The 288,358-nt window shown below is 43.8% G+C and overlaps 1 protein-coding gene across 1 annotated transcript; it reads left to right on the top strand.

Moving 5' to 3' along the window:
• Positions 1–67,080: 67,080 nt before the first annotated feature.
• On the top strand, positions 67,081–269,461 carry GASK1B (golgi associated kinase 1B). The gene is made up of 4 exons (XM_086962352.1): positions 67,081–68,263; positions 159,551–159,765; positions 234,104–234,330; positions 268,239–269,461. Exons 1-4 carry the CDS (start codon positions 67,309–67,311, stop codon positions 268,444–268,446), a joined length of 1,605 nt encoding a protein of 534 aa, XP_086818478.1. The 5' UTR covers positions 67,081–67,308; the 3' UTR covers positions 268,447–269,461.
• Positions 269,462–288,358: the final 18,897 nt, after the last annotated feature.

Raw genomic sequence — 288,358 nt, 5'->3', positions numbered from 1 at the left:
AACTGCATCCACTTCTTCCAAGCAAAGGTCTGGATGCCTTTCTTTACCTTGTGTAAAAACTCCGACGTATGGATCACCCCTATCACCTGTTGAGGTTTGAGGATGCTGGTTTCAGGAGACTCCGTCGCTGTGGAATGGCTTTCTTGACGGGTAAGAGCGTCAGCTTTCCGGTTGTCACATCCCGGGCGGAAGGTGACCACAAAATGGAACTCGGAAAAGAAAAGCATCCATCTCAGTTGTCTAAGAGTGAGGTGACGTGCAGCTCTTAGGAACTGAAGATTTCGGTGGTCTGTAAAAACTGTGATTTGGTGTGTGGCACCCATCAACCAATGCCGCCACTCGGTGAAGGCGTCTTTAATAGCAAGCAATTCCTTCTCTGCAATTGTATAATTGCGTTCGGCCGGATTTAGCTTGCGTGACATGAAGGCAATGGGATGTAGATGACCTGTATCTTCACTCCTCTGGGAGAGAACAGCCCCCACTGCCAGTTCAGATGCATCCGCCTCTACCACGAAAGGGAGGTTTGGGTCCGCATGAATCAGTACCGGAGCAGAGGTGAACGCGGTTTTCAGCAGATCAAACGCGGTTTGCTCTTCAGTTCCCCATATAAAAGGGGTGTTCTTCCGGGTTAATTTTGTGAGAGGGGTCACCAGCTCCGAAAAGTGAGAAATGAACCTTCGGTAGAAGTTGGCAAAACCCAGGAGCTTCTGGATATCCTTGACAGTGGCGGGTTGGGGCCACTCTGCAATGGCACGCACCTTCCTTTCAGCCATTATCTGCCCTGACGGCGTGAGCATAACCCCTAGGAATTCCACGGTTGTGACATGAAACTCACATTTCGTCAGTTTGCAGTAGAGATGGTTTAGCTGTAAAGCCTCCAGTACTTGTTTCACGTGTTGGATGTGTTCTGGTTCGTCGTTAGAGTAGATTAAAATGTCATCTATGTAGACGACCACAAAGATGTCCAGGTAGTCTCGCAACACCTCATTAAGAAAAAATTGGAATGAGGCTGGGGCATTGCATAGCCCAAAGGGCATCACAAGATATTCAAAAAGCCCATACCTGGTCTTGAAGGCGGTTTTCCATTCATCACCTGATCGTATGCGTACTAAATGGTAGGCTCCCCTGAGATCTAGTTTTGTGTATATTCTGGCTGATCTCACTTGTTCCAGTAATACCGGAATTAACGGAAGGGGGTATTGGTTTTTGATGGTGATGGCATTTAATGCCCTATAGTCTATACAGCACCGTAATTCCCCATTTGCCTTCGGAATAAAGAAAAGGGGGGAAGCTGCTGGGGACCGAGATGGTCGGATGAATCCCAAAGTGAGTAGATTGTCCAAATATTCCCGTAGGTGTTTTGTTTCAGGTTGGGATAGTGCATAAATACGACCGCATGGAACCACTGACCCGGGTGTTAGATCGATGCGGCAGTCGTATTCCCTATGTGGGGGAAGCACTTCTGCCTTGGTTTTACTGAAGACTTCTTCATACTCATGGTAATACTGAGGTAAGTCCACCTCTTTTTCCGCAGCCGTGGAAACGGTGTGAGTGACTGCCAACACCATAGATGGTCGGGATTTCTCCTGGAGGCAATGGTCGTGGCAATAGGAAGAGGAGAACTCCAAATATTGTTCGTTCCATCTTATCTGGGGTTCGTGTTTTTTCAACCAAGGGAGTCCCAATATTATACCATAATTAGGAGCCTGGATGAGGTTAAATGAAATCAGTTCCTTATGATCACCCCCATACCACATCTCATACTCCGGGGTATGTTGTGTGATAGGACCTGATTCCAACACATGACCGTCTACTGCAAACACTTCCTCCATGATGGGTTTGTCTACTGGAGTCACTCCCAATTTCCGTGCTTCTGCTAAATCCATGAAGCAACCTGTTGCTCCGGAATCTACCATGGCACGTACATACTTTGGGTATTGATCAATCCATAGTTCAATGTCTATGAAGAACAACTGGTTTCCTACTCGGTTTTCTTCTGTAATTGAAGGGATGAAATGTACACTTGAGTCCCTCCCTTCTTTAGGAATCAAGCCTCGGAGTTTTCCGAACTCTTATCGACAGTGGATACTGCCCCTGGACCCGTACGATAGCGTCCTCCTTTCGGTTTCACCGGACATTCTCGTAAAAAGTGGCCTTTCTTCCCACAGTACAAACACAGCCCAAACTTGCGACAATGCTCTCGTTCACTGGCAGTGAGGGATGCTCTCACCACCCCCACGTCCATAGGTTCAGGTTTACCTTCAGCTTTATCCCCACTAGTCGGTTTCTCCCCGAACACCGGGGGTCTGTCTCTTCTTCCAGACTCTCCCTTTCTCTCTCTCAATCGGTGATCCAAGCGCAAGGCCAAATCGATAAATGCTGCACATGTGGTAGGCTGGGGTTCAACTTGTGCTATTACATCCTTGAGATTGTCTGTGAGCCCTTGGTAAAACAGAACCATCTGTTTGGCTTCAGGCCAATCAGTTTCAGCGATTAATCTACGGAAATGATTTAGGTAAGTCACGATATCCGAATTGCCCTGCTTAAGAACCAACAGCTCCTTATCAGCTGAGAAGGTCTCAGCTCTTCTATCAAACGTTTTCTCAAATTCGGCTCGAAACAGATCCCAATCGTATAGAATTCCATCATTGTTCCTGACTATAGGTACAGCCCACTGGGCTGCCTCCCCTCCCAAATAGGAGATCAGAAAGGAAACACGTGATTGATTGGTCAAAAAACATTTGGGTTTACAGGTGAAGTGCATCATCACCTGGGTCATAAACACCTGCACCTTCTTTCTATCACCCATAAACCTTTCTGGGGGGGCCAACGGAACTGGAGAAGGCATTTCGACTACCAACGAGGTTGGGGGAGGGGCAGGGTTACCTGCATCAAACGGGTTCCGCTGCATAGCATCCATGCGTGCCTGCAACGCAGCCGTTTCCTGGCGAGAGGCGGCCAACTCGATCTGAACTAAGCCTAAGGCTGTCACTACCTCATCTAAGGTAGCCATCCCTTGTATCAACCCAACCAGGAGGAGCGGAACTTTTATGCCGATTATTCTGTCAGGTCCTTATTCAGGATGCTCCTCAGGATGGGGTTGATGCTATAAGGGGGCCCACCTCTAGATCAACCCAAGTCTGACTGTAATTGTGCCCAGACTGTTAAGGTGATCAAGCGGGGGAAAAGTTGGGGTCCGGAGGAGAACAGCTGGGCTCTGGTCACTGTAACCTGTAACCACAGAAACAAGGGATAAGTACTGCAGTACCCTAAACCGTGACAAATATCATGTAACCAAACCCCTGTTACCTCACCTGTATATCTCACAGGCGTGCCTATATGCAGGAAGGATTTAAGGGCGGCTTCTATATCCCCTGGTGTATTACTGGAAAATACAATGCAGAGATCATTAGCAAACACCCTGGTTCCCTCCCTTCCTTGCTTCCAAATGATTAGGCCAGCATGAACACCTACCCTTATGAAGGATACAGATAACTTAAAGTTGCCCCAGAACACCATTCAATGAAAACAAAATTTCGATCCCATTCCTGGTAGCAGTGTTAAATAACAACAAGGTCTTTCTCCTCCGAGGAAATGCTGATAGGACTGACCTCAGGGTGTGCAAGACGCGACTACCCCAAGATCTCTCAAACATTCCCTAAAATACAAAAGTTAGTAAAACAAATCATAAGCCCAGCTCAAAGTATGTGGATAGCGTCTTTACAGATCCAGCTCTGTAAGCGCTTCAAAAGTGGTGAATGAGTACTGTAAGTTAAAGCGGCACCAAGAACAAGGTGTCCTGCGCAACGCTCCCTGTACGTGCACAACAAACGTATTCTGAAAAGGCAATAGGACTGTAAATGCCCCTCTCGGTTCTTAGTCAAAGAAAAACCTGGAGTTTGAACGATGGAAGGACACACGGGCGCTTCCTAAGCCCCTCCAATTAATCCTTAAACGAGCGGCAATACCCAAGGAATACCACGTTGTAGGCGCTTCCTAAGCCCCACCAGTATAATCCACAAAATGAGTTTCTGAAGACGAGCAACGCTGAACCCACACACGATAGGCGGCGTGTCTCTTCAGCGCTATGCAAGACTTGCCTCTGCCGATTTCCACGATACTGCAACACTAGTCCAAAGCACTCGACCAAAGGCACAAGCAGGAATAATCGGCAGCGCATCTTCCGCCTGACTTCCTGATAATCCTTCACTGCGTCGCGTCATAGGAGTGCGCGGCGCAAAGGTTCATGGGATATGTAGTTTTCCCATCCCGTTTCTCAGCACAGGGCAGGCAGTGATTTACCAGAGGTCGGGGAGGGCGAATCGTGACACTAGTTCGCAATTGCGAACTTACTTGTCGGCTCACAACGGTCGCGACTATGTTGTTTCTACGTCTGGTTCATCATCACAGGTTCCCAGCACCCTCTGTTTCACCACTGCCACCCTCTGTTACATCAATGCCACCCTCTGGTTCATCATCACTGTAGATTATGGGGGGGAAAAGCAAGCACACCTGCCCTGCTTCAACTGACATGAATTAATTTGGGGTTAGTTTATTAATGTGTCACTGTTTTAAAATTCCAGGTCTGGCACCTGCTTCCTTATCAGTAATTTGCTTTCTGTTGCAGGGCAATTTTTTTTTCCAGGACCTTTGTGGCCTACTTGTAGCTATTCTATGAGCCTGCTGTGAGGGTCAGAGCAGGGTCATAAAATTGTTGCAACTAGCAACAGAAGCTGGAGGGTCCCCAGTCAGGAAGCACTACAGCGAATGGTTACTAATGATGAGTTTGAACTCTTGCACCTGCCGAGTGCTTTCAGTTTTGCAAAACTCGTTTTTCTGCAATTTCGTGGGATTCGCGGGGCGCGAACACGCGCGAGATCGGATTTGGAAGCCGCGAATTCGTGCGAATATGCGATTTCTTTTTTTGCGGCATGTTAGTTCGCAAGGTTTTGTGCGTTTTCGCGAGCCGCTTGTAGCGCAAGGCGCGAAGTTACCCTCGCGGTCGTTCAAGGGCGCGGCCATCTTGTTTGCATGACGTATTTCCGTTTCCGGGCGCGAAGTGTAATCTCGCAAAGTGTGCGGCTCGCCAGTACAATTTTGCGAGTGTTCGCGAGGAACATCTCGCGCGAACTTACCCGCGCGGTCGTGAACGGGTGCGGCCATCTTGTTTCTCATTCATTGCTATGGTTCTGGGCATGCTTTTTGTATCTTCTCTAAATCTCTGCCATCCTTTGCTTGTTTGAAGTTTTTTGTTAATCTATTTTAGTTATTATCTATCCCTCTATTTTTCTAGCCCTATATTTTTGTGTTTACTGCTACTTTTGGTTAATTTTAAACTACTTTTTTAAACTCTTTTCTTCTCTTCCCCATTCTATTTTCTTTATTCCTTTCCGCCCAGACCATGGTGAAGGGAGCCGGGAAGTATCCCGAGAAGGGGAAGGGTCCCGCACCCCGTGCCCGGCTCCCGTGCAGGCGTTTGAGGGGGAGCTAGTGATGCCACGGGAGATCTTTAGCGTGGAGGAGGTGGCCGCACTAGTGTTCTATGTACAGCTCCACCTCCCCAGGACCATCATGGCAGGCGGCAAGATCGGAGGCGGGTACGGGATGCGGGAGCGCCGGAAGCGGTGGGAGAAGGTGTGCCGGGCCATGTACCACCACTCTCGGGTCCGGCGCACCTACAACCAGGCCACCCACCGCTGGACGGATGTCCTGACCCGTGAACGAGATCTGCTCGACCTGCTTGGGCTCGAGATCCCCGGGCTTGGTGAGTAGTAGTAGCTATTTCTTTACTACTCTCTTTTCTCCTGCTGTGTTATTATATTGCAAATTTTTGTTTTTTACCAAGAGCAATAATGCTGCTCATTACATTGTAGGTAAATTATATTTCAAAATCTTCTGTGCATTTCAGGTGCACTGCTCTCCTTCTCAGTAGTGTTGCTACTATGCTTATTTGTTTTCGATTTTGTGTTCATTTCATTGGCCTGTGAAATTATGTATGAGTGTAGTTTAAAGAACTGCGTAATGCTACACACTAAGGTTCAGAATTTTAATTACCGGCGCATCCCTGCAAAGTAGCAGGGATGCGCCAGTAATTGAGCGCCACGCCACTATCACACATGGTGCGCCGTATTTACAATGCGGCGCACCATGGGCCCAAAACGTCACCAAAGCGTTACGCATCTGTGCCGTAAGGGCGACGCATTGCTGGAGTTGCGTCACAACAATGGTGCAGCTCCATCAATGCTCTGGGGTGCCCTATCTCCCCAATGCTGCGTCAAGCCGTACGTCTGCTTCAAGCAGGCGCAGGGTTTGGGTCACGCATCATTGTCATCATCAGCCACTTTTAGGATGCGTTCCTGCGCAGGAACGCCCTCCCTTGTGCCGGAACGCCCCCTGATGGCGCAGGGCTTTACAACGTGATGCATCTCCCATGTGCGTCACGTTGTTAATATATGCCGCACCATTGCGCCTCTTTTGTGCTGCCGCTGCGTCACAAAAGTCACGCAACAATGGAGCAAAAGAGCCGCAAGGGGCTTCTAAATCAGCCCCTACAGACTCAAGTCCAGTCCTTCCTTTGTACACATGGCGATTAGAAGAAATAGTAGTGGTGGATTGATAGTTTGAGTATTTTAATGACTGGTTAATGTAGTAGGAAACTTTAGTGTTGTCGCAGATCTGCAATCACGATGGACTTTGGCTGTCACTTCGCGTGCTGCGGACTGCTGCCTGCCAATCCTAGGCAAACCTTTTTAGTACTTTGTTTAGTGAGTTACATAAGAAGTTTCCAATTCGACGGTCCGCAAATCAAGCAATACTAATAATGTAGTAGACCACATGAGATTGGTCAATAATATATCCCGTGGAATAGTTGTCTATTTGCTATTTCGCCAAAATATTTTGTTAGTTCTTTTGAAATATTTGATTTGGTTGACAAATATCATCCATGTTTTCTGTTTTTCTTTCTTTCATGTTGTACATCAGCTTCCCCCAGATGCAAGAGGAGGACACAGGAGGAGGAGTAGGAGGAGGGTGCTGTTCAGGATGCAGGCCAGGATCGGGCAGGCGAGGGCTCCTTTGCTGGCCCCAGTAAGTTTTAATTTTAATATAGAGTACATATTTTTTCCCAGCGTTCCTCATTTGATTTTTTCTAAATCGTCTTTGATATTCTTGTAGAATGGATCTAAATTCTTATCCTGCCTCGACTATGACTCCGTGTGGTATTACTAGATTATTCTTATTAGTCTGTCTGTGTAGCTAACTAAGATTGCACATTTGGCAATTCCATTGGACTCCCATTCTAGTCAGCAATAGCTCTATGCACTGAGTGCAGTCCTCTGGGATTGTCCATAATGTCTTTTCAAGTCTTCTAAATGTTTATGCTTTGACAATTGCCAACAATAAAAAGGTGAATGACCACCAAGAAAGAATAAGATACTACTTTACTTTTGGTTTGGATAGGAGGACAATCCATTCTACTACTGTTGCAGGGACAAATCTTCACAAACAGAACTATGGACACTAAATAATGCATTGCTTAGCTTATCAATTATAATAGGTGCTGTTAGACTTTCCACATACCTCAGTGATAACAGACTTTGTAGTTGAACCCCCAATCTCCTTACTGACTAGATAGTGTGGCAGAGTCATTTAGCTCCCAAAGTCACCGATGATTATTCCTCAATGATGTCAGAGGCACGGACTCATGCTTGCAAAAATTGCAAAACCTTTAGCTCATCCACTCTAGTCTGGAGGACCAAAAACCACAGAGTCTATTTAAGTTTAAAAGCTTTATTAAAAGTAAACACATTTATTAAAATCAAGTTTGTCATAAAAGTAAACGTTTAACTGAAAATGGAAAAGTGCTTAGTGCTGACGATTAATTGGACACATTTCTTGTGGTCGAGCCGAGCTCTCACCTGGTTTGAACTTGATCCTGCTCGTGTTCTTAGAAGTCAAGCTTCTGTCTGTTAGGAGAAAAAGTGGTGCGTGTTAAAAATAAAAAGCAAGCATTCATCAGTTGTGCCAAAAAGTGCAGCAAGACAACAGCCTTCCCTGGAAAAAGGGACATTTTTACTTTAGAGTAGACAGTCACAAATTATTAAATTGTATACTGTTTTTTTCACATTTCTTTCTTCCTCCTAGACCAAATATTATATAGTAGTGAGTGGTGTATTCTAACATTATTAAATGTACTTTGTAGGTGGAACATCTGGAGGCGGGGCCAGCGCGGAGGTGGTGGTGGCATTGGACGAGGAGAACTCTGGGGAGGAGGCGGTGGAAGTGCCGGACAATTCTGTGGGGGATGACACAGTGGTGGCGGGCAGAGGTAAGCTATATAATCCTTACTTATTGCGATTGAAGACTGCAGAGTGTGCTTTTTGCACGGGTGTATTATAAATAAACCAGGTAGTAGCCTCCTCTAAATGTACTTCGACTTAGCTGTGAAGTTTTTGGCGAGAAGAATCCAATCAGATCTGAGATGAACTTGATGGATGGGATGAACGAAAAGCGAAAGAAGGGTGCAAGTAAGTGTGGAAGGACGAGAAATGTAATGATGACTGGCAAAGAAGAATGATATGTGTTTGCTTGGTCCCCGAGGTGGCTGGGAAGGAAAGAATATGGTATGGTGCATGGCTGGGTGAATGATGAAGCAAGGATGGGTGGAAGGAGAACAGCCGGGGTGGGTGAAACAGAAACTGTATGTGTGCATATACTTTGAATGGATGGATGCCTGGATCATTCATGGTACTATCTGACTCTTAGATAGCATATGTGTATCTAGAGAGAGTAGACGGTCACTGGATGAACTAAGTGTTACTTTGAAGAGCATGTAACACCGCACCCGCACGTCCGTTCCAGTGTAGGAAAGGCAAGGAAAAGAAGTTGTAATTTTGTCCAAATACTACCATGAATAGTAGCAGTAGTTTGTATTGCAACTGCAAGCACAGCATATATCCAGTTATTACGGTGGACACTCCCTACCTCTCTTAATAACTTTAGTTTAGTAGTAGTACGTCATTCATGTGTGGGTGTATCACTGTTCACTCAATAATAAGCAAAGCACCTAAAGTCATCCCATATGTCATCAAATACATCCCATGTGAAGTGATAGATAATCAGATTATTTAGCTTCTTCATTTTCCTTTTCTAATACTCATTTGCACTGTAGGGTGAAAGCTAAATTAATTAAGCAGTAGCCCTTTTAACAGAGTATTCTCAGTGCCACCCGTAATAGAAAAGTAAGAGCTTCACCACCTGCATGTACTGGACCGGTATAGTAACGCAAGTCTGTCTCACTCACCATGGTGTGCGTCTGTTTTTCTCGGGTGCAAGTTCACTGCGCTGGCATTATGCCGGCTTGCATAAGATAACGTACCAATTTTCCTAAACAAGAGAGAAGAAGAAGACTGGTCTACTGTCATAGTCTCTGGTTCAAAAATAGATTGACTCCATGTGGTATTATGAATTTATTCAATTAAAGTTGCTTGTTTTTCAAAAGTTCATCAGTGGATTATTTGCATCCAATTGATTATATTTTTCACAAAATCATCATCGCTCCGATGCATTTCGGGTCCATTACCCTTTCTCAAGGAGCACTGTAAAAATAAGAACGATCTATATTGACATCATGGTTATATAACCTAAAGATGACATATTCAGAAAAAGCATTTCCCAAAAAGTAAAACCAAACGTGTACATTCAAAAAACGAACGAAAGTCTGTGCAGACAGATGTGCAAATAACCAGAGAATATAGGAAAGTTGGCCAAGCAAAGAGACAGGGGAATGTGTCAGAATGGATTTAATGCACCCGGAAAAAGTGCAAAAATGCGTTGCAAAAATGCTGGGGTAACACAATGAATGCTCACGTGTAAGCGGAGCTGTAATGCGGTGCTATAAAGAGAAAGTAAACACGGGCGGTTAGGTTGTCACTCAAAAAGCGAGTGCAGCTTTAAGCAAATGTTTGCTGTCGGGTCTCAACTGATGCGCTTACCGATATGGGATTTTGGGTGGGGACAAATGAAGTCTCCTGGTCGTTGGCTGCAACTCAGGCTCGCCGGGCTGAAGTGACGGCTCGCGAGTGAAATTGACACAACTTAAACGCAAAGCGGGATCGGCCAACATGGAAATTAACGAAGGACCAGGTGTTATTAGCTATGGGGGCCATGTTGGAATGGGCAAATGACATGAACATAAAGTTCGTGCAACAAACACGGTAACATGAGTTGGCAAGTGATCAAGGAGTTGGCAAGTGATCAAGGAGTGAGAATAGTAAAGTATAAACGGACAGAAAAACGAAATAACGGAAGTATTGTCAGGAGTGAGTGAAATTGACATAAACATAGAAAATAAAAGTGCATGAACATCTCAGTTAACTCGCACAATATAAATGTGTCCATATGTACCCGGCTGGGTACTTTACAGAAAGCAACTTAGCTCAATTCGATCATTAAGTCCGAAAGGTTTATATGATTGCAAGTGGTAAATCCATGAAGTTTCCCTTTGTAATAGAAACTTGTTGTTGTCTCTTCCTTCTTTTTTTTCAATCATCTCGAGAACCAAGAATTTCAATTGTGCCACAGTATGTTGATTTTCCATGAAGTGTGCCGCCACACTAGATTTGGTTTGCTTTGTCCTGATGTTAGATTTGTGTTCGTTTAATCTAACTTTGATTTTTCGTTCAGTTTTGCCTATGTAGATCTTACCACATGGGCATTTGAGGAGGTAAATTAGGTTGGATGAATCACATGTTGCGTTGACTTTCAGGTTGATTGCTGTTCCTCTCATTGGGTGGTTGATTTTGTTGCCCATTATGATGTTGTTACAACTGTTGCAGTTAAGGCACGGTTTAGTGCCTTTGTAGATGGGTGAAATGGGTGTTTCTTTTGACAGGATCTCCTTCAGGTTGTTAGCTCTGGTATAAGCAAAAATCGGAGGGTTTTTAAACATGTCTTTGAAATCAGGTTCTGATGCCAGAATTCTCCAATGTTGTAAGATGATTTTTTTGTATCTTCCACTCAGTGTTGAGTATTTAGAGACGACTACCATCCGGTTGGTCTCTTTTCTGGTTGTCTTTTTCAAAGCTGTTTGGCGTTCGATTCTGGATACTTTAATCTTGGCCTCCTCTGTGGTTTCCTGTGGGTATCCTCTAGATGTGAATCTTAAACTCATTTCATCGATCCGTTGGACCAAAATATCCGGATTGGATACAATACGTTTAACTCGCAACATTTGACTGTACGGAAGGTGACGTTTTAGCGAATGTTGATGAAAGCTAGCGAAGTGCAAAGTATTATTGCGGTCTGTCGGCTTTCTGTAGAGGTCTGTAATTAAACCGGTATCAGATCTAGTGATTAGAACGTCCAGGAAATTAATTTGGGTGTCATCAAGATTCCATGTCATTTGTATCCTGTGGTCTTTGGTGTTTAGGTTGTTGAGTTCGTCTTCCAACATGGTTTTGGTGCCTTTCCACATGAAGAATAGGTCGTCGATGTACCTAACGTACATCAACAAATTTTCGGTCCAAGATAGATTGTCATATATGTACTTTTGTTCGAAGTCAGACATGTAAATGTTAGCATACGCTGGAGCAGCGCAATTGCCCATGGACATCCCAGAAGATTGTTGAAACCAGTGGTTGTTGTAACAAAAATAGCTATGATAAAGTGTGTAAATCATAAGCTCCATCAGAAAAACTTTCATAGCGTCCGGGATATTGCTGTGTGCTAGGGTTTTCTCAATGGCTTCTATTCCACCTTTGTGTGGAATTGAGGTGTACAAACTGTTCACATCCGCGGTGCAAAAGGTTAGGTTGTCGTTTTGGTTTATTTTGATTTCTGACAGTTTGAGTATAAACTCGGTGGTGTCTTTCACGTAGCTTTTTGATTCTTTGACGAATGGTTGGAGATAACGATCAAGAAATTTGCCTACGGGCTCATGAAGAGATCCCTTGGTGGATACAATAGGCCGCATTGGCGGGTCCTTTAGGTTTTTGTGTATCTTGGGTAATAAAGTTATGGTGGGACTTCTTGGGTAATCAACCACTAAATATTTCTTGGTACGTTCATCGATGATGCCTGTATCGTGAGCTTTGTCAATGATTGATATCAATGCGGCTTTGTATGAACTGGTAGGATTGGATTCCAGTGGAATGTAAGTATCGGATTCACTGATGTGTTCATCCATCTTGGTATCGTACATACTAGAGTTCATAACGACGAGAGCCCCGCCTTTATCCGCTTTTATACATTTAATCATTTTGTTATTGGCGATCTTTTTAAGTGTGTCATTATCTTTCTGTGTCAGATTTCTAGTCCCAGTTCTTTTCTTGAAGTTTATTTTACCCAAATCTTGTTTGACTAAAGTCTCAAACGTATCTATGCTTTTGTGACTGGTAGGTGGTATATATGAGCTCGTTGGGCGTAATCCACAGAGTTGATCCGGTTTCTGATCCATAGTTGGTGGAATCACATTCTCAAAGAAGTGTCGTAGCCTTAATTTCCTTGTCAATTTAAATGTGCTGGTTTCTAATTCCAATTGATTGGTGTATGAGGTGGGAATAAAGGATGTGCCTTTTTGCAAAAGCTCAGTCTCATGTTGTGATAGTTGGGTGTCAGAGATATTTATCACTAGCGATTCTGTTTCTTTTTGTCCTTCTTGGAGCCTCTTGTGTTTGGGGCTTCTGGTTCCTTTTCTCTTACTTCGCCTGGGTCGTCGGTTTCTGGGGGGCCTCTCTCTAAAAAAGGACCTGTGTTGGATGTAGAAGCGCTCTCTTCCGTTTGTGTTCTGTTTTGATCTTGACCCCTGTTAGTGTCGAGGGTAGTCTTCCTGGTTTGTCTGCTCGAAGTGTCGCTCCCAGAGGAGGAGGTATCGGTGTGTTGACTTGTCGGTTTATTGCGACGACGTTGGGCATAAATATCAGCCCAAGTATATACCTCATCCAATTGGTAATCTAAGGTATCACGTTTGAATTTCCTAAGTTTCCTGTCATTGATATCCTTAGTGTGTTTATCCAGTTGGATTTTCATATCCTCTAGCATTTGTGAAATGTCTTCTGTTGTTTTGAACACCTCGATTTCTTTCTCAACCTCTTTAATTTCATTGGTGAGGTCAACCAGGATGTTAGATAATTCTTCGATGATAAGCAGTATGAGGTCTAAACTGCATTTGTTTAAAATTGCGTTCCACTTGGCTTGGAAGTTTTTAGAGTTCTTGCACAAAGACGGTTTGAGTGCGATTCTGAGTCCACGGGGAATGCGGAGAGCTTGGTGGTATTTTACTAATGTCTTTGCATGCAGTTGCTGGTTGATGCGTCGTTTAGATAAGTATAGGAGATGTTTGACACATTGTTCTCTTGTGCGAGTGCTGGACTCTTGTGATACGTCGTCTTGGATTAATGCATAGATGCGTTCTTTTTCCTCATCTCCAAATGCTAGGAGGTCTGCTCTTGCTTCTGTGGATTTTGATATAGTTTCGTATTGCATACTGATTGCGTGCTATTGCCTTTAATGGGCGGATCGACTGTTATACTCAAAAGGTAGGATAGGCAATGCACTGCTGGTTGATGGAGAAGGTAAGATTAAATCTTCACAAATACGTTTATGTGGGTTTAAAGGTGCTCCAACTGGTGGCGTAACCGTCCGTTTACGCCAAAGTTATGACTTTAAATATGTGTGAACATAGAAAATGCGCACATCCCAGTATTTGGGCACTCCCTCTGGTTCAAAAATAGATTGACTCCATGTGGTATTATGAATTTATTCAATTAAAGTTGCTTGTTTTTCAAAAGTTCATCAGTGGATTATTTGCATCCAATTGATTATATTTTTCACAAAATCATCATCGCTCCGATGCATTTCGGGTCCATTACCCTTTCTCAAGGAGCACTGTAAAAATAAGAACGATCTATATTGACATCATGGTTATATAACCTAAAGATGACATATTCAGAAAAAGCATTTCCCAAAAAGTAAAACCAAACGTGTACATTCAAAAAACGAACGAAAGTCTGTGCAGACAGATGTGCAAATAACCAGAGAATATAGGAAAGTTGGCCAAGCAAAGAGACAGGGGAATGTGTCAGAATGGATTTAATGCACCCGGAAAAAGTGCAAAAATGCGTTGCAAAAATGCTGGGGTAACACAATGAATGCTCACGTGTAAGCGGAGCTGTAATGCGGTGCTATAAAGAGAAAGTAAACACGGGCGGTTAGGTTGTCACTCGAAAAGCGAGTGCAGCTTTAAGCAAATGTTTGCTGTCGGGTCTCAACTGATGCGCTTACCGATATGGGATTTTGGGTGGGGACAAATGAAGTCTCCTGGTCGTTGGCTGCAACTCAGGCTCGCCGGGCTGAAGTGACGGCTCGCGAGTGAAATTGACACAACTTAAACGCAAAGCGGGATCGGCCAACATGGAAATTAACGAAGGACCAGGTGTTATTAGCTATGGGGGCCATGTTGGAATGGGCAAATGACATGAACATAAAGTTCGTGCAACAAACACGGTAACATGAGTTGGCAAGTGATCAAGGAGTTGGCAAGTGATCAAGGAGTGAGAATAGTAAAGTATAAACGGACAGAAAAACGAAATAACGGAAGTATTGTCAGGAGTGAGTGAAATTGACATAAACATAGAAAATAAAAGTGCATGAACATCTCAGTTAACTCGCACAATATAAATGTGTCCATATGTACCCGGCTGGGTACTTTACAGAAAGCAACTTAGCTCAATTCGATCATTAAGTCCGAAAGGTTTATATGATTGCAAGTGGTAAATCCATGAAGTTTCCCTTTGTAATAGAAACTTGTTGTTGTCTCTTCCTTCTTTTTTTTCAATCATCTCGAGAACCAAGAATTTCAATTGTGCCACAGTATGTTGATTTTCCATGAAGTGTGCCGCCACACTAGATTTGGTTTGCTTTGTCCTGATGTTAGATTTGTGTTCGTTTAATCTAACTTTGATTTTTCGTTCAGTTTTGCCTATGTAGATCTTACCACATGGGCATTTGAGGAGGTAAATTAGGTTGGATGAATCACATGTTGCGTTGACTTTCAGGTTGATTGCTGTTCCTCTCATTGGGTGGTTGATTTTGTTGCCCATTATGATGTTGTTACAACTGTTGCAGTTAAGGCACGGTTTAGTGCCTTTGTAGATGGGTGAAATGGGTGTTTCTTTTGACAGGATCTTCAGGTTGTTAGCTCTGGTATAAGCAAAAATCGGAGGGTTTTTAAACATGTCTTTGAAATCAGGTTCTGATGCCAGAATTCTCCAATGTTGTAAGATGATTTTTTTGTATCTTCCACTCAGTGTTGAGTATTTAGAGACGACTACCATCCGGTTGGTCTCTTTTCTGGTTGTCTTTTTCAAAGCTGTTTGGCGTTCGATTCTGGATACTTTAATCTTGGCCTCCTCTGTGGTTTCCTGTGGGTATCCTCTAGATGTGAATCTTAAACTCATTTCATCGATCCGTTGGACCAAAATATCCGGATTGGATACAATACGTTTAACTCGCAACATTTGACTGTACGGAAGGTGACGTTTTAGCGAATGTTGATGAAAGCTAGCGAAGTGCAAAGTATTATTGCGGTCTGTCGGCTTTCTGTAGAGGTCTGTAATTAAACCGGTATCAGATCTAGTGATTAGAACGTCCAGGAAATTAATTTGGGTGTCATCAAGATTCCATGTCATTTGTATCCTGTGGTCTTTGGTGTTTAGGTTGTTGAGTTCGTCTTCCAACATGGTTTTGGTGCCTTTCCACATGAAGAATAGGTCGTCGATGTACCTAACGTACATCAACAAATTTTCGGTCCAAGATAGATTGTCATATATGTCATATATATTTTCTGTACAAAAAAATCATCTTACAACATTGGAGAATTCTGGCATCAGAACCTGATTTCAAAGACATGTTTAAAAACCCTCCGATTTTTGCTTATACCAGAGCTAACAACCTGAAGGAGATCCTGTCAAAAGAAACACCCATTTCACCCATCTACAAAGGCACTAAACCGTGCCTTAACTGCAACAGTTGTAACAACATCATAATGGGCAACAAAATCAACCACCCAATGAGAGGAACAGCAATCAACCTGAAAGTCAACGCAACATGTGATTCATCCAACCTAATTTACCTCCTCAAATGCCCATGTGGTAAGATCTACATAGGCAAAACTGAACGAAAAATCAAAGTTAGATTAAACGAACACAAATCTAACATCAGGACAAAGCAAACCAAATCTAGTGTGGCGGCACACTTCATGGAAAATCAACATACTGTGGCACAATTGAAATTCTTGGTTCTCGAGATGATTGAAAAAAAAGAAGGAAGAGACAACAACAAGTTTCTATTACAAAGGGAAACTTCATGGATTTACCACTTGCAATCATATAAACCTTTCGGACTTAATGATCGAATTGAGCTAAGTTGCTTTCTGTAAAGTACCCAGCCGGGTACATATGGACACATTTATATTGTGCGAGTTAACTGAGATGTTCATGCACTTTTATTTTCTATGTTTATGTCAATTTCACTCACTCCTGACAATACTTCCGTTATTTCGTTTTTCTGTCCGTTTATACTTTACTATTCTCACTCCTTGATCACTTGCCAACTCCTTGATCACTTGCCAACTCATGTTACCGTGTTTGTTGCACGAACTTTATGTTCATGTCATTTGCCCATTCCAACATGGCCCCCATAGCTAATAACACCTGGTCCTTCGTTAATTTCCATGTTGGCCGATCCCGCTTTGCGTTTAAGTTGTGTCAATTTCACTCGCGAGCCGTCACTTCAGCCCGGCGAGCCTGAGTTGCAGCCAACGACCAGGAGACTTCATTTGTCCCCACCCAAAATCCCATATCGGTAAGCGCATCAGTTGAGACCCGACAGCAAACATTTGCTTAAAGCTGCACTCGCTTTTCGAGTGACAACCTAACCGCCCGTGTTTACTTTCTCTTTATAGCACCGCATTACAGCTCCGCTTACACGTGAGCATTCATTGTGTTACCCCAGCATTTTTGCAACGCATTTTTGCAACGCATTTTTGCACTTTTTCCGGGTGCATTAAATCCATTCTGACACATTCCCCTGTCTCTTTGCTTGGCCAACTTTCCTATATTCTCTGGTTATTTGCACATCTGTCTGCACAGACTTTCGTTCGTTTTTTGAATGTACACGTTTGGTTTTACTTTTTGGGAAATGCTTTTTCTGAATATGTCATCTTTAGGTTATATAACCATGATGTCAATATAGATCGTTCTTATTTTTACAGTGCTCCTTGAGAAAGGGTAATGGACCCGAAATGCATCGGAGCGATGATGATTTTGTGAAAAATATAATCAATTGGATGCAAATAATCCACTGATGAACTTTTGAAAAACAAGCAACTTTAATTGAATAAATTCATAATACCACATGGAGTCAATCTATTTTTGAACCAGAGGGAGTGCCCAAATACTGGGATGTGCGCATTTTCTATGTTCACACATATTTAAAGTCATAACTTTGGCGTAAACGGACGGTTACGCCACCAGTTGGAGCACCTTTAAACCCACATAAACGTATTTGTGAAGATTTAATCTTACCTTCTCCATCAACCAGCAGTGCATTGCCTATCCTACCTTTTGAGTATAACAGTCGATCCGCCCATTAAAGGCAATAGCACGCAATCAGTATGCAATACGAAACTATATCAAAATCCACAGAAGCAAGAGCAGACCTCCTAGCATTTGGAGATGAGGAAAAAGAACGCATCTATGCATTAATCCAAGACGACGTATCACAAGAGTCCAGCACTCGCACAAGAGAACAATGTGTCAAACATCTCCTATACTTATCTAAACGACGCATCAACCAGCAACTGCATGCAAAGACATTAGTAAAATACCACCAAGCTCTCCGCATTCCCCGTGGACTCAGAATCGCACTCAAACCGTCTTTGTGCAAGAACTCTAAAAACTTCCAAGCCAAGTGGAACGCAATTTTAAACAAATGCAGTTTAGACCTCATACTGCTTATCATCGAAGAATTATCTAACATCCTGGTTGACCTCACCAATGAAATTAAAGAGGTTGAGAAAGAAATCGAGGTGTTCAAAACAACAGAAGACATTTCACAAATGCTAGAGGATATGAAAATCCAACTGGATAAACACACTAAGGATATCAATGACAGGAAACTTAGGAAATTCAAACGTGATACCTTAGATTACCAATTGGATGAGGTATATACTTGGGCTGATATTTATGCCCAACGTCGTCGCAATAAACCGACAAGTCAACACACCGATACCTCCTCCTCTGGGAGCGACACTTCGAGCAGACAAACCAGGAAGACTACCCTCGACACTAACAGGGGTCAAGATCAAAACAGAACACAAACGGAAGAGAGCGCTTCTACATCCAACACAGGTCCTTTTTTAGAGAGAGGCCCCCCAGAAACCGACGACCCAGGCGAAGTAAGAGAAAAGGAACCAGAAGCCCCAAACACAAGAGGCTCCAAGAAGGACAAAAAGAAACAGAATCGCTAGTGATAAATATCTCTGACACCCAACTATCACAACATGAGACTGAGCTTTTGCAAAAAGGCACATCCTTTATTCCCACCTCATACACCAATCAATTGGAATTAGAAACCAGCACATTTAAATTGACAAGGAAATTAAGGCTACGACACTTCTTTGAGAATGTGATTCCACCAACTATGGATCAGAAACCGGATCAACTCTGTGGATTACGCCCAACGAGCTCATATATACCACCTACCAGTCACAAAAGCATAGATACGTTTGAGACTTTAGTCAAACAAGATTTGGGTAAAATAAACTTCAAGAAAAGAACTGGGACTAGAAATCTGACACAGAAAGATAATGACACACTTAAAAAGATCGCCAATAACAAAATGATTAAATGTATAAAAGCGGATAAAGGCGGGGCTCTCGTCGTTATGAACTCTAGTATGTACGATACCAAGATGGATGAACACATCAGTGAATCCGATACTTACATTCCACTGGAATCCAATCCTACCAGTTCATACAAAGCCGCATTGATATCAATCATTGACAAAGCTCACGATACAGGCATCATCGATGAACGTACCAAGAAATATTTAGTGGTTGATTACCCAAGAAGTCCCACCATAACTTTATTACCCAAGATACACAAAAACCTAAAGGACCCGCCAATGCGGCCTATTGTATCCACCAAGGGATCTCTTCATGAGCCCGTAGGCAAATTTCTTGATCGTTATCTCCAACCATTCGTCAAAGAATCAAAAAGCTACGTGAAAGACACCACCGAGTTTATACTCAAACTGTCAGAAATCAAAATAAACCAAAACGACAACCTAACCTTTTGCACCGCGGATGTGAACAGTTTGTACACCTCAATTCCACACAAAGGTGGAATAGAAGCCATTGAGAAAACCCTAGCACACAGCAATATCCCGGACGCTATGAAAGTTTTTCTGATGGAGCTTATGATTTACACACTTTATCATAGCTATTTTTGTTACAACAACCACTGGTTTCAACAATCTTCTGGGATGTCCATGGGCAATTGCGCTGCTCCAGCGTATGCTAACATTTACATGTCTGACTTCGAACAAAAGTACATATATGACAATCTATCTTGGACCGAAAATTTGTTGATGTACGTTAGGTACATCGACGACCTATTCTTCATGTGGAAAGGCACCAAAACCATGTTGGAAGACGAACTCAACAACCTAAACACCAAAGACCACAGGATACAAATGACATGGAATCTTGATGACACCCAAATTAATTTCCTGGACGTTCTAATCACTAGATCTGATACCGGTTTAATTACAGACCTCTACAGAAAGCCGACAGACCGCAATAATACTTTGCACTTCGCTAGCTTTCATCAACATTCGCTAAAACGTCACCTTCCGTACAGTCAAATGTTGCGAGTTAAACGTATTGTATCCAATCCGGATATTTTGGTCCAACGGATCGATGAAATGAGTTTAAGATTCACATCTAGAGGATACCCACAGGAAACCACAGAGGAGGCCAAGATTAAAGTATCCAGAATCGAACGCCAAACAGCTTTGAAAAAGACAACCAGAAAAGAGACCAACCGGATGGTAGTCGTCTCTAAATACTCAACACTGAGTGGAAGATACAAAAAAATCATCTTACAACATTGGAGAATTCTGGCATCAGAACCTGATTTCAAAGACATGTTTAAAAACCCTCCGATTTTTGCTTATACCAGAGCTAACAACCTGAAGGAGATCCTGTCAAAAGAAACACCCATTTCACCCATCTACAAAGGCACTAAACCGTGCCTTAACTGCAACAGTTGTAACAACATCATAATGGGCAACAAAATCAACCACCCAATGAGAGGAACAGCAATCAACCTGAAAGTCAACGCAACATGTGATTCATCCAACCTAATTTACCTCCTCAAATGCCCATGTGGTAAGATCTACATAGGCAAAACTGAACGAAAAATCAAAGTTAGATTAAACGAACACAAATCTAACATCAGGACAAAGCAAACCAAATCTAGTGTGGCGGCACACTTCATGGAAAATCAACATACTGTGGCACAATTGAAATTCTTGGTTCTCGAGATGATTGAAAAAAAAGAAGGAAGAGACAACAACAAGTTTCTATTACAAAGGGAAACTTCATGGATTTACCACTTGCAATCATATAAACCTTTCGGACTTAATGATCGAATTGAGCTAAGTTGCTTTCTGTAAAGTACCCAGCCGGGTACATATGGACACATTTATATTGTGCGAGTTAACTGAGATGTTCATGCACTTTTATTTTCTATGTTTATGTCAATTTCACTCACTCCTGACAATACTTCCGTTATTTCGTTTTTCTGTCCGTTTATACTTTACTATTCTCACTCCTTGATCACTTGCCAACTCCTTGATCACTTGCCAACTCATGTTACCGTGTTTGTTGCACGAACTTTATGTTCATGTCATTTGCCCATTCCAACATGGCCCCCATAGCTAATAACACCTGGTCCTTCGTTAATTTCCATGTTGGCCGATCCCGCTTTGCGTTTAAGTTGTGTCAATTTCACTCGCGAGCCGTCACTTCAGCCCGGCGAGCCTGAGTTGCAGCCAACGACCAGGAGACTTCATTTGTCCCCACCCAAAATCCCATATCGGTAAGCGCATCAGTTGAGACCCGACAGCAAACATTTGCTTAAAGCTGCACTCGCTTTTCGAGTGACAACCTAACCGCCCGTGTTTACTTTCTCTTTATAGCACCGCATTACAGCTCCGCTTACACGTGAGCATTCATTGTGTTACCCCAGCATTTTTGCAACGCATTTTTGCACTTTTTCCGGGTGCATTAAATCCATTCTGACACATTCCCCTGTCTCTTTGCTTGGCCAACTTTCCTATATTCTCTGGTTATTTGCACATCTGTCTGCACAGACTTTCGTTCGTTTTTTGAATGTACACGTTTGGTTTTACTTTTTGGGAAATGCTTTTTCTGAATATGTCATCTTTAGGTTATATAACCATGATGTCAATATAGATCGTTCTTATTTTTACAGTGCTCCTTGAGAAAGGGTAATGGACCCGAAATGCATCGGAGCGATGATGATTTTGTGAAAAATATAATCAATTGGATGCAAATAATCCACTGATGAACTTTTGAAAAACAAGCAACTTTAATTGAATAAATTCATAATACCACATGGAGTCAATCTATTTTTGAACCAGAGGGAGTGCCCAAATACTGGGATGTGCGCATTTTCTATGTTCACACATATTTAAAGTCATAACTTTGGCGTAAACGGACGGTTACGCCACCAGTTGGAGCACCTTTAAACCCACATAAACGTATTTGTGAAGATTTAATCTTACCTTCTCCATCAACCAGCAGTGCATTGCCTATCCTACCTTTTGAGTACTACTGTCATAGTCGACTGTAATGGAAGTCCATAGTGCTTGTAGAATTTGTTCCTTAAACTCCCACTAATGTTAGAGCAAGGATGAAGAAGTCGGAGGTTACATAGATACTGTCCTCAATAGTTATGTACTGTGCTTTCAATTTGCTACTTGTACTGTGACACAACTTTCTGCTCAATCATTTTGTGTTAATCTTAAGGAGCATTGGTTACAGACTATGTCTTTCTTTCTTCATATAGTTGCTCCTTCCAAATCCAAGAGACCATCAAGGAGGAGGGAGCTGGCTCGAATGGCCCGGCAACGGAGGCTGGATGCCACTGTCGCTGAATATCGGCAGCTGGTGGCCCTGGAGGAGGAGGAGACGCAGTCTGGTACTACAACAACGTCCACTGGGACAGCTGCATCCTCCTCTGTGCGGGCTGCCAGCCAGTGAAGTGCTCCAGCGGTACGGAGCCGGGCTACCAAAGCCAAACACCACCGCCGAGCAGCAAAGACAGCAGCTGCCCCCCACAGGATTTGCAAGGCACGCCGGCGCCGCTTATCCCTCAGACTGTCCTACCTGGAGCAGGAGGTCCTGAACTATAAGAACTTGGTGGAGGGCCTCCGCTTCGAACATGCCACCCTCCGCAAGGAACATGATGCCCTGGCTGCTAAAGTCAACAGCACCCTGCCGTAGTGTCCCTTGCCCCTTTTTTAGAGACTTTTGGGGGGTGGGAATTGGGAGTTGGGTTTTTTGGGGACTTTTGAAGGACAATCGTTGGGGTTAGGGAGGGTCTTGCGGGAGATTATTTTGTTAGGGCTATAAAAATATACTTTTTGAAACTTTATCTGACCATACCTGTTTTTTACTGCTTTTGAGTCTGGTGGGTGGGGGTATAACAGTAAGTTTGTTTTCTTGAATAGTCCTACGACTTTAGTAGTACTACCGTCAATCTCTCGTCTCTCCTAATACTCCATTATACTACCTCCAACCAAACGCTTATCTTACCTGTAATTTCTGTTTGAAAGTAGGGCTAGGCCCAGGGCTGGCTCCACGGGAAATGGCGATTAAGGTTGCAATCCAGGGCGGCTGAAATTTCCTCCTCATTGCGGTGGTACTAGTGGTGTGACACAGTGGCAGTTGCATGGCTATGGAAAAAAAGAAAATGAAACCTGGTTTGTCCTTACTGTAGCATTACAACGGTACGATAGAGAATATAGCAGGTGACAGTACACTAGACTACAACAGTGCCACAATGTAGCCTAACAAATGGTAAAGTATTGATAGTATAACTTGTACTTGTGTAGGATTTCTTTGACATTGGCTACTACTACAAGAAATAGTACTGAAGCTGAGTAAGTCTAGAATATATCCTCGGATTCCTTCACCAGCCTGTTGCTATGACCTTATCCTCCCCAGCAAGTGTGTGGAATTATTGATGTCATTTAGTCACACATCAAGCAAAACCACACAACCCGGGGGAAGAGGGTTAGGGTTTGTAAAATGGATGGGAATGGGGGTTTCTTTTTGGGTAGGTTTTGTTGAGAGAAAAAAAAAAGCACAGCATGGACAAACAATAATTGAATAAAGCTAACCATAAATCTTTTACGTGACATAAAGGAAGTGCATGCACTACTAAATGCATTGTTACAGAAAAGTAAGTAGTACTTTCGACAACTGTGAATGACAGAATGCGACAGTACAGGGCTACATTAAATTAGGTTTAAAAAATAGCCGAAGTAAAACCTATAGAATGGCTGTAGGGATCAATTTAGAAGCAGAGAGAGATCCAAGAAATGCAGTCACAAACACTCATTGAAGAAAAGAATGGATACTGTATCTGTATTGTTGTAGTTGTCCTGTTGAATTTGGTAAGTTGCATGCAGCAAACAATTCCTCTTATTAGAGCTTCCCAGTAATGGCCCCAGAGCCGTCAACCCAGGATAAAACGAGTAGAAGACCCCCTAACAGCCAAAAAGCAAAAGTACAAAAATGGGGACTTAGTCATTTTTTTGCCAATTTCCCAAATCACTCCGCGCGCGCTCTGCAGCTAGGCCCTAACTCCCCTCTGCCACCATGGATTTGCTTCAAACCTCTTGCAAACTAAAGTATCCATAGCCAGCAGTGCTCCCAGACCCCGAAACCCACCCACAAACACCAGGAAGCCCCCCAAACAGGCCCCCGAAAACGCTACATTGAGCAAAATGTCAGAAATAGCAACAACAAAAAATCAGCGTGGATTTTGTCCCAACCACTTCTATCCGGTATTAGACCTTCCCAGGAATGCCCCAAGACCCGCCAACCCACCCGCCAAAAAGCACAACACCCCCAAACAGCCCAAAAGCAAAATCTCATACTTACAATATTTCTCGGCCTTCGGTCCAAACGCGCTGTGCAGCTAGGCCATAACTCCAGTTTTCCACCACGGATTTCCTGAAAAGCAAATGCAATCAAGATTAGAGTGTCCCAGCAGTGCTCCCAGACCCCAAAACCCACCCACAAACAGCCGGAAACCCCCCAAAGAGCTCCTCAAAGGCAAGTAAGTCAGCAAAAACACAAAACAATTTCCGCCTCCGATTTGGTCCAAACCACTTTTATCCGGTATTAGAGCTTCCCAGCAATGGCCCCAGAGCCGTCAACCCAGGATAAAACGAGTAGAAGACCCCCAAACAGCCAAAAAGCAAAAGTACAAAAATGTGGACTAAGGGCCAGATGTAGGTGAAATAGATTTACCGATTTTAAATTACCAAATTTTACCGATTCGGTAATTAAAAATCGGTAAATCTATGGGGTCGACATGTAGGTATTCCAGATGTGCTGGAATACTGAATTTGAGGATTTCGGTATTTACCGATTCGGTAAATACCAAATCGGTAATGCCCATTCATTCCTATGGGCTTTGAAGCCCACAGGAATGAATGGGCATTACCGATTCGGTATTTACCGAATCGGTAAATACCGAATTTCACAAGGGTGCAGGGGGTGTCACTTTGACACCCTCTGGCACCCACAAAAATGTCTCGGGTGCCATGTGGCAGGCATACATGCCCTAAGGGCAGGTCTGCCTGTCACATGGCATAGGGGTGCATGCACACATGTGCATGCACACCGGAATCGGTATTTTACCATCAAATTGGATTTGATGGTAAAATACCGATTCGGTAAGGTCTTTGGGACTCTGAAGAGTCCCACCTACATCTGGGTGGCTCACATTCGGTAAATTTACCGATTTTTTATTTTACCGAATCGGTAAAATTACCGAATCGGTAATTTTACCGATTCAGTAAAATAATGCCCCCTACATAGCGATCACCTATTTACCGATCGGTAACGGCCGAAAATACCCATTTTCGCCCGTTACCGACCGACCTACATCTGGCCCTTAGTCATTTTTTTGCCAATCTCCCAAATCACTCCGCGCGCGCTACGCAGCTAGGCCCTAACTCCCATCTGCCACCATGGATTTGCTTCAAACCTCTTGCAAACTAAAGTATCCATAGCCAGCAGTGCTCCCAGACCCCGAAACCCACCCACAAACACCAGGAAGCCCCCCAAACAGGCCCCCGACAACGCTACATTGAGCAAAATGTCAGAAATAGCAACAAAAAAAATCAGCGTGGATTTTGTCCCAACCACTTCTATCCGGTATTAGACCTTCCCAGGAATGCCCCAAGACGTGCCAACCCACCCGCCAAAAAGCACAATACCCCCAAACGGCCCAAAAGCAAAATCTCATACTTACAATATTTCTCGGCCTTCGGTCCAAACGCGCAGTGCAGCTAGGCCATAACTCCAGTTTTCCACCACGGATTTCCTGAAAAGCAAATGCAATCAAGATTAGAGTGTCCCAGCAGTGCTCCCAGACCCCGAAACCCACCCACAAACACCCAGAACCCCCCCAAAGAGCACCTCAAAGGCAAGCAAGTCAGCAAAAACACACAAAAATTTCCGCCTCCGATTTGGTCCAAACCACTTTTATCCGGTATTGGAGCTTCCCAGCAATGGCCCCAGAGCCGTCAACTCACCCGCAAAGAAGTAGAACACCCCCACAAGTGCTGAGTCTTTCTTCATTGGGCGTAATCCAGCCCTCTGCTTTGATTGAAATAGGAGTCTGGAGGAGGAGGATAGAGGAGCATGTTCTTCTGAACTTGTGAACCTGAGGAATGCAGACTGCGGCACCTTCAAATCAATAAGCAAAAAAGTGAAGACAGTTCTGCTGATGGGCTTGTTTTTGTGATTAGGTCATTAAAGTTTTAATTATATTAACTGTGCACAACAATGAAAGACAGACACACAGGAATAAAAGTGAATAAGGACGAAAAAGAAAGTTATTGATTCATTGTCTCATTTTCAGGGCTCGATGTCAGGGAATAAGAATAAGAGTTCGTCATCATACTCTGCGAATTCAGGCAGGGTGAGGTCAGTGCCACCGAACAGAGAACAAATTCCCTCATCTACATTGCTGTCCTCCTCGTCTTCATGCAGCGTGCTTTCTCGTACTTTGTAATCTGGTGGTATGAGGTGCTGATTCATCTTGATCATTGTTAACCTCTCCACATTTTTGGGCGAGAGGCGGCTCCGTTTGGGAGTTACAATGCCACCAGCAGCACTGAAAACACGTTCAGAATACACCCTTGCAAGTGTGCAAGACAAGTAGTTTAAAGCCAGGTTGGAGAGCTGTGGCCACAATTCTTTTTTCCCATGCCAATACGCCAATGGTTCAGCATTAACATAGACCTCTGTTGAGTCATTCAGATAGTCCTGCACCATCGACTCAAGGTCCTCCAAGGTTCCTCCACTTTGCTTAGCTTTTGGTGTGACCTTTTGAGAACCAAACCCAAGCCGATTTAGCCAATCCTCTTCAGCATCCAATGTTACTGTTGTGTCTGGTGCAGATGATCCGGTTGCCGGTGTCTTTAACGGCTGAGAGGTCACTTGTGCCACAGCCACAGGTGCAGAAGTGGATTGTTTTGACTGGGGATGGCCTGCTGATGCTGATGTACTGCCTTTTCCATCAATTTTCTGCCGTTCTCTCTCAAACCTCTTGGCTGACAAGGCTAGCCAATGTTTGTACTTTGTAACATCTTCATCAGCAAAAGGAAAGAATGCTCGGCCTGCCAGCGCCTTTTTGTAGCGTGGATCCAGAATAGTAGCACAAATGTAATGCTGGTGTGAGTGGATCATTTGAAGACGTTCATCACCTTGTAGGCGCTCTAATAATTTCTCCGCCAAAACAAAAGGGTCTTTGTTTTTTTCATCTTTTTGAAACACAGAAGACACCTCCTTCAGTTGGTGCTCCAGCATGTACAACAATGGGATAGCTTTTCCCAAATTACAGTCCTCCTTGCTGACTGCACGCGTGAAGACCTCAAAAGGACGAAGCATGCGTGTCAGGCTTTTAACTATGTCCCATTGCGCCGCACCCATCCTCAGGTCCTTCTGAGCTGTACCCTGTTTTAAGAAATAGTGAACGAGTACCGTATACTGCTCATACAGACGCTCAAGCATGTAGAAGGTTGAGTTCCAACGTGTTGCCACCTCCTGGATGAGTGCTTTCACTGGCATTCGACTTTCATGTAGCAGGCTCCTCAGATGCTTCCGAGCCTTAAAAGAATGGCTGAAATTGAAATGGTTGCACATTTTTCGGCAGGTGTCAACTACCTTGTACGCTGGACTGTCTTTATCACTCAAGAATTTTTTGACAACCAGGTTTATACAGTGCGCCAAACACGGCACTCTGAAATACTGACCCAGCTCCATGGCCTTAACTACATTGGCGCCATTATCCGTGGAAACATAACCAATCTGGCGTTTTTTGGGGGACAGGCAGTCAAGGACCTTTGTGTTAAACTCATCCAAAATGTTTTGTGCTGTGTGACGTTTCTCCAAGCCAAACATGGCTAGTGTTGCATATTTCCGAGCAGCTTTAAAAACTTGGTCCGGGTCAACACCTGCGTTTAGCTTTGCTTTAACCCCTGAAAAAGAGACCCAGTGTGCAGAGATGCACATGTAATCAGCGCCTGCGCCACTGGTCCACATGTCTATTGTCAGATGTATAGTGTGAACAGCACTCTTCTGCAAAGCTGCCCCAATCACCTCCAGCACATCTTCATGTAGTGCTGGAACCGCAACTCTGGCAAAATAGAACCGGCTAGGAACCTTCCATTTAGGACAGAGCGCTGCCACTAATTCTAGAAAACCAACACCTTCTACAAAAGAAAAAGGGAGTCCAGAGCTAGCATTTTAGCCAGCTTAGTGTTATACAGACGCGTCAGTGGGTGGTTGCGTTCATATTGCGCTTCTGTAAACAGTATCTTTTTAATGTTGCCCTGGACCAAGCATTTACGGGATGATGATGATGATGATATCTTCGAACCAGTTACACTCACTGATGAACTTTTTCGCATTGGTGTCTCACTCTCTCCCACACTCTTAGTGTGGCTCACATGGGGTGTGCTGCTGACAGGGGTACTGGGTGTAAGTGAAGTGTTTGACACGTCTTCTTCCTCCTCGTCATCATCAGATGAAACAGCATTACGTGCAATTCGGGCTTCCTTGCTCGCCTGTAGGTGCGCAAACCATTTGACAGCGTGCTCTCTTTCAAGATGACCTCTCTGGCCTCCGGTACCATAGTTGGAACTAAACTTACCACGACTAACTGCCAACTTACAAATGCTACAAATGGCAAAGTTTTCCTTTTTTGGGCAAACATTAAAGAAGTCCCAAACTGCGGACTTGAAATGTCTTTGGGGGCCGGAGGAGGTGGTGATACTGGTGGTGGTGGTCCTGCTGCTAATGCCAGATGAAGTGGAGGATGTGGATTGCCGAACTTCAGTACGTTTTGCACTTTCACCACCACTAATTGAGGTCGAGGTGGATGGAGGTCCCTTCTGGCGACTAAGAAATATGGAAGCGGTAGGTGTTGGTGTACTAGTTAACTCCAATGATTGTGGTGTTTCTTCCATTGCCTCCTCATCGACAATATCATCACGCTCAGCAGCTTCTCGGGCTAGGGTCAAAATGTCTTTTTGCTGCATGCCCGCTGGGGCTGCAGTGACCTTTATGATGACTGCGTCGTCGTCGTTGAAGGCTTCATCAGCAGGAGTATCCGCCACTTCTTGTTGAGCCTCATCACACTCCATAAATATGAGTCTTTCGACGACCTTCCTTTTACGCTTAAGTACCTTTGTCAGATCATGGTGTGCCTCACTCTCAGACGGCCGTGGTGGTTCCCAATTTTCATCCAGTTCATCAGAAGGAGGTGGGCTTGAAGAAGATGTGGAAACCCCCCTTGATCTTTTCCTTGCTAGGGATGTGGAAGACAATGAATGATCATCAGGAGGAGTGGCTTCCTCAAATGATACCTCGGCTTGATTGTCGATTTCCTGATGTGCCCCTACTTCGGGAGGAACAACTATTGTGGGCACTTGTGACCCTCCATGCACCTCTGCTTGCTCATCTCCTTGCGCTGCCTCTCCTTCCACATGTACTTGGGCTTGTACTTGCACATGTGGTTGTTGTTGCGGCTGTGGTTGTTCAACACTTGTCAGATGAGTTACAACAACCTGTGTTGATTCAGGGACATTGCTGCTACTTTCTTGCGATGAGCCAACATCACTGGTCGATGGTGATTGAAGAAGTACACTGACTGCCTCTGCAGGACTCAAGTGCTTGGACTTAAGTTGGAGTGGTGGTGGTGGTGGAGGCACTGAGCCCAATGGAGCGGGGGTGCTGCTCCCAGCTTGGTCCCCAGCAGATCCCGCTGCTGCTGCAGGCGTACTTTTATTTTTGCTCCCAAAAAACGCGGCGGCCGGCACACCAGCCTCCTTGGTAACTTGCTTCTTCTGCTCCTTACTGGCAACTTTCTTGCTAGAGGAGCTACGGAGAACTTTTTTTGGGGCCATCTTCTTCAGAGCAGGTCAGAACAGCAGGCCGCAGTTGCACGAGTTGCAGAGTTGTCTGTGGCCAGACGTGACGTCGCGTGACGTTATGCTGCACACACACCGCTGCAGGACTTCTTCCTGGCACTGGTGGTTCTCCTGAGTCTTGTGCACCTAAAAGCAATGGAAGACAGAGGAACATCAGTTCAGTTATACACCCCAAAAAAATCGAAAAAAAACTGAAAAATCAGCACAATCCCATGCCCTCCATGATGTTTAAATTCAAGACACCCCACAGAAAGACTAGGCCCATGCAACACTCACTAGTCACTACCCCTGGTGAAAAGGCCAAAACAACAGGCCAAAAAAACGAAAATCACAGAAAAATCAGCACAATCCCAAGCCATCCAGCCCCTCCATGATGTTTAAATTCAAGACAACCCACAGAAAGACTAGGCCCATGCAACACTCACTACCCCTGGTGAAAAGGCCACAACAACAGGCCAAAAACACGAAAATCACAGAAAAATCAGCACAATCCCAAACCATACAGGCCCTCCATGATGTTTAAATTCAAGACATCCCACAGAAAGTCTAGGCCCATGCAACACTCACTACCCCTGGGCATAAAGGTTGAAAACTAGGCAAAATGGTTGCAGGCCTAACAACACTGCCTGCATTCAAAATGGCCCCCTCCCTCCCAGCACAAGGCCAGGGCCTGTAGCAGCACTCAAAATGGCCCACACCCACATGGCCTGTCCCCATGAACACCCCAAAAAATCGAAAAACACAGAAAAATCAGCACAATCCCAAACCATCCAGACCCTCCATGATGTTTAAATTCAAGACACCCCACAGAAAGACTTGGCCCATGCAACACTCACTACCCCTGGTGAAAAGGCCACAACAACAGCCCAAAAAAACGAAAATCACTGAAAAATCAGCACAATCCCAAGCCATCCAGCCCCTCCATGATGTAAATTCAAGACAACCCACAGAAAGACTAGGCCCATGCAACACTCACTACGCCTGGTGAAAAGGCCACAACAACAGGCCCAAAAAACGAAAATCACAGAAAAATCAGCACAATCCCAAGCCATCCAGCCCCTCCATGATGTTTAAATTCAAAACACCCCACAGAAAGACTTAGTGCACCCACCACTGAGTACCCCTGGGCAAAAGGCCCCAAAACAGCCCAAAAATCGAAAATTCCAAAATTGTAGTTGCAGCAACTGTAATGCCCCAAACAAACTTACTTGTGAAATGTCTAATCCAAAAGTGATCCAAAGAAAGTCAAAAAGGCCTCAAATCCAAATATCCAGCAGCATCCACAAAAAGTAATCCTTCCAGCTCCAGATCCAAATGAAAAGTGACCAGGAGATGGACAAAGCACTGGGTGGAGCCTGCTGGACAGGAACAGGAAGTTGAAGACTGTGGGGCACTTCCTTCCTCCCACCCCCCTCCCCAAAATGGACTCCTCGCAAAAAAAGTGAAGGCAAATGTCAACATGAGGAGTTATTCAGATAAAAATCATCATTTCCAGAAGGTTTATGCTGCTTGCTGGTGGATTTCTTGTGCAGAATTGCAAATTTTGTATTTTCGCGAGTGCGAGATTGTTGCTGCTCGCCGCATCCACAAGCTCGCAATTGCGAAGTCCCGCGATACATGATCACGGCGTACTTGCGTTAACAAACTCTCGCTGTGCAAGTTTGCAAGCCGCGATGACGTAATCGCGCTCGCCAAATTCCCGCGGGATCCCGCAGCAAGATCCAAGATGGCGCAGCACTCGCAAAATATCGAGAAAAACAACTCAGCAAACGCTGAATGACGGTAAGTAAACGCCAAGAAAAAAAAATCCGCTGCGTGCGAATTTGCGGATTTTCGGTAAATTCGCGAGCGTTCGCGGATTGCGAATTTACCGAAAATCCGTAAAATCCACGAGCGTAACGGATTTTCCGCCCATGCTCACAGGGGTCACTTTGTGCCTATTGGGTGTGGATTATGGGCCTTTGCGTTGCTCTATTCTTTGGCGCCCAGTTTTCTTCTGGGTGTCCGTTCTAGCTGTGTGCACTTTATCTCGTCTGTTTTCAGTTGTTAGGCATGGTCAGGGCTGCTTGGTGCCTTGATGGAACTGCGCCTGGGATTACCTGGTACTGTCAACATGGTGTTTCTCAGTTCCTCTTGTTTGGCTGTGTTTTTTGCCATGTATCTGCCCTCCACGGTTGTTCCTGTCGATCCTGGTTGATGTGGCCTTGGGGTTTCCGGGGGCTGTAGGCGCCTGCATGTCTGTTGGGGACGGTCCTCTGTTGGCTCCTTTTCTTCCTTCTCGGGCTGCTTCTGTGGTCTTCGGGTCGGCTTTTGTCTTCTGCTCCTGTTGTTGCAGTCTGATTTTTCTTTCATGGGCCATGGCGGTGGTTCCCCTCCTCCTCCTGGTCCTTTGCTCGACGGGCATCCCTTGTGCCCTCTTCCTCGTGTGTGGTTCACGTTCTCAGCGGGTGCTCATGGTGCGTGTTCGCTTCTGTTGCCTCCTGAGGGCTCTGGGGTTGCTGGTTTGCCATTGGGGTGCACTGTGGTTTTCCCCACACGCTCCCGTGCTCATGTTGTGGCTGGTGTTCCCTGGCGGTGTTTTTGCTGTTCCTCGCTGGAATGGCATGGTGTGCATATGTGTACGGTGGATTTGGTCCCAGTTCTCTTGTATTGGAGTGGATGCATGACCTTGTTCTGCTTTCTGTCCATCCTCTGTGCTCTCCTTGACACTGGTTTCCTGCGTTCCTGGCTGGATGGGTCTGGTTCCTTGCTGCGGTGCTGTTCTATGAGGCGGCCTCGGGCTATTTGCCTGGCTCCTCCTTGGGTTCTTCCCTTCGTCATGCAGGCTATGCAGGGTTCTCCTTTTGGGCCTCTTCGGTGGGTGGATCCATAGTTCCTCCCCTTCAAGGTGGTTTTCTTGGTCGCCTTGGTCTCGGCTGGCCGCATTGGCATGCTGGGGTCCTTCCTTCGGTCTCCTCCCTTCTTGAGGTTGTTCTTCTGCCTTGGGTGGCTGTCCCCCTTCGTCTGGTTTTGTGTGGCCCCCTGGCTAGTCTTCTTTGGGTTGTCCACCCTGGTGGTGTCTTTCCATAGGGTAGGTTTTAGGCTCCTTGTGCCTGGGTATCTGGCGGTGCTTGCCTGCTCTGTCCGTTGGGGGTCCTCCCCGTCTGGTTGGTCCCGGTGCTCTGTGGCTCCCCTTCCTGGGTATTGGCATCCTCTCTGCCTGTGGGACGTGCTTGGGTCTGTGCTGGGTCGGTTGGTGCGTTTGTTGGCAGTTTCTTGTCTGCCTTCTGTTGGCCACCCCCTGGCTTGTTTTTGCCCCTGCCTCGCGGTGGCTTCTTGTTGCTCTCCTGGGCGGTTTGTGCTCTGCCTCATTCCCTGTGGGGTTTGCGGGCTTGCCTTGGTCACTCTCTTCCAGTTTGGGTCCCCGGTGCTGTTTTTTCTTGCCTTCTTGTCCGGGCTCCCTGCTTCGCCTGGGCTTGTGGGCCTGGTCGGGATGTTTGTCCTGTTGGTGGGGCTCGCCTGGGTTCTTCCAGGTTTCTGCTCCTGCGGATCTTTGCTCCGGGTTTGCTCCGTGGTCCGTGTTGGGCCTCTCTGGGCTCTAGCTCCCTAGGCTCTGGGGTTTTGTGTCCTGCCGCGTTTTTTTATTGCCCCTTGGGGCGTTTGGCTCAAGCTGTGCTTGTTTGCCCGGGGCTGATGATTTTCCCAGTTCTCTTCCTCGGTCGGGTCCGGGGCTCCTTGTGCGGTTTGGGTCCTGTTCTTCTTTTTCCCTGGTGGGGTTACTGGGTCCTTCCGGCCCGGGTTTTCTCCCTGGGGGTGTTGGTTTTCATGGGCTCGTTCCGCTCGGCTATTCTGGCTTTCTCACCCTTGGTGGATTGCTGCCTGTGGCCTTGCCCCTGTGTTACCTCCGGTTCCTGTCTGATCTCCATTTTTTGTCTGGGTCGGTCCTGGGTGTGGGTTTGTGTCACTGTGACCTGGTGTTTCTGTTGGCGGGCTCTTCCGCCTGCGGTCATGGGTTTGTGTCCCGAGGTTTGTTGGTTTTTGCCTCCTGGGTGCTCGCCTCGGCGGCTCCTTTGTTGCATGTGGAATCTTGCAGGGGTGTTTTCCTTGTCCCCCGCCCTGGGCTGTCTCGCTCGTTCATTCTGCATTCCCCTTCCTTCCGGGTTCGTTCTGCTTTCTTGTGCATGGGGCCCCTGGTGGGTGCTCGCCTTCCTGTTTGGGGCTTGGCCTAGGTCCTGGGCCTCTTCGGTGCCCTTGCTGTCAGGTTTGCTTTGTTGTGATTTCCTGCGGCCTTCGGGGTCTGTTTTTCCTTTACACCTGCCTGGGCTTTCTCATTGCGGTCTGGCTCCCACCCTGGGATCCTTTGGGCAGCTGTGTTCCGTGTCCCGCCTGCCTTTCCTTGCTGGTGGGGCTTGGGTGCCGTTTCTTTTTTTGTTCGGGTGGGGTGCTGGTTTCTGCACCTCCGTCCTATCTTGCGGCTCCTGCCGGTCTGGGCTTCCCCTGGTTCCTTTTGCTTCTACCCCTGTTTGCCGCTGGTTCTGGTGGTTATTGTTTTCTCCTCCCCTCCGGTTTTTGGTTTGGGGGTGGTTCGGCTCTCTAGCTGTAGGTGGTCCACCGTGCATGTGGATGTGGGCTTCGGTCGCCCTGCGTCTCTTGCTGCTGTGGCCTTTTTGTTGGGTCACTGTGGTCGGGTTGCCCTCTGTTTCTTCGGTTCCTGTGGTACCCCGGTGGCTCATAGTCTGTTGTAGTTTTTGCTCCCCTCTCACTTTTGGCTGTCCTTTGGGCGGTCTTGGCGTGTTTGGTCCTGCTGGCTGCTTTCTGTTCATGGGCCTGTTTGCTGTTGCTTTTTTTGCTCCGTGGGTTCTGGTGCCGTGCCTTCTCTGTTCTCCTTTGTTCTTTGGTTGGGGCAATTTTTCTGTGAACACTGTGTCTTTGGGGTCCGGTTTTTCGGCCCTTCCGGTGTTTTTCTGTCCCAGGCTGGTCTTCCTGCTCGTGGTTGCCTCTTTCTGGGGCAGATCTTGCTCTCGCTGGCCTGTTGGATTTTGCCCTCTTCTGTGGGGGTCCCATCGTGGTCCGTTGGTTTCTTGTGAGTTTCCATGAAGCCGCTTGGCTTTGGTATGTGCTCACTTTGTAAGTCATGTGGCGAGGAAGACTAACAAGGAGGTAATGCCCCGGTTATTAACCGGTAATCTTCATTACTCCGAGTATAGTCTTCCTCGCCACATGAGTTCCCATCCCTCACTCCCTGTCTGGCTATCGGCTTTATGTGTGTGCTTGGTAGTTTCAGGCTGATGGGTTGGGCCGGTCCGCCTCTTATAGAGGTCAGGTGGTAATGGGTCGGCCATCTTGGGAAGGGATGGGAGGCAGGGGAGGCTGACTTTTTGCTTTGGAAGGTTCTGGTGTGGAGCTGAAGCTCACTTTGTAAGTCATGTGGCGAGGAAGACTATACTCTGAGTAATGAAGATTACCGGTAAGTAACCAGGGCATCTACCCTCATGCACAAAGAGGTAAATAAAGCTACAGCTACTTACCTACTGGTGACCGCCAATAGAGTATATATATATATGATTTACATTTCTATTATGGTCTTCTCCTAGGCTGCCAAGTGCTTAACATATATTGTCATTGTGCATCAGCTGGGATAGAAAGAAGTATATCCTGCCTACTAAGTTCCCGACCTGAGTTTGAATCCGCGTCTTAGCAATTGATTAACTATCTTGTGATTTTGGGCAAAACATTTAATCTCCATATTCCTAATTTTATTTAAATATAATTGTCTAATTCATAATATTTTTCCCCCTTGAGGTACACGATTTGGCCGAATCCCCCCCACCCCCCCAGGCACAGTAAGGTGCAAAACGTTTCCAGATGTATTGAGAGACACTTATGTAACTGAATTTTTATGTCTAGGTATAGACCAGTAAAAAATAAGTTTTTTTGAGAAACAAAAATTCACAATATTTGCATACGACTGATTTGGAAAACAGAAATGCTATTTAAAAGATGCACAAACAACTTTAGTAATAGGCTTCTTAAAACAGTAACGTGAGGGAACTCTCAAAACAAAATACAGTCCACCTAATTAATATTACTTATTTGTGGTAATTTACATGATTACAAAATCAATCTGTAAAATGTATAGATCATTTCTTCACATTTTAGCATAACATCACTTCCATCGACAAGTTTTTTATTTAACAAATATGTACATTTGGAAAATTAATGCTGTCCTGGCAGATGTACGTTCTCGTCGACTTTTAAACAATCGTTTATTTATTCTGCACGGTGTTTTACATGCAATTTCCGTTTCCATAATCCAATTGATAACATTCTTGTAGTCAAGTGTACATTCCTGTGAGCGATCCTAAAATAAATAGGATTGTTCCTTGTCCTCTGTTCTTTTCAAGGAGCTACACCGACATCTGCTGGACATACTAACTATCGACACACTTTGAAAAAAGCTCTGGATAGCTCCCCTTGTCGTTTGCAGGCCCTTAGCAAAGAAAGACAAAACAAGGAAATACGTGATAATGTAAACTGTATTGGGAAAATCAGATTGTTTAGGTAAAATACAGCAGCTCCGTTATTGAGGAGGGGTTAACCAATGTGAGCCGCCACCATATTCACCCAAGATTTTGCTATGAGATTAATGCCCTAGGGTTATTTTGGCTAAAGAAACGTGTATCACATCTTATCATCAGTTACTTTATTGGCTTAAAAAAACACCATTGACTCCACTTGAGCCTTTACTCCCAAGTATAATAATTTCTTCTCTTTCACCTATTTAATCCTACATAATCCATTTCTTAAGCTTCACACTAAAGGCAAAAATGACAGGACACACCATAACAATAAGGCATCACTCCTTCCGCGTGACTTCCTTCGTCTGGCACTCGTTTCACAGCTTACCGGAAATGGGGGCACCCTGAAGTTCTTTCCATAACACTGGTGTTTATTGCCAGTTGCCAGAAAGTACAAACCTTCTACTCTAGATCCACTGGGAGTAATTCTTCTGTCTTTCACCACCTCCACTACTGTCCACATACAACAACAACAGCTTCTTGGTCTCCCTGTATGGGTAGAATTCTTATGTATATATGTGTGTTTTCATAACAGAGCGGTGCTCCTCAATTACCTGAGCTGCAGCCAGGTGAGGTGAGGCGTAATCCCCACACGAATTGGGTGAGTGATAACATGTTGAGATATATGTATTGACATGATTACAAAAATACAACTACTGATGAGTGTATTTTTACAAAATTGTCTGTCTCTTTTCACTTTCTTTTCTTGTTGACGTGACTATGTTGTAGATTGTGGTGGAGCATCTGAACCTGACAAACAGATGATATGATTCCTTTTTATTCTTCTCACTATACACGACAGCAGTAGCAACATCTAAGTCCTGATGAATGCATAGGCACTTTCCTTTTATGCAGAGAACATGTTGACCACTCGCTGAGCAGATATTCTGTTAAATCTGTTATTTCACCATTGTTTTTATGTTTGGGGAGCTGAAAGAAAATATCAAAACTTCCACTTCTACTCAGTCTCACCTAATTTTACTCTATCACTAATCACTCACTTGCACTGCTTTTTTTCAGTTGTCACACCACACTGACACCACTCTTTAGATAAAAACGTAGGGTCTTCTTACTCTCATAGTCCTCTTCAAACTCTTGTGACTGTGTTTGCACTAACTCCTGGGTAAGGAGAACCCATATGATGTGAAAGTGGTGGAACAGATCGACAACTGATGGGAAAATTCTCACCTCGGGTATGTGTCTCCCAGTATACTAATCACGTGAATTTTGTTAAATAATATCACGTGGTGTCACTGAATCATTTAGTTCACAATCCTTTTTTTGTCATGTCAATGGTTGTTTGTGATTAGAGTTTACTTTTGACTCCTAGATACTTTCTGTGTAAATTAGGTTATTGTTAGGGGCGCGTATCTAGTATTGAGTCGTTAAAGTAGCCCTTGGACCCTCTTCTATGTAGTGTGTTTTATAGTACTGAGTAACAGCATCAACAAATGTTGGACTTGGCCCTCTTGGCAGGGTCATCCCTGAACTTTTTGCCTTCCTCCTATATCCTCTCTGACCTGTTTTTGTTGGTTTAATGACTCTGGGCACTTTACCACTGCTGACAAGTGCTAAAGTGCATATGCTCTCCCTACTATAAAGTGTACATGTAATTGATTTCCATGATTGGCTTATTTGATTTACTGTCAGTCCCCAGTAAAGTGCACCAGGAGTGCCAGGGCTTGTAAATACAAAAACTGCTAGTGGGCCTGCAGCGCTGGTTGCGCCACCCACAGAAGCAGCCCTTTAAAATGTGTTGTCTGCCATTGCAAGACCTGCGTGCAGTCTGGTACTGTCATGCTAACTGCCCAAGTGCACCTACTTGCCAGTCCCTAAGCCTTCCCTTAACTTCATATTAGTCACCCCTACGGTAGGCCCAAGGGAATGGTGCATTGTAGCATAAGGTAGGACAAGCCCGGATGTGTGTGGCATGTCCTAATAGTGAATTAAAGCCATTTTTGTTATTCACTATTGTAAGGCTACCTGTTCTCATAGGCCAGAATCGGCTGCTGGAATTATTACACTCTATAATCCCAGCAGGCTCAGGGAACATGGTAGAAAGTTAAGTTTAGTATGCCTGAACTCAGAATAATAAAATACTTATTTTAGTAAAGTTTATTTTAATATCCTGTGTTTGCAAATACTACTTTTAGAAAGTTAGTATTTGCTTGACTAGCCATTTCAGCCCGCCTCTGCTCTTATGTGTATCTGCTGTCTAGTTTCTGTGAGTGAGAGGGCTGGGGATGACAGGTGGTGAATAGAGAGATTACACCAGGATGGGTGGTGGGAGTGCCCCTTGACTCTGAATAGGGCTGTGCTCTGCCACCACAATGCTGGCTCCGCCCCCTGGGGAGCAACTGATGACTCTGTCCTGCACCTGGTCCAGGAAGTATAAAAGTAGGGGCCCTGCTCCCAAGAAACTAGATCCAGTTTTACCACAACAAACCTCTGCCCAACTAGAAGGACAAAAGAAGAAGCTGAAGGACTGGCCTGCAGTGGTGCCTTGCTGAGGAAGGAGAGAAAAAGACCAAAGAGGACTTTGCTTTATTGTGCTCTAAACTATCTCCAAGGGCTTGACTGAGCTTGCCCCCTGAATTGAACCCCTTAGACCAGTGGGTCCATTGTGCCTTGGCTCGTCTGCAACTTGAGGCATGTGTTTCCTCTAGACGGAGCTGAGTCTTCGCCCCCTCCTAGGGCCGTGTCACTCGGGAGCTTGCCCGCCTTCTGCCCGCTGAAATCCCCACTCTGCCAGAGCCGCTCTCTGTCCGTCGGGTCAGGCCGCCTGCTCCTCTGCCACCCCGCCCGCTATTGGAGCGCGTGGAGTGCTTCCTCACCCCTCCTGCCAGAATCCTGGTCAGAGTGCATCCCTACGCCTCGGATGGCCGCTCGTACGTGGCATCGTACCCGGCCGCCCCGCTATGGCCTCTGACTTCTGGAAGAGGCCGCGCCGCATCTCGAAGGAACCCCCCGTACTGGAAGCCCCGTGCCGCGCCTACCCTTTGGAAGCCGCCCGCTACAGAAAGACCCCAAGGTACACTTCCCCCACCGGTGCATACTCGCTGAGTACGACTCATCCCCCGGACAAGGCAGTGTGGATCGACGCGCCCAGAGACACCAAGTAAGCTCCAGCACAGTGCTCCTCACGGACTCGGGGTCCGCAACATTTTCTTTCCCCGTAGACACTGTGCGCCTTCATCTGTTCCTGCCTACCAGCGCTGTACGCCGCGTGCATGAGGCGCGTACCCTTGTAGGAGCCTTCAGTTCGTTCCGGAGTACGAGTCACCAGGAGTGATACGACTCGTACCCCTCAGTGAAATGGACCGCGCCGTACGCGGTTTACCACAAGGCACGTGGGCATCAGCAAGGCCTGTTCTTCCCGCCCTAACGAAGCGTGCAGAAGCACTACGAAGCGCACTGCCCTAAAAAACCTTGCACCAGAGCCCTGAAGTATTGCCCTGAGGGTATTGGAACTATCTGTTAGGTTATTAAAACAATATGGAAGCAACCCAAGATATTTGAAAACTTAACAGAACACTTGCCATTGCTTTAACACCTTGTGGCCTCATTCTTCGAAACTTTATTTATGGTCTTGTGATAATCCTGCAGAATTAAGTATTTTTTACATAAAGTCTACATATTTTTATAGAAATACCGCCTGGTGGCCATTTGTGGGGGGAATCAGTGTTTTACTGTGTATGGTTACAAATGCTTAACTGACTTAATGCTCCTGAGTGTAGCCTTGACTGCTCGCACCACGCAACCTAGAGGGTGAGCAGGGGTTATTCTTAAGGGGTAATTCCCTTGCCCTGACTAGAGGAGAGGGTCACTGTTTGCCACAAGCACCTACCTGTGCCAACCAGAGACCCCCAAATCTAACATTGGAGGCAGCGGTGAGGATTTTCGAATTTGCATTTGTGATTTATGTACAGTAAATTATTGATCACCTCATAGTGAGTGCAGACCTATAACGCAGCCACAGATTTATTGATTTTTAATCTTGCTGAGAGATCTCCATGTGTTTTTGAAAAGTCATGCCTGGTTCAGTGAGAATGGAAAAGGCAGCATCCATTTCATCTAGTAACTGTGATCGGGAGAGACTAGAAAACTAGAGTAGGGGGAGGGAGGGCACGAGGTGGTTCAACAAGGAATTCTCTAAAGCTGCCCGTGACCTTAGAGCTGCTTTATTGGTAATACCAAGAAACAAGGAATTAGTCCAGAGGTCACGTAAAGAGTATAAATCAGTCATTGCCTCACGGAAGGAGGTATTGAAGAATGAGGCTTGGACTGAGATCCTGGAACCACAAACACTGAAAAATAGCGCTAGATTTTGGGCGGTGCTTAAGAAACCCTTCTTGGTGCAAGATTCGGGCGAGGGGCTAGAATGTGTTATAACAAAAGATGAATGGGTTGCACATTTTAAACAATTGTATGGGGGCAATGAGGTTAACGCTGTACTTTCTGAATGTACCAAAGGGGGCACATGCCTTAATGTTAGTATAGGAGAAGTCTTAGTGGGGATAGAGGGACTCACAGCAGGAAAATCACCAGGCCCCGATGGGATACCCCGGATCTCTTCAAATCTGATCCTAATTTCTGGGCCACGATTATTGTGGCAGTTATTAACGCAGCCGCGAGAGTCGGATGTCCACTATCCTGGGGGCTCTCCACTATCGTGCCTATATTCAAAAAAGGGGATAGGGATAGCCCCCTCTGTTACAGGCCTATCTCCCTAATTAACTCCATGGCGAAACTAGTGGGGAGAATTGTACTGCGGCGTCTCTCTGAGTGGACACAGGACAATAACATCATGTCTATTACTCAATATGGTTTTTGTAATGGCCGCTCGACCACAACACAATGTTTAAATCTCTTCTTAATACTCAGCAAATATACTATTTCCCAAAAGGGTGTAGTTCACCTGGCCTTCATGGACCTATCCTCAGCTTTCGACTGTGTGAACAGGGGGAAGCTGTGGGGGTCCATGAGGGATAAGGGAGTAGACAACGGTATTATAAACTTTTTAGTTGACCTCCATAGTAAAACAAGCTTAAATATAAGGTATTGCCATGACCTGTCCGTAACTGATGATTTTAGAACAGGGAAGGGGGTGCGGCAAGGCTGCATATTAGCTCCATTCCTTTTTAATTTTTATATAAACGAGCTGGATGGCGTTTTACAGGAGGTGAAAGCAGACAGTCCAAGAGTGGGGAAAAGAAGTATCCCTGTCTTGTTATACGCAGATGATGCGGTCTTATTAGCTAGAACTGAAAAAGGCCTTCAATTATTACTTAATGCATTTAAAAAGTTCATGGAAGATAGAGATCTGTTAGTGAATAACTCTAAATCATACATCATGCAAGTAGGGAAACAGCCAAAGAGACAATATACCTTCAAACTAGATAAGGCAGTAATACCGTTTTCTAATACATTCTCCTATCTAGGAGTTCTCTTTGACTCTAAATTATCGTGGGGGCCACAACTTGCAAAGAAAAGATGTGACGTGACTAGGGTTAATGCCTCCATTTTTAATTTCGCTTCAAAACTTGGTAAAAAGCCCACGGCTGCAATGATAAAATTATATGATGCAAAATCTGTAGCAACCGCAGCCTATGGTAGTGAGCTTTGGGGTTACATGGCTGGGGATCAACTTCAGATCACAGAAAATTCTTTTTACAAACGGCTTCTGTGTGTCCCGGCCTCCACTTCCAACTTTGCAGTTCATGAGGAGTTAGGAGTGGGGTATTTGAGCGATATCCTATCCCTACGACCTCTGACCTGCTGGCTGAAAATGTGGCTGTGCGAAGACATCCCCCTAACACAATTAATTGTTAATGATTTTATGGCTCATGATAACGCGTTGGGCACCCCTTGGATGAAGTATTTAAAAACCTGCTTTTCTGAGATGGGCCGTCCTGATCTGTTTGAACACCCGTCGGGAATTGGAAAGGGGGACATTGAACTAGTCAAGCAGACCTTTCTTCTGCGTAAGAAGGCTGTGAGGGAGGATGTTGAGTTACAAAAAGTAAGTGTAAGGAAATTTATAATGGTTAAAACCTGCCTGACAACGGAGCCTTACCTACTCGGCACTCTCACGAAAAGTTTCTATTAACAAGATTCAGATTCAATCTGTTTCAACATCTGCTTATCAGACCCAAAAAGGAGAGTTTCTGTAAAAATCCAATATCCTGTGGCTGCGACGGAAAGTCTCCACAGGATATGTAGCATTTTATGTTTTTATGCAGATTTTATGAATTCCCACGTAAACGCTTTTTAATTGCTCTTTTAAAGACATTAAATTTTAATCAGATACGACCAGCCTTCTTATATTTACAATTGCTGCATAGTGATAGTGTCCTCCAGGTTCTTGAATTTCTAAAACTGTCTCTTAAATTGCGAATCTGTTTGGACCAATGACTGACGTGTTTACAATGAACTGGAGCTCTATGGATTTAATGTAGGCAGTCATTTTAACATCTGTAATCATATTTTATCTAATGTCATTTTATGTATGTACTGTATGTTTATGCACTTTTATGGTTGAAATACACTGAATAAAGTCTCTTTTGAATTTGAATTTGACTAGAAAACTACACCAGCAAACAGCTCAGGAGCTTCTGCAAAAATGTCAAAATTTGCATGACCGGACTCTCCAGAAGGGAGCAGTTCCAAAAGGCGCGGAGGGCCTGGGTCGAGGCAAGGAATGCCCTTGGAAATGAGAGTGAATTTGAAAATGCAGAACAGCAGCGGGAGGGACCACTGGGTCCAGAAGGGAGGGGTGCAACCTCTCCATTGGGTAGCAGTGTTTCTACCAGATGTCTGTTGCCAGAGGAGTTTGTAGACAGGGCAGCAACCAGGGCACATGAAATGGAGATGGCAAGATTAAATGGACAGATGGAAATGGAAAAACAAAAGTTGGCAATGGAAGAGAAAAAGCTCCAATTGGAACATGACTTGAGAATGAGGAAAGTTGATTTGGAGCTCGAGGGGCTTGAAGCCAGGAGGGCTTCAGCCCAGCAACAAGAAAAATGTGTAGCTCGGAGATTGAGCTTTGCTGAGTTGGAGGTGGAGTCCAGCTCAGATGTGGCAGCAACATTCAGGTATCTAGTGCTGGGAGAATAGTACACACACCCAGAGATGTGGCACCTGACTTGGAGGGAGTTAACATACACCAGGAGGTTCAAGGACATGAGGTAGCTTTTAGTAGTGCGCAGCGTCCCTGAAGGGAATAGGGTAACTGGCATAGGGGTTCATTGTCCTGGTAGTGGGAGGGACACTCTACTGACTCTAGATGAGAGGTACAGGGAGAGGGGATCCCCCCAAAGTTGAGGTCCTGGAATGTGAGTATGGAGACCGCCCAGAAGAGTGTGGGTTATGGGACAGAGACAGTCAGATACTGTCTTGCCAATCTCTGGAGAGCGGTGTGGAGTGTGTGTGTGAGGCACTGGATGGTGAGGTGAAGGATAGTTTGGTTGACCCTTGTAGGGGGCTGTGTGATCCAATTCTGGGAGAGCATATTTTAAGTCCCTGTTTTCCAGAGCTATGCCAACACCTGTTAGAGAGTTAGTTTTCTGACCCCAGGGAGCTCACATTGGAGGCTGACCTTTTGGTGGATTCCAGAGGGTTTGAAGAAGCATTGGGGAGTGATTCCAACAAGAGTGGCTCAGGTAACTTCCAGTCCTGTGGGATGGGAGAGGTTCAGTGTAGCCCAGCTAGGTCCCAGTATAGCGGGAGGGGTGTAGGGGCTCAAGTCCTGTCTCAGAGGAGGAGGAGTGAGTGTGGGTTTTGTCCCAAGGTACCCAAAACCCAGTCTCAGGGCATGGATGGTTTCTTAAGGGAACATCAGGTCAGGGGCCTAGGCTGTACTTGTAGGCCATTTGAGGAGAATCTCCCAGCGGCTAGAGAACATGGAGACTCTGTAAGCAGAGCTCCAGTAGTTCTGGTATCTGGCAGTACCACTCCAGTTGGGAGGGTGCAGAAGTCCAGATTGAGGGGTGAAAGGGGGAAGGAGTCCCCAGAGGAAGAACCAGTGGGTCAGAGGCCAGCCAGAAGGGCTGCGTCCCCAGGGAATGACCATGGTGACACCACTTCTGTCCTGGGGGATCTTCGCACACTGTCAGATGGGCAGGGGACGGGAGATCTGCGCCAGGCAGACTGCCAAACAGCACAGGAGTTATGTGTTACCCTCAGGGGGGGGCATGCGTGCTCCCAAGGAAGTCCTGGTGCGCCAGGCAAGTGTTCAACTGCAGGGTTGAGTCCCTGAGTTGGGAATAAATGAATGAATGTTGGATTTATAGAGCGCGTGGTTACCCTGGAGCGTCCCAGCGCTGTACCACTGGGGAACCCGTCCTGGCTTTCCCTGTGAGATGGTCCCTTTACTGGGCATCCCCAAGGTGCAGCCAGGCATCCCCGGCGGTGATGGGGCCGGAGTGGAGATTAAGCAAGCTATTACCCAGAGTTGCAGCGTGGGACCCCATGGTTAGAGTGCCACCGAGGCGAGATTTATCGGGCCCGCTGACATTGGTCCTGCACCCGGCCGCGTCGGGAATTGAACCCTGGTCCCGGGCCGACCTCTGCCTCTGGGTCTGCCACCTCTAACCCTTGAGCCACACTTCTCCACATCTCCAGCCAGGTTCAGGTGTTGTCTGACCTGGAGGAAGGGGCGACTGTAATCAGTGTCCTGACCAAAGTAGCTTATTGGTGTACCTCTCCAGTTGGGGGTGTGCAGTGCTCTGGAGGAGGGTGCAGAGGAAGGGAGTCCTCACCTCTGACCCCGGTTCAGCTAGAGGGTTTAGACCCTAGGTTTGAGGGCCAGGTGCAGGGTGTCTCCCCAGACCTGGTGCCCCAGTTGCAGGATAGCACCCCTGAACTGGTGGGCGAATTGTGCAGGTCACCTGCCACAGATGCTCTGACAATTCTGGAAGGGGGTACCTCGCTAGGTGGGAGGGTACAGAGCCCCGAGGAGGAGGACCACGAGTGGGAGTGCCCACCCCAGTCTCTGGTCCAGCCGCTAGGTACAGGCCTGGGGCTGGTGGGTCAGTGCCAGGATGCCATACCTGACCTGACAGGAGGGAGAGTGGACAAAGGGTGCCAAGCACCTGGGGCTACTGCCCCCCGCTCTCTAATGCCACAAAGGTTTGAGAGCCCTGAGAGGCATAAGGCCTGGGTCTCATCCCTGAATACTGTTAGTGGCTACTATGACTTGATGTCTGTCTGTTGGGACACACCTGTGAGCAAATTAAGGTTAGAGGCTGCGAAGGTGGTGTCCACAGGTGTAGAGAAGAGTTTCCCATGGAGTGGCTTGGTGGACCCTGAGAATATGGACTGAGGATTTGAAATAGGTTCAGATTGGCGTAGAACTGGAATATGCCCCTGCTGTTGCGGGCCAGGTCCATGTTCTGTCGCCCTAAGCAGGGAAGCCCATCACGGTAGTGATTGGTCTACCCTGCGTTTTGGCTGGAAGGGCGTTGTGTTGGACTTGGCCCTCTTGGCAGGGTCATCCCTGAACTTTTTGCCTTCCTCCTATATCCTCTCTGACCTGTTTTTGTTGGTTTAATGACTCTGGGCACTTTACCACTGCTGACCAGTGCTAAAGTGCATATGCTCTCCCTACTATAAAGTGTACATGTAATTGATTTCCATGATTGGCTTATTATGTTTACTGTCAGTCCCCAGTAAAGTGCACCAGGAGTGCCAGGGCTTGTAAATACAACATCTGCTAGTGGGCCTGCAGCTCTGGTTACGCCACCCACAGAAGCAGCCCTTTAAGATGTGTCTAAGGTCTGCCATTGCAAGACCTGTATGCAGTCTGGTACTGTCATGCTAACTGCGGAAGTACACCTACTTGCCAGTTCCTAAACCTTCCCTTAACTTCATATTAGTCCCCCCTATGGTAGGCCCAAGGGCAGGGTGCATTGTAGCATACGGTAGGACAAGCCCTGATGTGTGTGGCATGTCCTAATAGTGAATTACAGCCATTTATGCTTTTCACTATTGTAAGGCTACCTGTTCTCCTAGGCCAGAATGGGCTGCTGGAATCATTACACTCTATATTCCCAGCAGGCTCAGGGAACATGGTAGAACGTTAAGTTTAGTATGCCTGAACTCAGAATAATAAAATACTTATTTTAGTAAAGTTTATTTTAATATCCTGTGTTTGCAAATACTACTTTTAGAAAGTTAGTATTTGCTTGCCTAGCCATTTCAGCCAGCCTCTGCTCTTATGTGTATCTGCTGTCTGGTTTCTGTGAGTGACAGGGCTGGGGATGACAGGTGGTGAATAGAGGGATTACACCAGGATGGGGGTGGGAGTGCCCCTTGACTCTGAATAGGGCTGTGCTCTGCCATCACAATGCTGGCTCCGCCCCCTGGGGAGCAACTGATGACTCTGCCCTGCACCTGGTCCTGGAAGAGAGAAGACTGTCAACAGAGTGCTCCTGACTATACTTGTCCCCACAATGCTGGCTCCACCTCCTGCGGAGCGTCTGATATGCCTGCCCTGCTCACTTAAAGGAGAGACCAGAGTTTGCCAAACAAAGTGCTCAGAGACTGAAAGGAACTATGCAAAGGCCCCCCTGGCCTGCCAAGACAAAAGAAATGCGGTATAAAAGTAGGAGCCATAAGAAACTAGATCCAGTTTTACCACAACGAACCTCTGCCCAACTAGAAGGACCAAAGAAGAAGCTGAAGGACTGGCCTGCAGTGGTGCCTTGCTGAGGAAGGAGAGGAAAAGACCAACGAGGACTTTGCTTTATTGTGCTCTAAACTATCTCCAAGGGCTTGACTGAGCTTGCCCCCTGAATTGAACCCCAGGACCAGTGGGTTCATTGTGCCTTGGCTCGTCTGCAACTTGAGCCGCGTGTTTCCTCACGCCGGAGCTGAGTCTGCGCCCCGTCGCCCCCTCCTAGGGCCGTGACACTCGGGAGCTTGCCCGCCTTCTGCCCGCTGAGAGCCCCACTCTGCCAGAGCTGCTCTCTGTCCGTCGGGTCAGACCGCCTGCTCCTCTGCCACCCGACCCGCTATTGGAGCGCCTGGAGTGCTTCCTCGCCCCACCTGCCGGAATCCTGGTAAGAGCGTATCCCTACGCCTCGGACGGCCGCCCGTACGTGGCATCGTACCCGGCCACCCCGCTTTGCCCTCTGACCTCTGGAAGAGGCTGCGCCGCATCTCAAAGGAACCACCCAGTACGGACCGTACTGGAGACCCCCTGCTGCGCCTACCCTTTGGAAGCTGCCCTCTACAGAAAGACCCCAAGGTACACTTCCCCCACCAGTGCGTACTCGCTGAGTATGACTCATTCCCCGGACAACGCTGACGCACCCAGAGACACCAAGTAAGCTCCAGCACAGTGTTCGTCACGGACTCGGGGTTCGCAACGTTTTATTTCCCCGTAGACACTGTGATCTTCATCTGTTCCTGTTTACCAGCGCTGAACGCCGCGTGAGTGAGGCGCGTACCCTGGTAGGAGCCTTCAGTTCGTTCCGGAGTACGAGTCGCACAGGAGTGGTACGACTCGTACCCCTCAGTGAAATCGACTGCGCCGTACGCCGTGTACCACGAGGCGCGAGGGCATCAGCATGGCCTGTTCTTCCCGCCCGAACGAAGCGTACAGAAGTGCTACGAAGCGCACAGCCCTAACAAACCTTGCACCAGAGCCCTGAAGTATTGCCCTGAGGGTATTGGAACTGTCTGTTAGGTTATTGGAACAATATGGAAGCAACCCAAGATATTTGAAAACTTAAGAGAACACTTGCCATTGCTTTTACACCTTGTGGCCTCATTCTCCGAAACGTTATTTATGGTCTTGTGATAATCCTGCAGAATTAAGTATTTATTACATAAAGTCTACGTATTTTTATAGGAATACCGCCTGGTGTCCATTTGTGGGGGGAATCAGTGTTTTTACTGTGTATGGTTACAAATGCTTAACTGACTTAACGCTTGTTGGACTCGGCCCTTCTGGCAGGTTCACCCCTAAACTTTTTGCTTTAAATGGTGAATTTGTGATGGTGATTTTTGGGTTGAGCGCACTTTCACTGTGTCCCAGTGGAAAGTGCGTGCGCACTCTGAGTGCGTGGAGTGAGGTTGGCCTGCCCTCCCATAGGAATGCATGGGAAATGTCTGTGTCCCTGGTAGTTCCTGATGCGTGGGGAATGCAGACTCGAATTTGGTATGTGCGAACTCGTGAGAATGAATGCTTCGCAATGATGTATGTGGCATGAGTGTGTCTTGTGTGGAAGTGCCACTTCTAGGAGTTGGCATATTAGTATAAAATATGCCTGGCGTGTGATTGGCTGGAGCTGGCTGGTGAGCCTGGCTCCAGGAAGGCTGGATGGGTCTGCCCGGTGGTGAGTGGGAGATTAGCATGCTGATGGCTGGGGAGGAGTGCACCTGTGTCCTGAATGAGGCTGGGTTTTCCCCACACAATGCTGGCTCCGCCCCTTGTGGTGCGTCTAATGACCCTAGCCCTGCCAGTGAATAGAGTGAGGGCTGAGCACATCATGGGTGCTCCAAAACCAGCTGCGACTGGTTTCTCCCCCACCCTGCACTACAGACAAAGGATTTACTAGTATAAGAAGGGGCTGTGTCCCCTTAGAAATTGTTCTCTTCCAGGATCCTGAGGGGGCTGCTGCTGTTGCTGGGGTCAGGAGGACTGCCACTTGGATTGTCTCCTTGCCTGGAGACCCAGTGAGCTGGCTCTGGGCCCAGCCTTGCCCCCCTGCCTGCCTCCACACCTTGCTGGAGCTTTGCTTTGGCCCATAGCGCTGGGAGCGCTGTTTTCTTGTCCTTCAGCGCTGGGGAGCGCTGGGATTCCTTGCCTAGCGCTTGAGAGCGCTTTATTTGGCCCATAGCGCTGTGAGTGCTTTATTTTGTCCTCTGGCGCTTGGGAGCGCTTTACCTGGGCCCCTAGCGCTTGAGAGCGCTTTCGTTTTGTCCCAGCGCTTGGGAGCGCTATTGTTTTCAGCCGGTGCCCACCCGGCGTGTGCCCGCTTGATTGGCCGATTTTGAAGTCCCCTGGCGAGTGCCCACCTCGCCAGGGACTCGGCCGCCATAGCGAGAGCCCACCTCGCTTAATATTTAATTCCTGGAGGGAGCCCATCCCTCGTTTTCTTGCTCGAGAATCACCGCTGCCCGGCCCGAGACCAGGAAGTCAGGCAGGCCGGGGGCGGTACTGCGGGACACCTCTGTGACGTCATTTCCGGGCCGTGGTCTGATTGGCTGCTGGCCCGGGACCATACGTGCAACCAGGAAGAAGGAGAGCGGCGCCTGCCTTCCCAGGGCAACCCAGGACCGAGGAAGAGCCCCGCCGGCTGCCGTGAAGAGGAGGAGACCAGTACCTGAGTCCAGACCCAGGCGAGAGCCTACCCCGTGCTGAGCCATCCCTGAAAGAAGACCGGAGGCAAGAGAACCGGGGAGTGCAGCTCAGAGGGGAAAGGGGGGCCGTCGGGGCACATTGCCGGTGCCCACGCCCCCCCTCCGGTGTGTAGAGCCTGTTGAGGCTCAGGGGGCATACCTTTGTGTCCGAGCCCCCGAGCGGGGCTCCTACGTTGCCGGCATTCCCTGGGGGCATTTGCAAAGTTGAGTCCCCCGTGAGGGACTCCACCAAGGCGGCATTTAGTTGTGCAGAGCCCACGAGGCTCCAAGGCTCCGGGCACCTTTTTGTTATTTAGAGTCCCTAGCGAGGGACTCCAACGGGCGGCACAGTTGTCCTCAGAGCCCTGAGAGGCTCCAGCCCCCCACTTGGTCACTGAGTTCCCGAGAGGGACTCGAAAGGACGCGCACATTTCTCCAGATTCCCCAGAGCGGGGACTCCACCTACCAGAGGCTTTAGGGGGCCATTTCCTTTGGTTCAGAGCCTGTGAGGCTCAGGGGTATTGCTTGGTGTTTTGAGCCCTGAGAGGCTCCACGTGGCCCATTTTGTTACGAGCCCAGCGAGGCTCAGGGGGACAGTGTAATTGTTCAGAGCCTGGGAGGCTCCCACGTTGGCCCTATCATTGTCTGCACCAGTTGCCCAGCACTTTGTGGGCAACTGCTACGTTTAGGCCCTAACACTGGGACACAGGGCGTCCTAGCCCCAACAAGGCCAGAGGGCCTAGGGACAGTCACAGGTGGTGACTGATGTGAGTTTGGCGCAAGTGTTCTTTTGCTGCACCTCTGAATGTGTTTTATGCATCATGTGCCTTGTTCTTACACCTCTGAATGTGTTGTTGATGCATCATGTGTTTTCTCTTCTTTGATACACCTCTGAATGTTTGTAGGCATCATGTGTTTTTCTTCCCTGCACCTCTGAATGTGTTGGTTACGCATCATGTGCCTTGTTCCTTACACCTCTGAATGTATGTTATGCATCATGTGTTATGTGCTTATACCCCTACAGGTATTGTGATACTTAGGTGGTTGTTTTCTTGCTAGTACAGGTGGTGCTAGTGAGGTCCTGGTTCCCTGCGTGACCTGTTCCTAAGGTGGTTAGTATTGCGTAGGTGGTACTTAACCCTTACCAGTAGTTACTGGTTGTGTGCTTTATGTTTTAGTTTGTGCTACAGTGATTTATCTTCCATGTTCTAAGTGCTTATTCTACCAAGTGCTAAGTTCTAAAAGTGCATATTCCTGACAGTGGTCCATGTGACCCTGTCTTGTACATATCCCCTGTAAATTCTGCCAGTGCCTGTTGGCACATTGTAAAGTGTGTGTTTTATCTAATGTGTTTTGGTATAATACAAAGGCTATTTTGATATATAACCTTGTGTGGAGTTTCCTTTGTGGTGGGCCTTGGGTGTTGTTGCTGGGGTGCGTGCGCAAATACTTAACTCACATCCCCTCCAGGTTTAGCCTTGCTGCTCGCGCCACCTTACCTAGAGGTTGAGCAGGGGTTATCTTGGCGTGTAACTCCCTTGCCCTGACTTAGGAGTGGTGGTCTCTGACTGACTTTGGCGCAAGCCCTGGCCAGCCAGGGATCCCATTTCTAACAACGCTTCCGAGTTTAGCCTTGACTGCTCGCGCCAAACAACCTAGAGGGTGAGCAGGGGTTATTCCTAAGGGGTAATTCCCTTGCCCTGACTAGAGGAGAGGGTCCCTGTTTGCCACAAGTACCTACCTGTGCCAACCAGAGACCCCCAAATCTAACAACAAATAATTGAAACAAGTGAGAATTTTATATTTGCTTTGCCTTTGTTGTTTGAACATTAGTTAGGGAAGAAAGTGTACTCTGAAAGTATACCACCTTTATCAACGCAGGATGAAAGAGGTTAGTGCAGAGCAAGCTCCACTGTGCCAACATATTGATGAACAATAGGAGCCTTTACCAGTGAGGCTCTAACAGACACTGGGAACTTTTATATTTTCTTGCATATTTTTTCTTTTGAATTCACCATGCATCCCTTTGGCAGTAAGGTTGCTGAGGAGGAGCAGCCAATGGTTACTGTCACACAACCTAATATGATGTGGTCGAGGAAAGGGAAAATAACATGTGTTGTTCTTTTGATTTTGCTGATAATAATACTGTGTGGGGTGTCATGGGTTTTGGAGAATGCTCAAAGTGTGTCTTTACGCAGTAAGGGTAAAGTAATTTTCCTGAGATGGAATAAAAGAACAGCCCTAAGTAATGTATTTCTGGAAACACACAAAAGGTTTTTTGTTGATGGGACCTCTTGTCTTCCCACCCAATCTGTCACCAGCCTATGGACTGCATATCCATTATCACTCGTAAATTACACATATACTCAGCCACCTCAGTTTACGGAAGTAAAAGGAGTCTGTTTTTAATTATCCGGTGCCTTGTCTATACCATTAAAACCACTGGGAGTGCGTTATCCAGGTTGTGATAACAATACATATTGCGATAATTTTTATATGGAAGAACAGAACGTAACATTAGTGGGTTGGCATTACAAAGAATTGACAGTCCCTCAGTAGGCGGTTATTACCCTGCTTGTTGCCCCACTGTGAACAGTACAGATACTTCATTGTATATAAATTGTTCAGGGATAGTGTTGTACAAACACACGGTCCCCTTAGTGAATAAAGAGGATCCAAGTACTTTCGGAATGAATTCCAGGTATGCTGCAGTAGATTATGAGGGGCCGATTTATGCACACCCAGGACTTTTCTTTTTGTCTAATGGAACAAATTCCAATGTCCATAATGGTACAGACGATGTAGCCCTTGGAATGGTATTGCCTTTGGGAGTGCCCTGCAAACTTGTCATGCCTAAATTAGGATGGGTTAAAAGGACACTAATGAAAGAATTCTGTGAGAGTGTGACGGATAAAGAGGTCAACAATTACAGCAATGGTATTTCCTTTGGATACATTCTTTCTTCTATTTTCACATTGGGTGGTACTTCCATGGCCAGGGGTGAAAAGACCAGAGAATATTTTGGATGCAAGTTACAAATTGTGTCTAATACTATAGTGGCAGCTTTGTGCGACATCACCACTCAGTTGGAAAATATGCTGATATATTTATAACAGACTACATATGCAGTGGATTTTATTTTAGCCAAAGGGGGTGGTGTATGCGTGGTAGTTGGCGATCAGTGTGTAGTCGGGATCAGAAATATGGAAAAGAATATTATCAAGTACATTCTAAGTATTCTTAAATATGTCAAGGGCATGGAGAGTGGGAATTGGAGTTTGTTCCTTTTCGGTAGTTGGGGTTAGATCCTTGAAAAGGTGATTTGTCTTATTGTGGGCCTGATGCTTTGCTGTTTCCTCATTCAGTGTCTTCCCTTGTGTTGTGCTTACTGTGCCACTGTTTTTACACCTAAAAAGAAGATATCTATTCACAACACAAATGCAGCTATAGTGCTTCAGAAAGATGTTGATGATTAAATGAATATAGACGAAGGAATATTCGAGAATCCATCTCTCTTTGCTGTTTTGCTTTCTGATGCTGATGGTATGGAATGTTCATAATTGTACTCTAATTTGATATTCTGTTGTTGTTTACAATTCAGTTCTTTTTGCTATAGTTGAAAATGTTTTAGCCCATGCTAAAAGGAGGGTCTGTTAGATAGACCCGAGATTGCTTACGCGGTGCCCTATATAAGTTAGCAGTCGCGGCACCGTTTTCTGTTCAGACACCATTTTGAATGACAATTGAAACTAATTCTTTGCCATTTCCGAGAAAAGCCTCTGTTAAGTTTAGTTTCTGAAATGTTGAAGCTTTGCCTCACTAATGAAAAGACTGTTCATATTAACGCATACCTTTCTTACTAGATAGAGGCCCTCTCCCACTTGTCTGGTGGCGGGCCCAGAGTGAAAAAACCTTGGATTGTGCTAGGTTGTGTGAGATACAAGAACCAAAACCTATTTTTTTTGTATTTCACTGTCCAGCTGCATCTGTCTGGAAAATTGCACAGTGGGCATGTTTTTGCCCGGCTATGAAATGTACATAATGTATCTCTATTTGTTGATTTCAGTTCCCTCTGTACCACTCTTCGAGACTGTGCAGACAGGGCTCCACTCTGAGTGTATCTGAATAAAGCAATTATTGGTATATTCTAAACTGTTCCTCTGACTCCACATTTTGTATGGAAGGCTGAGAGGTGGTCCGAGGTGACCAGAAGGCCCTAAGTGGGTCAATTCCTTCTAGATGGAGAGAAGGGTTGATGGAGAAAATGAAGGTTGATAGAAGGAAGGAAAAGAGGACAGACACAGAAGGATGTATGGACAAAAATATGGGTGGATGCAAAAGGAGGAGAGAAACAGATGTTAAGAAGAAAGAGAGGAAAAAAGACATCAGGATGGAGAAAAGGAAAGAAAGAGGGACAATTCCCTAAAAAAAAAAACAATCTGCTAAATGACTGCAGAGTTCTTACACAATGCCATTTTAGATTTGGTGGAAAGTGGGGTCTATTTTATTTTTCCTGGCTACTTCCTTGCTCTGAGGTATAGTGTGAATGATCTGGAGGAAAGTATTGAACCCTTTGGGAAATTGCATGTAGCAATATGGATGGATCCATTTTCACGAATTGTTCTATGTCGGAAAAGCAACGCGGCGAAACATTTCTGTATAGTTAGAGTGTTAAAACATAGAGGATCCCTAGCGGTTTCAGGAGGTTGATGATCTCAAAGGGCTATGGTCAGTTGAGGAGCTTCAGGAGGCAGGGCTAACTATTTTTTAGCTATTTATAGGGATTCCTAAAATATTGTTTACCACCTGGACAGCTACCTCAGTGCTGCCTCCTGAATGGAGCTAAGAGTGATAGGATCGGAGTAGTTTGTGGAAGTCTTTACCTATTACTTTCGTAAGGATCCTCTATTGGAGGGTGAGAGGTGGGAAATGTGACAGCTGTAAAAAGAGTCCCTGTCCCCGATATTTTGCTCAATATTTCTGATAATTTAAAACAATTAGTCCTATATAGCACATAGAAACTATAGGGCCTATAGGGACAACTGGTAGCACTAGATCGGGACAATGTCAAAGTTTCAGGGCAACCGCTATGGAGACCTGCTTGGCTACCCCTTGCGGTAGGCCTCAGTCAAAGTTGTTACCTTCTGACTTAGAAACTTTTCTGGAGCTTTTCTTCCCTGGGACCCTCAAAGCTATCAGCCAATCCAGATTCAGCGAGGATGCTTCAGCTTGCCTTGCAACTAGCTCCAAGTCAAACCTATTGAAGTCAGACCTCCAGAGCTTTCCAGCAGGATGAAAAAGAGATCCAGGCTGGCTCGCGATTGCAGGTGGGTGGCTTGACTCTTGCAGTTGGTCTCGGTCACCTTTTCTATGCTTGAACTTAGAAACTTTTATGGGCCTGTTTCTCCCGGGGTCGCTTGATGCTCCTCACAAGTCTAGATTCGGAGAGGGTTTGCCAGCTTGGGTTTTGACAAGCTCCCAGTCAAACTCTGGAAATCAGACCTCCAGAGCTTCAGTGGGACGAAACTGAAGGGCGTGCCGGATTGCGGTTGAGGGTCAAGGGCTTGGCTAGCCAGGTCGAGTCAGTCAACTTATAATGTTTTTTTTCAAAGTTGCTCCAAAGTTCTCTAAACTTCTGGAACTTCTCCCTGAAGTTCCTTTGAGGGCCCCAAAGTGTCCAAAACTTACTCCAAGGGTCTTGAAGCTCCAAGATGGTCCTTGAAAGTTTGGGACTTCCAATTCCCACAATTCACTTGGACAAAACTCCTACAAATCCACTGGAGTCACTCCAGACAGTGGATTTGTTGTGGTTATGGTCCAGGTAAGCTCTGTTAACCTGTAGCTTGCAGGGAGTCCTTTTGAAGCAGGTTTGATCCACATGGCTGTAGTTCCAGATTGTGTGACAGGCACAGCCAGAGTGCAGGGCCTGGTTGGTGCAAATCAAATTTCCAGTATGTACCCTTCTTCCTCCTTTAGTTTCAAGCAGCAGATCTGAGAGACACTGCCTCTCTCAGATACTTATTCAGTGTTCTCTGGGGTCACACAGGAGGGTACTCCGGTCCAGTGAGGTGCAGGGTAACACCCCAGAGCATGACCATTTCCTTCAAAGTATGGGACAATGGTCTCCCAGGAAGCACTATTTCTCCAAAATTCAATATGGCTGAAGTCTCAGCAGAGAGGCAAGAGCTAGCTCAACCAACCTCCAGGGATGGGTCATCCCCATAGACTCTCTACCCCTGTCATCTGCACATTCCTTCCTTAAGCATCCATCTAGCTGGGTTCAGAGAGTAGGGGTTTAAAAGAAACTGACTTCTTCTGTCTGTCCCTTCCTTCTTTTGAAGAACATGGTATATGACCCAACCCCTTGCCCTGCCATTACTATTCTGCAGAACTCTCTCCTTCCATAATGGCTCTTCAATGCAGGGGCTACTTATCACCTCTTAAAAGCAGCCTGGCTAATCCACTGAACTCTGACCAATCAGGGCAGATCACAGGAAGGCTGAATTGAAGCTTACAGATAGAAAGTCTTACACCTTCTTGTCTGCACATTTTAGGATAAATTCAACAATAGCATATTGTTAAATGTATCAATATCATTCTAGTAAGTCCTTGAATGATATTGTTGTGTTTCCTGGTGGAAATTATTACTGAATACCGTCTTGCCATGTTAACCTGTGTGGCTGGGGATTTGGAATGGGAAAAATGAACTGGGCAATTTCCCCAACACCAGGGCTTAAAAAAAATCTTTTATAAGGGACCTGCCTATATCTACAGAATCCCCCCACCCATGGAACACCTAGTGAAGAGTTCTGAGTGTGTAATAATATTGCATATCCTCACTTCACTGTGCTCCTCGCACAAAAGTCGATTTTGAGAAGCACTTTACTACAAAGAGGCAAGTGAAATGTGCAATGTCACTATCCCCAAGGCATATAAAACCAATGTTATAATTGCCCTCCTTATAAATACCTGCCCCCCCCACCCCTGGGACACCTAGGGGAGACCCTAGTGGTACCTCATATGCCACAATATTGTAGTTTATTAACATTTCAGTGCCTTAAAACACCAAAGTCGAGTGTTGCCCAATGTACTTGTTAAAAGCAGTACCTGCTTTTAAAGTGACCTCAGGCCTCAGCAGTGCACACATGCTAGTGCAGAAAGGGCTGCTGGCCTCTAAAATTATTATGTACCAGGGCCTTATAGGGGAGGTCATGACAATCATAGGGGTACCCTAACCCATAGTGTACCCTAATATATCAGACCCTCCAGGATTTTGCGATTTTGCGGTTTGCAGCGAAATCTGCACTTTTGTAAAAATGCCGCTGAGGGAGAGGAGGTAGAGGCAGCAGGGAGATTACCTGGGATATGGATACTGTGCTGTGATGACTGAAGCAGTAACTGGGCAGGGTCAAGGTGAGGTTAAGGACACTGCAGGACTCCACAGCTGAAACAAAGAGGGGGGCTGGGAGGAAACAAGGGGAGAGGATGAGAGAGACGAGAGTGAAGGCAGATGGAGAGGAGGGGTGATGGAGAATCAGACAGAAGGGAGAGACGGGTTGTTTGCAGGTGGTGAGAGTGATGGAGAGGGGAAAGTGAAAGTGATGAGAGAGAGAAACGGAGAGGAGAAATGCAATGTGGATTGAGATGGGGCAACAGAAGAGACGGGCTGTGAGAGAGGGCAGGGAAAAGGTGAGCGAAAGAACATGAGGGTGAACGAAAAGAGGACGGGAGGAGTGACATGGCGAGTGTGTCAGGAGCCCTCGTGCAAGGAAGTAAATGGGCCCCTCCCACTGTCTGAAATATAGCAATAAACAGGGTTAACTAGGCCCCAAGGCCTCTCGGCCCTGGTGCCACTGCACCCGCTGCACCAAGGGAATCTACGCTCATGGGGAGGAGGAATTCAAAAGGCGAGGGATGTTGAGTAATAGGGAGAGAGAGAGGAAGAAAAGCAGCATGGTAAGCAAGTAAAAAGAAGCGAGGGCGCTAGAGTGAGTCAGGGAGGGAGAAGCTAAGAGGAAGTAAGGTTATGAAAGAGATGGAGTAACGGTATCGTCATTACTTCCTTGTCCATCTTCCCCGCTACAGTCCTTACCTGCGTAATTCTATCTACGTCCTGCAGAACTTGTTCCCTTGCTGAAATACAAAAAAATCCTCCCAACATGGCTGACATTCCAATGAGGCAGTAGAAAAGGGGAGGACTCATGACACCACATCCTGTGTATACACAAGCAAGTTACAACAATTCCCTATACCATGTAATAACCCTCTATTAAAAACAGGACTGTATTGGGGAAGACCTGGTCGCGGAGTAGTGAAGAGTACCGGTAAGGAAGCGGGCCATTCCTAATCACTATAAGCTGATTAAATTGGACAGAGAAGGTAGGGCTGGAGGGGGGAGGGGCGGTTGCCTTCTAAAACACACTTAATATCTATAACATTGGCTCACATATCCCCAAATAGTTGGAGATATTTGTGCGTAAAGTAGATTCACCCAAGCCTACTATCTGGAAGGAGACTTGGTTCAGGGAAGATTTGAATTTACTCCTGTTAGATCTGCTTTCTCCTTATATTATAGAGGCTAATAATGTCCTACTGCTGATGGATTTCAATTATCATTGTGAGAATGTCCAAGACACAGAAGTCCTCCAGTTGCTGTCAGATTTGGGTACAGTTGAAGGGACACAGATGGCGTGTGGTCCGACACATGTGTCAGGCCACGCGCTAGATCTAATATTTAATTATTTCAATCAAATTAGGATGGATCAACATGTACCTCTTATTTGGACAGACCATTATCTTGTTCATTTTGAAATTTATTTTCTGAATTATTCTAGCTTCTTGTCGACTTAGAAGCAACTATTGTCTCTTCTTAGAAGTCAATTGATTCAATTAGCTGGGACTTGTTTTCAATCTCAAGACCTGAAGAAGGTCGCTGATACTCACCAAGCGGTCGCAAGGCTTCAGGAATCCGTGAACGACTCTCTAGATATTGTTGCCCCTCCTAAAATGGGTAAACTTGGGAGAGGAGTTGGCCTAACGGGTAGGGCGGTCGGCCTAGAATCTGGGGAACTGGGTTTGAGTCTCGGCAACTAAGCTGAACATCCTGTGGTTCTGGGAAAATCACTTAATCTCCCAGTGCCTAACAAAAATGAATGTGTTCTCATGTAATGCAACTGGTGCCTTGTAAAGCGCTCTGATACCCGATTCAGGTCAAGTTTGCACTATATATAACTCTGTAAAAGAAAAAGAAAAAAAAGGTCAATAGGGCCCAATCCGAAAATCATGGCAATGCATGAGACAAGGCATACTACTTTTGGACCTTTAACAACAAATCAGCACTTTCTTTAACTTGGGTCCACCTTAAAAATGTGAATAACCAAAAAGTCGTGAAATTGCAAACCCATGACACATATTGCTCAGTGGAAAAAAACGACTTCTTATATGCCTGTGGATTTTTCAGATTCATACAGATCTTGGACAGTTTGCAAAATTTTCCTAGCTTTTTTTTTCAAATTTTGGATTTTCTTTCATATCTATGGCTGAATTTGGTGTCACAAAGAAGGCCTGTAGAAACATCAGAAATGAAGGAGGAATAACTGGGGCCAAGAACTAAGAAGGTGGTGCCACCGCTGCTGCTCAAAACATAGACCATAATACTACAGGCAGCAACTGAACCATTCATTATTTTTAATGACAGCTCAACTGAGTTGCAGGCTGGTCTGAGCAGGTGACACCTATATAGTAAGCTTTTGCGTGGAAACCTCCAGTCACCCAGCGAAGTCTATCACCTTTAAGTAACTGAACGCATCTGCAAAATATTTAAAAAAAATAGAAATGGATGGCTAATAAAAGGTTATGAGATTTCAAATCCAGTGACATCTTAATGTTGACACAGAAAGACTGCCAAAAGACGTGTGCACAAGGGGACGTGTAAGGTAGATTGAGACCTTCTCACCAGGACCCACAAATAATATTTTAAGAGACATGGGCACGAGGTGAAAAAGACCCTACGTTCTTACATTGACTTCATTCCAGGCAGCTCAAGGTGATTCCACTCAATCAGAGTGTCACTTCATTTACCTTCTTAAATTTAAAATCCTACTGAGACCATAAGGGAGAACCGGCGTCCCAACTAGTAACTTTGAGTTTTTAATGCAGCACTCAGCAGAGGGAGGGGTGGTAAGAGACAATGTGCGACACGTCTTAACATATCCCTTCAAGAGACAGACTAGCAATATTAAAAGACAGGCCCAATAAGGAAGCTGGCGGGAAGAATACAGTACACATACATACTTACTTACTTCATAGACCTCCTCTGTGTCTGAAGAACACCTCATCAGAGACATCAGTTGCTGAGGGTGCATGTGTTTATGTGAGTGGCTACATGCGCTTTCAAAGGGAAAGGATAAGTGTGCATTGTGCTTAGGGTGGAAACTGAAAGCCCTAAAACTCCAATGTTTTAGATCGGTCAATAACTGGTCACCTGATGAGTATCAAACCCTCACTTCTGAGATCAGGCAACCAAGAGCAGTTTACAGTTCAGCTGTTAGAGCAATGGTATACTTCATTGACCAGAGCTTGGGTAAGTGTTTCAAGTAACACATGAGCGGAGCATGGAGCAAAATTCGTTCCAACCGCAAGCTCCAAGGGAGGTCTGAGGCAGACGGCATGGGGGAGGGGGGTCAGGGAGATAAAACCGGTGACTGCAATGTGCTTGACTGGTGCCAAATGCGTTTTTTACAAATGTTTCTTGGTGGGCCCGCTGTGTGCCCAGTGTGTGGCGGTTCCTGGGGGACATTGCTTTTGGGGCATTTATTCATTAACATGTTTATGTCCTATATGTAGCCTTGAAGCCAAAGTGTCTACATTGTAAATAAACCAAATATACATATCGTCATGTTGTTAAATAACTCAAAAAACTAGGATATTTGTGTTTGTTGTAGGAAAAATGGCCAAATAAAAGGAGGGCAAAATTGCCGCTAAATTTCCATATTTGTGCCTCTAAATTTCCATTTTTGTGCCGCTAAATTTGCTAATCCATGCCGCTGTATCCTGAGGGGTCTGATATATGTAGGTGTTTTCACTGTATTCTAAATGTGTTTTCATCATAGCACTGGCTGTGGGCTTGGTTAGGCAGAGCCCAGGAATAGTCAGAGTCAGTTACCACCAGTACCAGTCAGAAAAAAATGGGGGTGCCCAGGGCACAAGATGACGTTGCAACATTCTGTGATAAGCTGAACATTTCAGTGCCAAGCTACCCAAGGGTGAGCGCAGGTTATACATTGAGTGTAATCACCCATCCCTGATTAGAGTGGTAGGTTCAGCCTGGCTAGGGACATGCATCAGCCAACCAGAACATGCCAGTTCTAAAACCCATCAAAACCAACCGCTGCAGTCGTACCTCGCCAATGCTAATCCCACTTAATAAAGACTTCCTTGGACACAGCCTGCTGCCTTACCCGGCTGAAGAAAATAATAAATCCCAAGATAAAACCTCCAACTGGGAAACCTGATTTGTGTACCGACCTGAGCTCCATCAAGGTCAGCCTCAAATAGTACCTAGGTCCTGGTCTACTGTGGCATTGACTACCATTGGTATTTTGAACTTTTTGGCTTTATTTGAACTTAAAAATGTATATCTTTGATTTTCCTTCCTTGATATTTGTCGTTTTAGTTTAATATAATGTAATTTATTCTAGCTTTATTTTTCCTTTTTTAACTTGGTTTGTGATTTTCATTGTTTGGTGTTTTGACTTCATTACTGTTTTGGTACTGAAAGAATACTTTAACTAGTGCCCTAATTTCAGCCTTTATGCTCTGCGGAATCCCCACCAGGAGATAAGCTCAGGTTAAAGTAATGATTTTGAGGCTCACCATTCCAAGGGTTTTGATTTTTCCTTGAGGTGGGAAGTCACCCACACCAAACAATAATCCAATTTCTTACAAGTATGTTGTGGAAGAACCTGAGAATTAATGCATTATTGCTCTTTCATTAGCCCGGATGATGGCTCAGTGAGTTTATGGTTTGTGCTGAGATCTGGTGTAATCTATCTGAATGCCTACAAGGCTGTCTCAAGCTTCCATTCGCCTGAAGTTGGTAAATTGAGTGCCATTATATTGAGTAACACTAATACCTATATACAGAACTTAGAAAAGGCACGTACATTATATAAAGCACAATGGGCCTCATTACGATGTCAGTCAGAAAGGCTCCAAACGGCATTTGGACAGTCTTTCTGAATCGGTCTGTCCAACACGAAAAAAGGCTTTTAGAAACGGACTTTGGGGGCCTGTAGCAGGCCCCCTTTCACTCAGAGGCCTCTGGTTGGGGCCTGTGGGGTTACCCATGGGACCCCTCTTTGCAACCATGCACAATATGGCAGGTACCATGGGGTGCCCTCACAGGGTGCAAGGTTTTCCGCAACCACCCCTTTCTTCAATGGGAGCCTGTTATCGGTCGGAACTTTGGCTCCTATTGAAGTCAATGGGAGACTTTCCGAACGGTGATGGGAAACATCGTGATCGGTTGGTCAGACTGCCTGAACCCGAGGCGGTCGGAACCGATTCTGACAAGGAGTTAGTTGGAATGCTTTCCGACCGACATCCTAATGAGAACCTTGACCTACAAAACAAGTTATTATTATATAAATCTATTAAACACTATTCAGATAGATATGTTCCAAGTCTCTAATATTGTTCCCTTCAAATAGAAAAAAATAGTATGCTTTATCAACTTTACTCTCTGGTCACAATTAATTTGTATATCATATTCAGGCAGGCTTGACAAGAATCTGGGCTGTGTTTACTATTATAAATTAATCCTGATATAAAATCAGCTCCATTCACCAGAAATACCAGGGCTGCATGCTCAGTTTTGTATTACCTTATCCAAACAAGTGTTGACATATTCATGAATATTGTACTGCGAGGTTGGTTTTTTGCACACGGTAGCCCTTGAAACCTAAACAGACATTATCAAATAAACATTGTAAAGTGATGCTTCTCACAGCAGGAGTCTCTATGGCTGGCTCCGAGCAGGAGTACCCCCAACATGGGCGCATTGAAGTGTGAGATATCTAAAACTGGCTGTCATCAGCCTTCCTGAATCAGTAATCCGAGACAAGCAAAAGGGTAGATCTAACCCGGAAACTCTCTCACTTTGAAAAACAGAAACTGCAGTCCCACTCCTCACTCCTACCATCCACCAAATGGTAGCGCTCAGGAAGAACCAATCATCAGCCTCCTGCTAACAAAGACATCTTGGGATTTCTAATGGCAGCCTGTCTCCATTCTCATTGATAGAGTGCTTGGATTTCTATCCTAGAGACACACAAATGCATGCAATAAACTGCCACTAGTTGGGAAAGCTCTCTTCATCCTCCATCTTATGCCATGCTAAACCAAGTGATTACACAAACATACACCCCTAATACCATATATGTGTCTCATGGTTACTGTACACGCATAAAGGATGTCAGAAACAAATACTTGGTTACCTATATCTGCGGAACTTTACACAATATGGGTTAGCAGACAACACTCTCCTTGACACAGAGAAAATGTTCTTGACACATTAAAGATCCATGAAACACACTTCCATCCCCTGAGCTTAACAGTTGTCCTTCATGAAACAGTGGTGGACTAGCAGCAGGCAAACTGTTTCCCTAATTTCAGTGGCTCTTAAAGGTACCTTATATAGCGCTATTTCATTTTAAAATAAGGTTTATTTTATCCAATTGTATCCTGAGGTCTAATGCAATCTCAAATAGCCTCCTCTTTGTTACAAATAACAATACAATACATTGTAGAATGTCTACTATTGTTTATAATTATTAAGGAAAACACTGGTCCATAGGATTAAATTTTCACAAACACATATAAAAATATAGACTCCAATCAGTACTATATTAGTCAGTTTTTCAGTACCCAGCCGGGCCTGAAATTTTATTTCAAATATAAACAAATTTTGAAGACCATCAAAGAGGTCTAATGCCAGAGCTGATAGAGTACAAGCCTGTACCTATCCAAAGTAAACTCGAGAGGAGTTCGAGGGTGAAGAGGTAAGCAAAGAGAAGAGGGTAAAGAATATCAGGCAAAAAGAACATGGGAGCCAATTGTCCCTTGCATCATTAGCATATTCGCAAAGCAAGTTCAGACAAACAGTTCCTGTAACAGTATTAACACAATGGGAAAGTTACAGAACTGAGAAAGTGTCGACGGCGTTTCGATCCCCGGCTCCTAGTGAACTGGGATCATCATCAGGACTTAACAATATTTTGCCTGTATGTGTTTTTAAAAACCTGTTAGAAATGAAGATTTTCAGAAATGGGGGAAAAAAGAAAAAGAAAATTCTATTTAAATACAGCACTTGTTTCAGGTAAAATGCACATAGTATTCATTTGTGTCATGCCAAGGTGTTCATGTTGACTACATTCTCAAGTATTGCAGTGTTACAATCTCATGCATTTCCGAGCTGGTGCAAAGGTGGAATTGGGCTAAAACCGACTCAAATTCGTGTACCGTGTGTAATTTCGGTTGATTATAGATCCTGAAATTAATAGAGTCTTCACTCCAAAGAGACTGTAGACCTCTGTGACGGGTGAACCGCTGCCAGCAGGATACCCCTCCATGCGGGACAGCAATTAATAATAACTATTCGCAACCCGGAATAGGAGCTCGAGGTAACCGACTGTCCTGTTCACTCACGCCACATATCTCCACAATTAAATGGCACTTGACCCTAACCATTTCCCTTGTTTCAGGCATAAACCCTCCACTCGAATCGTCTCTTCCAGACCAATTGGAGGTCGCTCGAACAGGTGTGTCCCTCACTGACTTATGTCATAAATCCGATAGGCACGTAGAAAATCATGCCACACTGACCCCTGGACGCCTACACAGCGCATGTTCACGACGTAATCACCAGAAACCTTAATCATAGACCAAAACGTGACAACTCGGTCTTAGGTTTATCTGTTTGCATGGCCGCAATAACACGAGTCCCACATGACTCCTCACCATTACGACACAATCAGCCACAATCACAGCAATGCCAAAGGGCACACGGTACACGAATTCGAGTCGGTTTTAGCCCAATTCCACCTTTGCACCAGCTCGGAAATGCATGAGATTGTAACACTGCAATACTTGAGAATGAAGTCAGCATGAGATTGTAACACCGGAATACTTGAGAATGTAGTCAACATGAACACCTTGGCATGACACAAATGAATACTATGTGCATTTTACCTGAAACAAGTGCTGTATTTAAATAGAATTTTCTTTTTCTTTTTTCCCCCATTTCTGAAAATCTTCATTTCTAACAGGTTTTTAAAAACACATACAGGCAAAATATTGTTAAGTCCTGATGATGATCCCAGTTCACTAGGAGCCGGGGATCGAAACGCCGTCGACACTTTCTCAGTTCTGTAACTTTCCCATTGTGTTAATACTGTTACAGGAACTGTTTGTCTGAACTTGCTTTGCGAATATGCTAATGATGCAAGGGACAATTGGCTCCCATGTTCTTTTTGCCTGATATTCTTTACCCTCTTCTCTTTGCTTACCTCTTCACCCTCAAACTCCTCTCGAGTTTACTTTGGATAGGTACAGGCTTGTACTCTATCAGCTCTGGCATTAGACCTCTTTGATGGTCTTCAAAATTTGTTTATATTTGAAATAAAATTTCAGGCCCGGCTGGGTACTGAAAAACTGACTAATATAGTACTGATTGGAGTCTATATTTTTATATGTGTTTGTGAAAATTTAATCCTATGGACCAGTGTTTTCCTTAATAGTTGATTGCCCAAGGTCCTTAGGTACTTATTGGGTCCCCCTTGTTTTCGTAAAATATACTATTGTTTATAAGCACTGGATTAACCACTAACCTTGGGTTCCGGAGCTGTGTGATATTAGTTAAGCTCCTCAACGCCTCATCATGTGTATAAGCACTATATAAACACAATAACAATACAATACTTTGTAGACTGTCTATTGGTGGTTATCGTTAGTGATGCAGGTCTGGGAAAAGATAACAGGTTTTTTTCTCTACACTGGATGGCTCCTTTATGTTTACCACTTACACCGTATTTTTCTTTAACCCCTAGTTCCCTTTCTTTACAATGGAAATTTAAGGGGGGTGTGGGGGTTGCGAGCATCTATGTCTCGTCTCTATCTACGGGTGGGTGGCATGCATCAAACACTCCACGCGAAGGAAGTGGCTAAAATGAAACAATGGATTATTAAACATAAGCCAAATTTTAACCAGAGCAGATGCCTCGGCCTTTCAACGGGTGTTGTTAAATACAGAATGAGAGCTTCTTTTCTTGCAGAAGTTTGCAAATAAACCAGTAGGGGGAGCCCAATAGTTTAGAACTCGTTGAGTGTGGGTCATGCAGTGGGAATGAAGCGAGCTGCTTCCTTACTATAAACCTTTACGCCTCCTGCGCTCCCCTGGGCGATTATTTCCAGCTCTACACGTACCTTTACTTACAGAGAAGCAGAAGATATAATTTGTTGAATAGAGCTTTCGAGTCCGAACCTGATGTAGAGAATTATTTCTAACTACACACATTTAACAAGCTTGTTGAAATGACTATTCGCTGTAATACATCTGCTGAGCTCTCTTCCAGTATTCCAGGCGATCTTCCTCGTGGTGCATGATGGACCCCAGTGACTGCCTGGTCAGAGGCAGGGAGCGGGTACCCTAACTGGTGTGGGAGGGGGGTACTTGCAAAAAATGCAGTATAACATTGAAGTCAAATACTGCTCTTTCACGCAGATATATGCATACTTTCGCCCCCAAAGACTAGCACGAAGGCGGTTTCTTTGCGCTAGTCGTTTATTGCTACCCTATTCGATGTTGTTACACATGTGGTCCACCCCAGAAGGATGAAAGGCTGAATAGACCCATCCTTGGATCTGATTCATTCATGTTGTTTCAAAGCTTAAAAACGTAAAATTGACGTCAAAGCGTTGACATGTACCTCCATACAACACAGTAATGTATTTCTTCAGTTACTTTTCCCCTGCTAACCCTTTTCATATCCCAAAGAGGCGGAGCTCTACTTTTAATAACGCGTGTTACCTTCTCCAAAAGTGTGAGGAGATGGGATGGGTGGAGACGGGGTTTGAAGTGCACTCCTAAATAATACGTACACTGAAATGAATGGCGGTTTCTGTCCGCGTGTGCAAATGTCGCCTGCCAGGTCCTGTTTGCTCGTGGACGCTAATATACTGCTAATGCCTCTGTCTGCACTTCTGACTCCCCCGACAGCGCTCCAGAAGGGAGCCCGAGTTCACCCCGCCCAGACAGTGTTTACACAGTTGCCTCCATTCATAGCAGAAACAAATCACTGCCCGGCCGCTGCTGATAAGGGGTCTGCAGCTCGTTACAGCCGAGTGTCAGTCATTGGCACACTGCCGGCTCACGGTTCAATCCTTGCCAGCGAGCACTTTTGCACACAGGATTTGCGCAGAAGAAAAAAAACACATATCCTGGCGGTCTGAAAAGCATGCATCACCCCAGCTGGAGGCTGGAGGCTCGCAGTTCGTCTCACGATGCGGATGCACAGAAACGATGACAGTAGCTCCGCTGGGCAAGTGCATAAACTGGTTCGTTTTTGGGTTCTTCTCCTGGCTCCTGCGGGCGTGGGGTGGGAGACATCCCAAGACCCGAAGGAACGTGCTCATAGGGGCGGCGTGCGTGGTCTACATTTTCTTTATCGTTACCCAGGTGGGCCACGTTTTGCCCCAGCAGAGCGAGCGTGAAAAGACGCACCACGAGAGAGGCACGGATGCCAAGACCCAGTACCCGGGGATGCCCCCGGACAGCACGTTTCAGATTGACGCCGAGGACCCAGGCGTGGGCGTCATCAGTAGTGTGCCCTCCACATTCAAGCCCAACGTGGTGTACATTACGCTTAGGTCAAAGCGTAGCAAGCCGGCCCACATCCGAGGCACGGTGAAGCCCAAGCGCAGGAAGAAGCAGGTGTCGCCTATTCAGGCTGCAAACGTCCCAAGCGCCCCCCAGGACCCGCAGCGCGGGATGCGCCTGGTGGACCAGGGCGTGTGGCAAAGGGCCGATGGAGCAAAGCCACGGCAGACCTGGAAGCCTGGGGCTAAAACAGCGTCTCTCCGTCTGGGGAACATAAAGCTCACGCACCAGTGGCAATCTCAGGGTCGTGATAGTAATATCCGAATGTACAGCGAGCGCGCACCTGCCTGGTTCAGCAAGGAGGACATCCGAGCCATGCGCTTCTTAGCGGATAGCCGAGTAACGCGGGTCCGGCAGATGCAGTCCTCCCACGGGGGGCTGATACTGTTCGAAAGCCACCCCAGCCCGTTCAGGACTCCTTCCCCTTCCGGGCAGAGCCTGGGTGAAGCAGCAGGACACGACGGCTGTCAGCAGGGCGGCTGTGGCCTCATTAAAAGTCCGCTGGACACCAGCGAGGTGTTCGCTTTCCACCTGGACAGGATCCTGGGGCTCAACAGGACCCTTCCGTCAGTGAGCAGGGCTTTTGAGTTTCTGCAAGGTAAGAGAACGAGCCCCTGTGCCCGTGCCTTGAAGTTATGTGAAATTGGCACTTTACCCTTGCAAAGACACTACAGTCACATCTGTTGTTCACCCAACTGTTTTCTATTTGAGGAAGGGAACTCCGAGGCATTGAATGTGTAAGACTTGTATTGAGAATATTATAGAAAACATCACATGTACAGTATCGGCAGGGACACTGGAATTATGTGGCAAGGGAACGCTAGGTTATGTGGTATAAAGCAGCACTTTCTGTGAAATACTATTTTGCAGTTTTGTCATTTTAACACTCTTTAATGCGTCTGGGCAAAAATTTATTTTCATTAGTACCAGTTTATCACCCCAAAACAGCAATGGGCAATTGAAAGTGGCCATTTTACTTGGATTTTTCCTAAAACAAAGGGGAATGCCTGTAATTCTGAAGTGGTCAGTCATATGAGTAGATAACAATTGATTTGTATACTTGTACAAACACTTGCCATCACGTTTTAAAATGGCTGCATAACGTGCTGGAATATAATCTTCATACTATCGTCCAACATAAGTATTGTATCTGTTTACAAAAATATGTCGTTTTTTACAAAAATATTGCCTCGATTGAGTTAATAAGAGAAAATCTACACACCCAGTATAACAATATTTATGTAAACTATGTTTAGTACATAATGTTCGACCGATTATTTCCTGTGTAAAATATTCTGAAATACATCTAAGTGCTCTTTCATAAAATGCCAGATCCTAAACTAACAACACAGGAAGCATGGTGATAACGTCTGCTGAGCAAAGAATGCTGGGCAGAGCGCTCGGCCATCGCTATCTGAGTAATGCAGAGTTGTCTTCTGTTTTTGAAAAGGAAGGCACCTAATATTTCTGGGTGGCGACTGCAATAGCATATGTAACGTGGGTCAGATTCCTGCACATAAACAGAGACTCCTACAGGGTCAAAGGCTTTCTGGGGACTGCAGGCCACACCTCCTGTAAAGGAAAGGAGGCAAAAGGAGAGGAAGGTTCTGCATGATTTGCAGATCTTGTGATGCTTCCCCACCCCACAAAACATGGTCCAGGCCATCATTATGTCACACCTGTACTATGGAAATGTCATCGATCCGGGCATTTCATAGACATTAACTAGGTGGCTTCAAATAATTCAAAAGGCGGCGACGGCGGCACGCCTTCTCTTACATATTCTCAAAAAGCAATCTGTTTCATCCATTTGACTGATCTTCATTGGTTATTGGTTGAAACGCGTATTCAGGTTAAGGCCCTCTGCTTTGTAGCCTGTGTTTTCACCCATACAGACTCTCTTGATCTTCGACATCTGATTAAGCCTATACTCCTTCCACGAATTTCAGGGCATCTAGCCTAGGGCTAGCTTTTGTACCTGGAATCAAAAGAGACAGACTAGGAAGCCCTTCCTTCTGGTATCTGGGGGCCAAACTCTGGAACACCGTACCGCTACATTTGTGCCAAGGAGCCCTAGCAAAGCTATTTTTAGGAAGCAACTGAAGACTTGATTGTTTTACCCTGTACTGATTTGGCTCCTCCTGAGCATGTGGTGGCAGGTTCTTTCGCCATGGGAAGCCCTTGTGGGGCAGCTCTCTACACTGTAAATCCTAAACTTAAACATAAGAGAGCAGTTAAAGGAGCAGGAAACTAGGGTTGCCTCCCCATTTACAAACCGGCATATGTGACCTTTCCTATTCTGCTGCATATGTTATATGATGATGTGGACTACAAAAATACACTTCTTTCCAAAATCTATGCTGAAAACGTTTGGAGTAAAGGTAGTTTTGCACTTTTTCTTACATTTTTCTATCCAGCTCTTTTAGGATGTATAATATGTATGGTAGGTCCATGACCGACTCATCTGGATCAAAAAACCTTGTTTCATTTATAGAATGTGTTAGCAATTACCCAGTTGAACCACATTCAAGACCTTTGTTTTTTCGGTATTCATGTGGGATTTTAATTGCGTGTTAGGAGATGATATTGAGTAGAGCGAGGAAATAAGTAGGTGTCGCAACCCTTGAATTGCAAATATGGTAACAAGCTTTTATTACTCTCAATAACTTACCAACATCCTTACAGTTTAGGGAATAGTGGCTATAAATGAGAGAACGAATTGACTTTCCCCTTCTAGATTTTTCATATATTGGCCAGTCTCAATCTCCTATAGAATACAGGTTCAATGGGGTTCAATTATTGCTTTCAGGTGCAAGATACGAAAAGCTATCAGCCAGAGGAGAGTAGTCATGTCCCTCAGAATTCAAGAATTGTGAATGAATTGCTTACCTTCCTGTTCAAAGAGCTCTGCCACCTCCGATAGAGAGCAGCCCAGTTATCTTGAAATTCGCCGTCTGAAGTCAATTAAATAGTTAAACATAAACCACAAAGTGATTTACATGATATTAATTTTAAGAGCCATTCCTCCACCTTGAACACTCTGTCCTCCTTAATAATGTGTTCTTCCATTTTGCAATGATATTCTACAAGTTCATGTTGCACTCTGTGAAAGGGGAGTGAACCAAGACACCCAGCCACTGACTACCTAGGAAGGGAAGTGCTAGTCTGTCTCTGAATGTTTTCAAGTAAAACATAATTTATTTTACTCCTGTAATATTCACCAAGGGTTAATAAGGTCAACCTTGGGGAAACATCCTTTACAACGCAACTTTTACCACGCAGTGCTTTTACATAGCAACTTTTACAACGCAAACCATTACAACGCATTGCGCTGGGGGGCGCTCTAGGATAGGGAATAGATTTAATTTACTATCCAACACCTTCCCTACTACTAACGGGGACTGGAGTTGGAATAGTAAATTAAACTATTCACTATCCAGCACCCCTCAACACTATGCGTTGTAAAGGCATGCGTTGTAAAATTTGCGATGTAAAAGCATGCGTGGTAAAAGCATGCGTTGTGATTTCATACATCCTCAACTTTGCAGTTGTTACGTCTCGCAGACATATCTGGTTGAAGAGAAGAAACTCTCTTATAAAATAAGCCATTGATAAGCTGCTTTTAGAGCTGAAAACTGGGTGCTGGTTTGATAACTGTTACTTTGGGAAGTTTAAGCCTTAATTACGCACCAAAGGCTTTAGTGGGAGTAAGCAGTTGTATGATAACTTTATTATACTATATGGCTGGGAGCAAAGCATTGATGTTATGGATGGTTCCCTGTAAGCGTTGTACTGTTTGACCTCTGGGAACATTGATACTTTTGCTCTTACATACACGTGCTAACCCACCCAGAAAACAGTTGTCTGGTTCTTAATTGAACAAATACAAGGTAAAACAGATGTCTTTAATAAATGATGAATAATAGGCGAGGCGTTGTGATCTCCTGCTGGTGATTAATGTCTCTTTAAAATAGGAATGTCCATTATGCTATTGTTGTGTTGTTTTGCAACTGTTGAGGGATGTTCCGTCCACTGGCAGTTACTCACTCTCTGGCGGAGGGAGCAACACGCTTGAGAGTTCTACCTTCAAATATTTCCTTTCTTTGACTATGGGTGTCGGGAAGTGACCCGAAGACAACTAGAGGCTAGAAAGAGAAAGTGGAAGATCATACATGCAAAATTTACCACCCTTCCCTCAAATCAGACGTCTTTGCAAAGTAATTTTTCCCCAATTGTAATGAAAGATATGAAATTTCCCAAGCGTGGTTAAATCATTAGGCTGAGAACCTGGCACATTTCTCTCTGCCAATCTTTAACAAAGAGGCTTGTTTAATCTTCTAAATTCTTGCAACAATAATCTGACCTAGGACTGCTGTGTGCTGGACTAATTTGGTTCATCCCATTTCTTACAATTGGTTGGCTTTCTTGCCAGTCTCGTTTCTGTGCATCCTGTTTACTCCTTTCGTCTTTTTGTGTTTGTCCGTCCTCTGGAGCATAGCTTCTTTACCATCCTTTTGGTTGGATGGTGTGATTTTTTCCCACAGCCCCAACCAGGAAACCTAGGCCTGATTTAGATCTTGGCAGACGGTGATGAGTATCCCATCCGCCAAAATATGAATCCCATAGGATATAATATGATTTATATTTTGTCAGATGGAGTATCCATCACCGTTGTGACGGAGTCATCCAGCCACCAAGATCTAAATCAGGTCCTAAGTTTTCTTTTGTTTTCAAAACTCAATGGCAATGCATTTGTTTCCTCACTCTTCCCTACACTGCTTCTGTTTTCAGCAATCCATAGGAGTGCTTGTATTTTCTTGAGCTCACCTTTGACCTTGTGACAGCTTTCCTGTCACATCTCTCAGTCAATCAATCAATCAGTCAATTGGTACTTGTAGAATATGGCATATCACCCGTGAGGGTATCTAGGCGCTGGGTTTCTGGGCTTAGTTGAAGAGCCAAGTCTTCAGTTTCTTCCTGAGGCCTGTCAGCGAGGGTGATGTTTGGATGTGCAGAGGGAGGGCGTTCCAAGACTTGGCGGTGAGGTGGGAGAAGGAGTGGCCTCCGCTGTGGCCACAGCAGATGGGAGGTGTCTGTGCCAGGGTGAGGGAAGTTAAGCAAAGGTTTCTGGATGGTTGGTGGAAGCTTAGGCGGTAGTTAATATATGGTGGTCCTTGGTCATGGAGGGATTTGAAGGCGTGTGTCAATAGTTTGAACTGGCATTTTTTTCTGGACGGGGAGCCAGTGGAGGTTCTTCAGGTGTGGGTTATGTGTGTCTGTTTGGGCAGGTTGAGGATCAGTCTGAACGCTGAATTGTGTATCGTCTGGATCCTTCTCATGAGTTTGATGGTTGTTCATGAGTACAGTGTGTTGCAGTAGTCCAGAAAGCTGGTGATTAGGGCTTGTGTGACTTTTTCTGGTGCTTATGTGGAGCCATTTGAAGATTCTTCAAAGCATGCAGAGAGTGTGGAAGGAGGTCGAAGAGAGTGTGTTTATCTGTTGTTTCATGGTGAGTTTGCTGTCCAGGATGATGCCTAGGTTGCAAGTGTGGTCCTTTGGTGTGAGGGTGGGTCCGAGTTCAGCAGACCACCAGGTGTCGTTCCAGAGGAATGTATGGCTGCCAAAGATCAGCACTTCAGTCTTTTCTGTGTTGAGCTTCAGACAGTTGTTCTTCATCCAGGCTGCGATGTTCTTCATGCAGTTGTGGTAGTTGGTCTTCGTTGTGGTGGGGGTCTTCTTATAGCAAGAGGATGAGCTAGGTGTCGTCAGCATAGGATATGATGTTGATATCGTGGGTCCTGACGATGTCACTAGAGGCATCATGTATATGTTGAAGAGGCTGAGGCTGAGGTATAAACCTTGGGGGACTTTGCTGATTGTGCTCTTGGGTTGTAAGGTAAACGGGGAGAGTGGATTCTCTGATGAGTACAGTGAGGAATGATGCAATCCATCTGAGTGTGTCTCCTTTAATTTCAATCTGGTGCAGTCTCTTGATGAGTGTGTGGTAAGAAACTGTGTCAAAGGTTCTGGAGAGGTTGAGAAGGATCAGGGCAGCTGATTCTCCTTGTCGAGTAAGGTGTGAATGTCATCAGTGGTGGCAATCAGGGCAGTCTTGGTGCTGTGGTTGGCTCAGAACCAGATTGGGAGAGGTCTAGCAGGCTGTTCACATGCAGTTAGATGTTGGTTGGAGGTGGCTTCTGTAGGAGTGGGGAGGCTGAGCAGGTCGGTGGGTAGGAGCTCAAAGTTCCCATAGATGGTGGATATCTTGTTGTGGAAGTGATTGGAAAGGGCATCACAGAGCTCCTGTGAGGGAGGGATCATGTTCTTGGTGGGCAGGAGAACTCTCTTGACAATGGTGGACACTTCCTTGAAGTGGTTGGCGCTAGCCACAATGTGGTCTGCCAAGGTGACCTTTTCGCATCGTTGAGTTGTTGGTGGTATCTGTTGAGGGCTGACTTGAAGGCGGCTCTGTCTGTATTATTCTGCTGGTGCGCCATCTTCTCTTTAGTTGTTTTCAGCTGTGTTTCATTGTGCTGATTTCCAGGGTGTATGAGCTGGCTTGTTTGGTGGATCTGTGAGTTTTGGCTGGTTTGATAGGTGCAACTCAGTTGGTGGCATTGGTGATCCAGGTGTTGAAGTTCTCGACTGCCTGTTTCAGGTTGAGTGCATCGTCGGGCTGCGTGGTGTTCAGGGCAAGATGTACATTAATTTTGTGTCACTTTGCTCCAGCTGCAGAAGGAGCCGTTGGAAGGTTTGGGGTGGTGCAAGGTGGTCCTGTGATGGTAAAGTGGACGATGGAGTGGTCGGTCCAGGTGAGTCCTGTGGTAGGGCTGTATTTGACTCTGTTGCTCGACATGAAGATAGGATCCAGTGCGTGTCTTGCTCTGTGTGTGGGGTTTGTGACCAATTGATTGAGTCCAATGTTGTACATTCATTCCAAGAGGTTAGTGAAGTTTGTGTCTGTGAGGTCGTCCAGGTGGAAGTTGAAGTCACCGAGGAAGATGTAGTGCTTGGGTTCGATGGCAAGTGGGGCAATGAAGTTTGTGATGGTGTCGTAGAGGCCGGTTTGGGATCCTAGGGGTCTGTAGGCGAGGGTGCCTTTGATGGTTGTTTTGTTGTCGGTATCTAGTTGGAAATTCAGGTGTTCCATGATCAGAGTGGTTTTGTCTTTGGTGGTGGTGCAGCAAATCGATTCTTTGTAGGTAATGGCAAAGTCACTTCTGTGTTTGTTGGTGCGATCTCAGTGTTTCATCTTGAAATCCATTGGGCATCAAGGTGGTGATGTCAGGGGCTGAAGAGGGGTTGAGCCAATTCTTTGTGATGAAGGTCACATTTGTGGCAAGGGAGGAGATGATGCGCCAGACTTAAGTAGAGTGTTTGCAGACCGATGTGGCATTGATTAGGAGGCATCGGAGTGGTGCCAGGGTGGCGTCGGCCGTTGGTGTAGGATTGGTGCTGGTTTCTGCGATGGTGGGTGGTACTAGGATGCAGGTGAACTGACATTGAAAGCAGGTGAACAGTCCTGCTGTGTAGCAAGGTGATGCAGTGCACCAGTTGTTGCAGCGTCCGGGGTTCAGGCTCAGAGAGTTGTGGAGGAGCAACTGTGGGTATCCGGAAGGGCAGGGTTCCTGGCACTGGATGCAGTCCAGGTGCAGATGGATTGCAGGAGGCTCGTCCGCGCTGCAGCCTCCATTAAGTAGGTCTTGGAGGAGTCAGGGGAGCCAGGAGGTAGGTGGCAGGAAAATGGTGAGCGAGCAGGTAGGCTCACTGAACAAAACAGCAAGAGCAATGCAAACTGAGAGAGCTAAGCACAATATGCACAAATCCAATAAAACAAATAATACAATGGATATAAACAATGCACTTAACTAAAACGAAAAACAAATGGCACAATACAATGGATATGAACAAATACGAAAGTAATGCACGAGTAGATACAAAGATCATGAAATACAGTGAAGATGAAGAGAGACTAGGTCAGGTCCACCAGTCTACTGTTGCTAAGCAACTAATGGTGCGGGCAGTTGGTCAGGCGGAGGCGCCGGCAGCCGAGCAGCATGGGGGAGCTGGCATAAGGTCTTACTCCTGTCTACTCCCTGCTCTCTGTGTTGCCCCCTCCACCCAAAGCTGAACCCTTTGCTTACCCCGTCACTCCAAGTCCCACTAAACATTTTCATTTTTTTGTAAAACTCCTCCCAGCTTCACTGTTGTTTCCCCTCACTGCTCCCATGACTTACTTCTTCCTGCCATTCCCACTGTTGGTCAGCCACCCAACCCTCCCCATCACTTTTTTTTACATTAGTTTGTCTTTTTTGGTGGCTCTGGCAGTTACATTTGGTTATTAGGTCTTTCTTTTCTATTAAAAAATGCACTCTTGCACACATTTTATATTTTTATCACTTCTTCATAACGCATTGGTTTGCATGCATGATAACATATGTGCCTCTATTTGTCATCACACTTGATTATTATGCTTTGCTGTTGCTTTTCCATATTGGCAAACAAGCATTGCTTCTAAATTGTATTTGAATTGAGTCATTACTCATTGCATGTTCAGTCGGGCCTGACTAATATCCACTTCCTTTGACAGACTGCCTACCCAGTTGGTCAATTTGCCTGCTTATCCCAAGGTATCTTTCTCTTTAATTTGTAATAAAGAATTAAACAAAACTTAAATGAATGCAATTTCAAATTGAAGAACTAGGCCGAAGTTGTAGCATTGTAAAAATACTGCTTGAAGAGCAGCTTGCAATGACGGAATCCACCTTTTCTAAGATCATTTTATTTTAATGAGGGTCCTAAGTATAAATCCATAATCTATTGTGCAGTTGATGCCATTGTCACAATGGTTATCATGAAAGGTGTCACGTAGGCTAATCATAGGACTCTCGAATCACCTTTAACTTCAGACCCTTTGCGAAAAAAGCAGTGTCTTTAGTCTTACCTCTTGGCAAAGCTGGGGTGTCCAAATTTAAATACTTAATTGCTTTTTTTTGTTGCAAAGAACTATAGGTTGATTCTGTTGCAGTCGCATTACTCCTGGATAACAGGTATTGTTTCGGTAAATACATATTAAGGACATTAACCTCTACATCTATGAGAATAATATGAAATTCCACTAGTACCATTGAGCTGAAACTTTGGCTCTGTCTTATTTTAATGTTTGGCTAAAGTCCGATTTATTTGTTGGAAGATATCATACAATCATCACTTCAAAAAAAGTCAGTGTGTGCTTCGGGACATCCATTTCAGCCAATGGCTTTTTTATATGTTGTTCATGGTTAGTTCTTGCTTGGATGGGCAGTCCATCACATTCCTGGCATTTCCTGGTTCCTGCATTTCTAAGTTTGTGTTCCCATTAGGTTTTTTTGATGAGCATCAAGCTGTCCTTTTGTTAGACTCCAGATATGATAGTGGTACTCAATGTATGGCCCATGAGCCTGCAGTCTTTTCTCTGGAAATGTGAAAACAATAGCAGAGAAATAAAGCTACTTGTGCTCCAGTTTTTTTCTCTTTATTGCTTCTAACCAAGCAACATCCTTTGGTGATTCTGTTTTTTTTTGTAGTCAGTTCAGCTTGTTTTATTAGTAGGGCTGCCCTGCACATAGAACTGGCTGAAATTACTGTAGAAACAAAAATCGAAGTTAGAAATCACAGAAAACGATGTTGCAAGCGTACGTTTAATTGCAGTCTTGTAGTTGTGGGCTTTGATTTTAGTACAGCGGGTTAAACCTGTACTATCATCAGTGCAGGCCGGCTCATAGGTGAAAGCTTAGCTGAGCAGACTGTGGACGAAAAAAGTATGGGGGCTGTGAACAGAAGTATAACAGGGTGAGGCTATTGAGTTTGAGTAGGGAGCCAACAAGAAGCTAAAAAGAGTAAAATATGTAAATATTTTGTTGGTCTTTAACCAAAAGGTAACTGCATATAAAATGTAATCCACACATTGTAATTGAAAAATAAATGCAAGTTAAACTAACATCTCCCCTACCATGCATCACACATCTGAGGTTAAACTAAAACATATTGTCGTTTATTCCCAGCATTGCCATAGACATTTGTCACACTTATCAGGTGATGGTAGCTGCGTCACTAATTTCAGTCGTTCTTTTCCTGCTGCTACTGATGACACTTTGAGCACCCGAACGTCCTGTGAGTTTCACAGCTTGGTTTGTCAAATTCCGCTGCTTTTACGTACAGTCTCACATGTGGGTTCAAATGTAGTTGAGCATAGCTTCCTTAAAAATGCAAACAGAAAAATCTTACTTTTTTCTGTCTTTCACTATTATTGCCATATTGTTGTTAAGTAGTCCATACAATGGCATTGATAGCAAAAAACGAAGCCAGAGGCTGCTGAACAATTATATCGATGTATATCAGTGAATGTATCACCTAATCCCATGGTTATGGAATCTGCTCTCTTCATAAGAGCCCAAGTTCTAGCATAATAGAAGAACCCAAGATGTAGCTTAACAGAACTCTCAAATCTATCAGGGAGCTACTCACGTAATGATCAGTCAGAAGGATATTCCCCGGTATGTCATTATTGCATAAAACTGCGCCGTTACTAAGTTTATTTGAGTGAACCTTTGATATTATTACTCTCATTCTGTGTACAAATTACATGTGGATGGAAGCGCTTATACTCAGACTACTCAAATTATTCATTTCATCTGTGTTTTGGATGCCTTCTCTCTTTGATTGTCGTAACAGTGATAGTATGTAATTGTGAAGCGCTCTGATACCCAATGGGTCATGTTTGCGCTATATAAAACACTGACCCCCAGATTTATCATTGTCATGTTTTGCGAGTCCTTAATAGCGATTATTAAGGAATCACTATTAAAGACTCGCAAAACGGGATTCATGTAGAAATCGCAATATTTATTGCAATTTCTACAGCTTTCTTATTTGCGATTCGCTAATTGCTAATCGCAAATAAGGAATGACTCCCCATTCATATCTATGGGCCTAAAGGCCCATAGGAATGAATGGGGAGTCATTCCTTATTTGCGATTGGCAAGTAGCGATTTGCAAATAAGGATGCGATTTCAAGGGTGCCAGGGTGTCCAAAGGACACCCTGTAGCACCCATGAAATGGTAATGTTCACAGGTATTGCGCATACACATGTCCAAAGGACATGTGTGTGTGTAACATACAACTTAGAAAAATGCACTAAAGTGCATTTTTCTAAGTTTTCACTATTTACCACGTAGTTACACTTCGCGGTAAATAGCGGCCCCAGATTGCGAATTCGCAATTTAAAAATGGTTCATGAATTGCAGTTAAAGAATCTCAAATTGAGATTCCTTAAATGCAATTATTCGCAATTTAGCGATTTTTACAATTGCGATTTTTGCTTTTGGGATGATGAATCCCAAATGCAAAAATAGCGCTCGCAAAGGGCCAGATTCTCAGAATCTGGCCCTTTGCGAGCCGATTTCGGCTTCATGAATCTGGCTGTGAGTAAATAAAATAAATAAGTAAACAATACTAAATGCTGGCAGTAACATTGCCTTTAATTATTTGCCATGCACAAACACGATGCACTTTCCACTGACATTAGCCTTTTTTCTAATGCCCATTGTCTACCTCAGTTCTTTTGCATAGTCATTATTACACGTGTTATCATCTTATTACAATCCACACTCTTGCATTACTTCGTCCTACATTCTAAATAAATACAGCTTTTAATTGGTAAAAGCTCCTCTTTTGCTACTAGCATATACACAGAGATGTACTTTCCACTAACACTGTCGTTTTTGTGGGCCTGATGTACAAAGATTCCTAATACGAAATCGTATATTGCATCAAATAATGTTTCACAGTGTTCGATTTCTTATTAGGAATCTACTAAAATGGATTCAGTAGAGTTGGTAAAACACCAATTTCTACCAAATGCTTTGGTATTTTGTGATCTTGCCTATGTGTTAAATGGTTTGTTCACAAATTACCTATTCATACTGGGCAATTCAACATATCTCATCAATATGCATGAAGTAGGTCACAAATTGAGACCTATTACATTTACTTAGAATCACTAGCATGGTGTGATTGCTTGTAAATAAGCAAAAAAAAATTGTAAATGCAGCACGTTTTCCTAGAAGGAAAATGTAATGCTTTTGAAAAAGAAAATGAATACTTTTTCAGAACATTTTCTGGGAGGAGACAGTTGTCCTGTGAACCACTGCATGCTCCTAAACATGGCTTTGTCTTCTTTCACAGAGGAAAAATGGATCCCTTGGGGACCCCTTCTTGTTTGCAAATGGTTACAAGCAATTTGGATTTGGGGGTAAAATATGAATGTTTTGTGAATGCTTTTCAGTCACAAAACACAAAACACTAACACATATTTTATCACATATGTTATCTCTCTTCCCGCTCCTGTCTGAGCCCTTACCTTATTTAATGTCTAAGTTGCCCCCTTGGATAAGCTCCTTAGAACATGTGGCTTTATTTCTATATCCTATGCCGACGATACGCAGCTTTTATTCCCTTTCACCAATTTCACCCCTTCGTTTCAGATTGCCTTCTTCGATGGTATGAGGGCCATTTCCATCGGGATGAGAGGTAACTTTCTCCAATTTAACGTTGGAAAAACAGAGATCATGCTTTTCGGTGAGGCCCCGGTGTTATGGACTCCCGATTAGTGGCCGGTGGACCTCAGCACCCCTCCTGTCCCTAAGTCCCTTGTCAAGAACTTAGGCATACGTTTAGACCAGTCACTCACCTTGAAAGAACACGCTGCGCAGATTGCAGGCGCTTGTTTTAACATGCCATGTCTCCCACGCCCGGTCTTCCCCTTGCTCCAGGACACTACTTGTAAAACCTTGATGCAAACCCTTATACTGAACCACCTGGACTTCTGCAGTGCATTACTGGTCACAGCCAATGAGTCCTCGTTATGAAGATTGCAGGTGCTCCAGATCACTGCGGCACGCCTGGTCCTAAATGCCCCCCCCCCCAAAAATGACTTCCCTTCCCCTCCTCCGCCAACTGCATTGGGTCCCAGTTCGGAAGCGGGTTATGTTTAAAATCTGCTGAACTGTGCATAAGGCCTTATATAATATCGGCCCTTCGTATCTTGCAGAGAAATTCACTCCCTATGTGCCCTTCAGATCTCTCTGCTCAGGAACTAAATTCCTGCTTGTAGTTCCTCGAGTCAGATGAGCCAGGCTGGGTGGTAAAGCTTTCTCCCACCTGGCCCCCCTCTACTGGAATCAGCTCTCCATTGATCTGAGACTGTGTTCGGACCATCTTCAGTTCAGGAAGCACCTTAAAACCTCGCTGTTTTGATCGTGCTCCTCAGCTAATCCCTGTAGCCATGTCCCCAGTGCAGAGATACCCCTTCGGGGGTCGATTCAGGCACTATATAAGTAAATAAATAAGGAATTGGTATTTAAAAGGTGCGCCCTCTTCTCACCCCTTCAAAATACTGATTCTGTATTTAGACATAGCTCCAAATTAGGATTTAGTAAAGTGTTACAGAATCTCAATTTGGGTTTTGTACATTTTAAAAAGCCATGTTTGAACCTCAAAGGGTCATATTTGACCTTTGTGAACATAAAATTGCTTTGTACACCTGGCTGTAAATGGACTAGACATCTATTCTCTACCTCAACTTTTACAAAATCATTTTTTTAAATATTACCATCTTATTACAACCCGCACACTTGCACTATTTCATAATGCATAAAACTACTTTCAAACAGTAAGCATTTCTCTAACACTATACGTATCCATTCTCCAATAACGTGTTTCCTTTACGTTTCAGAAACTTGTACTTTCTTTGTTGCACTACACCTACACTGCATTTGTTATTTGCCTTTTCCCAATTGCCAGATGTAACCAGTTCACACAAACACTGTTTAGCCTCTAATCCTTTAACTTACAAAAGTCAGACCAATTGACTTTGCAGTGCTTTTTAGGAAATGTGTTACCCTTCATGAAGAATCAGTAAGCTATATGTAAAATTATTTGGGATGTAAGTAGGTGTGGAAAAAGGACTTCAGAGAAAGGCATTGCACAGAACTAGCTTCGATACTGGTCTCATAAATGCCAATTATCGTCTTTATGAGAATAAAATGGCACACACAAAATGTGGCTAGTGGTGAATGCCAGGGGCGGGTTGTCCCCTTAGGGCGTGGGGGTTGTTGTCTCACTCATATTTTGCCCCTTGGCCCTGACATGCAAGTATTATTTGTATTTCACTAACAGTGAAAACATGATCTGCTACACTGGCGGTATTGTGGAAGCGGCCGGAGGGGGTGGGTCTTATATTGACAGACAGACTCCAGTAGTGACGATAGCCGGCACGCACCTGGGCCCTGTACATGCCGGGTTGGACGGTTGCCTTTCTCCGGCCAGCCCGATATGCGCACTAGAGGCAACTCTACCAACCCATTAGTGAGCGGGGGTGACTCAAAGCTGCATCCCCGGAATCAGAAATGAGCTGTGAGGTCCCCTGCCCCAGCCAAGCCTAGCGCTGCTGTAACAACAGGAGCAGCGCTAGTTTTGGCTAAGCTTAGAGAGCGAGATGGTGGGGTGGGAGGAGGCTGTCGCTCCCCATTTTCATGTGATTGTAGACAGAGATAGTCATTGGTGGTTTCAACCGACTCCCGCCTGCTCATCTCCAAGGACTACTTGAGAGGCCTGCACAGTAAGAACTGCTGTGTTAGAACTGGGATTTCTGGGTGGCTAAGGCTTGCGCCAAAGCCATGCAGAAACCACCACTCTAGTCAGGGCAAGGGAGTTACACGCCAAAGATAACCCCTGCTCACCACTCTTGGTATCATGCAGGAGCAGTCAGGCTTATCCCGGAGGCAATGTGTAAAGCATTTGCGCACGCACACAGCAACAACATCCCAGGCACACCACAAAAGGAACTCCACACAAGGTTATATAAAAATATCCTTTGTATTCCCAAAACACATCAGATAGTAATCACACAATATACATTGTGCCAACTGGCACGGGCAATATTCACAAGGCATGTGGGCCGCTGTCAGGATCAACACTTAGCAGAAATTGGTACAAGTAAAAATAGATCATAAACCTACAACCAGTAGCCACTGGTAACCACTGTACTCCACGAACATAACTTTACCTTATGCACAGTCACATCAGGCACAAACTACATCCTGCGCCAACCTCACTAGCATAAACACATTATGCAATCTCTCACTAGTCTAAACGCATTAAACCCTACCTCCTAAGTATAACTCAAGTTAGGGGCGTAAATTACAGAGTGAAACATAACCTCACTAGCATAACCACATAGAATGAAAAATAACCTCATAATCATAAACCACAACAGTTTAGAGGTATAAAACACAGGGTGCGTAAAACATACTAAACGCATTAAATTTCCTAGCACCACAATCACTTTAGCACATAAATCACATTAGGACCTTGCTCCCTATCCATATACCAGCCCCCCTGGCCAACTGGCCATCTAAGAAGGGGCTTAAATGCCCTGTGTCCAGAATGTCAGGGCGCACAGCCAACGCATCGCCAGTCAGGGGTGCAGCATCTGCGCCAACCTAAACGTTGCTGCTGCCCACTACTTGCTGGGCAACTGAGAATCAGGACTGAGGCCTAAACGCTGCAGCTGGCACTAAGTGCTGCGCAGCTGTGAAAGGCCAAGGTAGGGGCAAAGGAGTGAGTCCCAAAATCACATGTCCCCTGAAATAAATGCCTAAACGGTGCAGCAGCCCACTACTTGCTGGGCAGCTGGGATCTGTAAACTGCAGCGTGGGCTCTCACTGGCCCTTAGAACAAATGCACAAAACGGGGGGAGCCCTACATCTCCAGAAATACACATGGGTCCCCTGGAACACACTGGCTCCTCAAATAATAAGCGAAAACATTGGAGCCACGGGGCTTTGAAACAAATGGGGGTGCCCCCAAACGTGGGAGCCACAGGGCTCAGGACAGCAATGATGCCCCAAGGGCGCACTGGTAAGAAAACTACTCTTGCCCCCATGGAGCGCACTGCCTCGGAAAGAATCGGGCCCATTACTATGGCCAGGCCGGCTCTAAGACAGAAGATCCCCCAAATAACAAAGACGCACTTGCCCCCTCGGTGGAGCCCTCGGGGTCGGGACGCAACTGTACAGCCTAACTGTGGTGCCATCTGGCTTTGCTAATAAAAATATGCCCCTAAAAATGTGGAAAGACCACAGGCCCCCAAACACTGGAGAAAAGTGCCCACCATGGGAAGCACGGGCCCACAGGGCCTTGGGATCCCCAGGGGGGCCTTCTAAATTATGTTGCCACGTTGGAGCGGCCCACTGAGCGTACAGGGCCACTCTGACTCCGTCTCTCTCAACCCCCTGGACTCCCTCGGGCACTCAACGGTTGGAGCGGAGGACTCTCTCTTTACCCGGCCCCTCTCCTGAGGACCGGGACTTCTCATAAGGCGGCGCGGGCCAGTGGCAGCACGCAGAGCTCTGTCCTGCGCATGAGAGTCAACGAGGCTCCCCCTGCTCGCTCCTCGACCCAGTCCCTCCCCGGGAACACAGGCCTGGGCAGGGGAGCCCGCAAGACTCTAAGCGACTCTTCCAGGTTGCCGGGGCGGGCGCGGTACTTCCTAAGGGCAACCTGAAGTCCCACCCGCCGCCAGGCAGGTGCCTGCCTGACTTCCTGTTTTTCGCTGCGGGCCACGGTGGTGACTTTTGAGGGCTAAAATGAGGGGTAGGCTCCCTCGAGACCAAACACAAAGCCAGCATGCGGGGTGGGCACCCTCCAGGACCAGATGTAACTGGTTCTGGAGCACTTTGTTTTGCTCAGCCCCTCTGCCTATTCACAGGGTGGGTCAGGGACATCAGACACACCACAGGGGGTGGAGCCAGCATTGTGGAGGGAAGGCCCAGCCCTCTTCAGGTCCCAGGTGCACTTCGCCCTCCCATCAACATGCAGATCTCTCCATTCACCACCGGGGCAGACCCTTCCTGACTCCTGGAGCCAGGCACACCAGCCAGCTCCAGCCAATCACAAGCCAGACAGTCAATTCACATTCACTGCACAGACATGCCAACTTCTAGAAGTGGCACTTCCAAACTAGACACAATAAATCTGCGCACATCATTGCGCAGCATTTAATCTCACGAGTTCGTACCATACCAAACTAGACCCTCTACTCCCCACACATCAGGAACTACCATGGCCACACATCCCCATGCATTCCTATGGGCGGGCAGACCACTCCCACCAAACATACACAGAGAGTGCACGCACTTTACACTGGACCACAATGAAAAAGTGCGCAGAGGCCTAAAATCGCCAACACCAGGTTACAGAAACAGGCTACGAACATGCAAAAAGTTTCAGGGTGAACCTGCCAAAAGGGCCAAGTCCAGCATGCTATTGTTAAAGAACTTAAGCAATACTATTGGCCAGACTTTTCTTTTTGGTGGATAAACAACTTGCACAAGTTGCACCCACTTTTTATCAGACAAGGTATAGCAGAAATCTATGTTTTCTATAGTATTTAAAGCCCTATAGGCTAAAGCATTTAATACACAAGTGATTGACTAATTGCATTTTTTTCAATATATAATTTATATAGCGCTTCGTATTCCTGACAAGACTGTGATGCACTCTGATTGGCCTATGGTTCCCAGGGGCCATTTCACAGTGCATGGTTGATGGAAGTGTCTGTGTTGATTGTAAATTGGCCTACGTGGGAGGTGTTCCATGCGGTGCGTGAGGAGCTGTGATACACACCAGTCATGTTGCGGTGAACTGGGAGTGGTGGCTAGGCATGAGGGGAGGCAGAAAATTGTGAGAATTTAATTGATGCAATCATGTTTGTGGGTCTAGCACAGCTCCCTGTAGCAAACGTGTTTGAAGGAATACTTTTCTCAATGCTGAACATCCTTTTGTTCGGTATTATGCTGTGCTGCCTGTTGTTTTGATTAGTTACAATTTTATATGAGCCGGACCCAGTCCTGTCTATTTCCCTGCAAAGATTTACCATAGTTTTCCAGTCTGGTGAAATACAACGTGACAAGTAGTGTAAATAATGGTTTTGTCTGGTTCAGAAGTCTTATTTATTTTAAACTCTATTGAGCTTTTCTTTTAAAAGGAGGAGTATGTTTATGCGGATGCTCCGAGCATGATGTCCTAGATTAGATGTTCTGCCTTGTATCCAGAGCACATATGTAAATTGTAACTCATTTATTGAGACCGGACTGATACCACTCTGGATTAACTGTCTTTACTTTGTGATGAGGTGTGGGCAGTATAGGTGTAGGTGAGGGGCATTTTGGCTCTAGGCTATACACAAACCAGTTTCTGTGATTGTTACCTCTTTACTCTAATGTCTCAGGTTAATGCTGACCCTCCCTTCACTCTCTTATGTCTTCCTAGTCATATGAGAATGATTTGCGCCTCTACAGCACGCCTTACCAGCCCTTTAACATTTGAAACAGAAAACATCTGAAAGAGAAGTTCTATATAAGCATTGACCAAATCTGGTCCTGGAGAGGATCGTTTGAGAATATCACGGCCGTTATGTCTTTATCATATGAAATCTCTTTATTGACGTCATAATTACACTTTCACAATTGCTTTATCAACTTTCTTGCTTCCTCAAATTTACATGAAAATGCGCCATTTGTCCACTCTTTTTTCAAAATGTCCTTGGGGTGGGAGGTGAAGCCCCGGAATCCCCCTTCTGGTAGTCGGGCTCGTTCGCAATGCTCCCTCGCTACCAGGTACCCACACAGAACTTTTACGCCCCACCCCTTTCAATTGTCTATAGCCGTCAATGGTGAATGCACAAGCCTCTTTCTTTCACCAAACTTAGAGTGACAGACATGATTGTATTTTGACCCCACCAATGGCAGAGTTAGAAGCAGGAGGGCGAGTGTAGAGCCACACCTCTTACCCACATTTGCCAAGCTTACCTGTTTCTGGTATATTTCTTATGCAGTGACCTGACATATCATAATAAGTGCATGCATTTTACAAATTAAATGCAAAGACTTCCTTTTAAAAGCAGTCACCCATCTATAGTCATGCACACCAAGTAACTACATAAATTGTTGGTATTTCAAGCAAAAAATGCATCACAATTCATGGACCTGGTCTTGTTTCATCTTTCCTGGGTAGTACGGGCTCCTGGTTCATAGAATGAGTACCGCAAGCTGAGGCAGCAAGTGCTGCTACAGCCTTCCTGCTTATTTTACTGAAAAGATGTCAAAGATGAGCTGGCCCTGCAACCGCTCCTCCACCCCAATGCGCCCGGCCCCTAACTGTATGAATGAGTTCGAGCTTCAGCGATTTGGTAGGAACTAGAAAACACACAGCACAGGTGCTTTTGTGGACTTCTTGTCAGTATAGGGAGTAGACATCATGACCTTGCATCAGACATGGAACGGGCCAGTCCATTTGAGGAATCTAATGGCCGGTGGTCCTATGAGGTGCGGTGTATAGGACGAGCTAGAAGGACTACGGAGCCACATGTGGTCTATGCCTTACTGTTGCTGTCAAAATGCTTATTATTGAACATTTTGTACAGCATTGACTTTCAGTTTGCTTTTGCATCTTACTGCTGCTGTCTAGCTAGATCACTACCAATTTTAATGAAGGCTTTATATTGCACACACTGAAAACTGAAATGAAGTCTGTTTGAGCTTCTCGTAAGATAAACAAATTGAAGTAGGACAAGAAGTGATTTTACTAGGATCACAAAATGTCATAAAGTTTAGAAGTGGCTATTCAAACTTGCCCACAGTCTTCACACTACTTTACCAAGTAAAGTAAAAATGTTTAACACATTGTCCATTGTGTCCGGTAAAGTGTTAGTGGCCAGGTTTGTGGACATAAGTTTCCCTAGCACAGCATTCTGAGTGTCAATGCCTGTTCTACAATGTTTATATTGCTTTTAACGCTAATCTAACATGCAACAAAACATCTCACTTCAGCATGCAAACATACTTGCTGCTGCATTCAATCAATAATTCTGAGCGGCTCTTGGCAAATTTTTAAACCACGTTTTATTTCTTCCTTTAAAGCACATTAGCAATGTAGTCGAAAAAATTAGCTTTTAAATAAATCTCCTTAGGGGGATAGATCTTTCAAGCACCCCTTCAAAGGAAGGGCTAGTCCTGTTTTTTTTGATTTATCAGTGATACCTAGACTGCAGTCTTTGCATCTTGATGCTGTCTACTTGCATGTTGCGCTACTTTAACAAGCTCTTATTGTTTTCATGGCTGTTTAAAGTAGTACAACTTCCAGGGTTTGGGCAACAATTTCTGCACTCAGCTTTGCCACAACCTGTGCATGGCAATAGTCTTCAGCATCCATAGCTGCTGTGGTGGAAGGGATGGCAGTTCAGTAGTAAAAGTATGGCTAAACCCTGTCTCTAAATCCGGTGCTAAAGGAGGTTAAACGTAAGGAACTCTCATAGATGCCTTATTTATGATTTTTCTTTGTACATGTAGTTCACTTGCTATCCATGACCACCTAGTGTTCAGTCTCTATCTTGTCTTCAGGAATTCTGTTTATTTATTTCTAAAGTCTTGACAGTGGTCAGCAATATTTCTGCTTAAATTATTTCTAATAATTTGCCAAATTGACTTGACCATAAGACTTTTAATCTGGCAGCATGTAGAATTTGAGTATGAGCTCCAATCGCTCTGAATTTTTCAGAGGCTTGTTTGAATTCCCAATGTTGTTTCAAGGTCTCAAAAGAAACAGATGGACAGATTTTAAAAGCAAATTCTCCTGTATTGAAGGATTTTAGTAATATTGCTTTGTGCAGACTTTTTCCTTTGACTCCGAAGTCTTGAAAAGACACAAACATACTCCTCTACTGTTTGTGGTTTGCCTCCACCTTTTGGGGGCATGAATTGCACTCTCTGTGCTCTGGCGATTGTCAAGTCTGTATTTGCTCTTTAAGGACTGTACTGGAGATGAGTGAGTTTTGTGACGTTTTCAATCATATCTCCCTTGTAAAGATACGTTTCTGGCACTCCTACCAGTCTCAAGTTTAATCCACGGGATCCATTTTCGAAATCTTCCAATTTAAACTTTATTTGAAATCATCTCTTTCTGTAACTGAATTATAGAATTTTGATGGGCTACGTTTATCCTTTGCAGGTGACATCCTTTTTTCTAATTCTTCACATCTATCACCCAGCCCTTGAATTTTTCTTTCAATTGTGTCTAGTTTTAATTCAGTGTTATTTACTGCTTCTGTCTGAAAAGTTTGCGTTCTTCATGTCTTTAATATTGATCACCAGTTTCTGTAAAAGTGAATGCACATTTTGGATAGTTAGAGCTGGGCAGCATTGTACCTCTCTATTGTCTGGTTACAAACAGTGGTACAGCATGTCTTTGGGACCTCATACAAAGTCAGATTTGTTCCTCTCAGCATCTTTATACCTGTTGTTATTATGTTCTATGGCTGATCTCCTTTGATCAATAATAGATTCTTCTATTCTAGACCTCGTGCCTGTGACAAACACTTCTGCACTTTTGGGTGGCATATACGATATTGCCACTCATTTATGTTCCTATATAAATTGTGTCTTATGGGGCGTGTGATTGGTTATTATTTGGCCTACTGGACTGTTGCTTGAAGGGTCATTTGTAAAGTTAACTGGGCTTTGGGATTGAGTCTATGAGTTTTAACTCTACTCCAGATAGGGAACTGTTGTTTGTTTCTACATATGGCTCCAACTGCTGCATATCCAAAGTCTCTACAAACCTCTGGTTGGAACTGCTAATTTCAGTAAATTTCAGCTTTGGAACAGTTTTCTCCTGAATTGGTTTTTTTTAATCCATTCCTGATCTCTTGATGTTGCTGCTTGTGGCTAACACATCTACTCGTCTCTAGTCTCTCTTGTATATGCTATTTTGAAGACTGTTGTTAGCTGTTCTTGATAAAGTCTCTGGTGCCTTTCTCAGTTACGCAACTTAAACCTTTGCTCTCCTCTCAAGGAAGTGTCTCTTTCAGATTTTTTTCATCCCTTTTTATCAGCACTGCTTAATAAAGAAAGGGTTGTGGACTTGTAGAATAGTTGAAACTTGTGAGCAATTCACTGTTTGTTTAGTTTTCTTCTTTTAACTTAGTCTTTTCCCTGCTCCGCCTTCTGTCACAATCTACCACACTCTTATGTTTCAAACCTGTATTCCCGCCCTTCCCCATCCCCTGCTGTTTACTTCAACTCGTACCTCTTTCCAGCTCCCTGAGAAGTCTGGCTAGGAGAGAACAGGACCTGAGTCATTGTAGAACTGTGTCGAGCTGCAGGAAAATTCTGTTTGTAACGGGTGGTGGGCGCATGAGCACAGACAGTAGAATTGTACCATTGTTTGATCCTCTGTACTCCGCTGCATCTATAATTATGATCTGAAGTTGTTATCCTGGGGGTTTTCTCTGGCTTCTCCCCGCATATACTGAGACAGAGGAAAGAAAAGCAGTAGATCAGCAAACTTAGGACCTGACATGGTATAGATGCTTAGTTAATGCTACTACCCTCATGGTCTTGCTGTTGCTGGAGCTTCATTTAACTAGAATTTTAAGCATGGATGAACTGTGTTCCTAGTCACAGCGACAGAAGTCAGGCACTTCATCTGCTTGGAGTTCCATCATCATAGTCTCCATCTTCCAGGCAAACTGTGTTTTCAGTGCACAGTAGTGGATGGAGCTGCACTACAAAGTTTCACTTACATTGTAATGTCACTGTCAGTGTATCATCAAAATGGTAGACTTTTTCTGTCCATATCCGCCCAAATGTATTACAAATCGCCCAAGTATTCGTGTATGGCAAGGTGGCCTTTTCAGACATGAGGAACTGCTCAGATCAGCTCCCCCATGGATGCACTGAGGGATAACAGGTTTTGTACACTGGAAAAAGGTGCAGCCCATTATTATTTTCCATTTTCCTGCCTGCTCAAAACTGCTGTGTAAGGACAGAAATTTCAGCACAAAATGACGTTCTTTAACCTTTGCAGCACAGTTGTAGAGCTGTTACAGCCACATTTCTCCATTATCCAACAAAATGCAGCATCATAAATGGACCTTGAGGGTATCACAGATTTACCTTAGAAGAGCACTAGAAACTTAGCACTGTCACCTGTGAGAAGTAGGAGTGAGATGGGAAGGGGCAGTGAATAAATTAGTGGGGGAAGGGTAGTGTTAGGAGAGGGGAGGGAGAGGGGGAAACAAAGGAAATGAAAGTGGTGACAGGAGTATACATAGGAAGTGATATTGGGAAGTGTAGATAAGTATTATGTATTATATATTATGCAGTATGTGGCATTTCTATAGCTGAAACTTGACAAACTGCAGCAAACTGTTGTACAGGGTCATAGGCAAAGATCAGTTAAATAAGTGGATCAAGAAAGTGATGAGGTTTTTAAAACAGAAGTGGACTGTTACTGGTTAGCAATGTAGTGTTCTTTAAAGAGGTGTTTAAACCTGACAGAAACCCCTTTAGTGTGGATACATTTCCCCAGTGCCTAATTATACTCTCTTTAGCTCAATGGATATACAATAAAAAAATGGTAAACATGCACCAAATTAATATCAATAACTGACCTACCCTGTCTCCTTAAAATGCAATATAATTCATATTTATTAATTAACAAACAGTATTATTAAAAGCAATCAAGTCTATCTACAATATATCACATATAATGCACAGAATTATACATAATGATTAAATAACATATCTTTGCAGCTTTTTTCCCTCTGATACATCTCTAATTCCTTCTAAATCAATAACCCACAAATAATGTTTTTGATCTCCTCAGTCACATTGAAGAAACTGTTTCACATTGCATTACACACAAAAATTAAAACACATTACATTAAAAAGTAATTTTAAAAGATTCTGTTGATGCAGCATTTTGGTGGTACTTGAAATAGTTCATCTCACCTTCTTCAGGACAACATAATATTAAAATTCATGCACATATATACTCAATCTTCCTGCACATAGGTCCAGGATGTTCGGTAGTTTACATGATGGAACCTCTTGACTTTCAGTTCTCTTAAAAGGAAGTGGTGGTGATTGAACAGGTAGGAAGAGAACTGAGAACCAATTAAGGATGTTACTGGTAAATGGCATTCAAGATATCAGTTTGTGTAGCAGAGTAGGCTGCTCGATGATGTTGGATTCTGCTCCGTAATATATACATATGTTTAGGGAAATGCCTTATTTGCATGTTCAACCACAATTTGTGGATTGATGCTGCTGTTTTTTTTACTCTATGCACTGGGTCTCTGCTAACCAGACACTAGTACATGTGTTCTGACCCATAAAACATCCCAAATAAGCTATAATCCTACTTGTCATACTTAATTTACCTACATATCCCTAGTATATGGTAGGAAATGCACCCTCGGCCTGTATGTGAATTGTAACTAGTAGATCGCAGCAAACTTTGCACCACCACTAGAGCGACAGTGCAGAACCCGACTGCAGCCCTACCAACAGTAACTGTTTTTGTGCAGGTTTGAAGTGCAAATTTGGCAGGTAATAACATCCCCTTTCCACAGGCCTAAACCCTCCTTTTAAATATTTTTAAGTAGGCCTTAGTGCTCGATAAGGCAGGGTGCATGATATTTAAAAGTAGGACATGTAAACGTGTAAGGTAAAACATGTACTTACACTGACAATGCCCTAAAAGCCATTTCCATTGTAGCACGATTACCTGTTACATAGGAAATCATTGGGATTTAATATTAAAATTAAATAGTGTTTTCTCCACTGAGGAATGAGCTGAAAAAGTCATTCTTAGACTTTTTAATTATTTATTAAAAATGCAATAAATTGGTACAGTTTTATTTGCACTAAATATTTTTTTTAAAGTCACCTTTAACCTGACAAAAACGTCTAGAGGTCCATTCGCGGGAACTTCCAACTGTCACCCAAAAGCTGAATAGCTTCTTGATGAGGTGTGAACTTGCTCTTAGAGCTGTGAGGAGGTGTTCTGGTCCTTTGAAAGGGTGGCCATCTGAGCAGCACTCAGTAATTTAATTACCTTCAAAGAGGCCTACCCTGTCACAGGCAGATATAGCTTATACCTGGGCTTGCCCCCATCTTTTGTCGCATTAGTTAGTCAGGCATTAATCCTTTGCGGGAGGAGCTGCCCCCAGAACTAGTTTTGAGTGATCATAGTGGAGTTGGTCACTCATTTCCCAGGCCACACATCTAGGGTGTGTAAATGAGCTCTACCCAAGGGAAGAAAGGTTCTACTATTTAGCTCTAAGTAGAAAGGGGCACTGTGGGATTGTTTGCCAAAAAGCACACAGGAAGGGCTGCAGAAGTTGTTAGGTACAGGAGTCACCATAACCACTTTACTGTTACGTTCTTCTATTGAATCCGGAAGCCATCCATGCTGAATCCCTCCCCAGTCTTGAGCCGGAGTTTCATCTGCACCACCTTTGAAAGAGACCCAATCGCTACCGGAGACCTCTGATGTGCAAAAGCTTAAACTTCTCCCCTCGAGGCTTTTCCTGCCCAAATCAACAGTTTCTCCAATGCTCTTTCTCAACACCGGAATCTGTAGACATGTAGCCACTTCTCACGGCACCAGCCTATTACCTCTGTTCACTGAAGGCTGTCGACACCAGGAGGTAATTTTTGTAACGGAAAAACCTGGTACCTGTTTTTGACCTGAGCTCGATTGCAGTCAGCCTTAATTGGAGCATAGGTACTGGTCTAACATGACCAATTGCATGTGTTTGGCACTTTGCTTTTTTTTGGCACTATTTTTATTTAAAACTTTAAACCCTCATATAATTTTGTCCATAAAATTATTCTCTGTTTTTATAAATTGGAGTGGTATATTTATTGTGTTGTGTTCGCAATTGTTTAACTGTTTTAGTAGTACTTTGAAATGCTTTACACATTTTCTTAAGTTAAGCCTGTGTGCTCAGTGCCACAGCCACCAGGGGTTGAGTTCAACTTTAAATCACTGAAACCTTTACTGGGCCTAACAAGATTAGTGGCATTCACCACAACAAATAATCACATTTTTCACATTATGTTTATACACACAATACTCTATACAATACTGTTGAGCTCTGATGTGATCAAAACAAATGCAGTAGAGGATCTGTCATATTCTATGTTGGTAGAAAAGAATATATTACCAGTGTAAAAGATGTAAAGATGTAATACTTTGCCCAGAGTGGTGAATGTCTTTTTAGTCTCCCTTTTCTTTATGCATACTTTTTGCTTCTAAAACAATACATATGCTTTAAGTCATATTCTGGCTCAGTTTTTTGCTTATGATTGGATTGCTTTTAGGTCTATTCAGCTGTCTGCTATTGATTCAATAACTTTCCTCCAAATTCTTGCTTGTACTATGCAGAAGTATTTTGTTTGCAGTGCTCAGATTGGATGATTTGTATTCTTCCACTTAATGTTCTATTTTTCTTTTATGCTCCCCTGCAATCTTCCCTTACTATGTCTTCCCCACTGTGCTTCTTTCATTTCCCCCTCCCTGATGGTCTCCGCTCTGCCCCTCATCCCTATCTCCTTGGTTTATTTATGTAATTTTATTTACCAAATTGTATTTTGCATTAGTTCCCAGCAGCTACAAAGTGCTTCCAGCCCGCGCAATCCTCTGTTGACACTTCCCTGCTTGATTCTTTCATTTCCCCTCTCTTACTAATGTGCTCCTTGGCCCACTCGCCACCAAGCAGCCTGCAATTTATTTAATTAACGATTTTTAATGAAGGTCCAGCATCTTTGAATTGCTGTTGGCCTACCTAATCCATTCTTTATGCTATGCACACACTTCCTTTTAATTATTTTTCACATTTTAATTTGCTGTTCTAACATTGCTGTCTATAATGTCAGAGCAGTACGTTAAAATGACCGACTGTTGTGATGCATATGCGCTTCATGACACGTGTAAGCCACTGTTTCGAGACTCATGCATGCGCATTGGCGGTCATCTTGGAATAGATATTTTATTTAAATTGTAAACTCATTCCATGATTGCCATTCATGCATGTCCATGAGCATTGACATTCCATTGCCTTCCTTGCGTTAAAACGAAAAGCAAGAGTTTGAATTCTTACCATATTCAGTTGAGACATGGTGTCCTCTTCTGCATTGATATCTTCTGCAACTTATTCAGCAAACCTCTTCTGTAATTTTAAAGGTATAATAGTATAGGGTAAACCGAAATCACTACAGTTCTTTTTTTTATTTTTATTTATTTTATTTCCACACTTCCAAAGCATGATAAACATTTGACAATGCGCAATTTCACAGTATAATTCTTACATAACTTCCATAAATAGTTTTATCCATTGTTTTATCGTTTTATCAAGCTGAGCCATTTAAAAAAAATAATAATAATAATCAAGAATCAAGAAAGTATGCAACATAAACATAGTTGCTTATAATCTAGTAGGAGTTAAAATACATTTTCCTTAACATTGCACCATCCCCATTTATACTTTGAATTGAACAGGGTAATTATCATGTTGCATTTACGACTGCTATTAGTCTTTATAAATTCCCTAGTTCTTTAGTATTAACATCGCAATACTCCCAGTTGTTCATATGAGCCAAGAGCTGGTCCCAAATCATAAGGCCCAATTTCCGTTTCCTTGCCCCCTTTAGCGAATATAGGCTAGATTCCAAGCTAGATATTCTATATAGCTTAGCCCTCCATACCTCGTATCTTGGAGGCTCTAGACAAAGCATGTCCCCCGCTATACATAAGCGGGCTATAGTCATTGCTACAAATAAAAAATATCTATACTTATATAAACTTCCCCCCTCTGAAACATCCTGCCCCATCCCTCCCAAAATCAAGACAGGTGTTATACAAACAGGTCTCTCTAACAAATCAGAGAAGAATCGTTCAATATCTTGTATAAAATGAGACAATTTAGCACAAGTATAGAAAATATGGTCTATATCCGCATCGGATGAAGCACATCGAAAACATTTGCCATCATAGCGGCTACCCCATTTTTTCATCCGTGCATAGTATAGCCTAAATAAGGTTTTATAAAATTGTTCCTGTAGATTTGCTGACATTAGAACTTCCCTAGCTCTAACAATCACTTCCTCCATTGATATGTCTACTTCATTTTCACTGAGAGTCTCCACCCAATATGCCTTATGCTTTTCCAAGTCGTCGTTTTTCCTCGAATTAAAAATTTTATACACCCCACCAATTCTACTATAAGCCTTTAGAGCCTCCATCAAATGGCTAGAAATCAATTTCAAATTGTTTTTGCCTAAAAAATCCCTAATTTGTAAGAACTTGAAAAACTGTGCTTGTGGTAGCCCATAAGCCTGTGATAGTATTGAAAACTGTTTGAGTGTTCCACAATGGTCATATAGTTCACCTAGCGTCTTAATCCCTTTAATCTGCCAGGCCCTCGCCACACTGTCACCGCAGATGGATAGGAGCAATTTTGTCGCATTTAATGGGGTATAATAAGTTAAAGTTCCTAAATTGATTAATTTGCGTACTTTCTTCCAAGTTCTACTGGCTGCTGCTACCGTCTTAAACTTAGTTCTTTTGTAATATCTCCATTCTATCTCTCTGAAAAAACTCTGATTAACTTCCTTTCCCAAAGTTAAATAATATATAGAGATGTTAAAGCTTGATGTTATTAAGTTATTTCCCTCTTCACCTCCCATCAATAAAGTGCGCATCTTTTGCAAAAAACAGACATAGTAATACAACAAAAAATCTGGGACCGATAATCCCCCTCTATCCTTTGGTAGCATCATAAGCCGCTTAGCTCTTCGCGGTTTCCCAGGAGTCCATACAAATCTAGCACACAAAGCCTGTAGTTGCTGAATTTGCGCTGGTAATATTTCTAATGGTAATGATCTAAAAAGATATAGAACCCTTGGTAATATATTCATTTTTAATACGTTGGTTCAGCAGATTAAAGTAAGATGCAACCTCCCCCACTTCTCTAAGGATTCCGCTATGTTTCTATAAAGTGAACCCCAATTAGCCGCAACTACCTCAGACATGGCCGCCCTTATCTTCACCCCCAAATAAGTTGCTTCTACAACTACTCTAGGATCGTTGACCTTTGCTACTTCGGAACAAACCAACTGTGTTTTTGTAGCATTTAACTTGTAACCGGATAGTTGGCCGAAAATCTTAGCTAAACGCTCAATTTCTACCAAAGCAAGAGCCGGATCTTCTGTAGTCACCACAATATCATCTGCAAAGGTAAAAACTGTGTGGGGGATATTACGCACCCAAAAAGGTTTAATGGCCACACTACTGGAAAGCATACCAATAAAAGGGTTTATATACAATGCAAAAAGGAGGGAAGAGCAGGGACATCCCTGCCTTGTGCCTCTAGTTATCTGCACTATGTCTGAAGTTACACCCATGGGCGCTATCCTGGCAGTTGGTGCATTACATGAAATTTGCAATGCCGTCATAAGTTTCCTGGGAAATCCCATATTCACCATTAGTAAACAGAAATACTTCCATTCTACACGATCGAACGCTTTTTCAGCGTCAAGTAATATCAGCCCTAAGCTACGTTTCTCTACCTCAGCTATATCAAACAAAGTAATAACTTTGTTTATATGTGCCACTGTTCCTCGACCTGGAATAAAGCCATGTTGATCATCGGATACAAGTGAAGTAATGACTTTCGATATACGGTTTGCTAGAATTTTAGAGTAAATCTTTCCATCACAATTTAAAAGTGAAATAGGGCGAAATGACCCCGGAAGATCGGTCTCTTTCCCTTCTTACTGAAAACAACTATAACAGCATCGTCCCATGATTTTGGTGCTACCCCAGTTGGAGCGGCCCTAAATGTATCTAACATAATGTCTTTAAGTTCCTCAAAATATAGTTTTTTATATTTCCCCTGGTAGTTGATCAGGGCCCGCTGCTTTCCCCATTGCTAACGTTTTTACTGCAATGGCTAGCTCGTCTTTTGATAGAGGTGCCTCCAATAATTCAACCACTAGTGGGTCTAACTTGCCAGGTGTACCTAATACAGTAAGATCTAATTCCTCCAAATTATTTTGTTCAGTCTTATACAGTGCTGAGTAGAAATCGTTAAAAATAGCCAGTATGTCCTTGGGTCTCGTCTTTGATATCCCAGCCTTGTCTTTCATAGTTGATATATTGCGACTAGTATCCTTCATGCGCAACTTTAGAGCTAAGGGTCGTCCTACTGTTTCACCATACTCATGACAGATCTTCCGTTGGGCCAGGTATTTTCTTGCATTTTCACTATCCCATACTCCCAGTATTTTTGCCCTTTTCTTTGCAACCTCTACCTCTAAAACTTTCACGTCCCCCTGGGTAGCTATCCCCACTGTTAAATTCTCCTCTGCCAGCAGTAATCCCTGATATAACCTCTCCATGTCTGCTTTTACCTTTCTTTGCCAAGCGACCCCAAAACTTAAAACCTCCCCCCTAAAGCAAGCTTTATATGTATCCCAAACGGTGTTAATTGGGGCTGAGTTTCTATTATTATCAAAAAATTCTCTTATCCATGTCTTCATATACACTATAAACTCCTCATTAAAGCATAATTTCCGGTCAAAGGTAAATTTCCTCATCGTGGCCGCTACCCCCCAACCAGCTATTGACAAAACGATAGGTGTATGATCGGATGAGATGCTAGGCTAGATCTGCATTTTCGCTTTTGCTAGCTGAGGCACTTCCATAAAAAAATAATCCAGTCTGACCTTCTTTTTATGAGGATGGGAGTAAAAGGTTTAGCCAGGGTCCTTCGGAAACAGAGTGGTCCAAACATCCACCAAGCCATAGTCTTTTAACAGGTTGAAGAGAGCCCTACAAACCTGCGGTTTCTGGCCTTTATAAGCCTTCACTCCCCCAACAATATCATGCGATGTTAAATTAATATTCATATCTCCACAAATAACCAAGGGGATAGCCTAGGCTGCGAGTTCAACATGTAATTGTTCCAGAACCCCTGAGTCACCTATATTAGAGCCATAAATATTACATATTGTAAAATTCCCATGCTGCCCCCCACATTCAGCCATCGCCCACCTGCCATTTATATCCGCTACTTTCCATCGTACCGTAACCAAATTCCTTTTTGCTAAAATAGCTACACCCCGAGTCATGCTGGATTGTTGGGATGAAACTAAAATAGAAAACCCCAGCTCTGCTAATACTTGATGTTTATTCCAAGGGAGATGGGTTTCTTGTAAACACACCACGTCCGGAGCGACATGGCGCAGCTCACCCGCTACTCTTCTTCGTTTATTGAAATTATTTAGCCCAGAAACGTTTAGCGAGCACATTCGAAGATCTCTAGCAGTAGACATTTGGTTCAGCTGGATATCCCACACAATTGACCCTTTCTAATCTTAAAAATACCATACAGAGCTCTTTTTTCAAATTGCCTACCTTGCTTTTCTTTATTAATTCTCTTTCAAATTCCATGTCATTTTTAAATGCAAGTGTGGATTTTTTACCCCCTTTTACCCCCACCACCAAGTCCCTCCACGTGCCCAACCCGCCCTCTACCCACCTTCCCCCTTGCCCCCCCCACCCTTCCCAATAACGAGGCCGTAGGACTTATGGTCCTGTAGATGTAGCTGGCAATTCCCTGCATCCCCACCGCAAGACCCCTACCATACAACTCAATCATTTCAATTAATAGGAAGGAAGTCCATTCTTCCTATCTTGAGAGACCTTATCCTAAATAAAGATAATATATACCAATAAATCATCTTAAAGATCAAGAGACGTACAACAACTGTAGCAAACAATAAATAATAAAGAAGGATTTTGGTTATCATAAATTACCATCTCGCTTGGCTCTAGGGCTAAGTACACCCCACAATTCCTTCTTTCTACCCTCTTTAAATGGTGTTTATCTAGTTTAACTGGTGATCTTGCTTAGAAATTCCTTGTCCTGCCCCACATTGGTAAAAAATTGTGTTCGTTCTTTATAAACAATCTTCAACTTCGCAGGGTTGAGAAGAAAAACTTGGGCACCCTTGGCCTGCAGTGGGGTCATTAACTGTCGAAGTTGCCATCGGTTGTCCACCATGTATTTGCAGAAATCGGAGGTTACAAAAAACTCAAATCCGGGGCCAGGCCGTCTTTTATCAGGTCTTGCAAGTTTAAATACATCTTCCCGAGCAAGAAAACTATTGAAGGAGATCAAAAGAGCCCTAGGCCTGCCATTATATCTCTCTCTAGCTTTCTCAGTTCCTTGACCGGAACTCCCCTTCAAATTATATGGAAAGCGATGGGCTCTTTTGACCTCCCTGTCCCAATCCCACTTTGTGAGCTCCGGGAAGGTTTCCTTAAAGAAATTGACTATAAACGTGCAAGGGTCTTGACCTTCTTTACCCTCAGGAACTTGAAGGACCCTCAGATTATTGCGACGAGCCCTGTTTTCAAAGTCAGCAAGTTTCCACAGAGTGTCCTCCTTTAGACCCTGTAACGCCTCTGTAGCTCCTTTCTGTTGCTCCACTGCATCTTTCAAATTGGAAATGTGAGTCTCAGCCTCATTGAACCTGTTGCCGGAGTCTGCCTGCGACTTCGCCAGCCTTCGAACTGAGTTTTGTAGCTTAGGACACATACTTTGCACTCAGTGGCTCTCCTCTCTAATCTCGTCACGCAATGACATTATGGACTCGTAAATTAGAGCTAATGAGATGTCAGTATTCGCTCCTGCAGCAGAGTCCTCTGACAGTCGATCTGCCCCTGCGTCCTTTCTTGTATGGTCTGAGGCTTCAATGTTTACGTCACGAACAGTGGAGGGGCTATCCTCTGTAATATCAATGGAATCATCCTGGCACAAATTGCTTGCTGGGCTCCCTCCTTCAAGACTCATGTGCAGGGCATATTGTGACACTAAATCCTCACAAGATGAAGGCAGTGATGTTTCAGACATAGAGTAAAAGTCCCCAGATTCACCATCCTGATGAGCATGTTCCAGCACCTCTCCTCCAACTGCTCCAAGGGCAGGGGGTAGGCCATCCCCTTCTAAAGGGTTCTCCCCAGGTTCTTGACTCTCCCCGACATTAATGGTAATTTTAGAGGTAGAGCTCTACAGTTCTAATGAAAACATAATCAGTAGTTATTATACATTCTGGTTTCCCAATTTTCTTCTTGCTTTTTATTTCTACTATTTAAGTACACTGTGTATTCTGAATGTGACTTACCTCCATGACCAAACTTTATCTGATTTCTGTTTTTTTTGTTGCAAATTCATTCAGATGCTTTTTGTTAACGTCACTTATGTCTCTTTTGCTCTCTGGCATAGTATTTATTTTAAAATTAGTTTTCTGAAGAAAGCTTCCATGGCGGTAACATTGATACTTGTCCTCTCTTCTGTCTCTTTCTATTCAACTATGGACATCCCTCATTACTCTCTTTGGTTGCCTCTTGATGATTTTTCCTGTGGTATTCTTTTGCACAACTTCTGTACCTTTGCTGACCTATGCTCCTACTGTTCAACATTTCAACTCTGCATTCAAGGATGGTTATGTCCCTACTGGAAGGCATCACCCTTCACACAACAGCTGCCATGTACATTGGCATTGTTGCTTTGCTGATCTTACATAAAATATTTCAATTTAATGGCAAGCCGTTTAAGAGCCACAACTTAATCATCAGTGTTCACCGACTTGCACTGCTTCCTTTAGAAAAAATAAAATGCCAGTAGCAATACGAACTTTGGGGTCTGTGCAGCAGTCAAGCATTGCCAAGGTTTCACTGTATTCTCCTTCAGCTTTTGACCAATTACTATAAGAATTTGGAAATTTCCTGGACTGAAGCATGTAGTAACATCACTCTTTTCTCTGCAGATTATGCTTCATCCTGTTTCTTGACTGCTATATAATTCATATATTTTTGTTTCCATGCCATCATTAACCGCATTGAATGTTTAGCAAAGGAATGAGTAAGTGTAAAGGAATTATTGACCAATTCTGGGCAGACATGATGGGTACAAAACATGGCTAATTCAAAGTACTTTCCTTACCACCACTGCTTGGGTGAAATACCTATCAGTCTTTACATCATCACACCTCTGTATTCCAATGTATGAAAGAGAATACTGCACTGATGAGAAGGTATAGCAGTTGTTTTAGAGAATGGATATTTTTAAGAACTTTTATCTCATGTTGTAAGTTGCAAGATCAGGAAATTGTTTGCCTTGCTGAATTTATATTTTTAGATGTGCAGAAAATGGTGGGTGAAATATTTTATTGTTAATTCCATCAGTGGCATTTTTTTCAGGCAGTGGTTTGTATTTTTCTATCTTAAATGTTGTGATTAAAAATGTTTTGTAAAATGCTTTACACTCAAAGAAGCTTTATTATTTTTTACGTATGTGCTTCACGTTAGCAATACATAAAATTATATTGATGGACTTCTTCAGTTACAGTGCTTTGACTCATTCCCCCAAAATTAAAAACTAATTGTTGTTGTGCCCCTCCCCACCCCCTTTACAATATTTGGGGCTCATTACGACGGACGGCGTACTTCAGTCTGCCTGCCATCGTCCCGGGGATGCGGACCTTAAAGGTGGGCAGTCCCGCACATGGAATTACGATGCAACCGCCACCAAGGCGGTCGCATCTGCAATATTTAACATTGCTGTGGGTGCTGCTAGCTGCAGCACCCGCTTCAATGTTAAAAATGCACCTTGAACATTTCTCTGCACTACGTGGCAGGTACCATACACATAGTACAAAGAAATGTAGGGGGGCACCATAGGTGCCTCCCAAGTGGAAGTTCAAGGTACCTTGGGGCAAGGGGGCCCGCTACCGGCCCCAAAAGTCCATCACCGCTGTCCTTTCCATGGCGGTTAAACCGACATGGAAATGCTGGTTGGGATACTGCATCCTAATCAGACGGGCGGTGCCTGCTAGCCACCGCCACCATTCTAGGGATGCGGGGCGGTCTGACAGACAATTGGAACAATTGAACTGCCATGGAAAGGTTGGCGGGGATACTGCATCCTAATCAGGTGGGCAGTACCTGCTAGGCCCTGCCACCATTCTAGGGATGTGGGCAATTGGAATGATGCCACTGTCGAACCCCTGGCGGTCGGGCTTTCCGCCCACCTGCACACCGCTCCCCATCACAATCTGGCGGAAGAAAAATGGCTGCACGATGGCGGTGAACCCTCTACCGGCAGCGGGTTTACCGTCATCATAATCAGCCCCTATGTTTTCACCTCCCGAGTAGCTGAGGCCTGGTTACCATATCTCAATTTCGATTGTTATGCTTGAAAATGTAAGTTTTTACTTAAAAGGTGCATTCCTACCAGTTTGGTAAATTAATTCTATGTACAGTAAGGTTTGGCACAAGGATGCAATAAACAATTATCGGGCAAAACATTTCTCGCTGACACCTAAATCGTAGTGTGCTTTTAGAAGTGCACATCGTCTGCAGAACACCTGCAGAAACTGTGAAAAATGGGTAAACTCAGATTTAAAACCTCCTTCGAGTGTAAAAGTACTCCAAAGTGTGGACTTGCTTGTCTCCTCTACTTAAAAAATAAAACAGTAGTAAATCCAGTACCATGCTTGGCTAACCACTGATACTTCAACACCCTCTCATAGAAAATAATGAAGGTAGGAACGTAAAAAAAAACGCTATTGGAAATGATATCAAATTAAATTATGTTAAATAGTTAAAAATATAGAATATAGATAAATATAATTTCATGTTAGTACATACTTATTACTTTATTATAAAATCTTTAAATTACCTTTTTAAATTTGAAAATGAATGTAATAATTTCTATAAAAACTGTAATTAAATCACCTGAATCAACACATCACATTTGATAATTATCAATGCCAACTTTAGAGGACATTTCTTTTTAGTTTAAACTTCAGAGAAATATGTTTTACTAAATATAGTATATTCAAATTAGTTTAAGATTCAGTTCAAAGTTAAGTTAAAAGTGCTGGAGCTCAAAATACATGTATACACTTAATTTGCATTAAGAGTTTCCATAAAAATATTTGTACTTTCTCTATGAAGTTTAAAAAATCTTCTTTAATTGTCCTTGTGCTTCACTCAGCGATGGCTCCTCCGCAAAGGCAGAGGAGCATTGCCCCACTGCTTTGTGCAGAAGTGAAATAGAGGAAACATGAAATGATAATAACTCAAGATTATTATCATTTTATGTTTTGCTGCTGTGGCAGGTTTGCAGGAGGGGCGGGGCGGGGATGCTCCGATGACATAGGAGCAGGGGAGGAGTGGTTTACCCACTCCAAGTATGCATCAATGTTTGGCCGGCCAAACCGTCATGTGCATTTTGATGTTCTCGTGGAGTTCCCATGGGCCCCAACCAAACACCTCCGGTGAAGGGGGGCCTGCAACAGGCCCCCAAATCCGATTCCAACAGCCATTTTGTGTCATGCAGACCGAATTGAAACGCCTGTCGGAATCGGTCATCGAAATTGCTCTCTCAGCAACCGTGTCCATAGAGCTGTATGATTCTACTCCAAAAGACTCAGCCTGTTCGGATGCCTTTCTGAACCGATTCGGAGAGCCTGAATGGTTTCCAGGCATCGTAATTGGTAGTTGGGAAATGTGTACGATTCATTCTGAAACAAGGGTTCAGAATTGGATTCCGAGATACTAAATCTCGGCCCCTAAGTAGTAACTCACTGGTGTGAGGATCTCCCCGTAAAAAAGATAGGAGAGGTGAGATTTACATTCACAGAATTTTGAAAAACATTTTTGTAGCACATTTATTAGTACTAATCTAGTACTACTAAACGGAGTAGAAAATGCAGTCCAATAAGTTCTGCTTGAAAAAAATTTCAGTAGCTAGGAGTAGGATTATGGGAAACCTGCTCAAGAAGTAGAAATTGTGCATGTTTTCAAATATTGCTTTACACACTTATTGCTGATAAAGACATGCATTCAAGCCTATGTGCACTCACTTAGTGCGTTATACCAATCAGCAATATCAATTTAACACAACTTATTTCATTAAACATATTCCTGTGAAGTGCACTTAAACATTTTCAAGAAATTTCAATTTTAAAAACAAATAATTTCCATAAACACCCCATTCCCACCTTCTACCATGCTAGCTTGTTAAACATGGTTACCTTGTCCTCATATTCCTATTGCAAGGCCCTCTTGCACTATTGTAGTTCCAGTGTAATCTTCATAATTTCACAAGTTCTTTGCATATCTTTCATATCCTGGTATTCTTGTGATTTGCTTGACACTATTCATCAAACTATGGCCTTTATCAAACTACACTCATATGTTTGTGAATAGCATTCTGTAATATGTTAGTAGTACTATTGTAATGCAACTAAATGTACTAAATTTACTACAAAATGCATTTTTGTGAATAGGACTCAATATGTTCGGCTCAGATATTTTTCAGTAGTTTGTGGTAGGACTATGGGGAAACCTGCTCTAGAAAATAGAAAATTGTGAATGATTTCAATTATTGTTTACACACTTATTGCTGATAAAGACATGCATTCAATTGTAGTTGGCTAGTTGCTCTCATTACGTGCTTTATTCCAATCTTTAATATAAATTTAAAACAACTTCTTTCTTTATGAAGTTATTGTGTAGTGCACTTCTGAGTTATAATGAAATTCAAATCACCACCTTCCATCATGCTAGCTTTTCTATATGTAAAATGGTTGCCTTGTCCTCATTGTCCTGTTTCAGAGTCCACTTGCACTATCGTAATTACCGGGTAATCTGCATAACTTCACATGTACTTTGAAGGTCCTTCAAATCTAGATTTTCATGCATTACATTTGCTTAACACCCTACAGCTAAATGTCTCATATCTCTTGTTCTCAACCGCTACACTGTCTTTGGAATCTTATAACAACTGACCACGGAGATCACCTCTGTCCAGCTCATTACGGAAACTGATTACAGTCCTGGATGTTTGTGTGATGTGCATACATTATATCAAACAACTTTTCCAAGCCACAACTTAAATTAAATAGTTACAAATAATTCAAATGATTACACATAATTATGTTTCTTATTATCAAATATTCTTAAATCAATTCAAAGAAATCAAAACCTTAGCCAAAAGGTTAATTGAAAAAACGTAATTCAGTTAATATGTCAATTAATAATCTATTCATTATACCAACAGCCCCCCCCAACAATACAAACATGGTCAAAAACCCATTTTGCCGATACACTGAAAACAGGCTCATGTTGTGTATCACAGTCCAACAATTGAGGAGGAGATCTAAGGGGACGATTATGACTTCGGCGGTACAGGTCCAGCTCAGTGCCAGCTCAGCACCACCAAAGCCATGCAGGAACTGCCTGCCAGAGTGGGCTTTTCTTGTCTTCTATTTTACTGTCCCCAGGGCGGTGCCCTGAAAACGGACATTGCAATGGGAACTCTGAAGAAGTTCCAGAACAGCATGGACTTTGAAGTCCATGCTGCGTAGGGACGTGGGATGCATGCAAATAGCCACACATGTTGTGCCCCCCTGAATGCATCCCAATGGCAGCAAGGGCATGGGTGTCCTGTAGGACCATCTTTGTTTTCCCTCAGCCAGCCTTTTCATGGCTGTGAGTCCACCATGAAAAGTCTGGCGGAGGGGAAACTCATAATATGCTCTGCTGATTGCGGCGGTTCAGCCTTCCATATTATATAGGACTGTGCAAAGGGCCATTGCCAGGGAAAGGTGGTTAACTGGCACAGTCGGCACAGAGGTGGATGGTCCAATAAGCTGCCTCATAATGCTCCAACCGCAGGAATATCATTAGTACACCACTGTGAGTACAGCGGTCAAAGACCACCATACTTGTAATTGGCCCCTATAATCTTTCATGCTTTAATGGACAATAACAGTAGGCAAATTAAATGCCTTGATGTACATTTCAGTAAACCATACGCAATTCTTCTTCCACCTTTATCAAGTCTAATTAAAGACAATAAAGTACGGCCACCCGAGGAGGGCTTGTGCAGTCCACGGGCAAGAAAAGGAAAGACCCAAACAATTACAATAGGACAGACGCGCAGACTCCTAGTTCGCTCTACATGAGTAGATGCTTAAAGGCAGTTTTCGCCAGAGCCGTATGCTTTATGGTTTTCCTCAACGCCTTGTGCTCCAAACTGCTAGACCAGATTCCTGAAAGTTCTGTTTTTGTGGGTCGCTGGTCTAAGCACAAGAATGCTTAGTAGGTGCCATGGCCTGAATTGTGATTTTAGTCTGTACGCTCTGCATGCGCGCACCGGTAAACGCACTCGTACACGTAGCGAGAGCGCTATTTCCACGTGCGAAAAATATATAATTATGTATTTAAAGTAAATAATAATGCAAGACATTCAGTGGCATACTCATAAAAGTACTAATTTTCATTTTAATAACCGAATTTCACCTTTAACCGCACTTTCTAAAATCTAACAAAACGTCATTCAGGCGCGCCGCGTAAGCGCCCCAGAAGCGCCTACGTACGTGCCGTGTAAGCGCCCACGGAAGCGCCTACGTACGTGCCGCCTAAGCGCCCTCGGAAGCGCTCCGGAGCGCGTAGCGTAAGCGCGCCAAGTCATGTGACCTTAAAATAACATTTTTCATTGGTTGTTAACAGTTTTTTTCACAACTAATGAAAACCCCACCCATTTCCTTCATTACCTCTTTTACTTTGGAGAGAACATGACCTATTCCTTTCTTCTCTTCAATTCTTTGCAAAGAATGGCTGCAAGACCACCAAGCAGCAGTGATGTCTCTGATGAGTTTCTCCAGGAGGAACCTCCTCAGCCAAAAGTGAAGCAGCACTTCATCTGGAAGTTTTTTAGTATTCCAGAAGGGGAGACGAAGGTAAATGCCCCTAAGGTGGAATGTAAGATCTGCAACACTATTCTGTCTCGTGGTGACCCCAGTAAAAAATACAGCTTTGGGAACTCCACCATGATCAGGCATGTGCAAAGAAGGCACCCCCAGAGCTATGCCCGGGAGAGTGTCAGGGACCTGGCACGGAATCCACCTAGAGATGGCGCCTCGACTTCCACCGGAGGAGCAACATCATCGGGGAGAGAAAGAGCAGTCGAGCTGGTACCAAACATTCAACCTGTTTTTAATAACATTACCATTAGGTGTAAGCAGTGTGACAAACTGCTTTGTTATGGGGAGCAGAGTATCCTACTATTTGTTCAAAAAAGAAAAGAACACCGGTGCCCTCCCCAGCCCTAATTTTTCCCCTTTTGTTTGCTCCTGTTGAGCAGTTTGGCATTCCTAGTATTTTTTTTGTTCTGAAAAAAAAACAACAAAAAATTGAAAACGTTCGGAAAAAGTAAAAAAAAAAGAAAAAAAAAAAAGAAGAAAAAAACTGTTATTTTTAGAACTACCTCCAATTCTCCAAAAAGAGCTATATTCTTTATATATTGTAAAGGAGTGAGTGAAGTGGAGAACAGTGACAGAGGAAAGGAAAATGAGTGAGGGAGCAAAGAAAGGGACGAGAGGGAAAGGGAAGTGAAGTAGGGGGATTGAAAGAAGGTGAGTGTGGGAGGTGAGTGAGGGGAAGGGGAGTGAACATGGGGAATGAGGATAAGTGAGGAAACTGAGTAAGGGAACGGGAGTGAGGAAGGGTAAGAGAAGAGCAGTGAGGATGAGGAAAGAGTGGTGATAGAAAGTGGATAAAGGCAAGTGAGCGTGAGACAAGGGGAGTGAGGGAGTGAGGAGAAAGAGGAAGTGAAGGAAAGAGTGAGAGAAGAGGACTGGGTGAGGGAGCAAAGAAAGATAAGTGAGGGAGTGTAGGTGAGTTATAGGAGTAAGTGTGACGGAAGAGAAGTGAGAGAGTGAGGAGATGGAGGTAGTGAAGCTAAGAGAGAGGGAGTGAGGGAAGGAGAATGAGGATATGACAGGGTAGAGGTAGTGAGAAAAGAGTGAGTGAAGTGGAGTAAGGTGAGTAAGGTAAGGGGAAAGAGCGAGTGAGCGAAGGAAGGGAAGAGAGGGGAAGAGGACTGAAGCATATGTACTGAGAGAAGGTGAGTGGGGGATGAAAGTAAAGGAAAAAGGAGAGAAAGATATGGAATGAGGGTAGTGAGGGAACCAGACTAAGGGAACGGGAGTGAAAGAATGGCAGAGAGCATGAGTAAAGAGGGATGAAAGAGGGTGGATAAAAGTGGGTGAGGGTAAGACAAAGGGAGTGAGGAAGTGAGGGGAATAGAGGTACTGAAGGAAAGAGTGACAGAAAGGGACTGAGTGAGGGAGCAAAGAAAGATAAGTGAGGGAGTGTGGCTGAGTTATAGGGAGTGAGCGTAACAGAAGAGGAGTGACAGACTAAGAGGACGGACATAATGGGGGTAAGAGAGAGAGAGTGAGGGAAGGGGAGTGAGTAAGTAAGAGGACAGAGGGAGTGAGAGAAGGAGTTACTGAAGTGGAGTAAGGAGAGTAACAGAAGGGAAAAGAGTGAAGAAGCGAAGGAAGGGAAGAGAGAGGAAGGGAAGCAAAACAGGAGAGCTGAAAGAAAGTGAGTATGGGAGTGTGGCTGAGTTATAGGGAGTGAGCGTGACAGAAGAGGAGTGAGAGACTAAGAGGATGGAGAGAATGAGGCTAACAGAGAGAGAATGATGGAAGGGGAGTGTAGAAGTAAGAGGACAGAGGGAGTAAGAGAAGGAGTTATTGAAGTAGAGTAAGGAGAGTAAGTGAAGGGAAAACATTGAAGAAGCGAAAGAAGGGAAGAGAGAGGAAGGGAAGTAAAACAGGAGATCTGAAAGAAAGTGAGTGTGGAAGTGTGGCTGAGTTATAGGGAGTGAGCGTGACAGAAGAGGAGTGAGAGACTAAGAGGATGGAGAGATGAGGCTAACAGAGAGAGAATGAGGGAAGGGGAGTGTAGGAGTAAGAGGACAGAGGGAATAAGAGAAGGAGTTAGTGAAGTGGAGTAAGGAGAGTAAGGGAAGGAAAAAGAGTGAAGGAGCGAAGGAAGGGAAGAGAGAGGAAGGGAAGTAAAACAGGAGATCTGAAAGAAAGAGAGTGTGGCTGAGTAATAGGGAGTGAGTGTGACAGAAGAAGAGTGAGATACTAAGAGGACAGAGAGAATGAGGCTAATAGAGAGAGAATGAGGGAAGGGGAGAGTAGAAGTAAGAGGACAGAGGGAGTAAGAGAAGCGCGCCTATAGATATAGATGTGTTTTTGAAGTTTGCTTTTCATAAAAACCACTGGAGCAATTTTAAACAAATATGGAAAAGGCCCTACTACGTACCAGTGCCTACCATTTTGCCAAGTTTTGTGTAATTCCATTCTGCCGTTCGGGCTGTAGCCGTGTGTAAATGTCCTATGGAAAATTGCATGGGGAAAACACATTTGAAAGTATTGAAATTTAGAACCAATCAAAATGTTACTTTCTTTTCTTTTTGCTGTTTTCTGTTAGCTATTTACAGTAATTCTGTTATAATTATGGATTAAGATAGGCTTCATCACATGCAGTGCTTTATATTTCTAGTGCCTGCCTGATACTATACACTACCAATTAATTTTAAAGAACTAAATACTTGATTAAGCTACTTTTATAGTATGTATTACTAAAAACGATAAATGAAAGTGATTACTTTTTTCTGCAATTTACAGCAAGAAATTTGAAATTAAAATGGATCAGAATGAGGAGACCAAGGAAATTTCTTTTGAAATTTCAACTACATTTATTGAAATTCAAAATGTCACGGATATTGACAGCACCATTTTATCACAAGGAGGAGATGACATAAATGATTTTTTGGATAAATCTCTTGACAAAGAATTTAACAAAATGTTTGGATACAATTGAATTCCAACAATCATCATTGCAGACATTTCAAAAGGAGATTCCTGATGATTTGATTGAAAAGGAAATTCCAGATGAGGACATGCTGCAAGTTCTATTACATTATGAAAATTCTGAACAATAAATTAATATTTACAAATTAAAAATTAGTTGACATATTATTCATTTTTATTTCTAATTTATGAGGTAGTAGCGAAGTGATTGTAGTATAATGTGAGACATATAGTATAGAGTGCAACATTTTTATGTTACATAGTAAGTTTACTCATATTTACTTCCCTTCTCCAACTATATTTTCTCCAATGTGCATTTGACATCTCTTCTTCATCTTCTGCCTCCTTTCACTCACTGTCTGTCTCTGATGCACCCTATCGCCGCTATTTTGTGTAGTTACAGAAGAGAGTGAAATATATTAGTTCAGAACGTGAAAAGGGGGCAGGATAGAGTGCCCCTCACCCCCTCGACCTTCTCAGGGGGTCCAAAAAGGATCTGTTTCTGCTTTCCTGAGAGACTATGGTATGAGTTCCATATACCACAATAACTTGCATTACAACATGCAAGATATCTACAGAGGAGACGGTGTGCATTTCTCAGAAGAGGGGAACAGAGTCTTTCTCTTGAATTTTAGACTCTGCATCGGTACTTACTTGTAGGTACTTAAATCACCCACATAACACAACAGCTCTTTTTAGAACTACCCTACCTCTAAGCAATCCAAATTCTTATTTTACACTATTTTCTTTCACTGTTTTACCCTGTGGTGCGCTCAGGGTGCGCGTACCGGTGAGGGTATATGGGAACGCACCCAGCGCTTACCCCGCAAAAATTGCAGAAAAAACAAAACGTTTTTCTGCCCTTCAGGGTCCTTCTAGGCCCCCCTCAGAAAACCTAGGGGGTCAGGGGGTGTGTACCCTGCCCCCTTTTAATAATTTCCCCCTTTTTATTTTCAGCTCTTGTGTCTCGATTCTACCGAGACACAAGATGGCGGACTCTCCGGACTGTTTAGAATGTCGACAGCCAATCAGCTTTCTGCTCGCACAATCCCGTAGCGCGCCAGGTGCGCTCCCCGGTACGCGTACCGGTGAGCGCTCGGAGCGCACCTATAGATATATATGTGTTTTTGAAGTTAATTTTCAAAAAACCACTGGAGCAAATTTCACCAAATATAGCAAAGGCACATCTGCGTACCAGTCCCTACAATTTTGCAAAGTTTGGCGTAATTCCGTTCAGCGGTTCAGGTTGTAGCCTTGTCAATTCGTCCATGGAAATTAACATGGGGAAAACTCGTTTTGGGACCCCCCTTTTTTCTCAGCCCCCACTTCACGAATCTCCCCGAAACTTTCAGGGAAGGAGCGGAGCAGAGCTGGCCTAAATTTTGGAAAATTACACGCAAATTCCTTAACCGGTGCCAAAGTTATTCCCAATAGAATGTTGCGGATTTCCTAGGGTAGCTAGGTCCTAACTATACCTACCTACTGGCGACCGCCAGTAGGTAATATATATATATATATATATATATATATATATATATATATATATATATATATATATATATATATATATAATATATATATATATATATATATATACGTAGTGTTAATAATAAAATATACAATATATTTACCATAGGATAGCGAGAGGGTTAAATATACTATTAACACTCCAGTGAGTGCAACAGTAGAAAAAACATTGGATAGCGTAGCAGTAAACATTACTATTCCCACTCCAGTGAGTGCAACAGTAGCTAAAGCGTTGGACAGCGGGAGGGTAAGAATTACTATTCCCACTCCAGAGAGTGCAGCAGTAGGGAAAGCGTTGGATAGCGTAGGGGTAAACATTACTATTCGCACTCCAGAGAGTGCAACAGTAGGGAGAGCGTTGGATAGCGTAGGGATAACAATGACTATTCCCACTCCACAGAGTGCAACAGTAGGGAAAGCGTTGGATAGCGTAGGCATAAAAATTACTATTCCCACTCCAGTGAGTGCAACAGTAGGGAAAACGTTGGATAGCGGGAGGGTAAGAATTACTATTCCCACTCCAGAGAGTGCAACAGTAGGGAAAGCGTTGGATAGCCGGAGGGGTAAACATTACTATTTCCACTCCAGTGAGTGCAACAGTAGGGAAAGTGTTGGATAGCGTAGAGGTTAAAATTACTATTCACACTCCAATGAGTGCAACAGTAGGGAAAGCGTTGGATAGCTGGAGAGTAAAAATTACTATTCCCACTCAAATGAGTGCAACAGTAGGGAAAACGTTGATAGTGCAGTGGTAAAAATTACTATTCCCACTCCAGAGAGTGCAACAGTAGGGAAAACCTTGGATACCGTAGGGGTGAAAATTACTATTCCCACTCCAGTGAGTGCAACAGTAGGGAAAACGTTGGATGGCTTAGGGGTAAAAATTACTATTCCCACTCCAGTGAGTGCAACTTTAGGGAAAGCGCTGGATAGCGTAGGAGTTAAAATTACTATTCCCACTCCGGAGAGTGCAACAGTAGGGAAAGCGTTGGATAGCGTAGGGGTAAAAATTACTATTCCCACTCCAGAGAGTGCAACAGTAGGGAACGTAAATACTTCATATATGAATGAAAATTAATTAAATATTAATACCAATAAATTTAAAAAATAATAATTATTCGTTTTTATAATAAATTAATTAATTTCAACAAAAATAACCAATAAATAAATTAAAACATGTAATTATTTATAATTAAATTACTTCCCACCCTATTCCCCTATAAACCCACAACCCACTACTGAAAAGAAATTAATACAATTAACATGATTAACATTTAATCAATTCATTAAAATTAATTACCAATTATATTTTAATTACTTACCAATTATTAATTAATTAACAATGAATTACTAACTTTATTTTAATTAATTACCAATTAATCAATTAATTCAAAATAAATACCAATAAATAAATTAACATATTTAATATATTTTAATTAAATTACTTCCCACCCTATTCCCCTATAAACTTACAACCCCAACAGAAAATACATTAATATAATTAACATAATTATCAATTAACCAATTAATTAAAATTAGTTACTAATTTAATTTTAATTATTTACCATTTAATAATTAATTAACAATTAATTAAAGATTAATACCAACACATAAATGAACATGTTTAATTAATTATCATTAAATTACGTCCCACCCTATTCCCCTGTAAACCCACAACCCGCAACAGAAAATAAATTAATATAATTAACATAATTATCAATTAATCCATCAATTAATTAAAATGAATTACCAATTACATTTTAATTAATTACCAATTAATAAATAATTACCAATTAATTCAAAATAAATACCAATAAATAAATTAACATATTTAATTAATTATAAATAAATTACTTCCCACCCTATTCCCCTATAAACCCACAACCCGATTCTGATTTATATACGCAAAAATAAAAAACCATAAAATTAATTAATTAAAATAAATTATAAAATAAATATACACTTTTCACACATATAGTAACATAAAAAACACTCTAAAAAATTGATATTAACTTACTTACCTCTAATTCGATATTTTTGTTGTCTATATTCTATCCATTCGATATTTTGTACATTCGATATTTTTGTAGTCTACATTCTGTCCAGTCGATATTGTGTCCATTCTATATTTTTGAATCAATATTAATGTAATTCGTTATAAAAAGCTCGATATTTTGACTGTACACCTCAATTTGGTTCTCACGTTAGCCATTCTTATCTAATCTTTTAAAGGTACTTCAATGGTAGTGTGTCATATATTACACAGATGTGTTTCTTGTCCTCTCTGTGTGGCACATAGCTGATAATGTATATATGCTCAGCCTGGTCCTCATTGAAAAAAGAATGCCAATCTTTAAAGAATTTTACTTTTACTAATAAATCAGCTATCACAACCAGTGGCTGTGGCAACCGGTCAAATGTGCAGTTCAACACTGGCTGTTTGCAATATCCATATACATTGTAATCAGGTGTTAGGTTCCCAAGTTCTGCTTCACTTGCTCCCACACTAGTAAGGATTTCGCTATTGATTGGAAATTGTGTTTTTCTGCCTTCTAGATTGTATATGAATGAATTCCCCTTCTTGTTTGCCTCACCACTTGTTTTTTAGTCCTCTGCAAGGGTTTTCACAAAATTGTTGCAAAACCTGCTTCAGTATTAAGTAGGGTTTACTAACAAACTAGAACAGCACCCTCAGCAGCAAAATGTTTGTCAGCAAGGCAGTCTGCCCATCATTAAAATTGGTAGATCCTCTCATTTGCAAAACAAGGGTGAAACACAGTCTCTGTATTATATTTCTGAAAGTTTGGCTAATATTGGTATGCACTTACACAAGTAGACAAATCATTGTGAATAATGTGATGAGCCTTCATTGGTGGCCTATCATTACATATAATACACTATTTCATTATTGCAACAATGTATGTTTTATTTATAAATGGCGAACACATGCAAAAGGCAGCATAGTACTGAACAGGGTCAAAGATAAGCATACAGTCAGTGGGTGATAAGAAAGGTAGCTGGTCTGTGGACAGTTAATGCATTGTAGTGTATGTTGTGTAAATAATTCCGTCTTCAACTCTTTCCCAACCTGAACCAATGTTAGAGTGGTCCTGATGGATATGTGGATGTTGTTCCAGATACTGGGTGCTTGTATGGAAAATGCCTGCTGTCTTACGTTTTCTTTTTTTAACAGTGACACAAGTGGCTTGTTTCCAGTAGTCAATTATGTGGGACATAGGAAGCAACGCTGCCTGGCTACCCTCACTAAGTGGGTTGATTATGAGTTGTGCTTATTGATGAAGCCAGATAACCACTCAATACATTTTCAATAACGTTTTGGCCAAATTCCATCTTATCAAAAATCTTCTATTGTTGAGCCCAACTCAGCAAGTCAAAAGCATCCTAAAATAATGTGCAATGTTTATGTGAGTTGAAAATCTAGTTTGGCCTGCGTCCACTTGCACCATAATTGCTGTTCTCCTATTACTAAGACTAGAGAATCTGGATTTCATTAAAGATACGGAGGCTAACATTATGCATGCAACTTTTAAAGCAGACCAAGCAACCGCATACATCACAAAACAAGTTTCATATTAGAACGTTAGAAAAGAAATAAATGGCATGAGCACTAGGCAATCAGCCTCTATTAAATGCGGTGTAAAGGAAGAAAAGGTTCAATAAAATAGCAGGAACAGTCCAATAAACTTGAAGGAACAGTCCAATAAACTTGAAGTAGAATTCCATAAGCACTTTAGTGTATCTTGAAGAAGAAAGATGATTACAATGATCCGTGGTTCACAACAAAGAAGTTACGAGAGATTATCTGAAAAAAAGAGAAGAAGATATAAAACTTTGTAATGAAAAAGGGGTGCAAAAGACCAAAATAGAAAACATGGAAAGAAGTATAATCATTATAAATGCAAAGCAAGCATAACATACAAATACAATATACAGAGTATATAAAGGTATACTGTATGTTAAAACCAACCACCCAAGGGAAAGGGTGGGAGGGATAATGTTAGCCTCCTGTCTTTAATGAAATCCAGATTCTCTAGTCATGGTAATAGGAGAATCGCAATTTCATTACAAGACAGGAGGCTACCATTATGCATGTTGGAAGCCATGTAAAACAACATCAGACATGTGAGAAATAGGTTTGCAATAGTGATGAGCAAAAGTTCTTGAGTTAGACCAATCAGCAGCTTTAAGAATATCAGCTAACTTACTACCTGACCAAAATAACTTACTAGCCATTGCACCTCTGATAGAATGTGGTTTGAAAATGTTCAGATCAATGCCTGCGAGGTTCATAACAATTTTGACCCATCTAGCAATAGAGGCAGAGGTAACACCTTTATGAGGTTTAACAAAGGAAATAAGTAATTGATGTACACCAGAAGGGCGAAGACAATTCATTCTTAAGTCATATTCTTTCATACAATCCACAACACAAAGTTTCTTACATATATCAAAGCGTGGATAGAAAATAGAATCAGACATAGTCTTGGTTCTTCTATGCAGTTCAAATTTGACTCCAAAAATATCATAAGACCTATCAGAAATATCAAGAGCTTTGACATCAGAGACTCTTTGACAAGAAATCAAACAAAGAAGAGTAGCTAATTTGATTGAAAGGTTCTTTCTATTTAAAAGAGAGTTATTAGGCCAACTACAGAAAAGGTCAAGGATTAATTTGACATCCCACAGAGATTGATATCTAGGTTTTGGAGGCCTTCTAAGTCTAATACTCTTTAGGATTCTACAAATAATAGCATTTTACCTACCGTTTTAATGTTGATTAGGGCATGACCTGCAGAAATAACTGACCTGTAGCAATTGATAGACCTATAACTAAGACCTCTATTGAATTGTTCCACAAGGAAATTAACTATATCAACGATAGGAGCTTGTACGGAATCCAGGTTCCTTTCCAGGCACCAACGTAACCAAATTTTCCAAATGTTGTTATACTTGTAGTGTATCCCAGGAGCCCAAGACTCTCCGAGGAGAGTTGAAGCTGTCGACAAAAGTCTTTCGAGATCATTGAATCTCCTGACACTCTCCAGGCAAGAAGGTTCAAATTCCCTGTTTGAACAAGAGGGTGAATTTGACCGTCTACATCTGTAAGTAGGTCCTTGAAGGGAGGAATAAGGAATGGAAGATTGTAAATCAGTTCCAGAGCAGTCGGAAACCAGGCTTGGGATGGTCAAAAGGGAGTCACCAGGACAATTGAAGAGCGTTGATGTCTCACCTTCTGAAGGACTCTCTGGATCATTGCGAAAGGAGGAAAGGCGTATGCATTGATCCCTTCCCATGATTGGAGAAATGGGTTCATTGCTAGAGCACCCGGGTCGGGCATCCAGCTGTAATAATTCTCCAATTGGAATGTCCGTCTGCCTGCGAATAGATCTATTTCGAAGGGACCCCAAAGATTGTTGAGGGAGTTGAACACAGAGGTGTTGAGCTTCTAGTCGGTGTGATCCAAGAGGAATCTCGAGTTCCAATCCGCACAAATGTTCGATTTCCCTGGAAGGTATTCTGCTCTCAGGGAAATCTTGTGTTCTAGGCAGAACCTCCAGAGTTTTTTGGCCAAGTTCGAGAGGTCTACTGATTTGGTACCTCCTAGGCGATTTATGCAAGCCACTGCAGACATGCTGTCCATTTTGAGAATAACAGATCTGCCCTGAAGAGAGTGCTTGAAACTCATCAGTGCATAAAGACCTGCGGTGAGTTCTAAGAAATGTATGTGGTGTAAAGATTCTTCCTGAGACCAGACTCCCCCAGTGTTCTGATCTAGGAGACAGGCACCCCAGCCATGAAGGCTCGCATCTGATTCTAACATAAAATCTGGTGCTGAACCAAATATCGCTCTGCCATTCCAAGCATCCAGATTACCTAACCACCATGTCAGTTCCACTATGGCTTCCTGGTTCAAGGAAACACGGTCCCCGTACCACAGTCCTGATCTCAGAGCCTTTGCTTTTATCCTTTGAAGGGCTCGATAATTTAGGGAGCCCAGAAAGATTGCTTGGATAGGAGAAGAAAGAAGACCCAGGAGCCTGGCTAATTCCCTTAGTGAAAGATTCTGCTGTTTTAGGACATGTTTTATCTCTTTCTTGATTTTGGAAATCTTCTTTGGTGGGAGACGAAGAAGACAATTGGTGGTGTCTACAGTGAATCCCAGAAATTCCATGGATTTTGAGGGAGTTAGTATTGATTTTTCTTTGTTTACGATAAATCCCAGATTCTCCAAAAGGTCTACTACAGTTTTGAGATCTTGAAGAATTTGAGAATAATCTTGGGACATGATAAGGATATCGTCTAAGTATATGATCATACGAATACCCTTCTCTCTTAGAGACGAGGCGACTGATCTCATTATCTTGGTGAAACACCAAGGGGCTGATGACAGGCCGAAAGGAAGAGCTTGGAATTGAAACAGTTGGATCTTCCAAATGAACTGTAGGAAGGGTTGATGTTCCTCGGCCATAGGAATGGTAAAGTAAGTGTCCTTCAGATCTAACTTGACCAGCCAGTCCCCTTCTAACAATAAGTCTCTGAGAAGATGGATGCCTTCCATCTTGAAGTGTCTGTAAACAAGGTATTTGTTTAGTTCTCTCAGATTTATAACAGGTCTCCAACCCTTGTCTTTTTTCTCTACAAGGAAGAGTGTACTTACAAATTTCAGGAAATGCATCGGGACTTCTAAGATTGCGCCTTTCTGGAGCATTGAGGATATCTCTTCCTCTATTATCTTCTCCTGATCTAAGGTAATTGGAATTTCCCTAGGGAGCAAATTTTGTATAGGAGTTTCTGTAAAGTCTATAGTAAACCCATTTACGGTATTTAGAACCTAAGGGTCTTGAGTAATAAGTTTCCAGTTTTGGGTAAAGAATTTTAGCCTGCCTCCCACTTTTGGGAAAGAAAGGGGAACGGAGTAAGGAATTGTAGTACTCACTCTGAGAGTTGGTGCCGTTAGTTGCTCCTCTTGCTCTGAAGCCTCTAGACCGGAAACCTCTCCCTCTTGAGGGGAAGAATTGTGCTTGATTGGAGGGTTGGAAGCCTCTTCCACCGAAACCTCTGGACCTGGAGTAGGGCATGCGATTAAAGCGGCCGGAAGATTTGCCCCTTCTACCGGCCCTGCCAAAAAGGTTATTGGAGTTGAAAACTCGTTTCATGTTTTGGTGGGCTTTATCCAGAGCTGTAACAGTGGAAACGAATTTGAGTAATGTTTTAATTAGGTCCTCACCAAAGAGTAAGCTCTTTGGATTGAGTGAGGGCTCCTTATCAGCTAGGTCACTCAGTTTTGGGCTAATTTTAGTAAGTACAACCCTTCTTCTTTCTAAGGTGAGACCGGCATTTGCGTTGCCTAATAAAACTAAAGCTCTTTGACTCCACCCACGGATAATATCAGTGTTAAGTGGAGAGCCATTAATATGGCTATCCTCTGCAGCGTCTATGATTTTCGCCAGGGGTCCTAAAACATCAAGGAGACGGTTCTGACAAATTTTAAGGGACCTCTCCATCCCCTTTCTCGGATCTCTACCCAGTTAAAAAGATATTTTATAAGTTCGGGGTCAAGGTTTGGAGTATTGCAGACTTTCCCTTCGATAGAGGGTCTTGAGCATTCTGCTCCTAGGAGATTCCGGGTGTCTCTCTCCAGTGGGTTTCTCAACCATTTTGTAATAAATTTACTAACATGATCATGAGGAACCCATTCTGAGCTGCGAGGATGTTTAATGTTAAGAGAAGAAAACATCTCTTCACCTAGAGGATCCAAAATGTTATCTTTGGAAGAGGAAGGAATATTATTGCCAAAGAGTTGCGAGTCAAATTCCTGGTTGTCTTCGTCCAGGTCGAAGATGTATTCATCAGGGAATTCAGATTTATTATTATTATGATAGATATCATCATGAAAATTTTTTAGATCGTTGTCTTGAGCACTGGGAAAGTTTGTGCCGTGAGGGACACATTTAAATGTTGTGCCGCAAGGGACAACTTTAAATGTTGTGCCGCTAAGGACACCCTATGCATCTGAGGAGTGAGACTCTCCCATTAAGCTTGAAATTCTATGACCTTTTATAGTGCTCCTCGCGGTATGGTCTATATTATTTCTATTTCTGTTTTTTTTACCCCTTATTTCAACCACTTTTTCGTTATCTGTAGGGTTATCTTGAAATACTGAAGCGTCATCCTCCCCGGAGGAATGAGGCCTCTTTGACGCTATAACCCTAGAAAGTGTTGAAAACATGCATGATCTCATTTCCCTGTGAATCATACTTCTAATCATTTCAACCTCCATGTTGGGTAGGGGGGTATTGCCTTCATCTGAGTCCATATCGGACAATGATAGGAATGAGGATAAAGCAAGGTAAGTAAGTAGGATTATATAAATACATTTTATATTATATAATATATTTCCTAAAATTTTTCTTTTCCTTTCCTTTTTTTATATATTTTTTATGGTAATTAATGGTAATAATATCCTTCCTTTTTTTGCAGGTAGTTTTAAGAAGAATGAGGGATCAATGGGGATAGTAAGAAACAGAAATCCGCCCAAAATAACTAGAATAAGGGCTTATAGATCGATGAAATGGTAATCCTGTAAAGTGGAAACGGTCGCGTAGAGAAAAACAGCTGATCGTATTGCAAACTGCCCGGAAGCTCGAGCGCGAACAGCTGTTTCCAGGAGACGGCATTCTGAAGTCGGTGAACAGTGGAAAGACCCTTAGCAACCACACAACGTTGCATGTGTGTTGCCAAGGTTGCCTCCTCTAATATCGGAGACCGAAGGGAAGTTCGTAGGCCCGGCACCTCGGAGGGAAAGCGGGTGCTCATCAGAGCACACGAGCAGTGCAACGAAGGACTCCTCGTGCGTGCATAAAGGGGGGAACAAGCGCAAGCAGGTAAGCTGCGTGAGTTTAAACCCAGCGCGACCGGAGTTTAAAACAAAATAAAGGTCGAGGGATCTGGGAAGAGAGGGTGGGAGCCGGCCTCCATAAATTGGAGGTCGGAAGACCGATAGAAAGGGGAGTGGGTGGGGGGGGGGTAACCGAACCCAGCGGTAAACGGTGACATCAATAAAGTTGAAATAAGACAAGGCATAAAATCAGCGAATATACGATCACAGGAAGAGAGGTATCATAACATCCTGAATAAAATAGATCATCAATAAAACAATGTTAAAAGTGATTAACTACGAAATAAAATCCAGCAAGAGAAATCAAGAATTTAAAATCATTGAGCATGAAAAAGGCAGTATTAAATGCTGTCAAGAGAAGTAAATGTACAATAAATAAGAGCATATATTAGTAAATGAGAAATAGACATATTATAAAAGCCATCAATAACAATCAGTGAGAGGAATAAAAGATGAATTTATCTGCTTGGAGCCGCATTTAAAAGAGGCTGATTGCCTAGTGCTCATGCCATTTATTTGTTTTCTAACATTCTAATATGGAACTTGCTTTGTGATGTATGCGGCTGCTCGGTCTGCATTAAAAGTTGCATGCATAATGGTAGCCTCCGGTCTTGTAATCAAATTACTATCTCAAGCTAGTCAACTATGTTTTTCACCAGCATTTTCCCCATTTGAGGGTTAGGCCGAGTGTCGGATCATATCCCATGACGTTCAACCAGGTACTAGATACCAGTCTGATTTTGCATTCGGTTTCCAGATACAGGAATATTTCATTCCAGAACACGTGGATATAAGGACACTGATTGATGATATGAACCCAGTTGGCTGTAGGCCCATCTAGACAACTAAAACAGTAATTCGGCAGGTTAGGGTTAACTTGTGAAAGAAATTGTGGGGTTCTGTATAATAGCCATTTTCTAAAAAATAACATCCGCCGCCAATTTGCCCCTCTGAGCATGCTGAAGTTAAGTTTGTTCACTTCATCCCACATCCTAGCTGTTACTTCCAGACCTTTGTATTTTCCCCATTTTTCAAGTGCCTTCTGGGTAATATCCGGACTTTTTATAGAAGCCAGCTATCTTTTCCATTCCCTGGGATTTTTCTTTGTCAGTTTCGAGTAATGTAAATACCATATTTTTACTAGAATTTATCTGGCCCAATTCCAAATTGCTGAAAACTTTATACAGCATTCTATATGAGCCAAAAAGGAGAAAATCAATTTGAAATAAATCGCGGATTTCTAAAATGGTAAGCCATCTTTTCATCAGGTGAAAGTATGATATTTTCCTAAACCCTTCTTTTGCCCATGGGGAATAACATTTCTTCTAAAAAAAAATCCCTGCATTTCCGAAAGACCCACTGCATACTCTTGTATCAGACTTTTTTGGGTGATTTCATAATTTTTAGCACATTGCCTATCTGATGTTCCATACAAATCTGCTGCGTAAAAAATTCTAAACTATTCCAATGTGGGGTTTTGCTTTAAACCTGGTCATATACAGTGCAAAAATTTCAAAATAATAATCCCAAAGATTGGGGAGCACCAACCCACCTTTCTCCAATTCCTCATATAAAGTATAGTGCCATTCTGTTGATTTTGTTTTGCCAGATAAAAGACATGAACATGGACTCTACCTTTTAAAAAAAGGATGCAGTCAAAACACATGGAATAAATAAGAAATTAAACAGCGGAAGAGTAGACATCTTAATTAAGGAGACCCTCCTCACAATGGTAAGAGGGAGAGAGTTCCAACGTGGAAATAGATCTTGTATTTTTAAAAGCAGCAGAGAGAAATTGATATTGTATAGATTCTCAATCCGTGATGAGAACTTAATTCCCAGATATCTCTTCGGGCATGAATTCAAGCATGAGATGATATGTAGATGCAGAACGGCTGGGTTGCATCCGCAAAGTATTATTTCAGTTTTCTTTTTATTAATTTTATAACCTCCTAATCCCTCGAAATATGAAAAAAGTCTTAAATACCTTCTCCTGGGTGCTCTTACTACTATTCAGGGTTAGCATAATGTAATTGCTATATAATTTAATCTTCCCCATTAATGGTAAAGGTGGGCGAAAATCAGCGTCTTCTCTAATCTCTATTGCCAGCAGTTCGATAAAAAAGGGGAATAAAATATGGGATAGCGGGTAAGCCTGTCGGGTTTCATGCACTCTCTTTATTTTCCCCACCTCTTTTGCGTTGACTATGAAACTGCCTTTTGCATTACAGATCATCATTTGTATCAACCCTAAGATCTGAGGTGGTATTCCAAACTCGGGCAGAATACAAAATAACATTTCCCAGACAATGAGGTTGAATGCTTTCTCTGCATCTAGCAGAAGCAATAAAGTAGGTGTATTATTGGCCGCAAAGTAATCTAATGCTTCGGCCAAATAGTGTTTGTCCCCAACTGCCTTCCCACAATAAAACCATTCTGGTCTAAATGAATTTGCTTTGAGGCTATTAAGTTACATCTGTTAGCTGAAAGTTTTTGGGTGACTTTGTAAACTGTGTTCAATAGTGTAATTGAATGATACAAATTTGGGTCCTCACAATCCTTCCCATTTACAAAAAAACTTAGGAGATTACCCTCATGAAAATATGCCAGTGTAGGACCTCCCCTTATCACTTATCATTGTATTGGCGATTAATAAAATATGTTAAACTAAGTCTTCTAAAAAAGCCTACAAAATTCAGCTGGGAAATCATTTGTCCCACAGGCTTTGCAATTCTGTAGATTCTTAATAACCTCGACCAGTTCTTCTTTAGAGAAGGGTCACATGATATTCGCCCCTTCTTCAGATATTACCAGGATATTCGGTTTCAAATGAAACTGCTTGAAGAGCTCTTTATCAATTATTAAATTTTTTGTGTAAATCTGACTGTAATGTTCCAGCATGATTTCACCAGCCTAGACAAATCCCTACTCCTACTGCCAGTGGCGGGCATTTCAGAACATCAATCTGATTATTGGCAGCTTGTTCACTTGCCTGCCAAGTGAGAAAGCTCTCCTTGTGAAGTTACTTTCCTCTTACAATTTTTTTGGGTGTGGGTGAAAATTAATATCTCACGTTTTGCATAAATGCGTATCACTTAGTTCCTGCTTAGCCTTATCACGTTTTTTTTTATTAGACACAGACGGATTTCTCAAGAAACTTTGGTTGTTTTGCTGCATGTTTCTTTCTATAGATTGCTTTTGTAATTTGACTTTTTTAGTATTTTATGCGCCCTTGCCTCCCAAGCCCTTGGATGTATGCCTTTAGAGCATCCCAAACAATGCTTGGAGGACAAGTCCCATGATTTATTTCAAGAAAGTCCTTTAGCTTGTTTTTACAAAATTGCACCTACCCTTCCTCCTGTAAGCACTGTTTGTTAAAAACCTAGCGCCTAAGATAAACTCAGGCTTTCCCTCTCTAGAACTAGAGAACAATCATTGCATGGTCAGAAAATCTGTTTGGTAAAATTTGTTGAGTGTTGAATACCAATGACTTGTAGAGTAGAAAAAAATCAATCTAGGAGGAGGTGCAGAATCTTCCGGAAAAGCAGGTATACACAGTTTCTGTGGGAAAGGCCTCCCTCCAGAGATCAATTAAATCCAAAGTTTTACAATAGTTTCAGATAACGCTAAAGGTTTTTGGTTTCAATTGCCTTTTTAATTTGGCTGAAGAGTCAATTTTTGGATTTTGCGAGAAGTTGTAGTCTCTCCAATTATTACTTCACCTGGAATTTGTAATAAAGACTGAAATAGCTCCTCATAGTGTATGGCATTGTCTTCGACTGGGGCATAGACAATAACAAAGGGGAGGCATGTTAACCCCTCCATGCAGCTCACCCAGAATCACCTTCTGTTTTTATCGCAGGAAAAATTAATCACTTCAACATCTAGCCTTTTCCCAACAGAAATCATGGTGACTCGGTGAGCTGCTTTTGGAGGAAGAAAAGCCCCTGTATACTGCCCAGGTTTAAAAACATTGAGAATTCTACCAATTTTCCTGCCGAAATATGAGTGTCCTGGATTAGGATCACAGATCGGTTTTCAGTTTTGATCCAAACTTCAAAAGCTCGTATTTATGTTTTGTTATTAAGGTATTATCGTTAAACGAGACTACCTTCAGAGTAGTATTCATTATTGTTTTATCATTCTTACTATAAGATTAAAAGCAAAGCTGAATATTGCTAGACCATTAGTGATCCCTTTGTAAAGAATGAAAACAAAATGAATTAAGTTGTATGTCTGCACTATACCTCTAGTGTACATTCTAAATTGAAAACCAACACTTTTCGGGCTAGTGTAGCAATCTACACTGGAATTGTGCCTCCCTTCATGATATATTAACATTGTGTGTCTCTACCATTTGTGCATGTAACAGTGATCATAGATACGGATCTGCCAATCAATTGCATAATTGGATCTATTTTTAACAACCCTTTTACCCCAACCACCTCCCCACACCCACCCCCCCCACCCCCTCCGTAGGGGTGGGGAGATCCTCTGCCCCATCCCCAACCTATTCGGAGCAGCGGTCAGTGGTTTGCCTTCCCACAAACACCTGATGTGCTCCGTCCCCCCAACCAAACTGACAATGTGGTACTGTGCCTTGGCCCAACTCCCCACGTCAGGAGAGAAAAAGAAAGAAAAAAGAAGAAAAAGTTACAAAGAAAAAAATAAGGAATCAGAAAAAGATCTTGTAAAAAAAAACCAGCTGGACCACCCCCAAACCAACATGTCAGGGATTGTACGATTCCTACACCTCCAAACCCTGGGAAAACATGAGTCCAAATAACTATTGATTGTTACAGGAGGCGATCTAGCAACAGGCTCTAACTATTTATAAGGACTTTGTGGAAATTTGCTGGAGCAGCTCCTGTGCCTGCAGAACATTACAAAATGGATGGAATTTCCCTTTAACCAGCACCTTCAACTTAGATTGCTGAGCAATCATTGCCTGAGCACCCCTTTCTTTAAACAAGTGAAGCATTTTTAAACATTCTTTCCGCAGCCTGTCTATAGAGGCTGACATGCCTGGGAATATGCAGCATAGGGGAACATCTGGTGTGGTAAACTATCTCTGCTGCATTGCCTTTGTTAGGACTTGCTCCTTAATCTGATAGTTAAAAATTATAGTGCTTGGAAACTTGGACTTGGGAGGCTGATATGACGGCACATGGCGGACTCTCATTAGTGTCAAATCTCTGGAGTGTTCAGGGAGGACATGTGTTTTTCTAAAAGAGTCAACCCATTGGAATGTGTGTTGGCCCTCCAGTCCCTCTGAAACACACACAATACAGAGGTTGACACGTCGAAAATGGTTTTCCAACTCCTCGATTTTGTTCTCTACTGTGGATTTTTGTTTTTGGAACATGTCCACTTTTGCTGCATCAGAGTGACCTGGTCCTCTAACTGCAAGATCTTGGAATCTGTATCTTTCAACCTTTCAGGGATCTGGGCCATAACATCCTCAATTTTTGAATGCCATGTGGGCAGAGCGGCAATTTCTGTGGTTTGGGTAGTTTATAGATCACATATCCCTTACAAAATGAGATTGAGCATACTTTTTTGCGTCCTACTGCTTGAATAAAGATGTGCCTCCTTGTCCTGTGGCTTTGCTTGGGGATTCTGGAAACGACTCGGCGAGTCCCTTTAAACATCGTAAGTCAGCCTATAGAGGGGCATGAGGCAAAGACAAGAGCTTCTGCGAGGCAGTTACTGATGGCTTCAATACTGCAGGATCACTGCCCACAGGAGCAACCAATACTGGAGGAGGTGGAAGTAAAGCGACAAATTGAAAGTTCTCTGACACTTCTCCATCTATGCCCAGTGTTAGCTTATGTGGTTCTGTAATTCTCAAACCTGACTCCATTTTAGTCTTGCCCTCACGTAGGCTTATGAAGTAGGCCCAACGAACAAGTGGCCTGTCCTTCTGAGTTCGTGCATATATTAACTTGGGTTTTTCTGACTCTGAATGAACTGCAGAGAGAGTGACCCTTTTCACCTGAAACTGACCTTTTGCAAAACCAGTTTCACTAGCTGATCGTTGTCTGAGTTTTTCAATCACTGTTCAGGACCTTGTTAACCTTTAGTTTCCTTGCACATATCTTATCCTAAACAATATCTAAATTGTTTCTTTCCTTACGACTTTCTTTTCTAAACATGGGTTTTTGCCATGCGTCGTGACTGCCATCTGATGTTGCCTTTTACGTAGGCCTCAGAAGTTAGTCTGCGAGCAAAGCAGTCTGACCTTTTGTGGGTCATGTATACATTAACTAAGGTTTTCTTCGTGCGCTGGAGTTAATTTCAGAAGCTGGCCTTTCACCTGGAATCGACCCTGCCAAGCCAATTTCCCTGCAAGATCGTTATCCACTTTCCCAATCACCATTCAAGACATTTGTTAACTTTTAAGTTTCTTTAAGTTTCTGTTATCTTGCGCATTATCTGAAACTACTTTTCTTTACTGTTTCTTCATTTCATGGGTTACGCTTTCAATTAAGGGTTTGTCCAGGCCTTCCAGATTATTATTTAGATATGCCTAAATATTAACTTGTGGGTTGGGACACTGTAAAATGAGCTTTACTGTATGATGCTGTGTGATATCATGTATTTTCTATTGGTTGAATTTTGGTGCAGGGGCGTGCATTTTAAATGCCCCTTTTTGTGTATAAATAGGGATGTCTCGCCTTAGTAAAATTGAGCAGTTTCTTGAGTTGTACACCGTGTTGCATTGCTGGGATTTCTGCTACTGGCTACAGCTAATAAATTTGATCTCTGACGCCACCTAGAAGTATTCCGTGTTTCTGTATCCCAAGGCAAGGGAACCCAGAGGACTTTGGGCGTGTCCCTGGCGCCGCTGGGTATTTGGTAACCCAGTTCTTCACTTAGACTTAACAAACCAGGGATGCTCCTTCATTGTTGTGGGGCTAGCCTCTGGTCCAAGCATAGGAACCACAAGATTTTCCCAGGGGTAAAGGACTTTCCTCCTTGCAACTGCTTGAGTAGATCTACTCCACTTATTCAGTGGTCAATGATACCATCATAGCTGATGGTCAAGTCCTGTGGCTCTTCCTCTTGCCAGTGGCTTGGGGAATTTACTCCCCCATCCTGATCATCTTGATTAAGAGACATTTCCAGATCTTTTTGAAGGGAAGCTGTATGATCTGCCTGAGCTGTAGCTTGCCCCAGACACTTTTTTACCCTTTGGGCCAGGACTGTTGTATCGAGACTAGGTGCAGTGCCTGAAGCTTCGGAGTGACTTTGCATATTTCCGCAGTCTTTTTCTCCAAAACAAATATCAAGACTGTTAAGATTGTGAATTCAGTTATTTTGAAGTGGACCCAGGAATCGGGGAAGGTGCCCGCAAGCAACCCTCTACTGGATAGTGATTTCCAGCCCTGCTTTGAGTGACCGGCATTGCTGACACTAATCCTTCGTGAGAAACCTGGTGACCTTGCTAACCATATATCACCTGTATTGATTACTTTATAAGGACCCAATAGAAAGGAGTCCTACCATATAGGTGCAGACCCCTCATAGAGCAAACAGGATCCTGTGGAAGCTCTTAAATGTCCTCAGGTGAGAAGAGAGGGATCCTGGCCAGCCCTGCTGCCATTCACCTTAAGGGTAAGTCACTTTTGGGCCATGTTTTGTTCTGACTATGAGTCGCCAAGAAATAGATATCAGACGCTACATCCCATGGCAGGGCTAACCTTTTTACTGCTGGTATGGAAGCTCCTGCCTTTAATTCCTCTGTTGCCGGGGGTGTAGAAAGTCCACCCCTTCAAAACCGCTTCTAAACCCCTTCAAAACGGGCTCCGATGCTCACTTCATGCACTGGCATGGCACGTTGGCAGCTGCCGAGAGAGATGTGCAGCATCCTCGTTCTTCTCCTTAGAAAAGCCACCCTTCAAGACCCCGTCAAAGCGGGGCTTCAATGCTCACTTCATATGCCAGCAGGGCGCATTGGCAACTACTGAGGGAGTTGTGAGCGTCCTTGTTCTTCTCCTTACAGCCGTGCTACAATGTAACTGTGATATGTAACAATGCTGGGAATTCCTTTGCCCTCATTATGAGCCGCCTAGAGCTTTACGATAGGTCAGGACAACTCTCTAGGACTTTCTTAATTTGCTTGTGTCTCCAGGTGGAATTATCGTCCCCACAACCTCATATCTGATCATTCTGGACCCGGAGGCTCCAGACCTGGATTTCACCGAAGAAGCTGCTGCACTGTTCTTTACATGCTACTGGGGAAGCAGCAAACAACCCCCTGCCTCATCTAATCTGCCCACCTCCACACACCCCCATCACCACCAGCAGCTTGGATCCTATTAAAGCATCCCACACATTTACTGCTTGCTTCAAGCAGGTGGCAAAGGAGTGGAGATATGGACTCGGTATTCCACCCAGAAGGGGGAAATGCAAACACACTTGAATTCAGCATTCGTAGGTGCGTGTTTGTAATTATTTTGAGGAAAATAACTTGTAATCCCTGGATGTGGGTCAGGCATATAAGCCGAAATCAGATATTCTGGCCATCCGGTATCCCTCCACCTACATCCTGTGGTCTCATAATGAGTGCCCTAGTGAGAACCTTACCTGGCTGTTTGGGAATCACAGTCTGTGATTTACGCACTGTGTCAATTTAATAATCCTTATACATCGCTTCTGAAGCAATATTTCCATTTGGAAGATAAGCAGTGTGGAGAAGAATTGGTATAATGTTTTGTCAGCCACCTGAGTGCTGAGATCTTTTATCTTGGAACATAGCTTTATTTGCTGAATGTGCTGTGTGGTCAGCTGGTAAGCCCGTTCGAGCCCTTTTTGTATCTGGGTTCCAACTATGTCACTCAAAGTCTTGACACACGCCTATGAGGAATCTAATAGATTTGTAAATTGATTTAATCTAAAGTAAGACTACTTTCAGTGCTGTAACTTATTTATTATTCTTCCCTATCATAACACATGCACCCATTGACCTATACATTTAAGAGCACCACTAAATTGTGCTACAGTACACTGTCCAGTTGAATTTGCTCATTCCTGATAAGACGTGTCTCTTTCGGCAATACAACCTGGGGCTCCTCCTTCTCTAAGAGCTCAGTCATGCACTGTCACGTGGGATGATTGACATTGCTGATATTTACATAGTTACATTTCAGTTGCATTCTAGGTCTAGGCAAGAGCACTGTGTCAGGCTACACTGACTATCCTGTTCCTTTTACAGAACTCCCTGCTGTGCACTTCAGATCTGAGCGTTCCCCCCACTGTAACACAAAGTGCTACATGCACAGCATGTGTTCCTTCCGCTATCATCCCCAGTTCCTGAACACCATGCATTCCCCACTTGTCCCACCTCTAGCAAACGTCATTGATCCATGTTTGTCACAAGCATTTGTATGATGGCCCACGGGTATAAAATGTGGTAGGTTTCTCCTAACCCATTTCGCCCAGCAATCTGGGCCGCAAATGGCGATTGCTTTACAGTATTATGTTATCATACAACTTTAACGGTCCATACAATGCTCCATTGATCCCTTTTCCTCTCTCTCATCTCTTGCCTTCCTCCTGCATGATCGCCTTTCTTTTGCATCTCTTTTAACCCTTCAAGTCAATCAACATAGCTGCGAAGTTGTCCAAAAACAGTTATTTTGCATTCTGTACCTGCCTACGTCTGGGCTCTCAGAAGCGGACATAGGGAGCACATTCCCCGGGCCTGCATTTTTTCTCGGCCATGTATGCATGCAGCAAAATGTACCTAAAGATTTTGAAGCAATCCTATCGTATTTATTAGTAATAAGGCATCTAACATGGCTATACTACTGGGGGGTGAAACATGGGAGCTATCGTGCTCTCTCTTTCCCTGGAGGAAATGTTGTTTAACTTAGCAAGAGGTGCGTGTGCTTTGTGGGTTCGTTCATGAAAGATTTTCCTGGGACTCTACAAAAACATCTCACATGCCTCTCCCGTTCCCCACCAACTTTTATTGGTGCCCTGGCTTTCTTCAATGCTTCTACCACTTGAAAGACACTGAATGTTCTTTGCTTTACGCCAGACATGGTCCCTGCTCTCTGTACTTCTTTCATCCAGCTCTTACTTTCTCCACATTCACATGCTGCTGATCAGAAAAAAGGGAATTGGCTGCCACCTTACCGGTGTCTGTAGAAGGTAAGGGGTAGTCATGGTCTTCTAGACATGACTCCATCTCTTTCTCAACTCTGCAAACTACTTCTAGCCTAAAGAGAAATAAATGGATCACAAGACAACCTAGCCTAGTTATCTTTTATATTTTAAAGATCTATTCATATTCTACTCATCTGAGGTGGCTTCTGCTTCAGAGGTGTAATGGGTAAATCACCCTGGCTGCTCCTGCACCTTTAATCGTGTTTACCCTCCAGTGACCACATGGCCATATGTTATGTTATGTTATGTTATGGAGAGATTTATATAGCGCTCAGCTACTACGTGGAGTGTCCCGGCGCTTAAAACCCTCGGCGGTATGGGAGACAGGGAGCAAGACGGCATCTACTGAACAAAGAGCAGAGTTTTAAGGTCCTTCCTAAAGGCCAAAAGATTACCAGTGGTCCTGAGAGACAAAGGCAGAGCGTTCATAACTGAGGCGCTAGGCGTTTGAAAGAGCGTCCGCAGCACCGGGTACGCCGAATCGCTGGTACAGCGGACAAGGCCAGATTGGAAGACCTAAGTGCTCTAGATGGCTGATAGAACATCACCCGCTTCCGGATGTACAGGGCACCAGTGCCATGAAGTGCCTTAAAAGCCATCGTCAGTGCCTTGAAGACAATGCGCTTTCTGATTGGGAGCCAGTGAAGGGTGTTAAGAAGATGGCTGGCACTGGCTGTCCGAATGAGGCCAAAAATAGCACGAGCAGCAGAATTCTGAACAATTTGCAAGCGCCTGAGCAGGAATTCCGGGAGGCCCAAATACAAAACATTGGCATAGTCCAGGCGAGAGCCAATCAGCGCCTGCACAATGACTCTTCGGTGGTCCAGCGACAATAGGGGCAGAAATTTCCTGATCATCTTTAAGAGACCAAAACATTTGCCCACCAGCCCCAAAACCTGAGGTTTAAAAGAGAGGCCATTGTCAACCTGAACTCCCAGATTTTTTGCGACCGCTGAGTCGCTGGAGGGAGGAAACATCGCCGCCGGCCACCATGACTTACGTCTGGGATCCGGAGGGCAACCAAAAAACAGCACCTCCGACTTATCGGAATTGCACTTATAATATATAATACACAAAATCCTATACTAACACTGATACTACACAACTCCCTCTCTTGCAACTGTCAGCTGCCTTATATCTGAGGGCGGTAGTAGAATACACTTCCTGATTTCAGCGTGTAGTGTAGCAGATGTAGAGGATTTGAATATTATGTTCATCTAATAAAATATTCCCTACCCAGAAATTGCAAACATTAACATTGCTACTCCAACCCTGTACCTTGAACAGACCTGAGCCAATTAATTTCATGACTCATATTACTATTTATCTGGTAGGTTCGGAGTCACTTAGATTGTGGTACAGATGAATCTCCAGACAGCTTTGAAGTTTATCCTCAGTCGAGCATGTCCTATGTGAATGTATAGTTCATGCCCATGAGGTGTAGTATTTTCTTGTACTTCATTCAGGACTTGCATGTCTCTGGGAGAAGTGCTGGAATAAATACATTCTGTCGTCATGGCTCTAAGCTGCAGCATGACTAAGTCAAGTTTGAGCTTCGAATAAAGGTTGCTTTAACAGGTTCTGTGTGTTAAGCCCAGTGTCATCCTAAAAATGTGTGGTCTTAGTGAATAAATGGCTCTTGGGTGCCTCAATGCAGATCTACTTTGTGTCCAGTTCATACCATTCTAGCAAGCATTTTTACATGGAAATGGCACAGTCAATCTTACTTGTTTGAGAGCAGTACTAAGTGCTGCATCACAGTTTTATGTCACTCCTTGCTGATTGTTTAGGTCTTGTTTTCTTTTTTCTTTGTGTCTGAACTATATTTCTCTGCTTCTGATGTTCTGTCATGCAGCTCACCAAAATCCTTTCATAAAATATTCTGATTATTGTTGAGAGAATCAGTTTTATCTCCCAGTGTTGTGTTCTGTTTTTGGTCTCACTTGAGACAGTGCATTCCCTGTTGTTTGCAAGACAGTGTTTTTACAAATGGGCTTAGGGCCTGATTGCGAGTTCTGGACCGTCGAACCTGTAGTGGATGTGTGGTGGCGGTGGTCCGACCAACGTATAACGACTACCGTTTTGGGACTACTGCAACCACCAGGGATCCGCAATCCCTGGCGTAGGCGCTGCAATCTTAAGGCTGCAATATGCTTGGTGGTGCAGCTGAGGCACCGCCAAGCATATTACGAGTTTCTTCACGCCACAGTTTTCATGGTGGTTTTGCCGCCATGAAAACTGTGATGGTGAGGAAACAAAGGAGGCCCTACAGGGCCCCCTGTTGCTTCATGTTCCAGAGGGACCTGAAGGGGGCACATGTTGTGCCCCATGTGTGCAGTCACCTGGTTTCCTGCACGGCATGGACTTTACAGTCCATGCCATGCAGGAACAGACTTTGGCATTCCCATTGTGGTGTTTTTATAATAAGCACCGCCATGGGAATGCCAAAGGACCGCCCCACCAGACCACAAGATAACTCGTATTCTGGCGGGTGGCCAGCAGTCGAGTTTGACAGTCTTGGAGTGGGGTGCTGATGTGGCGGCCCACTCCAGGGCCGCCAAACTCGTAATCAGGCCCTAAGTGTCTGTTGATTGTTTACCATTTGTCAGCTTCATCACTTCCTTGCTTCTCATTGGTTATCGCCTCTGGTTTTACTTTGTCTTTCTTTTGCCGATTTAATGGAGCATGAACCAAGTACTGATTATTTTCTTTATTAGTGTCCTTCCGCTGCTTGTGCTGGGATTTAGTTACTTTTTTTTCTCCCATTGTCAATGCTTGTCCAGTTGCCACTTGTTTTTCTTCTTCTCCTGTTGTCAATGCTTCTGCAGTCCGCACTTGTTCCCTCCAATCAAAATACTTTTGCAAGCTGAGATACTGAACATGCCGGTGCCACTTGCTTTTGAGAATAGGAAACAAATTAATGGAATTCCCCTGCTCTGTCAGCGCTGTTCTCTAAACGTGCATTTATTCGGGACCAGAAATAACAATGTAGCACTCTACAGCGCCAAGAGAGCCTTTAGGCCGCTCACTAGTGCCTGATAAGTATTCTTCATTATATGCTTCATTCACAATTGCAAAATATGTCCACATACATGCTTTCCAAATGAAATTTAAAAAACATCATTATAACAAATCACTCACATGATTTTTGTTCTGTATTATCCTTTTAATATATTCCAGTGCACACCTACTTGCAGTTATGCATTCTGTCCTCACTATAAGCGAAAAGTTTACTTGGAGTAATATTTTGTTCCTGAAGCTATATTTTTTAACATGACTGTAGTAAGTGGCATCTATACTGCGCACTGTTGATGTTTTATAGCACTGCAAAATGTGATTTTGTTGTTGACTAATTCAATGTTGTTCAGTTTAGTGACCTCAGGGTCTGTCACAAGCCCTACTGAATATGCATGAAGAGGTACACAGCAGGCTCGGGCTCTTAATGTTTAAATGATGTGCACAATTAGACGTGAATGTCTGCCCCTGATATGGGGGATTTTTCCAGTACTGGCAGTTGTGTTGATTTGGTAGTTTAATTAGTCTTAGCCTTACTGTTGAGGAGCCAAGACCCTGTTTTGTTCCCGATATGGAGCACTATTTATAATGCTGTTTCTTTCTACAGCATCCTGCAATAGCTTGCTATCTCATAAAGCCTTTTCCCGCTATACTCCTAAAACCCTGCATTAAAATGTACCCTGACTTACTTCTGCTTGATTCCTCAATTTTCTTTTTTCAGAGTTATCCTCTCCTTACATTCCACCCTACCATGCTTTCTTTCTAGGAGTATAGCCTCCTTTCCGCCTCATACCTGTCCGCCTTAATCCTTATCATTGTAATTCTGCAATTGTCTGACACCTGATTTCATAGATCAGAACCTCTCTTCTTTATGACCTGAACCCTGTAACCTATCATTACCTTACCTCTCACATCCCATCTATCTCACCAACCAGTCTCCTGAAACCAGATTCCACCTTAATGATCACACCTAACTGGGATTGATGAAATCTATCACAAAATAACTGGAGCAAATGCACTTTTTTCGTGAGGGCACAACTAATCACAATAATCAACAATAACTAGATTAACCTCTAACCTTGGGTACCAGAGTAGTGTGTTTCATATTGTTTTGTTTTTGCAGTTTTATATAGCGCAAACTCGAACCGAAGTTATCATAGCGCTTTACACGAACACCAGTTACATTACAGGCGGACACATTCATTTTTAGGCATAGGGAGATTAAGTGATTTACCCAGAATCACGGGATGTTCGAGCCTCCCGCAAGACTTGAAACCGGTTCCCCAACTTCAAGGTCGGTGCTCTGGCCTAACGCGCTTCAATGCCTTAATAAGGGTAGTAAGCGTTATATAAATGCAATTACAGTTACACGTGTCTCATCAGCAGGTCCTTTATTCGCTGAGCTAGCTGTCAAACTTCCATCAATAAAGCCATAGTGCCAGAACACACTGGGAAACAATTCTATTTATGTCTCTGTGTCTGTCTGGGCCCATATCCCCATTGGGTTGCTCCTGTGCCATGCACGTGATTCCGTGGAGAACGTGTGTGGCTGCCAGCTGTATGTTAGGTTTCTGTTTGGGATGTATTTGCAACATATACTTTTGTGTTTTTTCGGTCATGGGGATTTTTTTTAATTGATCAGTGCTTGGCCTGTTGACCAGTCCAAGGAAACCATGCCACGCACATGGGACGGTATTACTGGACAAACGCTTGAATACACAATCATACAGCTGCTTCCGTGTCACTGCCTAGAGTTATGCGCCTCGCTATGACGTTGGGGGGGAATGAACCAACATCTTGGGAGGGTACAATCTCTTTAGCCGTGACATGTCACATATTACCAATCACGTGTAGATAAAATTCGTTTATATCTCTCTCGCCAGGTGGCATCAGGGAGTCTGGTCCAAGCGTCCTGTCGGATTCTACCCCGCAGCATGTCAGAATCTGTTTACACACATCGCTGCTCCCTTACTAGTGAGTGAACCAGCGTTTCAAATATGAATAGGTGTGCTCAGTGCCCAACACTGAACCCCTGGCAGCATTGGTCCCAGGCACCTAGCCTTAACTTGTACCCTGGCCGAGCATGATTACCCCACTCTGTGGGCTGTAGTTGGTATGAACTGCGAAATGTAAAACTAGCTGGTGCCAACGACCTGGCCAAGACCAGCAAACCCTACAAAGACCACACATGGGGAAAGAGTGTCAATCAATTGGTACCTGATCTCATTTGGTATGCAATGATAATACTCTCGAATCACCCAAACCATGATAATATTTTACTAACCCTTGGCACAACTATTCGACCAATCAATGAACAGGCTTTCTTACACAGTAATACACAGCTAATTCTAAAACCACCGAAAAATACACTCCTTGGACTCTTAAAACGGGTATAGGTGAATAGGAAAACATGCTTCAGCAAAGGCAATAGGTATCGCCTATACTAGGGCTAATTGTATTGTATTGTATTGTATTGTATATTGGATTTATATTGCGCTTATCACCCAGGGGTCTCTAAGCGCTTGCCTTGGGAACCCGTCCTGGCTTTTCCCTGTGAGATAGCCCCTACAGGGCATCCCCAAGGTGAAAGCCAGGCATCCCGCCGCGGGGGGCCGTTGTGGAGATTAAGCAAGCTTAATGCCCAGAGTTGCAGAGTGTGAACCCATGATTAGGTCAGGCACCGAAGCGAGAATTATCGAGTCCGTGGACATTTGAGCTCAAGACCCTGCCGCGTTGGGAATTGAACCCTGGTCCCGGGTCTGACCTCTGCTTCAGGGTCTGCCTGCTCTAACCAGTGAGCCACACTTCTCCACATGGCTTTGTAAGTGTGTTTTAATGATCGCTGACCTCATCAAAGTATTTTTTTCTTTACTTGCAGCCATGCTGCGTCAGACGTGCTACTGTAGAACATGACTAAACTAAATCTTGACAAAGCATTAGCTGTTGCGTAGACAACCCCTGTTGGTTTTGCCAGTGCTTGTTTAATTAAGGACTTGAGCTATATTGCTGTCGTTAAGGTCTCAGCATTCCTGTGTGCAAGAAGAGGGCGAGATCTCAATGGCCATCTTGGGAAAAGAAGGTGAGATTGTTACCTGTTTTTGAAGCTTTCAATAAGGTTACATTGGCCAACAACAATCTGCTGGGACTCTGAGGGGCATGTTTGAGCGTGTGGGCCCACGGCTCAGGGTTATGTCTCTTCAGAATCTTCCATGTTCTTATACCGGCTGTGCTTCCTCCCTCTTTGCTCTTGTACAGCTCACTGTTGTGTAATGCATTCATTGCTTGAAATAGCAATAGGGTATACCAACTCGTCCACATGGGATCAGGATCCTCTTGCTGCTCACCACCCGTCAGTCCCAAGCGTAGCGCCATTCACCCCTTCGACTGATCCTATTACTGTTGCCTAAGAGCACGCTCTATCAGCACACCTCTCCCTCCCACGACATCTCGTAATTACACTACTGCTCCCTACCCATTCAACTCTCTGCCTCTTGTCATCTGGCTGCTGTCCTCACCTTTGTCTACTCAGAACTCAGGAGAAGAGATGGCCACCATCTTGTTCCAGCTATTAGGTGAAAAGAGGTTGCAGAGATTGTGTTGTGCCGGAGATATAGCACACATACAAGTTTGAGCCCAGGGGGTCACACACTTGGAGCCCTACTGTGATGCCACTTTCTGTGTTGCACCGGTGGAGACTAAAAGTTTCACGAGCCACAGTATCATGGCTTAAATATTTATTTATTAAATTCACGATCTTTAGGGGAGAAAGCGTATCTCTACTTGATTATTGAAGTAATAACCAGCAGTTAAAGTAACAGTACAAAAATGGTGGTTAAAAAATCAGATTCTAAAAAAAAAAGCAATCTGAAAAACTGATTGCTATTAGACAGGAATGTCAGCAGCTTCCAGCACGATACTGTCACGAGGTGATTAATATTTCATGTGGTTACTGGTTAGCTAAATTAAGTTACATTTTATGGTTAAGAACGTTTATATTATTTCAGGCAGTAAACTGCATAATCGAATGAGCGTGCTTTTAATATTAGTGTTTAAGCTGCTGAGTTTGCTTCCTGTGAGCCAGGCAAACTTCCTGTTGCTGTTATGTCCGCCAGTCACTTTATTTGGTTTTGCAATCTGAACTTTTCAGCCAAGTGCTTTTTGGTGTTTCCTGTGAGTCACACGGTTATTCATTTATTTTACACAGCTGGCTTTCTGTTGCGATAACATAGACTTCTGCACAGCAATGAAGTAGCATTATGCCCAAACCGCCTGCATAGTGGGAACGCTTTGTTTTATGTCCCTCTCAAGCAAAATCACAGAACAAAGTAATACGTGTTAAAGGCAGTATGACCTTAAATGTAGTATTTATGTCAATGATAAATATATTTCAAAGCAGTTTAACAATTAGGTGCCTTTGCCTTACTTAGGACTCTTTAGTGTGATGCAGGTTGTAAGAAATTGGATTATTTTTTGGGGTGTGTGCCTACCCACCTCAAGAAATAATCATGACCCGTGTCAGGGTGAACACTCAAAGTCAATAAATTAACCTGAACTCAACCCCTGGTAGCTGTGGGACATAGCAGGCAGGCTTTAACGTAGGGCACTGTGTAAAGTATTTTAGCAGTACCAAAACAGTAATAAAGTTGAAAATCAAAAAGTCAAAATCCCAAACCAAATTAGAAACAACGGAATACAATTTAATAAACAAAATGACACAAAATTGACAACAATCCAATATAGGGAACCAGAGATATGAATTTTTAATATTCAAGTAGCAATATCACCTCGAAGCATACGTTGCCAATGATAGTCAATGGTCATGGTAGCCTTGGACCTAAGCACAGTGTTACACTGACTGAAATGGAGCACTGGTCGGATACACCAACCAGGTTTGTCCTGGTCAAAGATTTTACCTTCTAACTTATTTATTTATTTTATTTTATTAAGAAGCTTATAAAGTGCATGGCTACCCCCAACGGCGGTGTCCCGGCGCTGTAGACTGCAAGCTAGAAAGGAATGATGCTACTTATGAGATAGTGAACTACCAAGTTTTCAGTTTGCTTCGGAACAATGATTCAGAGGAGATAAACCTAAGATCCAGTGGGAGGCTGTTCCAGAGTTTAGCGGTTACTACGCCGAACGCTCTGCCACCACTTCTAGCACGACGAAAACTGGGCACCACCAGGAGGCGTAGGCTATTCGATCTCAGCGACCTGACCGACTGGGACAGTTTAAGCCTCTTTCTCAAATATCCTGGGCCCAACCCATTAAGGGCACGGAAAGCAAAAATCAAAGCCTTGAACTGAATGTGACGGGCAATGGGAAGCCAATGCAGCTTCCTCCGATATGATACAACCGAGTGGCGAAAAGGAATATTGCCAATCAGTCTGGCCGCAGCATTTTGTACTATTTGTAAGCGTTCAATTTGGTACAGGGGGGCGCCAGCATAGAGACTATTGGCATAATCTAAATGCGATGTAATCAGGGCATGAATAATGGTTTTGCGGGAATCAAGTGGGAGGTATGGAAAGATCTTCCTTTAAGTCCAAATCCACCACAGAGGTGAACTTCTAAAGCCCCCCAGGACCTCAGGGGAATCACTCTGAGACTCACAGAAACTGAACAGTAGGGTCCAGTCCAGGTCAGCTAAATAGTTGAAGGGAAAGGTCTCTATAGGTTGTTGTGTCTCTGTATTTTTAACAGAAGGTCAGCCTTATGGCACTTGGAGTTGTCGTCTTTGTCTTGAGCGCAGGGTACAAGATAGAACAGGTCCAGTCCTTTCATTGCTCTTCTCAGGTAGCGGACAGTAGTTTCAGTCCTCCTTTGAATTTCCTCAGGTCCAGAAATTTTCTGAAGTGGATGCCTGGCAATGCCACAGTTATCAAAATAATCAAAAAGTAGAGGTAGAAGTGTTTTATGTGAAATGCACACTGCTTCCAATGCTTAATTTAGGGGAAATCCCTAGGAGTGCTCTCACACCTTTCTCTTGGTTTTACAGTCTCTTCATTTTGATGGTAAGGAGGCCCTCACTGACCACTTTCCTCAGGGTTATGTATTGGACTCTGGCATACTTGTAGCCAATTGCAACATCATAGCGCCTTTGCTCCACCAGCAGGTTGAGTCTCCATCCCAAGAGACATGTTGGGATCTGTGACAAACAAATGAGTTAAAGTTGCCTACTGTCTTCTTAAATAACACCTTTACTTATAAACATAAAAAGTAAAAGTATCAAGGTTGAAAATCCCTGTCCATCAGTTGGCAAACATGCCAGGCATCACATAATCCAACATCCACTACCCAGTCAGCCAATTCTCCATCCATCTCGTGGTCAGCTGTCTTGGACCCTATGGAGTTCACCTAGTGGACAAGGGTGGCATTAAACACCCCCCCATAATGGTGAGGCTTGTGGTAACCCCAGTTTAAGCCCCTTACCAGCTTCCAGCGAGGCTTTGACTAACTGCAGGCAGATGTAGGTACTTAAAGAATTGTATCTTGTCCCTTCCAGCCTCCCGTCTACTGTGATACATCTCTCAAGCAAGTCATGGAAATTCTGTGAGACCATTAGTCAATCAGTTGATCAAGGATTTGTAAAGCATGGAAAATCACCCATGAGAATCTGAAAGCGCTGGACTTGCTGCTTGCTTCGTGGCAAGCTGTTAATTTCTTACAGCTAGGTCTTGAATACTTTCCTGAATTGCTGGAGCAAAGGGTGGTCCTGAGGTGAATGGGAAGGTTGTTCCAAGCTTTGGCTGCCTGGTGTGAGATGGAGCTTCCTCCACTATTGCTATGGCAAATCTGAGGGGTGTCTGCGAAGGAAGAGGGAGGTGGAATGTAGGTGTCTGGCTGGTTGGTTGGTGGAAGATCAGTTGTTTGTAAGCTGGTCCTTCATTGCACAGGGATTTGTATTCCTGGGTCAACATTTTGAGCTGGCATCTCTTCTGAATCGTGAGCCAGTGTAGCTTCTTGAGGTGGGGTGCGATGTGGGTATATCTGGGGAGGTCAAGGATGAGTCTAGTCATTGTATTTTGTATTGTCTGTAATCTCTTCAGGAAAAGTGCAATGATTCCTACGTAAAGTGTGTTCCCATAGTCCAGCCGTCTGTTGACAAGGGCCTGCATGATGGTCCTTCTGGTGTTGACTGGGAGCCACCTGAAGATCTTGTGAAGCATGCAAAGGGTGTGGTAGCAAGCGGATGAGACTGCATTACCTGTTTCTTCATGTAGAGCTTGCTTTTCAAGATGATGTGGAGGCTGCTGGCGGGGCAGGGGACAGGCTGAGTTCCGCAGGGCACCATGCACCGTTCCATGAAGAGGTGTTGTTCTCAAAGATGAGGACTTCCTTCTTTTCCATGTTGAGCTAGAGGCAGTTGTCCTCCGTCCAGATGGCAACTTTCATCATAGATTTGTGGCAGTTAGCTCTGGGTATGGAGGGGTCTTTTGATAGCAAGATGATGAACTGGGTGTTGTCAGCATAGCAGATGATGTTAAGTCTATGTGATCTGTCGGTTCTGGTTAGGGGGTCATGTATGTGTTAAAAAGGGTGGGGCTGAGTGATGGTCCTTGAGGGACGCTGCAGATGGTCTTCTTGGTTTCTGATGTAAACTGTGGGAGACTGATTCTCTGGGCTCATCCAGTGAGATATGAGGTGATCCATTCAAGGGTGCCTCCCTGGATTCCATTGTGGTGGAGTCTGTTGCTCAAGATGTGATGGAAGATGGTGTCAAAGGCCACTGACAGGTCCTGTAGGATGAGTGCTGCCAATTTGCCATGGTCCAGTAGACCTCTGATGTCATTGGTTGGTGTGATCAGGGCTATCTCTGTGCTGTGGTTGGCTTGGAATCCAGATTGAGAGGAGTACAGGAGGTTGTTGCATTCCAGGTGTTCGATGAGTTGTTGGTTGATTGCCTTCTCAAGAACCTTCACTGGAAAGGGCAGCAGGGAGAGGGGTCAGTAGTTCTTTGGATCTGCTGGGTCGGCGGATAGTTTCTTCAGGAGGTATCTCACTTCAGCATGCTTCCAGTCCTCGGGGCAGGAAGCGGAGTTGATGAAGGTGTTCAGTACTTTCTGGAGCTTGATGCCAATCATGTTGCTCCTGAGGTTGAAGACATGTTGAGGGTAGGGGTCTGTGGTGTACCCAAGTGCACTGAGTTCATGATGAAGATAGTAGCTTGAGTTGTGAAAGGGTCCCAGTGGGTGATCAGGTGTTCGGGGTTTGTGTTCGTGGATGTGAGTAAGCTGATGCTGTGGGCGGCAGAGGTTTGAAGTTTTTTAAGATGACAGAGACCTTGTTGTGGGAGAAGTTCTCCAGGGTGTCACATTGTTTTTTGGAGGGGTGATGCTGTTCTCGGTGGCTGCAGGGTTGGAGAACTCCTTTATGATGGTGAAGAGTTCCTTGCTGCAGTTTGTGCTGGCTTTTGTGCGGTTTACTAGGGTACTCTTCTTTGTATCTTTCAGGAGGCAGTGGTAGTGGTTGAGTGCTGTCCTCATGGAGGCATGGTCTCCTGTCTCATTGTTGGTGCTCTTTTTCCTCTCTAGTGGCCCACAGTTGGTTTTGGTGGATTTCTACTCTGTGGTGAACCAGCTGGCTCTGCTGGCAGGCCTTTGGATTTGCTTGGCTTGGCGGGGGTGATTGTGTTGGCGTATTCAGTGATCTATTGGGAAACATTCTTTGCAGCCTGTTTTGTGTTGGATGGTGTGTCTGAGAGGTGGGAGTTGAGAGTATTGTCTTCTGATATCTTTTTCCATTTTCTGCACATGGAGCTGGGGGATACGGTGCCAGTGTTGGTAGGTCCTGAGAAGGTGAAGTGGACACTGTATTGGTCAGTCCAGGTGAGCAGAGAGAGGTGGTTATACCTGGCTCTGTCGCATGACGTGAAGATGAGGTTGAGTGCGTGTCCTGCCATTGGGGTAATGTCGGTGACAAGTTGCTTGCAACCAATGTTGCTCATGCTTTCCAGGGGGTCGGTTGTGTTGGTGTCACTGGGGTCGTCGAGGTGGAAGTTAAGATCTCCTAGGAAGATATAGTGCTCTAAGTTGATGGTAATAGGGACAATGAGGTCAGGGATGGTGTTGTAGAAGCTGGAGTGAGGTCATGATGGTCTGTAGGCAAGGGTGCTTCTGATGGTGCTTTTGCCGTGGGGTTGGAAGTTGAGATGCTCCATTATCTGTGTTGATTCGTCTCAGGAGGTTGTCCTTGTAGATGATGGCAATTCCACCTCAATGATTGTTGGTTCAGTCATGGTGAGTTATTGTGTAGCCTCCAGGTGTGGCGATGGAGATATCCGGTGTAAAGGCGGGGTTGAGCCAGGTCTCAGTGAGTAAGATGATGTCCTTGTGAGGGATGAGATTGTGTCCCAGATCTCTGAGGCATGTTTGCTGAGTGATTGTGCATTAAGTAGGATTCACAGGAGTTGTACTGTGATGGTCTCGGTCAACGAGGTGGAAGCAGTCATATTTGCGGTGTCTCTGGATTTGTTGGTTGCTCCGGTGTTGCAGGAGAAGGGGCAGCAGTAGAGATGCAATGCAGCAGTTGTTGTTGCACAGTCTGGGGTCCAGCACTCGGAGCTCTGCAGCAGAGTATTTTTTGGGTGGCAGGGGAGCCAAGGTTCCTGGTAGTGTGCGCAGTCCAGATGCGGACGGGCGCAGATGGCCATGCCTTTAGAGCGCCAGCGGTGCGCACATGCTGCAACCTTCATTAAGTAGGTAATGGGAGGGTTTCTGGGAGGCCGTTGGCAGGGCAGGTGGGAAGTAGAAGGGAGAAACGTCAGGAAGCGTGCAGGCAAAATAAGGTTCAAAAACAGAAAGTAAGCAAGGCACCAAATAGTGCTGCGAGGGAAGCAGACTTGAGGACCTGCCTAATGGGGTCGAGCTGCAACTTTGATTAAGTATGTCCTGGCAGGTGGGAGGTGGGCACCAGGTAGAAGAAACAGTAGGAAACATGCACGCGAATCAAGGAACGAAAACAAAAAGTAAGCAAGGAACCAGATATCAATATAAAATAGACAAAAAGACAACTACCAAATAACAAAATGTACATGAGCAAAATACTGGCAGCGACAGTCAGTGCCAGCAAGAGCAGTGAGGGGAGCAGGCACAAGGAGCTGCTCATTGGGAGGCTTTAGGTCTTAGAATTGCTGCCCATCTGCAACTCTTGGTATGTCCCACATAGTAACCTCTATCATAGCCAATTCTATCACCAAAGGAGGATTTATTACCCAGAAGATGAGTCTTATGCAGTATTAGCACCGCAGTTGCATGGCACTTGGGAAACCTGAGGACTGCTCCCCTCTTAATACAGTTATTTAACTCATTACCATTCCAGATAATTATGGAAAGATATGCATAATTTTAACTGAAACAATAACGCCAAATTAAGTAAAAATTCAATGCAATATGAATGACCCCCTTTGGAGTCAAAAATTGTGTTAGGATACATTGTTGCTGGCTTGACAAGTAGGCGGGGTAAAATAAGTATAGGCAGCCCTACCCGACTGCCTACACATGAGGTTTAAGCCGAGAGCTCACCCCCAGGGTGCTTTGTCAGAAAGTCACTTTGAGCATTATCCCCTTCAATTTAGGACCTTCAGGCCAACAGTGATCTGTGGATTGAGCTCGATCCCTGGAATCACTCACTTCCCTGGCAGCTATCCTCGGTTTCCTAGGAGTCTGGAGATCTCTGATTTGTACCACTCTGCTTTCATGAGACCTTCTGCATCTCTCCTGTTTACTCTATCCACTGCTCAGTGGTGCTTTGGGTTCCCACCCAGGCGATTCCATTTGCGGTATTGTATTGTATTTGAGGGTTCTCTGTTTTCTTGACCAGTCCCAGGCAGCTTCAGGGGAGTCAAAAAGAAGGTTTTTGAGTCCAAGAGGACTTTAAGCCTTGCTGGGTATATAATCATCTATTTGAGTCTCCTAGCTCACAGATTGAAGGACTTTCATTACTGTAGCACCTAACGTGTGTAGTGTCGTGTGGGAACATCATAATGCCCTTAATTGGAACTGCAGTGTTTTGGAGACCCGGGCAGCCCTGATACTCACATCTCTGTCTCTATAATTCAGTATCTTAGCAATCAGAAGCTGTTGGGTGGGTCACTCTGGATGATCTTTGCACCAGGGATCTATATGTCGACAGATCCCAAACAGGCATCCGTGAGGTTATCCAAGATGCTAGAAACACCTTTAAATCTAAGCCATCTGCATCTTCAAGGAAGCCTATGAAGCAGAGATTGCTCCCTTGTGCCCTGTTTACGGTGGACTAGGATTTTGGCCAACACCATTTGCCATGATACTGTGGTTTTGAGTGTTTGGACTGTTTTCTCCAATTCAGACATATATCCTTCGACTTTCCCAAATCTCTCCGCCACATTTCGTATGTCCTGGCGGAGCATGGAGACATCTACGACCACTTTGCCACTCTAGAGGCTTGGCTGGCTTGTAGGATGGCACTTGTTTTGGTAGAGGCAGAGAAGCACTGACATGGACCACCATCGTTAGGGGACCCCAGGAGTAAAGATGTTAGGGCAGTGACTTTATTGATCTATGTGCGTACGAGGTGAGAGGCATATCATTTTCCCTGCCCAGATGAACCCTTTTCCCTCAATGTCTCACCTCTGGTCCAGGAAGAATGCTACCCCTCAAGTTTGCTAGGTCAGTGATAGTAGAAGCAGGTCGCTCATCAGACGGGGCTCTTCGATTATGGAAGGCCAATCAAGTGCTGACCTGCAGGCCCTTTGTTTCCTGGAGTCCTCTCGGTGTTCAAATGTCCACTGTTCACCTCCCAGGGCAAAGGCGAGCATCCCTCGCTGGGACCCCAGAACCACTATTCCCACCACAGCTCAAGGGGTCAACGCCACTAGTTATTCTACCAAGTTAATGGCTGATACCTCCCCATTTTGAACAGAGTTTCCCCTGTCCAAATAGACCCCACACCTCTGACAAGGGCTGGCGAGTGTCAAATCACTGATGACATACTCTTAAGATTGGGGCCCCAGTCCGCTTGTTCATCCGATCTCTTGGTTAAGTACAAGCAACACACGCAGCTGGGCGGGTAGGATCCAAATCCCTCCAAAATATAGACTCTGTTGTGGAGTAGTACAGATAGCATTAATGAGGGGTGGAGAGGTCTTCAGGCCCGGGTATAACTTCTAGGTTCCTCTTCTTGAAGTCTCATGATATCACGTTATCCGCCAAAGGGTGAGCAGCATGCACTCGGTGGCCCCCAGTCCAGCATCACATCTGGCAAGGGAAGGGGAGCTTGAATAACCTGGGCAGGACCCAGCCTCCAAGATGTGTGCACCGTGCAAGCATCCCTGCACTAGTCCAGTGCTCCACCAGATATGATGCAGCCCTTTGGGACACAGCCCTGCCGTAATCTGCCGGTTGGGGATCAGGCTTCCGATGAGGGTAGGCCTAGCCAAATTCCCTTAGGCCAAGAGTCCCTCCCCAGCCTGCCTCTTGGTTTAAGTCTACTTTGGCTGGGTGGGCTCGTCTCTGGGGGAGGTGGTGGTGGCGGGTTGCTTCGGTTGGCCACGCTAAAGGTCTCTGTGCACCATCAACTAAGTGGGACCATTGACATTCTCCGGCACCGCCACTCGGCTTGCCACATTGCTGGTCTTTGCCCACCCATATCTGGAGTTTGACAAGGACACTCCCAACCTCTCAGTCTCCGGCTGATGGTGCCCTCAGGAACGGTTACTGGTGCCATGTAGCAATAGGGTTGAGCTCCCTACCACTCCTCCTCACTTCAGAAAACTTTCCAGCCAGTCCGCTCTTACAGGGAGCCAGAGACTGTTATCCTGTTTGGGCTTATGGATCTGGTCACAGGGCAGACAACCACTGCAGCAGCCTGCTCCTTGTAAAATCTTCCCTGGAGATCAACTCAGGGGTATCTTTAAAGCTCCTGTATCGTGTTTGGGGGCTATAAAGTAACCCCATGTTTTACTATGGAATAGCCAGTCCTGCTACTGTGAAAATAGCTTTTGTGGCCTTTTCACTGTAAGGATATGTTTAACATTAAATTTCTACATGTCCTAATTTTAAGTCCCATGCACCGTGCCTTATGGGCAGTAAGGCCTAAATAAAGGTGGCTTGTACATATTTGACATGGCAAAAAGGATTATTTTGACAGGTCAACTTTGCAGTTTAAAACTGTGCGTGAACATCACCAGCGTTTCTGGGTCAAAAAAGGGGGAAATGAAGGACGGGTCTGTCCCTCACGTAACAGGAGACGCACATCACCCGATGTACCTCTAGACCGCCATTGTTGCCTTGATATTTCATTACCGATACCCTGTCTTTCTACATACAGCCCTGTAGAGTCACAATTGTACATGTTGTGACGAAACATGTGTCGGCTGGTAGAATATAATTTGTACTGATCTGGATTGATTTATAAATCCCTTTGCTGAAACTTCCAAGGCCTCGACCGTCATTTTACACAAGTTCATGTGTTGATATTTGTTTTTTACAACAAAACCAATTACATAGAAATGTGTGCACAAGAATTTTTCTTCATTTGTACGTGTGGACTCTTATCCACACAAGCGCAGGGGTTGTTTTACTTGGGTTTGTCCTCCCCTGACCTGTTTGCATCCTATACTCAGTATTTATAAATATATATCTTAAACACACACAAGCAAGCGTGCCAACACTTCCTGTGCATAAATCTAAACCCTTCGCTGACATATTACCACCTACTTGAAGCAGGTGATAAAAAGCAAATGTTTGCAACCGCAATTGCGGTCACAAAACATTCATACATACCGATGTGTTTCGAGATTAGGAAGGGACGCCCTAAACACGCCCCTTCCTAATGCCAAATCGCAAACCTATGTTGTGATTTGGTAACTGGTTACCGAATTGCAAAATTAGGTTTGCTACATCGGAAAAGCAATTTTTGCGTTCGCAAACGGGCAGATTCTGAGAATCTGCCTGTTTGCTAATGCAAAGAGGCTTGATACATCTTGCCCATAGTTTCCATTTCAATCTGCACATCAAGCAGTCGTGTAAAGCCCTGTGGATTTAACCCTACAATAAATGCACCCTCACAAGTTATGGGCAGGAAAAGTTTTCATTGCTCTACTATTGAGAATGCATAGGTTTATCATAGCCTAAATGTTGTTTCCTTCTCAGACAGCCTGCTTGCTGCCAGCACTTGATTGCGGTGCAGTGAATCAGCAAAAAAATACCCTAACTTGAACCGACTGGGAAAAAGAAACATGTGATCAGCGGCAGGGTTGATATATGCAAAAATACCACAAAAAAGTAAAGAATTAACTGGAAGGCTCGGTTATGTTTCAACCCAGCGTGACTAGACACGGCTGCCCACTGTCCCCTTCTCCTTGCAGTCTTGCAATAGAAGCATTCATTAATAAGATGAAGAAAAACATGTAACAACGGGCATCGAGCGCGGACTTGCTTCCTTGCAAATGATATATGGTTCTGTTATAACATGTTACCTTACTACACGGAGTTTATCACAGTTACTCGGATGCCAGTTTATTTAGAAAAAACTATAAGACTTTGAATTGCTTTCTCTGATTAAACAGGAGCAAAAGATTCGCCCCGAAGACAAGGGCACAATGTGAAAATGTTGTGTGGCACAGCTCCAACTAGCAGTACCATGGAGAACACCATATGCCCACCAGAGAAGCTGTTGTCATGAGCTAACGCTCCCTTCTTCCCCCAAATGTGGGAGCCCTAGTACTTGTCGCACCACCCTAGAAGCTACACTTACCAAGCGTGGCAGTGGTGGCGTGGAGGCTGTGCAGAAGGGCATCTAAAGAGGTACACGCAGGGTAATGATACACAGCAGACCCCTCGTTATGGCTGCACAGACACTTTTCCAAAACCGACAAACCGATAAACATGACACTATAGCCATCATCACGTGTGGGGTTACTTATTTTGTGGGAAAAGATTTCCAACTTTCACTGTAGTCAGGTGAGAATTCCCCATCTTATCAGAGAAATTCCTACGTACAGGTGGTTGATAAATGCAGTGAACAGGATCTAGGGACCTTCTGTAGTGGAACTTGAAGAAACTATGGGGCATATTATCAAGCCTAGGCGATAAAATTATCGCCGCTTTATCGGCAGGAAACTGCTGATAAAGTGGCGATAATAGGCTTGATAATATGCTCTATGGAATTCCAATCGAAGCTTATGTTAGATGTCCCTCACATTTAACATGAGCTTCGATTGGAATTCCATAGATCATATTATCAAGCCCATTCTCGCCACTTTATCGGCAGTTTCCTGCCGATAAAGCGGCGATAATTTTATCTCCCAGGCTTGATAATATGCCCCTATGGGACATATTATCAAGGGCCTTATCGACGCTTTAGCGGGACTTTTTCCCGCTAAAGCTGAGATAATTTAATCGCCCTATTAGCAAGCTGTCGCTAACAGTTAGCGACAGTTTGTAGGCAATAGCGAGCGGTTTGGGGCCCGCTTTGCATGTCAGCGATATTTATCGGTAATGACATGCAAAGTGGGCGTACCCAACCTGTTAGGGACTGAAAGCAGTTGCTACATCGATATCGCCTATTATCAACGCAGGCACAGCGATGAAAAACTTTGTGCTAAGCGCAAATATCGCCAAACACTAACGCCTGCTCAGAACACTTCTTAACCTGTATATCCAATGGGAGTTGGATATTTAGGTTAAGACCCTATTGGTGTTAATGCCTGAATATCGCTGGATTTCCAGCGATATTCACACATTGAGCCGTTATCACCAGATATTTTATCGCATTTGAGATAAACGTTGCTAATAGCACGTTATCTCTGTGATAAAATCCGGCGATGCGCGGCGATAAAAAAAATATCGCTAAGCTCATTTAGCGATAAATATCGCTAGTAGTTGATAATATGCCCCTATTGTTTTTAAGAAGGTTCCTAAACTTAGCATGGGCGAGAAGAATGTGTTTACCCTCCACTAGGCTCCACGCACCAGAATGGGAGCCCGAGGGCAAGCTAAAGATGAATGGCAGCGGGGTCCGGCTCTGGAGAGGGTAAGCGAGATCTGTGGTGGAATGTGTGGGAACACAAAACATGGGGCTCAGTGGCACTCCATGCATTGGCAGTGTTGCACAGGTCAGTCACCCCAGTGCGGTGACAGAGCTGCACTCACGAAGCCACCTCCCCCTCACCTGTAGTCTGAGACTGAATGCAGGTGCACCAGCCCTGGAATAGGGCAGTCAGTGCACAGAATAGCAGCAGTGACTGGAGGAACTGGCCTGAAGATGAAACCAGAACCCGGCGTGTTTATGGGTCTGTGCTTTAAAAGGAACAACTGAGTGAATTCTCCATTTTACACCTTTTTTGGCTAATAAATGGCTCCCCACGACCTGGAAATAGCTTAACCCGAGGCCCCAGTGCCAAAGATTACTGTCGTATGGTGGCAAATGAGCGACTGATGAACTGACAGTCCTGGGCGATTGCTATATCTTGGCGAATGCAAGTATCTCAACAGACCACTGAAAACAATGACCAGCACAATGCTACACCCCACATACAATATTCATATGTTTAAATACTGCAATACATACCACACCACCACCCCTTCTATACTCTGTATATAATAACAATTACTATTACCTTGTATTTTGGTACTCAGATTACCAACCTTGGAAGAACGAAAGGCTGAGTTGGCATTGCTAGAATTGAGTCTCGAGACTGTAGAGCTTCATGCTTGTTAGAGGAGAGTGTTTAACTCACCCAGATGGACGCCTGCAACACACTGCAGAGTGTCCAGCTGGTTCCCCGAGGATTCTACATAACAGCTTTAATGGAGGTAGGATCCGGGGCTATGATCCAAGTACAGGGAGAACACCCACATGTGTGCCATCCTCTGAAACAAGAGTAAGGGTTCACACGGAGCTTAAAAAGAGACAAAAAAGTGGCAACCAAAAAATGTAAGGATATGAAAAAGGAACATATAGGAAAACAGAGTTTCGATTTCAGGCTGACTTTTGTATGGTGTCGTTCGACTTTTTCGAATCTGATTGTATATGGCAAGGGAATAATGCTACCACGCTACTGTGGAAATACTTCCTTTTATGTCTAAAACTAAATTAAGCCTAGGCGTATCCTTTAATTCCCTGACGTGGTTCCAGCTCTCTCTCTGCTACATTTGCCATGGTCCCTTGGCGATGCTGCCAGTCCAGTGGCAGGCAAGTGTGAGTCCAATGGGGATGATCACATTTACTGACATTCCATGAATCACCCGGCTGCAAATAGCAATGAAAGGTCCTCGTGAACCGCAGAGCATCAACAGAACCTCACATGCACCCTGTAGCCACCCCCCCCCCCCCCGTCTTCATGGAAAGAGGAAAACAGACTCATTAAAAAATGCAGGCTTGTGTCAAGCTTGAACAGGTTTTTTGACTGATTCATATACTGTACTAGGATTTTGACTTAAAAGCTTAACTATTAATGAATTGGCATAAAACAAACAAACTTGCTTCTTCTTCCCTGAACTCTGCTTTACCAGCTCTACTTAGCTGGGTAGGCGAACATGGAGCTTCAGTGGTGTCTACAAGCAGAGCATGCCACGGATGGGCTGACAGGCTGAAGGCAGAGGGCGAGACAAAAATGTCGTAGAAACTTTGTTGATGAACTGAGGTACATGTTTTAATGTTAATATTATCGAGATTAGGGAGATTGAGGCTTCCACAAAATTATCACAAAGAGGCCTAGACACTAGTAAATTGAATGGCGTTATCAATAAAATATCTCTATAGAAAACCAGTATTTTAATAAAAATGAAAACTGAGACAGAAAAAAACAGCCACACTCAGAATCAGCAGGGGGGTTATATCAGAGGAAATTTAAACGTAAGCTTAATAGAATATAGGTTTGGTTGAAAAATGATTTTGTATAGACTGAAGGCTTCTGAGCTACAAAATACGAAACATTGATTAGAAATGTGTAGAGTGCTAAAACAAAACAGTTAGGGGTAACTGCCTTAACTTCCCAGGGGATGCTCCCCGGGGAAGTATACGCATAGAAGAAAACATCATAAAATATGAAGACGATAAAGAGAACACAAAATTATATGTAAGCGACTATTTACTTCAGGAGATGGAAGGGAGTTTACTAAAGCTACATTCTATTCCCAATTGATCATCGCCAGAAATTGTGAGGCAGCTGAAAAAGCCAGGATTTTAGTCCTTGTAATGGGAACAGATGAAATACTTGTGATGGAAGATCAGAACAAATAAGAATCCTCAACATCGAAGGACTGAGACCCATTTAGGTATAACGTAGTTCGCAATATGTGTAGCCAAAAATGAAAGGCCTCCTTTTAGAATCCCTTACTTGTTACACCTTAGATTGTCCACTGTGCATGGTAATGTGAATAGTCAATTTACTGAAAAGCAAAAAATGCACTTTTTGAAAAAACACAAACACACACCTTTAAATGGAAAGCATTATACCTCGCACTGCTCCGCTATTGTTGATAGGTACGGGTTACCCTTAATACAGATTGTTTAGAATTGTTTATCCAACAATATATCATTCTACTTACGGAAACGTGGTAAAGAAAAGATTATGATTGAGATGGATTCATGCATTTGAGCAAATATGCAACTACTTAAAAGAGGGATGGACTCTCTGGCAGCCAAGCTATGTTGCTTCCTAACAAATTATATGAAAATGCTAGCTTTATGGCAATAGAGTGTCTATGGACAATGACTATACTGATCGAATTTGAAGATTCTCAGTCATATTTCAGCTAGATTGTTATGTTAAATATTAACAAAATGCAGAGACATTATTTTGATTCAGAACTGCCAGGTCTGTAATCTGATCTTTTAATTCTGTAGGATAAACTATAAGGGGCTTAAGGATAATTGGCTGTTATTTACATGTAATATTAGCTCTCCAAGAATTAGATGATATGACTGGTGAATTGATACATACTCTGGGTATAGGTCTTGGTATCAAAGCTCCTTTAAGGCAATTGTGTGGGTCGAATAGATGAACCTTTTTGTGAATTACACTTGATCCATGTACATGTCCAATTTCCTTAGGATAATCGGCACCAAAAGCGTTTTAATATTGTAATGCCAAATAATCAATTGACTATAACAGTTTATCTCCAGAATTTGTTTGACTAATATTTCTGTTTAGAAGATTATGATTCCAGTGACCATCTATGTCTAAATTTATATATTGAAATTCTTGTGCAGAATTGTATCATGCATATCGCTGATTTTGAAGATTGAATATCTTAATCATCTCTGAACAAGACACTCATGAAATTAACTACTCTTCAAAATTAAATTAAACATTATTTTGTGCTGGACCTGGGCATTGATAATGCAGGTTGCAAATTGTCTTGAAATTAAACCTAAGGTATTGAAAAGAAGACTTGTGTCTCAATGTAAACATCTTCCTAAAAATCCCTAGTTTGACAAGGAATGTAAATCACTTAAAAGACAGTGAAATATTGCAGTACAGGCCTAAGACAGGTGGGGACCAATAAAAATGTTCTGCCGCTCAAGGAAAAAGACAAAATATATCATTAAGTCATGGGAGATAAACGAGTTTTTCGAACTAATAATGGGAGGATATACTGAATGTAATTTGACCATTTTAATTCTCATTTAAATGGTTTGATTTTCTCTCAATGGAATATGATGTCTCTAGTTTACCAGCTCGAGTTAATCAATCAATCATTCATGAGGTTTGCTGAAATCAATTAGTATTGATTTAATTCTAATTCTAACTACAGTCACAGGCCCAGACTGTATGTTAGCGTATATATGTGGAATAACTTGTGATCGGTAGGCCAGAATACTCTATTACCTAATTATTGTAAATTGGAACATTTTCCTTTCATGGAAGAGGGAAGAAGTTAAACCCTTCTTCAAAAAGAGGACAGAATAATCCTGTGTGCTACAGAATTTAATCGCTCAAGGATATGTCCTCAAACAGTACAAAAGGTGTCTAAATGATTGCTTTATGGAAAACATTATTCCAATGGAAGAGAGAGGCTTTAAACCCCCCCAGTCAACCATGAATCATTCTTGTGTGATGTGGATGCTGCCAGACAATCATTGGCGCTGAAGGAATTTTATTTCAGTTACTTTGTCAATTTTAAAGTGGCATTTTGCTCACATGACTGGTCTTGCTTGTGTTGTAAATTAGAGAGATGAAATATCCCATGAGGTTTACTATCAATCATCCAGTTATTGCACTCATAAAATCATTTCTGGGTGGAAATAGCGTTTAGATAAATGAGAGAGACCCCTTTAAACAACCAGGGGATTGGGGTACTTTGAAACAGTACAAAAAGGAAGGAATCCCTTGGTGGACCAGACTTTCTTACACTACTCTATGTACTCTTCACATCAAACGTAGCCCATGTATTAGAATAACCCTCTAATGTTAACACCATAGATTGCAAGATAACTAGTTCATACAAATTCTTTATTTCTTGGTTAAAAACAACATCTTAAGCAGTACACCAATCAATCTTAAAAATACATTGTCATGAAAAACATATACTTTTATTCCGAATTTGTGTACACCTCAGTTACATACATCTGATAAAAATACTATGTTCCTAAAGACAGGTTTTTTAATTAAATATACAAAACAGTTTGCCAAAACTCAAAACTCATAGACCTCAACACAACAAAAAGAGAGACAGAAAGACAGACACGATTTTTTGTCATAAAACCACACATCAGGGTTAGAGATACTTCTTGGCCTTTCCTAGATATGCTCAAACATTCATAGCTACAGAATCAGCTGTTTTCCTTAATTGTGTGTACTAGGGCGTCAACGCTTTTCGATGGTTTTAAAATTGATAAGCCATCTTTATCAAGACCTTTGTATATGTCTCTCTGGTGAAGGGCACTGGTTGGTTGCCACTTTCATTTGTTTCCTGTTGACAAATACAATCAAATAAAAGTTTTTAGAGGATTAGCTAACATTATCTCATTCTATATGTTTTTATATAAAAATTTGTTTTATACAACTTTCGAATTTTTTTATATAAAAGCATTTTTTTGTACATTATTGCGACTTCACATTTACTAGAGTGTAGAGAATTCTATGCATTTTCTTGCTAGACAAAATGGTGTACTCGAGTATCTACTGCAACTTATCTAGGTATACTTTTCTCACTTCTTGGCTCCACATTAAACACCATTCTCTTTGTACCCTATAGTCACAACCTTTTATTTCTATCATTCTAATAAATGCGCTGTTACCCTTGATATCTCTAATCCACCCTTACCCCCATTAACTCCAGACCCCTTCCCAGATGTCTTCTCTATCATTGAGATCAGGTTTGTGAAAGAATGAAAGAAAGAAGGGTATGGAGGGGGAGAGTGGCCCGTGGTCTTAAACACCATTTGGTTGTTAACACCTTCAATGCTACAGCAATTCATCCCGGATGCTGCACTTTCTTGAATCCCATTGTTCATGACGAGCTCACCTTGTCATGAGCACACGAGCAGTGTACTGCATGACGAGCTGAGCTCGTCATGAGCATGGAAGGGGTTAATACTCCATCTGTCCTCTAATAGTCACATATTAAAAGAATTGTGGTTAGTTTACCTTATTTCATGTTAGGGACTGTTATCATCATTCTCCCTGATTCCATTTGTTTATTAACCATACGAGTTTCCTAAAAAATTTATTTATTTCCATTATTCATCTGTTGTTATTTCTCTGGGGGTAGGCTCACTTCTATTTTTATAATATACGGAGTCATTACCTTTATATCAGAGCTAAAGTCTCCCCTTCTGCAGAAATGTTGCTTTTATTGTGAATAATCCTTTAAAATCATTTAAAATTCGGCTTGCATCTGGAAAAACACATGTTGTAATGCTATTACTTAATATGCAGATCAGCATTCTTAGTGTATTATGACAGCAAGTAGCCACTATATACCTACTTCACTTTAATGAAGGTAAGGGGTAATGGTGGATTAGAGATATCAAGGGTAACAGCCCATTTATTAGAATGATAGAAATACAAGGTTGTAACTGCAACAAATGTTGGATGGAATGGTGATTGATTCAAACATTCTCCATTCCACAAATGCTACAAAATAAAACAGGTAATTTGAAAGTACACTGTAACAAATGATTGTACTACTGTGATGAATGTGTTTACGCACTAGTGAGAAGCAATGGCAGACATTTCTGGTCACAGAGTGGCTGTATTATAACAAGGATAATTCACTTGAGAGTTAGAATTTGTGAATTCCTCCCAGACAGTCACATAGAGCAGGGATTAGGTATGCCTCAATGGGCCATCAACCTACAGAATGGTGGGGCAAAGTTGAGCACAGTCCGACTTACACCTGAATAACTTGTGCTCTGTCTTCACACAAAGGGCTTGATGACGTGTATTGTCACTGCAGCCAGCTTGGGGCCTGGACAAAGGCATCAGGAAATTCCATGCACTTCAAATAACCTTTGCAGAAGCTTCTCTCATCTTCCAGAAGAAGGGCACCAGGGTATAAAAATAAGACCTTCAGACCCACTCTTCAGTTCACTACTACACCTGTGGAAGGACTCTCAGAGTACTGCCTGCAGCTGCTATATCTGGAAGGACTGTTTTGCTGCCTGTAGCCTGCCTCAAACCCTCAGATGCCAACCTGGCAGTTGAGCCCTGCATCTTAATCTGCACCCAAGTCTGCCAGAAGTGACTCCAAAGGCTAGTTTGCTGACCTCCTGTTTAGACCCACAGGGACATAACCCGCACCTGGACCCACCGTGTGTGAGTCCTGGACCCTTGATTGTGGTGCTAAAGGTACCCAGATGGCCGAAAAACAAAACTAAGGACTTAGGGCATGCTTTAGATCTTGGCGGAACCACGACAGAGAGGGCTTTTTTGACAATCTTCCCGCCTGGCTACCTGTAAGTCCACCTGTCTGATTTAGATGCTAGAGTTCAATGGGTGAGAAGGCCACAATCAGTCCCGCCTACTCTGCCAGGACTTCACTTCCTGCCCTTCGGTAGGGTGGGACGCAGCATGTGGCAGCAGGACTACAGGCAGGTTTCCTGCCATCTGTATTTGGCCCTGGCTTGTTTCAAAGGGAATTTTGACAGGAATCCCTCCTACTCCGAGTCGGCGGAAAGGGATGAAAAGGGGTGAGAACTTGCCTTTTTTTCAGGGTACATGCTGAGATTTCCTCCTCTATACCTTTGTCCAGGTCCCCCGTATCCTGGCACGCTTTGACCACGACAGACTGGCCCTTTTGTGCCTGCAGCCTGCCTTGCGTCACATGACAGGACACTGCCAGCCCAACAAGAACTTCCAAATCTGCTTGGCGGGTACATGTGGGCAGGACATCAATGGTAGGCGGTTGCCCAGCACAGAAGACGGCAGCTGCTGCGGTTTTCTGTGTATCATGTTTACATCTAAATAGGGAAGGTGGACTGCCGTCAGCTATGAGTTCTTTCTGAGATCACCGCCATGGTGGGCCTGCATGAAGACAGACAATATTTAAATCAAGCCCTTAGACATATTTTGGCACAAAAGTGGTCTGGGAACTAGGAGGAGGCCAGGGCAAACCTGATCGCCTATCCACCCATGGTGCATCTCTGGTCGGATTGACGGCAGCTTCACCCTCTATATTCTTCTCCTCAGCAGCAAATCCTTTTCAGTGGTCCCTCACCAAAGTGGTATCCGACCTCATGGAACTGTCTTTGGCTACAGTCTTCTGCCTCGCCCTGCTGGAGATTTTTGACTTTGCTTCAGTGACTGAGTCTGAACATAGGAATTTTCACTGCGGCTTCGGCTCGAGGCCATCAATCAACTCAGATTTGTAGAGCAAGACTTATCACCTCAGGGGGTATCCAGGCACTGAGGGTGAGCTCATTAGTCGAACACGCAGGTCTTAAATGCTCTCCTGAAGTCAGCGAGGGCGATGTAGGTCCGGAGGTAGGGGGAAGGTAATTCCAGGATTTGACAGCGAGATAGGAGAACGATCGTCCCCCTCATCGGGCTTGACGGATGCATGGGATGTGTGTGAGGGCTAGATGGGCTGAGCGGAGTTGTCGGGCTGGTGACAGATCATTTGGTGGTTGATGTAGGCTGGTCCTATGTTGTGGAGGGCCTTGAACGTGTGGGTGAGTTGTTTGTAGTGGCATCTCCTCATGGTGGGGAGTCAGTGGAGGTCCCTGAGGTAGGGGGTTATGCTTGACCATCTTGGGATATCCAGTTTTAGTCTGGCTGCTGTGTTTTGGATGGTCTGGAGTTGTTTCAGTAGTTGGGTTACGATTCCAGCATAAAGTGCGTTCCCCTAGTCCAGTCGGCTGGTGATGAGGGCCTATGTTACAGTTTTCCTGGTGCTGGGTGGGATCCACCTGAAAATCTTGTGCATTCGGAGGATGTGGAAACTTGAGGAGGTTTCCAACCTCGGACACCTCCTTGCCCCACTGAACTTTACATTCTCAGACACCTTTTCTCCCAATTTCATCTAAGTCCGAAGGTTATCGCTGACTGGACCAAATTCACTTCTTGTATCCAAACCACGCTCCATCGCGGTCTGCTATATTTTTCGAGTTTGACCCTGTCTTGCACTACTAGATTTCGGCGGTTGGTGCTTTGAACTTTTAGGAGCTCGTTTTCACTCAAAATCTTTAAAATTATTAACTCCGGTTCTACAGATTACAGTTTTGTTATTTTGGTGTCAAATAAGTTATTAAAATGTAATTTATGTTTCTAAAGTGGTTTGGGATTTTTCTTGTGTTGTGTTTTCACTTGAATACAGTGTGTGTGCTGCATGAACACTTTACACATTGCCTCTAAATTAAGCCTGGTTGCTCTTTATGCTAAGCTTCTCAGGATTAAGCACAGGCACATTTTGTGTGTTATTCTGGTGCACCCTGCAAAGGACTTTGGCTGTTGCATGACCAGGGCTAACACCCTTGTCAACCAACAACCCCATTTTCACAGAGAACAAACAGGAGGTCAAGAAAAGCAAATCTTCCTTCCTTAAAAATACAGGATCTATTTCTCCGTAATGAATAACATAATGCATCCACCTTTAAGCAAAGCAAACTACACACAACACACCACTACATTTACAAACATATGGTAAAATGCAACAATGTAAATAGCACGAAGCAACAGTAAAAAATGGTGAATCGATAATCGACAACTACAGAATAGACACACAAAATCACAAAAAAACATAACCATACCAAAGAGTATATTCTCAACCCTACTCAGTATCAGATGGAACGTCTCCAAAAAGTCAATATAAGTCAGATGTGAAAGAATCCTACATTTACTAAAGTATAGCAATCACAGTGATACTACTAAACGTATCCTTCTACGTCTCGTATATACTTGATTGCTTCATTGAAATAACATTCTGGGTTAAGCTATTAAACTTTTCTTCTGCACTGTTATGTCAGATTAGATTTTATTATAGAGAGGTTGTGAACATTTAAATATCAAAGAGCAGACGCTGCTGTAGTAGTTTCCCTGTAAGTAATGTAATGCATAAATATGTTCTACCCTTGTGGCATCTGTCTCCCCTGCTCAAGAATCTCATTTCTTTATCCTAGATGGCCACCCATGTCCGGTTGTCCTCTGGGACTCCTCTTTGTTGCTGACAGATAATGAAACCCAGTCATCAGTCCGAATAGATTGGGCAACTTATCAGCATTTACTGAAGCAGAAATGCTGGCAGAATGGCAAGGTCCCCAAGTCTGAATCAGGGTGCAAGGATATCCATCACTATGAATGGTCCAAGATGGCTCTCTTTGATTTTCTTCTGCAGGTACGTTCATTATGGTGCTGTTTTCTTAACGTCATAAGGTCGGTGTACAAACTTCACACTGAGGACACAACATCGAAAGGACACTCCACTGATGTCACTACATTTATGTAGCGACTACATCGATGAGCACTTATATGACAATAGTAAGCAATGGAGTACAATTAATGAGAGGGTAAATATAGGGCCAGGGAGGTTCGGTATAGGATAGTTGTAAAATACATTAGAATGTTACAGTGATTGTGTAGTAGTCATCAATGTACTGCAAGTCATCGAGCTGTATGTTTATGTAGTTGAAGTAGAACTAGTAACATATGTCTTTCAAGCTCACAGCTCAACTGATGGGGAAGTAGGGTGTGTATATATATTTTGCAGGCCAGCATAAAAGCTCTGTAGTTCAAACAGGTGAGAATTGATTTCCCCAACAATTGCTGTATTATATCTTAGTTTCTGGCGTATGAAGTTATGTGATAATTATAGACCGTTCAAATTGGCAGCAGCACTAACATATCTTACAGAAAGTTAAACAGTAAGTTGATGGGTTCAATCGCTGATTCATTCCTAGCCAGTAATCATTACACGGGGCTGTTTTTCAGGCCACGATGTCTTATCTCAGTGTGTTACTACTGACAACGACCAACTTTACGTACATCAGCCTTGGTTCTGGTACAAGCCCCAACTGCCATGCTAAGTGCTATGTCGTCGAGAATATTAACCACCGCAGAACAGTTTCGGCCTTTTTGGGTCACATCAGCAAGGTGCAGCTTAATTCCCGTGTCACTGCCAGTCCATGATCCACACCAAACCAGGACAGGATTGATTGAATTCACCATTTTGTGAGACAGAAACTGCTTGCATCTGCATTTGTGCGTCAAATGCTATATTGGTCCAGTTGAAATGCACATTTCACCACTGTGTTTAGGTATTCATACAGACAGCTGTAGTTGTAGCTGTCTGCCAGAGCTCATGTCATCAATACACACACACACAAATACAGACTTGGCTATGGATCAGTCCCTTCAGCTATTGGCTTTTTGGTCAGCACCCTTCAGTCATTGCTTGATTGAAGTGTCTATCACTTTTTGATCGGCCCACAGAAATATTTTACAGTTATATCTTTTGCACTTATGATTTGAAAGCATTCCAGTTTGGCATCGCAGTGCAAAATGAACGGGAACTCTGGCATGGCTGTTTTCTATGCAGTCTGCGTTAAGGGCTACTCAATGAATGGCACAAAGTGCCAAATATTTTATTCTCCTATCACATGCAGCAGACTGACAATATGTTTGTGAAACTGGAAATGGGTATTCCTTTCTGAGCCTTAGCTCTTTATATATGGTTGGTGTTAATGGCCTGCTTCAGAAACACGGCATGCCCATCAAATCCACCCACCAAAGCAGTTTGAGCCAGCAACAGGCTTCCTAACAAATGATAGGCTCCTGGAAGGGTCCTCATTCTGATAGGGTGGTGCTCCCCATCCCAGTATTCATTTGGCTGTCGGAGCAATAGTCAGCTGTAATGTGCCCACTGGTAGAGCTCAGGAAGGGGATGAGAGGCTAAGGGAGCAATGGTCCTATCCTAACTATGGTACCTTCCTGCCAGCCCATATCATTCATTTTTGCAGGAAGGGCTTGTCAGTCAACAGGGTCTCTGGGTATATACGCTGTGCTCACTGCAGTCTTCCTAGGTTGTCTACGGTCTGGGTGTTTTTTCGGCTCGTTTGATGTCCTAGCTTTCAACCATGCCAGTGTTGAACCTTTTCTTTGAGTTCTGGAACGTTTCCTTTTAATACTCCATTATGAAATCAAGACTACATGTACCTGAAGGCTATGTGTTAAAAATGGGGACTTTAGTTGGCAGTGGTTTGCACCCTGTTCAAGTAAGGATCCTCACTCTAATCAGGGTAAGGGAGTCACACAGCTAAGATAACTCCTGTTCACCCTCTTGGTAGCTTGGCATGAGCAGTCAGGCTTATCTCAGAGGCAATGCTTAAAGCATTTGTACATATACACTCAGTATCACAGTGAAAATACTACAAAACGAGTCCACACCAGTTTAGAAATATAGCCAATATTTATCTGAATAAAAGAAGACCAAAACCACAAAAATCCAACATACACAAGTTAAAACATCAATTTAAAAAGATTAAGCATGTTTAGTCCATAGAAATCAACGGATTCGTTTCTTTAAGCACAAAGTACCTTGGATGCATCAAAATTCAAAGACGAAACAGGCGCAAGAGTGGTGAGATGCTGGAAAAGCAAAGCAATGCATCAGTTCCTTACTCCTAGGAGAGGTGATGTGTTGGTTCCTTACTGCTATGCAGGGGAAATGATGCATCAGTTCCTTACTGCAGGGGAGGTGATGTGTCAGTTCCTTACTGGAAGAGGAGGTGATGTGTCGTTTTCCCAAAACGCAACCTCGGTTCCTTAGTGCTGGGCAACGTCATTTTCAAAAATCAATGCCCAGGAACGATGCGTCAAAAATCTAGACGTGCTACGTTGATTCCGCAGTGATTAAGCAGGCACTACTTTGAAATTGGAATGGTGTATCATGGACTTCTGTGATGCAGTGTGCAAAACCCAGGCTGTGGTGTTTCTTCTGACATGCTGCGATGGAAAGCTGGGGATGGAGACAGCTTGGTGTGAGGACAAGCACAGCCCTATTCAGGTGTCAATCTAGGCAAGATTCTCACACTCAACCAAGTAACAAATGTGGTCTCAACCTTATCTCAAAATACTTTCTCCTCCCATTGAATATTGTTTTTGCTGCCTCTAACCTTTGGACTGACCCATACACCATTAGAGTTCCTTTTTGGAATATGCAGAATCACATTTGGTACATTGCTGCTTGTTTGTCTTGAATAAAGTGGAGAAACCACAACTGGAATTCATTCTTGTAAATGAATGAATACCCCAGCTGTAAGTAGGTGTTAATGGTTCAATGTTTGTAGCAGCTTAGGTGACAAATGTTGCAGAGTCAAGTATCATTTACCCAAGGGAACCTTTTGGGCTGTTCCCACATCCAGCATATAATGATGTGCAAATATCCTAAGGAACCCAAGTAGCCATCCTCAGGATGTAGTCAAGGAAGCCATTGTGTATTTTATGGGGCTTCCCTTGATGCCCCAAGAAAAAGGTCTTGTGTCAGTCTTTAGCAATATCTGACTCATCAGTATAGGGGAGTGATTCTACCCTTTGCAGGCAGCCTAAATGTGACAGCAAGTGACTCAGGTCCATTCATGGGTTGGGCTACAGTACCCGCAAGTCTCTGAGTCCTTAGGTTTTACCACACACTTGCCCAGACTTGTCGGGTGTGAGAAAACTGGGGCAGGATTCAACTAGACAAAAACAAGTGGTATTCATATCTGATAAATAGGTAGGCAAATGGGGAAGTCATATGGAAAGAAGTGCTGTAATAAGATGCCTAGATGTTTTCCCCATTGCTGGGTTATTATATCGGAATAACCTGGTAATGACGGAGTGATATTGCCCTGTACTGTTAATTCGGGGTGCTGAGTTAACATCCTGAATGTGCTGCGATACTTAGAACTAGCCCGTCATGCTCTTTTTACAATTAAATCATGTTAGAACTGGGGGTCTCTAGTTGGCTGAGGTAGGTACCTTAGTCCAAATTGGGACCCTTGCTACTAAGTCGGAAAGGAAGGACACCTTCTCAGATATCCCCTGCTCACCCCCTCGGTAGCTTGGCACAAGCAGCCAGGCTTATCTCCAAGGAAAATATGTAAAGTATTTGCAACCACACTCTCAGTAACCCAGAGATGACACCACAAATGGGTTCCGCACAAGTTTCATAAAAACAATTATATGTTTATAAAAAAAGATATACGATGAGACCACACAATAAATATCCAACATATGCATATTTGTAATATTTGACCTTGCCGGTTATTAGGCCAGCAAGCCCTGTAGGTTCCTGCAGTATTAATGAGCAGTTCTCGATGATCCAATGCAGTCCTAATGCAATGCTATGCAGTTCATAATGCAAGAATCAGGCACTTCGTAATGTAAAAATAATGCAGTTCGTTATGCAATAATCAGGCAGTTCGTAATGCCAAAATAATGCAATTCGTAATGCAACAATCAGGCATTTCATTATGCAAAAGTAATGCAATGCGTAATGCAACAAACAGGCAGTTCGTAATGCAAAAATAATGCAATGTGTAGTGCAACAATCAGGCAGTTCGTGACATCAACAATAATGTACTCCGGCACCGATCACGGTGCTCTGGACAGTCTCTATGCCACTCTTACTGACTCGCGGTCAGCTACTGCCAAACTATGCCCCCAACACGGGTAGGATGGAAAACAAAGTGCAGCTCTACACTCCAGCCTCGGTACTGTCCCCCCTCGGCAAGTACAGGCCTTGATACGAACTTGAGCGGAGGCTCGCGCTGCAAAGATGGGAAAGGCTGAGAGCGTTTCTCTCTTAGCCTGCACCCGCCCGAGCCGCGACCCACGCACGCTCCCTGAGCATTACCTGGGGGGGTGGTACGATCTCACTCTCCTCCTGTCTCCTCGTTGCGTGGGCCTCCAATGCGACTTCGTTGATCTTGGGCAGTGGAACACGGACCCCCGACATGATGGTTCGAGGTCGCTCCTTGGCAAAAGCAGGATCGGACAGGCGGTGGTGAATCCTCACAGCTCCTCTGGGGATGACGGTTCGGGCCGATGGCAATGACGATCGCAGCACTTCTGGTCATGATGTCGATCAACCCAGAGAACACGACTGCTCCGGGAAAAACCTTCACAGGGCAATTTCTCACAAAGGTCTCAGGCTGCACGAAGCACACGCACACAGCGTCACCGAGACTCACTTGGACTCCGGGTGCACACGATCACAGGAAAATCCTCATTAAGGTCTCAGGCTGCACGAAGCACACACACACACAGCGTCGCTGAAACTCACTTGGACTCTGGGTGCACACGATCACAGGACAATTCTCAGTAAGGTCTTAGGCTGCACGAATCACATGCGCACTTCGTCACTGAGACGCACTTGGACTCAAGGTGCTCACGATCACAGGGCAATTCTTACAAGGGTCTCAGGCTGCAAAATGCACATGCACACAGCGTCGCTGAGACACCCTTGGAAACAATTATGTTCCTGAGTTTCCACAACAGGGAGCCAGCTCTCCCACAGGCCCATGGGGACAAGTTACGTCAGGACACAGCACACAGCAAAGTCCCTTAGCCTCTCCTTGGTTAAATCCGTAAACTGCAGGCCAGCCCTTGAACACACAGCAAGGGTCAGTCCTCTCCTTCAGTCTCTTCAGCTATTTCTTCCTTGGAAGAGAATCCTCTTGACCACAAAGTAGTTTTGATCCTTTTCAGTCTTGACGTTCAGGGGTTTCAGCTCTCATAGTTATACCCCTAAATTGTGTTCAGGGGGCACTGACCCTGTCCAAACCAGTTCCGGGTGTCTCTGCCAGTGACACCTTCTTCCTTTGATAGTGGGGGTCTGGATCCTTAATCCCTCAGCAGGAGATGGAGGCATTGTTTTATGGCAGCAGCCCAGGCGTCTTCACCTCCAGGGGCTACTCCTGCCCCCTACACTCCAGATACAGGTCAGCCAGTTGCTGTCTTACCTCCTCCCCTGGATCAAGACATCCCCCAGAGCCTATCACATTCAAATCAAGACAGTCAATCCACAACCAGGCAGAGACACACAGAATTGTTAGAACACAAAAAAACAGCCACTTCTAAAAGAGTGGTTTCTAAACACACAATGCAAAAACCACCATCACAAAAAGATGTGTTATTAAATTGTGAGTTCAGGCATAAATAACTTCACCTCTCCATCTTAAGCCTATGGGAAGATAGGCTGGAAACATATTACACAGCCTTCCCCATTCTGTCTCATGGGCAAGATGACCTTGTAAAAGTGAAAAACTAAATGGAGAGTATTTCACTGTCAGGACATGGTACACACCTTAGTACATGTACTACCTTTCACATACACTGCACACTGCCCATAGGGGGGTACCTTGGACCTACCACAGGGGTGTCTGATGTGCATAAAAAGGGAAGGGAAGGCCTGGCAAGTGGGTGCACTTGTCAGGACAACATGGCAGTTTAACAAAATGCACGCAGGCACTACAGTGGCAGGTCTGAGTTCTCTCTTTAAGGCTACTTGTGTGGGTGGCACAATTAGTGCTGCAAGCCCACTAGTAGCATTTGTATTACCAGCCCTGGCACACATAGTGCACTTTACTAGGGACTTTACTAGTAAGGCAAACATACCAATCATGGACAACCAATTACCATTACACTTTACACAGGGAGCACTTGCACGTTGACACTGATCAGTAGTGGCAAAGTGCCCAAAGCATCTACGTTGGCAACACTATGTCAGAAAAAAGGTTTAGTGGGAAGGCAAAAAGTTCAGGGAACTTTAGCCAGAAAGGACCAAGTCCAACAAATCATATTCAGGGAAATGGTAATAGCTAATAAGAGCAAATATTGCTCCTTCACTGAACTAGGAGATGGACAAAGTTCTTCAAATGTTTTTAGGCACATTTTAGGTCGAGCAACCCTTTCCTGGGGGCAGATGGACTGATCGAACAAAGGTACCAGCGTTTCCAAGGTTTAATGGTTTAAAACCCTAACGCCCGCAATACAAAAATCTTTTGCGGACGGAATGAGGGCAATATCTTACTGGATGGCCACTAACCGCCTCCAGTGCAATGTAGGCAAGACTGAGGTAATGCTGTTTGGGGAGGCCACACTTTTCTGGTCCCTGGATTGGTGGCCCCCGGACTTAGGACCAACACCAAGCCCCAAACAGATCGTTAAAAATCTCGGTGTGCGTCTAGACAAAACACTTCTGTTTAAAGAGCACACAAATCAAGTAGCAGGTTCCTGCTTCCGGGTCATTGGACTGCTACGACGAATCTTCCCATTCCTATCAAATTCTTACAGGAAGACTCTCGTCCAGGCCTTGGTTATAAGTAGACTGGACTATTGTAATGGCCTGCTGATCTCGGCAAATAAGGAACAACTACAGAGACTACAGGTGGTCCAGAACACTGCTGCGAGACTAGTTCTCAACGCCCAGCCAAGGTCTGCCTCACTCCCCCTCTTGACAAAACTCCACTGGTTGCCAATTAGACAGCGTGTAAAATTTAAAATCTGCTGCACTATTCACAGATGTCTGTTTGGCAATGGACCTAAATATTTAAAAGAAATATTCAAACCCTACAAACCCAGCCGTACCCTGCGCTCCAGCAGTCAGCAACAACTCCAGGTTCCAAGGATAAAAAAAGCTAGGCAAGGAGGGCGAGCCCTGTCCTACAAAGGCCCCATCCTATGGAACTCACTGCCCCCTGCCCTCAAAAATACTACCAATTTTCAATCCTTCAAGACGTCCCTGAAAACATTTCTATTCGTCGCCTGTTAGGATTCTCTCCCCATCCTTTTCACAGTTCAGAACTAGGTCCTGGCCCCTTGATAAAGCGTAAGCGCGAGATACCCTTTCGGGGGTTGAATTCCAACGCTATACAAGAATATAAATAAATAAATAAATAATGGCTAGAAGAAGAGAACCTAGGCTGAAAAATATAGGAACCACTGACTTCAGGTGTTAATATAGAATTAATTTCAGTATCTGATACAGACTTCTAGCTGCAGATTCCTTCAGCGGACCTTTCCCAGGTGTCAGACTGGATCAGGAAACTTGTGTGTGAGCAGGATCCCTGTGTGCCGTGGAATGGCTCCTTTTAGTTCTGCGTGGCATCGTTGGCGCCGGATGTGACGTTGCGGTCACCTGTACAGGCACCACTGACGTACGTGGATATCATTTCTTTTCTTCCCTGCTAGTTAGCACTGATTCGGAGAAGAGCGACCCCTCTGGCTCTTTCTGACGGACATTTTTCAAAGTTTTGTCAAAGAATTGTTCTTGTATGTCAAGAGATGATCTCTAGGAAGGTAGGGAGGTAGGGGTCAAATCGTGTGGTGCCTGCCACTGCTCCATGTCAGTACTGACCCGCACCTTGTGTGCTTTTGGTGTCTCGAGCGTGGCTCAGCGTCCTTCTTGAACTGCCATGGCACCGAAGGCTTTGAAGGAACAGTCCCTAAAGCTGCTTGCGACCCAGCAGTCAACACCATCTAGCGCAACTCCTATGAGATCTTGATCCTGATCAAGGAAGAGAAGGTCACATGACTGCCATAGGAGCCCCAAGTATTATTTATCACACTCCAGGTTCACACGGGGATGATGCACAAAAGGAAGAAGTCTAGATCGACTTTGACTTCACCTTGTCCGTTTAGGATTGACGAGACGAGTGGGGAACATTGACGTTCCAGTCATGGTTCTGCAGAGCCATTGTCGGGTCCAGCTCTGCGCCTCTCCCCGTGTACGGGAGCCGGAGAGTCTCCCACTCAAATAAAAGTGTTTCACGAGGCCATGCGGCAAATATTTGAGCGGATCGACCCCTCCGGTGTGCCTTCGAGCCCTGTGGAGTTCGCTTTGTTCGGGTCTCATGGATCCCATTCAAATTGGCGCCAGTCATGCCAACGCAACCTTCTCCTGTGCCGGTGCTGGTCTTGACGTCCATGCACCCCTAATGAGAATTTGGACTATCAGAAGCCAGTTAACTAGACACCTCTCAGGACACTGGTATGCTCTTTCCACCTACCGGGCTAGAGAAGGAGTGTCTTATGAAATGGTGATGAAGAGGGCAGTAGACGTCATTTACCTCAGACTTTCCTCTGTAACGGTCAAGACTAACCTCTTGAAAGAGGAGCTTCAGCCTGGGGCTTCTCCTCTGAACCCCTATTGTCCTTTAATGAAGCCCTGACTGATGTCCTTCTAGGAACTTGGTCCAAGCCTAGTGTAGGGACTCCTGTGAACAGGACAATTGCCTGCAGGCCATCGCCCTAGCCTGAGTGATCTAGTTTCCTCTGCCAACACCCTAGCCCCGAGAGATTGGTGGTCCAAGCCTCAACTTCCCATAGCACGTTCCCTGCCACTCCACCAGTCAGGGAATCCTAGAGGTTGGACGCACTTGGAAAGAAGATGCTTTCTTCCACTGGCCTGGCATGGCAGTCAGTGAACACCACATGCCTTTTGGGCTGTTACTCCCATACCCTATATGAAACAGTTATGCAAGTGCTGCCACAGGTCCTAGAGGAGGCCCGGGCCATTGTCTCCCAAGCAGAGAAAGATGGGAGAGATGCAGCAAAGTTCACCATTAGGTGTGGTCTGGATATGACTGACTCACTTGGCAGAGCGCTTTTCCAGAGGGTGGCCTTGCGGCACCATGCCTGGCTGAGAAAATCTGGCATTTCGGAGGATGTCCAGGCTACCCTCATAAACATGCCCTTTAATGGGACTCATCTTTTCAGAGAAAAGGCAGATTCAGTGCTGGAGCACTTCAAGAACACGTTGGCTATGGCTAAGTCCTTGGGTCTCTCAGTGACACCTCGGCCCACATCCTCCTTTCGTGACTATGGAAGGGGCATGCCACTGTCTCAATCTTATCCCAGCCACCGTCCTACACAGGCTCCCAAAGTTGTGCGAGGACGTGGACGCGTTGCATTCTGACCTTGTCCGAATGGTAGCCAGAAGTCATCTGCCACCAACCCCGAGGCAGCAGCATCCTCTAAGTCCCCCCAGTTTGGTTCTGCAAGACCATGGGTGTCCAGTTAGAGGGAGAATCCACCATCATCTCCTCCACTGACAGTCCATAACATCAGACAAATGGGTCTTGCAGATCATTCAGTGGTGTTACTCCCTTCCTTTCCAATCTTTGCCTCATCCTTTACCACCACCTCTTGAATGGCTGCGGGAAAATCATCTTATCTTGCTCTGAGAGGAAGTTACAACTCTCCTGGCCAAAGGAGCTATAGAAAGGGTTTTGATAATAGAAGAAGGCAGTGGTTGTTATTGCTGCTACTTTCTGCTACCTTAAAGAACAAAGGTCATCTTCCTATGCTAGAGCTACCTCCGAACAGTCAATCTCTTCCTCAAGAAGGAGAAATTCAGGATGCTTACTGTTGCTCAGGTCTGCCCAAGACCAAGTAGATTGGCTGGTAGCATTGGACTTGCAGGATGCGTATATTTATATCCCCATCCTGCCTGAACACACGCGTTACCTGCAGTTCAAAGTAGGCCACAAGCACTTTCAGTTCCCTGTGCTACCTTTTGGCCTTGCCAGCACCCCTTGGGTGTTTACCAAGGTGATGGCGGTGGTTGCAGCTCATCAGCGCAGGTTAGGTCTTTCAGTCTTTCCCTACCTCAACAATTTACTGTTGAAGGCTGCCTTGCCCCAGACTGTCTTCTCCCACCTCCAGACTATGGTGGACCTCCTGCAGTCGCTGGGGCTCGCTATAAACATGCTGAAGTCACACCTGACTCAGCATGCTCCCTTTCATCTGAACTGATCCGGTAACAGTACGGTTTAGGACTTATCCTCCCGAGCAGTGAGTCCAAGATTTGTAGGTTATGATACTGATGTTTCAGCCTCTATCCTGGATTTCGGTGAGAATAACTCTGAGGCTGCTAAGATTCATGGCCTCCTATATCCAGTTGGTAAATCATGCCAGAGGGCGTATGCAGGCTCCTCGGTGGGACCTGAAGTTCCAGTGGGCGCAGCATCAGGGGAATGCAGTGGAAGCTAACTAAATGCATTTGATTCAGAGTCTGACCTCTTCCCCAACCAGATCTCACAGTATTTACAGATGCGTCACTCCTGGGATGGGGCGGTCATCTGGGAAAGGTGGAGATCCGAGGACTCTGGTCTCTGGCAGAATCTTTACACTACACCGACCTGTTGGAACTCTGAGCGATCCGCCTAGTGTTGAAAGCATTTCTTCCCTCATCAAGTGAAGTTGGTGCAATTGTTCACAGACAATACCACCACCATTTGGTACTGCAACAAGCAGGGTGGGTGGGGTTCTGAACCCTTTGTCAAGAGGCCATGTGTCTCTGAATAAGGCTGGAACAGCAGGGTATAATCCTGGAGGATCCTCCACCCGAACCTTTCAACTCTTCACCTCCTTGCGTGCAAATTGAGCAGTGACAGTTGATAGCTTTTGACTTTCACCCCAAAGTTTGCAAAGTTATCTTGGTGGTCAGTAAGCCCTCCACCAAAACAATATACGCCTGCTGTTTTGAAAGGTATTGTACAGAAAAGTCTATTGACCCTCTTTCTGCCTCTTTTTTCTGATATTCTTTTCTTTATTCTTACTCTTGCCCTGCAGGGCTCAGCTCTGGGCACTCTCAAAGGTTATCTTTCTGCTCTGTCTTCTTGCCTATAACTACCTGAACAACGCTCATTATTTAAGTCCCCTATTGTAAATAGGGTCCTGAAAGGGCTTCTACATATGCTTTCCCCTTCGCCTTTCATAATGCCTCAGTGGGAAATGAACCCAGTTCTCACTTATCTCAAGTGTGCTCCATTTGGCTGCTTCACAATTGTCCCCTCTGGCTGCTTACCATCAAGACAGCCTTTCAAGTGGCAATAACATCTGCCAGGAAGGTGAGTGAGCTGCAGGCTTTATCATCCAAGCCTCCCTATCTTATGGTTTTCCTTGATAAGGTGGTGCTTTGCACCCGGGCTTCTTTCCTGCCTAAGGTGGTGTCCCCATTCCATTTGAGACAATCTGTCACCCTTTCCACCTTTTATGCCCCTCCACATCCCTCTAAAGAAGAGGAATGACTCCACCGTCTCGACCCAAAAAGAGCGTTGTCATTCTACCTTGACCACACAAAAGAGTTCCGGATGGACAACCAATTCTTCATGGGCTATGTAGAAGTTAAAAAAGGTTGAGCAGTTCAGATATGGACCATTTCACTCTGGGTCAATCTCTGCATCAAGATCTGCTATGCCTTGGTAAAAAGCAGCCACCTAAGGGCTTTACTGACCCATCCCACCAGAGGAAAAGCTGCGTCCACAGCATTGGCTCATGGTGTTCAAGTCCTGACAATCTTCCCAGCAGCAACGTGGGCATTGCCAAGCACTACTGCCTGGACAGTCCGGTCTGCAGAGACAAGCCTTTTGCCCTGCCAGTCCTGCTAGACTTTTAGTTTAGTCAATTTGTCCACCGCCTGTATGCTATGACTTGGGTATCTAGTCAAAGGTAGGGAATCTGCAGCTAGAAGTCTCTATCAGATGAAAAAGTTACTTACCTTTGGTAACACATTATCTGGTAGAGACAATATCTAGCAGCATATTCCTTACACACCCTCTCTTGACTCCCCGCGAATCGAACAAAAAATAGGGCTAGGGTTGTTCCATTTTCAGGGACTTAGTATGGACACACACTAGCCCATTCAATTCATGGCTCTGAGATTCTGGTGTGGAAATTTGTAAAAAATAACAGAGGTCTGGGTGCCTGCGGGGCCCTTATATAGGTCAACACCATGTCACATCTGGCGCCAACGACGCCGACTATGCCACGCAGAACCAAATGGAGCCATCCGATGGCACGCAGGGGTACTGCTTACACAAATGTTTCCGGATGCAGTCTGAAGCCCAGGAAATTCGAAGGTAAAGAATCTGAAGCTAGATATTATCTCTACCAGATAACTCATTACTGAAGGTAAGTAACTTATTTGTCTGTTGCACTGGGCTAAGTTCCAGTTTCGTGAAGGAGGAACTTCTAGTGGCTTCTATTCTTGAAAATGATAGAAAGCAATAAGCTAATGATTCCACGAAAGTTAGTTCACCTGAAAGATGCTGCCTTGGGGATGAAGTGCCTAGGCCTTTTTCAAAACCCTCTCAATAAAACTTTAAAAGAGCTCGCACTGCAATGGGAACAAGGTTGCACCAGCTTGAGAAGTTGGCACAGTATTTGCTGTAGGAAGCACCTATGGATCGATGCTTATATGAAGGAATTAAGATACTTAAATTTCGTGTGAATCCACTACCAGTGGGGCCTCTCATCTCAGTTTTCATGCCTTCAATCATGGATGAAACAAGATTGAGTAGAGTAGTGGTAAAAATTGGGAAGGAATCCAAGAGCATAGTGGGTGGGTGACTGAGAGGAATTGAACCCATGCTTTCCTGGGCCCAAAAGAGTTGACCTAAATTGGTTGATCTGAGTCACTTCAAATTATACTCAGAAGTCTCAAGAGAAAAGAAATTGCCAAAAAAAGCATATACAAACCTCTTCGACCACTGAAATAATAAATAATCTGCAGCCTTTGCTCACTAGGCTGGATTTTGATAACAAATTAGTAAATGAGTGCCTCATCTGGTGATGCCTGCAAAAAGAACAATTGATGGACAGAATGCAGAACAATGTCATAAATTCACCCCAGTACAGAGTTCTGGGCCTATATCCATAGTTTTTTTGCTCACCATGCCATTCCAGTTTGGACCAGCCATATGCAAATCCGTCTTGACCCTGCGCCCAATGGGAACAGTCCAGCCCGAACTGCCAGGCCAGGTCCTCCCTGGACTGGAAACAAGCATCCTAGGACAGCTTTCGGGCTTTCAGCCCTCATCAGCCAGGATAGCTGGACTCCAGTTGCATGGAGAGCACGGGACTCAAGTCTGAGCATACACGTCCCACTCCGGGTGACAAATGCAAAAAGAACAATTGATGGACAGAATGCAGAACAATGTTATACATTCACCCCAGTACAGCGATCTGGGCCTGTATCCATCTTTTTTTTGCTCACCATGCCATTCAAGTTTGGACCCAGCCATATGCAAATCAGTCTTGATCCTGCGCCCAATGGGAACAGTCCAGCTCAAACTGCCAAGCCAGGTCCTCCATGGACTCGAAACAAGTGTACTAGAACCAGTTTTGGGCTTTCAGCCCTCATCAGCCAGGATAGCTTGACTCCAGTGGCATGGAGAGCAAGGGACTCACATCTGAGCATACCCGTCCCACTCGGGTGACAAATGCAAAAAGAACAATTGATGGACAGAATGCAGAACAATGTCATACATTCACCCCAGCACAGAGATCATCTGGGCCTATATCCATTGTTTTTTGTTCACCATGCCATTCCAGTTTGGACCCAGACATATGCAAATCAGTCTTGACCCTGCGCCCAATGGGAACAATCTAGCCCGAACTGCCAGGCCAGGTCCTCCCTGGACTGGAAACAAGCATCCTAGGACAGCTTTCGGGCTTTCAGCCCTCATCAGCCAGGATAGCTGGACTCCAGTGGCATGGAGAGCACGGGACTCAAGTCTGAGCATACACGTCCCACTCCGGGTGACAAATGCAAAAAGAACAATTGATGGACAGAATGCAGAACAATGTTATACATTCACCCCAGTACAGCGATCTGGGCCTGTATCCATCTTTTTTTTGCTCACCATGCCATTCAAGTTTGGACCCAGCCATATGCAAATCAGTCTTGATCCTGCGCCCAATGGGAACAGTCCAGCTCAAACTGCCAAGCCAGGTCCTCCATGGACTCGAAACAAGTGTACTAGAACCAGTTTTGGGCTTTCAGCCCTCATCAGCCAGGATAGCTTGACTCCAGTGGCATGGAGAGCAAGGGACTCACATCTGAGCATACCCGTCCCACTCGGGTGACAAATGCAAAAAGAACAATTGATGGACAGAATGCAGAACAATGTCATACATTCACCCCAGCACAGAGATCTGGGCCTGTATCCATCTTTTTTTTGTTCACCATGCCATTCCAGTTTGGACCCAGACATATGCAAATCAGTCTTGACCCTGCGCCCAATGGGAACAATCTAGCCCGAACTGCCAGGCCAGGTCCTCCCTGTACTGGAAACAAGCATCCTAGGACCGGTTTCGGGCTTTCAGCCCTCATCGGCCAGGATAGCTTGACTCCAGTGGCATAGAGAGCACGGGACTCACGTCTAAGCATACCCATCCCACTGGAATCAAGCTATCCTGGCTAATGAGGGCTTAAAGCCCAAAACTGTTGTTTTTTCATCTGGTGATGCCAGCAGGGCAAGCCAAGGATCCTCATAGGTATTTATGATCAATATCCTTGAACTTATCGACATGAATGAGATAGGAGACTGGCTATGGAAGAACTCAGTTGAGTATATATTTCATTGTATTAAACGTACTTGTAAGATACAGCGCAGAGAGATACAAGGTAGTTTTTGCACAGCTGCAAATAATATCACTGATCACTCCAAGGGTGTAACAGCTTGTGACCGTTAATGGTTTATGCATGTTTTTAGGCAAAGTTGAGGTTTGCAGGGCATTGTGGGTAAGAAAACCTTGTTGGATTCAAACATGCACATCAGCCTGAAAGCCCCAGATTGTCTAGTTTTCCAGAATGTCTGTTATTGGAAGGTTTCCATGGGTGAAGGCCAATTGTGTTTCGAAATCCACAGTTACCTCAATTACTGATCTCTCGACGTAGCACTTTACCCCCACCCACACAAGTGAGGTACCATTTTTATCCGGAGACCTGGGGGAATGTTGTGTGGTAGGAAATCTGTGGCTCCCCACACAGATTCAAGAGGTTTTCCTCACAGAAATGTGAGGAAAAGATGTGTTTTTAGTCAAAGTTTGAGGTTTGTAGGGCTTTGTGGGAAAGAAAATTGCGTGCGATGCATGCAAAGCACACCACCCTGTACTCCCTCTGATATCTAGTTTTCAGAACTGTGTGAGTCTGGTAGGTTTTTCTAGATGGCAGTCTACCCAAGCCCAAATAGTGAGCCTTTCATCATTGCGAATGGGACCATATTAAGAGTTAGTCAGACTCTGGTGGCCCATAAATCAAAACAACCCCAAACAAATCAAATGTCCTTTCGCTTGACATTGGGATGGGATGCCTTAGTCAGCAGGGGAGCAAAAAGACTGTTAAGTTTCTAGAGGTGATGATGTGGCTTGATGTTAGGATATGCAAGGCCCTCCCCATTATTTTATTTAAAATATATATTCCTGCCATTTGGATTCATCCTTTTTCTTCACCAGCACAGCTTTCAACTTCAAAGCTGCTACAACTAAAGAAGAGCAGAAAATGGCCAACAATGCCTCCCAATTTTAGAACTAGTAGCAATCTCTACTGGATATGGTTGTCCAATAGGGTTGCCCCCAGCCCAAGTGGCTCGCATCTGGTGGCCTGGCCATAGGAATTGGGGGTATTGGGGCAACCACTGTAGGAGATGACTGTCCTCCAATCACCCTTATAGTCACCACTGCATCACACTAGAACATTGATTTGCTGTGTATAACCCCCTCCCATAGACTCTAGTGGACTCAAACATACATCATTAAAGTTGTTAGATGGGAGCAGGTCCAGTGCCACACTTGCTGCCATTAACAGCTGGACCTTAAGCCACTCCCTTGCTATGACCAGGCTTGTTTGCAGAATGTCTAAAAGTCATGTTTTTAAAGCTTTGACTTACAACAATGACTGTTTTGTGCTCTTGTCCATGCATGGGTTTTGGGTGGGTATCAGGAGAGACATATTGTATTTGATGAGATAACCAAAAGCTTGAACAAGATCCCTAGAATGTGTTGCAGGAATGGTTAAACCCATAACTGCTGAACCTCCCCACATACTCCACCGGCGCTGACCCCTTTTTTTAATTGGGGTTGTTTGCGCGTTAACTTTTTTCCATGTAAGGTTTCTGCGCCAAATGTGCGTCCTTTTTTGCCAGCATCCTGGAGATTCTAACGGTACCCATTTTTGTGGATTTCCCTGGATCGAACAAAGAAAAAATATAGCTAATGTTTGAGTTTTATTGTAAAAATTTGAAAAAAATTGCTCTGGATAAAAGTGTTCGTTTTTTCCCCTCTAAAAATGGCATCAACAAATGGCTTGCTGTGATGAATCCACCATTTTCCCAGCTTTTAGAAACATGCAGAGCTCAATCAAAAAAACCTAATTTTCTACCACACTTTTGGCATTTTTCTAAGAGGTAGACAATTTTACCAATCTCTGGTGCTCTCAGCCTACTTCCAGTGTGTGTTGGAAATCAGTGTGAAACCGACGGGTGATACAGGAAAGCTATAGGTTTCTGAAACATAGACAACATTTTAAAATTCAACAAGGGGTCATATGTGTAGATCCTTCAAGGTTTTCTTAAAGAAAATAACTGTTTCATTTCTAGTCCGGGGCACTAGGCCCAACCACACAAGTGGCACAGCGTGTTTATCGGTGCAAGTGTGGCAATGCTGGCTGGTAGGGACTTTGTGGATTCCTGCATATTCCAGAAGTTTCCATCACAGAAATGTAAGGAAAATGCATTATTTTAGGCAAGGTTTGCAGGGCATTGTGGGTAGGAAAAGCTTGTGTGATTCACACAAGGTACACCATCCTGGAAGCCCTGATTGTCTAGTTTTCAAAAATGTCTGTGGTCGGTACGTTTCCATGGGTGAAGGCTGATTGCAGCTCCAAATCTGCAGCTTTCTCTATTACTGATTTCTTGGTGTAGCATTTTAGGGCCTTTTGTGTCAAGGACTCTTGCCCCCCCCCCCCCACACACACACACAAGTGAGGTACCATTCGTATACAGAGACTTGGGGGAATGCTGTGTTATCAGAATTGTGTGGCTCCCCACACAAATTCCAGATGTTTTCCTCACAGAGATGTGAGGAAAACATGTTTTTAGTCATAGTTTGAGGTTTGTTGGGCTTTGTGGGTAAGAAACTGATATGGGATGCATGCAAGGCACTCCACCCTGTATTTCCTCTGAAATCTAGTTTTCTGAACTGTATGGGTCTGGTAGGTTTTTCTGGGTGGCAGCAACCCAAGCCTTAAAAGTGAGCCTTTTATCATTGTAAGTGGGACAATATTGAGAGTTAACCACACTCTTCTGGCTCATAAATCAAAACAACCCCAAACAAATCAAATGTCCTCGTGCTTGACATTTGGAATGGTATGCTTTAGTTAGCAGGGGAGCTGAAAGTCTTTACTTTTTAGAGGTGGAGGGTTGGCTTGATGTTAGGATGTGCAATATGTAAAAAATATATTCCTGCCATAGAGTTGGCTTTCTGCCCCAAGGGGCAAATTGGGGGCACATTTTCTGCCTGCCCTTGGGAGGGGGGAGCGGTTGCCCCTTTTGGGGTGGGGTGGGGTGTGGCCAATGCAAGAGTGCAACACCGCACCACATTCTTTTGACCCAAAGGCAAAATTCCTGGTGTCAGGTGGAACCCCCCAAAACTTTGTCTGGCATCTACTGGGCTTTCTGCTCCCTAGGGGGTAGATCGCAGATAATTACCCCATCTACCCCTGAGGTGGGGAGAAAGACTGTTGCCCCATTTAGTTGGGGTAGGGGCATAGCCATGGCAGACCAATTAGGCAATGTGTGGATGCCGGGCAGATAGCGGCCTTAATCCTGTTGGATTTAAGTGCCGCCTTTGACACTCTGGCTCATCACACCTTGCTTCAGTGTCTGAATAAAGGCGGTGTCTCGGGCGATGCACTGAAGTGGACGAAATCCTTCTTGGCGGAGTGCAGTTTCCAGGTGAGGCAGGGTTCCCACTACTCTAAAGTCATCAAACTAAAACAGGGGGTGCCTCAAGGTTCGGCCCTGAGACTGACCCTATTTAATCTTTATGTGACACCTGTAGCTAAGATAGCGGATGGCTTCATGATCAGGGTCGTGTCCTATGCCGATGACACTCAACTGGCAGTCTCCCTGACACAGGAACAGGACTCGGCAGCCTCCAACTTTGTGGCATGTTTACAAGAACTGGCATCATGATGGCTAATAACTGCCTGAAGTTGAATGGCAATAAGACCGAGGTGCTTGTTGTGGGGTGAGCCCCGTCAGTTTGGTCATCGGCTTGGTGGCCCCAGAGCCTTGGACCTACTCCTACGCCTAGCACTCAGGTGAAGAAATTGGGTGTGTGGCTGGATTCCAAGCTCTCCTTTGAATATCAAACCAGGCGGGTTGTGGGTACCTGCTTTGGGGTCCTTAAGGGCCTTCGTAAAACTCTGGACTTGCTTCCTATTCCTGCTAGGAAGACTATGGTGCATGCCCTTATGACATCTCGCCTTGATTACGGGAAATATACTGTACCTGGGTGCCACGGCTGTATGTTTGAATAGACTTCACTGTCTACAAAACGCAGCTGCTTGGCTGGGCCTCATGCAACCGAGGCGGGCCTCCTCTAGCAAGGCTCAGGCAACCCTTCATTGGCTTCCCATCAGGGAAAGGGTGCTGTTTAAGGCACTCTGCGTATGTCATCGCATCTCCCAGGGAACGGCCCCCACATATTTGGCTGACTTGATCACACGCTATGCTCCCACAAGGCAACTTAGATCCTGTAGGACGGGCTTGCTAATTGTTGCCAAGGTCATGAGGGCTAGGATGAATGGCCGGTCGTTTCGCCTCCTGGCTCCTCAGAACTGGAACAAACTTCCTCTGAGACTCCCGCTAGAGGTCTCAGAGGCTAGGTTCAGGAAAGACCTGAAAACACATCTTTTTCAGGCAATGTAGGGTCTTTTGATTTGTCCAGGTTCTTCTGTAGTCAGGTTCTTCTGCAGTCAACTCCTCATCTTAGTGCGGGGACACACCAGTGGGTTAACCAGGCGCTTTATAAATGTTCATATTATTATTATTAGAGCGTGCCAGGTGTCGCGGGCGGTCTTCACTGTACTGCGAATATTCTGTCAGGCGTCACAGAAGGTCATTGCTGGATCATTGTGTTCGTCGTCACCATGGGCTACTGATGTGGTAGCATGAGGCACAGGTCTCGCTTTGCTGGTTGTCGCTGGCGGTCACTGTAGCGCTAAGCATCGTGTCTACTGGAGCTTCGCTTTGGCGGTTATCACAGGTAGCAAGATCTCGCTGTCATGAAAATCCCAAAAGCTCAGATTTTCTCTTTTTCTTCACAGGAGGAGCTCAATTGATGCTAGCCAAGGGCCGATGACCAAGGGAGGCACCTCTTGTAAATCAGGAATTCACTCCAGCTGGGCACAGCAGGTCCTGTTGCAGGTCCAGGCTGGGCCAGTGCAGGTGGTCTGCTGGGCAGTTGCAGGGAGGCCTCTGGAGCTTATGTCGCTGTAACTCTGAACCGGAGGTCAGCAAACTGACACTTGGAGTCACTAGGCCTAGGATGAAGGTAGCAGGTCCAGTCGTCCATCTCAGAGAGCACTGCAGGCCTCAAGTAGCAGGGAAATCCTCTGGCAGCTGGGCAGTCATTCTCCTGTATTATCCACAGGTTCAGGGATGTGCTGAAGAGTTGTTCTGAGGGCCCAATATTAATACTCAGTGCCACCTTTGAAGTGGGTGAAACTTTTAGACTTTTTATGTGCTCACTCTGCAGCTTCAGACAGGCTGTATCCATTTGTAAATCAGCCTTGGTCCTACAATAATAGCTATCCAGCCCAGACTTCCCGGCCATGTCCCATTTACATGGAAATCCTGATGCTTCACTTGTAAAACAACGTCAAGCCCTTAAGCTGTTATATTGACGCCAATCTCAGTTTCTTTTTTATTTTTATATTTATATATAGTTTCAATGCTAATATTACATAAAAGATTAAGACGTCCTGACATTTTTTTTATATGTACTTATATCGATGGGGGTATCATTCAGTGCTGTTCTGGCTGGTGTCTATGAGACTCACCTGACTCAACTAGAAGGTTTCTTTCACACACCAGGACACCTTTTCAAATGTCTTTGAATCAGTGTCAAGATTGTTGTTTAACTCACTGCCCACTTGCATGAGAACCAACCTTTGAAGGTAGTCAGTACTGGTAGCCCATAATACCTATCAACCAAGATCAAAACCTCTGGTTGATCATAAACAGCATGCAGTAGCAGCTTTGCCAGAATGGAAATGATGGAAGTAGAAGATAAGAAGCTAAGGGCCCTAGTATGTAAAAGGCGCACTTTCACTGTTTGCACCCGGCGCACCTTAAAACAGGCACACTGGGCGCACACAGAGAAAGTACACCCTATTACATGGAAAGCACTACCCCCCGAGCAGCCTTGAACTCACGCTGCCCCAGAGCAGTGCATTCAAGTGAAAAGCAGAGCAACTTTAAAGGAGCCTCTCCGTGTTTCACTGTGCAAGAGGCAATCCGCCTGCACTTTTAAAGAGATTATAGATCCCCTTGGAGGCTGGTGCAGTGAGTGACTGCACCCACCTGCAAGTGGATGTCTGGGGGGTCCAGGGAACTAGCATTCCCTCCTCGAAAGGGCTGCTATAAGGGGGTGCACTGACAGGTGGCACACTGTCAGTGCGTGACAGCTTCTATGTCTCAGCGCCCGCATCTATTATACAGCGCGGGAGCACAGGCAGATGTAATCCTTCATTTGCATGAGCTACGCCACCCATGGAAATGAGGGAACACCCTATTAAGAAAGTGCTGTCGCTGTACGTGATACAAAAGGGGGTGGTGATGGACGGAGCATCCGAATCAATCAAACACTCACACCCAGTCAAAAGATCTGGGTTTAATCCATCACTGTTCTTTAGCCCACTCTGCCAACCCAGTTAAGACATGGCTATATGCAAATCAGTCTGACCCTATGCCTCATGGGAACAGTCCAGCCCGAACTGCCAAGCCATGTCTTCCCTGGACCGGAAACAAGCGTCCGAGGACCGGTTTATGGTATTCCAGCCGTCTTCAGCCCGGCTTGCTTGAATCCAGTGGCAAAGTGAGCAAGGGACTCACGTCTGAGCATACCCTGCCACACTTATGGCGCCAAAAGCGGTACAAAAGGGGGTGGTGATGGACGAAGCATCCGAATCAATCAAACACTCACACCCGGTCAAAAGATCTGGGTTTAATCCATCACTGTTCTTTAGCCCACTCTGCCAACCCAGTTCAGACATAGCTATATGCAAATCAGTATGACCCTGTGCCTCATGGGAACAGTCCAGCCCGAACTGCCAAGCCATGTCTTCCCTGGACCGAAAACAAGCTTCCGAGGACCGGTTTCTGGCATTCCAGCCGTCTTCAGCCCGGCTTGCTTGAATCCAGTGGAAAAGTGAGCAAGGGACTCACGTCCGAGCATACCCTGCCACACTTATGGCAGCCAAAAGCGGTACAAAAGGGGGTGGTGATGGACAAAGCATCCGAATCAATCAAACACTCACACCCAGTCAAAAGATCTGGGTTTAATCCATCACTGTTCTTTAGCCCACTCTGCCAACCCAGTTCAGACATGGCTATATGCAAATCAGTCTGACCCTGTGCCTCATGGGAACAGTCCAGCCCGAACTTCCAAGCCATGTCTTCCCTGGACCGGAAACAAGCTTCCGAGGACCGGTTTCTGGCATTCCAGCCGTCTTCAGCCCGGCTTGCTTGAATCCAGTGGCAAAGTGAGCAAGGGACTCACGTCTGAGCATACCCTGCCACACTTATGGCGGCCAAAAGCGGTACAAAAGGGGGTGGTGATGGACAGAGCATCCGAATCAATAAAACACTCACACCCAGTCAAATGATCTGGGTCTAATCCATCGCTGTACGTGAGCCAGTGCTTTCAGTATTACAGAAGGGGCCGCTGAAGTATCGGCGGCCCCTTCTATAATACCAAAGTGTCCCAGTTGCGCGCAAAGTGGGCGCAAACACCAGATGTGCCCCCGGGGCACTTTGTGTAATATGCCCCAGGTGTTCCTTCTATATGTTTCATGGGTCTGGAATACCATCAAAGTCAGATCTGCCAATCTCCTTCCCTTTTCCGAGGAGCCGAAAATACATCTTGTCAAGCAACAACTCACCACTGAGTAATAACTGAGATGCTGAATCACCCATGAACAGTCCCGATTTACAGTATCCCTGCATCACCCCCTCACTCTTAGATCTGCCACTACTAACCCCTTCATTAAATATAAGCATCTCTACAGCACTCTTTCCCTCTGTGTTACTGACACTTGCCCTTGATTTTGGATTCTCGCTTGACCTCTCATCCACGTTCTTCTTTATTGCTCTTAGTAAACCCTCACCATGTAACGAGCTCTGTTGCTTGGTAGCTACATTTGCCCTACATATTTAGATTAATACATCTGTTTGTAAATAGACTTTTTTATTTAATAAAGAACAAAAGTTTGCCTTTTCGCTTGTGAGGTTAAACCTGAATACCCACGGACTGAGGTAAGGAAGAAGGAGAATGAATGAATATATTTTAAATATATTATTGGAACATGTTGCAATCCTCCGTTATTTAAGTAACAGAACAGGACAATATGCTATACCCACCAGCACCGTATATCCAGGTAAAGTCGGATCATTGTAAAAGTCTCCATAGAAAGCCATCCTCACCTGGGGCTTCTGATGGAGTACAGACTGAAAACCGCTGATGGTTAAAGCATTTTATCAAAATGTCCATCCACTCCAGGGCTTAGGCATATGACTAGAACAGATCGCCAACTTTTTCTATATTTAGAGATACTTATGTTCTATAAAAATTATCCCGAGCCACTGACTTAAGTTATCAGTGTTACAATGGCGGCCACTTCAGACAAGATTCCATTAATAGCCATTGCATGCAGGATTACTGCCAGTGAGCACCTCGGTACACCAGGCAAGTTCTCCAGCGTTAACAGCATTTAATTTGACTGGCCCTTAAGAAAGAACATTAATAATAAATACCCCCTAACAAACCATTTGTAAATATGCCATAAATATATCTTTTCTGCAAACGTCAACTTATCAGTTCTGAAGATTCATCCATTTTAGTTTTAAATACAACTTTTTTTTTCATTTTTGGAATCACAACAATTTTAGCCAAACACATTCTTTAAATGTATCAGGTTGGGCTACAAATAGGGGTGTTGCTCAGAGTACCCCCTCAAGTTACTCTTTGGAGAACTATAGACTAGTACAGTTGTTCTTAACCTGTGGTCTGGAGACCCCTTGGGGTCGGAAAAGCCTTCTCAGGGTGTCAGCGACTACTTAGAAAATTACATTATATTAACATATTAATAAATTGTATATAAATAAAGAAGTAAAAAATTAATTTCAGAATTCTCTAAATGTTCTGTAAATGTGAAGGATTTTGAAATTGGAAGCTAGAAATAGGGGGCCTGATTCACAAAGGGTGTCCCCACTCATGGGGAAAGCCCCGCACTTGTGGCAGGATTCTGCATTCTGGCGGCGGCGTCCTACACTTGTGGTAGGACCTCCGCTCTGCAGTTACCCATTGCAGAGGTCCCGCCAAGAGTGCCGGACAACCATGACTGTGGGGCCTCCGCCATGAGTGTGGAGGCCCTTTGTCAAAAATCAAAAATGAGCAGCGATGTAGGAGGTGGGCTGGTTTCTCTCAGGAGGCATTCAATGTAGCCCTTTGTCAGGCGGGTCCACCAGATGGACAGGAGGTTGACCAAGTCTGTGCAGCTCTAGATGAGCGCATTATGGCAGCCCTGGACCACACGGCACCTTGGACTAATAGGATACCCAGAAGGACAGCTAAATCGGCCCCGTGGTTTGGGAAAGAACTTAGGGAAATGAAAACCAAGTGCAAGCGTCTTGAAAGACGCTGGAGGAAGGACTTCTCGGCTACTGTCAAGGAGGAGTATAAGAACCTTATTAGGGAATATCACTCACTGATAAGGAAAGCGAAATCCACCTACTTCCAGGAGAGGATTGAGCGAGCTGAAAACTCTACCAAAGAGCTGTTTAAGATTCAGGATGAAATCACCTCCCTGTCTTCTATTGCAGCTCCGATTCAGGCTCTGAGAATTCCTGCAACTTGATTGCGGACTACTTCACTGCTAAGGTGGAGCAAATTTATGCCTCCTTCCCTGTCTCAGCACGAGATAACCCAGGGAGAACGGAAGACGCCGTGAATAATGCTATCTCTCAACAACTTCATGGATTCTTGGTGCCCAAGCCGGACAATATTAAACAGATAGCTGGGACCATTAAATCCGGGTCTCCTAGAGACCCTGGAACCCCTAATGTGCTTAAAGGCAGCCTGGACTTCCTAGAGCGTCATATCAGTCACCTCATGGACCTGTCCTTTAGGTCAGGAGTGGTCCCTACCAGGTGGAAAGAAGCAGTGGTACTTCCACTACAGAAAAAGACCCATAGTAGTGCAGAAAAACTAGACAACCTTAGACCTATCTCCTTGCTGCCTTATTTTTCTAAAGTGGCTGAAAAAATTGTAAACACTCAATTAACTAATCATATAGAGAGAAACAACCTCTTACACCCCCTCTCAGTCTGGTTTCCTCACTCTCCACTCTACTGAGTCGGCATTGCTATACTCCATTGAAACCATACGGAGAAATGTGGATGATGGACAAACTGCGGCGCTTATCCTGTTGGATTTAAGCGCCGCATTTGACACGGTTGCTCACCACACACTCCTTCAGCCTTTGAGGAATGCGGGTGTTAAGGACAGAGCGCTCAAGTGGTTGGAATCCTTCCTAACTGAGCGCTCTTTCCAGGTCATGCAGGGGAAGTTCTACTCCAGAAACATCAAGATGAGGCAGGGGGTGCCTCAGGGCTCGACTCTGAGCCCGACTCTTTTCAATCTTTATATGGCCCCCCTTGCGGACATTGCTGACAAATATGGGATTCGGACTCTGTCCTACGCTGACGACACCCAATTGGTGGTCTCACTGACCCAAGCCCAACCTGATGCTGACCAAAACTTCAGACTTTGCCTAGAAAATCTGGCGAGCTGGATGACGAGCAACTGTCTGAGGCTTAACGGCTCCAAGACAGAGGTTTTGGTGTTTGGGAGGGCCTATTCTGTCTGGTCTTCTACCTGGTGGCCCCAGGTGTTGGGTCCCACTCCTACACCATGTGAACATGCTAAAAATCTGGGAGTTTGGGTTGACAATCAATTGTCGTTTAACTACCATACCCAAAGGGTAGCAGGTGCCTTTTTTGGCATCATCCGTAATTTATGGAAAACCTTGGATATCCTCCCTACGGCCTCCAGAAGGATTATGGTACAGGCACTGGTAACTTCGCGTCTGGACTACTGCAATCTATTGTACCTAGATGCCAGCGAGAGGTGTATGCGTAGATTGCAGGGCGTTCAGAATGCGGCAGCAAGGCTTGTCTTGATGTGGCCCAAAAGATCATCAGCAAAGGCAGCTCTGTCCTGTCTGCACTGGCTCCCTATTAGGGAAAGAGTGAAATTTAAAGCCATGTGTGTGAGCCATCCTATCCTGCGAAAGAAGGGTCCTGCTTATTTGCATGATCTACTATGCATATACGACCCAATCAGGAAGCTAAGAACCAGTGGAAATGTGTTCGTATGTGTCCCTAGGATCAAGAGGTCCAGGATGGGTGGCCGCTCTTTCCGCCACACGGCGGCTAAAATATGGAACACCCTCCCTCAAAGCCTCCGCTTGGAGGAATCCGAAACTCTCTTCCGGAATGGTCTGAAGACTCACCTATTCCCAAAGACATAATCTGTGTTGTACTATCCGTGGACTTAGTTTTTTTCTTCTCTGATACCTAGCGCGGGGACACACTGGGTTAGTGTAACCAGGCGCTCTACAAACTCCTGTAACATAACATAACATAACATTGTGAACCAGCGCTTAAGTTAGTATCCTCAGATTGATTTGTGGAGGAATAGCAAATGCATCAAACACACAGCTGTTTGGACAATGAGTGGCCGCAATTGAATTTCCAATAGCTCCAACCTTCCTTTTAAAAATCTAATTTAGATTTTTTTATGTTTGTGAATTAAATAAAATATTTAATAAATTGTGTATTTCTTGGATGAATGCTTGTTTCTATATTTTTTCAGTATTGCTTTGCGGTTCAAATCATAGAAAATGCTGAGCCAGGGTTCTCGCTTTCCAATAATGACTCAGTGGGGGTCCCCGGATTCCATTAATGATTCAGTAGAGGTCCCCAGATTCCAATAATGATTCAGTGGGAGTCTCCGAGTTCTAGAAATGATTAAATAGGGGTCCACAGGAGTCAAAAAGTTAAGAACAGCTGGACTAATACGTTGAGATACATAACTGGTTGTTCCAAGGATGGAACAATAACAGCTTAGGAATTTGTGGCCTTCCTGTCAACAGGATGTCACTGTGGAAAACAGCATACTGACTATATGTCCACGTCTTCTCTGTCATTGTTGTGGAGCTGTTATGAACGCTATACTCTGCCCCTGGGATGTACTCTCGGTGAAAGGTTGTTTCTAACGATCTGCCCCTCTAAGTTTATTAGTTTGTTCATTGCTTTTTTTGTTTTTCCGTATGACATAGCACAGGTTAATTTTTATTTAATGAACATGATTAAATGCACAGCCTTTCTTAAAGATTTCAAATGCAAATATTTACTAAGTTTGTTGTTTTATGGTATTCTTAGTTCATGTATTTTTTTAATGTGTGCACAGCATTTGGTTCCTTTCTTTTCGCTTTAGTTAACATTTTGAAAGACTTAAAATGTCAGACCTGAAAATATGGACATCTTTCCATTGTTTTGGGATTTCGAATACTAAATGAAAAGTAATAGTTTTGAGAGGTGCTTTGCAGAATCCTCCTTCTCCTTTCTCCTGTTTTTCTAAAGTCCATAGACAACCCAAAAGGCAGAGCAGCTAATTTGTAGTGTAAATAACCCAGGGTGGCACAAGGCTTAAGCAATTAAACATACTTATGAGGCTCCCAGGGTGGACATAAAATTTTAAACACACTTCAACTCTCATTCTGAGTGGTTTGTGATTTGGTGCACCCAGTAAATACCATTACTACAAGATGCAGTTGTAACTGAGTGATGTATTGTGTCTTTATCACAGAAAAGGTGATGGAATGCCTGCAATAGGTCAAACCACTGGCAATCGCTGGGTGTAGCATTCCAACCCATTGTTGTTTTGCCCACCATGCCACCTCAGTTTGCACCCAGCAATATGCTAATCAGTCATGACCCTTCTCCAATAGCAATAGCCCAGCCCAAACTGCCAGGCCAGGTCTTCTCTGAACAGGAACACAAGCAACCCTAGACAGGTTTCTCCCTGATTGGGGAGTGTCGGTTGGGTGGACCTGGGAGGACCTGGCTTGGTAGTTCAGGCTCGACTGTTCCTATTGGAGAAAAGTCATGATTGATTAGCATATTGACTGTTTCAATTGGGGCGAGGTCAAGACTGATTTCCATAGGGCTGGGTCCAAACTGAGGTGGCATGATGAGCAAAAGAACAACTGATTGGAATGCTACCCCCAGCGATTGCCAGGGGTTAGGTTTAATGAAAGCATTCACCTTTTATGCAGTTGATTTACCACCATAAGTTGCAAGGGTATGCCCTGACTTGGGTCCTGTGCTCACTCAGCCACTGGAACCAAGCTACACTTGACTGACGAGCACCAATCAGAGGGAAGTGGTTATCAGTTGCTTGGGTGCCAACATCTGCTTCAATGGTGGCCCATGAATTCTGGTGATAATTCATGACTTATTATGGGCATGCATGACATGACTGTTCCCATTCTGGCATAATGCTGTCTCTGGTTTAATGTGGTAGTTCATGGCATATTGAATGCAACCATGGCATAATGGTAACAAGGCAGGAATGTAAATAATTGTTGTTATATTGTCATTCAATTAGGCTAAAAGAAGAGAGAAACACATGAAAGAGAATCCATGTAATGTGTGGGCTAGTTTCTGCTTTGTCAACCCTCTCTCCAAAACCCGCCACAACTATACTTTTGCCAGTTGCCTGGGTTTCAGAGTTAAAATCATTTGGAAATGTTTGTTCTTTGATGTAAGAGGGGTCGTTTTGATGTCTGTTACAAACATAGCATATTTATCTGAAAGAGCTTTGATGTCATGGAGAGTTGATTTTTTCAGTAGTTTTAGTGGGACACAAAGTGGTTTCTTCAGAGAATAATTTCATTTGAATTTACTTATTGTACCAATTATATTGTGGATAGGTACTCCTTACTCTATTTTGAATCGCAGTGCTATGTAGAGGATGGGGGGAGCACGTGTTCTAACGGTTAGGTCGGCCGACCTCAAATCTGGAGAGCCAGGTTCAAGTCTCGGCAATGACTCGCAACATCCTATGATTCTGGGCAAATCACTTAATTCCCCTCTGTCTAACAAAAATGAATGCGTCCTTATGTAACACAACAGGTGCTCATGTAATGCACTCTGATACATTTGGGTCAAGTGTGTGCTATATAAAACTCAGAAACAAAAAATGTAATAATATATGATTATTATTTTATGATTTTCCAAGTATTTCTAGTACACCTTTTATGCCTTGAGCTGATATAAAGTGTTATGCTCCATCTTGTTCCGATGGGCAATGTAGCAGTGGAACTTGCCAACAGTAGTAGGACCAGTTGTTGGACACTTCAGACATGGCCACTGAGTTGCCTGTGATTTCACTGTAAGTACAAGCTCAGTTGAATTCAGAGACGATTGACATGATCTCACTGCATGTTCTCACGGTAACACTAAGAACAAATGTCCCCGCCCACAACTATATGTTGTCAAAGCATCTCACTACACAAACACAGGCCTGTCTCCTAAGACACTCCTACTTTAGTTTGAATGTAACATGGGTAGTGTGGTACAAAATTTTTAATTACCACTAGCCAAGTATCCTTTAGCTTTACGCATCCATTCAAGTGTCAAAGATTAATACGGTACTCACACAGTGGACAACCAATCTATCGCTATACCATCACCCACCAAACAATATTTGTGGGAAAAAAGTGTGGAGAAGAAAGTGAGCCCCTCACGGAAGAACCGCCAATCGGGTTTGCCTGACTAGTGATTGTCAGTAATCCCAATTATCATCATCGGTGACTCACTCTCATAACAGTGGGAAATGAAAACAAACACCAGAAAAAGACCAACACCATGTAACAGTGCTTCTTCTCAACATCAGCCCCACAATCTGCTGACTGTTCTTCTCATAGCAAGTTAACGTTTTTTTCTTTTGCTATGCTTATGTGCACAGTTAACACAAAAAGACACAATATCCCCCAGTGAGAAAAAAACGTGAATCTCACACAGTTAAAATGGGCAAGTTCACTGGCCACTCTGAATTTATTCTGGGCTGTGAACCCTCCCAAGTTAAAAATGACTCACACCATACGCAGTCTCAGGTGGGTCATGGGTGCCAACATGTTTCGTTGCTCTTATTTTCCGCAACTTCTTCAGAGCAAATGGGGGTTACCCACTGTAATTACCACTTTCATATGTCACACACCTGGGGTTAGCGACTTTCACGAATACCTGCTACCCCTTTAATTGCCAGTATGCTCGTGTCCTGGAGGATCACGTGTGGATTAAGGGAACCCCGCTATCGTCGGGTGTTCCCCGCTCGGTCACAGGCACTGCTTATCATCAACCGCGTCAAAACATCTCAGCCTGTCATAAATAGAATCCACCAGTGTAGAATCAGAATATGCTGCAGAATTTAAATTGCTACACTTGGACAAAATTACCTGTTACACAGCCATACCAAATATTTCTTTGAAAAGACAGTAATTGAAGTCATCAAACCAGATTCGAGGGGATGGGATCTTTCCCAGTTGTTATCCATTTGGGAATGTCATTGAATAGACCAGTTACTCACCACCAAAGATGGCTTGAATGAACTTTATGCCACCCTACAGACCAAATACTCTCATAGGCCTGTGGTATACCTTTTGTAAAAGCACTCATGTTTACTTGGCATTGTAGTATTTTCATCCATTGTTCTAAATGTGCCCTTCATATATATTTACATAATTACAATGTACAATATTATGTATTTGCTCGTGATACTATACTCACAATAATAATGTTATGACAACTATTCTTTCCTAACAAACGGTCCGATTCACATCCTTCAGTTATTGCAGGTGTCCTGACCTAAAGCATTTATTACTAATCTTTGCCTCTGATTATTAGTTGTACAAATCATGCAAATGTATACTTTCCTCATGTAATATTACTATATGCATTGTTACACCATAGTGGTTAGCTGTATCTTGACCAAAAGTGTTTAATAGTAATTTTTCTCTATAGTTATTAATTGTACAAACGCACTGAGTGTATGTTCACACTAAGCAGATGCAACAAATTATGTATTCAGAAAGTATAATTTACAACTACAGAATATGTAAACAACTGTCTTTCCACTCTATAACCCTTCTTCTTTTACTCTACTTGTCTATAGTCACTAATGATATATTTTTAAGGTGTATATAGTATCTCACAGAGTCTTTATTCAGGATGCATATTTTGCATTTCTGTAGAGGCATCACAGAAGCCTCACTTATGGATGTGCCTTTGCATTTTTGTAGGGATCTTTCGAATAGTGACTTTGGAGTTTCTTAACTCTACCAACATTGGTGGCCTGATTTTGAGAGGCCTGTTCTAGTATCTCTCGATGAATGATGGCCATTTTGGAAGAAGTGCAGCTCTTATCTGATCGGAAAGTGTGTACTTTGTCCTTTTGTACTTCACTGCAGACCATGACAACAGTTAAGTCACTGGTGTGCTTTATTGTCATAACCAATCTCTGCTGATATCGACCAGCTGGTGATACAGTGTTATGCTCTGTGTGATTGACAGTGTCTGGTTAAACTGCCTGCTGGCTATTACCAACATACAGAGTGTGTTGCACAAAAGGACAAATCTTTCTCAAACTTTCGATAGGACTGGAAGGTTCTCGTGGTGAGCATCTATTTTTGTTACAAACACCCGTGTGTGGAGCACTATTTAATTAATTATAAATTGTTCTCGATTTTCTTATTTTTGTGATATTGTTATACAGGTCCAAATATAAGGGACTCCCTCGTATGTGAGAGTCTTTTGTCACCCTGTTGGACGTTTGACTACAGATAGTTTGTCAGTAGTTTGAGATTTCCTTGTTTATTTTCCTTTTTACATATAATGTTTAAGATGATAGTCTGACAGATGTTTTTCTTCTTTGTCCTGCTGAGACCGGTGAACTCGTGCCACTATGGGTCCAAACATCAACTTTGAATACAGGAAACGGATCTAGTGGCATTGCCACAAGTTTTTTAAATAGACAGAGACTCATTCCAGTCCACATATTTAATAGATACATGTCTGTATTTTTCTGCTGCACTGTATATAATTTGTCCACTCACACAGCTGCTGTGCAGAGACGGTAGCACTTTCACGTCAGTTTCAAAATGTATATGTATTACATGATTATATGGATTGCTGAAGCTAATCTTGATTCTGTTGTGTCACATTCTTTCATTATTTTAATTTCCAACAAACGCTCAATTTACCACTGAGTTAATGAGCTCTCTGATACCAAGGATAGATTGAACTGATAACTACAAGCACTGAATTGCCCCTATGAATGACTTCCTGGGAACCATTCCGTATATTTTGCCTGATATACTCAGGAACTAATGGGGAAAAGGGCAAATCTTAGTGCTGTTTTCGTTCCCTTAGCACCTCTTAAAAGGATTAAAAACCGCACTCGACTAATCACACAAACGAACATACAATGTTGTCACCCTCTGAAAGAAACACAAATGTTATTACACTCGCTTGCTGGACACAATCAAGCTCACAAATACTACCAATGCACTGCCCCATCATCCTCCTTCAAACTTACTGCCTCAAAATTGTTTCACAGTCGCTCATGCACAAACACACTTACAGGCACACTGTCAGAGACTCTCACCTATACACTGTCACAGACACACACTCAGCCACAGACATACTGTCTCATACAACAAAGAGACACAACATCACAAACGTTCCTGCTGACAACCTCGCGTACTACTCCTAGGCACACAGGCGTAGACATTCTGGCCATTCGCTACTCCCTCACCCCAATCGGCTGCTTCCTATAGCTAATATCCTAGTTTGTCTTGATATGTGGGCACAGTTGCTGTTAGTACCTGGCTATATTTTTCTTGAATACCTGCCGCTCTGCCTATCTGAGCCCTCCTCTAGGCCCCTGTCCACGCGGACACACTTACAGATGAGATGAACACTCCTCGTGGAAAGAGGAGGGAAGGGTGAAAAGGATTGAATTGCCAACTTTTCTCTGCAAATCATGTCTGCTCAGCAGGCATGATTTAGGAAGTAGGTGAAAAACCATGGGCCTCATTTATGAGGCCCCTTGCACCATCGGAACGTCACTTTTTGTGACGTTCTGTGGCGCAGAAGCCTGTGTGATATTTATCAGGCAGCACTAAGCCACTTTATTTGGCTTAATGGTGCCTGATAAATACCAGTCCCTTTAACACAGTGTTCTGAGTTAAAGGGGCTTGCAATGGGTGTTGCTGGGGGCGTTCCCATCAACATCCATGGCCTTTTGTCACTGCCCCAGATTTACGAGAAATCGTAAATCCGAGGCAGTGCCAAAAGTTTACGCCTCCCCAGGGGATGCGTAAGGGAGGCGCAACGGGGAGAAATATCTTTATTTCTCCTCGTTTTTTTCCTTTTTCTATGTGTGCTGCATTCTGCTGCACACTTAGAAAGAGGAAAAGCCACTTGTGATTATTTTTGTACAGAAAGGTTTCCCTTCCTGTACAAAAATAATCATCCCAGCAAGCCCGGCACCCTTGCGCCATTGTGCGCCGGCGCAGGGGAAAAGCACAGAAATACGCCGTAGTTGCCCGTATCTGCCCTTTTCTTTTGCCGTAGGGAAGCGCAGCCCCTTACTTTTCAAATGTTTTACCTACCTGATGAATGGTTGTTTTCTGTACTGGAACTTGCATTTATTTAAGGGCCCACACCATGTACATGTAATCGCATGTTTTGCTGATCACCTTTTTATCCCTATCAATGAGTGCAGTGTACTGGTTGCCTTAAATTAATATCTGCTGTATCAATAAAAATAATAATTCTTAACTGTAGTGGCTCAAAGTATGCTGACGGGAGCATCAAGTTAATTTCCTTTGTTTTCAGAAGTGGAGGGGAGTGCACAGACAGAGCGGCTCAGCGCATGTGACCCGGAATTCCTGCAATGTTTAGTCCTTGTTTTTTCACGCCATATCCCCATCATCTCTCCTCTGCAGATTCCATGAATACAGATGGGAGTTTCCCATTTGGGGGGTTCTATTTTTGTGGCTGCTGTTGAAATAACAGAGCAGGAATTTCCTGACTAAAATTAGAATATAACGGCCTCCGATGTCCCGTCGTTTGGTGACTGCGATGTGACTGGCTGGAATCATATTTAAACTTGTGTGCGGATAACATTAATCCCTAAGATAGCTGTGCCCATATGTAATTAGTGTGCCCTATGTCATGGCTTGAAAATACTGGTTTGCTCATCAGGAGAACAAACAGATGCCCGGCTTTCTTTCTAGTCTCTGAGGCTGGGGGTGACGCGGCTCGTGTCCGGGGTTGGTGCCGGAATTGCAGGAATCCCTTTTTTCTAATTCCAGGATCTAGAATCGAGTCTGGAGATCAATCACACACAATACAAAGTCCTCTGTTCTTTGGACGAGCCCCTGCCTGAAATAGGTTTAGGAGGGCAGAGCGTTCCCTCTGCCATGAGCTCACCAAATCAGACATCAAAAATATCTATAAAACAAAAAGAACGCCGGCGCTTTCTGTCGCCGGGTGTCTGTGAGCAGCATTCCTCAAACAGCAACACAGAGTGGGAGGCAGCCACGTGCGCAGAAAACCACTTGTGATTGCACAATTGTGTCGCCCATGAGCCACCAGCTGCCTGATTTCAATGATAATGTGCGTGCTCTCCTGTGTGCATGTGTTCTGTATGATGAACACTATGTATGTTTCCTGCTGAGAGAAGAGAAAGAAGTGTGACCTGCCTGTTCCCGGTTCAGATGAATGAGTCTTTCACATAGGAACGTTAATCAAGAAGTCAAAACAGGTTATTAACCCCACAGCAAACGAAAGATGGGTGCGGGCTACTTATGAAAAGTTATAAGAAAAAACAGTAACTTCAAGACTGCAAGTATGTAACTCAAATACGAGAAGAGCATTTTGAGGCCTTGTTTAACAAAAACACAGTAATTGGTCGCAGACAACATGCAAATGAAGAAATGATCTTTTTTCCCTTAGTACATGCTTCTTTTTGACCCTTTTTGTATTCTCTTTACACGTATTGTATTCCTATCAAAATAACAAACTTAATAAAAAAAAAAGCTGAAGAGGTCGAACTTTAATACGCTGACACTACTTTGAATATTCTCCCTACATACATTTGCAAGTTTATCTCTTTAATTTAAATATATAAAATACGAAAGATGGTGTACATCAACTAAGATAAGATTTAACCATGAACATAACATGAACATGCCGAGGGTACAGATTACAAACCCCTATGACCTTACTGAAAACGATTATTATTTTTTAAATGATCTGCAGTAAGATTATTTAGTTCAGTTAGAAAGTGGCCGAATGCCTCAACTGTTCTACGTCGCCTCCCCAGTTTCCAAAAAGGAACTATGCGACAGTACACAGTAGTCTGTCTTTATTTCTATAAATTCACCTAAATAGTTCTCTTTGAGATAATCATTCGCTTGAAAATGATGGATCAGAAAAGTTGGGTAAGGCAAGGTACTAGTTGAAATGAGTCTCTGATGCATTTACATGCATCTCGTTGTGAACATGTTCATATCTCCAGTTTTTGAATTGGAGCACTTTTACGCAAAGTGAAGAAGTCAGCAGTACTCTTGCCAGGGTAGAAGATGCAGATGCCTAAAGTCGTTTTAGTGCTGGAGAAGGTTTGGTCGTGGGCGCATAGTATACCCTATGTTTAAGGAAATTGTATAGGCTGGAAGCTGACAGGATCCAGTCCATGGTGGCCCAGTACACCATGGGGTGTGAAGGAAGCCCAATTCCGAGGTGACGGAAATGGGGAATTTCAGCTAAAATGTGACACCACACAGCACAACAACCAAAGTTGTTGTGTTGTGTTTGCAGCAACTGGAGAGTGGTTAGCAGCGCCATATCTTGTAAGATATGGCTTTCTTTTTCTCTCCTTCAGCACTGGTGAACATTGACAAACAGCCTTTACAACTATGCATTTACAACGCAAAGCCATTAACATACATAGTACGTATTGGTGAGGTAAGTGAGTGTATATATATATATATATATATATATATATATATATATATATATATATATATAAATTACCTACTGGCGGTCGCTAGTAGGTAGTTATAATTACAAATTAGGACCTAATTTCCATAGAAAATCCGCAACATTCTATTCCCAATAACTTTGGCGCCGGTTGACGAATATTCGCGAAATTTGCCAAACTCGTGGAGCACTCCGGTCCGCTCCAATCCAGAAAGTTTAGGGGTGATTCATCAAGCAGGGACCGAGAAAAAAAGGGGGGCCCCAAAATGCGTTTTCCCCATAGGAAATTTTAGACATGGCTACAGCCCGAACTGCTGAAAGGAATTACACCAAATTTTGCAAAAAGGTAGCCCTTGGTTCAGAAAGTGCCCTTTTTTTAAATGGTGTAAATCCGTTCAGTAGTTCCTGAGAAATTGAAAAAATAGTGGTGAAAAATCATTTAGACACTTTTATAGCAAAAACTGCTGAACGTAATTACCCCAAATTTGGCAAAAAGGTACTGCTTGGCTCAGAAAGCGACCTTTTTAAAAATGGTGTAAATCAGTGTCGTCGTTTTTGAGAAATTAAGGGATAAATATAGTGATATCTATGACCACGGAGGATCCGCGCACTCTCCTGATCACAAGCTTTATGGTAATTAACTGTCAACACTCCAAACCAGGAAGTGTTGACAGCCATCTTGTGCCTCGGTAGAAACCGAGCGGTACAAAAGGGAGTGGTGATGGACGGAGCATCTGAACCAATCAAACACTCACACCCAGTCAACAGATCTGGGTTTAATTCATCACTGTTCTTTAGCCCACTCTGCCACCCCAGTTCAGACATGGCCCTATGCAAATCAGTTCGACCCTGTGCCTCATGGGAACAGTCCAGCCCGAGCTGCCAAGCCATGCCTTCCCTGGACTGGATTCAAGCTTTCTAGGACCGGTTTCTGGCATTACAGCCGTCTTAAGCCAGGCTTGCTTGAATCCAGTGGCAAAGTGAGCAAGGGACTCACGTCTGAGCATACCCTGCCAATTTATGGCAAACAAAACGGTACAAAAGGGGGTGGTGATGGACGGAGCATCTGAACCAATCAAACACTCACACCCAGTCAACAGATCTGGGTTTAATCCATCACCGTTCTTTAGCCCACTCTGCCACCCCAGTTCAGACATGGCCATATGCAAATCAGTCTGACCCTGTGCCTCATGGGAACAGTCCAGCCCGAACTGCCAAGCCATGCCTTCCCTGGACTGGATTCAAGCTACCTAGGACCGGTTTCTGGCATTACAGCCGTCTTCAGCCGGGCTTGCTTGAATCCAGTGGCAAAGTGAGCAAGGGACTCACGTCTGAGCATACCCTGCCAAATTATGGCGAACAAAGCGGTACAAAAGGGGGTGGTGATGGACGGAGCATCTGAACCAATCAACCACTCACACCCAGTCAACAGATCTGGGCTTAATCCATCACCGTTCTTTAGCCCACTCTGCCACCCCAGTTCTGACATGGCCATATGCAAATCAGTCTGACCCTGTGCCGCATGGGAACAGTCCAGCCCGAACTGCCAAGCCATGCCTTCCCTGGACTGGATTCAAGCTTCCTAGGACCGGCTTCTGGCATTACAGCCGTCTTCAGCCAGGCTTGCTTGAATCCAGTGGCAAAGTGAGCAAGGGACTCACGTCTGAGCATACCCTGCCAACTTATGGCGAACAAAGCGGTACTAAAGGGGGTGGTGATGGACGGAGCATCTGGACCAATCAACCACTCACACCCAGTCAACAGATCTGGGCTTAATCCATCACCGTTCTTTAGCCCACTCTGCCACCCCAGTTCAGACATGGCCATATGCAAATCAGTCTGACCCTGTGCCTCATGGGAACAGTCCAGCCCAAACTGCCAAGCCATGCCTTCCCTGGACCGGATTCAAGCTTCCTAGGACCGGTTTCTGGCATTACAGCCGTCTTCAGCCAGGCTTGCTTGAATCCAGTGGCAAAGTGATCAAGGGACTCACGTCTGAGCATACCCTGCAAACTTATGGCAAACAAAGCGGTACAAAAGGGGGTGGTGATGGACGGAGCATCTGAAACAATCAACCACTCACACCAAATCAACAGATCTGGGTTTAATCCATCACCGTTCTTGAGCCCACTCTGCCACCCCAGTTCAGAAATGGCCATATGCAAATCAGTCTGACCCTGTGCCTCATGGGAACAGTCCAGCCTGAACTGCCAAGCCATGCCTTCCCTGGACCGGATTCAAGCTTCCTAGGACCAGTTTCTGGCATTACAGCCGTCTTCAGCCAGGCTTGCTTGAATCCAGTGGCAAAGTCAGCAAGGGACTCACGTCTGAGCATACCCTTCCAACTTATGGGTCTCGTGCTCTCCATGCCACTGGAATCAAGCTATCCAGGCTAATGAGGGCTGAATGCCCAAAACCGGTCCTTGGATGCTTGTTTCCAGTCCAGAGAGGACCTGACTTGGCAGTTCGAGCTGGACTGTTCCCATGGGGCACACGGTCAAGACTGATTTGCATATGACTGGGTTCAAACTGGAATGGCATGGTGAGCAAATAAACGATGGATTTAGGCCCAGATCTCTGTACTGGGGTGAATGTATGACAGTGTCCTGCATTCTGTCCATCACCTGTTGTTTTTGCATCTGTAGAAACCGAGGCACAAGAAGTCAGAAAAAAAACACGCAAAACACGCAAAGGGGGCATGGTAGAAACTCACTGACCCCCTAGGCCTGCTCAGGGGGTCCCACCAGGAGCCCCAAGAAAAAAAATTGTCGAAATCCGCAAAGGGTGTGTGGATCCTGCGGAGAAAAAAAAAGAAAATGAAGCGTGGGCTCCCGCGCTTCGTTGATATTTAGCCCCCGGGAGCAATAGTGTTATGTAATAAAAAAAAATTTCATTTATATTTTTAATTTTACGGGAGGGGGGCTGCGTGGCCACTTGGACCCCTGAGGACCCCATCCTCCGGGGCTGGCCCTCTCCTTTGGGGACTGTGGGGGGGGTCCCCAATAACCCCAAGGTCTCGCCGGCTCCCCGCATCCCTGGGGAGCCAACATTGCTTTTCCACATGGTGAGCTGCTAACATGCAGCTCCCCGTGTGGAAAAGCAATTTGTTTTGAATTTGCTCTCTCTTTCAAAATTTAAACCAAGTTTGCTATGGCAGGGCGTAAGCCGCAAGGCTCCCGCCCTGCCATAGCAAACTACAGTGTCCCAGGGGTGGGCACACCGGGACACTGCAGGAGCCGGCCCTGGGGGGGTGGCGGTGCCAGGGCCATCATTTGCTCCAGGGGGGCCGCGCAGCTCCCCTCCCACCATTTTCTAAAGCCCCAGGGTGGTGGTTCCTGGGGCTGTAGGGTTCGTCACGGACCCCCCAATTTAAATATTTAGAGCCCCAGGGAGGCGGGGGTCCCCGGGGCGTGTGGTGGGATGGAGCCCCCCCCCCCCACAGGGTATGTTTTCATTAAAAAAAGCCCCGGGAGTCCCCGGAGCCCGGGGGGTGGCCTTAAAGGACCCCAACATTAAACTATTAAGCCCTGTGGGGTGATGTTCCCTGAGGTTGCGCGGGGGCCATGTGTCCCCCGCAATTATTTATACTTTGTACCCGGGGTGGCTGTCCCCGGGACAGTGTGAGGGGGGATTGGCCCCCCCCCAACCCCTAAATCCACAAAGCAGTCTTCACTTTCAAATATGAAAAGGACAGCTAGTGCGCAAATTTAATCAACGCTCAATGAAATTTGCGTCCTGGCTGTCTTTTTCGTATTTGAAAGTGAAGACTGCTTTGTGGATATATCCATATGAAGAGCATTTTTGATTTGCCATTAACTTTGGCATCGTTTGACGAATATTTGTGAAACTTTCAAAACTATTAGGGCAGTCACTTCAGCTGCTGTTGTAAAAATTTCGGGGTGATTCGTACGGCAGGGGCTGAGAAAAAGGGGGGTTTCAAAATTCCTTTTCTCCAAGGTAATTTCCATAGGAAACTTTAGACATGGCTACAGCCTGAACTGCTGAACGGAATTACATCAAATTTGGCAAAACGGTTGCTCTTGGTCCAGAAAACACCCTTTTTGTTAAATGGTGTAAATCCGTTCAGTAGTTGCTGAGATATTTACAGTAATTACCATTTGTACGAACCCCCCCATCTCATGCCTAGATCTGGTTGGCTGCTAGCACTTCAAACCAGGAAGTGTTGGCAGCCATCTTGTGGCTCGGTTCAACCGGTTCACAAGAAAAAAGATGTTTAAAAATGAAAAGGGGGCATAGTGAAACCCCCCTGACCCCCTAGGTCTGTTGAGTAGGTCCCACAGGGATCCTCAAGGCCCAAAAAAGCATGAAATGTTTTTTTATGGGAGTCTGGGTGGTGCACCGATTTCGGCTGAAAGTTAAAAAAAATTAAAAGTGCGGGCTTCGGCACTTCGTTTAATGATGGCCCCTGGGTGGGCCAGTTCCCGGAGGCAAAAAAAAAATGATGGGGGTCTGCTACCTGGGGCTGATTCACTGATATGCGGGGGACCACGCTGCCCCTCCACTGCCCCGGGGACTGCCACCTCCCCAGGGCTATATTAAAACATAATGTGTGTGGGGCTCGAGGCCCCCAAGCAGCCTAGGCAACCATTGCATTCCTGGAGCTCATACATTGAAATGCGGGGGGCCACGCGGTCCACCAAATACCTGGGGACCGCCACCTCCCTGGGTCTATATTTACAAATAACGCTTGGGGGGCTCCAATCCCCACTCGCAGCCCGGGGACAGACTCATAGACTCATCCCTGGGGCTAATAAACCGAAATGCTGCGGGACCATGCTGCAGCCCCTGGGACCACCCGTGGCTTAATATTTGTTGGAGGGGGTCTCTTGGCCCCCTTGTGGAGCCGTAGATGACCCTGTGGACCGCCACACCCCAGGGCTGGCTCCATCAATGTCCTGGGTTACCCACCCCGGGACATTGCAGTGTGCTATAGCTTGACGGAAGCACTGCTTGGAAGCAAGAGCATTAAAAATGCTCTTGCTTCCATGAAGAGGAGCAAAATTGGTTTTGGACAGAGGGAGCTGCATGTTTGCAGCTCCCCCTGTCCAAAAACAGTTCAGGCTCCTGCAGGAGGCAGGGTGCTGGTAGGGACCACTGGGGGCCTTGAGGCTCCCATTGCGGTCCCCAACATGCTGGCCATGCTCTGGGGAATGGGATCCCCGGGGCACTATCGGCCTGGGGAAAGGGGTCCATGTTGGCCCTCTCCCCCCCAAAAACATTGTTGAATGCCTACCCCGGGAGATGGGGTCCCTGGGGCTGAAATAGGCCTGGGGAGGGGGGCCACATCATCCCCTCCTATTTTGTTTTTTTAATAGGCAGATTCCGGGGGATGTGGTCCCTGGGGCCAAAAATGGCTGGGGAGTTGGGCTCCTCGACCCCCCTTGCATTCAAATATAAAAAAATAAAGGCTGTGCCCCTGGAGGTGGGGTCCCTGGAGCTGAAATCAGCCGGGGGGTGTGTGGCCCCCCTCCTGTTTTTCTAATAAAAAAATGTAAAAAGGGATCTAGCCCCGGGGAATGGGGCCGACGGGCCCAAAATGGTCCGGAGAAGGGGGGCAACACCGCCCCTCATTCCTAAAAAATATTTTATTTAAACAGCTGCAACTCATAGGAGGCTGCATCTTCTTTCTCCTTTACTCTGCAAATGCGCCTTCTGGCATGCTCCTAGGCTGCTAAGGGTCCTTAAGGGCCAAGAAGATCTCCTGTAACAACCGGTAAGCCCCACACAGCGGGACTTCTGAGAGGTGATCCGACGCCACACCCCTTTCTCCACCTCTCTACAAACACACCTCCTCAGAGCACTGTTGATGATTTGCTGCTCTCAAATAGCCTGGCTGACTAGACTGAGTTAAAAGGGATCCTTGGGCATTTCCGAAAGTTGCCCTGAAGTCACCCCCTACATCAAGGGCACTTTTGGGTATATGTACTGAGTCTCTGACCCCCTAAAATCAGACACTTCTGGATCTTGAACTGAACCTCTGTGAGAAGGCTGTGCTGCTGGACTCAACTGTTCTGCTTTGCTGAAGGAGAACTGGTCTCTGCCTTCCCTCCAAGAGATCACCAAAGGCTTGCTCGCTTGCCTCTCTTTTAGGGTTCGCCCCTTTCCGATTCCGCAGGAATAGGAAAAGAGCCCTAATGCAGCCAAACCATACTTAAGGCCAAGGGCTCTCCAGGGGATTTTGGGAAGTGCACGCCTCGTGCACGAGCTTGCCTGAGCCTTCTGCCTATCAGCCTGCCAGTTCTCCTCCCCTAATTATTCACTTCACTCACTCTGGCTCTTCAAAGGCTCTGCTCCCCGCCCCCCCCGCCTGCACTTCACGGCTGCTTGCCTTCTATCCCTTAATCTCCCCGTGACTCCCCCCTCACCTCTCCCACTCCACTGCTTCAGGCCCCCACCATTTGCTCAGGACATTGCTTGTTTAATATGGTGTTGTGTAACGATTACAAGGAATAAGGGGGAGAAGGAGGTTAAACCAGACTAGGTCGGCCTCCAGTCAGTATCAAAACATCAGGAACCCACTTTGAAGGGTTCAGAGACCTAGTTTGTGTGTATGGTTACTGGCAATTTTGTCAGTGTATACCAAAATGAGAAAGAAAAATTTCTTTCTAGAGGCCCCTCACTCACCGGGGTTGCCCCACGGTGACATGCTTCATCATTGGGGCCATCCCAGTTCTCTACGAAAAGGGGCGTGCTGCGACTAGCGAACTACGCAGGAGCACTATTTTGTGAAAACGACTATGTGTGGTGTAAAGTGTTGTGGTGGTGGAGTGGGTGTGTAATTAAAAATACCGTGCTAGTGGGCCTCAACAATTTATTCTGTTCCTAGTTTGGTATGTTAAAATGGGGTAACACTGTATTCTAACCTTAAATTTGGGCTAGATCAGTGTTCTGTGGTCGACATGTTTCAAGCTTCCCAAGCTTTTCATCAGGACCATACAGGGTCCAGCCCTGTATTTTCCACTCCTTTATTTAAATAAATAGGTTTCAAAATTATTTATTTGTTGTACTGTGCGCTGTTAATAGTTAAACATGCGTTTGAATACATACGATTTGTATCCTATTCGTATTTCTGTAAAAGAGAATGACACTTGGTTAGTGGCAAACATCCCCCCTAAAGAGCAAGGGGATCACACATGTAGCTCACTTTGTCTAGGGCGTGAGTGTGCCTTGTGCACCATATCGGTGCGTGCAGGCTTTCAAAACCAGTGCAAATATGAAAGAACTGTGAAAAAAAGTGGTTTTTGTGAATTCACACATTAAAATGACACAGGACTTAATGTGACTATAGACACGACACACAACATATATACATAAAATATTGTTATGGCAAAGGGCATATTTACATGTATGAGTGTTAAATTACACTTCATGGTCTCAGGCGAGGGCAGGATCGCCTCGTGGAATCATTGCTGTGAAATTTAGAGATGACAGTTACATTTCTTACTCATCTGTAACTGTGCGTTTTTATCATGAAGAGTTCAAACCCTTAAAGACTTGCAATTACAGTATTATTTCGCGATGTTCTACTTACTTCCTATCGGCAAACCCGCTCGGTACTACCTGTTCGATCCTCACCCGACCGCATATTAATGCTGGAAGGGTGTGCCGGTGTATTTACCATCACCGCGCTTCCGGGTTCGGAGCGTTTACGAACAACTAGACCGTTCCATATGCGGCGGCCATCTTGGATGTATCTCGATCAAGTGGACGCGAGTGTGATGTAAAATCAATTGTAGAATTTGTATTTGGCCATGTTTTTGAAAACAGAGTTTTTTTCGTTGATGCCCCAATGTTGAGCTTTCGTTTCATATAATTTAGAACACAGTTTTAGAAAAAATAAAAATAAAAAGTCATTATTTATTTCGAAAAGTTAATCGGGAAAGTAGTTGAACCCATCTGGTTTAAGGTTATTTAAGTTTTGGGTTCTGTGATAGTAGTATATTACTTTACTTTGCAGCTGTATGGGTTTGCTTACTGTTTAGGATAAAGGTCAGAAGGTTTATTAGATTGTGTGAATGGTCCAAGTGATTCAGAACAGTGGAGGACTGACCATACCCACTCCTATGTTCAGCCACCGCCGAGGGAAAAACTTGAAAGATTTCCTAGTTCACACTCGCCCCATACTCACAAACCAGACAATAAGAACCCAACCACTACCAAGTGGACATTTTCCCTGTAACAATTGTAGTGTCTGTCACTTAACATCTGCAACAAAAACTGTAACCTTCAACAACGCTACAAAATGGGAACTAAGAGGTTTTTCCAATTGCAACACCAGTGGAGTAGTGTATCTAATAACATGCACATGCAACTTACACTATGTAGGAATGACCACAAGAAAGGTCAGTACCCGCATAGTGGAGCATAGGAGCAACATTAGGTGCAAACGAGCCACCACCAGAATGACTACCCACTTCATCGAGCAGAACCACACCCCCAATGACTTATCTTGGGTTGTGTTGGAAACAGTAAAAAACAAGGACAACCTCTACAGAATTCTCCATGAACGAGAACAAAGATGGGTGTTCCGATTACACACTGACACCGTTGGGCTCAACGATGAAATCCCATGGGGCGCATTCAGAATCTAACATAACCAACAGAAAACAACATTACACCATGGAGGTGTATTATTTTCTCTCTGAATCACTCGGACCATTCACACAATCTAATAAACCTTCTGACCTTTATCCTAAACAGTAAGCAAACCCATACAGCTGCAAAGTAAAGTAATATACTACTATTACAGAACCCAAAACTTAAATAACCTTAAACCAGATGGGTTCAACTACTTTCCCGATTAACTTTTCGAAATAAATAATGACTTTTTATTTTTATTTTTTCTAAAACTGTGTTCTAAATTATATGAAACGAAAGCTCAACATTGGGGCATCAACGAAAAAAACTCCGTTTTCAAAAACATGGCCAAATACAAATTCTACAATTGATTTTACATCACACTCGCGCCCACTTGATCGAGATACATCCAAGATGGCCGCCGCATATGGAACGGTCTAGTTGTTCGTAAACGCTCCGAACCCGGAAGCGCGGTGATGCTAAATACACCGGCACACCCTTCCAGCATTAATATGCGGTCGGGTGAGGATCGAACAGGTAGTACCGAGCGGGTTTGCCGATAGGAAGTAAGTAGAACATCGCGAAATAATACTGTAATTGCAAGTCTTTAAGGGTTTGAACTCTTCATGATAAAAACGCACAGTTACAGATGAGTAAGAAATGTAACTGTCATCTCTAAATTTCACAGCAATGATTCCACGAGGCGATCCTGCCCTCGCCTGAGACCATGAAGTGTAATTTAACACTCATACATGTAAATATGCCCTTTGCCATGACAATATTTTATGTATATATGTTGTGTGTCGTGTCTATAGTCACATTAGGTCCTGTGTCATTTTAATGTGTGAATTCACAAAAACCACTTTTTTTCACAGTTCTTTCATATTTGCACTGGTTTTGAAAGCCTGCACGCACCGATATGGTGCACAAGGCACACTCACGCCCTAGACAAAGTGAGCTACATGTGTGATCCCCTTGCTCTTTAGGGGGGATGTTTGCCACTAACCAAGTGTCATTCTCTTTTACAGAAATACGAATAGGATACAAATCGTATGTATTCAAACGCATGTTTAACTATTAACAGCGCACAGTACAACAAATAAATAATTTTGAAACCTATTTATTTAAATAAAGGAGTGGAAAATACAGGGCTGGACCCTGTATGGTCCTGATGAAAAGCTTGGGGAGCTTGAAACATGTCGACCACAGAACACTGATCTAGCCCAAATTTAAGGTTAGAATACAGTGTTACCCCATTTTAACATACCAAACTAGGAGCAGAATAAATTGTTGAGGCCCACTAGCACGGTATTTTTAATCACACACCCACTCCACCACCACAACACTTTACACCACACATAGTCGTTTTCACAAAATAGTGCTCCTGCGTAGTTCGCTAGTCGCAGCACGCCCCTTTTCGTAGAGAACTGGGATGGCCCCAATGATGAAGCATGTCACCGTGGGGCAACCCCGGTGAGTGAGGAGACTCTAGAAAGAAATTTTTCTTTCTCATTTTGGTATACACTGACAAAATTGCCAGTAACCATACACACCAACTAGGTCTCTGAACCCTTCAAAGTGGGTTCCTGATGTTGTGTAACGATTGCCTGTCCTCTCACTCGCAGTGCAAGCTTTAACTTGGCACCCTCTGCAGCTACAAAGTCTCTGAGAAAAAGTGGACGGCCGTGTATGTTTTACCGCATATAAGAGTTTATTTTTTGTGGCATGATGCCTGCCAGGGCACTGTGTAAGGGAAGGTAGCATTCTAGTGCTTTTAACCAGCGTGTGGTCAGTAATCGTGCAATGTGTCTATTATGCACTCTGTGCTAAACTTGGTCTTCCCAGGGCAAGGCTTCTTCCAATATTTGAATTAATTCACATTTAAAAAAAAAATCCTTGTACTGGGTCTCACGAGAGCGTTGCAATTAGATGCATACTGTAGTGAATATTTCTTACTTTGGCGTAGGAAAACTGTGGCGCTTTGGTCAGCCTATGTCTTGAACTGTTCAGGATCACTTGCCTTAGTGGTGATAAGTGCCACATTCACCAACATTCACAAGGAAGATATTAAAATGTTGGCAAAGATAGAATACTCGTTCCAAAAGGAACGGAATGTCTTGGGTATTTAAACAAATACATAATTGAGAGGTTATAACAAAACATGTGGGATGGAAAGCAAATGGAATACTGTAGATGTCACCTGGATAGCGAAACGTTTGTAGCAACCGTGTTTCTCAAACACTAACGGTACATCACGTGACACTTGTCGAACGGCCGCGTGCACTCTGGGATGCAATGCAGATCTACTCTGCACCTGGAAACTCAAGCAATCCACAAAGCTTGTGAGTCTCACTAGACATCTGCAAGGCTAAGCAAGCTCTGACTCACATGGCAGTGGGATCGCTTACAATATTTCTGATTAATTCAAACTGAAGAAGTAGTTGCCTTTCATATGTTGATTCACTTAACTCTAGCGCTAAAAAACAGTTTTCGGGATTAGATAGATCTCCAGTAAAATGACCTGGCCAACCCCTCTTATCCTCAGAGCCCTGGGCCTGCGAGTAGCCGCCCTGACACCAAAGCACCTTTCCCAGCCCTGCACCCATGCAGCCCTCCCCCACCACGGCGGCTTCCATGCCTGCCACGCCCCTGCAGAGAAGCACTTGGCACGTAATTAGCACACACATCCTAATGGCGCTGCCTATCTCTGGGCTTTTGTCTGGCCTTTCCTGGGGCTGTCAGGGTGTGAAACGAAAGGGACTTAAAGGAAATGCCTGGAGCTGGGCGGCATTGACTAGCAAACTCTGGATTTCACTGCAGTTTCAAAGTTCCTCCTAATTCAAGACGCGGCTCACAGGTTTGCTAAGCTGTATGATTTCGAACTGGTAGTGCATTTTGTTAGTGATGCATGCAGTGGCATGTGATAGTGTATAGGCCCTACTTCAAGAAAGGTGAATGAGTTTAGTGCACCACTGCTGGTAAACGAGAAAAGAGCCCATTGGGCACTGAGGCCACTGCAGATTTCTTACCACCTTTCAGGCACAAACACGTATTTATAAATTTGTACGCCTCTATCTGTCCCTTTCTTGCTCCATTCCACAGCCTCTGAATTATGCGCCACTTTCCTTCTTGCTCTCGCAGCCCACTCTCACTTTATCTCTCTTCTCTCACTGCCCCCCTTTTCTCCTCTCTCACTGCCCCCTTTTCTGTCACTACTTCACTCATTCCATCGTTTTCACTTTTACCCTGTCTCCCTCTCACATTTTCTTTCTTTCTCTCATTTCCTCTTCTCTCTCTCTCTCTCTCTCTCTCTCTCTCTCTCTCTCTCTCTCTCTCTCTCTCTCTCTCTCTCTCTCTCTCTCTTTCTCTCCTATCTCTCTCTTTCTCTCTCATGTTCTCCATCTCATTCTCCCAAGCTTTCTCTCTCCCTCCGTCTCTCCAGCTTTCTCTCTCGCTCTCTTCTCTCCTACTCTCTCAGGGGCCTCACCACATCACTCAGGGGCACCATCACATCACTCAGGGGCACCAACAGCACCATCACATCACTCGGGGGCACCACCACATCACTCAGGGGCACCACTCAGGGGCACCACCACATCACTCAGGGACACCACCACATCACTCAGGGACACCACCACATCACTCAGGGGCACCACCACATCACCACCACATCACTCAGGGACACCACCACATCACTCAGGGACACCACCACATCACTCGGGGACACCACCACATCACTCAGGGACACCACCACATCACTCAGGGACACCACCACATCACTCTGGGACACCCATACTCTGGGACACCCATATCACTCTGGGGCACCACCACATCACTCTGGGAAACCACCACATCACTCTGGGACACCATCACATCACTCTGGGACACCACCACATCACTCTGGGACACCACCACATCACTCTGGGACACCACCACATCACTCTGGGACACCACTACATCACTCTAATAACCACCACATCACTCTAGTACACCACCACATCACTCAGCCCAACCACATCATCACTCAGGGACACCACCACATCATTCTAATACACCACCACATCACTCAGCCCAACCACATCATCACTCAGCACCACAACAGCATAACTCAGCACCACAACAGCAGTGTCCTTGCTTGCTACCAACAAGCATTGCCACAGACAATAGGACTCACATTAGGAAAGTGTAAGCTATTGGCTTTGTGAATAACAATGCTATTAATTTATATATTTTCAAAGCTAACACATATTTTTAAAAAGTTGTCATTTACAATACCAATAGCTCACACTTTCCTAATGCGAGACCTATTGCATTGCAAATGCTTGTTCCTGAGTCTCAGGGTCACAAAAGACTGCCTGCAATTCCACTGGTGCTGCTGGACTCTGACATCTGCAATTCCTACCTTTCCCTGAGGTGTACTCTCCAAGTTCTGGGCCTACAGAAGTGAGTTCTGAAGCTGTTTTGCTACAAAACTGATGCATCGTCACCTTTGCGGTGATCGTAACTACGCATCATCCTTCAATGTTAACACAAAGGCTGTTCCATGACAGCAGTTATACAGCCTGAGCAGCCTAATGATAACACTCTGTGTGGCACACTGACAAGGCATTTCTTTCACTTCAGCGAAGCTCGACGATGGTGCAGCAACCCGTCTGCGTGGAAAACATCAACACATTGTGCACTCAACATTGACGCTTTGCTCCATCTAAGGTACTTTTCAGTGGGCCCTGCGTGTGTTCTGTAGCCGGCCTGCCCTCTATCACTGGTCCCTCACAACTTCAAGTAACCTTTTTGGCAGCTAGTGACTTCTATGTACTGTTTTTGCATTTAATATTTAAAATTCATAATTCAACTTTTATTCATTGGATTTTGGTTGTAGTCTTGTTTTGTTCAGAATATAATACCCTATGTTTCTAAACATGTGTGGAGTGTTTAAGTGATGTGTTCAGTGTGTTACTTTGTGTGTGTGTGTTGCACAAATACTTTACACATTGCTTCTTTAGATAAGCCTGACTGCTCTGTGTCAAGTGTGAGAACAGATTACCTTTTAGTGTGTATTTAGCTTACCGTGGCAGTGTGGTGGTTCCTACCTGCCCTCGGTGCATATCTTGCCAACAAGGAATCCGATTTCTAACACACCCTATACCACTACCCACCCCTAAACCCCATAATTGCCCTTATTGCCCTCCCTATACTCAACCCTGTTATTGCATTTATACTCTTAACAAGGCATTAAAGTACTTCACACTGGGTGGTGCACTGTGCCGTAACCCAAGGTCTGAAGTTAATTCAGTGTTATTGGTTTTTGTGCACTGAAATAAACCATTTTATGAAATCACTCCAGTTTCTTCGTAGTAGATACAAGTAATAGGAGTTAGGTGTGATCATTATTGGGAAAGGTGGCTCTGTGAGTTCATTCCGGTGTTTGGTGGAGCTTTATACGTGAGCTAGAGGAGATTAGGTCTTGTTAGGATGAAGGGGTATTCGTTTTCTAAAAACGAGACGTGATTGCTGAAATCAGCTGAGGGCAATTCCCAGAAATACAGTAATGCTGGTTGAGGTGTACATGCAGCAACTTACAGATGGTTGTGTAAAAAGGGGCATGGTCATGTTGAAAAAGAAATAGAGAGTCATTTAAAAGGAAAAGGGGAGGTGACCATTAGACATTTTAAGTAAAGTTTGGTTTTTGTTTTCCATGCAAGGTTTTAGGCATAAATAGGTCTTTTTTTTAATAGAGTACCACTTGGGGATGTAAGTCTGTAGAAAGAATCAATGTTATTTGCAAATGTATATGGCACTATAGTAGGTACTTCGATAGGCAATGGAGTACGGCAATATTCTGTCCACTGTTATGTTACCACTCACCCACAGCTTCAGCCAGGATCATGGAAGCGGAAAGTAATGGTTGGACTCAACCATTGAAAGGAGAATCTGCAAATGCTGGAGCGCAAGTTACTAATATTCACTCTCAAGTTTAGCCCACACTATTTATTAAAAGGTCAGTGGGATCAATTTAAAAATTTATGATTGTGATAGGGCACAAGATGGATGCGAGAACAGCTTCCTCAGACAGTTGAAGTGTATTCCTTGCATAACCTGAGATCCAGGCACTGGGGTGGGGTGACTTCGTGCACAAATTCCATGAAGGCTTTGTTGGCAAGAGCCTACTTGTTAAACTTTCTGAAGCACTGTCCTTTCGTATATTGTGGGGGATAAAGTTGGGACTGCAGGTTTCTGTTGTGTAAGGCGTAGGGGACCCTGTAGGTGAAGCATAGCCTATTGTCCTCCTTAGCACGGATAACTGACAGAATATCGAGGAGCAAAGTATCGACCTGCCAAAATATCATGGAAAAAATATAGAATGCCAAAATATCGAATTCCTATCTACAAACAGGTAAATACAAAAATATCGAATCCAAAATATCGTTGTAAATAATATAGTTTGTTAAAATATCAAATTTTTTAAATGCATTAAAAGTAATGTAAAATGAATAAAATAATATATATAATTAACTAAAACATACTTAAAAATACTTAAATAACCTTAAAATTAATAAATAATTAATGTAAGTTAAAAAAACATGCATTTTTATTTTTAATACATATATATATATATATATATATATTAACTTAATATTACAAAAAAATAAGTAATGTTTTTAGCGTAGGATAGCGGGAGGTAAAAATGTACTATTCCCACTCCACAGAGTGTATCAGTAGGGAAAGTGCAGTAGTGTGGCTCACTGGTTAGAGGCGGCAGACCCGAGAGCAGAGGACGGCCCGGGACCAGGGTTCGATTCCCGACGCGGCAGGTTTCTGGACCAGGGTCAGCGGACTCGATAATTCTCTTGCCTCGGTGCCCACTCTGATCAGCGATCACACTCGGCAACTCTGGGCATAAGCTTGCCTCATCTGCACTAACGGCCCCACCAGACCGCCGGGGATGCCTGATCTCACCCTGGAGATACCCATTAAGGGACCATCTCTCAGGGAAGCCAGGAAGGGTTTCACAGCGGTCGAAGCGCGGAGATACTCCTCCGGGAGTCGATCCTAGCGCTATATATAAAACTTGCAATAAAACTTGCAATAAAGCGTTGGATAGCGGGAGGGTAAAAATTACTATTCCCACTCCAGAGAGTGCAACAGTAGGGAAAGCGTTGGATAGTGTAGGGGTAAAAATTATTATTCCCACTCCAGTGAGTGCAACAGTAGGGAAAGCGTTGGTTAGCATAAGGGTAAAAAATACTATTCCCACTCCAGAGAGTTCAACAGTAGGGAAAGCGTTGGATAGCGTAGGGGTAAAAATTACTATTCCCACTCCAGTGAGTGCAACAGTAGGGCAAGCGTTGGATAGTGTAGGGGTGAAAATTACTATTCCCACTCCAGAGAGTGCAACAGTAGGTTGGATAGCTGGATGGTAAAAATTACTATTCCCACTCCAGAGAGTGCAACAGTAGGGAAAGCGTTGGATAGCGGGAGGTTAAAAATTACTATTCCCACTCCAGAGAGTGCAACAGTAGGGAACGTGTTGGATAGCGTAGGGGTAAAAATGACTATTCCCACTCCTGTGAGTGCAACAGTAGGGAAAGTAATAAAAATTACTATTCCCACTCCAGTGAGTGCAACAGCAGGGAAAGCGTTGGATAGCGTAGGGGTAAAAATTACTATTCCCACTCCTGTGAGTGCAACAGTAGGGAAAGTAATGATTTAATATTTGAATAGGAATACATTAATGATCAATACCAATAAAAAATGATTTAAAAGTAATTACCAATTACAAAATATTTAATAATTAATTAATTACAAATACCCAAAAATGTTATTTATTAAAAATAAATTACCTATTACTAATTCATTAACAACCAATTAATTTTCAATACCAAAATGTAATAAGTATAAAAAAAAACAATTAATAATAATTTAACAATGCATTAAATAATACACAAAAATAATTGCAATAATTACTTAATTACAATTAAATTACTTCCCACCCTATTCCCTTATTAACCCACAACCCGCTCAGAATAATACATTAATACAATTATCAATATTATCAATTAATCAATTAATAAACATTAATTACCAATTAATACAAATGAATTACCAATTAGTAATTAATGAACAATAAATTAATTATCAATATAAATAAATAAAAATAAATATTTACTTAATTACAATTACATTACTTTCCACCCTATTCCCCTATAAACCCACAACCCACTACAGAACTAAAACGCAAAATTACATTAAAAATAATTAATAATTCCTAAAAATTTATTTTTAATTTACTATAATTAAATTACTTCCCAGTCTATTCCCTTATAAACCCGAAACTCGCTACAGAATTAAATTACGCTGGAATTAAATACCATAAAATTCATTACTTTAAAAAAATTAAACATACATTACAAAACTATTATACACTTTTAACACATATACTAATATACAAAACACATTAAAAAAATCGATATTATTAAAAATTCGATATATTTTAATGCCTATATTATGTACTTTGATATTTTGACAGTCAATATTACTTACCTGCATTTTGATATTATTAACCACTATATCATGTCAATTCAATATTATATCCATTCTATAATTTGAATTCAATAATTTGTCCATTCTATATATTTTTTCGATATTTTGTCTCGTTATCCCTTAGCATTCTTTCAGTTTGGCTGTTGACAAGAAATTGCTGAAACCTCACACCTCCTTGTGTCTTACACTTGCACACACATGTACACACACATATATATTTTTATATTACCTACATGCGGTCGCCGGTAGGTAGTTATAATTAGGACTTGATTTCTATCAAAAAGCAATTTTTTAGTTGCCTATATCTTTGGCACCGGTTGACGAATTTTCATGATATTTCCCCCCAAAATGTGATACCCACTTCAGTCTTTGTCTGTTAAGTTTTGGGGGGGGGGGCGGTCAAGCGGGCAGAGAACAAGGGGGGTCTCAAAACGTGTTTTCACCTTCTTAATTCCCAGTTTTGAACACACCTGCCAGAACTGCTGGACGGAATTGCACCAACTTTGGCAGAGAGGTAGATTTTGTTCTGCAGATCACACCTTTTGTAATTTGGTGTAAATCTGTTCAGTTGTTTTTAGAAATATTAACCATAAAACAAATTTGTATACGTAGGGATGTGGATCCATTGAGGATCCACCAGTGGGGAATCCGCGGATTCACATGCCACAAAAAGTTCCTGATTGACTGGCTGCACCCTCAGAGAAAAGTTTCGGTTTCTATTTTGTTTGTTGGGTAATTGTCCCCTGGGCTGAAAATTTGTTTGTATATTAAATGAAGGGGTCAGAAGAGAGCTTCCCTGTCCCCTTGTGTGTTTAAAAAGAGTGTTAAGCTTGTGTACTGGGGTTGGAATTCCCCAAAAATGTTTTTTGACACTCCCAAGATCTGCGGATCCCTTGTGGGCCTCAGAACGGCCCCCCATGAAACTCCGTGTGGGATCTTCAGATTTGGCGCAAGTAAAAAAAAGATATATATATATTTTACACTCACCCTTACTCTCAGTCAGTAACATACCCATATAAATACTGCCACACCCACTCACATACCCATTCAGGCACTTTTACATCCATTCACAAACCTATAAAGACTCTCACAATAATTCTCATACCCATACAGAGAATCTCCATCCCACACTTACACCTATATAGATATTGTTACACCCACTCACATACCCATGCAAACACTGTCACACCCACTCACATACTCATGCTGACCCTCTCACACCCACTCTTACATCTATGCAGATACTGTTACACCCATTGACACACTGATTTATTAACTGGCATACTCACTCAGTTCTACACACTCTGATACATCCTTGGTCTCACTAATACATACAGTGACGCTTTCCTGAACACACTGATGTGTTTCCTGACAAATATAGATACATACACTGAGACACTCTGGGACTCACTCGTACATACACTGTCACACCCATGGACACACTAATCAATTTACTAACACATTCACACAGGTATTCATAAACATCCCCAGACACTCTAGAAATCACTAATATATACACTCAGACAAACTCATGCATTCACAGAAGCAGTCACCCACTCACTCTTACACACATTGAAACTCTGAGGGACACACTCATACATTCACTTACACACCCATGAACACCCTGATGCATTCACTGAGCTACTCACACACTCATTTACTCACACATGAGACACTCTGACACTCTCTTAAACGTACACTAACAAACCCTGGAACACTCTGATATATATGGTAACACACTCAAGCACATTTATACACCATGTTTACGAGATATGAATACATTTAGAAACACAGCTCTTTTTGCTTGTTGTACGGTTCTAAATAGAACCTTTCCTTTTTTTCATTCTATTCTTTATATTTTTTCAAGTTATTAAACTAAATGCCAGAAGTGGAACATGGTACAAAACTCTAGTAAAAGAACTAGAAAGAAAACAAACATATTTTCAATCTTAAAAATAACACCCAAATATTCTGGATCTTGTAATTCCCCCGAAAAAATGTACAGGAAAGAGAGTTCACTGCCTGCAAATATTCAGCAATGGAAGTAGTGTTCAAACCCACTGGCATATGGCAGTGGGTGGTCCTATGACCCAAATTATGACAGTCAGCTTGCTCTGAGATTGTAGCTGAAGTTGAAACTCCATGTGCAGTTGATGTAGATGTGGTACCATGAGTAGTAGCTTCCTTTTCACACATCATTTACTGGTATGCCTTCTTGTGAATTGGTTTTAAATGCTTCCACATTGAAGACGTGCTGTGATTGTATTTCTTTGATGTGCCACGGGATAGCTCCTTGCCGCAGATAGTACTCTTTACTATTGTTGCACACATTTTCTTCTCAGCTGAAGGGATAGTTAAAACTCTCAGAACATCATTCTGCTTTTTAGGTACTGGTGTTTCAACCTCTTCATCCTCCTCCAGAACAACAGGATCTTCCCCCTCTGCACATGGTATTGTTGCATCCATTGGAAAAGATTTCCAAATAATATATTAGAAGAACTCCAAAAGCAGTAGTTACCAATCTGTATGTTCAACTGCTGTAGTCTTCGAATACAAATGAAATCTCCTGGGTGGGGCTTTACTCACAATAAGGTGTGGTCCCTAATTGACCAATAAAATCAGCAGGTTTCGTCGCGTACACGTGTGTCACTGCAGAGCAAATCAGCAGATTTGCAGTCCGGTAAAACAGAAATTTGAGTGAGTTATACATAAAATAAATATGTTATGGTATGCCACACACATCTATTTTCTAATATGTCTACCCAATTGAGTAAATCAGAAATAGTGTTGTGTATAGGAAGGATTTAGTAGTTTTAATTTTGAGTGAATCACCGCGGTTTCACTGTGATCACGTGACCGGAGTGCAAAACCATGGAGTTGTGGCTGGCCAGTATGTCTTGCGGGAACCACAGAAGTACCACAGAACTGAATAAAAAGACCAACATATTTTCAATAACAACACAAAATTACCGATACTTAGTAATTGAGAAATCAGTTTAGAAATGTATAAGAATGTTTTTTTAATTCACTTAAAAAATATATATATATATATATATATATATATATATATATATATATATATTGAAAATAAGATTCCAACTCCAGATACGCTACTATAAAAAACATCCAGGCACTCACGAATATCGTTTTCTTAGGCTTCTTTATTTATGGTTACAGCAATGTCATCAACGCGTTTCGGGAGTCAAGCTCCCTTGATCACGATGTTTTTGCGTTGTCAAGAAACCCTCCTTTAATGCATGGGAAGAGTAGTAAAAACAGTAAAAGGACTCACAGTAACAAATACAGTTGTTTGTAAATACGGCGGCCATTTTAACATTTTCAAATACATAGGTAATGGGTATTTGGCAATTAAAAACATTTGTTATTCTGCTTTAAAGCAGATATACAAGTAAACAAATGTTAAAATCCCTGAAATAAGAGTGAACAGAACTCAATAATGTCACTCGAAAAAACAATTCAATAATTAAAGTGCAAGTGCATATTTTCATATTGTAAATGCAAACACAAGGTTTCACAATTTTTAAAGGCCAGTGCCTTTTTCAACAAATGGGACCTTCTTAACAATTGAAAATTATTTCTTGCTTATACCTCAATATTTCTTAAGTATTTGCCATAATGTATTCAACACAAAACAACGGTATCTTGGTTATATTTACCTCATGGCTCCACCGATCTTGTATACCTCACAGATCGGAAAGGGACTTATTTAGATGGTAATGATAGTCTATCAAATCAACTTTATTTATTAGTCATAAAGTGCAAGTGCTTCTGTAAACTAGTATTCTTTTACTGTATACATTCTAAATATTGCACATAAGAATAATAAAGTGCCAGTGCCAAAGTGCGTTTCAATTTCAATAAAGTGCTAATGCTTCAATATCAACAACAGTACCTCATATGTGTAAACAATCCACTCATATTGCACTTCGACAGATATTTTTCTAAAGTGTCAGTGCATATAACAAAAAACAGCATTGCTCATCACAATACATCCGTCCCTGAGCCAGTTCTATTCCAGAACAACATACTACCAACCATGCAATCTAAAAGGAAGGGAACTCAGAGTTACGACTGTTAAAATTGAAAATTTCTGTCAATTAAAATCATTAACAAAAAGTTTCCAAATGCAGTTTCGGTATACTCGAGGTTGAAAAATCATCATATGTACAGTTAATCAGTTTAAACATGTATAAAGGTCTTTGTCAACGTTCAATCCCTGTGGCTCCTTACAATTAAATTCTAGTATAAAATAGGTCTCTAATCTTCTAAGTTCACTTTTCCTATCTCCCCTCTCTTCTTCTTCGGAACCTCTGCAATGCATGAGTACTGCAGGCCTGCGGGGTTACTTTGATGGTGCAATTCAAAGTGTTGGGCCACTGGGTAAGACCTATCCTGATTAACAATGGCTCTTCTGTGCTGAAGGATCCGCTGGTGTACAGGTAAGATCGTACTAGCGATATAAAGCTTTGGGCATGGGCACTGTAGTAAATAAACTATGTACTCGCTTTTGCACGTAATGGCACGCCTCACTTTTACGATCTTGTTAAAAGATGTTTTAAAATCTGTGCGATTCATTCTATGGTGGCACGCATTGCATTTAAAACACCTTTTAAAACCAGGTTTGGGTTTCAGCCAGTCTGCATTACTCTTTTTCTTATTCTGGAACTCACTTTGTACAATTAAATCTTTTAAAGATTTGGACTTTTTGTAAGTAATTTCAGGGTTTTTCTTCACCTTTGGACCTAACACCGGATCGTTTTTAATCAGATACCAGTGTTTTCTAAGGATAGATCTTACTTCCTTATGCTTGGTGTTAAATGTGGTGATGAATCGTGAACTCCCTTGATCATGCTGTCCTTTATTTAATTTTTGAGTTCTAGAGGGCTCAAAGAGTAAGTTGTGTCTAGTTAACTTCCTGGCCTTTTTGGAAGCACCCTTAAGGACAGTCTCACTATATCCTCTTTCTAGGAACCTCTGGGTCATTTCAGTTTCTATGGTGTTGTACTGTTCGTCATTACTGCATGTACGCCTCGCCCTGTAATACTCCCCAAATGGGATACTTCTTATTAATGCCGTTGGGTGGACGCTCTCGTCGTGCAAGATTGAGTTCCCAGCAGTATTTTTTCGGAACACAGTAGTTTCTAGTTTATTATCCTGGGGGGTAATCCTGATATCTAGAAAATCAATAGAAGTTTTACTGGAATTCCCCATATATAATATATATATATATATATTATTCCAAAAGGAGTACTGTATTTAAGTCGGACCTATATGTAGATGAGTGGACTGTGTACATTAGGGAATAATTATTGTCTATATATATTGGTGTTAGTTTTTCCATCTATAGTCCGACTTTTAGATATAAGAGTGAATTGTTTGCATTAAGAAAAAATTACTGTTTACAAATGCACTGGCACTTTAGTTTAAGCAAAATGCAATAAGGGCAAGAGAAAGGTACTTAATGAGATTATGTACCTGTTGTTGTTTATAGCACTTTTTTTATATGTCTTCTCTCTCTTAATTAATCATGAACTAATTAAGATTCCATGAACAAGAAAGTTTGTACTAGCATTCTAGAAAAGTTGTGGGACCATTAATATGTAGGGGCGCTTGTTGTCAGGGATATTGTCCCATAAACTAAGTAATTGCCAATAAGATTTTTTCATATGCACTTGCATTTTTGTAAAAAGGTAAAGAATTACAAATGTATTCTTTGAAATGGCTTTTGAAAAGAGATTACTTTAGTTTATTAAGATAATTGAATGTTGTTTAAATTAAACGTTTCAAAATGGCCCCCACAGATGACAGAATGAAACCCATATACTCTGATGTATGTGTCCCTCATCGCTTTTCACTACCACTGTATTGTGTATTTTAACCCTGCCAAAATGGTGGCCAAACATCGTGAACAAGGGAGCTTGACTCCCGAAACGCGTTGATGTTTTACCTCGTCTCGTAAAATAAAGTGAAGACTTTTTTCCTACCTTGGAGTGCCGGATGATTTCCTACTTCTATGTTTTCCAGGGATCTAATATCCAATATATATATATATTTATATATATATATATATATATATATATATATATATATATATATATATATATATATACATATATCCAAAACGACTCACTCCCAAAGAAACGAGCAGAGGCCAAACGGGGGATTCAGTTGAAGAACACCTTTATTTGAATTCTCGGCATGATGCATTTCGGCCTGTCATGGCCTTCCTCGGATGCCTAAATGTCAGGAGGCATTTCGATCGTCACTAAATATGTAGTCCAACACTTCCTGTTTGGTGGAAGCCCGCTCCGCCCCCTCTTGGCTCACCAACCCGTAGTTCATTGGAACCACAAGTCCCAGAGTTCTTCACTTCCTCCAGGTAAGTGCTGCCAGGGGGATTTTCAGTTCCATGTGGAAGCGCGGTAGGTCGGACTTGCTGTGGTGATAGAAAACTGCCAATATCCTGTAAAATGTATTCCCAGGTGCCTCTTCTGGTCCCCACACACCTTATCAACCTCACCGACGACCTGGAGGCAAATGTGGCGGAGGTAGGAGTGCAATGCATCCCACCCTACGTGTCGCCGCCTTGCTATTGTCCTGGTGCGAGGGGTGGTGGGCCACGGACGTTCCGATACCTCGGAGTTACAAAAGTTCTGCAGCAGCAGCTGCCAGCCTTGTCCGCAGCCAGCTTGTGAAGTGGGGGCCTCTGTATCACGGTGCTGGCGCCGTGAAAAATATCCAAAACGACTCACTCCCAAAGAAACGAGCAGAGGCCAAACGGGGGATTCAGTTGAAGAACACCTTTATTTGAATTCTCGGCATGATGCATTTCGGCCTGTCATGGCCTTCCTCGGATGCCTAAATGTCAGGAGGCATTTCGATCGTCACTAAATATGTAGTCCAACACTTCCTGTTTGGTGGAAGCCCGCTCCGCCCCCTCTTGGCTCACCAACCCGTAGTTCATTGGAACCACAAGTCCCAGAGTTCTTCACTTCCTCCAGGTAAGTGCTGCCAGGGGGATTTTCAGTTCCATGTGGAAGCGCGGTAGGTCGGACTTGCTGTGGTGATAGAAAACTGCCAATATCCTGTAAAATGTATTCCCAGGTGCCTCTTCTGGTCCCCACACACCTTATCAACCTCACCGACGACCTGGAGGCAAATGTGGCGGAGGTAGGAGTGCAATGCATCCCACCCTACGTGTCGCCGCCTTGCTATTGTCCTGGTGCGAGGGGTGGTGGGCCACGGACGTTCCGATACCTCGGAGTTACAAAAGTTCTGCAGCAGCAGCTGCCAGCCTTGTCCGCAGCCAGCTTGTGAAGTGGGGGCCTCTGTATCACGGTGCTGGCGCCGTGAAAAATATCCAAAACGACTCACTCCCAAAGAAACGAGCAGAGGCCAAACGGGGGATTCAGTTGAAGAACACCTTTATTTGAATTCTCGGCATGATGCATTTCGGCCTGTCATGGCCTTCCTCGGATGCCTAAATGTCAGGAGGCATTTCGATCGTCACTAAATATGTAGTCCAACACTTCCTGTTTGGTGGAAGCCCGCTCCGCCCCCTCTTGGCTCACCAACCCGTAGTTCATTGGAACCACAAGTCCCAGAGTTCTTCACTTCCTCCAGGTAAGTGCTGCCAGGGGGATTTTCAGTTCCATGTGGAAGCGCGGTAGGTCGGACTTGCTGTGGTGATAGAAAACTGCCAATATCCTGTAAAATGTATTCCCAGGTGCCTCTTCTGGTCCCCACACACCTTATCAACCTCACCGACGACCTGGAGGCAAATGTGGCGGAGGTAGGAGTGCAATGCATCCCACCCTACGTGTCGCCGCCTTGCTATTGTCCTGGTGCGAGGGGTGGTATATATATATATATGGGAGAGGCCCTCTGAAATGCGTCAGGCTGGCAGGATTTGAAAATGGGATCGTAAGCTGGCTGTTATTGCAAATAAAGTAAGCTCCTTACTTGTGTGGTGTGCGGCCTCATCTGCTGGGAAGTTTTGGGAGAAATATAAAAATATCTGTATATATATATATATATATATATATATATATATGTATATATATATATATATTTTGCTACGTTTCTTCTCACCCCATGTACATCGGCTGAAGTCACGGCACAGCAACAGGTAAGTTGTAAAAGTTTTTACTTTATTCACACACCATGTGCAAAGTTTTAGCGTGCATCAAAAAAAAAAAACGGACGGCCTACTCATTTCAGCTACTCATTTCGGCTACTCCTATATATATACATACAGATAGATAGATAGTTAGATATACACAAAAGAAATCAAATAAAAAAGTAGTTTCTATTTATAAATACAAATAATTAAATTGTATTATTCTACATTTTTACAAATAAATCGTAAACAATACAAGTATTTGAAATAAAAGACAGTTGTAAAAAACAAAACACCTATAAAAACAATGAATTATTCTTGAAAAAATTGTTACCGAAATAGTACATAAAGAATTTAAAAAATCACAAAAAAGTACATTAAATGGTGAAAAATGCGAAACACTAAAATGTTATAGTGAGAAAATTAAACATTAAAGTAGAAATTCACTAAAAAAAAAACATTACAGGGATGTTATAGTTGGGAAATAGAATTAAAAAAGCCTTGGAAAGTCACTGAAAAAAATAAAGGTTATGTGGATGTTATAGTTAGCCTCCTATTTCACTCATACCAAACCTGAGATTTTCACCAGTTATAGTTAGCTGAGCTAACTATAACTTACTCCCCCGCAATGCACTGCTTATGGCCTCACATATCACGTCACTCATCACTCAAATTCAACATATCAAAATATCCCCTTTTGAGAGACCTAATCCTCCTTTTAAATATTAATAAGCCACCCCTATGTAAGCCTTAAGTGCTCATAATGCATGGTGCATAATATTTAAAACTATAAAAGTTTAGTGCAAAATATATCCTTACAGTGACAAGACCCCAACAGCTGTTTTCACCGATCCATAGGAAAGCATTGGGAGTCAATATTCAAATTAAATATTGTTTTCTCTGCAAGGAACTAGTGAAAAGTAGGTAGGGTTACCTTTGGGAACTTCTTTTCGATTGGTTAGAGAGGGGCCAGTAGTCACCCCCACTAACAGGATAGTGCCAGGAACGAATTAAGAACTCCTACACACCTTCTTTAAATTACTATTGGACTCCTGCAAGAAAGAAGGGCTGCACCTGATGTTGAGACCCATGAGGAGTAACCTAAAGAGTCTAAGTCTAGAAATAGAAAGCTTCACTGGGCCCAATGCCAAGCAGTAACCGTTTCATGTCAACAAATTCCTTGGCGGGAGTCTAGACTGGTCCTGCCCATAACTTTTGCTTCTTTCGTCAATGGTTTCATCAAGACCTCGTCCTTCGCCAACCTGTCCTTGACAAGCCCATCTTTGGATCTAGCCTGGATTCTGGCCCCGCTGAGGACTTTACCTTATTGAAAATTTAAAAATTCATATCTCTGCATCCCTTTATGGGATTTTTGTTGTTTTGGTAACATTTTGTCCATTATAACTTCCTCTATTGTTATAAATTATTATGTTGTGTTTTCAACTTTTTAACTGTTTTGGTACTTCTAAATGTTTTGCACGTTTTCCTAAAATAAGCCTGTCTGCTCTGTGCAATAGCTTTCAGGGGTAGTGCTCAGGTTTAAATGATTGAAACCTTTATTGGACTTAAGAAGACGGAGTGTTGAACATTGCAAGCACTCACCCCCAGTCAACTGATCTGGGTTTAATCCACCATCCACCATCATTCTTTAGCTCACTCCACCACCCCAGTTCAGACATGGCCATATGCAAATCAGTATGATCCTGTGCCTCATGGGAACAGTCCAGCCTGAACTGAAAAGCCATGTCTTCCCTGGAATGGCATGGTGAGCAAAAAAAGGATGGATTTAGACCCAGATCTCTGTACTGGGGTGAATGTATGCCATTGTATTGCATTCTGTCCATCAACTGTTCTTTTTGAATTTGACTCCCCGAGTGGGACGGGTATGCTCAGACGTGACTCCTGTGCTCTCCATGCCACTGGAGTCAAGCTATCCTAGCTTATGAGGGCTCAAAACCCAAAACTGGTCCTAGGATGCTTGTTTCCAGTCCAGGGAGGACCTGGCCTGGCAGTTCGGGCTGGACTGTTCTCATTGGGCGCAGGGTCAAGATTGATTTGCATATGGCTGGGTCCAAACTGGAATGGCATGGTGAGCAAGAAAACTATGGACATAGGCCCGGATCTCTGTACTGGGGTGAATGTATGACATTGTTCTACATTCTGTCCATCAACTGTTCATTTTTGCATTCATAAGAAGAAAAGTGATATTATTACTTGTGATGGACTACCGTCCATCCCAAATAATAATACAATTTCTCACACATAGCTACACCTCTCGTCTTTCCTTTGCCTCCTCCACCTCTCATGACCTCATAGCACCCCTTGCCATCTATTGCTTTTCTACTGTTTTTTACGGTTCTATGCCACTGACTCACTACCTCTCTAATCTCTCTAGAATTTATTGCCTTAAAACTCTGGTATTTCTTTTGGTGATGTCTCATTAACAACATGCTTTTGGTGGACATCGGTGAACTTATGTTATGTATGCAGCTATCATGCACTCCGTTTATACGAACTTAATCTAAAACGTTTACTTAAGTAATCTTAAGCTGTGTGGCACCTGGTCCATATTCAAAAGTACATATTAGTTATGATTTCTCAATGGAACATTTTGGATTAAGCTTGTAAATATTTGGCTCAGAAATACTGTAGTGTTGACCGTATATTGGAACTCCATGTGATTTACGTCACTGATCATAATTCTCCAGTATCCCATTGGTGTTCTCGTATCCCATTGGTGTTCTCGGTGTACATAACAGGAGTTCCACTACCAAAGTGAACAATATTAGGGACAAAGGTCATTCCTGCTGGGTGTCTTGTTCAAGGGTCCTGGATTCAGACACCATCTTCCCCTTCTGCCTTTAGTGCTTCCAGCATATAATACCATGGCCAAAGATATACTTTTGGAGTACCCGAAAAATAAGTTTCAATTCCAGCATGTTGAAAGCACTTTTGAAATCCAAGGACACCACTGCATACTCATCCCTCTACTTTGTCCAGATAATATTTCACATAGGACAGACTCTATGTTCTCCTATGGCATGGAAGAAATCCTGTTTGTAGGCAACCATCAAGGTCAGGAGGTTTTCCCCTCTTCATGAGCTTGAGTGTGGCTAGCAGCTGTATTTGATCAATGCGTCATCTTGCTAGAATACAGTTCAAACCCTTTTGATACCTCAGCAGTCATGTACAAAGTTCAGAAGTAATACCTAAACACTGTGTTAATTCCTGTCTGTACACTATGTGTCACTCCAGCCTTGTCCACTGTATATAGAATAGGTCACCTCTGTGCATCCTACCAGCCACCCTGTGCAACTTTTGTCTATACAATGTGTAAGAATAATTACCTAGGAAGGCAATTGCTCCCTCAGTTCCAGGTTAGGTTCATTTTCCGTTTAAGTCTGTAATCATTGCTTTGTTTTCTTTTAATCTGATTATTGTTGAGGCTCCATAGATTTTTCTTGTGCAGGTTCTCCTCATTACCACTTTCGTGGCATCCCACTCTGCCGCCCTATCTGAGGCAGAGCCAGTAGTTATTCCAAAATAGCCCAATAATGTGTAGCTTATGTCTGTGCAAAAGGCAGGGTTCTGTAGGCACTCCACTCTAAGCCTCCAAGTCTGAACGCTAGCTCTCTAGCCATGCCATGTGCATAGTAAACAGGGCAAGGAGTAGTTTGAAATAGTCCTATCCAAGTAATACAAGCCAGGAAACCTTACAGGTATTCTATTACTGGCAAATATGTAATGTATTCTGCTAAAAGAGCTGTGTGGGGTGAATAATATGTGTGTGTATATATATATATATATATATATATATATATATATATAATATATATATATAGCCGAAACCATATATATAGTCGCCTCATGGATCCACTAAATTCAACTAGTTAAGTATGTTATACTGTTGCGCTAATGTTAGGTAATGGTTCTCCCACTAAGGAAGATCTTCCCAGCATTCCAGAGATGGTGCAATTACAATTCCTTAACCAGATCATTGGTACATCTAACCAGGGAGGGACCTGCCAATCAGTTTTTGGAAAGAAAGGGCATTCTTTTACAGAGAGGGTATATGCATTGAATAAAAATAGTATTTGTCCATGGGTATATCTGGCCTACTCCTACAATTTAGGAGTATGCTAGGAGTCCTACAAAGGTAGGTCAAGGCACAACCTTTGGGAATTAGGCCTATGTTGTTTGTATCACATAAGAATTTTTCCAGTGCCTATGTGAATGGTGGTATTCCTAGAAATTATAAAGCACAATATAAGGGATCTAGGGAATGTGTTTTATACCAAATTGACGAGTCCTCCTTAAATGAAATCTTATGGTGAACAATGTACCTCCACTACATTGCCTGCGTAACATTGTCTGGGATTGTTTACTCAAAACCACAACCCTGTAAGCCAAAACATTGCTGGCCATTACATCAGCTTAAGTAAGTATGTAATCAATAAAACATTTAAGTAATTGCATCACAGATAAGGCTAACTATATTGATGCAAAAATAAAATAGTATAATTAGGAGTTAAGTTAAAATATTTTAAACAATAACAAATTAAAATAAGTAATTTAACGGTGATAGTTATAGTTAATCAAACTATAGATTCAATGTTAAGTACCAATGTAATTATATAATTCCTTTAAAATAAAATAATTAAATTAAGGGTAAACATATATTAATGAACTAAATTAATAATAAATAGTTTATGGATAAGGGTTAATTATTACATTAAAATACCGGGGGGAAAACAAGACTGAGAATTACATTGTTAATTATTTTAATTTAATACTCAATAGTTTAAAATCAAAGTTAGGGTTACTATTATAATTAAATAAATTAAACAATGCAAATATTGAAATATCGAGAAAGGATTTATTTTTTGTTAAAAGTTAAATACAAAAGAGGTCAGAGCTTTCCGATGCCACAGTTTTTTGGGCAATAGTTAATAAGAACGTATCATGCATTCTACGCTAAATAGAAACCTTTGCCACGCATGATGTAACAGCTAATAAGTATATGGTTCCATCACAGAAATATATAACTGAAAACTGATGTAAAAGAAAATAAACATTGTAGTATCACTGTTAAAGGTAATAATTCAAATTCGTACATTGGCGTTTCCCCAAGCACTCCTTAATTTAAACTCAATTTTAAATACGTTTCTTGAAAATGCGTTTTGAGATTGTAAATAATATTTTATTTTGTATCTTGTTGTGTTTACTGTCACACCTTTTGTTACTTGCTCTTTAGGTCCTATAACATTTGTTTTGGTATGATATCTCACCGTTTGCATTTCTTATTCTGGACTTCAGACTTCTATATATTATAATAATTGTACCAAAACACACGTTGGCATTTTTAGTCCCATTGACTGCTTGGTGTTGTCCTGCTGCAGTACAAAGATTCGATATCTTTAAGAACTGAAATTTACCTCAATAATCAATAAATGATGTATTACCAAATTATTCTTTGATTATTTACCTTCTTGACCTTAAACTTGTCTTTTTGAACCTGAGAATGAGTATTACATGCAAATTAAAGTGTAACTCTGGGAAGAAAAGTACTGTAATTTGCAGGGCTATAATTATTGGTTCTAAATGGCGAGAAATTCATGTGCATGGATATATATTCCATTTTATAGCGTCATATAAAAATATCAGTGCAATAAGTCTAACTTGCTCAAGATTTTACGGTGTTTTTGCTGATATGTTCAGGCATATTTAGTTCATTTGACTTCTCATTTTCAGAGCCAAATTATATATAATTTTCTATTGGCAAACCGAGAGGTTTCAGTTCCTGTTTTCCATACACCCATCTAATCCTGCACATTCCACATGTATGTTTTTTCTCTGTTAATACAATTATGCACTATCATTTTGCTTTCCCTCAAAGCAGAATACAAATCCTAGAAAGGTGCGATTGCCAAATATTTGAAGTTTTCAAAGAGGTTTCGATCTACATGTCTGCTCATTTCAGAGCAATGTCTCAGAACTACTGGTACGACACATCTCTTTTTTATGATAAAAAATGTCTCCACTACTAAACCTGAACACAATAACAACATAGGCCATCTTATTATGTTCGGCCTAAAGAATTTGTAGAACGGTAGAAGCCCCACCCTTGCTTCTTACGTGTTAGCAAACAGGCTATGCTGAAAACGTTTTGATCTTTCTGATAACCCTACAATGTTTGTACATTTTATATTTTAGTTCTCTAAGAAAACCATTGCAGAGTGATGAGTGGACGCAGAGGTTTTTCTCTTGCATCTCTAGAGTTTCAGTTTATTGTATTGTATTGTATTGTATTGTATCTATGCTTGTATAGTGCTACTGCCACCCTACGGTGTATCCTGGCACTTCAGATATCAAACACTTGGTCAGCTAGATGGTGAAGAGAAAGAATGGAACGTGAATCAGTTTTGGAAATAGCCAAGTTTTCAGGCTTTTCCTGAATTCGGTTAGTGAGACACTCTGTCTGATCATTTGTGGCAGCTTGTTCCATAACTCTGCCCCTACCACACTGAAAGCCCTCCCCCCCATCTGAGAGCGTTTACATTTTTTGACTTCCAGCAAACCAGTACCCGAGGACCGGATCTGTCTCTGAGGAAGGTACCAGGAGAATCTTTCCTGTAATGGAATTGGGCCCATCACATGTGAGGTTCTAAACACCTGGCAAAGGGCCTTGAAAAGAACCCTTTCCCTAATTGGTAGCGCTCAAATCTCTTGGTAGGATGGGGAGTATTCGATGTAGCAGGCGTAACAAGCCAAATCAAACGTTAGCTGTCTTAGTTGCCTGTGACTCCATCTGGATGTTCTTGTCTGTTAGGACCCCCAGATTCCGTACCGTGTTGGCCAGGATCAGTGGATCCTCCTCCGGAGTGAGTCTAAACTCCAGCGGGGAGTGTGTGGACGGCCTTGCAGGAGAGCAATAGAGCACCTCAGTTTTTCCGCCATTGAACTGAAAAGAGTTCCTCTGCAGCCAATCCGCAGTCTGGCGCATACACTCTTGGAAGTGCTCCAAGGAGACTGCCTGTTCTCCTTCCAGGGAGAATGCCAACTGCGTATCGTCCGCATAGTTGACCAAGTGAACCCCAAACGATTTGATGTTAGGAAACAGTGGCTGCAGGTAGGCATTGAAGAGAATAGGGCTAATGGCAGAACCCTGGGGCACCCCATGTGTGACCAATGTCTTGCAGGAGGTAAATGGTGCCATGGAGACTGTCTGTTCTCTTCCTGTCAGATAGGAACAAAGCCATAGCAAGGCCCCACCCCTAACCCCCATCCTTTCCAGTCTCTCTAAGAGGATTGGGTGGCTTACTGTGTCGAACGCGGCCGACATATCGAGAAGTACCAGTATTGCGCCATTCCCATTTTCGGCCCGCATTCGTAGGTTGTCCAGCATAGTCGAGAGGGCAGACTCCGTCCTGTGCCCCGGCCGAAACCCAAACTGATCCTTGTCCAACAGATGGTGTTCCTCAAAAAAGTTGGACAAGGACCTGCTTATGGCCCTCTCCAGGATTTTAATAGGAAAAGGGAGCAGCGAGATTGGGCGGAAATTAACTGGGTTTGTGGGGTCCAAGGAGGGTTTTTTAATCAGTGGTGTCACCACCGCCTGCTTCCATTCCCCCGGGACTGTGCCTTTTTCCAATGACTGATTGCATATCTGTCTAAGCCGGGGAGGGTTGCGTGGCCAGAGAAGTGATAGAGAAGTACAAATATGTCACGGGTTTGGGGTGGTGTCAAACTACTAACCCAAACATGGCATATGCCACAAAGTAAATTGTACTATGTTGATGTGGACGAATTTCTCAAGTGTGGATGAACCTCGCAAGTGACACATATTCCATAATTCCTGCCTGAGTTATTATGAGTGACAGAATGTGGCCCCATTGATGTTGGATTGCTGCTTTCTTTAAAGATTTTACGAAATAGAAACTCACTTGGTTTCTAGTTGTTACAACCACTAATTCCCTTTGAACAGGCACGTGGCACACTCTACATTTGATAATGCATATTAACACCCAAGACTACACCCAAATCTTATAAAACAATTTATTTTCTGAATTTGCACATTCTAAGAAAACCATCTGTGGTAGATGATATACCAATACTGTATTTGATTGGCTTGATAGAAGGCCTTGCTTAAAATCAAACACTTTTTCTTCAAATGTGCGCACAACTTGATATTTATCCCTTATTTTCCTCACAAAGAAACATATTATGGCTTTCCAAAGACATCTTAGATTGCGGATACCTGAGATGCACATATATTGTTACATTATGAAGGGGATCTGTGCAGGGGACAGCATCAAGAGCTTACCTGAGACTACATGGTTTCAGAAGGCGATGTAGCACTCCTCGTGCAAGCCCAAGTTTGCCATTTTGCGTGAGCCACAGAATTAGTGCATCGCTCTCCACTCAACTCGCGAAAAACCCTTCTGGCTCACTCCAAGTACATTTGGGTGGAGAGGATGCTCAAACTCGGTCTGAGCTTGGTGTCTGACATTGTCCTGACGGAGAGGACAATGCTCTTTCATTCATATTTTGATTGAAGTGTAAATCTTATGTCACACTCTTCTTAATGGTGCATTGCTCTTAGATGCTCGGTTTACACTCTTTTCTGTTTCTCAGTTGATTTATTTATAGGGCTGCAGGTAGAATCTAGTATAAGAAAAAGAATCACTTTTTCAAAGTAAATAAAAAGCAACTTGTATGCATTTATTGAATGCATCCTTCACTTGAATGCTACATATGTGGCCATGTACAGTCTCAAGCACCTGGTTGCTGGCCATTTCGAAAGTCTTGAAAACTAGTCATGAACATGTGTATTGTGGAAGAAAAAATACCATTCATTCCTCAGTAAATTTGGGAGACAGTGGTATTCATATTAAATATTCATTAAAAGTCACAATAATCATTGGGAGTCGCCTGCAACCAGCAGGTCCGAACGCTCCCCGAATACACAGATGGTTACATTCTCATACACTTCAAATGGGATATATGTAAGCATACACAGCCAATAAGTGGCATACTACGGCCAGTTGATTAGGCCAGTTTTTCTTAACCTTTTAACTTCAGCAGACTCCATTGAATCACAGTTGGAAGCCGGGAAGTAGTAATTGGATTTACTTTGGCCCCGGACAGACACAGGGCAACTATGGACATTGGTATGGAGAAAGCCGCAGACCGTGGAGGGTCTTTGTATCAGAAGGTGACAAAGAAAGTGAATGCTTAAAGGCTTAAAGACCATGTGCTCATTGTACCTGAGTACATGCCACCTACTGGGAATCAGTACTCTATTTGAGTATTTCAGCTCTGCTAAAGTTTGCAGGAATGTCCCATTTTTTGAGGTCTATAGTTCCTGATCACGTAATGCTGTGGATGGGAGAACACGCAGCTTGGAAGGGCCCTTTGGGCATTATACCTGTGTATACATGCATATATCACTGGTTGGTTAGAGCGTTAGCTTAGTAAGTATACAGAGGTGCATGATTTTGTAGAAATTCATAAGCAATTCAAACATGTTTTAGACAAAAGGTGATTGCTAGTTGAGGTCTGAGCATATTTGAATGTATCCAGTGACTGCGTGCATTCACGCATGCTCCATCCTGAACTAGCTATCTACTTCTGACAACATTTTTTTTTAAATGCTTATGATTATTCTTTCAAATACATCTTTATTAATTGTTTTACTATACATATCAAGCAGGCATTATTGTTACATGATTAAACTATTCGTCTCAAAGGAAGAACCGCCTTTACACAGTTATTTAGTGTGAAATTCTTATAATTATTGATACAATATTGGTTACATGTCATATGGGTCTGTGGACCACAAGGGGTGCATTGACCACAAGCTAAGAACCACTAGACTGGTACAGTAGGTGCTGATCACACACTAAGTAAACTGTAGCATAACCATTGTTGGTGTATCTGAAATAAGGTAGTCTGCAATCAGCAGAGCAATGGCACATTTTCCATACATATATATTGACAAATCATTTAATGGACATGATGTCATAATGAGCAAATGTCAGTAAAGTCTATCTCACCCTTTTGTTCTAGGTCACAGGCCTAGGTACGAAAATAACTGTTCTGTAAAACTGCAGCCCCACCTATTACACAGTTTTTCATGCTAACATTGTTCCCAGCCTAGACTCCTCTTATGCCTCTTCAAACTTCACCACATAAGACACCTGCACACTCCCTAGCTCATAGGCCTCTAGCTCAGTTAATACCATATCGCTGTAATTTTACCTTTCCCAATATCCTTGTCCTGTGGCTTGTCATATAAGCAAATGTAATCTTTTTGGCCTAAACTACACATGGACCCAATGAATTATACTATCAATCTATTTATATGCAGTGTGTGTGTGTTTGTAAACTTAGTTAACCACCCCCCAATAGAATCATGATAGATCCATACAAGTGTTTTTAGCATTTTTATATCCAAGTTTCTTTAAAGAACCACCGTGACCCAATCTGCAGTGTTCTAGGCCAAATCACCTCCAGTAAGGAATCAAAATCAGCTGTGCATCTGTCTTAGGTGGTCAAAATTTGAATAACTGTAACTTCTGCAACTCAGAAATACAGCTGGAAGTCCGGCCTTGCAAGGCCTTATTGTAGCAATGACATTTTTTAAAATTTGGAGTACCTATTGCCTCACAGAAATATAAGCATACAAACATATCTTTCTAAAAAGAGTTGGAATATTAGTAGTCCTGGAGTACATGGAAAGCATAGGTAAAGGAATCATTTTGATAAAATTCACTCTTCTAACCAGCTAAATGGGAAGATTCTGTTTTTATCCAGCAGTGATGTACCTTCTGAATAAATAGCCTTGAGGTTAAAGACAACATCTTCTTCTAATTTACAAGGTGTCTTAATTCCAAGATATCTAACCTTCTTCACTGGTAATGAATCCAATGGCAGGCCCATTGTCCCAGGCCGTAGCCTCTATCTTGGCCTCATTAATGGTGTTACCCTGTATCCCTATACAATTATAAGGTTCTATCCCTAATTTATTGAACATTTCTTATTTCATTGTTAAAACTAGCTACCTATCCAGTTTGAGCTTCATTTTATAGATACCTCCTGATATATAAAAATACAATAAATCTGACTAATTTTATTAGTTAGAGGCTATATATAGATATACGAAAAGAGCATGGCGAGGGATCATCCTTTTGAGTTCCTTGGCTAATAGTAATTCAGGTGAATAAAGTCTGGTTAGTAAAACATTTGGGTTCAGATGTATCAATATACCTATTTGCGATTCTCAAATAGCGATTTTTTGAGAATCGCTATTTGAGAAATGCATAATGGTATGTATGTAAAAATTCGCTATTTTTTAGCGATTTCTTAAAATTCCTTAATTGCGATTAGCAAATTGCTAATCGCAATTAAGGAATAATTTCCCATTCATTTCTATGGCCCATAGGAAGGAATGTGAAGTTATTCTCAATTTGCGATTCGCAATTTGCTAATTGCAAATTGAGAATAATTTCAAGGGTGCAATGGTGTCTTAAGGACACCCTGCTACACCCCTGAAATTTACATGTGTGCGCATATGGCACACATACATGCCCTAAGGGCATGCATGAACGCTACATGGCACCTTTACAAATGGCAAAAAGTGCATTTGTAAAAGAATTCGCAAATTAACACCAACTACAAGTTGGTGGTAATTTGCGATTTCTTAAGGGCAAATCGGTAAATTGAAATGCTTGATGCATAGCATTTAAGGAATCGCAATTTGCGATTCCTTAAATGCTTACGCAAAATTAAGGAATCGCAAGTTTAGCGATTCATTACTTTTGCTATGCATTTTGCTTCATACATTTCAAATAGCGAATTTTTAGTGGCAAACGCTGCTTTTTTGCGAATCGCAGCGTTTGTGACTAAAAATTACCTTGATACATCTGCCCCTTGGTCACAGGGTTAATGTAAAGAGCTTCTGTTGCCTTAATAGGTGTGGCCAAGAACCCTGGAATGTCACGTCTATCCAAGTGGAGTCACAGTTATCTCAGTCATATGCCACCTTAGCATCAACCAGTTATTTTTTATTAATACACCTACCACTTATTGTCATAATAATTTTGACATCCAGAACTGTTCACATAGATCTTAGTGTCACAGTTGATTAGAGAGATATGCTGATATGAAGCACAAATAATTGGGTTGTTATTATATTTTTGCAAAAACAATCATAGATGTACCCACCACACAGATGACACCTGTTGCCTGTACATTATCACAGTGGCGGAACGTAAATAAATAAATAAATATCTGCTGTTGTATGTCGGACTCCACTACCCCCCCAACCAGCCCTGCCCCCACCCAGCCTCACCTCCCCACAACGTTACCTCTGCGAGCCACCACTGTGATCACATACAGGCAACAGGTGTCATTTGTTGTGGAGGGTATATCTATGATTGTTTTTCCAAAAATATAATAAAGATCCAATTATTTGTGCTTCATATAGGCACATAGTGTTACCTCTGTGAGCCTCCACTGCGTGATCAATACAAATAAATAAGGACCAATAAGCTATTATGTCTAACCTCTTCTTCAGCTCGATAATACCTTTTCCTGACTAAAGCACTCCATGCTTTTTAAGCATAAGTCAGGGCTAATAGAAAAGGCCATTTGTTTTAAAAGCTGTGCTGTCTTAAGATACCAAGTATAGTAAAGTTTGCCCTGCAAGCTTTCTTGCAATACAGGCATAGCTTTGACTCCTTTTAAAATGGCCACGGTTTGTTTCCTGCTACTCCACACATTAAATTATTCTGCACCCCCAGTTAGACTCTGTTAATTATTCAGAAATAGGTTCAGTCAAGTTCCAGGATCAATTGCTTAGTTAGACACTCTCACACTCTATTAGTGTCATGCTTCATCATCGAGTCAATTGTTTCCTGCTAACCACAAACCTCTCTCTTACGATACATGCTTTCCATTTTTCAGTTGTGTGTCTTTTCCTTAATCTAACTTAATTTATTTGCATTCATCTATATTGTAATCATTCTTTCCTTTTACTAACCTCCACTCCTCAGAGTCTGTCACTCTCTGCTGTGGTAGTTTGACTATTTCCATAACTAACGAAGGTACCGAGCAGTGCACCAGTCTCTGTAAAATAGTGTAGAATTTACAAAATGGTCATATATGTCAGATAGAATGCAGTTGATTAGCCTGTATTTCTTTTTACCCTTTCCTCTTTTTGCTCCCAGGTGTACAGTCGACTTGATAGATACTGCTGCGGCTTCACACCCCGCAAAGAAGATTCTTGTGTGCAGCAAGGACTTGAAAAGAAATGTGAAGAATATGGATCTGCTGCCCTAGCACATATTGTGCAGAGGAAACAGGACCGAAGACATTTAGTCTGGATTAACAACAAGGGTTTCTTTGACAGGAGTGAAGAGAATCTGGATTTCAAATTACTAGAGGGAATACAAGAGTAAGTACAATAACCCCATTTTTTATCATATGGCTCATTACAGTTATGTCTTGGGTTGGATATTGAAGCAGTGTTTTATTGTGCTTTGAAACAAAACTAACTTTCTCTGGCTTTATCCACTGTCAAATTGTTTTACCAATAAAGTCAGTTACTTATCTCGGCATTTGAAAGCAAGGGCTCAGCTGCTTGAATGGAGAAGTAAATACGAGCTGTGTGTACTCAGTGAGTGAAGCTGCAGGAATGTGCTTTATGGGGTCTATCTTTTCGGTGATGTACACCCATGTTTCTAATCTGTCAGTGACCTCTTTGTGCAGCTCAACTGAGAATTTGTCCTGTGATTTTTTGACTTTATTTGCATTTAAGTTTTATAGAACAAACCCGATCTACAGTGCTGTCACGCTGGTAACAAAGTATGACAACCTGGGGGCGCTAGGGAGCGCACAAGCGGAATGGCCGCCACATTGTGAGGCTCCCGCAGGTCGGCTCATATATCCGTAAATTATCCTACTTCAACTAAGGTGCAAGGTCAGAAGGAGCATGGAGACGAACCCTGCTAATCTCCGCAACATCGCGGTATCTCTTTGTGAGCAGCTGGAGGTCCCTGACGCTGGTGCATGGCGGTCAGCATTGTGAACCAGTCGAGGACGGCTGGCGTGCCTGGAGCATCAGAGCGGCAAGATAAGTTACGGGACAGCGAGGCCCCTCACGTGGAGAGCAGGCCGGACTGCGCTGTCAGCGGGGGAAAGCTGAACGTAGAGCGTCGGTCTTGGAGGGTGACTGGCGCTGGAGATCGCTGCCTACAGAGACGTTTTCATAGCGGTGAGCGGAGCTCAGATTGAGCGTTGGTGGCCATCTTAGGACTCCACGCACAGAGATAGTTCCCCTTTCTTTATGCGCGGAACTGGGCTTGTCAATACACGAACACTACAATTGACAGCAACATAACAACTGTGGGTGGACACACGGAGGTATCGTGCAGTGTGCAGACAGGGGCCATTCTGGATTGGCTGTGCATTACTACTCCCTAGCACATAAGAAACTGGGACAAGCGAGGACAGCACTTACACCAGGGGGCACCGCCCATAGGCAATGGCGATATTGATGGAAGCAGTGTGAAGATATAGCTGTCCCTGATGCAGTGAGGGTTTGAGATAGGCGTCTCTGCACTGCGAAGGAGGTACTGGAGACTACTTGGCTATATGCTGGTGCACGCACTCTGAAGGAGAGAGTGGGGAGACGAAATTGGCACTGCACAATGTCTGCGCTAAGGGGAGTGAAGCACCGCACCGACTGACGGAGTGTGGTGGTGGCAGAGTACATCGAGATCTGCTCAGGACTTACCGAAGTGGAGGTGCTGTGTGATTGGGGCGAGGAGCCATATCCATAGCACATTGGACCTTGAGACATGCGTCACAAGTGTGCACTACGGGAGGTGCTCATTGTCGCTGGGGTTGCTGGTGGATGTAATTTGTTGTCCTAGCCTTCCTCTTATTTGCAATGAAATGTGACTGACATCTCCATACGGAGAGTAGGATCATTGGCGGCGGCCCTAATAGTTGAAGGAGAGGCATAGCTCATATACTAGCGTAGAGTCGGACATTGCAGTGAGTTTAATAGCGTGCTGTCAGCTGGGCGAAGAGCCAACATATGGTCCAGGCCTTGACTGCTTCAAAAAGTCGGCGCTCAGGACAGTATCAAAATGGGGAAGCCAGACACTCGTCAGCCAAAGCTGACATTTGATCCCCAAAAAAAAACGCCAGGCAGCACCAAGCTGAAGCAGATATGGAAGGGACCACCTGACAGCAGGAACAACAGCAAGCATTGGGAGAGGATTTGAAATCAATATTACTGGAGGTGAGACAAGGATTCGCGACTATATTGGACAAAATGGACACAATGTCATCACGAATGGATGCGATAGCCCGGAGAATTGGGGGACACGAGATGCGTATCAAGGAAGCGGAACAGCGCATCTCTAAAGTTGAAGATACCACCACCCAAGTACAGGAAATGACGGCGCAAATAGATAAGTTGCTCAAAATCATAGCAGCTAGAAATGAGGACATAGAAGCACGCAGTCGAAGAAATAACATACGCGTCTTAGGTATACCGGAGAGTACGAACATAGTTAAGAAGGAGGAGTATATAGAGAAATTGCTAACAGCTGTGGTGGGTGCGTAATTATTATCCCCTCATTTTAAAGTTGAGAGAGCACACTGATCCCTTGGACCGTGACCGCCGCCTGGAAGCACCCCAGACCCTTCATCACCCGCTTGTTGAACTATAGAGATAGGGAGAAAAAGCAGTTGAATTACAAGGGGATCTCGTTTACAATGTACCCTGATTTTACGCGACATGTCCAAGAGTAACAACGGAAATCTTGGGTGGTGAAACAAAAGCTCAGGCAAGCACAAATTGATTATGCGCTCCTTTACCCTGCTCGACTCTGTGTTACCCACCAAGGGACTCAAACTTTTTTACAAGGCCTCAACAGCTGAAAGAGTTTCTGAAACAACTTCGTAAACAGAGAAGACGGCCACCAACACTGTAGGGTTTACCGAGGTCTCACTCGCCAGAAGTGGAATGCCTACCGCTGTGGAATAGCAGTGACAGGTTTTGTGGGAAGTCCCACGGTTCATAGATATGGATACGTTCGTAGAATTGTATTGGAATACTGGCTAAGACATTGTGTACGAGGGGACTACTAACTTCCTATAGAACGGTAGCACGGAGGAGGGTTGGATTTATTCTGCAGCCGACCACCCTCGAAGTCGATCCAGGGTTTGGCACTATGATGTAATTACTATACTTGGTCTGACGAGAGGTATCAGTGGGCCCCCTAGCAGCGTTGCCCCGCCTGGGAATACCCCACAATTGTTTTCAATTTACCTACGTTGTTCTATATCTTCTCCTTAAGTTTGAAATAGGAAATAGGAGGGGCTGGATCTAATTGTTAGAATGGAAAAGTTGAAGGTCGTTAGGGAGGGGGGGATGTCTATAACTGGCATGATTGGGATGCTTCAGTGGGTGGGGGAGGATAGGGGATGGGAGTTTCAAGGTCACAGTGATGATACTGCAAGTATGGTTTTACAGATGTGTGTCTTTTTCCATATACGAGCTCGGATGCTTATATGTCCGCGATGCACAGATTGGAAAGCTACGGGTTGCCATTCCTGCCTGCTGCTCGCCGCAAGCCTGCCGCTCTGCCTTACTGACAGTCTGTGGGGGATGGCAATGCGGGGACCATGCTGGGACTATGCGCCAGGACTCCATTTCTCAGAGTCCCCGGGCGCGCTTCAGCCGCATCACATCTCAAGCGCCCGGAGGCGCTTAAAACTGCTGCAGCCCTCACGCAGCGCGGGTTGCCGTTCCTGCCTACTGCTCGCCGCAAGCCTGCCGCTCTACCTTACTGACAGTCCGTGGGGGACTGCAACGCCGGGACGACACTGGGACTACGCCGGGACTCCATTTCCCAGAGTCCCAGGGGGTGCGCTTCAGCCACATCACATCTCAAGCTCCCGGAGGTGCTTAAAACTGCTGCAGCCCTCCCGCAGCACTAGTTGCCATTCCTGCCTACTGCTCGCCGCAACCCTGCCGCTCTGCCTTACTGACAGTCCGTGGGGGACTGCAACGCTGGGACCATGCTGAGATTTCGCGCCTGGACTCCATTTCCCAGAGTCCCCAGGGGCGCGCTTCAGCCGCATCACATCTCAAGCGCCCGGAGGTGTTTAAAACTGCTGCAGCCCTCCCGCAGTGCGGGTTGCCATTCCTGCCTGCTGCTTGCCGCAAGCCTGCCGCTCTGCTTACTGACAGTCCGTGGGGGACTGCAATGCCAGGACCACGCTGGGACTACGCGCTGGGACTCCATTTGCCAGAGTCCCCGGGGGCGCGCTTCAGCCGCATCACATCTCAAGCGCCCTGAGGCGCTTAAAACTGCTGCAGCCCTCCCGCAGCGTGGAACGCGCGCGGGCATGCCCAGGCCAAGGCTAAGCCCTTTCGCGCCCTTCAAAGCCCAGAAAAGGCCGGGCTGGGCCGTATCCCTTGGTTTTGCTGCTCCGAATCCCCACATTGTTTCCAGCTTTAATTTGCGGTATGACTAAATGAATGCAGGTCCTTGTACAGGGCAGAACATATTTGAACATTTAAAATCTTGCTGAAGAGCATGGAAATTGGGGCCTCCTATGTTTTAAGCATCTGCGATTCACTTTTTATGTATCTACTAGCAACCCGCCAGAGGTTGTCCGGGGATGAAATATAATGTCTGCAATGGTTGTAATAGGCAAGGCAAATTTATTTCAAAACTTGCCTGTGCGTCCTCTCAGAAGCCCTCTTTCGGTACTGCTGAAGGTGAGCGTGTACTCTTCTCTTTGTTGTCCTTGTCGCAATATGCGAACGTGTGTGTCCGCTCCAGCCGACGCCCCGATCGGCGCAAAATGCACGCACTCCCCAAACACGGCGCGGTGCTCTTAGACGCCCCACATCCCATCAACGGCAAACGCCACAACTCCTGCTTCTGAATGCTTCCGGCGTCTCTGACGGCACACGCCCACAACAATGCCGAAGGGCATGCCCACTCGTGTTACAACGCTAGTCCCACACAAAAAATTATTTCAAAACTTGCCTGTGCGTCCGCTCAGAAGCCCTCGTACTTTACCGCTGAAGGTGAACATGTGCTCTTCTGTTTGCTGTCCTTGCCGCAATATGCGAACGTGTGTGTCCGCTCCAGCCGACGCCCCGATCGCCGCAAAATGTACCAACTCCCCAAATACGGCGCGGTGCACTTAGACGCCCCACATCGCGTCAACGGCAAATGCCACAACTCCTGCTTCTGAATGCTTCCAGCATCTCCGACGGCACACGCCCACAACAATGCCGAAGAGCACACCCACTCATGTTACAATGCTAGTCCCACACAGAACGGTTATCACAAGCTGTATAATACTGTAGGCTTTTGCCGAATGCACACGCCCATCTCTGTATGCACACGCCCATCGCAGAACGCACACGCCGACAACGGACTACTTTTTCCCAAATGTTCTTATTCCCTTCTAATGTATATGTTGGGCTGGTGTATAACCTATGTCCATCTGCTGATACTCTCCTTTCCAATGCTGTATTGGGTGTTCCGGTTGGCGCTGTGGTTACCAGCCTCAAAGGTTTGGGCTCTCTCTTTATAATATTAGTATGGATAATAATATACTATGTAAAGTTTATTTTATTTTTGCAGTTTTTTTATTCTTCTATAACTTAGGCCTACTGTGGGATATTACTTGCTACTATTAATACTGTATCTGCATAAGTGTAGTAATTCTGAACTGGGTAGTTTTTCTTTTTTATATCTCATTGTGTCTTATACTTCAAGTGATATCCTTACCCATACTCCCCACACAAGCTAATCAGTCGAGCTAGCATCCCTTAACTCATTTAAGAAGTCAATAATGGGGAAAAGGAAAGCAGCCGAATTGACTTCAGGGAAGAAAAAGATAGCAAAGTTAGTAAAGCCACAGAATCCACCAAAATCAGCAGCTGAGAACTGTACCCTTGATGCTATCGAAGAGTTAATTGAGGAGGTAGAAACTATGTTATCATCAGGGAAAGTGAATAAGAACAAAGGTAGGGGTAATATCTCCTCCTATTATATTAGGAAAGACAATGATGGTATGCTAAAGCCAATTAGTCCTTCAGTTATCATGCACCAACCCCATGGCATAGAGTTAAATCAGACCCCATATGTGGCCCCATCAAAGATTGGACAGGTAACAGGTACGACTCCCTCTCCCTCTATAAGTGATTGTGGAAGCATGGAAAGGGAATGACATCATTTATCGAGCAATGAGGTAATAAATATAGAGTGCACAAATAGGTATCTGCCACTAGAGGTTAATGAGGAAGAACCGAAGTAGATTCCATAATAAGCAAAGTTGTAACTTGCTCGAAAGATCTGCGAAGTAGATTCCATAATAAGCAAAGTTGTAACTTGCTCGAAAGATCTGTGTACACCAGAGGAAGTCATGCAGAATGTTATAAATGCTACTCATAACCTGGTACAGGCTTTGTATGAAAAACTTAATATTGTTCAAGAAGAGGTCATGGTAATTAAAAGAATGATTGAGGCACTCACAAGCCGTCTCCCATCAAACCAAGGCATAACGATAGCTGACTCTGGGGTAAAAACACCCGCAGGGAAGAAATTTGATCTCCCTAATACAGGAAAGCGGGAACTAAAAACAATAGATAAAACTATTGAACACCAATGCACAAATAAGGTACCTAAAGGAAGTTTCTATCTACCACAAAGAAGGAGACCGTTGGAAACAGGGGAGGCTTCCTGAGAGATCGAAACCCCCTGAACCTCCACAGTCTCTAGACAGAACAACCTTAATGAGGCCAGTTATTACTGGGAATCAAAATAGGCATGCAACTTGGTTCCTGCATAATCAATACCCATTATGCCCTGGGATGGGGGTATCTAATGTGGGAAGTCAGTTTGGTGTTAATGAGGGAAACTACAGAAAGAATTACAGCTGTTATACTGTATATGATGACAAGCAACATTTGCATAGAGTATTCTTAACTAATGTACCAAGGCTAATCCCTGGCCACAGAGAAGATAGGGATTCTCTTGTGAATAAAGTAACACATTGGTTTAGGAAGGTAAGGCAATGCCGGTCTATTATTAGATCGGACATAAAAAATGTAGAAAGGATCCCTCAGGACACAGGGAACTTAGATGACATAATGGTATCCTTTTGGTCCAGAGATATCCCTGAGAACCTAATCATTATGAATTTAAGATCCCATCTCCTTTTTAAAGCAAACATCAGTATTAGACAGTGTAGAACAGAAGGAAACATTGATTCTTATCAATCTGTTAACAGCCAATGATGTAGCTATCTAGAAGTGATAGATTGACTATCTCAAGCTCCAGGTATGCAACTTGAAGCTAATGAAATAGCTCAACCATTTCCACAAGCAAATTGGCATTTACAATTATCTGATTATTCCAAAGCTTCTCTACCCTGTGAGAATTATTGGACTGAGGGTAATCCATTAGTTGTTAATGAAGCTATGGATGTGCCAACTTTTACCCCCACTGGTTGCCCACAAATAGAACCATCAAGGGATTTTGCAACTAACCAAAACACCTCTGACCTCCCTCTACAGTTTTTATCCCAATGTAGACTTAAGATGGTATCTTGGAATATAGCCGGGCTTGCAAGGAAATTGCAAGACCCGGACTGGCAAGCATATACTGACCTGTTTGATATCTATCCTTTTCAGCAATCATGGGCCAGGGAACCCTAATTTAAAATTGGCTATAGGCCATTTAGCTTAGAGGTGCGTCAATCTGTTAGAGGGAGACCTTCTGGTGGCCTACTAGTTTGGATAAAAAATGACATCAATGTTTCTGTAGGTATTGTTCCCACTGGCACTGACGATATCTTGGGCCTTAGCTTTAAATTTCCAAACAAGTACCGGATGTATTTGTTTAATATATACATTAGACCTAGAGAATCGTCGCTGGAGTCAGTAATTATTGCACGGCTAGGGGAGGTGCTTGATACCGCCCATTCTAATGATCTTGTTATAATTGGAGGTGACTTCAATCATTGTTACAAGCCTTTGCAGGGGGTCAGCATGATTATCGAAGAAGAAGACCTGGTAATGGGTATTCCCTTATTGGAGACAGATGAGATGAGGAGACCCTCTATCTCTGCCCTACAATTGTTTAATTTTACTATTGAGAAGGGATTGAGAGCGTGCAACGGGCAGAAGCCAATTAGATCCTAAATGCTCACATACCTTTTCAAGAGGGTTATCTTCCTCTCGAATTGATTATATTATGATAGTATTGGTTATTAGGATCTTGGGTAGATAGCACTAGGAAAGATAGTGATCATTTCCCTTTGTGCCTGGATCTCTCAGGGAGCTTCTTTTCGTTCCATTCTTCTTCTAGATTAGCCAGGGTTTCAGATGTGATCCAACCACAGGTTTCTAATAGGAGGGCTCTGAAGTGGTCGGCAATCTTGGGCAATGTTGACCTCTTAATACATGTTTATAACACCTTTGCTGATTTGGTATCATACTTTTTAGAAAGGTGCCCTAATGGTCCACTGATAACTCAAATCCATCTAAGGATAATGGAAAGTATTAAGCCCCATTTAACTAATCCTGCCTTTGGAAATACCAAACTGAAAACCAAGGTTGGGCATCCCAACCTATGGTTTGACTCTGATTGCTCCCTTGCTAAGCGAAATTTATGTAAGAATCTTGTGATTTATATCGACCGCTATCGCTAATGAATTGCGACATTAAGATAGTGGCAAAAGTACTGGCTAACCGGTTATCCCTGCTAATGGACAAACTCGTACTCCCTGATTAATCAGGGTTTGTATCGGGTAGGGCCACGTCCCATAGTCTCATGACTAAGCATGGGCGAATTTAGCGAATCTGGCGTTCGCGAATTTGCGTATTTGCGAACTCGCAATCCGCGAATTCTCGCGAATTTGCGTATTTTTTTGTTTTTATAGTGTTTGCAAGGATTTCTGCCAGTTCGCGAGGATTTTGTACCAGTTCGCAAATGCGAACTTACTTGTCGGCACGCAACGGTCGCGCCAATGTTGTTTCTACGTCTGGTTCATCACAGGTTCACAGCACCCTCTGTTTCAACACTGCCACCCTCTGTTTCACCCATGCCACCCTCTGGTACATCAATGCCACCCTCTGGTTCATCATCATCACTGTAGATTATGGGGGGGAAAAGCAAGCACACCTGCCCTGCTTCAACTGACATGAATTAATTTGGGGTTGATTTATTAATGTGTCACTGTTTTAAAATTCCAGTCTGGCACCTGCTTCCTTATCTGTCATTTGCTTTCTGTTGCAGTGCAATTTTTTTTTCCAGGACCTTTGTGGCCTACTTGTAGCTATTCTATGATCCGGCTGTGAGGGTCAGAGCAGGGTCATACAATTGTTGCAACTAGCAACTGGACTCTGGAGGGGCTCCAGTCAGGAAGCACTAAAGGGAAGGGTTACTAATGATGAATTTGAACTTTTGCACCTGCTGAGTGCTTTCAGTTTAGCAAAACTCGTTTTTCTGCAGAACAGCAAATGTAATGCCTCAAACAAACTTACTTGTGAAAGTTGATTTCTAATCTAAAAGTGATCCAAAGAAAGTCAAAAGGCCTCAAATCCAAAAAAGGGCAGGCAAATGTCAACCTGAGGAGTTATTCTGATAAAAATCATCATTTTCAGAAGGTCTATGCTGCTTGCTAGTGGATTTCTTGAGCAGAATTGCAAATTTTGTAATTTCGCGAGTGCGAGATTGTTGCTGCCCGCCGCACCTACATGTTCGCAATTGCGAACTTACGCCGCACCCGGAAAAATTGTATCACCAAGAAAAAAAAATCCGCTGCGTGCGAATTTGCGTATTTTCGGTAAATTCGCGAGCGTTCGCGAATTTACCGAAAATCCGCAAAATCCGCGAGCAGAACGGATTTTCCGCCCATGCTTACTCATGACTCTATTCTCTTTAATTCAGACGGTGGTGCCCGAATTTCCACTCGCTTCAGTGTTCTTAGATGCCTCTAAGGCGTTTGACTCGGTGAAGTGGGGTTACTTATTTGGAATCGTGCAGAAGATGGGTTGTACGCCTTTATATTTATCATGGATTACATTGTTATACCATCAACCCACTGCTAAAATAATGATAAATGGCCAAGTGTCCCAGCCCCTTGTCATTTCTAGAGGCACCCGTCCGGGGTGTCCGCTTTCCCCACTCTTGTTTGCTCTAGCAGTGGAGCCGTTGGCTTCCAGACTTCGCCAGTGGCACCAAGATAAAGCATTTTGTTGCTGTTTATGGCAAATACTGATCTCACTATATGCTGACGACAGGACGTTATATGTCAGAGACCCTCAACAAAATATAAACCCCTTACTACGGGAATTTATAAAATTCGGTAGATTGTTTGGAGTTCACATTAACTGGGGAAAGTCTCAGGTCTTCCCTCTCACACCAGCGGTGACTCAGTTCCCTCTTGACTTCCCGCTAGAATGATGTGACACAGATTTAAGATATCTTGGCATCCAGACAACCAGAGAAAGAGATGAAACCATTAGAGCCAATTATGGTACGGCTGTAGCACGACTAACCACCAACGTTACACGTTGGATTTCCCTACCCCTTTCATTAGCAGGACGAGCATCCCTTATCAAAATGATCATACTCCCACAATTTCTTTATTTATTACTCAACATCCCTTATCACCCAGGATGGCATTTTTTAAAGACATTACGCTCTGAACTAATCAGACTTCTCTGGGAAGGGAAGCAGGCAAGGCTTAAATGGTCGATACTAACCAGATCGTATGACCAGGGAGGCTTTGACGTTCCTGATTTGAGTTATACTATTTAAGTGCACAGACACATTATGCCTACTATTAGGTGCACCCCCCTCGATATATGCCGCAAATAGCTGTGGAAGATTGTCTTGCAGATCCCATCCCGTTAAATGGGTTGATACATGGGCACGTGCGTTCCCATGTGACGCCGCCCACTACTATCATCAGTACGGTCGATGCCTGGCATCAGATACCCTCTCTTCTGGCCCTGCCCCTTCTACACTCCCCTGGACTCCTGTTGTCACATCATCCTAGTCTATCCCTATTGCAAGTACGGGGATTTCAAGGACTATGCAAGAGGACGCATATAGTCAATTGGGGGGACCTGTTTCATGAAGGGACGTTTCGGTCCTTGGAGCATTTTCTGCAAGGGGTGCAGTACACACCTTTGGATGTATTTCTATATGTGCGGCTAAGACAAGGTATGCGCTCAATTCTCCCTGACTTCCCACAAGAGCCAGAGTCCTTAATGCCCCTACACCATATGTTGGGATCCACTGAGGGAAGGCACCTGGTTTCAGGCTTATACAGCTCCATAAGTATGCAAAGAGAAGCACTTCCTAGTTCAGCCAGAATGCATTGGGGAGGAGATTTAGGGCGAGAAATTACTGAAGACTCGTGGCAGTGTAGTGTAGTTCCTATATTCCCAATAGGCTCTGCGCATTGGAATAACATAAACAGCAGTGTAGACATAGGACTGAGGTCATCTAGGTCTCTACGGACTATGTTAGACTTAATTAGTTTTGCCAGCTAGCTCAGAGGTCACTAGAAACTTTCTCGAATGTTCAGGAAAGGGTTAACCGTCCTGATTTAGTTGAAGGGATTAGTTTCTGACAACCGCATAAACATGACAACTTTGCTCCCTCAGAATAAAGAGTGTATCTCTAGAGTTGAGTGAAAACAATAGACGGGTATTTCACTCAGTCAATCGTGCATGCTTAATTTCACCAGAGTGCAGAGAAATAGAGAGACAGGCGTTTTCAATAAAAGGTGTTATTTTATTGAGCAGTCTTCTTTCTCATGCAAGAGAAATGAATTGCCACAATTGCAATACTTATCATAAAGTAAGTGCGTACAGTAAAAGTAGTATTATGAAATAATACTGTAAAAGCATTGATATGGTTTCTTAGCCATATGATACTTTAATATGGATAAAATATATACATACATAAAAACATTGACTAACAAACTCAACTGATGCTTTTAAGATACGCCTACCCCGGTGTACCTGACGTAAGCCTAATACGTGGAAAGGAGTAAGTAAGTTGCAGTTTTAAGTTAAGTTAGGTTTTTGCCAAGTATTGGAATCAAGAATTCTCTCTAAGGTTTTAATCAGCTCCGTACCTTGGTTATAGAATGAAGGAGGTCTTGTATCTGGTTTCCCAGGACTCGATCTCCCAGCAACCCGTGAGGGTGAATTGGGAACACCGGAGCTGGATTTTCTCGGCTGGAGAAAAAGACAGCGTCTCTCTCAGTGCGTCTAAGGGAGGGGCGTTTTCCTTCGGCTCTGGCAACAGCTGGGCTCTCGGACAAGTAGAACGTCGCTCTGCTCCCCACCACCGTCTGTTTGCTTAAGGCAACGTTGGTATATTTATACCTGAAAGGTGCCGGGTTTGACGTAAGGTTGGACATAAGACGTCACTAAGAACTAACAGTTCTTTCTGGACTCCAGGAGTTCTTGTGCAAATCAAAACAAAAGCAGGGGGAATTCCCGGGCTGCTGGAGGCTTGGTTTGTTTAAAGAACGCGTTGTGCTTTCTAGGAGTCTATGGGAGTAGCCTTGCCGTGCTTTGGACTGCATGGGCTATTACTAAATGTGGATATGATTCTTATGCCTTTATAAGGATACTATTTATTATAACCACATAAGGGCTGAATCAGGAATATCGAATTAGGGTCTTAGATAGAAATACAACAGCAGTATTGCTGTCTGCAAACAGCAGAGATCTCGGCTACCTGCAGGCTTAGGGTGATACATTACAAGTACTTGCACCGCCTCTACTACACTCCGATGAAGAAACTTAGACCTAAGCTCACCGATAATGATAGGTGTGAGCGATGCCATCAACCAGGGGCGGGGTTCTTACATCTGGCCTGGGAGTGTCCAAGAATACAGGAATTCTGGGATCAGGTATTTGCAGCACTCGAGAAAATGGTGTCTGAGGGTCTGGAACGAGATCCATTGCTTGCTCTGCTTGGGTACACAGCACGGATCCCTAAAACATACAGGAAATTCCTTGCTATTTCATTTTTGTTAGCTAAATGTAGGGTGGCCTGTAGATGGGGGAGAGGCCGAGCTCTGAAATGTAAGGAGTGGCTGGCAGACTTTATATATTGCCAGGAGCAGACTACCACATATGCTGAACTACTGCCACGAGCCTCCGAACCCAAAGACATATGGGGCCCGCTACAAGGGTATCTACTCTCACAGGGTTCCGAAGACACAACTGCCATGAAACTTAGTGCTGCATGAGTAATGTGAGACATGTTTTATTACGTATTCCCTGGTTGTGAGCCACGCATACCTAGCTTGATGTGATTGTTAGGACAGAAGGAACTTAGCTCTATTGCAGACGAGGGGGTATTGGTTACCTGTCTGTCTCTATGCTCTTGACTCGTGGATTGCTCAATTGTGCTGTTGATTAATATGACCTCATTGCTCTGTGTCATTGCTGTAATAGACATTGTATTGCTCACTATAAGGCATTGGAGACGGATTGTGCAATGGAAGAGACTACCAATATCATAAATTGATATACTTATGTAATGTACTTAAAATCACAAATAAAGTTTAAAAAAAGTATGACAACCTGTGCAGAATGTACCTGCTTCATCATGCACATGTACATACTAGTTTTCAAATATCACATGTAAAGTGGTTTACGTTACAAAAATGCTATATGTTGTGAGCTCCAGTCATTGTGGAATATCAGAATATTGTTTTTCAGAATCTTGGCTCACATAAATGTTGCTTTAAATGTTGTCCACAAAACAATCATTCAATTGTAGTTAATGGACAACCTACACCCTTTTGGGTGATCGTTTTGTCAACATTTTTAAGGACAGTATTTCATTATATAATATTGTACAGGCAGCCTATATTACTTTCAGATGGACAAAACTGCAGTGGTTCCCAAACTTTTTTGACCCGTGGCTCCCTTGACCTAATTGGCAGTTGGCTGTGGCTCCCCACCATTTTTTTACCCGCGCGCCGGGGTGCCGCGGCGCACCCTTTGGGAACCACTGGTCTACATGAAGAATCACGTCTAGACGTGATGAAGGATTCAGAGAGTAGCCATCACTGTCATAAAACTTTATTTGCAATCACAAAGATCTTATAAAGTACATCTCAATGCATAAAGCACTCCCACTAAAAGTAACCAGGCTAGAGAAAGGCTCAAGGAACTCTGTGGCGTTACAAGAAGTTTACGTGAGGTGGGCTCTGATCATGGGCATCCGCAGAAATGTTTTGGGGGGGGCACATTTTTAACTTCATCACCATCCCCCTTGCAACCTTACCCCCTCTGCCTTACACCCTTCTCCCCCTCCACCTTGCACCCTTCTCCCCCTCCCCCTTGTACCCTACTCCACCTCCGCCTTGCACAATTTCTACCTTGCACCATTCTCCCATCTGCCTTACACCCTTCTCCCCTCTGCCTTGCACCCTTCTCCCCTCTGCCTTGCACCCTTCTCCCCTCTGCCTTGCACCATTCCCCCACTGCCTTGCACCCTTCTTTTCTCTGCCTTGCACCCTTCTTTTCTCTGCCTTGCACCCTTCTCCTCTCTGCCTTGCACCCTTCTCACCTCTGCCTTGCACCCTTCTCACCTCTGCCTTGCACCCTTCTCACCTCTGCCTTGCACCCTTCTCCTCTCTACCATGCACCCTTCTCCTCTCTACTATGCACCCTTCTCTACCTTGCACCCTTCTCCCCTCTTCCTTGCACCCTTCTCCTCTCTACCATGCACCCTTCTCCTCTCTACCATGCACCCTTCTCCTCTCTACCATGCACCCTTCTGCTCTCTACCATGCACCCTTTTCCCCTCTGCCTTGCACCCTTTTCCCCTCTGCCTTGCACCCTTCTCCTCTCTGCCTTGCACCCTTCTCCTCTCTGCCTTGCACCCTTCTCCCCTCTGCCTTGCACCCTTCTCTACCTTGCACCCTTCTCCCCCTCCCCGTTGCACCCTTCTCCCTCTGCCGTGCACCCTTCTCCCCTCCTCTATGCACCCTTCTCTACCTTGCACCCTTCTCCCCTCTGCCTTGCACCCATCTCCTCTCTGCCTGGCACCCTTCTCCTCTCTGCCTTGCACCCTTCGCCTCTCTACCATGCACCCTTCTCCTCTCTACCATGCACCCTTCTCCTCTCTGCCGTGCACCCTTCTCCCCTCCTCCTTGCACCCTTCTCTACCTTGCACCCTTCTCCCCTCTGCCTTGCCCCCTTCTCCTCTCTGCCTTGCACCTTTCTCCTCTCTACCATGCACCCTTCTCCTCTCTACCATGCACCCTTCTCCTCTCTGCCTTGTACCCTTTTCCCCTCTGCCTTGCACCCTTCTCGGCCACCCCCTTGCACCCTTCCCACCCAATGGAGGGGGCTGCCACCTGGAACAATGGCACCATTTCAAAAGCATGATGGTCTCCCCATGCCTAAAAATGAATGTGTCCGTCTGCAACGCAACTGGTGCTAATGTAAAGCGCTCTGATGCCTTCGGGTGGAGTTTGCGCCATATAAAACTGCAAAAGAATACTTGGTAGGGGGCCTTGTGCTGCTTTTGGGGAGCATTGAATCAGATGACGTAGTAAACGCCCGTAACCCTGCCCCCACCCACCCAACGCTCTCCACCAGGACCCTGACCCTGCACCCACCCACCCAAAGCTCCCCACCAGGCCTCTCACCCTGCACCCACCCACCCAACGCTCTCCACCAGGCCCCTGACCCTGCACCCACCCACCCAATGCTCTCCACCAGGACCTGACCCTGCACCCACCCACTCAACGCTCTCCACCAGGCCCCTGACCATGCACCCACCCAACGCTCTCGACCAGGCCCCTGACCCTGCACCCACCCACCCAAAGCTCTCCACCAGGACCTGACCCTGCACCCACCCACTCAACGCTCTCCACCAGGCCCCTGACCATGCACCCACCCAATGCTCTCCACCAGGACCTGACCCTGCACCCACCCACCTAACGCTCTCCACCAGGCCCCTGACCCTGCACCCACCCACCCAAAGCTCTCCACCAGGACCTGACCCTGCACCCACCCACTCAACGCTCTCCACCAGGCCCCTGACCATGCACCCACCCATCGCTCTCCACCAGGCCCCTCACCCTGCACCCACAGTACCAAAAGCTACTAAGTAACCATAGTGCACCGACTCTGTCAGACTCTATTGGGTATAATATGACTTTGTGGGGTCCTCCCCAGAGTGATGCAAATAAGCAACATAACATTATAGGACAACCTAAATCAACAAAGAAAAAACAGAAAGTCCGGTTCCACTTAGATTCTAAGTTATTTTCTAAAGGCATATGTTTCTCTTACTTGGCATCTATCTAGGTTTTGGTTTTTTAAAGAACCTACGATTCTCTCTCCAACCCCTAGGTCGCTCTCACTCTTTCTCTGTCACTCTGTTACTCTCACTCCCATCTACTCATATGGTGGCCTTTGCACAGAAGCCGGATGGAAAACAATGTCCTGCCATCTACATAGCACTTAACCCTAATATCCATCTACCCTGCACTGCACCTTTCAGGTCTTTCACCTTTCCTTATTCATTTATGTCAAACTTTTTTCTCTCTCCCCTTGTGCCCTACTTTTCCCTCATCAATCTTTCCTTTTCACTCGAGTCGGGAGAGGCGACGGACGCAATAATAAAGAAGAGCAGAGGTGCGGTGCAGTACAACAGAGAACCACACCTTTGCTAACAAGCAAGAGTAGGGCAGGGAGGGACAGAAACGGCATGTGGTGGAGAGGGCGGGGGACGGTGTGTGATGGAGAGGGACAGAGATGGCGTGTGGTCTCCCCAAGGTAATGCAATCCTGCCGTGCGCCGCTCTAGGCTTCTGTAACTGCAGTATGGCCCATTGTCATTCTGTGTGAGATAATCGCCACAGACAGAATGACAATGGGGCTAATTGACAGACTGCAGGTCTGGGAGGAGCTGTTGAAGCCTCTTCAGCACTTCAACGAAATGTGAGATGGCCTCCAACAGCGAATGCTGCTGACGGCATTTCTCCCCAGTATGTAGCGCTGCCCTGCACTTTCCCACATTGTGCCGCGGCGCCCCTGGCTCCACATAACGGCGCACCAGGGCGCCGCGGCGCACAGTTTGGGAATCACTGGACAAAAGGGCTGCACTCGCCGTTCGCTGATTCTACCGCTTGTCACTGTGCAGTGTGACCTCAGCACATACTTTGCGAAAGCCTCTCACCCATACTAAAACCTTTATCCGGACACATGAACTTGAACTGTGGTACATTTGTCCTTGACATCTAAAACAATATGTCCTTTGGAACACTGTGAATGCTAGTAACAAACCTCCAAGTTTGCATTAGAATTATTCAAAATATTTGTTTTAAAAACAGGTTCTGGTTTATTTAAGAAATGTAGGTTTTTTTCAACCACTGCTATCCAAGCCTACATGGTGCATTCTTTTTCCATTTAGATTAAATAATTAATCTTGGAAAACACCCTGTGATGTAGCCTGCTCTTTCCCTAACAATTAGCTATGAGGTAATCTGACAGAGAAAACAAAGCTGTCAATGAACACTAATTTTTCTGTTCACATAGACAAAGGTACAAATCTTTTATTCTTTTTTCAAATGTGAAAAATGGGTTCGATTTGAGGCAAAATCTCAGTTCCATTTTTATGTCTGGCTTGACAATGGAGCTGGCTCTGAGAGGTTTTGTCACTACACTTCTAAAAATAAAATATGTACAGTGGGCTTGAGCGATGTAAACATGTCTCACCTAATGCTATTGGCTATTTGGTGTATCATTCTTTCTGTCTTCAAGAAGCTGCTTCGTTCCAATGCATGAGGTACATTGTTTTCAGCATGCGGCAGAGACTGTTTGGTGAACACCGAATCTCTATATTAAGAGCCATGTGTTATTTTTGATGACAATCTTAAAATATGTCTGTGGAAGGAGTTTGGGGATACTGCCATTGTGACAGTAGCCAAGAGTTCCAAAATAGCTTCTTGCGTAGATTATTTACAGGAACGTCTACTTCCTTCTGTCACTCTGAGGTAGGCATAACTTATTCTAGAAGACTTATTTAGGCTGGTTCCTCTCCTGCAATGGGCAAAAAGTTCGCAATCTCACAAGTTAGGTCTTACTAAAGGTATTCTTTTAGACTGCTTGGCCCCTCCACAATATGGTTAATATTCCCTGCTTAGCTTATGTCAAGAGCACTTTTTCAATATTGGGGGTTTCTGACTTTTTTACTAACTCCGAACCTTAAGGTCCTGCCTCCAGAGCCCGGATAAGGCTCTTTTACGACCAGCATCAATGTACTCGCCAGACTGGTGGCCTCCTTCAATTGTCCTCTTTAGCAGTTATCTGGCCCTATCATCCCATACATGGGCTTCAAGTTTCAGCTAACTTATGTAGACAATACTCATTACAGATTATATATAACCAGGTTATGTCGTGACTCTTTACATTTTCTTTTAGCTTTCTCACAACAAGGGGCATGGTTTGAAAACCTTTCTAATTGCTTGTGTGATAACTGCTCACACCTAAGTACAGTTAATATTATTCTTTTTTGCTCTCTTTATAAGTCGGCTCAAACTCTATTTTCAATTCCAGTTTTACACCCTTTAAATTTTAAATCGTGCAAAAAGGGTTACCAGCACGTACAGCTGCTAGTTTCGGCAGAAGTCTCCTGTGCAGTTATTGTGTTCATCAGATAGTGATTAATTATTAGAAAAATATATTCTTAGCCACTTCCTGCCTTGACCTTATTATTATAAGTATGAATTTGCACTTTAGCACTCTAGCGATCAGTTCCTATGATGGTTTAAAGGGGATTTGATCTTTCTTAACTATGTAATGTGTGATTTTATGTCCCTCATGTAAAGATTAATTCTGCTCCCTTTCTTTTTAGGTCTCGCCTGAGCCAGCGCATGAGCTACTCTGGCGAGACATTTAGTAAGTGGGTTTTCAAAAGTCCTACCACACACTTTTGCTGGCCTCAAGCTTGCAGTTACGCCCGCGTACACACGCACAGTTGCCATCTGCTCATCATGGCTCATTAACTGTACACACACAACCCGCCCCCAAACGCTCTTCCTCATTAAGCATGAGATAACTTTTACTTTCTTTCACGGACACACAGCCAATGCTTGTTGGGGAAGTTGCTGCAACAGAATTTCCTGTGTGAGCAGACAGAACTTCCTGACTCATAGACTTCTTGGAAGGGAGAGAGCCTTTTATAATGAAATGACAAATGAAAGACACGCAGTTCTTGAAAACATTCTATTCAGAACGGAGGCAACATGCGCCATGTCTGTACCCACGCAGTGGTCGGAAGTTCAACTATGAAGCGAGCGTGCATGCTCCGTCCTGTCCCGCCCCCACCCATCCCCAGGCCCACTGTCACCCTGTGAATATTAGACATCTACACGAAAGCGCGCCCATGCCTTTTCTCTTCTTTCTCCTTTTTATTTTTCACACACAACTCCCAAACACACACTCACTCGCCTCCCCCTCAAACTAACACACAGGAAATACAACACACACAAACACACACACACAAACTCACACACACATAAACACACACTTCATACAGACTCCATGTACCTGTTAGGTTCTCCTCGTTTTGTGTACCCGTGCCAACAGCCGACTGTAATAAAATCGAACAAGATATAGTAAAGAAACTCTCTGACAAACATTTGGTTAGCCCATGAGCTAATTAAGTTACCAATTAACTAATATGAAACAGGTATTGCGTAAAAGTGCACAAGAGTCTACTGCGGAGGGATGTGCATTCTCCGTTTAACCTGCATAGCTTTACAAGGGTGAAAAGTTCAACCTTAGGCCAACGCTTCCAGCAAATAAGGGTTAAGACTTTCCAAATCTGACACCAAACAAGACTTTGATTCCCGGAGATGCGGCTTCTGTAAGCTCCCCTCCGACATGTCAAGCCTCAATAATTCTAGGGTTTGGAGACAGCCGTCAGCGCTGAAGGGGTCTGTGAGCCTCATTATTCATGCAGAGACCCATCAGTGCTATCTGTAGCAAGCATCTCTTGTTGACAGTGGGGTCACCTTCCGCGCCCACAGTTCCTGTGGCAGGCAGCAGGCGATGCCTTCTCTAACGGATTATGACGGGGCCACTGTCTGACAGCTCCGCTTCCTCCTACCGCCAGGTCAGTCGCTAATTAGAGCAGTGTTAAACTGAGCTAGGGACATCACAGCATTCCATGGAATGTGCATGTGTTTTGCAGCTCTCTCACTCTTTAGCTTCTCCACCCTGCCGAATACCCCACTCCCATGCTCTCTCTCCCTTATCTGTTGCTCTGTCTCTCTGGTGTGCTTCTCCCGCCAAAACTCCCAGCCCTCCAAGTAGCTCACTTGTTCATATACTTCTCCCCATAACACATGTTTCTCTCTCCCTCATTTGCTGATTTTCCCCCCACTCAGCTTTATTTTTATTTTACCCCCCACACTCCCGTTGACCCCATCCCCTGGCTCCCCTCAAGGTCATATATATTTTTTTTCAAGTTTTTGGCGGGTGCATCAACACATTTTCAGCAGCCTCTTCGCTTTACAAACTAGTATTGGCATAGCCAATAGGTCTCGCCTTTGGGACCTTATAAGTGTTTAGCCATGCAACAGTTGATGTTGTTGCACCAAGGATATTGCGCTGCATAACGAAATACTTATAAGGTCCCAAAAGCGAGACCTATGGGATATGCCAATGCTTTTTTTTATTGTTGTTATAATGAATGTATGAATATTTAGATGGTGTACTTCTATAGCATCAATGCCGAATAAAGCTGGTTTGATGATGATTATGAAGTGCCATGTGTTATTTCTGATGAAAAGCAATAATTATTGGTGTGGAGAAATGTTAAATCAAAAAAGATTTTCTCAAAAAAATAAGACTGACAAATATTATCCTGAATTTTCATATTTTCTTGATAAGCTATAACAGCCATTTCTTTTTTTCCATTGTGGGTGTTCAGTCACAAAGATTGAATGTGCCTTTGTGGTCCTTCTTCTGTGTCATTGGTAGTGAGTGCCATTTTTATCCTTCTTCAGTGTTGCTGGTTGTGTGCACCACTGTAGTTCTTCTATGCTGCTGGTTGTATGTGCAGTAGTAATCTTTCCTAAATATTATACTTTTATATAAACAATTAATCCAGTCCTGCTACTATACTTACTGCCTCATTTATTAAATATTTTCAAATTTCTATCACATTTATTTTGAAATGCCTTCATAATACTTTTTGGCCCCTCATTTTTGGTCTTAGGGCACCTAGTAACGGCTTATGGTAATGGAGAATTATGCTGTTCACTCTTGGGACATCTAGTACCAGCCTGTGAGATTGTAGACATATGCGGTACACAGTTCATTTAGGACACCGTAATAACAGCCAGTGGTACTTCAGGCATGCATTTCTCACTGTCAAGACCAATAGTAACAGCCTGGCATGCTCCAATCTTGTGCTTCTTACTCATGGGACACTAGAAAATAGCATACGTGCATGCCTGTTTAGCATGTGTTAATACATTAAAGCAAGACCTGGAGGATTTGCCATTGTTTGTTAAATATTGCCACAGGAATGCTAATAATGGTATAAACATGGCAGGAGGGAAGGAGAGTGGATAGATTCTGATGGAGGGTTCTTGGGTATTCGGAACCTTGGGTGACATGTCTGTAGCCACAATAGTAGCAAGTTGAGAGAACTGCTCAAGTAGTACATAATCAAAGCCAGCCTGGATGCATCAGATGCTCCTGACACCACAATACAAGTGAAGCAAGCCAAGTAGGTGCTAGAATGTGAATGTGTCAGGACTTTATGGAAATGACCGAGGCAAACTGAGTTTGAGAATCAGCTACCATTAATACTCCTTTTAAGACTGATTACCATAAAAAAGTATTTCATGAATTCTTTTCATTGTAATGGGAAATACTAGTCTTGAATAATATATTGTAGGCAAATGCCGGGATCATGGAAACAAGATCTCTGTAATAGAAGATTCAATTTCACTAGTACTGGTAGAGTTTATGAAAGGAAGAGGCATACGCCACATAACAGCACATGATGATCAACATCAGACCAGCAACTTATGAAACCAAGCTTGAATTCAAGTGATATATCTCAATGGACCGACATGCCCACTACAGAAAATTGAGTGTTGTCTCCAGGGCACACATTTGAATGCCTCAACCTTTTATCCTTCACTGGTTTAAAACATGTTCAATATTAGGTCGCCGATACAAAAAAGAATCCATCAGTTAAGTAACAAAAGATCATTCATTTTGCTATGTGTGCCATAAAAACTTCATATTTTGAGTCATTCTTTTTTTCTCAACGACATATTCACATGCAGGACATTGGTGCAAGGGCTTATGGGAACATACCTTATAAAATTTGAATGTGGGCTTTCCATCTGATTGCCCGTGAGGATCTGTACATTTAGTTTCAAGTAGCTATTTTTAGGTTTGCAAACCAGAACCAGGATCCCGGTATATTGTTATGAATAGCACAGTTCTGGGCTTTTCAATAGCATGGTGATGCTACCTAGAGTTTTAAAGAGTAAAACACTGCAGGGATAGAAGATGGTATTTAAAGAAAATCAATGTCAAACCTAGGCTGCGTTTATGGTATACTAGTTCAAGGGAGACAGATTATATAGCAAACCATTATTCACTATTTAGCCAAATTTTCATATTTCAAGTGTACATAAAAATCATATAGTAGACCTAAAACCGGAAATTATTTAGAGGCAAGGGTTACTTGCAGTTACAGTTCAGAGTTCTTGACTGCAGGGCAGTGGCCATGCTCAACAGGTTCTGGCCCCAGAGGATGTCTTTAGACCCTGAGCCTGCTGCTATATTCTGTGCAGTTCCTTCAAGGCATGCTCTTTGCCCAGTTTTGAGAAGTGGTGAGTGTGTACTCCATAGAAGATCACAAAAGTTCTTGTCAGGAATAATATCCGTTCTTTCAAGTCGTCATACAGAGGACAAAACTATTTCTGGTTGCAGTATAACATCTTTATTATTTTTTGTGGAACATGGAAAGCCGACACGTGTTTCGCCCCCTCTTGGCGAGTTGCGCTGGGGCTTTCTCAAGGGTGTAGGGGAAAATGAATGGATTGTTTAGAAGTGAGATGAGATAGCAGTTGACCCCAAGAAAAGGAAGAGAAAAGTCACCTAGAGTGGAAAAGTTATTGGAATATTCTTTTGATGTCTCGGCGTCAAGGCCTTATCTAAACCGTGAAGTGACAGTGTGTCGTGCCTCAAAGTCAGGTACTTATAGCTTTCATTATAGTGAGTCAAAGCAATCGACAGATCGTATTTACAGATTTTGGATTATCTTCGTTTTTTGTGAAGAGACCCGGCTGAGTTTTGCTGTGCAAGTTTGTTATTGCATGTTTTGTCAAAATTTTTTTTTTTAAAGTTTTAAGATTAATTGTATCTCAGTCAACATCGGCGCTTGAGACCGCCATTTATAAGAGGTGTTGACGCCTTGATGTCAGATTATCAGCCTATATGGGCGACTGCGTCAGAGGGCATGTACAGCGTCGAGTAACCATTCTCTCTGTTGTACATAAAATCCTCACATAATATACATCGTTTCTGGGAATATTTGTTATTCTGCCTATCCTACAGTGAGAGGATATAGTCATGATTTAGTTAACAAACCAATTCTAATAACAGAAATTCATAACCCCGGGGCAGGTAGAGAGCAAATTTTGGCAACTTTTAGTAGGACACAGAAAAATTCATCATGTTAGTTCCTAATCTAATTTTAAATCTTAAGGATTTTTTTGAAACATGCATAGTTGTGGAGAACATTCATGGAACAATCACCGGTGTCACATTTTTTTATGTGTGTTTGTTAGGTCTAAGCAGATCAACATTCTTAAACAACCAGAACTTGCGGGAAACAAAGGTTGGACTAAGCAGTACTGTGATTGTGCTACATGGGGTAGTGTCATCAAAGCCGCACATTTGTACAAAACAAGATGTAGTTACTCATATCACATGTTAGTAATGTATGGCTGTATCCAATGGTAATGTACATCATCTCCTAATGGGGAAATGTAGTTTGATTACAGCCAGTGATGCCATTCATATTCCTGATTCAACCCCTTTGTTACTGTTTCCATTCCTATGATTAATGAGCTCTCTTCTCTGCGAAGCAGTTGGTCCAAATCACCTCCACGTTTTGGTATTTTTAGTCTTTTTATACCCACAAACGTAAAGGTCAAGTGATTCCTATGATATTGTAGGAAATGTTCAACAAGGGACTGTCTAGTATCTGATCCATGAATGTTCCGATAGTGTTCTTGGATCCGTACTTTCAAGGGTCTCTTTGAGCTGCCGATATAATGTTGTCCACACGGGCATGTTATCAAGTAAATCACATAGGTGCTTTCACAGTTGATAAGGTCTTTGATCTTGTGTTTGTGGCAATTGATTGAGACCTCTTTTGTCCTTGATTTACCAAGTTTGCAGATTGAACAGTTCGTACAAGTGTAAAAGCCCATGGTCTGAGGTGGAAATGGTCTTGATTTCGGTTTTATATCCAGAAAAGATGGACAGAGAATGTCTCTTAGGTTTTTGCTCCGTGAGAAACCCATCTGGGGTTTATCTTGTAATGCATTGGACAGTGTTGGGTTGTCTTTCAGAAGGTGCCAGTGTTTTTGCAAGGTTTTGCGGATATATTGTTGTCCGCTATTGTATTCAGTGTTGAAGCGAATTGTTTGTTTCCTTTCTCTCAATTGATTATTGTGTAATAGGCTTTGTCTGTCAGTGGTTTTGAATTTGGTTAATGCCTTTGTTAGTGGTTGCTCCTTATAGCCCCTTTGTTTTAGACGTTGGGTTATATTGGCTGAATGTGTTTCATACTCTTCCACAGAGCTACAGTTCATGCGTGCTCGTCTGTACTCCCCTCCTGGAATGTTTGTAATAGTGTGGGCAGGGTGGCTGCTTGTAGCATGAAGGATAGAGTTTGCAGAGCTGGGATTTCTATAGATTTTGGTGTGTAACTGATTATCTGAGATGTAGATTGACAAGACCAATTGGTTACAAGCATTTTGTATAAAGAATTCTTTTATCCGAACTCACAGAAGAACTTCTGCTCCTGGAGTATTGAACTCCCTGTACCTTGGATATTACTAAAATTGGAAACCATATTAACATACGCTATATATGTGAAATTAGGTATGATTGCCTCATATTGTCTATTATGCTGTTACTCTTTTGTCTTGTCTTACCACATCATTCTGGTCTGGTACCTTTGGTTACCTTTTGGGTTGCTAAAAGAACATTGAACATCAAGACATTGTTTAAAGCGCACTCTTTATTCTGTTGCCTTAAGATCACTTGATCCATCTTTCTATGGTTTTGCACTTTCTTTTGCACTTCGTGTCGATTGCTTTGACTCACTATAATGAAAGCTATAAGTACCTGACTTTGAGGCACGACACACTGTCACTTCACGGTTTAGATAAGGCCTTGACGCCGAGACATCAAAAGAATATTCCAATAACTTTTCCACTCTAGGTGACTTTTCTCTTCCTTTTCTTGGGGTCAACTGCTATCTCATCTCACTTCTAAACAATCCATTAATTTTCCCCTACAACCTTGAGAAAGCCCCGGCGCAACTCGCCAAGAGGGGGCGAAACACGTGTCGGCTGTCCATGTTCCACAAAAAATAATAAAGATGTTATACTGCAACCAGAAATAGTTTTGTCCTCTGTATGACGACTTGAAAGAACGGATATTATTCCTGACAAGAACTTTTGTGATCTTCTATGGAGTACACACTCACCACTTCTCAAAACTGTATTTCTACATGAAGCCCAAGAGGTCCAGAACTTCGAGTGTGTCTCCATTCACCGATAAAAGCAGCTTATCAAAGTGTTGTTAAAGCCTTAGAATCCTTGGACCTTTTCTACCTTGCCTGCATGCTCTTTGCCCAGTGTTGACAGTGGATGATGACAGGCAATTCATGTTGGACCTGTCGGATATACTTGCAACTATTTCTGGCACTGTGAGTGGGCACTGGTAAGGCAGATATCTATGCCATCCGTCTAGTACCCACAAGGCATGCCTGTAAGCTTGAGAGCATGGGGTTGATCATAAGAATGGTATGTTTCCAATACTAACTGGGCATGGCCAGAAGCTATTCCCTCTAGGTTTTGAGGATAGGGGAACTGAGCAAAGGGTATGGCCAACTGCCAAGCAGTATGGGTACTATGGAATGGAATAGACCCAACGCCCTTTGCCTACGGCGTGCTATGTTTATCAGAAAGCCATGCTTAGCAACTTTAACGGACATGTGTACTAAATACACGACACTGACATTTGGTTTTTCCAGAAAACTTAACATTGATACATTTGTACAAAGTCTACACTCATGTATCATAATGTAGCTATTAAGCTCTGTCGTAGTTAAGCAACCCCATCAGGGCTTGTAACATTCATAATATATTCACAGGTAGTAAAGTAACACATTTCTGTAGGGAACGAGCAGTTATAAATATCCTGTTCTGTCCGTTCTAGGTATTTTCCTTCTGGAACTACAATATGCTTGTTCTATAGACACAAGCGGCAAATATAGAATGCATGTTTATTAATATTGTTATGTTTACAAAAAGAAAATTAAACTTGCTCAAATATATTCAGTATTTAATCTGAGTTTAATTTTATGTTCCAAATAATGATTGCTACATTGAAAACAAGGTTTCTTGAAAACTGATAATTGCATTTCTCGTTTATTGTTACTATTATTATTCTCATACCATTGTATATCCACCCTATACAAGTTCCTGCAGCATGAGTACTGGGCACAAGGCATAGCCTTTGTCCTTGTCAGTGCCCATTACTCTCTGGCCAAACACTTTTTCTCTGCAACTGTGATTAGTAGTCACAGGGTGTGGTATACCAACATGTCCTTTGCCTAGTAACCAAAGGCCATGGTCATGGGGTATGCCCAATGAGCTACTTCTCAAGTATTGAGTCCAAATGAGCCAAACGGCATGTCCTGTGCCCAGTAGCTATGGGGTATATACTATGGTCATATTCTGTGGCTCCTGAAAACATAGGTGTGCGGTAACCACGTGTACTGTGGCCGCAAGTCTCGTTCTCAGTATCCCATACGTCTAGTAAGTAGAGTGGCATATGACATGCATGGCAATCCTGCATCCATGCACTGTGTGTGCTCCATGAATGAGCAAAGTGGAGAACATGGCTGCTAATCTACGGCCAATCATGTTCTGATCTGAATGGTAACTAGAGATATGGCTGGATACTTAACCATAACTACCATACTTTGTCAATGCAATTAGTTGCTGGATAGCAACACAACCATAATCTCTCTTTAAGTGATTTTTTTTCTGATTCTATTTTCCTGTACTTGTAAGAATGTATGTAACTTTAATTCATATGTGATATTTGTTCAGAACCAAAATGTTCCTTTGATAAAGATGTGGATATATGTATTTATTTTGCATGTAGCTATGTAATAGTACTCATATTACAGACACCTATCTGGAGTGCAATGGAACACTGTACGGGGCATGAGTAGGTTGTGCCTATGAACTAGGAAAGTATTGTTTTTTATCCTCACTGCTGAAAAGTCCCCCTTATTTTGCGTGGTCACCACCACTTTTTGTGAGAGGTTTCACTAGGACACATCTGTCCAGTTCCCCGTGTATGTGCTCTGACCTAAAAGCATGTCAAATTGGTAGATACCTAATTAGGATATTCAACTTACTGATACGTCTCTAGTATATGGTACAAACTGTGCCCAGGGCATGTAACTTAAATGTCATTAGTAGACTGCAGCACATATTGTGCCACATTTAAAATGACAATGTAAAACATGTCTACAGGCCTGCCATCTGTAACCTGGTTTAAAACTGCATATTCGACCTGTCAAACTAACCCCTTTTAACAGACCTAAACCCTATATTTGAATATTAATAAGTCATTCCTAAATAGTCTTTAAATGTCCATAAGGCAGGGTACATGACATATAATAGTAGGGCATGTAAAGTTTAATGTCTTTACAGTGACAATGCCCTAAAAGTAATTTTCATTTTAGTATGGTAGACTTGCAACACTTTATTAAAGTTAATAAAGTTATTTCTGCATAGGAACCAGTTAGCAGGGTAATTTGTGGAATTTTTAAAATATGATTTACAAATCCAGTTCTGAAAAACTTTATTTCGGTCATTGCGACCTTTAAAAGTGCAGCACTAAAAAAACACGTACAGCAACATGATTAATCTCAGGTATCAAAATAGGGGATTGAGGAAATTACAAATCCAATTCATTGGTATAGTCAGATTAGTGAAAAGTAATTTACAAACATTATTTTTTTTAAGTTGCCTTTAGCCTCTAGAAGCCCTGTGTCCAGGTGTCACCCAGCAGCTGAATAGCGCCTTGATTAGGTGTGACTTGGTTCCTAGAGCTGAAACAAAAGCCTTGAATGTGTGGAGAAGTTGACCGTCCCCTGACAGGAAGGCCTGCGGGTGCCCAGCTGCTTGCATATCTCTGAAAGAAGTCTACCCTGTTATTGGCAGATGCAGCTCACACCTGGGTCTGCTCCCTTTTGCCTCTCTAGACAGCCAGGTTCTGATCTCAGTGGGAGTGGATCTGCTCCTGGAACTATCTACAGGGGAGGGTTTGCTTATATCCCTGGCAAAGCCTCTAGGGTGAGCATAGAAGCTTTACACAAGGAAGGAAAGTTCTGTTATGTTGGATTTAGGTTGAGATTGAGACTGTGGGATTGTTTCCAGTAGAGAACATAGGAACTGCTGCAGAAGTGTGTAGAGTTACCCCTGTGAACTTTTCCCCTTTTGGTTATGGAGGGGCCAGGAGTCACCCCACCCTCAGGCTAGTGCCGGTATTAATTTGGCACCCCTGTGTACCGTCGTCAAAACACTACTGGAACCTGTGGAAGACAGATGCAGGATGGCACATGCTTTTGAGACCTGTGAGGAGAACCGTAAGGGCAAGTCCTGCTCCCATTTGTACCCAGAACAAAGAAGTGGACTTCAAGGGTCAAGGCTCTGTTAAGCCACATAGGCACAAAAGCTGCAAGAAGATCACTTTACTGTTATAGCTGGACCTGTCCTGGGCACTGCCGGTGGCTTTGGTTAAATTGAGTCCTGTCCTCCAGGTGCTGTTCCTGAGGTCCTGGAATCCTTGGCTGGTGCAAGAGTGTACTCCTCTTGCCCCAACTGTAAAAGCCAAAAGTTAGAAACTGTATGACAACTTACTGCTTGTAGAACCAACATAAACTCTGGTCGTTGTCGATGCCACAACCGAGGATGTTGAATCACTGGTCAGCCCTAACTTGCTAGTTTACTGTGATGAAGGTAACCCTACTTCCAGAAAGGTTTCTAAGTCCAAACGTAGAAGGCTTTGCCTGAACAGCGCTGAGCATCATCCGGTCAACTATGCGGCCTACCTGGGCTTTGACTTTACCCGTTCTTAGTTGTCCTGCCTTAATTAACAATTGCACAGGGACCAAGCGCTTCAGTATCCTACAACCAGTTGTCCCACCAACAACTTGGCAATCACAAATGTTTCTCCAGAAAAGTTGTAAGTCCGAAGGTAACTCTTTGGCAGGGACCAACCTGGTCCTGGTATCTGACCCGTGCTCCATCGCCAGCCTCTAACCTTACCTTTGTCCATGTCTAGCATGAGAAAAGTAATAATCCCCTTGACTGAACAATATGTTCTGGATAAACAATAACTACCCTTTGCCTTTTGCATCTTTGAACACCCCAAAGAATACAACCAATTAATAATTATAAAATACTGTATTCAATTTTTACACTACATGCAAAAGTGTTGACGCGTTTCGATGGTTAAACTTACACTTCCATCTTTATCAAGACAAAATGATTATGATGTCTCAAAAGTCAATTCTGGTTTCACTCCCCTCAATTTGTAGGATTTATGCGTTTTGCTTATTATTCACTTTCACTCTTTTTCCTTTTGTTATACACCAGGCAGTGCTGCATAAATCAAGGTGGCGTAATAGAGAGGAAGATTGAATACCTCGACAGCCGTCCGTAGTTAAGACAACTCTTGAAGCATAACACGGGGGCCATTAAGACTACGGGATTAAGATTCCAAGAGAGCGCTATATTTTCACAAGATGTATGTTGGATCTTTGGACCACACTAAAAACTGATTTTAAATGAACAATGAAAGGCATGAGGACGTCTCTTTTTCTTCGATATTAAAAGGATAAGTGACCAAGGGACTGCCTGGTCTATAACAAAAGGAAAAAGAGTGAAAGTGAATAATAAGCAAAACGCATAAATCCTACAAATTGAGGGGGGTGAAACCAGAATTGACTTTTGAGACAACATAATTATTTTGTCTTGATAAAGATGGAAGTATAAGTTTAGCCATCGAAACGTGTCAACGCTTTTGCAGGCACAATCTAAGGTTCAACATAGACCTGTAGATACAGATGAGATCAATGTATCACTAGCTGTGTTTAAATGATAGCTCCATATGATGTGCAATAGTAAATGACAAGGTGTTGTGTCTTACATGTGTTGTTGTCTCTGTTATGCTGGTCATAACAGTTTGTTGTAATTTTAACTGATACATTTTCCTCTGTATTGTATGTATTGTATTTTAAAGTTGTCTTAAGTCATAATTATGACTTTATATGTGATTTTTAACTTTCAATAAAATACAATTTGAGTGTACAAATTGAATATGGTATTTTATCATTAATAATTGGTTTTATTCTTTGGGGTGTTCAAAGATGCATAAGGCATAGGGTAATTATTGTTTATCCAGAACATATTGTTTAGTCAAGGGGATGATTTATTTTCTTGTTGAAAGTACCTCATTTCCCTTGACACTCGTAAGGGGTCCCTCTCTGTTTTAAATACATGTCTAGCATGACCATTTGCCCAGGGTTAGCACTTCATCCTTTTAGGCTCTATTTTTATTTAAAAGTTTAAAAATTCATGTATTGGATTTTTGTAGCTTTGGTGTCATTTTGTCCACTAAAATATTCTCATATTCTCTGTTTTTTAGACATTGGAGTAGGATTTTTATTGTGCTGTTTTTTTACTTTTTAACTGTTCTGGTGATTATAAAAGTTTAATACATGTTCTTAAGTTCAACTTGTTTGCTCTGTGCCACGGATACTAGGGTGTATGCTCAAATTTAAATTACTGAAACCTTCACAGAGCTTAACAATAATAGTGCCATTATTCCTTGTGGTGGACTACCATCCACCCCAATTTATAATCTACTTTCTCACACTTACTAAAATATGCTACACATTATTTGCTTCTGTGTTTCGTAATACAAACACATGCTCACTGAACCATCATTCTGTGTCACTGTTTGGTTCCCTCTGCCCATTACACTGTCCAAAGTGCCAGTTTCATTTAACTAAAGCAAACAGAATTATCAACTAGTGGTGATTTCTGTTTGAAAGCAGCTTAACATTTATGAACTACGGTGTAAGATATGCTAGAGTTTGGGCCCACCTAAACATTTATCTCCAGTCCAATGGTCTTGGTAGCAGTTTGAGAGGTAAAAGGGAGAAAATAATCACAGTTAAATTTCAATACAGTGTAACTAATTTGGTCACATAATAATTCACACGAGAACCAAATCTGAGTTTAGTAGGGATTAATTATAAATTTAGAAACAAATCGATATAGACCAGCCTCAACATAATGGAGAAATACAGAGTGACCAAAATGAGTCTCCTGAAGAGATTCATCCTATATAATACAAAGCAGAATTCCAGTGCTTAATTTGTAAACAAATATGTGCCAGGACTGTTGTTAGGTGGTCGCGCAGCTCGCACCACCCATAGCACCTGCCAACGCTGCAAATGATGGTACCTACACAACTACTAGCCATCACACTGCTACAACTGAGGCAATTTAGACGGTTAAAGGGCCCCCGAAGCTCAAAGAATGGTATGGGAGAAATGCATTCATTCTATCCAATTGTTAAACAACTGTTGTCCTACTCATCTCTAAACTACACAGATAGTTGACAGCTGTCACAAGCGCCGGTGTTGACAATTAAGTGCTGGTGCCGAGCACCTGAAACCACCGTCTCAAATTAAGCACTGCTGACGTCTAACTCTATGATGATGATGCAAATAATCAGGAAAAATCATTTAGTATTAAACTGCAACAAATGATTCTCCAATGTAAACATGAGCAAGCAATCTCTCCCTACACTATTTAAAAAGGCAACCCTAAACTAAGAAGCATTTAGTAACAGGGTTACAGAATGCATGCTCATATCTAGACATTAATAAATGCAGCTTCTTAATACATGTATAAATTGTAAAGGATTGCAAGGCTACCTATTCCCCGTAGGCCAGAATGGGTAGTTAGATTATTACATTTTATAAACCTAACTGACTCAGGCAACTAGGTAGAAATTCGAGTTTAGTATGCCTGCACTAAATACCATTTTTAGAAAGTAGGTATTTTCTTGTCTAACTATCCAAGCCTGCCTCTGCTGGGTTGTGTATTCCTTGTCTGGAGTTTAAGCGACAGGGCTTGGGGATTCCAGGAGACAGGGTGAGTTAGCCCAGTAGTGAATAGAGAGATCTGCATCTAGATGGGATGGAGGAGTTGCACCTGGGACCTGAATAGGACTGTGCCTTCCCTCCACAATTCTGGCTCCACCTCCTGTGGTGTGCCTGATGTCTCTGCCCTGCACTGTGAAAGGAGAAAGGAGAGAAGGAGTCATGTCAACAGAGTGCTCCAGGGCTGGGCCTTTCCTCCATAATGCTGGTTTCACCTCCTGTGAGGCGTCTGATGTTTCTGCCCTGCACTGTGAAAGGAAAGAAGGAGTCATGGAAACAGAGTGCTCCAGGACTGAGAAGAACTGGTTTGGACTAGACAAAGGCTCCTCTGCCCTCAGAAGACAAATAAGTTTGGGGTATGAGTATTGGGACCCTGATCCCAAGAAATTAGATCACTTTGGCAAAGAAGAAGAAACCTTTGCTGAGGAGAGGAACCAGAAGAAACGGAGGAGAGACTATCCCTAAGCTGAAGTGCTGCTTGTGGGATTGGCCTGCAGTGGTTGCCTGACTGGCAAAGAAAGGAGAAAGAAACTTTGTGTATGCTTTCTTCATCTTGTGAAGGATCTCCAAGGGCTTGAGAGAAGAGCTTGCCTCCTGCTGAAGTCTCAGGGACAACAGACTTCAATCACCAGCTCCAGCTTTGGAAGTGCCTGCAGCTGATTTGGGCCTTCTGAGGGACTGCATGTTGCAAGGAGCTGGAAGCGCGACTCACGAACAAGAAGAGTGTCGCCGTCGCAGCCGCTGCAGTCACATCACTGAACAAGGATGTCGCTGCTGTAGCTGTCGCATTGCACCGCAAAAGCACCTTGCATCCACGCAGAAGAGTGTCACCGCCAAAGCCGCTGTCGTCGCATCACTGGACAAGGGTGTCGCCGCTGCAGCGGTCGCATCGAGTCGAGATCTCACAACATCGGAGGAGCTTGTTGCATCAAGAAGAAGATACCATCTTTGTTTCTTTGCACCGGATCTTGAACGCATCACCGTCTTTGCATGTAAGGAACTACTTCATCACCATCCCTGCAACACTTTTGTTGTAGAAGCGTTACGCACCTTAAGGTACATTGACTCAAAGTGTCGCATTTTAAGATCTAAAGAGAACTAAGCTAATTCTACCATTTTAAGTACAGTATTGTGTATTGCGGATTTATGTTGGTTGTGATCTTGTGTTAAATCTATATAAAAGAATACTTATTTTTAATATCCTGCTTGTGTGGTGTCCATCTGAAGTGTTGTCACTTGATTACTGTATGTATTTATAAATGCTTTACACACTGCCTCGGAGATATGCCTGTCTGCTCGTGCCAAGCTACCAAGGGGGTGAGCAGGGGTTAATTTAGCAGTGTACCCCCTTTCCCTGACTAGAGGCAAGGGTCCCTATTTATCACAAGTACCTACCTGTGCCAACTAGAGACCCCCAAATCTAACAGTGCCAAAGAAGATGAATGAACAATTGATGTCACATCCTATGATGTCATATTATATGCAAATTAGAGCTGTCTCACATTTCCTCTCTCTTCCCTGGGCACTAAAAACAGGAGGATAAGGCCTGCCATAAAATGCTACAGCTGACTCGTTTTCTCATGCAACCCCACAGGCACCTGTACACTGCCAAGTGTTCTAATGTTATGACTGCTTGAACATCATGGTGTTGGAGGGTGAGCAGATGTTTTTTCAGTTGTTTAGCAACGTTATCTGATGAGTGCTTATACTTTTTGCTTCCATTTCAGGTTGCCCGAATCTGCGGTGTCTGTACTGAAAAGTCAGCATTTACGAGAGAAGCTTCTTCAGTCATTCTTTCTTGACAAAGTTTACTGGGACAGCCAAGGAGGTCGCCAGGGGATTGAAAAACTTATTGATGTGATCGAAAGGAGGGCCAAAATTCTTCTAACCTATATCAACGCACACGGAATCAAAGTCATGCGCATGAATGACTGAAGGCAGCAGGTTCACGAATGACGTTTCAAAATGGCGACTTCCATTGTTAATACCTGTTGCAGCAGACTTTACCATTTCATAACAGGAAGTGCAGCAGAGCGCTGCATAGCCATTTCCCGAGAGCACAAACACGAAGGAGCATATGATACGTTCTCTCATTGGCTCAGATTCTTGTGGAACAATATATTGACCTGACAGATCAAATTTTACACACCAGTGTATACTGTAAATTACATTTTTTACTTTGCATACCGACAAAAGCTTGTTGTAAACGAACCTTGTTTACAGGTCCTCCATACCACAATATTGCACCTTGTCCTTTAACTCATAAAGCACTATGAAATGCGCGAGAGGACATAAGTGAACAGAAAAAATGTTTCCTCGAGCTTGCCCTCTGTTGCTACACTGCAGCTTCACATTCCCGGGGTCTGCAATATTGTTTTCTCCACTTCACCAATCGGCTGGAAATGCAACACCCACATCCAACAATATAGTTTAAAACATATTTCGTCCTGCTGATAAAGGCAGCGTGTGTATTAGTTTCGCAGATACATTTGTGTTATAGTGTAGCAAAGAAAGGTTTTGAGTTTTGGTAAATGAAACATTTTTTTGTCATACTGAAATGAAAAATTGCAACATGTGTTCTCCTCGAGGAAACCAACAGGGATTTCCTGCCGCATTATGTGATATTTATTCTGATTGTTCAGATTCCGAATGTAAATTGCAGCCCGTGCAAAAAAAATCTTCAGAAATGTAAGAAATGGGTCAAAAGTGTACGGGAAATTCCTTTTGTGATTGAAGCAGCTTGGTATGACAACTGGCTCTTCAGCCAGGTCTTTGTGTAAACGTCCGAGGAATGTAGTGTTGGCTGTCCAGATTTCACAGCATCCTGTGTTAGCCAGCGGAGAAGCACAATATGTTAGGCAGAACATGAGTTTTTTTTACATGCTGATAATAAGCCAGAAGTCACTTTTTTCTACAAAATAAACAAGATGATCACCGTACTAGAAACGCAGCGAGGCCTGAGCACTGTCCCTTTTGTGTGGAGTGGGGCTTAAGTGCGCATTTTTTTGTGGTTTATTGCGACATTGTGTTAAATATGTTAAGCTTGAAAGATTCCTACTTGACATTCAACTGAGAGAAGTGAGTGGGCGGATGTGTGTGCGCGAGCACGAGTCTGAGTGTGAGAAAAAGAGGGGACGAGGGTCAGCGAGAGAGAGAACGGAAGAGGAGATTAAGAGAGAGAAAGGGGAGTATTGTGTGCATCCTCTGCACAATAGGCTGTATTGTCTGCCTAAAGGCCTGTATCAGCAAACATCAAGCACTTGATCGACAACCAGGATTCGAACTCAAAGCTAAGGGGGTGGGAAATTGTATGGTGTTTTTTTTATTTTTCAAACGTTCCTTATTTCACACGAATACAAGTTACTATCCTCAGTTTACTGAGTCTCGGTATGTGATTTTTCACTTTAATGGTTTTACCTACACGCCTCGTTTAAGAGGTTTAGAAAAAAATAGTTTTTCATAATCGATCCATTTAAAAATTCTCGATGACTCTGCAGCATCGACTTGCAGCACCTGCCTGCCACCAAGAAATATTACCAGTGTGCAAGGTAAACTACGCAAGGGAGCAATACGCAGGATGTAGGCAAGACTTTGCTCGTGTGGTAAACACTTCGCACAACCTTACAGTGGCTGCTGCAAGAGCCCTTCAAAGTCCTCAGCACAGCACAGTTCAAAGTCGGAAAACTGTTAAATTTTACCAGAAAGCAACCGCCGAATCAATTCCTCATTTTCCATTTGTGAATGTCAAAGTAAGTCGTGTTTGCACTGTGCAAGTTTACCTTCATTTCTTATCTGAGAATTTTGACGTAATGTATTGTATGATTTTAAAAGGCCTTGCTGCAGGACAAAGAGCTTTTAGACCATTGGATAGGATACACGTCCTACGCAAGAGTAACCTTCAAGTTGAATCCATAAAACGATTGAATAAAAAGAGATGACGTCTTTTTGGTATTAGTGTGCGGTGTGCCACCTCATTCTTGGAGGAAAAACATTAATTACCTTGAGAATATCATTCAATACTCCCATTATGTTTTAGAAAATTATTGATCCTACACAAACTTTAGAGGTTGTTATGAGGTGCGAGTCCATGTGGGAATGCTTAAACGAGGTGTTGATGTATGAGGTGAGTAGTCACACTTTTCCACCCATGAGCGATAACAAAGTTAAGTTATATAGGTTGCAGCCAGCACACAACACCTGCCAATGTCATCCAGCGACCCATTGTAAAGCTGATAAGAAGTGTGTGCTTTCTTTCGCGTGCGTGCTGGGGCATGAACACTTATAATCCCAGCTGACTGAAAAAGGATTGTTCCTCTAAACATTAACATGTAGCCACATCCTAGGTTCGAATAAATATTAGATGGCTATAGAAAACAAAAGGGTATTCATTGATAAGTCCCTCCCTGTATGAAATGGTAGCGTGCTGAGGAAAAATCACCTGAACCTATGACACTTAGGGGTATATTCACAAGGACTCAACTCCGATATATCCTCACCCTAACGCAACTAATGTGGAGATAGAATTAACACCCCATTCACAAGCTGGTGCAAACTGCACACATAGCTTGTATTCCCACAATAACTGCCCCAATATTTATCTTGACGGTGAACGCCATCAACTAACCCTAATGAGATCCAGAATAGGCGTTCCCGTGCAAAAACACACAAAAAATCCACAACACCACTTTTACAACGAACTGCAAGATCTGCGATGCTAAACAAAAAGGGATACTCCTCGGTAGCAGAAGGGAATTAACACTTGCTCATTGCTGGTGTAAAGCAGGATGACTACCTGCAGCATGAAAGGGAGCCCAGTCAAGAGCCACACCAGAAGACCCAGAAATGCCATGGAGACAATGATCATGCAACGCGGATACCCATGACCCATTGCACGTGTCCCGCAGCCAGGTTCCATGTTGGGAATCTGGTCACATGACCAAAAACGACAGTGGACATGGCTGCTTTTGCCTGGACTCATGATCCATGCTCGGGCAACCGACGTGGGTTGGCATGAACTTGTGTCGGTGATGGACTTCTCCGAGGTGTACATTGTCACTGTCCTACGTTCCTCATTCAGACATGCTGCTGCATTGGTCTGCATATATTGGCACTTCTCTTGGCCGTACTGGCAGGCACTTGTTGATAAAGCTTTCGCACTTTAACTTGTATCCAACTGTGTTGTGTCTTGATTTGTATGCCAATGTGTATGTCACAGACTCTCTGGCTCCCTGCCATATGTGCAATACTGCAATACTACCCCATCAAGACTGTGGCTTTCTACTTGTGCATTGTCATGTCCGTGTGTCGTGCTTAGCTAGATGCATGTGGCCATTTACCGGCACCAGGCAGGTGCATTTGTGCCCTGCGCTCGATTGGCAAATGTTGGTGTTTGTGCCACATTGTGTTCGAGGTTGTGGTGCTCTGCTTCCTATGTGTGTGTGCTGCATTGTGTATAAGATGTCCCTTCAGCTCTGATTTGGTTCACCCTTCTCCCCTTCAGGCAGTGTGGTTTTCACTTCTGTGTTTGTTCTGTGGTCTGATATTGCTGGGTTGTGTGACTTATGCTCTTGGTTGGTGTTGTACCTCTTGGGCATGGTATGTCTGCAGTGGTGCTGAGCTTAATTGTGCATGTGTGTCATTGTGCCCATCCCACCCAGGTCCCTGCTGGTTTCTCTCCCTGTTGCTTTTGTGTCTGTTTTGGTCAGTTTTCGAATCCCCGGTCCTGCCACCGTCTCCAGACTGATGTGGTCGACAACATGTCATACAGCTCCTGGTGTGTCGCTGGCCTCCCACCTCCGGGGTGCATTGCTGCCGGCTTGTTGTCGGCGTGTTTCTGATTGTTTGTTCATTTCACATCATTCCGGATGTTCTGGTTTTCTCCCATTGCCCACCTCCGCTCTCAGGCTGCATTCACCTTGTCCGAGATGGCCTGCCACATACAATGTTTTGTTGCCAATGGGGCTTGTGGGGTTGTATGCTGGCTCGGGTTGCCTCCATTGTGCTTGGCTGTTGTTTTCTGTTTGGATTGTTGCTTTTTTTAAGGCTTTTGTTGTGCTTATTCCCACCTGCCGTGTATGTCACGGCCCTAGTGGTGCTTATCCCTGCTTTCCTCTTCGCAAATGGGCTCATCGCAAGTTTTTTTGTGTTGTGGTTTGTGTTTTTATCTCTGTCGAGGTGGGTATATCGCGGACATTGGCAGCGGTTTTGGCAGACTATCGCATGCTACTGCCTTGTTGTGAATTCCATGTTGAGACAGGGTTATTTTCCCGTGCTAGGCTGCGATGTGTAAAGGTGTGTTAGCTTTTTTTGGTGTTGTTTAGCACACTTTCTTGTGAATATACCCCATGGTCACTCAGGATCTTAGTAACAGCCGGGGTTATGGCAGCAGGCATGCCTGGTGATTCTTTCAGGCAAATGATAAACTAGATCTCAGAATGATTCAAGTGCTGTTTATGATTGGCAGGGGCTTCTGTGTGATGCCTTCATCCATGGACTAACACATTTGAATAGAACATATTATTCTATACAGCTACCCATGTGGGATCCAGAAAACATCAGAATCATTGGCCTAGTCCTCTGCATATCTACACAAGGGCCTTTGGGGTGGGGGTTTGCATTGTGCAACTAGCTGTCTCAGTTTGAAATCACACCAAAAACTGAAAAAAGAAGAGCAGCCGGCAAGCTTAACAAAAAATGACCTGTTCAAACTTTGTTTTATAGATCCTTCTTTGAAAGGAATACAGGACCAAAAGATAATAGCTAGCCCACTTTTCTCGACTGGTATCATTTAACTTTCATTAGTTAGATTGTCATGGAAAAAGAAGCAGTCAAACGATCCTTTTATGTCCCGCAATCTTTGTGTCTGATTGCCTTGATAGTTGTAGTCAAGCAATCGGCACTTCCAACGACTGTCTCACTGATTCTGTGGTTTTGAAGTGCTGCGCTGGTGTATGTATGTATGTGGTCTTTGCATAGTGCAAATGTAGCCAAAAGGCAGCAGGGCACTGTACATAGTCAAAAACAACAGTCAACAAGTCATTGGATTGAATCCAATCATGGAAAATGTAATCAGCAAAGAGCCAGGAAAATAACTTGTGCACGAGAGTACCATTGATGCATAATACATATAGAGTTCTTCTCCATAGTAGAAGAATGTTGTTTTCGTTTCTTCCACACTACTAATGTTCACCTGGTTAGGGGCTAATTAAATGACCAGAATAAAACATATTTGAACAGGATGTAACTGCTCCAGAAGAGCTCTAATAAGTGGCAAATGATAATGTTTTTTTCCCGCCATAATGAAATTCAGTGCTCTTTAATGCACCTATGGATGCAAGGGTATCAGCCTTCCTAATACAACATGATAGGAGGTCCTGCAAGTGATTTAAGAGCTAATGCTTTGCCGTTTAATGTAGCACAAACGTTGTCCAAAGGCATTTAAGCACTTAACAACAAAACCAGAATATGTTGAACATTTCTTTCTCTTTTTTTTTTTAGGAATAGAGCGCTAGAGTGATTTGCCCTGAATCGCAGAATGCTGAGCTGATGCCAGGGCTTGTCTTGAGCCGGGATCCCCATGTTCTAAAGTTGTTAGCTCTGGCTCCTCGGTCACATGTCTGTGTCTAACTTCCCTCGCATTCTAATTTGCATAAACATCTAACTTCAAATCGTTTTTCTAGATAAAACTTATGAAGCTAAACCAAATAGTTACTTTCTCAAAATAGTTTCGAAGCACCCAGCAGGGCGCTCGTTTTCAGCATAAAGGATCCAATGAGTTAACTGCAGCTTAAAACAGGTAAAAATTGTGGGGCATATTACCAAGCAATAGCGATAATTATCGCTATTGCTTGGTTAGAGACAAAAATGTATCGCCGACCTGAGGCAATTTTTATCGCAGATAAACCTTGGTATTACAAAGGTTTATCACAAATGCAATAAAAATCGGCCGCAATGCATGAATATTGCTGAAAAGTCAGCGATATTCAGGCATTACCGAGCTAATGCTCTTAGCCATGTTATCCACCTCCCATTGGATAACATGGCTAAGAACTGCTCAGGGCAGGTGTTAGCTTTTGGAGATATTTGCGCTTAGCGCGAATATATTCAAAAGTTGGTAATAGGAGATAGCGATGTTAGCGACTGTTTCCAGTCGCTAACATCTTGGCACGCCCACTTTGCATGTCATTAGTGATAAATTTCTCTGACATGCAAAGTGGGGCCCAAGATGGTCGCTATCTCCTACTAGCTGTCGCTACTAGCTGTCGCTAACTGGTGTTAGCGACAGCTAGGTAATAGGGAGATAATTTTATCTCCGCTATCTTGGCTTTTAAAGCCAAAAAAGCGGAGATAAACCCCCTTGATAATATGCCCCTGTGTTTCTTTAAAAACTATTTTTTTTTAGCAGAGATTTGTTTGAAAAGAGGTCTTCAAGCTCTGATTACATGCAGCAGTATTAACCAATATCCCTGGAAAGGTAGGTTCCTCATTGAAGCAGACACACAGGCACAGTCAAGGAAGAATCCTTAGGACAAGTACCAGGTCGTCACTTTTTCTGCCCCATTGCAATTATACATTTTTTCAGAAGATACTTTAAGACACTTGATAGTTGAGATATGTAGACAGACTAATTAGCTCACAGCGGTAAAGGACTTCTTTTACTGGTACAGATTAACTCCAGCATAGATGCATACCTTTTTGGACTCACAGAACAAGTCCACAGTCATCAATTTCTAAGTTCTGGTCCTCCACCAATTTCCACTTGATCCAAGCAAAAATTGCCCTAGCTCCTCCGTGGCCATAGGAGAATTATTTTCTTAACCCTGACTGAATGAGATTTTCCAGAGAATCAATATGGACCAACCAGCCTTCCAGGCACTCTCCTGTGTTGCATCCTGCTTCTTATATTCTCTACAGCAACAACTACATCTTTGTTAGCATTCACATTAGTACTGTGAAGCTGTGAAATGCCATTTCTTTTGAAAATAATCCCCCAACCAATTTTCCACAATCTGAACCTTCTTCCCAGCAGAAACATTACCTGCCTCTAGTATAGGAAAGCTCACATGTGGATGTCAACCCACTGTCAGGGAAATCCTACACCAAATAGAGACGAAAGGTCTGCTGTGGTCTCTTCCATCTTTAGAAATCTTACGGTGCAAAAATGTAACACTCATTTGACAAATAATTTGCATGCTCCTATCTCTCCAGCCTGTTCAGGTGAAATCTCTTCTCATAGTATTTCACTCCTGGAGTAAAGTTCATTTTTAATGGCATAGCATGGCATAACTCTAACTAGATTAAGTTAAGATACTCCCCAGTGCTATTTTATGTATGACAAATCTAAATAGCAAGGGACATCCTTGTAGCCACTGTTTGGGCTGGTAAAGGGACTTCAGTACCCAGGGGTTGGGCCTCCACCATCTCCCACACTCCCACCTGATTCGCTAAAAAGCACTTTAAGATTTACCCACCGCGGCACGGAACACCATTGTTGCCGCTGTTTTGGTTGGTGAAGGGACTTCAGACCCCAGGCTGCCTTGCCCCAAGGAGGGGCTAGGCCACTGCTGTCTTCCTCACCCCTGTCTGCAGCGCTATAAAGTGCTTTGATTCACCCAGCGGTGCATGACACTATTGCTGCCACTGTTTGCTCTGTAGAAAGGGGCTTCAGCCCCCAGCCTGCCTTGCTCCAAGGTCTCTAAATGGTCTGAGCAGCTGCCGGACGGATGTGCCTTTGGCATACTAAGCAACCTGACATGAAAGTCTATTTCACAAGACTCCAACCGGCTGGTGGAAGTTGAGTGGAGATATAGATGAGGCTCCAACCGGCTGTGGAGACCGCTTTGTAATTCCTGATGAACTGATAAGAATCACTCATCGGTGCTGTCTATTCACCTCATTCTGATTTCATCTACTGAGGCTTCTGAAAATTGGTAAGCTTCTCCCTGGCTACCAAACAGTTATAATTAATTTCAGTATAAACACACACCTGATCATCCTTTGTAATCAATTTCATAGGCTGTCCACTCATCCTTCCATAGTCCTGAAGAAGACCAGCTCTGATGCACTTTATTTTTGCGCTACTTCCAGGGTCGAAACGACGACATGCCATATATGTAAATGTAAATGTAAACGTATTGCGATTTATATAGCGCACGTATCACCCGAAGGCATCAAGGCACTTGCCTTGGGAACCCGTCCTGGTATTCCCCTGTGAGATAACCCCAGCAGGGTATCCACAAGGTGAAAGCCAGGCATCCCGCTGCGAGGGGCCGTAGTGGAGATTAAGCAAGCTATTGCCCAGAGTCACAGAGTGTGAACCCGTGAGTCGAGTAGGCACCGGAACGAGAATTATCGAGTCCGTGGAATTTTTGAGCCCAAGACCCGCCGAGGCGGGGAATTGAACCCTGGTCCAAGACCGATCTCAGCTTCTGGGTCTGCCGCCTCTAGCCCCTGAGCCACACACAGCCCTCATGATCACAATTTAACTCATCAATGGATCTTGCAGCACATTTGCAAAAATAAACAGGATGAAAACTCTTTAGAAAAAGCTTCTTCCCCCCTTTTTTATCTCACGTATATTCGTCACGGGTACTGTCTATATCACTAATCACTAAATGTCACTTTTTTCACCGCAGTCACTTATTGTTCCTTGCCGCAATTGAGTTTGTAATGTTGACAGCCATTAGTATTTGATACTCATTTTGAATATACTACTGAATCTTATTTTGGTGTGTGTTTTTCTTTTCTTTCATGAACTATTGTCTTATACGTTATAAATAGGTATTTGCTTTCTGCATTTAAAAACAGTATTCTAAGCAATTGTAAACATCCCAACAGAACCCATTGTTTTACTTAATACTAATGCCCAGGTTCTGACGGACACCGAGTCGCCCCATTATTTTTAATATTGCTCCAAGGAGGGGCTGGGCTGCCACCATCTCTCACACTCCCGCCTACAGCTCTGTAAAGCACTTTTATTCACCCCGGCAGTGCAGAACGCATGCAGGATGTGCCTGGGCCAATGGTGGGCCTATCCTGCGCCTGTCAGCGCCAGAAAGAGGCACGGCAGGGCCAACCCCTAGGTCTGGTAGACTATGTCCCTGGACTGTTTCTGTTATTCCCGGTGGAGGTCATCTCACTGGCAAGGTACATGGCTACTTGTTTTCCCTGCCGCTCATGCTTCTGGGTGCCTGTGCCCCTTTGCCTGATAGAGTGACACCCTAGGAACTCCTGCTTGCTGACGAATTGGAAGATTTCCAGGAGGTGGGACACTCGCTACGGATGTGACCCACCCCTATTGTGATGACAGACTCTCTGGACGCCTTCCTTATGGCCCGCAGCACACACCAGGGTCTGAGCTTCATTGACTGAGGGCAGCTATCAGACACAGGATTCTTTCTATTATTGCACAATTATAGGCTCATCAAGAGCCAGGTGCTGTGATGGGGGGGGAGGGGGGGCATTCTTTCTTCTTTCTACGTACTGTTTATTTGTCTGTTTATATTTGCTATATATTATGTGGATTTTGACAGTGGGAGGAAAAAGTACATTTATTCATCTAGCATTGGTGAGTTAAGGGATGAGGATAAGGAAAACTACTGGGTCTATCTCCCCTCAGGTTGCCCCCTGAATTACCACCATCGAGGGGTTCCTGACACGGGCAGTGGGAGTAGTCTCCAAAGTGATTTGGCAGAAAGAAGGCTATCCTTATTCAAAGACAAATCTACACCAAAAAAGGGTCCTTCCTCTTAACTATATGAAGCAAATTCTTCTTTGATTGGTGGGGATATTTTTATATTCCTTGGCATCAAGAACTACTCTCCAAAATCGGCGGGAAACTCACTGGGGAGGCCACTTGCTAATCTGTCTATCGTCCTGGCAAAAGGCAGGAAGACCTTTGGGTACTACTAAGGTGGGCGGGACCAAATAGGTAGGCATCCATGTGATTTACACATTTGTATACTCCTAGAAATTTAAAGGGAGAACCATGAACTCTGTTCTCACCAGGACAGGACAACAAAAAGGTCACTTGACACAGACACACTCATATTGTGCTCCAATTGATCAACGATGCACTCACCTCCACGAAGGATTTCAGACCATTTTTCAATATGGAATTGCAGAGAGAAAACACATGCTTTGCCTTTGCCAAGCCCAGGAGTTAGGATCATATGACCTTTACAGAAGTGGAGCTTCAAGGGGGGGCACCTACTATGTTTATATTTGTAGGAGCTTCCTGTCTGTGAAATGAGCATCAGGGCCAGAACGCCCCAGGGAGTCCATCCACCGGGCCCGGCCACAACTCAATGGGGGAAGGTGGCTGTGCGGCCCCCTTCCCGGGCTAATTTCTTCCCCAGGGACCCCATTCCCCAGGGCCCAGCCACAATACAGTGGGGGACAGGGGCTGCAAGGCCCCCCTCCCCAGGTCAATTTCGGCCCCATGGACCCCATTCCTGGGGGCTGGCTGAAATTTAATGGGGGAGGGAGAACACACAGCTCCCCTCCCTGGGCCAACTTCGGCTCCAGTGACACCATCCCCGGGGCCCAACTACAATACAGTGAGGGGGGGGGGGCTGCAATGCCCCTTCCCCGGCCCAATGTTGGCCCTGGGAACCCCATCATCCCGGGCCCGTATGGTGTCCATGGGTATCCTGGTCCCACCCAGGATCCCAGTGTGCGGAAAGGGGACCATGGGGGGGAGGGAACCTCAAGAGCCCTATGGTCCTGCCTACGGCAGCCGGCATTGCTCTTGCACGCAGGGAGCTGCATGAAATGCAGCTCCCTGCATGTCTGCGGGCAGAGAAAGAGATGAAACCTTCACTTTCAGCAAGCGGGAGCACTTTGACAGCGCCTGCTTGCTGGAAGCGAAGTGTTTGCTTTTGCTTGGCAGTAGCTGTTCCAGCTCCTGCCAAGCAAAAGCAAACATCTATGTCCTGGGGGAGGGCACCCCTGGATATAGCAGGAGTTGGCCCTGTGGGGCAGTGGTTTCAGGTCAATTAATGGCTCCAGGAGGGGGTTGCGTGTCCCCCCTCCTTCTGTTTTCATGTGCTGTTCCTGATTAGATGGTTGTGCCCTGGGCTGTAAATGGCCCGGGAGGGGGTCTGTACAGCCCTCCCCTCCCACATGTATTTTAATAGCTGGCCATATGGAGGTGGTGGTCTCCAGGGCTCTAAAGAGCCCATGAAGGGGGTGGGTCCATGCCGACCTTCCAATATTTTAACAAAATCCCCAGGGAATTGGTGGTCCCCGGAAATCAAAATAACCCATGGAGGGAGCTCCCTGCACCACCCTTCATTTTTAAAATAAAGCCATGGAGAGGTGGTGGTCCCCAAGGCTCAACAAGCCTTAGGAGGTGGGCCCTGTGCTTCCCCCCTCATTTTTAAATAAAAATACCCCAGGACCTGACCCACCCGGGGGCCCTTTTGAAAAAAGCACGGGAGCCTGCACTTGTTTTTTTTCTTCCCACTGCAGTCTCGGATCCGCAGCAATTTTCTGAGAAAATTCTAAAAATATCTGTTTTGCCCAGGCAGGTTCCCTCTGATACCCCAGGACCTTGAGCTAAGGGGTCAGAGTATTCCTACCCTGCCCCCCCTTTTTAAAAAAAAAATCAGGAATCAGCTGAAGTCCCAAGATGACTGCCAACACTTCCTGATTAAAGTTTTGGCAGACAATCAGATCTCGGCATGAGATTGGAATGGTTCGCAGAGCCTTCGTGTCTCTAGATATCCAAATGTGTTTTTTCTTTAATATCTCCCAGACTACAGAAGGGATTTACACCAATTTACAAAAGGCAGCTTTCTGGACCAACACCTACCTTTCTGCCAAATTTGGTGCAATTCCATTCAGCGGTTTGGGCTGTAGTCAGCCTAAAATTCCTATGGGAATTGACATAGGAAATGCAAATATTTTGACCCCACTCCCCTTTTTCTCGACCCCTCTTGATGGCTCACCCCAAAACTTTCCATGCACAACAAGAATCATCAGGGCACCTTTTTTTCAAAACGTTTGTGAAGATTTGCCAAACTGCACCAAAACTATAGGCAAGTAACAAAACGCTTTTCCTATGGAAACACGGTTGTAACTATAACTACTCACTGGTGACCACCAGTAGGTGATTTATATGTGTGTGTCTGTGTATAAGAGCAGGGAACACTCAGTAGTTCTGAAATTTTAGATCATTAGTACTCTTTACCACTGGCGTAGCTAGGGGTGGGGCGGGGGTGGAGGGGTGGGGGGGCGGTCCGCCCTAGGCGGCACTATCGTGAGGGCGGCAGCCGCGCTGCACTAGCCCGTTGCGGCGGCCTTTATCATTTATTTGGCGACACTCACTGACACTACTGTCAGTCAGTGTACCCAAATAAAATATAAAGGCCAGTGCAGCGCGGCCGCCGCCTTTTGAAGTGCAAGCGCGGTGCAGGAGGCAGCACCGCACGTCACGTGGCAGCGCATGCCCAGATCTCAATCATTGCCCTGACAGGCTGTGGCTTTCCTTGTATCCCAGGAAACAGAGGGGGTGGGATCACTCACTGCAGGAAGCAGAACGTCGGAACCGGCGAGGTCAAAGCTGGGAAAATTTAGGTTACGGTTGAGTGTAAAAGGAGCGCGAGGGCAGGGGCAAACTGGATTCCGAAGACCATGGAGGTAAATTGATGGATGTTTATAAGATTGTAGGCCCAAAATTGTGTGTACACTTACCAGCCATCGCACACCCTGCTTTCATTTTCTCAAACGGAAACCTATATTGAATTGTCAATTTTGAAGTTTAATGCATTTTAATGGTAGACTAAGCAGGAGAAAGAGAACTACCCTACGAAAGTTTAGATACCGCAATCAGTGGAAGTTAATTTTTGGAAAAGCTATAAAAAGTGTAATTTGATGGTTTGATCAATGCACTGGGATTCTGGTGTCAGAAGAAAGACCGGAACCTCTGCTGTGCAGAGTTTGCTGACTGTGAACAGGAATTTGCTTCCAACCAAAGGAATGTGGCCAACGAAAGAGAACCAGAAGCCATGAAAGGTGGACCTGATTCTTAAGAGGGAGAAAGCCGTTGACGTTGTCCAGCTCTGAGGAAGTTGCCACCACACGGTTGATCCTTGGCACAGCGGTGTCAACAGAGGCAAATATTTTAAACACCCAGTGGGAGTAGGTCAGCCATGTTACTTAGGAGGGTGCCCCCTGTGTGACCTCGAAGACCATTTTCCATGAAAATTCACGAAACCGCAGACAGGTTGAATAGGTTCACAAAGCTTCCACTCCGGGGCTTAGTTATCAATAGTGCAGCAGGTGCAGTTGCACCATGGACGGGGATGCTACGGACCCACTGTACCTACATCATGGCTCTATTTTACTGCCCAGTTAGTGCACGGGTGGGTGTCTTGTTTTCCTCACCCGCACCATGAGCCACTTCACCCTTTGGTTTGCCGTTCTGTCCTCTACTCATTCCTCAGACGCAAGAGTCTCTCACTCAATGTCCAGCTATGATTAGTGCAGTGTGCAGTGGCCGAGGGGCGTGGGGTCCCGCTGCACTCCACCTTTACCACCTAAATTGATAATAGGGGACCTTTACCTTGCTTGGAGGCGTAACGAAAATTGAGGGGTCTTTTCTGCAGGGTACGTGGAGGGGCCCCCTCCGGATTGAATCAGTAGCTCTCTGATCAGAGGGCTGTGCTGGGGGGGGGGGCTCATGGAGCTTGCTCCCCCCGCCATACCGGGGGGCCTGTGTTACGCATTCTTGTGCTGTAGGTTACTATCCTCGCGCGCACACAGCCGTGGATGTTGTATCCCCTTTGACACCGCGTTGGTATGTGCTTGACATACATAACTTAAAAAGAAATGCGTCGATCTGCAAGATCGTGTTTCTCGCCCTCCATCTATCTCGCCCCATAGCTGACTGCCTCTATCCCTCACTTTCTTTTCTCTAACTTTCTTTGTCTGTGTCTCCTCTACAGCATGTCTTCCTTTCTTTACCACTTTTTATTTTTCTCTCCCTATTTATGCCTGAGTTCTTCTTTTGTCTTTCTATCTGCCTTTTTTTCTATCTTCCTACTTGAACTTAAACCTGACTTCGTAATCGCTGCCTCTTCCCCTCTGTCTGTCGTTCGCTTCACTATCTTTGCCTCCACTCTGCACACTCTTTCTGTGTTCCACCTGTCTGTCTTTATCTACTCTGCCTGCCTCTCCCTCTCAGTTTATCTGTACATGTCCCCGGTATATATCTTCCACCTCTATCTGACTTTATTTGATTCCACTGTTTGCCTCTCCCTGCCAGTCTGCCCCCTCTTTGCTTGTCTTTTCTAATGTCTGTCTTTCACCCCATCTGTCTCTCCCCATCTCTGTCCCTCTCCCCATATCTGTATGCCTCCTTCTCCCTGCCTGTCTGCTCCTCCACCCCACCCCCACCTCACCTCACCATCTCTGTTTCTCCCCTCTGCCCGTCATTCATTCTTGTCTAACACAGTGCTGTATTTGAGCCGGAGATTTCCGGTGCACTGCACCGCACTTTATTCTCAATACCGGCTCTGACAGTGGCGGTGCTGTTTATCAATTTTTGGGATAAACAAACAGTGTTTAATAGTTGAACATATATTAAAAATGGATAATGTCTGCCACTAGTGTCATGCGTATACCTTTGGGTGGCTGGTGTATTCAGAATGTTCAAGCTTGTAGAAGTGAGAGGGTTATTAGTTGTGCTGGTACTGTCACTGGCAGCACTGGTGAGGCAATGGGTGGTGCAAACTGCAGGGGCCCCCGTGAAGAGCCATGCTACTTTTTTTTTTTTTACAAATTAGGCACTGCTGTAGCGATACCTGTCCCTACCCCCACCCCCCAAATCTCTGCTGTCCAAATCACTAAGTCGGGTGCTGGCGTCTGGGCAAAGTAGCTGGCAGGAGGGGAACAATACCATTTTTTGTATTATGGTTGGAGTCAAGTTAGCTTTTGGCCAAAAAAACATTTCTAGTCATTTATGTTGGATTTTTTAATTCAACCCCAGCGTGTTTCCCTTGTCTTCGTTGCTTAATGTTACTCTCGTGAAGGTGTCACTCATTGTCATTGAAATATCACTCATAATTTCACTGAAATTAAGAAACGTCACACATAGCAGTCTGACACCTTGGCAGCTATGGTGCTCTCTCTGTTATGTGTAGAGGGAGTGGGTTGAAGGCTCTGGCCTTGGCCTTGGACATAAGGACAAACCAGCACAGTAACAGGGACAGTGTTTTAAATGGGCCTGCACTTCAAAATACTATTCTCTTCAGTAATGGAGCTTTTATTTAACAGTTTTGTAGCAGTGCAGAGGTGTTAAAAGTACTAAAATGTTCCTTGTATATTGAGCAGTTTTGAGCAACACACAGTGTCAAGTAAACTCTGGAGATTCATTTACCTGCTGGAGAGAGATGGGAGTTTCATCTAGTGGCTGGTTTCATTTGTGTGAGGTAGTGCAGGTAGTTAATATCATAGCTGCTAAGTTTTCACATTGCTAATGTGGCATTTCCATTGATGCAGTGACTTATGGAAGAAATTCCACATCGAAATGTGACACTTCAAAAACATTTTATACTGTGTTAAAATAATGAGTTGCATATTCATTGCGCTTTAAGTCATAGGCTGGGACATCGTAGCACTTTAAATACAGAAGTCGTTAACCACCACTCCTTACCCACCACCACCACCAGGTATCTATTCCTTTGCTGTCTAGTTACCCTCATATGTAGTGACTGAATTATTCAATTAAACATCACAATGCAAACAAATGCATTTCCTACCGATTACTTTAACTTGGATTTATCGTTAAACATACAGTGTGCATTTATTTTATATGCTGTTACCTGAAGGTGAAGACAATCTAAACTTGGGACAGAATAAACATCATCCCCCACATGCATCATTGTAGGGATTTGCGATTCCTAAATTGCGAAAATTAAGGAATCGCAATTTAGGAATCGCAAATTCCTATGCATTAAGAATTTGCAAAAGTTTTTGCGATTTCTTAATTTTTCTTATTTGCAATTCCTTAATTGCGAATTAAAAATAAGGAATCGCTTTACATTGATTCCTATGGGCCTAGAGGCCCAAAGGAATCAATGGGAAGGTATTTTCATTTTGCGAATTCTCAATTAAGGAATCGCAAAATGAGAATGCAATTTCAAGGGTGAAGGGGGGGTCCAAAGGACCCCCCCTGCACCCCGGAAATGTCACGTAAGTACATTTTACTCACACACATGTCCCAAGGGCATGTGTGTGTGTAAAATATAAGTTTCAAAAATGCAATTTTTGAATTTTTGAAACTTTTCGCATATTACCATGAAGTTTTACTTCATGGTAATTTTCCCCTTCCTAATTGCGAATTCGCAAATTAAAAAAAATCATGCATTGCATTTAAGAAATCGCAAAATTTGCGATTTCTTAAATGCTATCGCAATTTGAGAAATCGCAAAAAATTGTGATTTCTTAAATTGCGAAAAATGAAAAAATAATGATGCATCCCCAAAAAGGGTTTTGCATTCGCAAACGGCCGAATTTTGCGATTCGCGCCGTTTGCGAATGCAAAAAAGCTTGATGCGTGTGGGCAATTTTGCCCTTCCAGCTTTGTTCTTAACTTACTGCTCCTCTCAACCCTCTTCCCCCTCATCGGCCTGGTACTGCCCCAACTGCAGAACTCAAGTTAGTCTAGTGATCAGGTGCAAAGGACTTACCTGTATTATCCTAAAGGTGCTACCAGGGGAATCGTGGTCAAACCCAGTGTGGTGGACCAGCCTGCAGACATTGCTGAGGTCATGGACGGGGCAGATAGAGGACAGGGGACAAGGGTACTGCACAAGCTGTGATGTTATGAGTGGAATGTCATAAACAGGGTATGTAGAACTGATGTAAGTTTTGGGTTTCCTTTTGCTTTTCCTTCAGCAGCGTAGTTAGGTGGGGGCGGTCTGCCCCAGGCGGCACTATTTTGTGGATGGGCGCTGTCTAGCCCTGGACTGTGTCATGTATTTGCATATAACTTGCATGATCGAGGTAACTATTAGTGATGATACTATGTGTCTCTCGGACATCTTTCAAGTGCTCACCATCCTTTTTCCCTAGCACCCCCCCCCCTAGGGGGGCGGCAAACTGAAGGATAGCCCCAGGCGCCCAAGCTCTAGCTATGCCTCTGCTCTTTACAATACCACAGACACTCCAAATCTGCTGTTTTCTAGCAATGTTTTTAAGCAAAATGTTAGCACAGAGCCAACCACACTGAGCTGGAAACTGGCAACGCCTGTTGCCATTTATACAGCAACGTCTTTGAGCACAGGTTTAGTGAGCAGAGCCAAAAAATGATAAAAGCCACAATTCCAGTCACAATATTACAGCTTTAGATTGGCAAAATATCCATCCAAACCACCTGCAATGAATATATATTTGTCTCTTATTAGAGATCTTCGGAGAGGTATAGCTTTTTCCAGACACAAAGGAGAAACCGTTAGAAGTCAAAACAATGCTATTTCAGACTTAGCTTGCCACGTAAATTAGCTCACTGAAGTATAGCTGGTGAATTTCATTAATTTGTTATAAGTTTAACAGCTTTGGCTCAATCAAGATGGCTTCAGTTTATTTACACTTGTGTCATAAATAAGAATTTTGGTGTTCTAGCTGTTCATTGGAAAACCGTGGGAAGCTGCAGTGAATTCGTGGGGAATCAACTGACAAATCTTCATAAAACTTTCAACAAAAACAACTAATCTACCTCAGCTGCTTCCTGGAAGGCTTTGGGGAAATCCGTGAAACAAGGATCAACGAAAAGGGATGGTCCCAAAATGTTATTTTCCCCTTACAATTTCCCAAAGTAAACTTAGACAATACTACGGGCAAAACAACTGAATGGAATTACACCAAATTTGGCAGAAACCTAGCAAACTCTACCCATAGGGTAAGAATTTTATGATTGTGCCTCCCACTTAAGTTGCCCCTTAAAACATGTCCCATCCCATGTATACCATTGCAGCCTAAATGTCGTTTTCAACTGCAAATTCGACAGAGCAAAAGAGTCCCCTTGCCATATGTTAAACTCCCCTTTTATTGCATATGTCATCCCTAAGGTAGGCCCTAGATATCCTATGAGAAAGGGCGTATTGTAATTAGGGCTCTGGGTTTTATGGTATTATTTGTTTTAACATTTCCATCTGCATTTATCCATATTTCTTTTTTGACCATTTTATCTGCATAAATCCATATTTATTTTGTGTTTTGCGTATGAATGAAGTTGTAAAACTGCACATTTCCATACTCATTTAACTGATAGATGTGCACTCATACTTTGATGTCAGTTGTGTTTTAGCTATTTAAGCTGCCAAATATAACATAACAATACATCCACTGGTAAATACTTGAATAATACCATAAATGTATGTTGACATATGCCATGTTTTAAAGAAATTTCATCCTGTTTTTTAAGTTCCCATGCTGTCTATCAGCTCAGCTACTGGACTATAATTTATGAAAGACAGCATGGAGAGTCACTTAAAAAAAGCACAATTTTCTGTATTTCTTCACTATTAAAAATAAATGCAGACAGAAAACGCAGTGTTTCCTGCCTGTATTTATCTGTACAAAAAAATTTGAAACAGAAAACATGGAGCCTTAATTGTAATTAACAGTTTGGACACGTATACTTTTAAGGCTTACATGTCCTAGTAGTGCAAAAAACTCACAACTTAAACCAAACAAAATATCTTTATTCAATTGTAAACATTACAATCATAAAAGTACAATTCATCAACAAACAGTTAAAAACAGTCCGGATATTTCATTTATAAAGTACAGATTTCTTTAGACAATGTAAAAGGTGAAAGCAGCGGGCAGCATAAACATTTTAAAAATATGTAAAATATATAAATAATTTCAGTACAATAAAAGATTAAAAAATGCCCGAAGGCATTAACAGCATCATTATCCCTCCATGCTTTTCCTGAAAGTGATTGTTAATTTCAGAAAATTACAGACAAATAAAGTGCAACCGCATTTCAATAGTTGAAGGTAATAAAGTGCAGGTTTTATCTGTGCGAAATTCAGTTTTTTAAGGCAGGGCTTTAAATATAGTCTCCGGGGTGTTATGTAATAAGGACAAATGAATAAAAAGTGTGCCAGATCTTGCGGAGACTTCCCGTCACAGCCGCAAGCTGGCAACACCTCACCCCGATGAGCCCCACTTGGTACCGCCAGTAGGAGATGGAACAGATCAAAACGGAACCTTGTTAGCAGGTAGCGTTCGTAGCCGGTCATAGGCCAAGAAAGATATGGTTCCATTTGTAGACAGGTTTTAAGTAGTACATGTTTCCTAACACTGTCCTTCTGCAACTCAACCTCCTCCCTGGCAGTATACCTAGTTGTCAACATGGCATTTTTTACAAAAGTAACATCGGATTTGGTGATAAAGTTTGGGGTTAAAAATAAATCAGGCCGGCCAATTGCAGTCAAGCAGTCATTGATATACTTCAGCCACGGGACCTTAAACCTTTCATCCAATGTTAGGGCTTCTTTTAATAATTCATGAGTGAGGGGTATATCATTGTTAAGCCAGCAGTTCAACCAGCACAGTACGGGGTTCACTGCTATTCTATCACTTAGATAGGGAACACCCAACTCCTCATGTACCGAGAAATTTCCAGTACCCCTTGGCAGCCTCAGTATTTTCTTCAAAAAGTTTTTTTCTGTAACCTCCAGGTCCCTCATCTTGCTATAACCCCAGAGCTCGCTTCCATAACAGGCGACAGCAACACTTTTTGCCTGATATAGTTTAAGTAAAGCGGCCACCGGGCTATTGCCAATTTTTTTCGCAAAGCCAAGTATGGCCGCATTGACACGTGTTACCTCA

This window comes from Lissotriton vulgaris, chromosome 3_1 (assembly GCF_964263255.1).
Source record: "Lissotriton vulgaris chromosome 3_1, aLisVul1.2, whole genome shotgun sequence".
Classification (NCBI taxonomy): domain Eukaryota; kingdom Metazoa; phylum Chordata; class Amphibia; order Caudata; family Salamandridae; genus Lissotriton; species Lissotriton vulgaris.
Note: the sequence above shows the minus strand (reverse complement) of the source record. Positions and strands in the feature narration are given on the sequence as shown.

Coding starts and splice junctions, on each gene's coding strand:
- GASK1B (XM_086962352.1), top strand. CDS start 67,309: ATGACAGTAGCTCCGCTGGGCAAGTGCATAAACTGGTTCGTTTTTGGG. Junction 68,264..159,550: donor GGCTTTTGAGTTTCTGCAAG/GTAAGAGAACGA, acceptor TCTTTATCCTAG/ATGGCCACCCATGTCCGGTT. Junction 159,766..234,103: donor TCTTTGATTTTCTTCTGCAG/GTACGTTCATTA, acceptor TTTTGCTCCCAG/GTGTACAGTCGACTTGATAG.